Source organism: Pomacea canaliculata, linkage group LG11 (assembly GCF_003073045.1).
Source record: "Pomacea canaliculata isolate SZHN2017 linkage group LG11, ASM307304v1, whole genome shotgun sequence".
In the NCBI taxonomy this organism is placed as follows: domain Eukaryota; kingdom Metazoa; phylum Mollusca; class Gastropoda; order Architaenioglossa; family Ampullariidae; genus Pomacea; species Pomacea canaliculata.
In genome coordinates, this window is record NC_037600.1 from 20,875,520 (window position 1) to 21,163,877 (window position 288,358).

Here is a 288,358-nt window from a genome sequence, read left to right on the forward strand (position 1 = left end):
CCAGATTCCATGGGGCCACGCTTTTCCTTCACTAATAAACTGTTGTAAAAACAGATAAACGAGGACAGCACGCTCTCTATGTGCAATCGGTAAAAAATAAGAAATTGTTGAGAGGCAGAGAAAAACAGTTTCCGGACAAGGAGGAGGCGCTGTTGAGCCTTCTTCACGTGAGCTTGTGTTGGTATCCCAGCGAAGTCTCGTAAGATGGTCCCCAGCTATTTAGAAGCAGGGACAACATCCACCTCCTTGTCGTGGATGACACTAATGAGACTTGGTGGAGAATTCAGACGGAAATCAAAGACAATCTCTTTGGTCTTACATAAAGTTCCAAGAAATTGTCATCGCACCAGACAATAAATTCAGGGTTACACAATGGGTATCTGCTGGACCACTAAGAACAGAGAACAGCGCAGTGTCATCAGAGAATTTGACGAGATAACGACCCTCATTGTTACTGCAAGTGATTTAGAGATCATGGGGTCACCGGGACTACCTGTGGGAAGATGATGATACTGGCTATGAGACATACGGCAATGGTAGGGAGGCATTAAAACAAAAGCTGGATCAAGCAAGTGTGAAGGAGATGATACACGCAAGATGAATGTTGCTGACACATCTTTGCCAAATTAAGTGTAAAAACACTGCATTAAGCTAGGTTTGTCAAGTATGAGTTTTATCCTCTGTCGAAGAAAACCCAGATGAATGGAAGTTAAATTAGTAAACGTTAATTAGGAGTGAGGAGCTGGCAACGTTTTCAACAGAAGACCAGGCGGAGGAAGAATGGAATTCGTGTGCCGCGGTTACTCCTCGGGGTAAATAATCACAAGTTGTGATGTGCAACGGGACATGGCGTGAAGTCGGAGAGAGCTGAGGCCAGCAAAATTAACATCAGAATACTCCAGACACACGACGACTTTTCTCTCCAGACCGCGAACAAGAGCGCCGTCCGCCACCCACACCACGTCACTGCTGCGCGTAGCCACGTCCTCAGCGTCTTCCACCCTCATCAGCCGCACCGGGATACCCGCTTGTCTCATGGCCGTCACTGCACCCGAGCTGTCACTGACGTCATACCAGTACAACACCAGCACGTCTTTCCACTGCAGGCAGGGAGTGGGGTCAGGAGCGCCGACTGTAGTAGCTGCTGTAGATGGTGCAACCCTCACTGCCAACAACAACACAAACTGAGACTCAAGCATCGTGGGTAAACCGTTATAAATTAAACTGTTCAGACAATGGTCATGCGTCACGGAATGATGATTTAATCTGTACATCATGCTGTGAGCATATACTGTATAGACATAAACAATGACATCTTGTTATTGACATACACTGTACAGACATGATGACATCATGCTATGGGCATAATGTACAGACATAATGATGTCAAGTTGTTGACACATTGTACATACATGAAGACATCTTGTTATTGACATACACTGGACAAAAGTAAACAGTGACATCATGTTGACACATTATACAGACATAATGTCGCTCTTCATCAGCTCTACTAACACACTTCTTTCAGTCGCTGTTCTTACCTCTTGACTTATTTGGGTTTTTTAACACAGTTGAAACTAATAACATGTCACGTGTTACATCTACAGTAAATGTACCCTACATTGCTGTATGACAATGTTACAGTGCATTACATGCTAATTACACTCTAATTATGCTACATTACACAACAACACTTACTGGGTTGACCAACATGGAGACTGAGCAGAAGACTGGCGACTTCAAGACCGCACGTTGCACAGTCAACTGACCTCTCAACTGAGTGTCCTTCACCTCTGTGATACAGTCGTCTGATTGGCGGGCCGTCTGTGTGGTCGGGCACATCACTCCCAGCATATGTCTCGACATCTTTGTACTCGGAGATTTCTTGGTCCTGCTCCACTTCTCTGACGACGGTCGGTGGAGAGCGGAGGGGTCTGGTTAAAATTTCCACTGGCCAGCCGGCTGGTGCGTCTCCATGGTAAACACTTGCCGCCCAAAAATGGAGATTAGGGATCTCTGGCAGCTTTTCGCAAAAACTCTTGAAATCTCGCCTGTCACAGACATGAGAGTTACAGATACACGGGACGACTCTAACTGACCGGTGATTTGGATGTATTTGTGGCTAAACTGATTATGATGATACATGCATCAGTGACAAATAAACAGTTTTCTCATTGAAACCTCGCGCGATGCTTGGTGTCAGAGAACAGAACCACCATCGTCCTTATCAAGCGGACTACAAGTCATTCGGTGTTGACCGTCACTAAAATGTTCAGGGTTTTGACCCCCGAGTTTAAATGAGGAACAACAGGAGAAGTGTCTTGTTTCCGAAGTTATAAAGCGGCGTCCAGACATCCGGACACTACTTCATGTTTCTTTCTCCTAGGACACCTTGCCACCGACTAATAACTACCACTCCAGGGGTGAAATAACATCCGCTAGAAAACTTCGGAAATAAGACCCTTGTCCGTGAGTCCCTCGTGATGCTTCAGGTCAACGACTCGCACTCGTGTCTTAACTACGGCCTCTTAGTTGTGTTCACATCATACACCTGACAACTTACGAAGCCACTTCATCAGCGACGATGTACAACGACCCTTTGCTGGCCTCCTCTGACAAGTAGGTTAAGATCCTGCTGATGTCTGCTGGAGGTGTCAGATCGTACTGCAAGAGGCGAAGCTGCGTGATCGACGTAGGATGCGTCTTCAGCAGCAGATCGTGCAGCATGAAACAGGCTGCACGACTTTCCTTACACGTCATCATTACGTGAACAGGATAGCCACCTCTCAGCCACTGTATGGCCATCAGCAGCAGCACCACAGTTTTACCTGTACCGGGCGGTCCGGTGACAAAGAGTGTGGGAGGCGCCGTGTGTAGCAGGTGAACTTGCTCCGGGAAGAGTGTGATTACAGCAGTATAGCACTCTCCTGTCCACCACACGGCCTGACCCAGGGTCTTGATAGACAGGCGGGGGATGCATATACATGGTACAGTCACTGTCGTCGCCGGACCGCAGAATCTGGTTGACATCAATCAGGAAAATAAAGCACGCACGAACGCACGCATTCTATGCCGACTCCACCCACGAGATAAAGAGAGAGCTAAAACAGAACTAAACTGAACTATTTATGTAAGCGACCGTTTCAAAGTAGGATGAAATACAGTCTCATTTTTAGAGCTCGAAGTCAAAGCATTGACATGTATAATGGATAAAAAAATTATTTATAAATAATACACATAAACATAAAAAATAAAATGTAGGAGAATAGAGAGAGATGGAACTGCACTGTTTATATAATGGGTTACCGTTAACGACCCTTCCAAATTATGATAAAGCACAGCTTGATCGTCAGCAATTGAAATTAAAGCATAAACAGGTATAAGAATAAAATATTGAAGAGATGACAAACACAGACTTGCAGATTCTTACTTGAAGCTGAGCTTTCTGTAGTTCGTTAATAATTACACTGACATTTTTATTTATTTTATTTGACGCTACTTAACTCTTAAAATCTACCATTTATTTATATTAGTAGAAATACTAGTTCTAGTAATATATTAAGTGCAAGATCCTATGATTTTACAAAAATAATTTTTTCCACTGCTTATCGTTTCAGACTGGCAATAGTAGCAAATACATGTAAAAACACGCACAGCTTCACTCAAAAGTAACTAAGGACAGTATCAGCAGACACAAATAGTACCTGTCAATCAAACACCGAATTTCACAAAGTTAAAGCATGTGTTCATACTATTGATTGCCATTTACAGAAGCTCGTACTAAGGCAGGTATCAAACTTACCTGTACAACAATACAGTACAGTAGCTGTGATATAAAAAAAAAGGGTTAAGAATGAAAGTAGTTTAAGAAAGGTCACTACCTGTATCTGAGCTAATATACACACACCTGTAGGGACCTGAGTACCGCTACCTGCGTCAGAGCTAATAAACACCTGTACAGAATTGAGTACCGCTGGTCCAAATAATACAAAGATCAGTACTCACCTGGCTACCAGTGTCTTGTAAACAAGACCGGTCATGCGACTGTCAGGTCCAGCCCCAGCCACACGTTGCTGCCACCAATGTCCCAGTTCCCTCAGCACATGACTAGTGACGTCCCACGGGGTCTTGGGGTCAGACAACTGATCAGAGCACAGACACAAACCTGGGATGTCAGCAGGGTCTGTTGTTCCCAGACACCGACACAGGTCCTGAATTAAAACAACGTTCTCTACAGAAATGTAGCGACCTCTTTCCAACAAAACAACTGTCATATGTTGAGAAATCAGGAGTCATAAGTATTGGCATATTATTATAACAGTCTAGATAACCTTGTATTAATGGCAGACTAAATAACCTCGCATTCATGTCAGACAGAAGGAATCAGTTGGAGATGTGAGTTAGGGTTAGGGTGCACCAAGAGAAGATGCGGATGAAGATTGTTTAGAATCGTTACAGAAGACAACGTAGCTGGCAAACCGCGAAACTAAATGATGAGGGGTGGATTTCCCCAGCCCTCACTAGCAGGGGTGAGACCTGTCATTGGTCATTTGGACAGGGCTGGAGGGGAAGGTTATTTTTCATTGCATGATATATAATTGCAATACACATTCATAAGACGTTTCAGAACTTTTTGTAAATGTTGGCAAAATAAATCATTGCTCCAGATCAGCTCTACACTCCATTTTCATGAAAAATATAAAGATGATAAGGACAAGAAACAGAAAAAACTAGGGCTTGGTGTTAAAATCATGTCATAAACTTCAAGGTCAGCAAGTTGTATCTTGCGACTATATTACATGTGCAAAAGTTTAAAATGTTCAGTAAATAAACATGTGGGCAAGGCTAACCAAACTGTTCCTATCATGGACAGACAAGCACAGCATTTGACATTTTTAACCAATTTTGTATTTGCAGGTATTTGATTTTTAACTTTTAACTTATTCTTTAAGAATTTTTGAAGAAATATCTTGCATAATCTAGCACTACTCTGTTCATCCCTTACATCTTCCTCCATGCACTAAGTTCATGTACTCAAATCTGCATATATACATATAGAAATAAAACCACACACTTATATAGATCTAACCCACACATACTCATATCTGCTGAGATATATATATAACCCCACAAACACATACTCATATCTTCTTATATATATTTATATAAAAACCTCCCACACACACATACTCTCATATCTGTATGTAATATAATTCCTCACACACACACACACACTTATGTATATACGTAACTCCCACACACAGTCATACCTGCTTATATATACCCTTGTTTTAATATATATAATTCACACACACTCATATCTGCATATGTATATATCTAATCTCCACACACACACACATGTATTTGACTGTAGGTGTTTTGTAATATTTTGTGTATAGTGCATTAAGCACACATATACACATGTGCATGCGCCTTACAAATTCAATTATTAATATTATATATATATAATTTATTATTGCTCAGTTGGAGCCTGAATTCGAATCAAGATGCTGTGTATAAACCCAGTTAGATTTGGAAATGCGTTGATTTGTCTACACCAGTGAACTCCCCACACACCTTGAAAGTTTGTTGTGAAAATATATTAGTGTACCTTGCCGACTGGTGACAGCAGGCCACTTCAGCGGTCAGTGCCAGAATGTTCTCTGTCTAAAACGAAATTCTCAAACGGGTACGATGTGTCCCAAAACAGCCTCGTCTCAACAGTCGACGTTGTCGCCACTTGTTACCGGTAGCGCTGACCTCTGAACTCGGTCTACATGGAGAGTGATGTCCCTTGGCCTGACCTCGCTGTCCTGTCTCGTCTGTGGCATGTACGTCTTCTCACCTGTGATGTTTGTTGTCGCCTACTCACATGTGACCACGTATGTTGCTGAACGTAGTGTACATCTGGTGAAGATATGTGTTTGTTTGTGTGTTTGTGTCATCCTGCATCTTACTCCCTGTGTGCCACTGACTGCTGTCGCCTTCGCTTCTTCAGAGCCAGGACTGAGCTCTGCTCTCACCTGTGTTGTCCTCAAACTTCACATTCAATATTCCGACGAATCTGTTTGTTTTTGTTTTTTTACTGCCTACACTTGACATTCAAGACATTGTTATACTGACCCTTGATCAGCTTCACAGACCCGTGCTGGTGGGAGGAGAGTGAGCGTAAATTATGATAAAAAAACACTGAAACATTGTTTTTAGTCCAGCATCCATTATTCTTGTGTTTGTGTGGGTTTTTCCCCCTTTTAGTAATAGCGCTTTGAGCCCACCTTTAATGGTGGGGAAAGCGCTATACAAATCAACATCATCGTTGGATCCACCCAGAGTTCTCTTCAGGATCTGTATACCAGGAGGACTCTTCTGAAAGTGTCTGCCATCCTTCGTGATGACAGGCATGCTCTGTCGGGTGAACTTGTCCAGCTCCCATCAGGTCGCCGATATAGTATGCCTGCATGCAGGACAAACCGACTGCGGCTGTCTTTTGTTGCTTCAGCCGTCAGACTTTTGAATGGATTATGAATGTGATGTGCATGCGATCATGTATGACTTTAATCGAGCTGGTATGATTGACTGCAACACGACTGCCTGTGGGTTTAATATATATTATCGAGCTGCAACTGAATTGCCCTCTAGGGATCAATAAAATATTCTCTTATCTCTTATCTTATCTATCTTATCATCATCATCATCATCATTACTTCTACTACTATATGCATACGGGGCCAGATGTTGAGATGGCGTTCTTACCGACCTTTGCACTTTTTAACAAGTTTTTCATAACGCCAACGTGCAACATGAGCGCGATCATTGTGAGGCTACTTACCGAGGTCTGCGCTGGTCGCTAGAGATGGCCTGTTGTACATGACTAGTCGTAAGGTTAGGGACTGCGATGGTCTTAGTGATGCGCAGACCGGGAGCGATGTCGCACCAGGTGAGACAACATGGCCTCCGCCTTGTCCAGCTGTGACACGGCGTCTTTCAGCTTCTTTCTAATGTTATTGTCTATATCCTGCTGTGACATGTTCAGTGCCTGTGTGTTGTCACCAAACGCCTTCACCTCACAGACGACAAAACCGTGATGTCGGTGAATAAGAAGAACATCAAAGTCTCCATGTTTCCAGTTTCGTGGCAGAGCAGGATGAAGGTTTGCGGGTATGGGGAGCTGCGCAGCCGCAGCAGCGTAACAAGGTTCCCCCAGGTACTGTCCGAACTTTAGATTACTCATTCCAACCAACACTTCTCTCTCCTGTTCAGTCATTTTCTGCAGACAGAAGAGTAACCGCTGCATGGCTGCGTCATCTCTGACGTCACTGGCCTGAACACAAGGAGGCTGAGGGAGAGAGCTCTTTCCAGCTTTGGGGGAAGTCGTCGCTGGTCCACTTGACTTACCGGCCTGTCCAGATGCTGACTGAAGGATCAGAACATCCTGACCAGCAGCTGACTGTTTAGTCATGGGCACGCGTTTGAAGTAGACAGGAGGCAGGAAGTAGGCGCGTGAGTCGAGATCAGGGAACGCGGCCTCAACCCACTGGAGCCAGAATGTCTGGAAATGAAATTATATTCCTTGAAACAAAACCATGTTTTCGCTTCCTTCGTTAATTCATTTGTATGGCGTTCACGAATATATTGAAATTTGTATTTGGTTTGGGTGAACATTTGAATGAAGTTAAGAGACTATTCTAATAAAATGATAGATGTATAAACATCGTCCAACTGCGTGAGTCTATAGTGTGTAGAACAACAAACCACCCAGTTCTCATGGCCAAACTATACTGGCCTATAGGTGAGTGATTAACTAGTGATGCAGACATGTGCTTCTTTTGCTCCTTTTTTTTTTTTTTTTTTTTTTTTTGAGGGGAGAGAAAGCTGTCAACAGCACAGACAGCGAGATTGGTCAAGATACTTTGCCGTTGTCATAGGTACAGCGACTAGGACTTGTATGGCCATATATTAATTAAGAGTATTTGCTAAGAGGTGTTGTCATATATTGATATAGGATGTCTGTTCAGAAACGCGAGGTCACGAGGTTGACAACCATGATCACGTCTGCAGGCCTGTGTGTCCAGAAGGGAAAGTGAATGGGTGGGGTATAGACTGCAACTTTGGGAAATAGTATCTTGAATGGAAATGTATTCAGTCATTACAAAAACTAGAAGTTTTAAAGACCAACAGACAAGTTACTGTCATGTCATCAACATGCCGAAGCCAAGAGTTAACATTGATACAGGGCTCACTACTATGTGTGCACACCGGAAAATAAACAAAGTAATAAATGATGGTATTCCCTCTGGACAAAGTGGAAATACTGTGTAGCACTGTGACCACTGTGATAGTTCAGGACAAAACAAAGCAATTTATCCGATCACAAGATGCTGTAAGCACCAGGTTCGTGTAGAGATCAGACTAGTAGACTGGACTTGGGGGCAAAACTCTCAGCTAATAAGAAGTGTAAATGTTATTACTACACTAACATCATTGCAGCACACAGCATGTTTGTCAACAGAGACAATATCCTCCTATTCTCACCTGTTGTGACTGGGGGTGACCAGACATCACTGATGGTTGTCTCCTCTCAGAACTCAAGTCTTTAGTCACCAACTTGCGCTTTCAAGACTGATAATCATCCTGGACTTTCAAAGCTGTCGCTTTGGGTTGGGTTCAAGCAGGAAGAATTAAATGGAATCAAAGTGGATCAGCTTTAAAAACAATGCACCATGCCTAAGTACACGTAAATAAAGTTTTAAAATGCAACACGGAAGAATACTATAATATTTAAAAAAGCATCATCTAGCAAGACAGTAAAATGGCTTTTCCTGAGCTCACTTAAAAACATTAAAAGAGACCCCTACAGATGTTCATAGAGTGAACTGGCTTTAAAATGATTCAATAATGTTTATTTGACATGTATATCCAAAAATGGTTCTCCGAATTACCTGAGAAATGTATTTGTATAGATTGGAATTACAGAATGTACAGAGCATCTTTTTTATTAAAACAATATTACTTTATTATCGTACAAAGACTTGTAATATGTTTTAAATTTAAGTTAAGAACCTTAAATAATAATTTTCCATTCAGACTGAATGGTTTTGCAATATAGCCAAGTTCGCAATGACACTGTACTATATGTAACACTTGTGATGTTGGAGACGAACTTTACTACATTCTTGTATGTTATTTCTACACAAACGAAGAAAAAATTAATTCCTAAATTTTACTTTTATTATCCTAATGCCGTTAAATTTAACAGGCTTTGCTGCTCAATAAAAAGCATGTCTTGAGAAGATATCCAATTTATAAAAAGTTATTGTGATGAGTAATGTTTAACTCATTTATATGCCTTGTTAATATTATGACCATCATTCACATCCTTTGTATCATTGGTTTGTTTGCTTGTTTTATTTTTAGTATAACACTGCCTAATACTGTATTTACTTTTTCTCAAGCTTTCGTGCACATCTATTCAAGCTGGATATGAGTACACTGCATGGATGAAACTTTATTTGTTTATGTCAGTTCCTTCATACCCCTCAGAGGGTGAATAAATAATTTATAAAATACTAGTGCACTGAGATTAAAAGGCATGTAGTGACACATACTAAACATGGGTACATGACATAAATAATGTATACATGATATATACACAATGTAAGCAAGGTATATTTACAATATATACTTGATATAGACAATGTACCAAGATGATGATGATGTTGATGCCCACTTTGATTTCCGTTGAAGCAATACTCTTAGGCGGAGTGCATCAAGAGTTACAGTTTGTTTGTAAATGCAGTTTCATTTGACAGGAATATGTAAAACAGAAAGGAAGATGTAATCCACTTCATTCGACTAATTCCTCTGTATATATCCTGTGACATCTACAACAGTCATTATCAATTTTGTGGGAAATAATTGTCGGGGCTTCACATTCAATCACTAATCCCATGTTTCTGCGTTTTAAAAGTCGTGTCAAATAATCGTCTGTACTACTCAATGTTGCAAGAGGGAGATTGTGTCATCTAGATGACATTAGCAACGAGAGTTATCGGTGACACGATTTTCAGGGCGCGGGACACTGTCTTTGCTCTGGAGCATCCCGTTACTTTAAGTTACATTCAAGTTAAAGTTAGTCGGGCAGTCTGTCTGTCTGTCTGTCTGTCTGTCTGTCTGTCTGTCTGTCTGTCTGTCTGTCTGTCTGTCTGTCTGTCTGTCTGTCTGTCTGTCTGTCTGTCTGTCTGTCTGTCTGTCTGTCTGTCTGTCTGTCTGTCTGTCTGTCTGTCTGTCTGTCTGCTCCAGAACGTTCTTTTTTAGTTACTACAAAAGCAAAGAGGCTTGAGATCTACAGAGGAAGTGATTTTTAAATCGGTTGTCATCGACAGCAATTCAAAAACGAATAAAGACGAGAGTGCAGATTAAAATATTTTATTTCTCATATTTTGAAAGAGTATGGGGAATATAAGCAATAGACAAACACTAGTGACAAGTGATCTCTCCTTCAATCCTGTCTGCTTTCTCAATGCTGCTCCACCGCTTTCATTAATTATCATCTTATCAACATCATGTTGCTTAACATCATATCAACATCCTACTGTTTATCATCATATCAACATCACATGATCATCATCATATCAGCATCCTACTGCTCATCATCATATGAAGAATCCTCGTGTCTTCCTGCCCGTGAGGCTGGAACCACGTTGACTTGTTTCGGGGATACTGTATTGAGAGGCATTCCTTTATCGTCAGGGGTTGACCGCAGTCAACCACCGAGTGTGATGCTAGTCGAGCCTTGTGCCTTGTGTCTAGCGAGAATGTTATATAATGTTATTGCTGTGTTGTTCTTGAAAAAATATCCTTGCGCCTGACCGGCTCACTTCTAGTCCGCATCTCAAGTATGAATCTTATTGTGACTTGTTAATGTCTTGACCTTCTCCTTGCCTGTAACCAAGACTACCTTTACCTTCTAGCTGTTATTAATACAATCAACTTCAAAATCATATTGTTTGCATCATCTAAACGGCCGTTTATTTCATACTTTCTAACAAAATCACACTAGAGCTCTTTGCAATTCTTATGGCGATGAATCCACTATTTAAAAAAAGACACCAAAGTGAACAGAGGGGATCGAACCCATCTAATCCAGCTAAAGGGAGAGTGGGGGGAGTGATACTGTTCTTACAGAAAGCCTTGTGACATCATCGTAAACTCGTGATTGACATGGACATAGTATGTAACGTGTGATACAATGTGTACTACAATTAAGAAGTATCTCTATTTCGCTCTAACAATATGCAATAGTTAATATGTTCAATCAAGTTGGTGGTTTTTGCATTGTAGTTATTTAAATGCATTATTAGTCGATTTAATTGTTCCAAGGCAGTAATAAGCAGGATTACATAACATTCACAAATGCCGGAAAGAGGATTGAAGGACTAAGTATGATGTGGCTGTTCTCTCACCACCAGACCAGACATTCTGGCTCCAGTGGGTTGAGGCTGCGTTTCCTGATCTCAACTCTCTCGCCCTCTGCCTGCCTCCTGTCTACTTCAACCGCGTGTCCATGACTAGACAGTCTGTTGGTGAGGATGTTTGTATCCTTCAGTCAGCACCAAGGGACAGCAGTAAAGTCGAGACGTCCAACGATGATTCCATCAACTTCTTCTCAAACTTCCTTTGCACAGCCTAACTTACAGCAGTTACTTCAGAGATGATGCAGCCATTCTGTCTACAGAAAATGTCAACATTTGAACATTTCAATGTAATTTAATGGGGAAATATTGAAATATGATGCATGCGCAGGCAGATTTCTGAGACAGGGGAATTGCTGAACACATGACAACGGCATGGGCAAAGGGAAACAACTGCATAACGAGCAACATGTTAGTCATTTTACTGCAAGGATTTATTTCCCTTTAACTATCAATAACCCCCGATTACTCTATTTCTCGGAGTCAATTTGTCACTGCACACGTGTGTTTGCATGTAAAATGTGTTTTGGAAAATGTGAATGTGATTTATGGCTATTATTTTATTTTTCCTTAGACGTGTGCATACTTTATAAAAGGATCATTTGACATTAATAGATTTAGACACATAAATACTCGAATCTGTGCTTCTGTTTTATACATGCTGGTGCTCGGTATTTCAAAATTTAAAAAAATAATGACAAGATATGAAATCCACTCACTAAGAGAAAAATTGGTAGAGACTTGTGCAAGAATTGCATTTTGTCATGGTTTTATCATTTACACTTATGGCTTATTTGATACTGTTTGTTGGGTATTAAAGTAAATTGTCGCCTCAATAGTAAGATTCTTGATTTAAAAGACACAAAATAATTTACACTGTGGAACCTGGTTTAGGGGAGTAAGTCATCGGGGAGGGAATCGTTTTCTTTACAACTGGAGAAACCGGAGTCATTGCTGATTATGACGTGTCTAAAAGTCTTCCAGCGATAAAGTAAGTATATTCTGATGGCAACAAAATGCAAATACCATACAAGGGAACAACCTCTCCACCTTTAAGCAATCAGGACACACACACACAGCGTGTCTTTAACTACCTGTGAACACGAGTAGTGTTGGTGACTACGACTTCATCACTCTGATAGCAAAGTCACGCTGAAGAAAGCAGATGTGCATGAGCAAGTTTACACCCTTGAGTAGATGATGGCGGTGATGATGATGATCTTGAGTAGAAAGTATTGCCAGCAGAAGGCATGTAGCTGTAGCCACGTCGAGCTGATGTCGACACAAGCTGTTCAACTTTCTACACTTCCTCGCAAGACTAGTAACTAGTATAATTATAAACAATAACAAGAACAAAAGAACAAGAAAAAAACAAAAAATATTCAAAAGATCATAGGTCTTCTAGCACACAGAGGATGTGTGCAGTCGTGAAGACTGTGACTTATTTTAGCACCGTACTTGTCAGTGCCTAATTCAAATTACAATTAAAATAATTATGTCTGACCTCTAAAGTTCAACAGCGAGAGTCTCGTGATCAGTGGACTCACGTGATGACGTCACTCTCAGCCTCATCATGGAACTGGAAACCGGCCGCTGACATCGTCCTCACTAAACACAAATAAAAACTGCAGTCATGCCGGTGTCAAGTCCCTTCATGAAGCGTGTCTTGCTGACCTGGAGCACACCATTCCTTCTTCTCTTTGTTTGTTCTGTAGGTAAGAGAAATACCTTTTGCTTTTCTGTCGGTTGATGACACTTGGACAGGACAGGGTCGGTCAATCTGCACTCATTGTAGCTTTTGAGTTCAATTCAGTTGTTTAATACTAATTACTTGATGTTGTAAGGCTTTTGTCTGACAAATATGTTCGTGATGACATTGTTGGCATGCTTTACAGGCAGTTGTTCCACCGTTTGTCTTCTGCATGTTGCGGTTATGTCGAGATCTAACGTTTCTGATCTATCCTTCTCCGAGATTTCTAGAATCGCGACCTGACATAAACACGATGGTAGCACTTACTGCTTGTACTTCTTAGTCTTTTGGTGTTGTTTGGAACAGTTTATAACTATGGCCATTGTCCAAGCTGTAGTGTTCAACAACGGCAATAATATAAGAAGAAGGATGATGATGATGATGATTTTCTTGCAGATGTTGTACCTACAAGTGTCTTCAGCATCTCGTGTTCAGGACAAGACTTTAAAGAGAAATCAAGCAACGTCACGTGTGTACTGAACAAAGCTGCCATACCCAGCACTTGCTCCATTGCTTCGTCTGTAGTTGAGATTCAGTTCTGCTCCACATCGAGAGTAGGCATGATATATGTCACATACAGATGTGACGACGTGTCCTCATGCCCTGATGCTAGTTCAGCAGCAGAACAGTGTCACTGCTTCACTGAAGACAAGAGCTTCACTACATATCGCTTCTTTTTTATTTCCTATAGCACCGAAAATGAAGTCGTGTGGTGCTCCATAAGATGCTCTGACGGTTTCAGAGATCAAAAGCGATGAATGCGATTTCCTCGCAATGGGTGAGTTTTGCTTATTAAGTTACACCCGCTCACACACACTCTCACTCTCTCTCACACAACACGTACACACACACGCACGCATATACAAACACACTCATTATGTTATATTGCTTAACTTTTGGTGACGTACCTGATTATATGAAAGTAAATTACACGATTATATAGTAGACTTTTAGTTAACTAGTACCCAGGATTTGTAGACATGAAGTTTCTTATTGTATGAAAAATGCTATAAAATTATTATAAAACCTTTCCATAATCTCTATGTTGATGTAAATTAAGACACAGGTAATGTAACATTGTTGTTATAAAACATTTACAGCTTTGTGTATGTATATTGCAATTATAGTTAAATAATTATTCAGCATCACTAACACCATTCACACACACACACACTTAACACAAGAGTGGGTTAGAGAGTTTGTTGTGTAGACCTCAGTACATCTCAGTCTTGCTCGCTCATGTCTGCTAGAAATGGATTTTAAGGTCTTTTTCTTCATTTAATCCAGGTAGTTTGAGTCTACTGTATTTTGTATTTACTGTATTATTGTACACTGTCATTTCTTTCTTGTTGTGCATTGTTTACCCTTTGGGTGTCGCTGAAAGACTATAAAAAAGCTGTGAAGTTCGTACGATGAAGCAAGATTCTCTCACAGCGATGACTGTTTCCTCTGCTGGCCAGATTGTTGTCTGTAAACATTGCTGTTGTCTTCCCGCCATCTTACTAACTTAAGCAGTGATGGATTTCGATGTCTCTCACGACAGAACCCTAGCATTCACTGGCCACCTTTCACTTTTCTCACTGTTCATGAATGTATGGCAGATCGTCATGAACTGGCCACGTTTCTGTACAAAATGTTGTCGTTGTATGTACACCCAGTAACCTAGCGATGAAACAAGAAAGATGAAAATGATTATTTTTTTTATTTTATTTTTCACCAGAGGATGATCATGATTACTATATAGCAGATGACATTGATGATCTAGAAAAGGCGAGTGAAAAAAATGAAAAGGAGCGGAACAAACTGTTGACTATTTTGATTCCACTCATCACGGGGACCACCATGCTGATGTTAGGTGGTGAGTGAAATCATTTTATTTATACTGTATATATAACCGTCTGTATATCTTCATATTAATTACAAATAATCACGATTTGTTAATTATGAACTTCCAGCTCCTCCTAAAGACGATAAGAAAGCAAAGTCTGTAACGGTAGACAAAGAGGTGGTTCATTGGGCAACTTGGGATGACACCCCTGTTACAGACCTCTCCCCTCGCCTCCCCCCACTGCCCTGTGGGAAATGATTGGAAAGATGTGAGAGAGAGAGAGATGGAGTGTGGGCGCAGTTGATGTCTCCTGAAGAAAGTGAGTGACATAATATGCAGTCTCAACTTATTATTTGGCCAACCACCCCTCCTGCCAGAATAGATTTCCCCTTAATTATGGACCCCCTTCATCCCCCCTATTGTCTTGCCCTCTCCCTCGCCTCTCGCCCAACCGATGGAGGAATGGCGGTGAGACAAGGAGTTGAGAATGTCCATGTCACCTGTCAGTGAAGGGAGTGAACTTAAGACAAAGACGCTGCTCCTTCAATCTGTCTCATGAGTGATACTGTGACTGTGGTGTGTTGCAGCTATCGCTGTGTGGAAACAATCTAACCGGAGTGGAAGGTAAAAAATAACTTGATGTTTGTCCGATAACAATGTTATAAAAGAATCTGCTCGATGAAAGAAAGGCTTGTAGAAATTGCTCGCCTCAAATGGATTAATGGCTAACAAAAAAACAAACAAACAAACTTTGAGACGTCTGCAGCCTCCTGTGATGTTAATATTGACCTTCCAAAGTCCACATCCGGCAGTACTGTGCGGTATTTTGATAAATTTCATTTCCAAACAAGTAGCAGCATCGTAAAAGTGAGCAAAACTGTTCTAATTTATCACATGAATATTGTGGATATTATTAGTATCTGTCAATTTACTTAACAAATTTCGTGGATATTATAAAATGGTAGTCAAGATACTTGTAATGTATTAAAATGTGGATAATGGATGATGTTTAAATCTGTGAGGGCTTTTTACTACTGCAGTGGAGTACAAGGTGCACAAGTTGTGACAGTAAGGTAAGTAATAATAGTCTTAATAGTCTTCCCTGTTTCTTTGGTTCCTCGGGACTAGAAGACGTGCAGGCAGATATCTGTATGTTCAGACGGAGGGAAGGTACAGAGGGTACATGGATAGGCATGACGACTACAAAGTATATATATATATGACAGACAGACAAACAATAAGAACCATGCATTGACTGAAGAGTTCTCTGCTTGAGAATTGCCTTGTAAAAAAATTTTATTGATATCACTTGTCCTGCCATTGCTCCAAACTTCTCTTGCCCTACACTCTAGTCACAACAGTTCACTTTTCGTCTGACCAGCGGACGCTGTCTAACTCTGTCAACAAAACAATGAAGTATGGTCGCTCACTTTTTTTTTTTTTTAGTTATGGTACAACATCTGATACAATTTATCACCTGCTGTCCTTCGACTTCATGGGACAGAACGCTGTTTCCTCACTGACCCCACTGTACGTCACCTGTCCACACCTTGATGTTGACACAGAATGTGACAGAGTCCTTCTTACACCCTCTCTGTCGCTGGTCCTCTTACATGGAGCGTAGTGCCCCTCCATATTCCTCCGAGACCTGCTCTCTTCCTTCAAAACCTCTGTTAAAACGGACCTTATTCTCCTTTTATAATGTGTGTGGTTATGCTTGCGCGTGTGTTCATGTGTTCTTTCACCTGTAAATCATGGATTGCTGTATCAAGGTTGTACACTTTATAAAAACCCGATGACGACGATATCATCATCATCATCATCATCATCATCATCATCATCATCATTAGACTGCACTGCATAGTACACTTTGAAATGACCTGTGTGAGACGCTACTAAAGTGCAGGTTATTTAACAGCTTGTCTTTATTCACACCTGTCTGACGTTTTGTGTATTTACCTATTGCAGGGAGGTTTTACCTACACCAGGAACAGAAATGCAGTCAGCACCAAGCCAAGCCAGCCCTCAAATCTAGAAGTGAAAAACCTCAATAAAACGGTGCAAATGTCATCGGAGTCGGAAATTTAGGAAATGAATGGCAAGAAAATTAAGAAAACCTCAAGGACAGCAATGATCACAAATGAAGAACACTTCAGTTCAGAAATGGAGAGAAACTTTGTTGCTTTGGCAATGGTACAGCATGCTGAACATCAACCTTACTAAGCAATGCTACAATTTAAATCTCTGTTTTCACTGACCATAATTCGGTTAATTTGTATAATTATTTGGTTATTCGTCTTGCTTCTCAACACTTATTTTGCAGGCTGACTTATCAGAACATTTCTACTTAAGTTCCTCAAAAATATTAACCGTCCTATCATCATAATAAGCAGTTACAGAAGTGTAATCTGAATAAAATGGTTGTTTCAAGGCCGGTTTAGTTCATTTTGTTTGCTTTTATGAACAAAATTAATTGGAGTGTCACGTTTAGAATTTTAATTTTAAACTTATTTTGATATGTGAGTGCTCACGCCACCTACTCTTCTAAATTTGCATTAAACAGTTGTATTCAACAGTTGTAGCCAAGGTACACAAAGTGTAGGCAAGTGTAACACGGGTACGCATGGTGGGTACAGGAGAAGTGGGGAGGGGCAAGGTAGCAAGCTGTGGGCGGGGCCTAGAGATGGAAGCAAAACACTGAGATGTAGGGGGACGATGAACGGAGGGGTGGAGACTGTCATGGTGGCAGGTGAGGGGGTTCGAGGGAGGCAGCAGAATGGGAGGAGACTGACCCCGGGTGGTGTGCAGTGAGCGAAGTGTGTCCGACCACACAGACGGCCCGCCAGTCACACGACTGTATCACGGAGGTCAGGGTCACTCAGGTGACTGTCCAGGTGACTGTGTCACGTGCGGTCGTGAGGTGGCCAGCTTCCTACACAGTCTCCGTGTTGGTGTTACAGGTAGGTGTGGGTAGAGTGTAGTGTAACGCATGCTGACAGCAAGCTTTAAACAATGTTGTGTGCTCGTCGTCGTAGTCATCATCATAGTTTTCTTGGGCTCCTCTTCCTCTATCTCCTCCTCATCATCATCATCATCATCATCATTTATCGTCATCGTTGTCGTCGACCTCATCAGTCGAAGACTCTCACAGGTTACTTAGTGGCGCAGATAGAATGACACAAATATATGTTTGATACATGGTTTTTATTGACTTGATAATACGTGAGTAGCAGTAGAGATTTGTAAAAAATTCGAAATTGAACATTGCAGTCGACATGATGCTGATTAGTTTCGAACAAATAAATATTTTTGTCGTCTCATGCATACCCGAGGAATATCTTTTTGTCGAAGTGAATACATTTGACTATCAGTAGCTTCTTTCTTGCTGTTTGTTTGTTGTTTGTTTGTTTGTTTGTTTATTTGTTTGTTTGTTTGTTTGTTTGTTTGTTTGTTTGTTTGTGTGTGTGTGTGTGTGTTTGTTTGTTTGTTTGTTTTAAAGTTTCTCGCCTGAATAGTACGTGTCTCAGTTCCTCGGACCAGACTAAGTCTGTGTAGTGGTCTGTGTAGTTGTATCCGTCTGTAGGAATTCCCGCTTTGCCAGTGGATGTAGTGTGGCATTCGCCGATATGTTGATAGCTTGATAAGATTCTTATTTTTTCTATCCCTAAATAATAAACTTTGTCTGTATTAATATATAATATAAATATACTACTAGAAGTACCTTTCTTGTTTCAAACCTGTTTAAACCTTATTTTATGACGTGTGTGTTTAGTGTTTGTTTTTACTTCAAACCAATGTATATCTTGTTTTATCGCTGTTTCTGAAGCTGTGGATCCAAACCAAGCTCTCAAATGGATTCAATCTCAACCTTTCAAGCAAAAAATGAAGAATAATGAATAAAATTGTTCATTCTAAAATACAAAAGCTTAATATTGTACACCATTTTCTCTAAAGCAGCATACATCAGCTTTGTCTCTACCGTATTTTTGAAATTTAAAAAAAAATCATTATTTCTTTAATTGTTCTTCGGCTACTGTCTCATTCTCGGTGACTGAACATGTCTGAAGTTTATACTTTTACCTGTTCAGCTCTCGTCTCCGCCCGCTGTTCTTTGCACGTGGCATCTGTTTACAGGGAGGACTGCCTTACCGTGACACCGTAGCTGTTGGCTGGGCGTAAAACACCAACCCCTTCCCTTCCCCCATTATCGTCTTCTGAGTCCTCGATGGCAAGAAACTACAATCAGCTTAACAATGGCTGTTGTCTGGGATCAGCCAGGTCAATGATAAACTAAGCGTCAAGCACGACAACCTGTGAAAACAGCAAAGTACACCTGTGAAATCCAGGTACACGTGATAAACCGTCAAAGCCGGGTACACCATGTGAGCCTGGGTTGAGGCAGGTATAACTTGTTAGCCCAGGATTAAGCTCGATAAAAAGTGATAAACCTGTGACAAGAGATTTACACTGTCACACTGTCACAAGTTATAAACCGGACTATGACAGGTAAAAGTAATAAACGTATGTCGGGTAAAGGTAATAAACTTATGATCAGCCAGGTGAAGCGGAATGAAGAGAGCGTAAGTGTCTGGCAATGAGAGAAGAAATGGTTACATCTCTCTCCAGATGTTTGTCAACTCCCAGCTGCGGTCACTGTCATTGTCACCAAAGAACTCTTGCTTCACTCTCGTTCACACGATAACAAACCCACTGACTACACGATACGCCGCCAATACTTCACACATCCGTGTCCCCAGTCTATCTCTCGTTCTTTCCAACATTATATGTATACTTAGTATAGTTTCAACTTATTATCTCGCCCTCTGTCCGCCTCGCCCCACATAACCTCGTATGTCGCCACCCTCGCCTCTCGCCCAACATTTGTTTTGAAAGCTTGATGGCGGGGAAACAGTTGCATGCAGCTTGTCTACTGCCTGAAGCACACACAGCGAACTCAAGCATCAAAGGTGAAAATCATGTGGAACAAACCTAGGAGCACAGAAGATGTCACGTACATAACACGTACCTAACACGTAGATAACACGTACATAACACGTACCTAACACGTAGATAACACGTACCTAACACGCTACATTGCACATAACCAAACATTTGTTCGTGTGATCATTGTTCTGTCGCCGCTAAAACTCTGTAAACAATCGTCACTGGCATTTTGTGATCACTCATTTCTTTTGGTTCAATCTGTTTGGACGGTAAACAACAACAATCTCCCATCTCTCTCTCCCTTCCTCGTTTTCTCATATATTATCCTTCTTTAGTTCATCTACAAGTGTACTCACTAGCACACTCGTATTGTAAACATTGTTATCAATTCAGCAAAATAAAAAACAAACAATAAAATAAACAATAAATAAAACAGTCACTCAGACACATCTTCAAGCAGACATACCTGAACTTACACTAAAAATGCTTCGCATGCATTAAAAACACTTTTGTGGTGTATACCCGGGTACATCTGTCATTAACATCAACCTGTACCCGTCTACAGTGTGTCGACAGGTAAGTACCCGGTACTGACGTTAGCAGCATGTCAACTACCCGTGAGACCATCTACACTCAGCAATGTGTAGGACTGTGTGTACTTCTCTCGACTATTACGCATCGTACCCTATCCACACAGTGTGTGGGTGTGTATGACAGTGTGTACCCGTCAGCAGCGAGCAAACCGTCTCTTTGATGAGCTTCCCGACGTCAGACGAGCGTCACGTGCTGATGAACAGAGAGTGTCGGGAGGTCACCACGCGCTGTATTTTTTAAATAGTGAACTGCTGGTCTCTAGTCTGACCTTTGACCCTGCGCAACGTCTGTACTGCGTGTGGGAAAGGAAATACTGACCTACTAACCCTCAAGGTAACTGTTTTGCTAATTTTTATTTATTTTTCGTTGTCTTGTATCGTAGCTAGACGAAGACGCTTAGTTCCACCCAGGTGACCTCCACCCGGTGGAGTATATGTTGTCTTCCAGTCTGATTATGGGCAGGTGTGACTACTCTTGCTGTTGTCATTAGTGTTGATGTGTCATCCACCCCAGTGTTAATAACCACCTTTACCCGCGGATCAGCGTATGGGTACCCCCGGGGTAAGCTACGAGTGTTGTTGACTCTAGTTTGCACCCGTTCAGAAGTCAGCAGTTGTAATTTACAATAATTCAGGATGGGACGCTGTTGATGGCTCAGATGTTGGTTGATGACCACATTATTCGACACATTTGTCGGACTTTCTTGAAACTGATAAAAAGTTTGTCGGAAGACACTATGACATGATCTCATGAAAGGGGGAAGGGTAGGTGATGCATGATACTTTAGATGAATTGATGGCTGTTTGTTGGTGCTAGGTGTTGCAAATGTTTGAATGAGCTGCTTAGCCTTAGAATCTCTGAATATTTTCTGTACAATGATGTATAAGGACACTACTGTTCTCCAACAGACATTCAGGCCTCGTCTTTGGATTTCGAACCCGTACTTTGTCTTCATGGGGGTTAACTGTGTATTTCTGCTTTGAGGGTATGTTAATCTTTTGGTAAATCTTTGTAGCACATTGATTCTTGCGTTGTTTTTGTGTTGTTATCATGAAAATGAAACTAAACATATATACAGTCTACGGGAAGCACATTGGCATATATATATATGTGTGTGTGTTCAATGAACAAACACGTTCTATCCTAGACTTATATGGCAACACGAAGTGTTCTGTCACACTGTACCTCTTGGCGTCATCAGTGTTTAGGGTCGGGTACCCAGGGTACCATCAGCTGTCAGCAGTTTGTGTACACCTGTATGTGGGTACCTTTTGATGTCGGAAGGAAAGTCCAGTCTCTTCACGAGCGATTGTGAGCCTGTATGTGCGATTTGCCAGTGAGATAAAACATCTGACAAGTATTTCACACAGTCGGTGGCTGGCGCACTCAAGGAATCCCAGTTGTCATGGAATCGTGTCTCACTTTGGCCTGATGCCTGTCGCTACCCTCGCCTGCTCCAGTCTCGCCACTAGTATCTCTCGAAACCTCAGGACGGAGGAGTCGGTTATTTTGGGCGTGTTGCACGTGTCCCACACATGAGGACACACCCTGTAGTGGTGTAGAAGGATTTCCTCCTGAGGCAGGTTGTATCTGCTCAGAATAAAAACAAACAGTTTATATGTTCACCCTGCAAACAGCAGTTACATACTAAAATAACATAATATCAAACAACAAACACAACAAACGTCCTTCAAGCCCTAAACTGTCTCACTGAACCTACCTAACACAGGAATGTAAAATATTTAGATACATAATGAGACATAAGTAAAGGTATTCATGTACCTAGAAAGTACTTACGTCCGATAAGGTGAGCGGGGGGTAAATGCGTGGGTGCGTGCTTGCGACACTCGGTTGGGCAGGTACACATACTTCTTGCACTCCCACCTGGGCGGCGTACTGTTGAGGTACCTGAAGATGGTGATGTCGCTGTTGTTGTTCTCGGGGCCCCAGTCGTAGACAAAGAACTCAGTCCAGAAATAGAAACCAGCAGCATCCGGGTAGACCTGGCAAAGACCAGCCGCGAGCAAGTTAAAGTGGTTAAAACCAGTTCCCACTTGATTATTACAGATAACTAACTCTTACACCGCTGATACCTATCACCTACTTCTAATTCCTAATTCTACTGAGTTCACTAGGTTACTGATGACTAAAGGGAGAGTAAAGGGATTTTATGTACTTGAGCCACTTGACAGCGGATGAGAAACACACACGGTGAAAAAAGTTCTTCTCCTTCACTCGAAATAATCAAAAGGGAAGGAAAGACCCACCCCACCTCCTCACACTGCGGCGAACAGGGTGCAGGCCCTGTATTGTACCCGCTATTTACCCGGGTGGCGAGGTCTGGGAAATGGAAGGAAGTGGAGGATGGAGGGAACAAAACAGCGGTACACACTGCCCAACACAAGCTCCCGCTACACTATCATTATTATTCGTCAGAGCTCTGCAGTATCAAGCCCACAAACCGCCCACATGAAGCTCTATCACGCCCACATGAAGCTCTATCACGCCCACATGAAGCTCTATCACGCCCACACAGGTATACTCACCTGCAGCTGCTCCTTGAAGAAGGTCTTGAGGTCGATGTGGCGAGCCGGGATGGCTATCTCGTCCATGTCGTGGCCGAGGACGAAGGTGTAGCCTGCCAGGCGCTGTCTGCAGTCCAGGATGGGGAACGTCTCGTCATGCGAGGCCTGCTGGGCCACCCAGTGACCATAGTCCAGGCCGCGATTATAGGCCGCCCTTCCCACAGACAGGTGATCAAACAGTAATGATCAGCCTTCACTTACAGGGCTAACCTCCATACAGAGTGCTAAAGACAACCATTGCACAAACCCGGGGTCAAGGGCTAACAGACGAGCCATAAAATGATTCATCAACGATTAAATCTCAAAATTTAAATTTAACGCTGGTGACGTAGAAAAGGAAATATATCTACTGCTCATGTATGTGCCAGAAATAGACCTGCACGTACCCACAAATACAGTGAGCATCGACACAATAGAGAAAAATATAGAAATGTGGGATGCTTGTTGGAGACTGTTGACAACCTAGCTGCTGACACGGGTGTGAGGGTGACAGTGACAACAGACATGGCGACGAGCGGGTAGGGGTAGATGAAGGGTGGGGCTGGCTCACCCGGTAGTTCATAAGGTAAAAGGTCGAGCAGGCCCAGGTCCGTGTAGTAGCGAAAGACCTTCTGGATGGGCTCAGGATTGTGGAGGTCCATCAGCTGGATCTTGTCCACGCCCAGCAGCCGCTGCATCTCGAACCACTCCATCAGGATGTTGGGGTTGAGCTTGTCGCCAAAGGAGGCCTGATAAAGAAAACGTGTCACGGCTACAGTTTCACAGATGCACGGGGGTTTAAAGGCAACCATCGAGAAAAATGTCATGGCTGCTGATGTCAAGACAAAAGTATAGAGTCCCAAAACCTACTGGCTACAAGGGCAGTAAACATGACTGGTTCACTGTGTCTAGGGCATGGCACGTGGAAATGGAAACCTCTCCCAGTAAATCAATCACTGCACGGCAGCTGTTTGCTCAATCGATTCCCTCGTAATAGACTCACGGTGAGTAAATTCTTTCAAAGAGGCTGTTTGTGGGTAAATACCTTCATGGCAGCCAGGGGGAAGTTTTCCAGACATCCTCTACACATTTCATGCGACTGTGAACTATGTGAACACAAGCACTTACTTTCGCACAAATCGCCAATCCATCGGGAACTTTCCGTGGGTAGATGACTGGCAAGTAATCCTCCAAAGTTTCAGGACAGGACGAGGATGTCAGCATCACGTGACTAGCTTGGAAGCCGATTTGCGGAACCACACAGCTGTACTGCTTGGCTTTGGTGGGAGCATTTTTAAACATTTCCAGTACTGAAGAGAAGTACTCCTCTATGTAATATTTGTAATACACTGAAGCGGTGGTAGTGTACAGCTTCTTGTTGTTCATCACAACACAACAAGTGAGGTCATCCGTGGCTGTGGAGTCGAAGGCTGTGATGATGATGTTTATCTCCCCGTGAACAGGCTCCTCGTGGTTGACGATTGCGGAATACAGGAAGGTGTCTTGTCCTTCCACCGTCTTGAAGAATTTCACTGTAGAAGTCTTCTTTTCCGAGGGACAACACCTTCTTTCCAGTCTTGAAATTTGCCATCCTGAATGCAAAACAGTTTCAAAACTAGCATCAGCAACAGACTGGATGAAAGAAGGAGTTTCAAATTATTGTCAGCGGCATCGTTAAAGGAAAATAATAAATTTAAACTAGCATCACGAACATCCTGCAGGGAGAAACTTCATTCTGCAAACACAAATCTTTATTTGAGTCAGTGACACGGTCACTGTATAGACGGGTAGTGTCAGTGTCGCGGTCACAATGCAGATGGGTATCACACAAAAAGAAAGGAAAAAAACAAATGAGAAGGAAAGGGGAAAAAAGGGAAAAGTAGCCTTGAGATAAAAGTGGGGCCTAATGATGGCGACAACACAAAATGACGGAAGGGGCAGCGGCACGTGACTCACGTGCGGACGTCCTCACCTGAAAGGTCGACTTGCTGAAGACTACAAAGGTCAGGCTAAAGCCCACAGCCAGCATCACCACTGCGCCAACGCGGCGCCTGTTGATGTGACATCCCCGCGTCCTCAACATGTGTAACATCTGTAACAGCCACAAACATCAGACTGTTACATTTCTCACGACGATGACGAGGCTCCAAGTGTGGTTCATGCTTGTGGTTATCAGGAGATACGAATCGGGAAACCTAGAAACCACGCATGTGCCGAAACACAGAGGGGCCGAGAAAGTAAGGTCGGAGAGAGAGAAAGAGAGAGAGACGAAGACAGATGCAATCCACACACGCGAGCAATAATCATTCAACATTCAATATTTATCACGTGACATCTATCGCCCTATAAGTGTACTGATGTTTAATATCTTGTCTGTCTCCATCTTCGCGAATTCATCAGCAGCTAACTGGCATGCTAGTCACGTGATACCACCAGGACTGTCACTTCTCGGGCGTTTGTGTTTCGTCATCGTTGATGTGCACCATCTGCTCTCGATGGTTTATTCATCATCCGCTGGGATGCGTGTGAATGTGGCGGGGTGTCCCCAGACAGGGGGACCTTTCTAACGTCCGTGTCGCCCTTGACATCAGCAGCAGCTGGCATTTGCAGTTGTCTTCCCGTGAGACCGCCAGGACTGGAGGCTGCAGGTCCACAGACTGGCGGGGGGACGTCAGACACCATTTTATTTCAATATTGTGTGTACATTGACATTCCCGCCGAAGCTTTTTCCTGTCACTCGACCTGATGTATGCACCAGGCGACCTCATTACAGGGGTCGAGCTGAGTCCACCGTACTGACTGTGAATCGGAGAGAGTTGTCTCCTCTAGAGTGGCATGAGTCAGGGTGGGTGTCACTGTCACATGACTAGCACCCATCACCAGCGTGCAGAGCGTCATCGTCACGAGATGATCGAACTATCTCAGGAGGTATAAAGTTTGGAACAAACCCTTCACGACCTCCATGTCTCTCTCCTCCTCATCCTGGTCGACCAACACGCACAATAAACTCGATAGATTTTGTTGTGTGGGTGGGGAAGGGGACTACGTGTCCCTGCGTATGTGCACTGAATCTATAAATTGAATACACGTTAAATGAACCGGTCAGTTGGTTTCTTTGGATTTATCCTCACCCCTACCCTCCCTATACATGAGATCAGGGGAGGGAACGTCTGTCCCGAGAAATCATTTGGTCTGACCCTGCTGATGCAATTTCAAATGGAGCTCGAGATTCAGTGACTAAAAGATTTTTTTTTTTCATAGCAAATAAATGTGTGTAAAGTGAATCAAACTAATGAGGTCAGTGTTAACGGACACGCAAGGGACGTCCATGACGGGATGGACAGAACACAGACGAGCACCTCAGGGGACAGACAATGCAAACGATGTAGAGAGTAGTAATCAGCCTCCTCTCTATGCGCATGCGCAGACTGGTCATTGCCTCCTGACCTCAGACATGCGGTCCGTTGGCGACGGCGACCCAGAGGACCGTCAGCACCAGGCCGACTGGCATTGTACATGTTGCTAAAGTGTTAACACACTGTATATAAACTACGGCTTTGCCAACTAATGGAGGATTGTCCTCAAGTTGATGATTTTGCACGCCCCGCCGATGGCTATAAATATTCAAAGAGTAGACAAACGGTTGTCCGCCTCCACGTCAGATGAACCAGTCGACTGTCGCCTTCTTCTCCTCAGTGATACACAAACCTGAACTGACATTCGCCCATCAGTTTCAGTTTACCTACTGGGTGTCTGCCCAAGCGAGGGTAAACTAACAAATAACAACAATGTACTTCAAAGCGAGTGGTGGGTGTGGACGGGTAGGGGCCGGACTCCCGATGTCAGCCTGTGGCGCCGATACCCGTTATACACACTTCCCGCCTGACCATGGCCTGGCCTGGGTACACACGTGCAATTAGTCTGGCTTAGAGATTGGTTTGATTATTACACGACTGTTTATGTCTCACCTGTATTTTTAAGCAGAAAAGGTTAAGTGCAACAGTACGCACAACACCTGTGATTAAATCAAAGGACTATTGTAATCACGGGTGGACAATGGAGCTGCCGGATGTCGAACTTGGAGAATGGTGGGGTGGAGACCTTGTTTACATCCGTCTCTCTCTCTCTCTGTGCGTGCACAGGGTACCAGGCAAGGGTGGATGTAGTGTGTACACTTGGGATTTCTTTGGGTATCTGCTTTGTCTTCAGCACTTTCAGTTTTGTTTTGTCTTGTTTTTTGTTTTTGTTTTTGTTTGTTTTGTTAGTTTCAAAACAATTATGCTTAAATCACGAATCTCACGAACTCAGCAGCACAACGGAGACAAGTTGCTGTTCGGAACAAAAGAGTTCAGAGAATGTTTGTCTTCACTGTGTGAAGTTTTGCTAAGTGACAAACTAGACTATTTACATGACACGGCACTCGGACTCACACAGATAAGGTGTCCCCTGCTTCCCACGGAAAGAAATTAATAATAATAATAAATGCAAAATGTATAAAGCTCATACTCACACTCCATGCTCTTAGCGCCTAAAAGCAAGAAGGAAACATGGACAACATAAGAGGGAGAGGAAAACAAGCAAAATATCAGCCATAAAAGAATAAACAACCGTACTAAACGACGAATAAAATCAAAAACAGAAAACACACAGAGGAACCTAATAACAAGAACAAGAGCTGAGAGCAACATGATATTATAAAAGGAAGAGTGTGACAAAGGACAAGCATTATGGGAAGGTTAGTCGTAATGTTGGCGGAAGAAGTGTGTTTACAGTGAACGTGTAAAGAATTCAATCACAAACAGGAAACTGAAACTTTCCAGCTACACAGACACACAGACACACAGACACACAGACACACAGCTTGCTAGAGCATCAAGTGCTTGCTGACCCATTCTTCTGGCTTTGTGAAAACTTCCACAGGTTCTTCAACAAAAGTATAACAGATGCCTGGTTGTTCATCTTCTGGTGTAGCAATCAATTAACTAATCAATCTGTCAACTGTTAATCAACATCAACAGTAGTATTATGCATCAAAGACATTTATTTTACACGGTACTTTAATTTGTCAAACTATTTTATTTCCTCTTTGTTTCCTGTGAATTTCTTTGTTGATGACATGTTTGAGTCACTGGTGTGTTTTGGTGCACAGAGTGTTAGCTAGTGTCTTGTTTAATATTTCAGTCTCCAGTCTTTTTATTATTGTGTGGTAGGCGCACATAGTGTCATTTGCTTTAGTTGTGATAAAAATATTTAGTTATTTAAAATATAATTAAATTAATGTGAAAAATTTAAAAGTAAACTTTTACGTTCGGTTGGTGAATGTGTCCGACTTAATGCAAAGAGGAAGTAAACACTTAAATTTGCTTTGAATTGATTTGTTCAAATGATCTTCCCATCTGGTCGCCGCATCCCCGGAGTCTAGTTTCATCGCAAGAGAGGTGGAAGTAAAACAAAAGGCAAACACTTATGTGTGATGGACCTTGTGTATACCAACAATGTTTTACAAGTGTCGAAACACACGAGAGGAAGATAATCAGAGTTGACAGTCTGAAATTGCCCTGACACAATTAATCATGAACTTCAATATGCTATTGACTTAGTGCCCAGTGTTGGGCACAACTTCCATCAAAGTATTGCCGCTCCTCACAGTTATTGCTCCTCCCTCGAGGACATGATTGATCCCACGAGTATTTTTACCAGACGACAACATCAAAACTTGACCAAACTTGGTGTTGTTGTTGGTTTATATTTATCATGTTGAGAAGGGCGTTTACAGCATGATAAACACATATCTTGCGTCCACGCGATGGCTGACGAGTTGACCACAGACACAAAGTCATCGACAAACGAGAAGCCGCTGGCGGTTGACCTCATGTCGTCACCTGGGTCCCACAGTCTCCTTTACAAATGTACTAGAAGGTAACAAAAGTCTTTGCCGACATTAAACACCTAAAATCCCGTATTTATAGACTCACGGGCGACCTGCAAAAAATATTTTTATCAGACGGGAATTAATCAGAAAGCGAAATTCCGATAACCTCCTCCACTAGGGTGAAGATGGCGGGGATGGTGACGGGCTGAGTTCTTGGCTTTACAAATAAGCTGTACATATATAAAGATACACAACAGTATTGCTCATGTTCTTTTACTAAGCTCTGAGAGCAACAAACGCTACCAGAAAATTGAAAGTAAATATCGCAATGGTCAGATGGAGATGAGGGAATTCTCTACACACACTACTTCTCTGGAGGACCGGCGACTTTGTCCAACTCCACTTTGCACAAAGAGCGGGCCCTAACGTATCTCCCCAACCCTCGAAAAATTAAAACAAACTAGACAACGACTATTACAATGACCTGCTTATAGTTTTATGACCAGAGGCAAACAGAGTCGATCCCCGATTCATTGCCTGGCACAGACTCTGGACATGGCGGCTCCAGTGCAAAGCTCTTTGGTGAGAGACAAGCAAGACAACTCTCAAAGCCACTTCAGACTCTAGTCACGGGTGTCTGACACCCTGTCGTAAAACACAAGCCCCAGCACCAGACAGGTAACGGTTACTGGCAGGGGAGTGAAGGGGGTAAAAGAAGAGTCTGATGGGGTGGGAACATTATCTCACAAAGGGAGGTAACCAGCCGCTCGCAAACTGTGTTGCAGTCAGTTCATTGACCACAACAGTAATATAAAGCTGAGCAAGTGTGACGAACATGTGAATGACTCACACACACACATATAGAAAGCACTTGCCAGGGCGGCCAACACGCAGTTAGTTTGTTGGTTCAAATCTCACCGCGCCTTCCACCCGATACTTCACTGCTGTTGGCTTGCTTCCCTTGCCTACCCACCGACTGTAGCAAATATTCACAGCTGATAACGACTACGCCCCCGTTATAAACCTCACTTTTTTATAACTAGTTCCAAGCGAAGGAAAAGCAAAACGAAAAAGGTAGGCAGATGGTGATACGGGTGGATGTGGTTGATGGGTATGGCGGGTGTCTCATGGCGGCGGCTGTTTTCTTTGAAGTGCCGGCCTCTTTGAGCGGCTGCCGTGTGATAAATTGTAAAGACTGAGGCAAGCAGTGATATTCGCTACTGTTTCAGGTTTCATTTTGGGACAATCTCAACACGATCTTGTAATTATGGACTTTATTTTTTAAGGGGAAACTATGATTATTATAATATGTCTAAGTAGATGTCTGTGAAGTGCGTAAATCAATATTATTGTTTATTGAGTATCTTTATATATTGTGTTTGTTTCTTGAATTCAGTTTTTGTTTGATTATTTTTCAATCTCATCCGAAAGCGGCTGGAGTCTGTTGTTGTTGACAATCCCATTTCAATCATCTTACTTGTTGATAAGAACATAAAAGTATAAGGAACTCTCTGTGAGTGGCTTAGTATAGCAGCCGGCAATGACTTTCATCACGTGGACAGTATTCTCCATCCTCGACAGCAGCTGAGCTCGTTTACTGCTTCTAATTAAATACCAGCGATATCGTCTGTAAACTGTCCTACAAGCTCTAGGTTTTCTCGCAGATAGCAAAACAGAGAAAAATAACAAAATATTTTACCTCGCGTGTCCCCAAATTTTACTTTCACTCGTCCGTGGTAAACGTTGCGGCAAACATCAAACACATCTACCAAAGCCACATCCAGGTGTCACCAGCGACATCATCCATGAGCACACCTGTCGCACACCTCGACACACTTTTCCAGCTTTCGGGTGAAACAACGAAGTGGGACCAGTCAGTCTTGTCCTGTATGCTCAGTCATTGAGAAATCCTCGCTCTTTATCTGAGTCACGTGACCTTTGTTCACTCGACTTTGTTTTCCTGTGAACTGCACGCCACTGACGATGTACTTATGGTAGACCGATCAGATCATAAGTGCGATTCCCCCTTGCGTTTCGTTGGACACCACATCTACAGGTGCATCTAAATGCCGACGACAGCGATGAGTGACGATGTTTCACCTCAAACTTTCATTGACATGTTCTGTGAAGCTGGGTCTTCGTCCAGGACGTGCAGCTGCTGAGAATTAGTGGCAAGATGCAGCTGTGTGTTGGTGTGCATGGATGACTGTAGCCGAGTCCACCAGGACGTGTATACTATATTGTTCATTTGTTTAGCATAACAAAGTCAAAGCAACAGAGCGGAAAGTGCGGGTAAACAGGTCGATTGCATCCTGTATGCAATCCTATATACGAGCACATGATTGAGGGAAGTGGGAGACAATGAAAATACTTCATGTCCTTATACTTCGAAAGCTGTGGTTATCTCAAGGGTCAACATTTCTACTCTGACCCTCGCTATCTGAGACTACAGATAATCCCTAGGATATATCAGGACAAGTTCACGACTGCTAAAGTTTAATGGAGGAGTGGGAAGTACCCGGTGTGCAAGTCACAGCGCCGAGGCGAGACTTTGAAAGGCGGACCCAGTCGTCCTCCCCTTGCCCTGTACCTCCCAACTATTAAAACAAATCGCCTCCCCGTCTCAACTCCACATAAAAGAAAAAGACGCCAGGTTGATACCTGAAAAGTGTTTTCCCCGCCCATTTCTCTCCTGGGTGTTAGGGTGGAGTCAGTACGGACATGAAGGTGTAGGTCCGCAAAATACCCGATTGTTCACTGAAAGGCGCCGACTAAGTCCCAGCATGCCTCAGTAGGTAGAGGGTGGGTGGTGTGTCGGAGGTGAGGGGAACATTGCCATGGCACATTGGCACACCTGTCAGTCTCTGACATGCTGACATACTACATGTTGTCAGTCGCTAGTACCCGGTTGGTGAGCTCTGGCTTCCCAGACTCCACATTGCCAAATGTTCTTTGAAGGGAGGTGAATCTCCCTGACATGTACTTACGGTCATGTTCACATGTGCGCACACACAGACACAGACACACACATACATATACACACAAACAGAGACAATTAAAGACTTGATTGATTGATTGGCTACAGCCCACAGAAAGGGTGTAAACAACAGCAGCAATTAAAATTTTCAATGAAATTAGCCGCAAACGTTAAAAGGTTCTGAACAAAGGATAATTCTCTACATTTTCCTCGCACAGGTAGGCCTGAGGGTAGCAAGGGAAGAGAGAGGTATCAAAGGACGGGTGTGCACAAGGTGGGTAACAATGAGGCCACACAACAACTTTCCTCACCAACGATACCCGCAAGTCTCGCCGGACGACGACTTTTATCGGGTATTTCGTTTCAAGCAAGTGGTTCAAGTGTTTCAGTCTCTCTCTCGATATGGTCAACAACTCTCAGTAGCTCACATTTTCCTGATTGTCAGACATTCAGCCATTGTTTTCACCACTCCCCAGCTCTAAGACAACACGCGCAAGACAAGAAGTTTGAATGGAACATCATCACTGACATCATCCTCAGTAAGACCAGCAACAACAATACCTCCTACAGAAACTCGAGTCTTTCTCTGTCATCCTCACTCATCCTCTGTCATCTATCAGTCCTAAATCCGCCGGAGTCAGTGTTCCGTGACCAAATATCTAGTGGCAAATAAAATAAACATGCGAGCACGTGTTCATCCATTTAAAATTGGAAAAACGACATTTAGGCCATGGTTCACATGCCTCTCTTCTGCGGTGCATTTGTTCTTGTAGCATGACATTTAGTAATGTAACATGACATTTGTTCTTGTAGCATGACATTTATTATTGTAACATGACATAGAGTATTGTAGCATGACATTACTATTGTAGTTTCACATTTCTTCGGTTGTTTATGGCGAGGTTGTTCATTATTTTCTGTCAAAGATTTCTGGGAAAGACACCAGCTGTCTGACACTTTATGGGGCTGACAATATGGTGGTCTGTATACACTGAATGCTACAAACTTGACTACTTATCATTCTTCATTTTATTTGTTAGGAATATTGTACATAATTGTTAGTCTGCACACATTCTGTTTGTTGCATTAGGTTTGAGTAAGACAACCCAAGCCACACCACCCACACCACCCACATCCCACTTTTGTTTCTTAGACAGCTTGTGCTTAGTATGTGAGAGAGAGAAAGTAAGAGAAAGAGAGACAGTGTATTTTCTCTTTGTCTTGTTGACAACCAGGGCAAGAGCTTGACTAACATGCAAGAGACCAGCAAATAACATTTTCATGTAGATAGGTCTACAGACCTTTTCTACCCAATTGTGGCTGCTTCTGACACATATCCTTTCTTCACAAAGTCATTCTTTCTGTCTGCTGTTTAAATAATATGCAGTATATATTACAATTCTCACTATTCCACAATTATGTCTATATGGAGTCACAAGCTTATTACCTGGCGGATACCTTTCTGCAGACACATCTCTACGGCACCATAGTCTTTGGAAAACTTCATATCCATTATCAGTCTTTAGTTCATTTTCGGAAACATGGTCTTTGATTTAAAAACCCATTTGTAGAAGTGCAGCACTGACTTGTAAATAGAAATTTTGTGTCGGTAGCACACTCTTCATCATGATGAAGTCACATTCACAGTAACACAGTCTGTAGTTCACACTTTGTACTGTCATGTTAGTAACAAGGTCTTTGATCCCCAAGACTTTGTTCTTGCCAGAGCTGATCTTCATGCCATACCCGCTGGAAATGTGTGTCAGTGTGTTGGTAAGGTCCTGCAGGTCTCTGTCAGTGTCTGCCATCAAGTCTCTGTCAGTGTCTGCCATCAGGTCTCTGTCAGGGCCTGCCATCAGGTCTCTGTCAGTGCCTCCCATCAAGTCTCTGTCAGTGCCTACCATCAGGTCTCTGTCAGTGCCTGTCCTCTGCAAAGTGTAGATGGCAAGTCGGTCTTCCGCCGATGGCAATGAAAGTGGGACGGTCGGAAGCTTTGTATTTCCGTCAGTGTGTCGGTGTGCGTGCTTTGTGCTTCTGTATGCACAACTCAAAGAAAGAGTTAAATAATCTGTAGTCTGTCTACAGACGTATCTGGTGCAAAAGGTCAACAAGGTTCAGTTGCGCAAAGACCAGCCCCCCACACTTCTCCCAGGTCACACATATCTGTCCGATTTCTCCAGTGTCGGCAGTCACACATGACTGCGTACAAAGGAGGCACCTGTGTGTCACGTGGTGCCGCCATTCACGTTATGGTAAGACGGGCATCAATCACCTTTCTCGGGGTCGACTTTTCTATGGCGGCAGATATCCCGGTCTCTCTTTTCTTCAGAGAAGAACTTTGCAACAAAAAATTATGACCAGACAGGTCTGAACAGACAGACATATGCAAATGAGCAAGAAGTGTGATCGGTAAAAACTACTAAGAATTATTGTAATTATAAACTATTATAAGTCAATTACAAACGATCTCCGCAAGACTTGCCCTCCAGACATCCATATTCGCAGGCGAGCTGACTGCCATACGAACAACTTATCAAAGCATACTGCAAAAGAATAAAGGACACGATGCATCAGTTGTTTCCTGTAATTATTGTATTTACTGTCAGTGCTTGATATTGCCAGCCTAAATAGCTCTAGTTCACAAGACGAATAAATAACCAAAAAGTAAGAATAAAATATTGTGAGAAGCCTGGGGTAAGTATAAGTCATGGACTGGTCCTCGTGTACCACCAACAGGAGACGGTGGTTGTTGTTGTTGTTTAGACATACGGCTACCACATGCTGGCTTTTGTCAGTCAAATGTGATTGTAAGTGTGCTTCATCTCCATATCTCCATCTTGATGGTAGGTATGAGTGTGAGAGAACATTGTCACTGGGGAGTGCAGGGCACTGGGCAGTGCAGCTAGGTCACTGGTAACCGTGTGATTTCCACGAGACTCATCAAGTGCAGTACAGTGTGTGGTACTGTGGACACATTCACATGACTCAGTTAAACAAACAGACCAGCAGCCTGCCTCGTCTCCACTTTACAAAGGAAATGGACCCAAACAATCTGACGATCGACGAAGTGAGACTAAATAGAAAATATGGATTACAAATAACTCTTTACAACCACCCGTGGAGCCCCCACATGTGTTGTACCCGGCAACAGCACTTTGTATGTCCCTCATTTAAATACGAAATCGGACGACCGCGTTCTAAATACTCGGTGAACCGTTTGGCAATCTCACAAATGTTTCTTTGTGATGTGAGATCATTACACAACCTTGCTGAGCAGGTCAGGCCACCTCCGCTGGTCTGTCGAGAGAAGCGAGTGCAGAACCACTGGAGTGTGACCAAGACACAATATCATTCCTTCCTTCCTTCCTTCCTTCCTCCAGGCTCATTGGCAATCAGTGTAAAGAATGTGTACATGACCTACAGAGTATCTATTGACATCAACATGCATTAATGCACGCACCCACACATACATGATTTTAAAATAAATATAAATTAATTGAATAATTAATATTAAATTAATTTAAACATCGTCATGGTGTTTACTGTGGCTGACACTACAGCAGACAAGGTACAGTCAGTTAAGACACAACAGCCAATAACGGACTGTGTCTTTCTTAGGCTTGTGTGTGTGAGAGTGTGTATGTGTGTGTGAGTATGTGTGTGTATGTGTGTGTGAGTATGTGTGTGTATGTGAGAGAGTAAAGTGGCAATAATAATAATAGTTGTACAAGTACTGATGATGCAGCCACTCCTGCTACAGCAGTTCACTGTCCGCACATATAAAAGCTCATGAACGCCCACACACTCTCTGTCACACACTCTCTCTCTCTCACACACTCTCTCTCTCTCACTCTCTCTCTCTCTCGCTATTTTTGACAGAAACTATTACGAATGTCGATGTCTGTCCCTCTATCATCGTCTGATCGGCTCTTTCCTTCACTGTCCCTGTCATTACGGGTATCCTGGGAGGATAGTGGGGCGAGTGCTGTGACCACTGACTGTGCATGGAGGTCCGTTTGTCGTGACGTCACGGCAAGGCCGTTATTCAGTCCTCACACTATCGTCTGGTGATCTCGGCTCACTCATTAAAACAAATAGCATACCCGGATCTCTGGCAACAAGCTCCGAGAGAAACCATAAATACAGAAGACAATAAATTACTTGATGCATCATCACGATTTTCTCATCGGCTGATAGAAAGCGATAATAATTATAACATGCTATAGCTTCTCCAAATACTTTGAGAGAATAGAACATAACAACACCGACACAAACACGGAGCTGAGTTCTGTCATCTTCACAGAAAACGGTTATTAAGGGAATGAGGGGGGAATGTAAGGATTTTGGTCATGTGACCATAGGGCAGGGGTGGGCAATTAATTTTCCCAAGGGGCCGCATCAGAAATTAGGATGGTTTTAGAGGGCCGGACTAATATAGTTAACTGTTTTACCCAATACTGTATATATCGTAGATATACTGGCAGGCGGGCCAGCGGGCGGGCCGGTCAGAGACAGGAGGTTGGCCGGATCCGGCCCGCCGGCCGCCCTTTGCCCAGGTCTGCCATAGGGTCTGGTGATCTTGTGGTTTCTGGTCCTGAAATGTCGTGGCCAGTGGTCATCATTGGGGACCAAAGGACAACAGGTGCAAGTGTACCCATGAAGTAGGTATGGCCTTGACCCGGCTTACCCAGGGTGCAAGTACTGAGGGCAAGCTTTGCGTCAGGGTTGAACAGCGGAGACAGGACAGAACGTGTACCTGAGAGAAATAGGGTCTCCATCCACCTACAGGTAGCCACCTACCCACTTGTATGGGCGAGTGAGGTGAAGGACCCCGACATTTGGGTTGGGGGAGTTTTAGGAGGTGGGGGTGGGGTGGTGACCGTCCCTCCTTCTCTGCCTTTTCTGTACTTGTTTGCCCAGGCAGGTAAACACCCCACACATGTTGACTGTAGTGAACACCCGTTTATCAAAAGACTATTTAGTACAGGGACTTAATGATTAGCGCGGGTAGGGGGAACTGATAAAGGTTTCAATGAGGGAGGAAGAGGGGTGGCGGGGTAGTTTCGGGAGGGTCACAGCTCACTGAGGCTGGAGATTTTGATGAATGTGGCTGTTGCCATTCACTGGCAATGGGAGTCTACTGTCCACTGGCTGCATGACTGCTGTTATACTATTCCTGTATTCTTGACTTTTGTTTGTTTTTGTTTGCCTATTTGTGTTATTATATTTGTCGATATTCTTTTTAATGTGAGCTGAGTTTACCTGGGATGGGGGTGGGGTGACTGTACCCTGCAGGTGTCGACCTGGAGAGTGATGTTCCTTCGTCTGACTGACTAGAGTGGACTTAGCTCTCCGTCGCATTTTCGTCTTTTCTTGTTAATCTGAGTGAAGTTTTGTGTACAATGTTGCTCTGTGTATCTAAAACACAATTTCATGTATTCCTGGATTTAATTTTGTTCTTGTGCCATTTTTCTTCTTTTCTACAACATTTTGTTTGCACTGCCACGCCAGCGCCATCTTGTCATGACTGATATGTCAGATGTGTGCATCAACTTCACACTGATTCTTTTTCTACAATTGTTGGATAAAGTTTTGATGGTGAGTTGTCACAGCAAGCTTCGTGCACTGTACACGCAGACGAACACTGTGATCTCTCTGAAACTAGTGTGTGACCGTTAGTGTGATGCTCTAACAACAGTTGTCGTCATGGAAACTGATTTCTGTCTGCAAAAGTCAAGCCTCTCCACCAAAGATTAACAGTTGAGTTCCATAAACAACATCGTACTAACTCTCAACTACTTTTTAACGCAAAACTTTATGGACTTTATTGAAAATTTCAATGTCCAGGAGACAGACCGCATGTGTACTGATGGCGATATTTGACATGGGTGACCACACTACGTGAACACACAATTATCTTATGGGTTTCTTTTAAGATCAACGCTCGTTATTAATGTTTTGTTGTTTTGTTTTGTTTTGTTCTGTTTTGTTTTGTTTTGTTTTGTTTTGTTTTGTTTTGTTTTGTTTTGTTTTGTTTTGTTTTGTTTTGTTTTGTTTTGTTTTGTTTTGTTTTGTTTTGGGGGTAGAGCACTTTGAGCCTGCATTTGATGATGGTGTAAAGTGGTATATAAATTAACTTTAGTATTATTATTGTTGACCAGCTAGCGTTCACGCCTCTGACCTAGGACATATATAAGATCTAAAGCCTTTGGTTATCCGATTCCCACACCGATATAACGCCCACATGATGTAGTGTAATACTCATACAATGCCCATACAAGTTCCTTATAAAATGTATTTGGTGTCAAGCACCACAGCCAGCATCAACCATTCAGTAGTCCTTCGCTTTAGGCGATGTATACCAAGGAATCTTTCCCTACTGTGGGAACGAGCATAACAAATAAATGAGTGAGCCAGATATTAAAATGAAAGCAGACTGTGGCGATGTACATGTGTTAACAAATTATTTGTAACCTCTCTTAACAATAAAACTGTGTGGTGATATATATGTATGTATGTACCTGCGGTTGATAATTATACAAAAATAAACATCCTCATCAAATCTGTCAGCAACATTCTTTATATTTAGGGTTAGGTGATGGGCTGTGTGTGGTTCATGTAGTTGCTAGAGAGTTGTTATCTCGGCCAACCAAGTCTCGCACCATTCGCACCGCGGACTGGATTTTGCGGTTTCTATCCGTCACCTGGGCAACGGCGGTGAGTCCGGCTAGTGATGAACATTTTCTTAGTATTGATTGTATATTTCATTTTGTTCTGTTTGCTGAAATTACCTGACCTTTTCTAATACTGATGTTGAATTTTGTTAGTGTTGTTTGACGTCCATTTTTAAAGATTTATTTCCTTTTAGTCTTGTTTTTGTCAGGCATTGTTTTATATAAATGTGTGAACATCTATGTTGTGTGATACTTCACTATACAAGCTTCTTGTTGTTGTTGTTGTTGTTGTTGTTGTTGTTGTTGTTGTTGTTGTTGTTGTTGTTGTAAGAGGATGATCCTTGTAGTAGCAGTAGCTCGTGTTATGAATGACGATAAATAAATACCTTCCGAGGTTCTAAGACAAAGGAAGCTGCCCTTGTGGAACGACACTCTAGTATAGGAGCCAGTCTCTATACACACCTGTCTGTCTTCGATAATTAATGAGAATCACAGACTGATATTGCTTCTGTAAACAATTAAAGATTGCCTTCCATTAACCCTGCTTTGTTCTTGACAGGAAAGGATTCCTATTCTGACTGTGGTTGACAAAATCTTGAAGCCAGGCGATGTCGTCTATAGCCGCTAGTAACATGTACCCCATTAATTTGAAAAGGCTCTGAATGCATTTAAAAAAATGTCAGCAATCGGCACTATAAGAAATAATAATTAAAGACAGATTGTTTTGTGTCAAGAAACATTCTGTATACACACACACAAAAACTACAATAATTTTTCTAAATTTGTTTGCTTGTGACAATTCTTGCAAAAAACTGATTGATTAAAGAAAAAATACTTACTTTCTCATCTGAATATTCCTTTAATTTTCCTTTCACGGCTGAGACTCGATCGCCAGCCACAGAAGTGAAAAATCCGAGTGAGACTTCAGAATGGCTTCCCTTCACCCACCACCTCGTGACCTCACCAGCTACAGAGACACTGTGTCCCTGGCCACCCGACAGGTGTGGGGACCCGTCACCCACTGACATACCCGGCACCAGACACGTGATTAGGAAGCCCAGCGTCTGGTTGCCCGGCAACCATCAGTGCAGTGCAGGCAGGGCAGGGCAGCCGTACGGACGACTACGGTTGCGGAATCTTCGATCCTGAAGTATTTGGTCCGAGTGGGTGAGCGCACGCGAGCTGCTTTGCAATTGTGATTGACTGAAGGGACGGTAGTTTCTGCCTGTTGACTTCTTCTCTTGTTTGCTTGCTTGTTCACTCTATTCACTCTGTTCACTCTATTCGTTCACTCTTTCCATCTCTCCAGTCGGCATATCTGCTAAGTCTTCGTGTTAATGTTGTGACTACAGTCGTTGTCTAAACTCAACTGTTTCTTTGTTCATACAATGAATAATGAAAATGCGCAAAACAATGTGGGAACAAGTAGACCAACATTAAGTCAAACACAAGGGAATGAGATAGCAAGTAGACAAACACCAAGGAGAGGTACATAATGTTTAATAGCAACATCACAACAGTAAGCTCACCCTGTCGGTATGGCAAGCCGCCAGAGATAAAACCCTGGCAGTTTTTTTAAAACCAAGCAACACGTTAACAACCAAGATATCCGATCATTGATTTCTCATAAAATGTCACAAAATCGTTTAATAACCAAACTGATCGATTCGTTGTGGAAGATGTAGGTCATTACATATTTACTCATTACACATATATACCTCCCGTCTGTCAAGATACTCGCATCGGAAAAAAATTCTGTTCTTTGTTCAGATATTCTGTGAACCTCAACACACTTGTGCAGGCCAACAGCTGGTGAGTGTGAAGTGTTGCGACAACTAACTGTGAGGACAACACTGCAATACAGGGCAGGTGAGTGCTGGCGGTGACATCAAAGGTGACGACCGTTCACTACACCAGTGACTACGACGACACGTGACTACACGGAGGTCTGCTAATCTCGTGTTGTTAGAGTCGAAACAAAGCCCGGGTCAAAGGCCGTTTCCAGAGGTAACCACCCTCACTCAATCTGCCACCCTTCATATTCATGGCACGTGATAACACGGTTCCTAATCTGTTAATGAGCCAGTGAACCACTTGCTTTGAAATGGTGTTCCTCCGCGATGTTGCTGTGGCGGCGAACTCTTGGTCCTACAGTCATGGTGATGTCAGCAAGCGATTAGAACACTACAGTCGGTGATGTGGTCTTTGGCTTGCGATTATAGCATGACATTCGGTACTAAGTCTCTGTAATTAACGCATGACATCGACTAATAGGTCCTTGTAATTATAGCATGCATTTATTAACACGACCTTTAAATGCAATATCATAATTAAAAATTCGGCACCATAGTCTTTAGAAAACTTCATATCCATTATCAGTCTTTAGTTCATTTTCGGAAACATGGTTTTTGATTTTTAAACCCATTTGTAGAAGTGCAGCATTGACTTGTAAATAGAAATTTTGTGTTGGTAGCACACTCTTCATCATGATGAAGTCACATTCACAGTAACACAGTCTGTAGTTCACACTTTGTACTGTCATGTTTAGTAACAAGGTCTCTGAGTTGCATTCTCAGACAGTTTCCATAACACTGTCCTTGCCTTGCTGTTACAAGTTATTTGGTGAAATGATCTTGCCGGCAAACAGACATGGAGAGACTGTGGTGTCACCAAAATGTCGAATTCGAATGAACAGCTTTCCGCCTGGAGTAAATGCCAAGACACGAGGAGTTCAGTCGCTCCCAGAATGTAAACTTCAACTCATTTTAAAAACGGTGAAAGGTTTTTTTTTTCATTTTTGTTTGTTTATTTGTTTGTTTGTTTTTAACGGGGTACCCTGTACTCTGGGTTGATTTCTGTCGCTAACTCTCCGACACATGCATGAAAAGAATGGTCCGGCCAACTTTGCTGAGGATCGAACAAATGGCGAAGGTTTTAACCCCCGCCATACACACACCCACACCTCACCCCACCTGGATTTATTTTTCTGCTCTGTAGCTATTTCCATATTTTTTATTTTATTAATTTTTTTTAAGTCGCAGAAATCTTCGATGTATTGAAAATATTCCATACTACCATACTTCAAGGATTGCGCACCCGTTTTGCCACATATGCGCCAGGCACTAAGGAGGGTGTGGTGCAATCTTAGAGCAAATATCCTGTGCAAACACCCAGCTCCCTGCACGGTGGTGTTATCGTACTCTCAGATCCCCCATGTGGGGACACAGCAGTGAATGGTCCCAACAAAGACGATGTGCATGGACGCGCTACCCAACCTTCCATTGACTGCAGGAAGCTGTGATCCTTACTTGACCTTTCAGTCAGGGGCTGGTAGACGATTGGTGGAGATCGTCACACAACCTCAGCTTTATACAGATATTCAAATAATATTTCCCTCTTTCTGCCTTTCTTTTGCCATCTGTCCTTCGGTCTCTGCACATGAATCGTTCGGTTACAAAACAGGACAGCCGTTGCCATGACTTCCTTGGTTTAAGGATCATCCAACCGTGGAGATAAATCGCTAAAAGAAAAAAAACTTTAAACCCACTGTTTGGAGGCTGGACTGAGGAGGTGTTAGGTTTGTACAATTTTAATGTGAAGACTAAAAACCGCAGTTTTGTGTGTACTCTTTGGTCCTTAGAGTAGTTAGTCTTTGCATACACAATGTTGAAAATGTCACCACTGCTTGCATGAAGCCCAGACCCAGGCTAGTTCTGACTTCTTGGACTGTGAAAATGCAAGGCTTAATGGACAAACATAAACATCCATTGCTTTTTCCCTCTACAACATGATCACATCCTTCTTGCTTCCACTTTATTATTTTGCTTTGTACTCTTTGGATTACATACACCGGTCTCGCCGTTTAAGATTAATTTAAAACTGGGGGGCAAGTAGTCAACGCTGATGTGTTCCTCCCACGGCATGAACTGGATTGAGGTTGTGAAGCTTTTGTTCCTCCTTTATCAAATCATATTTAAATGTGTGAACACATCAATGTGCCAGGATCAGGGTTCCTTCCATACACTGTTTGTACGAGGCTGAGGGGTGTGCACTCCCACCTCACTGTGTCAGCACTATGGACCCTAGTCACGGTGAGCTCGTTAGAATTTTCAAAACGAGGCTTCATGTGCCTCCTCATTACGAAGAATGGCCGAAGCTTCACAAAGAAAGTCTAATCACAGGCACTGCTATGTGCCTTTCTGTACAGATGATGACAGGTATGACATGTTGGGAGTGTGTATATATATATAAGTCTCAGTAGCCACTACACCCGCACGTGAGGTCTCGTTCTAGTTTCAAGATGGCGCTCGAGGGAATAACGTCCCGCTGCTCTCCGCCTGTGTCAGGATTGTCCAAGGTGTCATATTGCACTTACAGCAAAGTATACTTGAAATCTGTCTCAGCAGTATTGCCATCATTTTCACCTCTTTTAAACACATTCCAGCATTTGCAATTCTTTTTTTACTTTTGTTAAAATCAATGGAGGGTTTGTTCTCCTTTGATTTCGGTCCAGTTGTTCTCTGAACTGAAACCTGGGCTTTGTGTTCACTTAGCACATTGCCACTTCAAATACCTACCTTGTGTGTGTGAGAGAGAGAGAGAACAGTCCGTGGCTGAGAGTGAGTGGGTGAGAGTGTATGAGAAAGAAACAATTAGAGTTGGCGAGCGAGAGATAAGTGTGTGAAAGAAAGTGTGTGAGAGAGAAAAACAGAGTGCTAGAGAAAATGTACAGAGAGACATGCAGATAGATAAGAAGAGGGGTGGGGTGGCAAGTTTTATGAAGGCAGTAGTCAGCTCCTCTCTCTCGCTGCCTCCCCCAGACCTGTAGGGAACCGGGTACCTACTCAAGCTGTCACCTGTGTCAGTCCGCTGAGTCATACAGGTAGCGACTGTAGCAGTGAGACTGCGTGCTCTCCACTTCGCCGTCTTGTATCTGTTCTTAGATTACAAACACTCCTTCACCCACTCACCCACCCGCTCACACACACACACACCCACTCACACACACACAAGCTGCGACAGTTCACATTCACGCTCACTGTTAGTGAATACACAAAAAGCATATTCGCTGTAACAGTTCACCTGGATATTCTCACCTGACATCCATCATTCACACGTGGGTCGGACAGCAAACACTCACCAACAGAAACACACCCAGCTGTGGTACACACGCTCTCTACACACAATTGCGAGAATAGAATCAGAACGACAGGCAGGACAAGGAAAAGAGAACAAAGTCCCAGATGCTGACCCTGAAAAATTAACGATTTTTGTTGTTACATTTAGAAAATTTGTAACAGCGTGCGATCACAAAGTACACGCCTCAAATGTCTGTCATTGGCGTAGTCGACAGGTCGGGGTCAGTGACAGCCTCTGATCACTTTTCCGATCGCAGCCCATCGAGCAGCCGCCGTGAGGACGAGTGATGGCGGGTGGTGAGGACGAGTGATGGCGGATTGACGAGTGATGGCGGGGTGGTGAGGACGAGTGATGACGGGGATGGTGAGGACGAGTGATGGCGGGTGGTGAGGACGAGTGATGGCGGGTGGTGAGGACTAGTGATGGCGGATTGACGAGTGATGGCGGGTGGTGAGGACGAGTGATGGCGGGTGGTGAGGACGAGTGATGGCGGGTGGTGAGGACGAGTACTAATGACTTTTCTAGTACACAGGCCACTCATACGTTTAAGATATTAAAAAAGAATCACAACAAACGATTTGTCAGAGGCATGAAAGTCCTATCTCTCCCAATCCTTCCCTCTCTCTCCTCTCTCTCGGTCCCCCCCCCCACACACCCAGAATGAGTGTGCAAATCTCAAGGTGAGGAGCTCAAAGGCCGGGTGTTTCCAACTGTGGACATTACAGGGCGTGGACTGTATATTTACTGCTGGTTGCATGGTGAATCGAACTAGCAGACGTGAGTTTGCTTTATCTGTCGACTTTGTATCTGACATGATTATTTTCAAATAAGACGTGGAGTTGGGTGGGGACAACGGGTATAGTAGGTGGTGGGTGGACGTGAGACAAAGCATCGACTTAAATATTGAGACAGAGGTTTGGGTAGGTAGACACAGATATCACAATAAACTGAGCTGTACCCGTAAGTCCTTCTCTCTCTCTCTCATATTTGTTTGACAGTTTGTTTGTGGTGGCTGCTAAGCAGTGGCTGGCAATCAATAGTAAGAAGCAGATCGACAAGAATTAACTGGAATTTGAGCTTCGGTGGTCGTTAGAGCCAGAAGAGTTGCCTACACACAGCAATTACAACTGCCAAGCTACGTGAGACGTACAACGTGCTCAATCCTCTTTAGTAGCGTCCAGCACTACGTGGCTACGTGGCACGTGAAGACTAACACTGATGTGCATACCAAACAAAGATCACTCTCGGGTTACAAGGAACAACCAAGACCTCCATGACAGCCTGCAACACTGTCCCGTGGTTACAAGAGAAGAATGAAGGCTGTCATGACAACCTGCAGCATTCTCCCTGGGTGGGCAGTCACGTGCTCGGATCTTAACTTTTAAAATGTAATATTTAGAACACTTCCTCTCTTGAGTTTTGTCGTGAAGAATATGGATGTTATTGTCTTAGCTTCCTTGTGGGAAGATATAGGGTTTTTATTATTGTAAAATAATGACTATGGAAGACTGTGAATTATAAACAACTTGAATTGTGAGAGTATGGATTGTTCTTGAACGATTCTTGCCATGGAGTTGTTTGAACTGTCGGTACAACGTCGTGATGGTCGCTGGAAATGTTATTGGAGATGATGGCTTCTTGGTTGTGTTGCGAACAGTTCCTGGCCGTCTGGCTACTGAAGACGATGGATTGTTACTTGTTCTGTGAGTGGTGCACACAGTGACATTCTAGCCTCAACATCAAGAACATCTTCACGGAAGTCGGGGGGAGCACCGCCCTCTATTGACCAGTCATCTGCGCCATAGACTGGCACTGAAGTTACCTGTCTACTCTCACCTGCACGGACATGCACACTGTTGATCGGGGCGCCTCCACTTGCAATATCACACTAGTACTAAAGTACCTGCTGAGAGATCCTATTTCTCCTGATATCATCGCCACAATGTTATCAGCAAACTACGGCACAACGTTTGGTGAGCCACAACGAGCAGTAACAACCTCTTGTATTCTCTAGGGCTTACTGGTGAATTCTGCTGAATTAATTGTATTTTCTCTCACTTGTTTATCTACACTTTGCATTCTGTCAGATTCGTTTCGACATGTACCCAGGCGTCTTTTGACGAGCATGTTTTTAATGTCATCCTGTTTCTTTAACGCGATTATCCGGGGACTGGTTGATTCGACCGTTTGCCGATCCGACTACAACTATAGTCGCTTTGACTTCATCATTGCCCATCATTCCACCATCGACATTCACTTCTTTATCGGCATCAGTAGACCTGCCATGTCGGTCTTTGCCCGAAAGATTCGACTCTGAACTATTTTTGTCATCAGTGGTCCAATCGACTCCTGGTTGTGATTAGCTCGCTAATGAACTCGCGTGTGGTCCAACTGATCACTGATGGAACCGACCAGGGACCGATTTCCTTTGTGCTGTGACTAGACACGCCAGTCACAGGGAACCACACACACTCTGCAGCTGTTCAAAAAACCAAAATACAGAGCTTTCACATCTTGACCGGCAAAAGTTTATTTTCTTTTTACAACAGAAGCTGTACTGTTTCCCCACCACTGCTGTCACCAAGATGTACAATGTAGAATACACAAACCAAGGACGTACAGAATTTTAGGACTCGTTCTAATTCTGTCGGTGTCAACAATGAGGAGAAAGCCAGTGACTGCTGTATACGGACTGTACACATGGTTCATGCTACACACGTGTACTGCTATACACATGTACTACTACATATGAGCAAGACATGCTGACATAGAGCACCCTACCCATGCTACACAATATAAGAACTCTTGTATACAGAGATAGTGGACATCTGATGTTTCAAGCTCTAGACTGTGGACACGTAGACAAGGGCTCTAGACTGGGGACATAGACTAGGTATGATGGACTGTGGAGAAGTAAACTTGGACTAAAGGTAGGTCGAGTAGTCTATTAATTAGCTATTAAACGAAAAGGTAATCCCATGACCTTTTCGGAAGGTGAAAAATCTGGTGTTAAAGACTCCACATCTCAGGGCCAGCTCTTTAAATTAACATTATATCCACAGAAAATAGTAATATTGTAGTTGTACACACGGTGCTGGTGGGAGAGGGTGAGGAGGGAATGTGAGGTAACACAGTAATACTGTTTCTCTGGAACCTTCTCTAGTTTGCAGAAGCAAAAACAAGATACTAAGTCCCAGCACATAACAAAAGAAACAGGTGTCTGTGAATCAACATGAGACCTGAAACACGGAGTTCACAAAAAGCTATTGCTAACATGTTTCATTTATTTTTCATAAGCCATGTACAAAGAATGTGGTGAAAAATCAAGCAGCTCTTGCTTATTAGCTTATTGCACAAAATGGAGAAGACTTCAGTTCATCAAAAGCCAGCGTTTGTGTCTTGACTCTTGCCAGCTTTTGCTGTCTAACATACATGTTTATTCTCTTCGCATCTGATGTTAATTGAATAAAACTATTGATAATTCAATGGACATATACTGAAAATAACCTATGAATTTGAGAAACATGAAAAGTAGGAATGAACTGCAATCAGTCACAAGATTCATTAAAAACATTACATCATTTGATTTCAGTCACTATACCCAAAAACAAAAATGAACGGAAGTGGTTTTTTAATTATTGCATACCCTTGTGGTCAAACCTTTCAAGGAAAAGCAAAATCTACATAATCCTCTTCAGTCTTTATCAAATCATGTTAGGTAGTTTTTTTTCTTAAAATCTTTAAATGATTATTAAAAACATGAATTGTAATTGTCAATAGTGAATAACGAACTAACATTGTTCAAGACTTGATGCAGCTCACACTGCTTTAAAATTTAGGTCATACAAAAATGTACATTGGGAAGATGGGCGACAAAAGCAAAGATACTGGTAGTTCAATTTCACAAAAACAAATAATAAGCAGGCATCTTATTACTTTTACCTCTTAAATATCATCCTTTCTAAAGAAACAGATGAATACATGAAAATATACTTTATATATAAAAATGCTGGTGAAACATTTTCTTAATCTCAATTGGAAAAAAAAAAAAAAAGAAAACTTGCAACAGTCTGTATGCAGACAGACTGAAGACGAAGTTGAAAGAAGAAAAGCTACGGTTGAAGTCTCAATCACAGTGAAGGTACAAGATGTCTTGCGTTGGTATGAGTTGTGCTTTAGATGATCACATCTTGATGAAGCAGGAGGAAAGCTATCACAGCTGTGTACCAAACCGTAAATGGTTGCACAAGCAATATCAAAACAGTCATGTCACTCAGTAGCAAGGACTGTCAGAAATTCAGCCACTGATTATATTTGCTCATCCTTTGTTGGGGATAGATATTACATGCAAGCATGTATCATCTCATAATGGCATTGAATGATTGAAAAGTGTTTATGCAGAAAAGTGTTTATGAAGAAAAACTACCTGGACTCTCGTTCTTAAGTACAGCAGCTGAAAATCAAATAACCAAGTATCAGCTCTCTCGTTTAACATATAATTGCGGAAAAAAGGATATGACATTTAGAACCACACAATAAACAAATGAGAATAAATTATTACAATTATTACAACATAACAATGCAATTGGATGTTCAAAGCTACACATCAGAGATGAATATCCAAGACACGCTCTCAAAGCTTGATCAAGTGGAAGACTCAACTCAGTCTCTTTCTCAAAACAATGTACTCAGACATGAACTGGCAAAACAAGAACATCTAAAAATACAAACTATAAACTTGAGTATGATAATCTTGAAAACTGTTCATATCTTTCATTCATCATGTTCATTTGACAGGTCTTGGAAATAAAAAGCTGATTCAACAAATAAGGAACTCTTTGATCATTGAGAATTGTCTTGATGAGGTTGGAGGTCATAGACTGCTTCTGGTGCAAAGAGATTAACAAGACAATTTTTCATTGGTCAGCTAGACTGATCAGTAAAATAATGGAAAATCTCATTGTGCAGAAACAATGGTATATGGAACTGAAAAAGGTAGGACATGATAGTAACTCAGAAATGCACAAGAATAAAGTACTATTCACATAAATCCAAAGTCAGTGCGACTCTTTACTTCCAATAATGTTGAGGCCATTTGAGATTAGGCCATTGTCATGGAGCCAAGGGTCAAAGTGGGTTGTACAATTCTTTGACACTTTATTGTGCTTTTCAAACAAAAGACATAGATTATTGGAAGCAATGTTGATTTCACATGACAGTTGCTTCACAGGGCTAAAACTAAAAGCCCCAGTTAAAAAATACCAAGCAACCATTTGTTTTCTATTTAAGTACTCAATAGCAATTTAGGTTATATACCACCAGTTATCTGTTTTGTTTAGTTTTGACTATGATTATTGAAGACCACAGTATTGACACCCCCCTCCTTTGTTACTTCTGTGCTGGTAAGCCTGATGTGACCCCAGCAGACACTACAAGTGATTTCTGATATTTCAGGACTTGTCTGGGTGTCATCTGTCAGTAGCTTTGGCCTTGACACATTCTGCGGGATGTTCCTAAACACATATGGTGCCAAAAGAACAGACATAGATAACTAAAGAAATATCTCGAAAGAAATTTATTTTGCTGCATAAAAAAACTGTTTACTCCAAAAACTGCACTAACGTTTAGACTTGTACATCAAGGACAAGAACTACAAGGATAGGATTGATGCGTACGTGCTCTGGATGCTACTTTGCTTTCAATGAAAGCAGTAACATGCAATAACTTCTAGCATATTATAATGGAGCACTGGCACAAACACCAAAGATAAGGTCTTGACCATTTTTTCCTAATGGCTGTTTCAAGGTTGAAGACCAACAAAGTTCTCCCCACCCCCCAACCCCCAAGATTTTGTGACTTTAAGTCCAAGATATTTAAATAAGATTCAGTCTTTAAGAGGCTTTCCTTTGTTGTGTTCACATCACATTAACAGAATTCTTGTACAAATGCCAGTCTACAGCCAGTTTATTTGCTTGCTACAGACTGTATGATGATAGTTACAATGATTGCAGCAATGACAAATGATGATAAAGATGCAGACATAAGAAGCCTGCCCCAGCACCTGTTCATCAACCCATTATCAGAAGCCCAAATGCTCAATGTTAGTTTACCTTTAACAGACAGGATGTGTTAAAAATATCCCAGGTATATACAAACTTATAATTTGAAACAACTCTAATGTTTAGTATAGTGTTACCATAATATCATACAGTTATTTTATAATTCACAATAATTTAAATGGACTACGCATTTTTCTGCAGACTGTGCAAAAAAGTCTGCACTGCTATAATTCAAGAACTGTTTAACAATCAGTATGCATCCTACCATATTTATGTCCATAATTTCAGGGTTGTGCATATATCATCCACTGTTGATGATATTCACCATAATTTATCTTTTTTTGTTTGTTCTCAAAGAATAAATAAAGCAAATGTAAATTACAGATTCCTACTGTATCAATAACTTCTGGAGATACCCTGTATTTTTATACACAATGACAGTAAATGATACAGGAAAACGAGGTCAACAACCCTGTTCAAGTCTGAACGTGAAATGAATCTAGTATTTATAGCTAGACTGTCCCACCATTTTTGAGCAACTAGCACCAATAGCAGCAGTAAAAACAGAAGAAGGAGAAGCACAATCAGTGGGAGCAGCAGAAGTAGAAATAGAATACGAAGCCAAAGCAGTAGAAAAAGATGTTTAAGAGGGGACAGAACAACCAGCAACATCAGCGAAAAAAGGTGGAAGGAAGGACTCGGCTGGTATCAGCCACAAATTAAAGGCATGCATAAAGGCTAGTGAAGACATCTTCACGCCACAGATAGTTTACTCTCTTGCTTTGGTGATACAACAGATGTATAAGGTCATTGCAGTGGCTGTGCCATCGACATTTTACTCTATTGCTGTTGGCAAATCTGATTGAAGCTAATGCTCATAATGTCAAAGATAAAATTCTTATTCAGCATTAGCAGGTCAAGTGTTCTGACTGAAAAAAGATGTAGCGTGGTCTTCATGGTCTTCACTTTGCAGGACTGAATTTACAACAGAAAGTGATGAGTAATTTGTGCAGCATGCAGATAGATAAGCCAGTGCAGATTTGCTGATTCACAAGCTGTTTGGACTAGGAAGCAAAACAACAAGGACAAGAAATGTAAAACAAAGCCAAAGAATCTACAACGCAGTTCCTTCAAGCATAACTGCACTGCTTTGCTTTAAATTAGTGTTGAGATACTGCATTTTTTTCAAAAACTAAGTGATAGTTCTAAACAAAAACCTAGATAATGCTTCAATATAAAGATTTGAGAAGATGTACAGGGCTGTATATCTTCTACTCTCTGCCATCATACAAACACGCGAACTCACACACTCTTCTCTCTCCTCTCTCCTCACACGTAATCTTTTTCTCACTTGTTCCCTGGCTCGTCTTAATGCATATGTTAAATACATATTAACTTACTATAAATATGACAAGCAGAATAAAAACTTTTTTTTTTAAGTTGCTTTGATGCTTAAAAAGAAAGCATGAAATAGATTGTTTCCTAGAATTCTGAAGTTTCCTGCAACAGTCCAATAGTTAGGTTAGATTGATCAACACCACAAACTGTTGACTTTAAAACCAGCACCATTATATGCAGCAATAAATATAAGCATTGTGGGCCAAAACAGGCACATATTTGATGATGACAAAAAAATAAGGGATAAATTATGTAAAAGTACATCAGACAACAAAAAAAGGTTGGACAAAAAAAGGGACAGACATCTACATCAGGCGAGCTGGACACATGTAACAGAAGTGATCGCAAGATCAGTCAGGTCAGGAAAGTTTAAGACTAACCAATTGAAAAATAAACAAAAACTTTGAGCACTCTCTCTAAAAGTTTATTTTAAAATATGTTGTACTCCCTCCCCTCTCCTCTCTCTTGCTTTCTTTCTCTCTCATCTATTTGGCATTGTCTTCATATCACACTATTTCTTCACCTGCAGGTTTGAAGTCTCAAAATCCAGGAGCACCCAGTAAGAAGTAAACAATAAACAGGCATGCTATTAGAAGTGCCACTACAAACCGACCATATAGTCAGTTATCAAATGTTTCCCATTGTTTTTTATATGGCCCTGCCTGAGGGCGAGCTGGAGGCGGAGTTGAGCTCATGTTCTCAAACATCGCCTTCCTCTGGTGGACACTAGGAAGGGTTCCCTTTCTCAACTCTGACCCCGGACACCTTCCTGCATTCAAGGTTCTGAGGCCACGCAGATCTGGACTCTGCAGACCAACACTCACAGGCACCGGCGACACCCTCTGTGGTATTAACACAGAATTAGTATGCGGCTGGGTAGCCGGTGGTGCTGGTGTGAAAGCGCTGGTTGATGAAGGTCTGGGAAGAGAATGATGCAAAACATTTGGTGGTTTGTGGAACGCTGGGCTTGTGTCTGCCACAAAAGGAAGAGGAGAAGCAGTACGGGCAGGAGGGTGTAGGCAAGTCAAAGAACTGCCAGCAGGGACTGTTGAGGAGAATGCCAGGCCTCCAGCCAAGTGCTCCAATGTCCAGTCCTGCATGAGGGAGTCTGCAGACATAGCGCTGCTACCATCAGTCATTCTGCTCTGATTTGCAGCCATGGAGGGAGAACGTTTTGGATTTAATTCCTCAGAAGAACCTGAACCACGGGCTAGGGGATCGAACAAATCTGCTAGTGGATCGGATGAAGGTTCCTTTTCTGGCGATTCATCTCGATAACCGGGTCGGAGTGGTGACTCGGGTGGAGGCCGCCGAAATGCAGGTGTTCGCATTACAAGAGAATTGCGGGAACTGGTGTGTCTGGACAGCCCTGAAGAACTAGATGACACACCGTCTACACTGGCTTCCAAACTGAAGGGCTCTCGGAGAGGATCAAACTGTTCTACTGAGTCCACTTCGCTTTCACTTGAATCAAAATGAATTAGTGGCTTGTCCTTCTGCAACTGACTGGGTGGACAGGGTGGTCTGTCCAAAGATGTTCGTCTTGGTAAAGGAACTGGTGCTCCCTTTGAAGGCTGGCTGGTAGAGCCTGGCTCTACCAAGATTCTATCCTTGTGAAGTCCACGAGGTGGCGCCACAGGGTGCCCTGCCGAAATCACGGGGGAAATAAGGCGGTCAGAGATTGCATGGTCCACCTGAGCTGACCGTCGACCACTCCTTGGCCTGATCTCTGGCATGTTCTCTTTGTCTGTGCTGGAACTTGCCAAAGACATAGAATCTTGTGCCAGACTGTGCTGCAGGTCTTCATAAGGAATGCCTGAAGATATCTCTGAAGACGGCGATGGTGCTTCGCTAGAAGGTGTGGATGACACGTCTTCATCACTAGAGCTCTGCCATGAGCCCAAACAAATAATAAACCTGCTTTCAAATACAGGAAAACTTCAGATGATACATTTAATGTAAGAAACTGCAATCGTAACTGATAAAATAACTATCAAACGCAAAAAGTTGAAATGGTACTAAACAGTGCTAACCAAAAAGAATTCAAAGTTGATCTCAGAAGAATAACATAAACATAGTGAAGATTTACATGGCTCATAAATTTTTTTATTTGAAATGAGCCTTTTGATGAGTCATAAACCTCAATAGTAATCTCATTTAATAGGAATTACACAATTTTCAGCAGAGCAAGTCTCTGATGACTGTTAAATGGCAATATCAACACTGGAATGGCAACTGTTTGGCATACCTTAAATAGCAAAATGTGTCAACTGACACTATAGTTAGGACACTGTAACTGTTAACATTATCGGCACATAGTGATTTTAAAGTTTTGCTTGTCAATTGAACTTGTTTGTATAACAGGATGAGCTGTGTGGGCACTGCTACAGTCAAATAAACTTTTCAACCAACTAGTTAGTGTACTAACCTGGTTGAAAGGCAAAGCTTCCTCTGGTAAAGCTAAGTTCTCAGCACTTGCAGAGCGCATGATTTTCATGATGTCAGGGTCATCAATCAGTCCCACATCAACTTTGTAGTAACTCAGACGCAAGATGTTATCATCCCCTATGCCGCTCATAGTTCTGCTTGATCTGAAGAGAGAGACTGTATGCAGTCAATGCAAGCAGATTTTGCTCCTGGACTTTCTTTTCTCCTCTCTCAAGCCCAGGCTATAACTTTGGCATTCATTTCTGTTTCAATGAACGCATTTTATACAGTGCTAGGATGACATAAATCCATTCAAGCTTTCTCAGATGACAAGATTACACCTGTCATCATCATAAAAAGATTAAGAAGTAAATTAACTTCACACACGCGCCTATGGAAGGGCCAGGGTGTGAAAGGTCTTCATACCAATGTTAACTGAACAAGCTGACATTGCAGTGCAGCAGAACTAATCTAGCTCCTAGTAACAGAGTGACACTGACTAATGATCTCAAAGCTCATCAAGCTGTGTTGCTGTTCTTACATATCACCAAGTTCTAAGGAAGGTAACAACTTACATCTCTTTCATAAATATTTATTGTAAACATCTTTTACATAACCCATATTTTCTAACTATCATTTGCTTTTATTTTTAATGTTGTTAGACATCCATTTTTCTAACACTTTTTTTAACTGCAATGAAACCCCTTCGCAATTAAGATTTTGTCAAATGCATGGTAAGCTCACCTACGCTCTAAGATCCTGTGGCTACACAATCATCTTTATCAATATTAACTTTGATTAAAAAAAAAAAAAACCAGCTATAAATACAAAAACGAAGATTTGCTCAAATACAGAAAGACAAGTCATCATGTAGACATTAACCTTCTCTCTAGGCCTGCTGGTCCAACTGTTGTTCGTGGTCTGTTCTCTAACGATGGTGGAGGTGGCCTTGGTGGCTGTAGACAACAAATACAACATCAAACAAAAAAAACTACAACAGTTGGCTTCAAATTTTTTTCACCAAGGAGAACTCAATTAAGATGACCATAAAACCATACAGGATGACAAATGCTTGAAAACCGCTTACGTAAACCGTCTCACAATGCTGACTAAAAGACCAAGTAGCAAGCATGACTGACTGAAAAGGCTGATATGGTAAATACCTGTTTTAACCTCCGTGCAGGCACTGTTATAGTCGCTGGTCGGCTGCGTTCTCCAGCCTCCCTGGAATAGGTCACACCCCCACTGATCTTGGGACTGCTCGTCTTTCCTTCATTCATCTGTGAAAAAAACCAAAACTGCTCTAGCATGTGTGTTAGTCAAAAATCTTCAGTCTGTCCTGCCATAGTATCTTACTGAAACAGCAAGAAACTATTTCAGTAACTAAGACAAATTTTAATGCTATGTTGAAGTCAGATTCAGACTGAAATAAACAGAAGTGCCTCAAGACTCCTGCTATAGTTCACTTTACATATAAATTTATACAGTGGGTGTAGTTAACACTTGTGAAGTGTTTCCCCCAATGTTATATGGAGTGTTTTCCAATGCACAGTAACAGGCATAAATAAATCATGTTTACAAGAAATCCAAATCACAAAGAAGGCTCAATATATAAGAAATCATAAGACCTTTTGCAATAAACCTGACATGGAAAGCTGATATTTTGTAACAGTTACCAAATGTTAGTGATAAAACTATTTACATAAATCAAAAGCACGGCACTAATAATTAAAGCAAGTTCTTGATGTTAAGGATAAAGATCACAATAATATAAATACACTTATACTGACATATTTTTCTGTGCCACTGGTCAATAAATGTCCCTCCCCAACCCCCACCAAATCAAATTTTATCTGGGGTATGTCGAGCCATGACAATTTTAACTAGAAGTCTGAAAACTCCTTACATTTTATGGATATGAAATATTGTAAATAAACCTGGCATTCTTTCAGCCTTTGTGTGAAGAATATTAGCAAGTGTCATTAGGACAAGTGTGAATGCTGTTCTAATATACCTTGCACATCTGAGGTGACAAAGAGGAGTTAGCCTACTTCAAGCCAAAAAATTACACTTCCTGTCGTTTACCTTGTTTTATCACCAACACCAGTAGCTTCTGCCTCCAAGTTTAGTGCCAAAGCACATGACCAAAGCACACATTTAAATGATGTCTTGTCTTCAGAAAAAATATATGTTTCAAACAATTTGTATCCAAATCTCTTGTATTCCAGGATATACCCCAATACATCCTCAACCACTATATGCTATATTTAACAGTAGCCTGAGGGCATAATAACTGCAATTTTAGCTAAAAAAAACTCTTTATATTGGATGAGAGGCAGTACCAACCTCACGAATCTTTGAAATGGCCTTTTTACCCTGGTTTTTCACCTGGAAAAATATATCAAGAGCAGTTTTGATGATGAAAAATGTGATTCATCTGCTTTAAGTTGCCTGCAATGTATAACCCATAAGATATATCATTTTTACATTTATACAAACTACACAAATCATCTTATACATTTCCTCTCCACGCACAAAAAACATGCATGTGCATGTCTGCATGTGTAGAATGGGTACACTTCCAAGCAAATGATCACAGTATTTTAACCACCCAAATCTGCTAATACAACTAAATGATTCCATACTGATCACTATTATTTTAACATTTAATGCTAGTTAAATCAATTTTTTTAAATGATGATAGAGCATACAGAACAAGATGTGATAATAAAAATAATTAGTTTACTACTGATGCAATTACATGTTTATTATTTCCCATAATGGTATGTTTTGAGAAATATGGGAATAAAGAAATATATAAACAAATGAAAAAAAAAGCAACACAACTGCAACTATTCATAAGCCTTTTAGTCATGTTATGCATATGCTAACAGCTGGTATAAAAGTTGTTTCAGATCCTGAAGGAAACAAATCTGTGCTGTCATTAGTCATGGTTCATCTGCTCAGTTGATATGGTAAGAGCAGCTGCAGGAAGACTGACATATACAAGATTAGCATCAGGTTACATTATGGTGACTGGTGTACTGCAGTTAACAATGCATGAAAGCTATTCTGCAATTTATACTGATGATCTAAAATTATCAAGGTATGTGTAATAAGACTTAAAAACCTAATCCTGGAATCTCAGAATGGGACTGTGTTATGATGATGGATGATAAGAGATAGGATTATGCAACAGATGAATATTTGGAAAATCTTATCTTACTAAACTTTTTTTTTATCACTCAGGATTTATCCTTTATTAAAAATTTATTTAACTTCTACATCATGGATACTAAAAGTTTAAGCTCCTAATGGCCCTCCAAACTACAAACTTGACCAAAAAAATGAATAAGAAAACAAGTAATCAAAAACTGATTGCATACAAAAGTCCATGGTTGATGTGTTCTGTACGTGCTACAAGCATTACAACAGTGACTACAACTGTCACTTTTACAGGCATGGCACTGCTGCTGTCTAAGAGTTTTTACCAATTTTTTGCTACAAAAAATATTTTTAAGCATTTACAGCATACTCCAGAAACAACTGTTAAAAAGCTAAAATAAAATTAATGAAATTCAACAAAAATTTAGAAAGATCTTAATTCTCCACATCCAACATGCGACATTCCCAACAATGTAACAGGCATCACAAAAATGGGCCTAGAGGACAAATCAAGCTGTTTTATCATACTTTACTAATACAGTCTGCATGCTGCAGTTCCTAAATCCATGCAAAACATGCTAACAACAGAGTAGAATTGATCAACTGAATTCTCATTAATAATCTTAATGCAGATGTCCCCATGTACAATCTTTGCAAAATGTAAATCATGTCTGCAGACTGCACACAGCCTGAGAAGAGAGAAAATCTGCTGTGTGCAAATATCTGTAAGTTGTGTGAATCCATGTAAAAATGGCTATCTTCATCTTCAGGATATCTTCATTGCTCCACACTCTATCAGTTGGTTTATACATGTAAATAACTGCAGAGAACAACTGCTACTAAGGCCGAATAACTTAATATGGTGCCAATTCAGACCAATTCAAAATTAAAGTGAATTTTATTAAATAATTTGCATCCTGACCAGTCAGCTGGGGAAGTAGATAGCTGAGTAGTTAGAGCGCTGGCATGCGAACTGAGAGGCGCACCAGTTTAATACTCGTGTAGTGCCCAGATGGCGGAAATAAGTACCTGACTCTATAGAGTGTTGGGGAAGGTAAGGGAGAGGAGACACTGCTCTCACCTAAAACTGGCCCTGAGAACAAAGTAAGGTCTTTAACACTTCACTCCCTAGCAACCCCAAAAAATTCATAAGATGACCTTCACCTTTGTTTTTAAATCCACTGTACTGAAGCGATGTGCATGTACTGACTTTATATTGTTAACAACAATCTCATATATTTATTTTATGTATCAAAATTGAGTGCTCCAAAAGATTTCTGAATGTTGAAGGGAATATTTTATGTATCAAAACTGATCCAGCAGATTTTTGCATGTTAAAGGGAATACTTTTTAAAATAGTTTTTTAATGCAATAATTTTGTAAAGAACTGCTTGACGATATTCATTAAATAGAAAGATTTGCTACACTTATTTTAAAGCATGTATTAACTTCATTTTGTTTCTAGTCTTACTCTTTTGTGCAACAAAAATAAGTTCCCCGACACTAATCTGATGCAACAGTACTGCAGCCAATTAAAAGATAAACATAATGAATCTCTATACTACAACAACCAGTACAACATAATAAAGGTGACAGAACTTACTATTCAGTGAAATACAATAAATGTAATCAACCTTCTGAGTGCTGTCTACACTAAAGGAAGTGGTTGTGATTTGAATGTGCGAGGGGCCATGCAAACTATCATCTGAGTAATGGAAAAATGCAACACTTTCTTTTTTTTAAAATACTTTTCCCCCTTTATGCTTCCATACTTAACCATTCTTAACATGAATTGGCTGCTAGAATGCAACTTTTCTGCAAGAACAGGTTACAGAGTGACAAAAAATCCCAATAACCTTTAGCACTGTTTTGTTACTAGTTTTCTCCCTTTAACCGTTACATTTAAATCCATCCACATCTTTTCTTATTTTTAATAGTAGAATATTAGCCAGCTAAATGTCATGTTAGAAAAGACTAGAGCTTGCCCATTTTAACAATCATTTCCAACATAAAAAATCTTATTGACAGTATAAAACTAAATACTATTTGAACTCCACATAATAAAATAGTCAAATATTGTGCATGTTTCATTTCTATATTGTGTTGATTTCATCTTATGTAAAAAAAATTTCATGAGCCTTTTTTAAACTTCATTACAACAGATTTATGATCTTTTCACATATGCTCTTTCAACTATTAATAAGAAAACAAAGAAAATGGCTCATGCAGAAGAAGCAAATTTCATAGTTTAAAAACGCACTCTTTAATTTTATGTGTGCAAATTATTGTTTTATGTGTAAGTTTATGGGTGTTAGGAAATAGCAAGTTTTTGATAGTGCTGCTTGAGATGGTTCCATCACAAGGTTGCATGATGCAAGGACATGGCGACCGAGGTAAAGGAGAGCTAAGGGAACTAGTACATGGGGAGACTAAAATCAGGTCAACAAACTCCAAAAATATACGAACTTTTCTAGAATGTGTGCACTTTTCACAGGTACAGATTTTCGACAAACTAAGTTTACAAACTGTAATACAATCGAGTCACACAAAGCATGCAGGAAGAGGGAGCTATGGCAGCTCATGCACTGTAAATATTCATCTTGGGACAGCTGAATGCTGTGCAGGGAGATTGCATCCCTGAGACCAAGCAGTAGCCGTAGGTCATCTGGTGAGCTAGCAATGTGGCATGATAAGTCTCAGCCAGTCAACCAGCAGCTAGCTGACTGACAGACCACTGTATTAAAGAACCAATCAGCCACGAGCTTCAGCCCATGTCTGACCAATCGGCTATCTGCTTGCATCTATGAGATACCATTTGAAGGAACATTTCAGGGGACAAATCAAGATGTTACAGGTTGTTTAAGGAAACAAGTTACAAGGTTATTTCAGAGCTGGTCACAGCAAGAAACTTACAGACTGAACAGCAGTGGACACCACAGGTGCAGCCTGCAGGAGGAAGGCAGACATGTCAGAAAACACAAACAGCTGCAAGATTTTGTTTTAGTTCACACCACAGCCATCGACTAATGGAGAAATGTCTTGTTTCAAAATACTTGCATATGACAACTTAAAAATGTTGTAGTTGCATTATGGCCTTTCTTGTCTTCTACTGATATATTAGCTTTATCAAATATGAAATAAAAATATACTTTTCAGATGCTAAACTTCACTGGTGTCTTTTTCAGAAAGTGCTTTTGTTATCCCTGTACTACCTCTTGCCTGAAATGCTACAAACTTTGTAAAACTCAATATACAAACTACTTTTTTCTCTCTTGATGAAAACATTGCATGCTCAGAATACAGGCTGTTGTATAAACGAAATCCCCATACCTATAAAATATCAAAGAGTGAGATAAAGAAACATTCAACAATCATTTATAGCTGTTTCAGATGCTACAGACAAGAGAATCAGTGCAAGACAAAAATCTGAAAGACTGAAGAAGTGTTAGTAGAAATCCTTGTAAGCAGTCAAAGCATATAAATGGTGCAATTTAACTTCACCACTATCCAGTATAATGCAATGTTTCCATAAATATACTCTCCATATAACTAATTTGAAAAAAGCTCTCTGAAGCTGGTTCATACGTTTATTTAGGCAAAACACGCACACACACACACAGAGTACAGGTAGATAAGAAAGAAGAGATATAAAAACCAACTAACCATATGTTTCATGTCAGAAAATATATATTTTCCCCCGTCCTTCAGCTTGCGCCCTTGTTTCTGCAAGAAATGCAAAAGAAAAACTTAGGATTCACAAAATTCACAAGACTGACACATAAAAATAGCATTAACAAAAGGAAACTCATACATTTTACAAACTGTAATTTTTATTTTTGTTATTTTTCCAAACAGATCACACTCTCCTATTCTGATCAATGATCTAATGCTCTGTGCCTAGAAATTCAAAATTTGTATAATTTGATTAATCAGGCACTATAATGCATGAAGGTAAGGCAACAGTTCACCATGAAGGCAGCTGTTTACAGCTGAAGCTGCCTTTGAAGAAAATTCTGCTACTTTCTAGAAGCATGCTTAACACCCCCATTTATGAACAGAAGATAGACATACTAATTATTTTTCTGCATTAGTCCAGGAAAGATGTTTGCGTAAAGTAGGAATTCCAACACTCAGCTCCTAATAAGCTTGCTCACCTTGTGCAATAAGAAAATGAAATCAATAATTTCTTGGCCTTCATTAGGATAGACAAGTTTATTTTACTTACTGACAACCAACTATTTATTTTACTTACAGACAGCCAATCCTTGTATCTAAGGGTCTGCGTGTTTCTATCAGCACTCAATGTGCACTCTCGCTCAAATATATCTTCAAAGCCTTCTCCACTGTTCAGAATTTCAAGCCGTTCCTTGATGAACTGTAAAAACATCAAAAGGGACAGTCTAGAAGCTGAAAGTTAAATGAGACAGCTCTTTCAATATTACTGCACAGCTGTGTCAAAATTACTAATTATAAACAATCTTTCTCTTACCCCCAGATAAGCACACGTATGCATCTCTCAGTAAGCGAAAATATCCTACATGCTAAAAAGGAAAAGGTAATTTAATGACCTTCTGAGTGTTGGGGAAGTGCAAGGAGATGGGGAAAACATCTCTCCCTACTTACCTTTCTTTCCTTCAGCCCTCTATAGGGTTAGCTAATTCAAATGGGAAAAGTATGCTGCATCATTCCAGCATCAAACAAGACAGACTCCAGGATTCACCTCAAATATGTAATTTTTACATTTGCACTGTACAAAAATAGTTTCCAGGAAAGTACCTGCTGAAAGATCTGAAGCTGCAGCATATTCTCCAGGAATGCCTGTACAGAAGTAGATGATCTCGACAGTACAAATGCATCTCTGTCAAAAGTGATTGGTTCCTTGGGGCGCATCTTTAATGCATCTCTGTAGCCACCTGTGAATAATTTAAACTTTTTTTAATTAATCAAGAAAAATGAGAAATCACATGCTAACACTCTGCAGTAATCATTGTCAACAATGCTGCCATCAAGAAATCAACATCTGAATAAACATTTCTCACATACCTATAAGCTTGACAAGTGCCCGCAAAAATGCCTTGGAGATGGCATCACCTGATTCCATCATGGAATTCTTCACTTTCTCTGGCTTCAGATTCTTCTTCAGATATGACAACTGTGAAAACATTGTTGTTTTCTTTCAGGATTTTCAAAGTAGAAAATGAGAATAAGAACATTTCTTTCATAGAATTAACAACTGAAAACTCAACCCAACAGTTCCATAACAGTTCTATTAATAAGTACCTATTGAAAAGAAAGATGGTATACTGCCAATTTTACATGAGCATGTGTGTGTGTGTGAGACAGAATTGAATTATTTTTTTGGTGGGTCGACTACCCTTTCAAAGCAAGGCATGGTATACATTTCGTCCTCGGCAGTAGAATATGCACAAGTAGAATAAGTAAATTACATGAAGTGCATAAATATGTTCGCATCGTTTCAATCACTCATTACCTAGCACTTACACTCCTACCAACTATTCTTCATTTCCCCTCTCTCTTTCTCTCATCTTCCACACCTACACCTACACACGCACTACACACGCACACACCCATGCGCGCTCTCTCTCTCTCTCTCACACACACATATTATTAGGCCATTGGCCCCAGCCTGTTTACATTTTGACCAGTCCCGTGAGTCCAACCACCTGGAGTCATGTTGTTTGTCCAGTACTTTCAACGTTCTTGTTGCGCCTCTTTAAAGCATAAAAAATGAACATGGCTACATTTCTGATATGTGTGTGAGAAAGAGAGTGTGAAACAGCTGTGAATTGAAGTAAATTATGATTTGTAAGAGTGGTGATATAAATCTGGACAATGATGAATGAATTTGTAAGACCCATTTAAAGCCAGCTGATACATGTGTGCTCGTGTGTGTAAGCCTGCGTTTGTTAGTGGGGTAGGGGACTCTAAAACTTATTATTATTATCATTATTACTGTAAGTCACTATGCTGAGTTTATTTAAGTAATCTAGTTTATTCACTATCCCTTTAGCTTACCAACTATTTAGCAGTTTAGTGCAGATAAATACCACTTATATTTCAGGCCAACAGTCAAATTGTTAAATTATTATATCAATGATAAGTATACTCACAAAATACCAACATCCTAATATCCTATAGCAAAACTTTGACATCATTTATCACCATTTTGGCCCATGTTCATATACAGCTCTCTGCCTGGCACAAGATCAGGGACTAAGAAATCCATAGCAGATAAAAACTCACCACATCCACGGGCAGGGCATCAAGGTCGTCATATGCTGTGGAGACTTCATTTTTGTCGGCATCAACAATTACTGCATCTCCAATGTCCATGTTCTTATTTTTTGCAATCTGCAAAGAGCAAAACAGATTGTGTAAAACATTCTCATGGTGACTTTCCTATATTAAAAAAAGCAAGAAAAAAAGGAAAAGAAGAGAGAGAAGAAACGGGCAAAGGAAATGTGGGTGACCAAACTAATAATTCATTATCTCAAAATAAAATGAAAAATGAAACAAGTTTTTAAAGGACTAGTGGAGGGCACACAAATGATTGAGTAAAGCATCTTGAAATGTTTTGAAGACAGAAATGGTTGTATCAAACTACTAGGTAAATGACTGGTTAAAGCTTCATTTAATGCTAGATGTTTTGAAGACAGAAGTAGTTGCATCAAATTACTAGGTAAATTTTAAAAAAAGTTTTTAAGTTACCTCATATAATGATGTGTGTACGCCTATTAAGTACGGCATAGGAGCACTGCACAAAGAAAGATCAACAGAATATACTCTTGTATGTGCAGTTTGTTTTTCTCACATTTAATTTTAATCTATCAAATTTTTAAGATGGAAATCTGAATGATACAAATGAAATAAATTGAAATAATAATCTAAGATAAAAAAAAAAACTTTTGCATCTCAACAAGAAAAAATTGTTTTCCTTAAAATCTTTGAGGTGAAATACAATGTAAAGAACAAGACCATACCACATACAGTGCAAGAGAAACTACCAAAGCAAGGTTCTTAATACCCACCTAACATAGTCAAGGAGAGTCTCTGGCAAGACTGGAATAAATAAATGTTGCCTGAAACATAAAAATTGTTAAAACACTACTAAAAAGAAGATGTTATAGTATGATATCAAACAGTCCAATTTCTAGCATCTTAATTTATCAAACTGTATCTCATGGCAATAAAAGGGCAGAGTTATCTTCAAGGCATATTTGCACAAAAACTACACATCAGAACAGGAAATTTCAAATAGTTTTTATGACTCTATTGCTAGAATAGCATGTCAACAGATCAAACACTAACATGAGGCAAGAACCCACCAATGCATGGGATAAAGGAGTGCCTCAGCAGCATGTATACAGGCTGTGACACGGCTCAGCTTTTTGGATATTATAATGATGCGACGTTCATGAAGCATACTGCAGCAAAGATATTTATATTTCAATTCAAAATTTCAGGAATGAAAGTTTAAAAAAATGTAATGTAATAATGTAATATACATAAGTATCTAAAATAAATATTAAAATAATCAGCCTCTAAGCACACAATTCCCAAAAGGATGATGCTAATATAGTATATATTTATGGGAATAAGATTATTTTTAAAGCAAAGAAATAGAAAATGAAGAGCTAGCATGAATAGTGCAATATTTAGCGATGAATAAAGCAAGAGATCAAGAGCATATTAGATACATATATATAGTTTACAATAAAATTGTTGGTTGTCCATATCAAAAGGTTATTTCTGTAATAAGTTTAGTTCGCAGCATGGATGATACCATCAAGATCATAACATTTTCTAAACAAGTTTAAGGTATCTTTGGCCATACTTACAAAAAAATTCACAGAAGAAAATTCTAAAGCTAAAGGTACATTATGTATCACAAACAAAAGATAAATAAATACATATGCAACAAGCATAGGATTAGATCACCTCACAAAAGCATTCTTGGCACAAACTGACCGGCATACTTCCACAAACTACTGTTGGGAAAACAGCACTGTTGGAAACTCATAATATACTTCAACACACAAGGATCTGGCTCTCACCTTGCAAACACTATCATCATATTATTTGTGTCAAGGGCATTGTAATACTCTGTCAGGTTTCTCTGAAACAGAAAGGGTTTCCCTCATGTGTTAAGGGTTTGACCTATGGATAGAGCAAACATTCAATTCCAGCTCTTAAGACTTATGTTAATTTCTACTTTGCTGGGCAGTTCTACGTCATCAAGGTTTTCATACCATAAAGTTTCTACTAATCTAAATCACATTTCCTCTCAATGTATGTGCATGCACACAAAAGTGCCCACACAAGAGGTCAATGTCTACAACTCACATACTCATACAAGAGATTAGTATATACAACTCTTCACATACTCTCACAAGAGGTTAGTTTCTACATCTCCTCATATACCCACACATGGGTTGAATATATGTGCAGAACATATTTGCTGAATGTCAATAAAGTGTACTTACACTGGCTGGAATACTAGGTAATGCTGCAGGATCTGGAGCTGTAAAGTTGAACATCTGAAAGATATGCAAGGTGAGCACTAACTACGCATTTTTGAATGTTATTATTTATTATTTGAAACCATTAGTGCATTAAAAATTTAACATACTGCAGCTTGTTCTACTGTCTAAACCTTGGTCACTCTCTAACACCAGCACCAGTAGGACTATTGTCCTACTCACTCCTTTTTACAACTCTCACACACTCACGGATAACTCACTATTTCTATTTACTTCTTACTGCTATTAGGTAACTCAGCACTTCTACTGTTACTAACACACCCATATGCATGCACATGTTCATCCACACAGTGCTTAAATCACAAAACTCACTCACACATACACACATAGAGCGTAATTAAAATTTGTGTTTCAGAAAAAGTTCAACAAAAGTTGAAAGGCATGAGCAAGATTTTCTAGGCCACCCCAAGTTTCTAAGATATTGATATCTCTTCTGATATGTTAAGTCTTGAAGTTTGCTACTTATTTATTTATGATTAATGTCTCATGTAAATAATGTTGTCAATATGCAAGTCTTTGGGTTTATTACTGGTTTATTTACTAGTAATAGAGTGATGTCCCTTCACCTAACTGGCTTGAGGGGGGCAGAGCTCTGTCATATTTTTGTCTTATCTGACATCTTTCTCATGTTGGACTTGTGATTTTGTTTGTTTTTGATGGGCCTGCCATCAGGCCTCTTCCATTTCGGTGGCTTCAGTTCTTTTTCAACATGAAGATTTTATGATCAGTGCACTTGTGTGAGCTTCCACTTACACTTGACTTTTGTTGATCAGTGAACTTTTGAGTGTGTTTGGGCTCATTCGTTGTTCCAGTCAGACAATGTGGTCTGATACATTTGTTGCATTTGCTGTGGAGTGTATTCCGGCTTGTATGACATTTGATATTTGGACTGCAGATTGTGGTTCATGCTGTGTGTGGATGCTGATCTTTGGTGTGCAGTACAGTCATCTAAACACCGACATTTTGTCATCACCTTATTTTGACATCACATCTTCTTCTGTCATTTGGGAAGTGCCTTGAGCTTGTCCACATGGCAGGATAAGGCGCTATACAAGCCAATGTTTTTATTACACATATACAAGGTAATGAATAATATTATTTATTTATGACTAATGCGTAAACACTGCCTATGACATACCTCTTGTCCTGCAACAATGGTGACAGGCACATCAGCCACAGGGAGATCATGTTCGTACACAGCCTTGAGAAAAGGTATGACGTTACCGTTCTCCGTACGGTTGATGAGCTCTGCGAGGAAGTTCATCATCTTGTAGAATACTTCAAACCATGGCAGGCAGCTGCAAAAACATTCATAGTTGTTTCTTCTTTCATAGTTCATATGTTGTTTGTTTTCCTGTCCCTCATATGTTTCCCATGTCTTGTTCTTTAGCACTAAGAGTGCTTAAGGAGTGCGAGTATGCACTTTAAAAATTTTTGCATTTATTATTATTTAACTTCTTGACAATATTCACACCACAGTTTCATAAATTATTTATTACCCTCAAATGATAAAGACAGCTAAACAATTATTATGTTGTTTAAATCTTTTCACTTATCTGCATGCCAGTTTATAGAACATTTGTCATCTGATCTTCTGAACTTAACATTAACACAAGGGAACAGCACAACAAATCACACCTACCTAATAATGCACAAACATGTCTGTGCACCAGTCCCATGGCGACAGTAACCAAAACGATACAAACTTTCCATATCCGTGAAGACAAATGTAAACTGATCGACCTGTGCCCTGCAAACATGAAACAAACTGATTGACCTGTGAATTGCAAACATGGAATCCACTTGTCATACCACATTTTTACGAGATTCAAAGTATGCAGAACTCAATGTTCTCAGACTCTGTCACTCTAGTGACTTTAATATTAGTGATTTCAGTAAAATATCTTCAGACTAGAAAATGACTTCTGCACATTTTCAGGGCTGTAATGAGTACAGCAGCTGTACTTACATGCTGCAAAAGACCAACATTTTGACTTCACACAGGTTTATTATTAGACTCACACTTCAAAGCCTATGCTAACCCATATTAGATTTTATGTTAGTAGACTTTTAATGTCAGGTTTTAAACACCACAAAATGCTATCACTGTATGTCTTACAACACTAGTATAGCAGCAAATTTGATTACATCATTTTGACACCATTTTGTGATGTAAATGATGGGTAAGGTGACCAGACGTCCCAATTTAGGCTTAGATGGAAAAGTCCTGCCTTTGACTGTGTGTCCCGCCTGCTCATAAAATGTCCCCCCACCACTACATCCCCGCTTCCCGCTTTTTTCAGCACAACACCATGATTGGTATATGTCCCGCTTTCACTCCTGAAACGTCTGCTCACCTTAGAGTAGGGCCAGGAAAGATAAGGAAAAAGTCATTAAAATACATCATTAAAAAGTGCATTCAATGTATTTGCAATCTTCACTGTAGAATTATCAATTAAGGACTACATTAATTAAAGAAGATAGAGAAAATGCATAGTTCACAAGCCTGTAAAAAGAAGACTAAAATTAACAACATCAAACAGTCAACTTACGTATTAGATGAGCAAGGAAATGCAAACTTGGGGATGTTGCTCAGCACTTCCTATGAACAATGACAATATTAAATATTTAAATGTTCATAGATCTTATATGTGACACATTACCTAAAGTAATGATTTTTCATTTTGACAGCCATGTATGCATTTTTCATATCATCCTAATCAGAGATTATGTTATTAAATCAAAAAGCAATTATTTAAAGTTTACATCATTGATTACAAATTTATAGAAAATATTCAAATATCTATGAAAAAAACTGTTTTGACTTTGAACTGTGGAAATATACAAAAAGTTATTTTAACTCAGACTATAAAGAATATGCAATCCATATGTCAGACCTTCCCCGAGTAGTCTCACCTGATCATTATAATCTGGAGGGTACTTCTGTAAGATAAATGCATCTGGGGAAAAAAAATAAAAACCAACAATTAAAAAATATGGAAAAAAGTTACAATTCGTTTTATTATTTAATCAAGAGATTGCCATGCAAACGAAAAAATCATTTTCAACAGCAAGAAACAAGTTATGCTGTTTCGATTCTGCAGAATAAAACACAGCTTGACATACTTTTAATCTATTATTCTGTCTCAGCCCCACCCACCCCAACCAAAGGCAACAATTCTGGGGCCGAAGTCTTGTTGCACGGGCATTTTACCCCTCGCTAAACCTGGAACCTCCCATGAGCTAGCCAGTCACCAGGCGAGCGACAATAGCGTGAGCCTTCTCACCCATTTCACCACAGCGCAGCTAATGTGCCATTGACGTTTGCATGTGGCCTTGATACTCCGAATTCGGGGAACACCTGGAAAGCCCATGCATGCACATGTGCAAACCAGAAAAATCATAGTACATCTATAAATCAGAGGACACTTAACTGGTTAACATGACTTTACACCGCACTCTCCTGCCTATTGCATGCTGTCTGAAAGATACATTCCACGAAAAGCCGAGTTATGCTGCACTTTTCTTGTTAGGTAAATGAGGTATTTTTGCATTTGCTGTTTCCATGATTTTCTGTTTTTTGGCAAATAGCATTTGACAAGGCAGCAACATCAGTGTTGATGAGCAAGACTAGAAAGCATCTCAAACTGACTGAAAATAATCAAGAGTTTGTGAGAAAAGCTCACAAATATAGCATTACAAAATCGTTAGTCAGTAGGTAAAATGACTGATAATTTTGGTAACATATAACTTTGCTTCGATGTACCATTACAATTTAGCTAAAGTATAATTAGTTTAGTTTATTCATTGTTACTCCTTGAGGAGCATACGCCCACAACAACACCTCGCCAGCAGACCCAGTTTTTGGTAGCCCCTCTCAGTTGAGCCCATGTGGTTCTAACATCTTTTGCCTCAATCTTTACTGTTCTTTTCCAAGTCTGCTTTGATCTCCCAACTCTCCTCTTCCCTTGAGGGTTCCAGTCAACAGCTAAAATTGCTAAACATTTTATTTTTATTATCAATGTCAGCAATGGAAGGGAAGAGAGATTCACAAAAATCTATCATCATGTGAGGAGCAAAGAAAGGTCAAGTAAAAACAAAGGGCTAATCACACTTGCGCCCCCAATTTGCAGTTTCTAAGTACCATTGCAAGTCTTCGACGATATCCAGAATGTCATAATGTCCAAATCTTAATCTTTTATATAATGCTAAGTCATCCCATGAATCAATAAAATTAGTTCAATTGCAAAATACTCTATTTATGTGAAGGTTTCTTTCCACTTCACACAGCATCAAGTATGCAGCAGCCACCTTTAGCGAGCCTCAAGCGAGTTAGAGTCAGGGAGAGCCGTCTCTACTGGGCAGATCAGCCTTCAAGAAAAACTTGAGACAAGACTCACCATTTACTACACTTAGAGACTTGATCGAACTTTGACAACCTCTAAGTGGTCTCATGGCGAGACAAGACTTTGGTCCCAGCTAGTTTCACAAAGAAAACTAAATGAAAGACAATCAGCAAACAGCTGTTTTAACAAGGAATACAGTGTCAGAAAATGTCTCCAGTTTACTGCCCACAGTAAGGTGCAGATATTGCTCAGTTGATATTGGCAATGCATGTGCAAAATAGATGACAGCAGATTATTAATGACTACAGATCAACTATTTCGGAGCCTGTTCTTTTTCAAGATGAAACAATAACATTTCAAGATGCACAAGCTGACATCTGAGATCTGCTGGTGATGATAACAATAATGAAGATGATGATGACAATAATAAAGGCAATGATGACTATGACAACAACATCATGATGATGATGGTAATTACCTTGGCCTTCGTCCTGTGGTCTGCCAACTTCAGCAAAAACTTCAAACAATTTTTCTGGGTTTGACCTGGATTTGTATTTAGACAGAGCATAATTTGAAAATTATTTGTATTAGAATGACTAATTCGTCTGTCATAAAATATAAAGATATTTACCCAATATTTAAATTTTCCATTACCTTTGCTTGAACCAAGTTTTCACATAACTGGAAAACACTGCTTTCACTTAATATCTGTTCACTGATCAGAAGTGAATGTCTGTTACTAATAGTCTGACTACATTTAAAGTATTCACATAACATGCAAGTGCACGCCATTAACTGTGCAGCTTTTTATATTAATTGTAGCATTGAACAGGAGCAGTGTAACAGCGGAGGCGTTCCCATCATGGTCATAATGATTGAGCTTGCACGACGCAACAAAGTTAAAAGAAAAGTTTGTTCTAACCCAGAATCAAAACTACCCCAGTGATACTCGAGTATTCAATTTTCGGTTTATAAATCTTTGATCAAACGAGAAAGTAAAATATTAACAAAATTTAAACAGATCATCACTCTCTGAAGCCAAATAGGCAGCAAAATAATCAAAGCGCGTTCAGCTTCCATTACCTTAGTCTTGAACCCATTCTGTTTGCTTCTATACGGACTGATGGCACTAATAATGATAATAATCATAAATTTTATTGTAATCACGATATTCTCAGTCACTCGACGTGGGATTTTTGTGTCATTACTTTAGCGTTAACCACAGAGCGGAAGTTCTCCCGCAGTCGCCATTTTGTAAGTTTTGATCACGTGGTGTGAGGCCCCGGAAAGGCTTGTGACATGACGGGCCGTGGCTTGCGACCTAAAGTCTTGTTCGTGAATCGCTTCCGCATTTCACAGTGACAATGTTTCCTCTGGGAAAGAACACGTTCTTTTTGTGTCGTCAGGCTCCTCTTATTATGCGCACGCGAATGCAACACACAGGATTCGGAGTGAGCTCAGTAAGGGAACGAACTAGTTAGGGGACGGCGCGTGTTTTGAAAGACGTGGTAGTAAATAAATCGAGACACAAGTATAAACACTGTACCCATATTTCAGCTAGATTCTTGATTGATAGTTCTTAACATGTTTGGCTTTATGCCGCATTGAACTCACGGAACTATGAATGGTGTACATTAACCTTATTTATATTAGTTTTGTTTTCTACGTGGCGTCAGTTTAGTCCCCGTATTTATGTTTCGTCCAGTTTTCATGGAAAATTATAGGCGCAGTGGTAAATGTATGGAAGCAGATAACACCAGAACCAAACATTTTGCAATAAGGATAAGTAATTTTCAACATAAAATTCGACTGCTATGACTTAAGAACCTTTTTTGACCATCAAGATTGAAACAAACTGGGAAAGTCATTTCAAATCTTAGTTTAGATGTAGTGTTCTAAAATATTTGTGAAATGTACACAAATTATAATGTATTGATTTATAATTTAATAAATGGTCATTTTCACTCAACAATATACATATTTCAAGTGGACTAAAAATTTTATGTTCTCAGATACTTGTTCTAGAATCCTGGATTCACTCCTCCATATGAATAAGATTTCACGTTTCACATCCACAAAGCAGGATCAATACTCTGAAGAGATTGTATATCTGTAGTACACTCAATGTTATGGCAACACCAGACTTTCCAGCCTTGCCATTGCCGCTGTTGCTGTCACGGAGGCTCCCAAATACTCTTGTCAGTGCAAGGCTTTGCATACAGTTCTAATACATATGGACAGATGCCCAATGTTATGTGAAAGCTCCCATTTGGTTAACCAGCAGTACTCTGCTCATTGAGATTTGTCAGGCAAAAACTTTTTTCTGAACAGACCTACCCCCACCACACTATTCCTTGAATTCATAAAATATGTTTTACGCGTTTGTCTCTTTTCGCTCATATCTTTAGGTAAATGTTCAACAGGCGATGCCATCCATGTTCGAAAAATGCTTTGTAGAAATTATTAAATACTTTGCCTTTAAATGAGAGAGAAAAAAATATAAGTCTATCCAAGGCAGTTTGGACCGAATCATCTATTGACAAGTTGATGTTTTTGCTACCCTGCATTTTAGCTCTCATACTAGGCTTCCAAGAAACCAACACCAAAGGAAAAAAAAGGATTTCAGATGATGAAGTTTTATTTTAAAACAATTTGTGGTGCAAAATTTTCCCCTTCCATCACATAAATAGGATGCAGAAATTCTTTTTAAAGAATGCAATAAGTTAATCTAAAACACTAAACGTTACACATTAAAGTAGCTATTTTATGGACTGTATATTACTAACAGCGTATTATTAACAGTGAATATCACATGAACGCCCATGCAGCACAGTAAATTCTTATACACAATGATACACCCTGACTTCTCTCTCATATTTCTGTACAAACCTTACATTATTGCATCATGAAAATAGCATTTGAGGACTACTTTTCAAACCTTACTGATAACCAGATCTTGCTTAATTACTACCACAGACAAAACTTTAAACAAATATTTCCAATGCTATCTGTAGAACAGCCCATATCCCCAACCATACAAAACTTCAGTAGTTGAACAAAACAATAAGGATGAACAAGTTGTGTGCAGATATACATCTCTTGCACTGAAACAAAAGCATTTTACACACTGCATCCAGAAGACCAGGAGAACTACACAGCTATAGATGTTTTCAGTTCTCCAAACCCACTAATGCAAATAGCACATGACATCTATCATTCCCTATGTTACAACACATTCTCCTGTAGTTCATGCTTTAGCCTCTCCTAAGCAGCGCAGCATTCCAAAGTTCATTGCCAGGCACTGGGATGATCACAAAATCAGTTTTTATCATATGTGTAAACATTCATACCATATGCCTCTGTTATCATTCATATAATAGCACATTCACAAACTGAATCTCTCATAACATACTGTAAGTAGTGAAAGAATCTGGGGCAATATTACCTAGCAGAAAGCACAGCTTCAAGACTCGAACAACACAAGCTAAGTCGAACAGGCAGAAACTCTCAAGACTGGCTAGTTAAACTTGTCACGCTCCCTTCACTAATGGAATGTCAAGCCTTAGAAGCAGTCAAGAGATAAAAATTGTCACCAAGGTGTGTTACTAAAGAAGAACAAATTAACTACCTAACTTTCCCATTAAGTAAATCTTGTCATGAGACAAGTGTACACAAAACCTGGAATGGAAAAATTTTGTTGAACAACAAAAAGAACATTTATTAGGATTATTTACATGTAGCTAATCTTCATTACTTTTCAGAATGTCCTAGTTTGGAACATAAATGGGCCTATATCATTTAACATAATAACAGGATTAACAAAATGCGAGCACTCATAAAAGCCAGTTTCAGCGGTCTTTGCATGTTGGAAATGGCATACCACAGATGATTCATAGATTTGTATGCTTGAGAGGTGAACTTGCAAACGTAAGGGGCTTGTCCTACGTTAAAAACTTGCCTTTCGACAACACAGTCTACAATGACTGAAAGGAGGGACATGTTATATCAAAACAGTCTACACTGACTGAAAGGAGAGACTTGTTATGTCAAAACCTAATGTTCAAAGTATCCACTAGATGAGAATTTTAAATGTAATCACTGCATACCATAAGAATGGTTATAAGTTGCTGGGCAATTCCTGAAAACTAAAGATACATAATCCTATGCTCCATGCATTTAATCCACAGTTGATTTAAAGAAAAAGCACTATATAATGAACAACTTATAATGCATACAGTATAACTTCTGAAGAAATTTTGAAAAACATCCACTCTATATGCCAACAATGACTGGTCCCACCAAGCAAAAATGAAACATAAGTCTTGCAAGCTACAAAGGACATCTCTTCACCACGCTTTACTTTTCCTATTCTGTGCAAAATCAACACTGTTTTTCCCCACCCAGGCCCCAAGTCAAGTTTTACAGACAATTTACCAATAAAATTCTATAACCTTTAAGACGTTTTCTGCAGCAAAGAATCAAACCAGTAGAGGCCTATGCATATTGGTACCATTAAGGAAATGTGGGACATTTCTGCTGGCAAGTTTCCTTGAACTGGCCTACCAGCAACAAGCAGCATACAAGATTTGGCGAAAAAGTGTAATATAACAGGGTCAGCTGCAAATGGAAAAAAAAATCAAGCTCTGTCTGTTCATCTGCTATCATCAACATGAATGACTAAAAGTCCTATGAAGTCAAAACATAAGCTGCTGCAACAAACGTGTGATGCAGAATTTGTTCAACATATGTTGTACTCTCTACCAATGATGCCATAAAAACAAAAGCACACTAACACATCTAGATCACTCTCAGCACCTTCTCTAGCCACTAGGTACACATCTTTGCATTAAATTTATTTTGCTGTACAAAGTCTGAAATGTATGCCCACACTGGCCTGGAGATGGGCCAGATTTTCACGCTCCACCATATGTTAGTACCATAATCCTTAGTTTAAAGAAGACTCGATAAAAGAAGAATATCTAACCCATGCTGCTTTTTAATACAGAAAAATTACATTAACTGCTTTACACTGAAAAGTGTTTCCAGCATTGCCTTTCTAAACAATTCTAAACGATTTCTCTTAAAGCTTTAAAAGCAATCCAACAGCTGACAGATAATGACAGCCCCTTGATAATGAATAATCAGCCCTTAGCAGCCTTCTTAACTTCCCACACTTTGGTCAGTTTTGTCTTCACCTTCATGTTTGCTGTGTTGCACAGGGGAAAAAGCATTCATGGGCATACATGACCATTTTAACGTGCAACTTTTAAAGCCAGGACCAATGCTTCTTTTTTTAGCACAGCTGCAATGTCACTAACTACCAGGACTTGAATGTACTTTCTACATGCACATTTATGATTAACTCTTTATCCAGTGAGTAAATAAATATTACAACAGTGCATGCACACTGAAAAGACTCAAGTGAATAATGCAAAAACATTGAGACCTACTGATTTCAAGATTCTGGATACAGAATGCAATGGATGAAACTGCTAATACATTTTTGGCTGCTCATTAATATGCTAGCAATGAACTGGTGACAGAATTTACTCAAGCAGGCAAGCACACTGTGTCTAAAACATTCACAAGTATCGACAGACTGATGGCTCAGTGTGACAGTGTAGCACTGTTGTATGGTCTGTTAAGAAAGCATTTAAAGATCTGACAAAAGGGACTAATATATATGTTCACAAGTTTGTATGAAAAAGTTTACGGCTCCATGTAAAGAAAGAGAGGTGAAATCACCTTTCCCAACTCAAGTGTTAACAAAATTATTGAATATTTTGCTAATTATTTGCTAGCCATAAATAAAAAAATATCAGTTATACATCTCTATTACAACCCAGTGATCAAAGTCTGGTTCAAATATAGTGACGAACTAACAAAAGTAAGCATCTTTTTTCCAGCATTTATTGCTGAATGATTTGGACCCATCTGGGGAGGTGGGGAAAATAGCTTTTTGGTTCCCAAAAATTGGTGCAACTTTGTAATACTAGCTGTAGTTAAGATTGCTTTAAAATGAAAAAGGTGACTAGGAAAGGATCCTAAACCTAGTGGCCATAAGGGAATAAACAGTAAGCTGCTCACCATCATGTGTAGGGCATGGCATGTGAGAAGAGGAGTTAGACTCCCCTTTTGCTGTCTTCCCTGATAAATCAGGTATCCTTATACTGTGGGCAGGAGTTTTCTAATCATAGGAATAAAGCAATCCTCCACCTCATGACTTTCCATTCCAAAGTCAAGTATACTAACCACCAAGCTAGGCAGCACCCTCAATGTTAGTAGTGCATTGTGCCATTCTTTACATATGCATATTTCAAGTAAAACCTAAATTATGAACTCCCCCAAAAACTGACAACAATGATGATGACGATGATGGCAGGAACAGTAGTGGGATAAACAGTCACACACCAGATTTGTCATACATAAAGCATTTTCCATACACATCAAAATGACTGTTACAACTATATAATCTGCACTACAATAAGAGTTACTCATGATGCGTATGTGCTACACCAAATCCCACATTTAGATTTAGCTCTTTAAGTCTTGGCTCTCACTTTAAACAATCCACAGCCAAGTCACAGAATTCACTAGAATCAGCACAGTCCTGTGTCTGTACCTTGATTTATGAAGGGAATCCTCTTGCCTTCTTGTTAATTCCCTATTTCATTGTCAACATACTCTGACTGCAAATGTACATAAAGAATGTTTGAAGATTTTAAGGCCACTGACATTTGTTTCAAAGAGCCATTTGGTACTTTTCCCCCTTCCTTCTTGTCCCCCTCCTATTCCTGTCGCCCTGTCTGTTTATTGTCTGTATCATCGATGTCAGCACTTCTGAAGCAGACCTTATAAATTCATCACAACTTGAATCAAGTGGAGGGAAAAGTCTGGTATACTCATCCACAATATGTGCTTTTATTTTCCAAACCAAAGACCATGAAAACAGCCATCTGCTAAGTTCCACCATGATGGTTGGCAGGCATCTGCTGTTTATCCAGCTTTGTGTTCACTTAGAGATGTTGAAGACGAGGTTGCTAGGGCATCTTCATATTACCTGTATGGCACCCTTACAGTATTTACAGGGTAGGAAGTTCCTTTCAGCAAAGGGGACTTTTTCCACGAGGTTAGAGTGTCCCAACTCAGAAAGAAGGTTTAGAATACGATGAGCAGTCTGGTCCTCCTCACGAATGGTGCAGGCATTACCAGTCACAGTGCAGGAGCTATGGGAATGTGTGTGATGCTGTCCTGAAGATTGTTCCGGGTCATGAGTGTGCTGTGTCACCATCTCATCTGATGCTTCCTGGAGAAGGCTGGGAGGGGATGTATCTGTTCCCCCAACGATTGGCTCAACTTCACTCTCTGTGTCTGACTCTGAACTTGTATAATCAGGCCAGTCTAGAAAAGAAGCATTAGCTGCCTTAGCAGTAATAGATTTTTAAGAATACAAATAGTATGCAAGTTTCAAATGCAGTATGCTGTAACAAATATTTTAACCATGAAACAAAGCAACACACTTACTAAGATAACATATCCTTAAAAAAAATGATTACAAAACATTGTCATTAACCAGTTTTAAAAACAAAAATCCAAGTAAACTTCCATTTCTTAATTTGACTAAATTTTAAGTGAGGCTATGGAATTAAAAAAATGTATTCCAAAAATTTATGATGTGTGCCTCTCTGGTGAACAGAAAAAAATTACCTTGATAGTTGTTCTCCACTGGACCATTCATCACACTCTTGTGTGGTGTCAGATGAGGCTGGATGGTTGGATCTAGGGAAGCATGGTGGTGCGGGTGGTGCGGGTGGTGATGGTGGTGGTGACCATCATGCTGTTGTTGAGTACCAGCACCTGATTCTTCATGGTAGCTGTGTAGCATCTTTCGTTCCCCTAACAATTGCATGACAAGGGCTTGCAATTCACCCAACTTGTCCTGTCACAAGCAAATTATACACTACAAGCATGCCTGTCATAAATGAAACCAATCAATCAATCGATCTTTATTGTCTGTACCAGGCATCATCCAGGACAGAAAATTTTTCTTCACAGAGAAATCTTAAGCCAATGATGTTTAACAGAGCTGATCTCGAGATAGGTATACTGTTATATAAATAATCAGAAGAATATGTAGATCCTATCATATGGATGGAGATCCAACGAGTACAAAAACTGTTATCATTGTTATGTTACCAGGAAGTCTGCCATCTTGAATCAGATATATCAAACACAACAAATGTACCTGTCATAAGCAGATTACAATACAATACATCTTTATTGTCTATGTCTGGTCGTAACAGAGATAGAAATTTCCTTTGTTGCTGGAAAATATTATATGCTACAAATGTGCCTGTCACAAGCAAATTATAGTCACAGGAGTATGATGAAAGCCCACACTGAACTTGTAGCAGCAACAAACATCCCATTAAGAACTGGTGCAGTTTTGCCCAGCCACACACACGAACACAAACACAAACATAAAATCACAAACTTCTGGCCAAGAAGATATTTTTAAAAAATACCTGCAACTGTTCTCTGTCACGAGCCAGCTGAGAAATGTAGTCATTCTTCTGCAACTCCCTTTGCTGCAGGAGTGCCCGCTGGTGATGATAGAGAGAGATGTACTCGCCGATGGTGTCCGTCTCTCCTTGCAGTTGTACCACCAGGTGCTCCAGCTGATCAGCCTTGTCTGACAGCTCTGCCTTGTCTTTCATGACACGGGTGTATTTTTCCTGAACCATGCACATTGACATGAATGTATCCTGAGCCATGGATGATTTGTGTTGTTACTTCTATAATGTTAAATGTTGAACGGCGTGTGAATACTGATGATGTTATTTATTTTCAAATACTACATATGTACAGGTCTGGCATCATGAATTTCCCATAATATAATAAACTTGAATTATATTTTATTTGTACTGTAAAATGGACAGTATGTTGTAATGAATTTTGTGATTGCGCTGGAAATAAGTTCTTTACATCTTTCAAAAACAGAGGTAAGAATTATTGTATCCTGTAAACGAAAAATAATTTTTTGCTCATAGTTTGAATCAATATTTTGTAAAGTTGTAATAAACTCAACATTGTCATTTGAAAAAAAAAATGCCTAAGATTTGCTTTTAAACATTAAAAAATATTATTTTACCTGAATCATCTCCATGGCTGTCTTCAGCTGTTCATATTCGGACCAACTGATCTTGTCAGAGTTCACATAGTCTGTAGCTGTACATGGAAATGGACAAGAGCTTTGGTCCTTAAATAACTTCCGTTTTCTTCCAAATACAATTTTAACTGAATCAGAACAAGCTATCTTTAGCGGATTGATACAGGGACTTTTAAGTTAATGCGCAGCACAGAGAACAGACTTTACTAATTAGGCCATCGGCCCATTTCAAGAGGTTAGTAGTTTGTTTTACATGTATTATAAACAGATATGATTTTAAATCATGAATAGCCAATAATCCCAATTTCTATACAAACTGTTAACAATTTCATTAATGACTACTTTACAGACTAATAGACAATCTCATTCAAGAAACATCCATTTTAAAATGCCTTAAATACAAACAGCAATAGGTTAGAGAGGATTTGTGTTTGTATGCTAAACAACATAGCTAACTTAAAGCTAGATGGTCATCTATGGAGGTAAATGGATGTGAATTTTCCACGAATACTAGCTAATGCCTGGAAGACTTAAACAAAATGCAATTTTGGGTATTCAGTATTATGAAAGAATGCTAAGTTATGATCCACAGCTGGCTAACTGCATGTCTTCTGGCATGTAAGTTTATGGGTGAGATGCCTTGTCTAAATTTAGTCAGGGTGCTTCAAACAACAAAGAGAGAAATAAAGAAACTCAAGCAGGAACAACAAAATATTGCTATTTGTCTGGCTGGTCTGTATGGTTGACAGCAAAAGAAAGGAAGAAGAAAACAGATTGAGAGAGAAAAGAGAAATGGAGAGAGAGAACACACACATTTTCTAATCACGTCTTCCTGCAGGTCGGCAACCTTCACACTGAGGTTGTCAGAAAGATGCCGCTGTTCCTTGAGGTTTTCATATAGTTGAGTACGTTCCATCTCCAGCTGTCTGATAGATGCTGTCAGACTTTCAATCTGTAATACGATCCAACTTTGTTCAACTCTGAGGACCAAAGTAGTCTGCTTATCTGACATGACCTCAACTTCTGACATCTCACAACACTCATGCATTCTTACAGATATAATCATATTAGTTTCCATTAGAACTAAGCATGACATCTTTGTCATAAAAGGCATCAACAGAACTTGAAAACATCAAAATATCATCACTTTCTGTTGTCCTCCCCTGCCATCCAACATTAATATATGTCACCGAAGTCCCCTTTTCTTCCCCTAAATATACACACTCATAAGGGAAAAAAATCCTGCAGCCTAATGTTGTCTTTCACTGCCCCCTCAACAATACTTTCAATGCCTAAACCTTTCCATAACAATACCTCAATATTGACTGAACACACAAGTTCCTGTTCCGCAATGTGCATTATCAAAAAAGAACACTTTCAGCGGGCATGTCTGCTGTCAGGTCTTTACATCAGAAAAGAGGAAGAACAAATCTGTATTCATGCACGTTACAAAACATAGAACATGATGCATACCAGTTCGTCACGATGTGATGAGGCCCCATTTTCATCACTGCTCTCTGGATGCTGCTTCACCTCAGTTGCCTTAATGAGCATGGTGCGCAGTTCACTATTCTGAGTAGTCAGTGCCTCCATCATGTCCTGAACACAATTACACAGAGAAAAAGACAGACAATATGGTATTGTGTCTGATATCCACAGACTAGAATGAAATCAAGATTTATAAGCAATATCACCTTTTTGCTCTTCCTTTCAGGTTTCTAGTCAAGAAATTACATAATGAAAAAAGTAATAAACGAAGTGAAACACTAGCCTCTATTCCTTCACACACACACATGCCATAAGCAAGGCAGTTTTTTTTTTTTTGAACTTGCTTACCTATGGCAGAAATGAGTTGACTAACCTGTGCAGAAGTCAGTTCGTTTTGTAGTGTCTCTACCAGTTGTGCCTGGGCCTCATAGTGTCTGAGCCGGTCCTGTATCTGGTCTTGATGGTATTGCTGGCGCTGGACAACCTGCAGCTCCTCCTTGTAGGCCTGCACTTCCTGCTCCTTTCTAGACACCTGCAAAATAAAATAAAAAGATCTATACTGTGCATTGTGCACTTCCAGGTCCTTTCTACACAACTGAAAATAGAATGGTCTATTACAAATCACTTCCTGTCTTTACCATGCAAACATGAGACTGTTTGCTCTGCCCATTATCACTGGAACTAATGCTGGTTCTCTTCCAGAGTTTATCGCTCTCAACTACTACCTCATACGTGTTCTTTAGGAAAAGTACTTAATTTTACTTGCCATAAAAAACAATTTATGACTTAGAAAATACTAGCATGTTACTAAACAGCTTGACAATGTCTGCCAGCATAGTAGTTTCTCCAAAAATATTAAATCAAGCAAACGATAAAATAAAACCTGAAGGGTAACACTGCATGTATTAGAAAGTAAGCTGAACAATAAATTCTCAGGATATTTTTTACTCTACCCAACCCACTTTTCTCTTTTCTCTAAATTTCAAAATAAAAAATAATGCTGACAAAAAAAAAAAAAAAAAAAACCCTACTAGCTCTCGTAAATCTTTTGTGTCATCTTCTTGAATTGCCAGCCGTGCAGCCATGTCATTGTTGCTATGCTCCACTGCCTGTAGCTTGGTTACTAACTCCATGTTGTCATTACTCTGCAAAAGATGAATCATGGATGGAAGTATTAATATTTATGACTCCCTTGCACCATCAGACTATATCCTTTCTTTTCACTTGTATGCAAAGACTGAAGCTTTTTCTCTAATCTTGCTCATGAAACTGGAATGAATATTTATATCTACATGGTCTGTCTAATATGTGCTCCTTTTTTCAGTTAGCAATAATTTCCATAAGCAGTGCAGAAATGCAGACAACCTATATACAATTTTACACATAAACAAGTTGCAGCCACTTGATACTTATCACTATCAAATACTGAAACTGACAAAGAAAAGAAAAACCTTCTCTGAAAAAGGACAATTTGTAAATAAGAAAGTCTACACAAGACTGACCATTTTGACAAACCCATTCTGAAGTTCTGCCAGCTGAATCTTGAGTTCCTTGTTCTGGCTGAGAGCACGTGACAGAGCTGTGCGGTCACTTTGTACACTTTCCAACAGCTGAGTTCGATCCCCAACCTCTGACCCCATCTGCTCCACCTGCTGCTCCAGCTCTAGCACTGTCAGCTCTCGTTCCTCCAACAATCTGCAGATGAATGAAATGTTTTGCTTTCAACAGGCCAAAATATAGATATTTTTTCTCTGCAATACTCTCTTCTTCTTACACATAGTCTAATAACTTTCCATCCATGCCTTCACATCTTCCAAAACTTCCCAATTCCGGCTGTCCACTTCCAAGCGCTCAAAACCGAGTGCTTCATTAATAGTCATGTCATCTAAAAAATTTTTGAACATTTTTCCTGAAAGAAAGTTAAATGTTACAGCTGTTGTTTTCTTGTGTTTAACAGCCAAAACAGAGAGATACAACTGTTAACCTGCTCAGCTGGGCATTGTCGCGTATCTGTGCTTCATGCCTTTCCTGAAGTTCCTGAAGATCTTTCTTCAACTGTTCAAAATCATTAGCAAGATGGGCTTGTGCCACAATATTTTCTCCCTTCTGTTGATTGTTTTCAGAATTTTCTGAAAAAAAGCAAATATTTTCATTATTACTAATTGTAATATTATTACTATTAAAATGGAAGCTCTGGCAACATCTTAAAGGGTTAAGCATAAAAATGTAAAGTGTACGAAATAACACATCTCCATATTGCTTGGCATGTTATATTCCGTGTCTTTTGTTAACATTTTATTACCAGGAATTATTGCTACTATTATTACAATGGAAATACACACGCAATTTATGCTGCAGCTCCAGCACCACACTTTCCTGTTCATGCTGCTTTACAAGCAGTATTTCCCTTTCTTCAGACAGTGCTGCCACCTGTGAGTGACATTCACAATTAAAAATCAAACTGTTGTGCACCACCCAAAACATATTTTAGAAATTTTCTTCAAGTATAAAATCAAGTTTTTCATGAGATAGTTAAAACATTCAAAAGGAAAAAGTGAAACCAAAAAATTACAACTCTCTATAATAGACGTTCCCCCTTTGTGCTGCTAAGCAGTGGAACTCTCTTCCACATCACATTCGCCACTCGGACTACAAGGCTACATTTACACGCTCTGTGAAAACATATCTGTTCACAAAGTACTTTCCCTAAATTACTATTCTTAACTCCCTGGCAATACTGTCTGTCATGCTAACCATCATGTAACGACTCCATCTTACACTGTTAGATAGTATAGATAGTATCTACATCCCTTCATACCTTCATCCATTGCTTTACCTTCTACTCTTGTGCCTCATCTTTATGTTGCTCAGTGTGTCTATAGCACCTCACTGATTAGTAACTGTTATCTTGTGCCTCATCCTTCTGCTGTTCAGTGTGTCTATACATACCTCACTATCTTTCAATTATCATTATTGGTCTGTTCAGAGAGTGCAATCTATCTTGGTCGTGATGCTGTGCATTATAAGTTCACATTATTATTATTATACAATTGAATAGAGACAGTTGAAAACCCACATTTACTCAAAGAGTAAGAATCTGAACTGTAAAGTGTGAACATCAAGGTGCATAAACACATATGCATGTCAAGCACTAGGTGGCAGTTTCAAGTAATTTCCATTGAAGAATGTTAACAGAAATATGGACCGACCTGCTTTGTCAAATGCTGGATCTGGTGAGTCAGCTGATCTGCATTCTGCTGAAAGTGGTCACGAATTTGCTCTTTCTCCTGTCTCACGGACTGTAGGCTCTCTTCAATCTGAGAGCAACAATGATGACAATTACAACATCAAAAACACTTAGAATAATCTTCCAAATGGCACTGATAACACTTTTTATAGCAAATTACTCTAGCACAAATTATATACAACTCAACACACAAGTCTAGTGAGTGCACCTTAGATGAGGGAGGAGGGATGCACAATTTACCTGTTTTATTTTCAGCTGCAGTGTGTCTTTCTCTGTCTCCAGATCTGTTATCATCTTCACATTGCCACCATAACTCTCAGTCTCACTTGACAACTGCAGCACAGCCATACAACATTAATCTTTTGACAACAATTTAACATACTTTTTCTTTTAGCAGCATCTTCCTGATTCTTTAAAAAAATGTACTTAGCACCTCTCTCACACACACATACATGTCTCTACCCACACACACCTGTTCTCTCTCTCTTCCATTTAAAATCTTTAAAGGTAATGTTTTAACACTGACACAAACTTTTATTGTGAAAAACAGATCATTATCCCAACCAATGAGGGCACAGAAGACATGTCTTGGTACAGAATACTTGCACATGCCCAACACTGCCTACCTGCTGGGCATAGATCTCTGCCATCTCCAGACGTTTTCTGAGGTCTTCTATTGTAGCTTCCTGTTCTTCTGTCTCTTTACCCTACAGCAAATGTGTCCAGCGTTAACTACCCACCACTATGAAAATGCAATTCTACACTTAAATATATCCAAAAATGCAAGTTTAAAGTACAAAATCTATTAAATTTTCACCCAATGACTATTTAAAAGTTACTTGGGGGTTATTGTTTTGTTTTTATTTTAGTTGGGGGAAAAGTAACAGGACTGATTAATTAAAGTGGTTAATCATTTCAAATAAATAGAACAAATACTACAACAGTTATAAAAAACAACAAAAAAAAGCACATTTTTACCTTGGAATTCAATTTTGAAACAAGTTCTGATATTTGTTGCTGGCTTTCTTCAAGACCTTTGCTAATGAAGCAAAAGAGAGAAAAAAAGATTCCAATCTATAATTATTGATCAAAAAATATATACAGTATAAACCAGTCCTACACACTCTTATTAAACAGGATATTCCAGACTAAGAAATTGTAATCAGTTAACAGTAAAATGAAAAACAGCGCAGTAGTGAGTGCAGCTTACTTGGATTTATACAACTCTAATTTTAGTCGATCTATCTCCTTGGCATGCTCCCTGTTGACCTGAAAAAAATAAATTGTTTACATGGCATGAAAAAACAAACAGCATTAGGATATTAAAAATGCACAGAAGGAACAGGCCACAAGTAATTAAGGTGAGGTTTTTTACTGGGGAGACTACAGTCTGGTGGTTAGTATGCTTGTCTACGAAACAGAAGGTTGCAAACTCAAGACTTGCTAGATCTGTGGCTTGAACACCCGCCCTGCCCACCCTGCAGTTCCTGGCTACCTGATTAATCAGGAAAACTGAACAGAAAAATGAAATCATAATAATCTACAAAAATCAGTAACTCTGCTAAATGCATAAATAAACATTTAAATATTAGAAGTACTAGATGCACTTAAACTCTGTTTAATGGTTTGTGACATTAAAAAAACAACTCTGACACCATAAAGCTCTGATATCTGATGTAATAGCCGCAGTGAAATATAGCATAGCTTAATGCAGTAAAAACCTCTGAGGTTCACTGCAACATTTATTCAAATTATTTAAGACTAATAGTGCAGAAGATATTTATCTACATGCATGTGAAACAATAATTTCTAAGCATAATTCATATTAAATTTTTGCTAGCATTTTATTCTTTTTTTATTCTTCCTAACATTCAGACTTGTGTCTGATGTAAGAAACAATAAATGCATTCAAAATTAAATGTATACAACAATATTTAATGATACTCTCATAAACTAATCGGATTATCAAGGTTACACAAAGAATAGCATAACATAAAACTTAGTTAAATCTGTCATGACAAATCAAATCTCAGACTAAAAAAAGTAAAAGCACATAAAATTACCATTAGAGTTAAATAACAAAAATCAAACTTTTGTGCTGAACAGCACATTTACACACTAAAATGACAGCCACTGTCACAATACCCACATAAAAGCAAACAAAACTTTCAAAAAAAGCCTGCACACGAAATCAAAACCTAAATCCCATCTTACTACAGAAGAAGCATTTCACCATAAAAAAAAGGTTATTTTTTTTTTTTTCATGTCTGCCATCTACAATCTCTACTCACTTTAAATCCTACTGGGAAACTGGACAGGCAAGTGGTTAGAAAGGACTAGCATCCAAGCCCTAAACACCAGCTGATTTAGCACATCAGAAAAGGATCATCACTCCCTTAACTGGTATCAGATGGACTCAGAACAAGCCAGTCTGCCCATGGGACCAACTAGGGGCATGACACAGCAGCAGTAAAGGCACACCATCAGAGGTACTTCATCTGGCAGCCTGAACATTTTTTGATGTTTCCCATCCAATTTTTCTCTTGCTTACCCCAGAAATGTCCTCTTTACACATACCCCTGGAAGACTGTCTTTGATTAGGTGCCATGCCAAGCAAGCAAGTTTTTAAAGCTTGATGGTGCCGAGCAGACATTCCACCAGGTTGGCGATCAGCTTATGTATGAATTCCTTTATTTTGTATTCCTTCAGAACAGTATCCTGAAGCCTTTAGTTTCAAATGTTTGGTTCCTTTTCTCGATCTCGGTTAGCAAGGCATGCTTTGCACCACCTTAAGGTACGATGGTAATACTAGGGATTTGTATAGATTCAAGGGTATTTTCACAATAACCATGCAGCCTTTATGTGTACAGCGTACTTTTTTATGGACTGGCACTACATTCATATTTGCTGACATTCGTGTTAGTATACATACATTAGATGCACACATGTAAACAACACTTCTACCCACTTCAAACAAATGGAGTGGGGGGGTGGGAAGAGCGATGGATCAATCTGATGGCACTGTCTACTACAAATACCATAAATGCAAAATTTAACCAAAACCGCAAACAAATCCATCTATGCTATTTACTGCTAGTAAATGCAAGTCTCATACAAAACTAATGGGGTGGGGGGAGTCATCTAGGTGTCTACACAATATTTAGTACAGAACTGCAGCATAGGACCATAAGAGGCCACAAGGAACAGGGTAACAGAAGAGAGGATAAGGCTACAATAAAAATGGAAAAGCCAACATAATTAGTCTTACCTGTTCCAGCTATAAAAAGGGCAGGAATTATAAGCCACACTGTGGTCAGATAGCAATTTCAAGTCTGTTAACTAAGCTACATCTCTAGCACTAGTGGTACTGACACTTTCAGGTTAATTTCCCCCCCACCCCTGACTCCCTTCCTATATCATGGATGTTCAGGAGGATTTCATTCTCATGCTGATTTTAGTCCCTTCCAAACATAGATTTGCCTTAAAGTTTAAACTAAAACCATTGCACTGAAAAACTTCTTGCTGCGAAAACTGAAAATGCCTGTACAACTATGTGAAACATACATGCAAAGAAAAAAAAAGGAATTTTTTTTTTTAATTAAGAAATATACACTGTGACTATATAATTAATCATGCACTAACCTTCTCTAGCTGATGGCCTGACTGAGATGATGTTGACAAGCTTCTTTCCAGATCAGCTACCCGCTGTCTTGATGCTTTTAGCCGCCCACTCAGTTCCTCAATCTCCTCTGTAAAGGAAACAGACTATTGCCTTTCTTCAAACACACAAAGACAAATACTGAAAAACCTCATAGTATTTACTATATAACCCCTGCCAAAATCACACATTCGCATAAAACCTAAAACCCTCAAAAACAGCTCCAAACTTTAATTTGCTACAAAGGGATAAAAATGTTCTGTGACTTCAATTGACAGGAAGACATCACCTTCACTTTGAGCCATGTCATGGCTGAGCAAGCAGTCCAACATGAAGCTCAGAATATGTTAGTTGTTAAACCTCTGTTTTATTATTTCTTAAGGTGTATATTTCACGTCACAGTAGTTGAAGTATCCATCTTGCCCCAAATTCCACCGTGCACGATTGGTTCAATGTCTAGAAGTGTTAGGTAAGCAAAGAAAGCTACTGTAGAAGGATATGAAGTTTCCCCGAGTAAAACCCAAGATTTTCAAACCTAAGCCAGACGTTGTTGGACAGGGAAGACTTATTGTTTCTTGCTGATCCATTTTATCTTCCCACATCCCAATCGTCAATGAGCACTTCAAATAGGTGCACTAACATAACCTATCTCACACAGGTCCTGCAGGCTGCTGGAGAGTATAGTACAATTTACTCCTCTTGTGTATTTTCTCAGTCTGTCTCCTCTCTGTGTTTGTGTACGCATATGTGTATGCTTTTTTTGCCTTTCCCAATCTATATCAAGTACATTTTAAAACCATAATTTTTTTCTTGTGCTTTTTATAATTGCCATGCTGAATAAGATACATTTTGTGCACTTTGTCCTTATGTGTCATTTTTCTAAAAAGTAAAAGCAGGGCTTCTGCTTACGCACAAAATTGCGTACAATACGCATTAAAAGTTCGGAGGACCCCTTCAATTTTCGTCAATGGGGTCCCCTTCAAATTTGGGCAAAGAACAGGGACCCCTTAAAATCTGAAGAAGGGGTCCCTGGGACCCCAAAGAATTTAGCCTTAGCAGAAGCCCTGGTAAAAGCATTCTTTTTTTTTTTTTAAGTTGTAACATATTAGGTAGGAAGAAGGTAGAATGTTGTTAACATATTTTATCATGAGTTTTAAGAACATAAACATAAAGTGGTTTTATGTATCCAGTTTTAGTTTTGCTTTATCCTTTTCTCCTAAATGTCAGAAAATCACGTCTTTGTTTTAATTGAATGTTTCAAAGTTGTAAGCACGAACATATGAGAGAAAGATGTGAGAATTGGAGAATATAGTTTGGAATGGAAGTATAGTGTAACCTTGAGTTACAGGTTTTAATTGTATGGGCTGAATAAAACTGGAGCCCTTCTGGATGAGGAAGAATCGCCTCCCAAGACCATTTCTTGATTGCCTTTGGTTCAGCACCCAGCAGTACTTGGACTAGGAGCACCGTTAGCCCCACTGTGACCCCGGAAACCGCCTCACAGGCACAGCCAGTGTGTACAGCCTTCGCGTGTGTATTTGTGTTATTGAATGCTGAAGATGTAGAGGGAGACAACCCTAAGAGGGGCAATGAACTGTAATGTATATGATGATTGCTAGAGCAAGTTATAAGACAGATAATTGAACTGGAACATTAAAACTGGAATCTTATTGCAAAACAGTAGAAGAGTGCGAGGAGTGTAAAATCTTCCTACTTGGATTGTAAGATTTGACTATGTTGTGATTGATCAGAGGAGTTCCCTGGATGTAAACAGTGCGTCTATCGTTAGATGTTTGTCGCCTTTAGAACACTGTGTTAAGGCGAGTTTATAAAGAAGTATTTGTGTTATAGTCTGTAAAGTCCTGAGCCCCTCGACAACGACATGAACATGATTTGGCCAGAGGCAATCATTTTGTTGTGTGTTGAAAGAACACACATTAGTCTGGCATGTGTTGTTAAGCCACCCGTGCCTTGACATATCTGGAGGATATTCTGAATCCCAGTTTCAAATTGGATTATCTGTGTTAGGAGTGATTGCATTTACTTGTACATGGATACCATCAAGGAAAAGTGAAGTTTCCCGAATTCTGACTGTTGCAAGAGACTGGCGAACCATTTATATTGTGACTGGAGGTCTGTTTATATTGGAATAACTGTACCCAAGAATTACATTTAAGTGTTCAAATTATTTTACTTTATCAACAATTATAGAGGATTAGTCCACAATCAGGTCATTTGTTTTTTTTTCATATGAGTAAATTTCTAAAAGAACACATAACTTATAGTGTGCCTGCGTGGTGAGGCTGTGACAGTGCATCACACCTAGTTCACTACTTTGATATTTTGCATGTCACTTACTGATTTAAATGAGCTTCAAAGAAGCGGTTAATCTAAAGCTGACAATAAAATCACAGAAAAAACTTCAAACTCAAGGGCCAAAAAATTACTAGATATTAATGTTAGGTACTGTTTTAAGTCACTCAACATGAAATGTAGAACAGATTGCAAGTAAACAGAACTTGGAAAAGAAAACAATCAATCTGTGACCTAATCTCAAATCACCATTTCTCAAACTATTACTATACTGTGGAGGACGAAAAGTGAAAATCGTCAAATGGAATTTTATCATGTGCCTAGCAAACAACAGTCATACCAAGCAACATAACATAACAGGGATTTTGCCCCTCGCATTGATTACAGGTGCAAAATGTGTACTTTGCAAGCGGATATTTCACAAATGGTTGTAAGATTCTGCAACTTAGATATATTTTATCAATATCTATAAAAGATGCAAACCATTAAGTATGTAACAAGATCTATACACACCTAATCTTTGATCTGCTATCCTCTGGGACTGGCCCACTTGTGACTGTAGCTCTGTTTTTTCTGCTACAAGGATGCCAATTGTTTGAATATGGACCTGAAATGGAGACACAATGAACACAACAGCCTTTCCAAATTATCAGCATACTTCCATACAAGATGAACATTCCCTGCCTGTACCAGCATATGATTATGCACACTAACAACAATAATAATAAACTTGCGATTTATATAGCACAGAATCACGCTCATAGAGCAGCATGCTCTTAGTGCTTGAAATAAAAACAGGACATTGACATTATATAGAAGAACTGACAACAGAACTGACAAAACTATTTAAAGACATGCAATAAAAGTTGGGTAACATACAAGGGACCACTGACAGTAAATGAAATTAATCTATAAGCAGACCAGGTTAATCACTATAGGTCAAAAAGCAAGAGAATGGGTTCGTGGATAAATAAATATGACGAGGACTATTATTATGAGTAGTACTTATAGAAGAGATGTGTTTTTAATGAATGTTTAAACGATTCGATGGTGGATAAGTGGAGAATATGAAAGGGGAGAGAGTTCCACTCTTTTAATGTTTTAGGTTATTGTTTTGGTAACAGAAATAATTAGCATACGATTGTCAAAAAAAAAGAGAGTACAGTTGTCTGGCTGGGATGCAGAGGATGAGCTTGAAGAAATAGGCAAAGTATGAACCTATAAAGAAACTGAAACTGAGCACAGACAGCTTGTACCTGAATGTGATATCAGATGAGTAGAGAAGGGTGAGAAGTGACATAACCTGATTTCCTTACTTTGATGACCAGACATGCAGCGGCATTTTATATTTTCCAGGGATTCCTTCTGTCTGCATTATCTGGTGTTTGTAAACAAGGGTCATTTGACTGTGACAAACATTCACCCACCCTCACACCCACATGCGCTACTTACCTGCAGCTGTTCCTTCAAGGAAGCAACATCCTTTTTGTACTTTTCATGAAAAGTGTTCTTCTCACTCTCTAACTGCTCTTGCAGGTTCTTTACACGGTCTCTCTGAACAATAAGAAACCATTAATTCTATCAAGAGCTACAGATTTTTGAACCACGTCACATTTAAAGCTCCCTAGTTTGTCATAACAATGTCAAAGTATGACCGCATTTTATTAAATTATGAATGTGTCTCAACATGATAGAAGATCAGACATATTGAAAATTTTTACAGTTCTTACCAACTGCTGGTTTTGAGTGTTTAGCTGCTCATTTGCTTGTGAATGTAGCTCCAGTGAGGCTGCCAATTCTCTGTTTCTTTTCTGAAACAATAGTTTATTCTGTGGTGAATCCCTGCAACCCCCTCCCTCCCTCCCCCCCCCCCAAAAAAAAATACACTTACGCACAAAGAAAGAAAAGGAAAAGAAAAAAATAAAGGCATGACTATCACAGGTCCTTTAAAACCAATGACACCACCAAGGCAAAATACTGTATCCCTTTGTTTTAATGATATAACCATCAATCTGTTTATCTTTAGGATATACAGCAAAAGCTGATATCCTCAATACAAATGAAATGTAAAATTAAGGGTGGACATGTGGTGACGATGACCTGTCATGTAAACACACAGAATCAACTCATGTGTTCAATATGTTTTCTTGTGGTACATGGATATTCGGTTTTTAGTCTCTGCATCTGAACAGTAGCAGTTGGACACATGTAGCCACTTAAGTCAAAGCTTGACCACTAGTATAGACACCACTGCCCATGTGCCTCACCATCTGTCTTACTGTTCACTCACCTCAAGCTCCTCTACACTAGAATTTCCAGACTCATCACCATTTCCAGTGAACTCAGCAGTCTGCAAGAAAGCAAGCAGAAAAGTAATTTAAAGATCATACATCTCCCCATCAGAAGAACAACATTAACACCTTTTAAGAAGTGTACACTGATGCTATTGAAACTCTTTCTCAAACCACTAGAGAAAATTACAGTATTAAGCATTTCATAATAATTACTGTAGAAAATTTATATTTACTGCAATCACGAACATCTAATCTCACTTCAAAAATATGTAATACTTACATAAAGTAAAATGGCCATAATACAACTAGAAATATACATATTCACCTCAGCTAGCAAACCATTCAGTTGCCGTGACAGCTGGTGCAGACTCTCTGTGGATGCTGTAGTCCTGCAGTGAAAAAGACTGGTATTGTCTGTTACAGGATTTATCTCTCAAGCTCTCATAGAAAATGGAGAAAGCCATAAAAAAAATTTCCCCTTAGAGAAATGGTGTCATTCTTATCCATAATCCATCCCACATTCTCTGTAACCCCTCAGCCACTCTCAAACACACATACAAAAACACATCCATGTATTTGAATGCACGTGCACACATGCAAGGGCATGCACACAAAGCTCCCAACCCCACTCCCCAGTTGGATCTATTTCTATTTCTTTCACATTTCTAATGTTAACAAAATCTTTAAATTAAAGGTGGGGTCAGTAAACAAACACCCTCTAACTTAAGAGAAGGGAAAAAGATATCAAATTTAGTAGTTGCATATACCTCAGCATGTAAAAGTATATATGTATGAAGAATGCATATACTTCATCTATACCATTAAACCTACTTACAACTAAAATGACACATCTTTTCTGAGATTTTCAACTCAAATATGAACTTGTTATGAGTAACACAAAATACAAAAACAAAAAATAGACTGCACAAGACTATCAAGCAAGATAATATTTACATTGTTTCTCAAGATGAAAACAAACATGTTTGCAAATAGGACATCAAATATTCTGCCATCATAAATATGCCATATCATATACCTACTGTGAGACTGAGGACAAAATGGAGATAGAACAGGCTGTTTGTTGCCCATGCAATTTATCTCAAAGACAAGCATTGTGTTAATCTACTAACTAAATATTACAAATTAGTTGGACATTTTATCTGAAATTTTCTGGCTCTGTGTGGAGGGAGATGGAAAGGATCCTTCATAGGAGTATCCTATGAAAATTTACAGTGACAACATGCACAGTTGCAGCATGCATTGACTGGCATGCCAAATGGAAGACAAAAAATAACAGCTTGGTTCTACCTGGCTGAGGGAAACCAAGGAGCAAAGGCTTGCGATGAATTGTTTTGGCTCTCCATGTTTGTTCCAAAGGATGTTCTGTTAGTATGTATGCAAAATAAAATGTAAGTGTGCAAAAGGTGGGCTTATGTGTATATGTAACACAGAGCTGTGTTATATAATTCTCAAGGCAACTTCAAATGCCTTTACAAACAAAAAAAGATATTCATGAGACCATTGATTTTAAGTGATTTTGTCCATCTTCCTGCAATGAAACAACCCTTTACCTTATTAAAAAAAAAACTTGTTTCTAATTTACTTACTTTGGCTCATTCTGGCTTGATGTCTGCAAATTTCCCAAAACTTTACTGACAGGTCGACCCCTGTTACTGATATTGATCACTAGCTGAAACCAAAGCCCAAATTCTCACATATCACAAACATAATTTAATATATAATTATACATAACACTTTAATTTTCCCGAAGGGAAATTTGGGGATTATAAAAGCATGTGGAGGTGCGTGTACTCTCTCTCTCTCTCTCAATGTTCTCATTTACAACAATTCAGTTTTTAACCTGGCTAGCTTCGCCCAGTTAAGTGTATTAACTCCTATATATCTGTACTATAATCATACCAAGAGCTAATAATTTAAGAACACACAAATCCCATTTTATTTTATTCGCGCAGTAAAATAACTCTACCGCCTTTACTATCTTGCTGTTTAGTTTCATCTTGTTGATAAACACACATCCTCTATCTTTATTTAATAAAGAGAACCTAAATACAGTCGGACATCGATAAGTCGACCTTCCCTAAGTCGAAAACATCCCTATATCGAATTAATTGTTAGTTCCTGGCCAAATACCTGCCCCTATTACACCATTTTCCCTAACTCGAAAACTCCGTAAGTTGATTTTTTATTCGGGTCCCTCTGAGTTCGACTTATCGAGGTCCGACTGTAATATGAAACTAAATATTAATAGATGGTCAACACATTCTTTATGGACACAGGGAAGAATTTTTATCCATTTTCTTACTTGATGTGCCTGTCGCTTTATGCACAGCTAAGGGGTACACAGCAGTTAAACAATATCCTTTAATCACCCGTTTCAAGTTGAGAAGGAATATTGCAGACTTAACGCTGATTTATGTTCAATGACAGGTGGAATAACAACACACACAAAACTCTCTTTTTCTCCTTGCCTTATAGCTGTATGCACAGAAAGTTTTATTCACACCTCTTGGGAAGCTGGTGAAATGTTGCAACTAGACTTGCGTGATGTCTTATCATTGTCCTTGACACTGCCCTCACACTCATCAACAGCAGCAGTGTGAGGAGGTGCTTGGCGAGCAGGTGATCGGCTAGGCGTGCGCCCTGAACGCTGCTGAAACTGTTTCAACTGCAATATAAAAACATGCAATTAAAACAGTGATGTCGTTTTCTGATATTTTGAAGAAAAGGATAAAGCAAAACTAAAACTGGATACATAAAACTACTTTATGTTCTCAAAACTCATGATAAAATATGTTAACGATATTCTACCTTCTTCCTAACTGTAATTTGTTACAACGTAAGAAAAAAGAATGCTTTTACTTTTTTAGAAAAATGATGCATAAGGACAAAGTGCACAAAATGTATCTTATTCAGCAGAGCAATTACAAAAAGAGCAAGAACAAAAATTATGGTTTTAAAATGTACTTGAAGCAGATCCTTGAACATTTGAAACAATAGATGCTAGTTGAATACTAATTTAGAGCCTTTATTATCATCATATAAACTGTGTTACAAGCCATAGCATTTGGTTCTAAGCAGCAGTTTATCCTGGTCTCTTTTAATATGTCTAATTAGAAAAAGCAGCATGGCATCAGGTCATGTGAATCAATGTGACTTGTATGTCTAATACTAGTGTTCTAGAACATGGAGATGAGTGGAGTCAGATGTATTTAATGTCCTTCCTCTAAATGATCTATATGAATTTCTTCCTCTCTCGCTCTCTTACACAAACACACACAGCTAGAAAACCCCTTGCTTGCCAAGTCTTCATCATGGCCACAAAAATGAATATTTTTTAAGAAGAAAATGCCAAGATGTGTCAAACAGCTGCATGCAAACACAGAAATTTTCGAGAAAACATATACAGGCTGGTAATATAAGACAGACATATAAGACATAACTCAGTTCAATCAGCCACTAATCCAAGACTTCTCTTCTGCCTCACTCTACATCAAGGCACCACTGACACTATAAGGTAAACTTGTTCAAGTGGGAACAGGGAATGATGAATTTATTACATGTACACTAAAATAATTTAACAATATTCATATTTTTATTCTGCAATAGCATAGGTGCAAGTGCAATCTGTATTTTTCTCTCCTTCTGGTTTTTGCACACTGAGGTTATTTAGTTTTTTAAATTTGCTCTCAAACCCACCCAACCACCCCCACCCCCCGCCACCAACACCACCACCGCCGCCGCCACCATCAAAAATATAATATTAACTCCCAAAGAATTTATTATAGATAGCAACAATTTGTTTTTAGCTTCTGTTTAAATAAAGTGCATGATGACATTTAAAGGTACAAAAAAAGCATGAAAAACCTTAAATGCGGTACTTTCTCGAGGTTTTCTCCCACGGGTTAATGAGGCAAACACAATCCATAAACCCATAAATGAACTGCAATGGATTTTCTTATTTGACATTAATTTTGTATCTGTTGCTTAAGGACAACAAAGCAGACGGGTATTCAAAGAGTGACAACTTATACTACTAAACACGGGGATCCAACATATAAGGCCTTGTCATACTGGGCTTGTGTCCCTATAAAATCAAAGATTAGCGGGGATGTCAAACTTACTATTGTTTCCTAGTTGCAGGGTTAGCAGAAAGCTCAGCGGACAGATCGCTATTCGCACTCGGACCCAGGAACGAGGGACGTGTTAGTAGCCAGAATGCACCGACACCCCAAACTGAACAGATATCCTTGGAGGTCTTTACAGTACCTTCAACATTCAAATGTTTCACCTAGCTGTATATACTGACGAGCATACAGATCTCGATAATCGGAACAAAATGCTGTCTGCTCCTAACAGTGAAAACTAACAGAGCGTCTCGTTATTGGATTGTCTGACATCCCTAATAAGTATGTTGTAAAGCTTGAGAGGAAGTTTGAAGAAAGGTAAAACCTCCTAATAACGAGTACAATATCTTTCTTCTTTAAAAAAGCTACAGATGGTACCTTCTTTTTTGCAGCTGCAATTTTGTCTTTCTTGCTACTGTCGGCCATTTTCGGCTGATGCGTGCGCATATGACACGCCAACTACACAAGATGCGCACCGAATGCTAAAACTAAACATACGAACCTCCCGTATTATAATAATATTAACAATTTCATTAAGCTGATTCTTTTTAAAATAATATTTTATACAATTTAAATAAAGTTGCTGTAAAGAAAACTGCCTATAGTACAGAATCTTGTTTGAGCTAGAAGAAAACAAAATGACAGATCATGGACGTGTTGTATATAATACAAGTTCGTGAGTAGAGATACCACTGTAACTACGGACGTGTATAAATATGTTCGTGCTTTGACAAAGCCAGCTGAGGTCTAAGTGCTTGAAAACAGAATATTACTGGACGTGGATATTAGTTCGTGGAATATTTGTCCAGCTACAGTTACAATATCCGGTAACAGGAAGTAACGCTAAGCACTTTATAACTGGAATTTGATGCGTAGTCCAAATTTTTTCTTCCTGAAAAGACTGTGCTAGTCAAGGATAAGGACAAAAAAAAAAAAAAACACAGTACAATAACCTTTAGCAATATTTGTGCCAGCTGCAAGAACGTCAGGAGAGCGCTGTTGTTTGCTTTTGTTCACTGCAGTGTTTATATGCCTGTCGTTTCAGCATTAGTGTGCAGTTTGTCTTGTATGTTTCCACCGCCAACCCCGCCTGCGGTACGGTAGTGCAACGCTTAGTCTGTCACCAGTACAGTCGGGATCGTCTATCCTGGGTTTAGGACTAATCTCGGGCATGCTCTCAGCGTTTGGCTTCTGCTTACAGTGCTGGTTGCTTTGCCGTGATATAGCCATAGTTGCTGGCTTGGTGTGAAACACCAGACAGGTATTGCCCGCATCATTCACACTTACCAAAAGTACGAAAATTAGATGAGTCCCAAAATATGTTTTATGCCAACGTTTTATTTTGTCACTCTTCCACTGAAATACACAAAAATCCCACATCCACTCTTTACAGAGCCTTCATCAGTTTCAAAGACACGCGGAATATTGGGGAGGGTGAAGGGAACGAGGTGAAAACACTAAACTGGCAGCTGTGTGCTTATTCAAGATGGTAGACTCACATATGCACACACAATACAGTGTATTGCTTCATACCAGCCACTTTGATGTAACATTTGTGGAAAACAACCTGCATGAACTTTTGCCCCAAAATGCAATCTGCAATTTCCTCTTGCAATTCCAAACTTCTTATTCTTGTATTAATGCAATTCAAGATTCTATCAGTTTAGAACCAGGAACAGTGCTTACATTCAGATGCTGCAGCTCTGTGAAAAACAAAAAAAGCAAATAATTCAATGCTAATTGTGATGCTATCTTAACAGCTGATAATTTCAAAAGTAACTTTTGAGGAGTAGCACAGTGTCTATAAGTGGTAACAAATGAAAACCATTATCCCTTAGAATGGGCTTTTCTCATGTTGAACATCTCAAAATTTCTGCATCGCACATGCCAGGGAACCAAACGTGTGATCTAGTTGCAGATTTCACTGCATTTTACAGGAATCCTATAATAGTGTCACATACAATGCTAGCTTTTAACAAAGCAGCCGGTATTGTATTTCATGCTTAAAAAGTTCAACGTATTCCTTTTTACGAAGTCTTAATGCCAAAGAGGCACATCCAGTTATAAATGTCACTGCTCATCATACATAAAACAGAGCTCACAGAATGTTTAAAAGTACATAAACTTTGTTTCTTTATAATCAACAAAAGCATTTTTTTTCAAAGGACACCAGCTTTCAACATCAATTTTTTCATCAAACACTGATTCAACCAATTTGATACATGTACCTTCTTCTAAACCCTGTTCAGTTACATTAGAATTTATCTTGACAAAAATCTATGAGCTTCAAATGACATGGAATGCAAATGTACAAAAAAGTTCTGCTGCTGCTTATATAAGGATTTCAGAAAGATAACTTGGATTCATCCATGCTAATATTATGGATATATGCTTATGAAAAAGCAAAATTTTACCAACCCAAAACATAACGTCTAGCTCTTCTTAAATCACAGAATATATTTTCTTCTCATTCTCTGACAAAAGTATGGTTTTAAAATCCGCTCGAAACCCTAGTTTTGGATGTATTCCCTTTGTGTTACAAATAATCCAAGACAACAGCCATTTTGTTAATGCTTACATGCTCAACTGCATACAAACACACAATTGCATATAAACACACATGCACGCAGAAACAATTCCTTAACTGAGGAGTGCAGCTGCACCAACAAAATGCGACTAAAGGCCATTTCTTAATATTATGATGCAGACTAGTACTATGCCATTCTGCAAGATGTTTTGAAAAATGTGGAACTTGAGATATGTTCAAGAATACCCTGAAAAATAAGTGCAAAGCTGCAAGAAGGGCAATGGAGAAAATGAAAGAAAAATTATCTTGTGATATGAGTTTTAAAAACACCACCATCCCAACTATATTTTCAACAATTGAAAAGAAATTCATGATAACAAGATTTCTTTTCACTCTGGCTCCCATCTTCCCGCTCCCTACAAAAAAGAAGAGAATAAAATCATATTCAACAATATAATACTCTGGTGTGAATATCGCTGCTACACTCCTACAGTATCAATATCCACTTCAACATCAAACTCTAGCTAGCAGAAATGTTTACAGCCGAAGGTATTTACATCTCAAGTGAAACCCTGACTATGGCTTGACACTGCCATGCTTAACTCCTGATCTGTACACTATTTGACACTGCAGCCAGTGCTGTTCTCTTGTGAGGCTAGAGCAAGAAGTATTTTTTAATATGTAGTACAAAACATGGTTAGTATGGACATCGATGTTAGAAAAATGTGCTGTTTTATTAGTGTCAAACAACAAAATTACTGTGGTCATGAACATTGCAGTCATTGGTAACTGAAGTAACTGTCCTAAGCATTTGAGAGCAGCATACTATTTACAGTTTGTAAGGTATTCCAGACAACGCCCAAACCTAAAAACATGTTCACTTTTCAGTCAACAGTGTTAAATTCTACCTCATCTGTACGGCAATAGCTCACTGTTGAATCAGCACATCTTCAGGTATACATTATTAAGGTAACAGTACTTTATAACCTTCCATGACGAACTCCTCAATCACGTCTTATGTGCACTGATAACTTTTTACAATGTAAATCCTGCTTGTTCCAACACAGATGACACCAAAATGTGTCTGGTATTGCCCTCCATCAAGGAAAAAAAAGGTGTGACAAATTTACATCAATATGATGAAATCAGGTGTCAAACACAACAAGAATAATCCTAAGTTTAGTTGTTTTTTTAATAGCTCATAGCTGTCTGCTCCAATAAAGCCATTGCTAGGCTCCTTTCTTGCTCTTGATCTACAGCAATACAGTCTTTTTGGGGGGTCTGCAATACCTCATATAAAACCCTTGTGGGTGTGGTGCCCACATTTCATGTATGTTAAAGAAAAAAATCCAATGCTACTCAAATGTGTTGATGGCTTAAGTGAAGGGAACTAATTGGTACAAGCTGTGGTTTATCCGTGATAAATGCAATGTGTTAAGAAAAGCAATTTTATTTCAAGTTACTGGGCAGAACTTTTAGCAGATGAAAGTGTAAGCAGGAGATGAGATATGGCACCCTGTCTATGAGAAATATCCCCTTTGACACAGTGATAACCACTAACATGTACATGGGTTCCTAACAAAACCTACCTGAACTCTAATCTTATAGAACCTAAACCTAGAACTCTGCATATGAACCTTCTGCACTGGCTTATTGCCATACATTTATTCTGCTCTTCCTGAAGCCTAAGTCTCCATCAAATGGATACTGCCAGACAAACTGACTTTTACACAATTACATCAACTGGCATTCCATGCTCAATAAATCAAACATGTAAGATTCCTTTCAATAGTCCACCAGTTTTGGACCTTGGGCACACAAAATGCCCTTGAGATTGGTTCACAATGGTCACATTATCTCTTGTCATAACATTATGGCTCCTCTGGGTACAAAGAAGTTATGTTGGATGCTTCTTTCACAGTCTTATGATGCCAACTAAAAGCAAGCACTCCAGTGGCTCAAACCATAGTGGTGGATGTCCCCAACCAGCCTCACCAACACTAAAAATAGCAGACCCTTCAACATCTGTTGCAATAACTAAGTGCATGTCAAGGTAAGATAACATCTATTTATGAGACTTGAGATATATCAGGAAATCAGAAAAATCTAAAGCTTACTGCTAGAAGCAGCAAAATAAATGTGATTCTGAACATTGTCCTCCTTTGTCATACACTTCATCAGAGATGAATTTGGCATATGTGCATGACAATCATTGACATTCAAGAAAACGCTACAATTTACACAATCTGCAGCACGTAACGTCTAGAAATGACCCAAACATCTTGACCTCCACTCTTGGCCTATAACGGCATCTCTTCTATTTTAAAAGTAAATGAAATTGTGTTTCATAAAGAGATATGCACTGTATGAAACACAACTGATCCTTGCTCCAGGTCAAACCCCCTCCCCATCAACCACCTCAGCTGGAAAAAAAGCATTATATGCAACAAACAACAAAATGCCTTTTTCTTTTAAAAAAATGCTACATGTTGTCTACAAGGTGTCCAGTGCACACAACAATGACTTGATCAGTTCCTCTGACTTGTTGGTGTTCTCTCTCAGATTATGGATGAATTCTTCTTCATTGGCTCTATGTAAGCCTTGCGCTGGGTGGGCCTTTAACGTTGGTTATAGCCAAAGCCAGCCATCTCCAGCACTTGCACAGAAGAAACATACACACAGGTGAAGCTGCACTTGCAAGGATAGGCTCATGCAAAACTGTTGTCAGCATAGCTGAAGAGATGACCCTGAAGCTTAGGGCACAGCTGACTTGGGTCTCTCAGTGCAAAGCATCCCAGTCAGGCATGCCAGATTAATTTAGCCTCCATTTCGGCGTTTTATCTTCATTTTCCTTTTCCTAAGTTTCCTGAAAACCTCAGTGTGGGTCTGTCTGGCGCTGAAGTCTTTGCTGTTCCAGCAGTCGTTCTAGAGGGCTCATGGATGAAGCTTCAGACCAGAGTGACTGCAGGTTAAAAAAAAAACGCAGATCTCAAAGTATTTTGTTTAATTGGTCACAAAGTCATGGTCAAGAGAAGTATGGAGGAGGCAACTCCTTCAAAAAAGTATTCTCTCTTAAAATCAGACCACAAAAAGCATAGACTAGGTAAGAGATCTACAGCTTGTACATTTCACACTGAAGGGCAGGTGATGACTCACTGGCAGTAGACATCCTAAACAGTTAGCGACAAGAATCCCCAGTCAGTGCAATTATGATCAAAGCAAGCAAAGAGTAATATGAAAAGTTTAGATTCCAGTATAAAGATAGCAAATGTCCGCTATTATGGTTGTTGAAACTGCCCATGTCTAATGACAAAACTAAAGAATTCCCAAATGTAACTTACACTTGTGGGTGGCTGCACCCTGCTTTTAGGTTCTTCGTATCCTGAGCCCTGCAAGATCCATGGCTCTGGCACATGTCCTCGATATCGTAAGGCATCATACTGTTGTCCTGTTGGTGAGTCGAAGCTGACAACTGGTGAGTTGCGCAAGCTGCTGTCTTGTGATGAAAACTGTGATGATCCAGACAAACCTACGAAGACGAATTAACTTATGAAGAGAAGCATTACAAATCAAAACAGAATTCCTAAAACAATTCAACTTACTGTAACTAGAGCACCTTCCTATGTTTAAATTGCCCACTGGAACCAATAAAGTTGATCATTGTCATTGTAAAGAATGCAAATATACGGTGAAACAAAATCTTGGTTCTTAAAATTTTACAAACTTTCTTTTAGCACTAGACTCATTGATAATGGAAGATCAACATCATGCAATATACTTAGCAAGCCAATGCTTATCATCAAAATACAAAAGAAATCATACTCTTCGAGTCCCCGCCTGAACTAAGTGACATAGACCATGGGGAAGAACTGGCAAACAAAGAGTACTCTCCACTTGGCTGTGCTACTGGCATTTCCACACGGCAGATTACAGGTTCATGTTCCCTAGGACAATAAACAAATATATTTGCCAATTTATTTTCAGACTGAAATTACTTAAAAGGTTGGTATTTGACTAAGATTCACGTTTTGCTTATAAAACTGCTTATTGTAACAAAGTACATGAACATCCAGTTACTTGTTTCTATTTAATACACCATCAGAATGTCACAAAATCAGGTGGTCTTGCCAAATTTGCTGTGAAAATTGTAGCAGTGAGACAGAAAGTCCAGAACTCAGCTGCTTGTCTCGTTTTCTGGACTCCCAAATCTGAACGTCACACCACTTCTTCACTCATTGGCTACCAGTTAAAGCTAGAATAGACTAAAAGCTCTCAACTCTATGCTATGGCTTCTTTGAAGGCTACTTCTCCCATTTTGTCTGCCCACACTTCTACCACAAACATTTGCTCCTCATCAGGCTCGCACATTCTATCCCTCCTTCCCATGCAGTCACATATGGATAATGGACGTCCTCACTCTCTTCCAAATCACATTTGCCACTCTGACTCCAAGGCTACATTCAAATGCTCTATGAAAACATGGCTGTTATCTTTCATTTATCATTATTGGTCTGTGCAGAGAGTGCAATCTTAGTCATGATTCTGCATGCTTTAAGTTCACATTATTATTATGAGAATTATATGCATCCCATATTGCTGCAGCATGAAATAAATAAAGACTAATAATCCAGCTTCTTAAGCGGCGGGCACACGAGAAGCAAAAAGCACGAAACTTTTCCGAAGCAACCCTGCTTTTCCTGCTTGCCGTGTGACCACCACTGCAAGCTATCCCCAAAGCGGCTTCGTAAGCCTGCTTGGCTTTAGCTTGCGGCCTGCTTCGCGCTTTAGAACCTGTTCTACTTTTCCACGCGTTTCCACATGGCTGTGAAAGCAACAGGGCCTCTGGTGAACCTCAGCGAGGACCAGACCGTTCATTTGATCGAATTAATCAACTCCCATAGCGAGCTATGGGATTCAAGACGGCCTAAATATAGGCACAAACAATTTAAGACCGAAACAGCGTTCGTGTGTGTGACCAGCGGTCACCCACAAGCCAGCTTATCAAGCAGCCCGCAAGCGGGCTCGGAAAAGCGCTGCTTCGAAAGCCAAGCTTGCGAAGCCGCTTTTGGCTTCTCGTGTGTCCGCACCTTTAGACCACTAGCATAAGTCATTATACTTGATGAGACCCAGATCATGACATTAATAACAAAAGTTATGCAAGGCTCACCTCTTGTCAGGAGCATAAGTCTCAGCTTTATCCGGTTTAGGTGTTCCCTACAGAGCAGAATAGTTTAATCATTCACAAGTGAATGCTGAAGTATGTGTTTGTTTCAAAACAGAACAGATGATCGATGTTATGGCAAATAGCTAACAATGCAGAAGAGATAACAAAGGTTAGAGTGCTTAAGGCAAAACAAAGTGGATGACTAATGCTGGAATTCCTAAAATAGCTAAACAAAGTAAAACATGACAAATATGATATCTCTGGCTAAACTGCACATTTAAGATCTAGCACACTATTATGAACTATTATCCTTAGAAATATGCTGTGGTGTTCTAGATTTTAATGTTATGCAGCATTTTTTTGTGGGCATGTTTCCCTTTGTGGCCCTGGCTCTCTGGAATTCCCTTTCAGCTGAGACATGCATTGTCAATATCAGCACTTAAGCAGCAGCTGAAGATGCACTTGTTCCATTATGCATTTGATAGATAGTATGTGCTTGGATATTTAGACAGTGCAGAATCTTGTTATGCTGTTTTTATTATCTTAGTGTTGTCCTTTTTTGCGAAGCGCTGCAAGCCATGAGGAAACCGTGTTCTATTTCTTCATTATTTTTATATTAGAATTTAGCACAACATAGCATAACATTTTCAATCATCACAGTTTAATCTAAAATAAACAAATGTTTGTCTTGAAAGTTCTGATAGATCATACTCTATAAACTACTCACCTCGGCATGGCCTTGAAAACTAGTGCTGATTCGAGTATCTGAAGGACAGGCTTTGGGTGGCTGCAATGGAATAGCTGCTTTGTCAACTTATTCCTTCCACTACACATATATTTGTCTACACTGGCAAAATCTTACAGATACACAACAAAATAACAGTAAAGAGTGATGCAAAGGACACAGAAACAAATGGGCCCAACTGAAGGGGGCTGCCCAAAACTGGGTCCGCTAGCAAGGTGTTGTTGCGGCCCTATACTCCTCAAAAGAGCAACAAGGAATAAACTAAACTAACACAACAAAATATCTTATTTTCAATCCCTTTAAGGAAACAATGGTAAAGCATACATCAATCATGTATTAAGCTGAGACTTGTTTTAGCTAGAGATGAAGGGAATCTAGAAGAAAAGTGAACTATAATTAAACATTTAACTCTATAAGAAACCAATAATTCATAAACGAGTTAAACATTTGTAAGAAAATATTTAAAATGAAGCTTGAGCTGCTCTTGACCATAGGCATCTAAAGCTAGAGACCAGCTTAGAATCATGTGTCAAACACTTGACACTGCTTAAAATGAAGCTGGTAAACATGAGCTAGAAAATTTCTGCAACAAAATACCATAAAATATTGTGCCATAAATGACGCACCTGAATTGTTAGGGGAGACAATGTCTGAAATGCTCGGCCACCATCCACTCGCTCATCCTTGAAAAGTGGCTGTGAGAGGGAGGAGAAGCCCCCACCCCCAACAAGGGCGTGCTGTCCTGGCAATGGGATAGGGGGAGGCATGCGGGGCATCTGGCTGCTCCCCATGTCATGCCCTCGCTGGGTTCCCAGTGCCAATGAGGCCTGCAGGTGAGGGTTGGGATGGCGAAGTGAGGAGTTCTGGAGGGGGTCCCTCATTGCCTGTGGAAATGAGAGACCTGTACCAGTAGAAAATGATCGCTGCTGCAGGTTACCAGGGAAATGACCTAAAGCTGGGCCTGAGCCTGGACCTGGACCAGCCATAGGGTTCTGCCCCATCATTGGTGCCCTCTGAATAGGTGCACGACTCATGCTGGGAAGTGGCTGCTGCTGCTGCTGCTGATGAGAGAGAGGACCACCCATCTTCATCTGTTGTGTGTGAGCCAGAGCCTGCTGCTGATGCTGTGAGATCTGACTGGCTAGCCGCAGTGCTGACAGCATTTCTGGGTTGAGAGGGAGCTGTGCAGCATTTTGGTGGAGATTTTGAGCCCCTGTAGCAGTCTGGCTTATGCCAGTGCTATTTGTGCCACTTACCCCCGTGATCCCATGACCTGACTGAAACTGACCCATCCTGGACGAATCGCCCTGTGATCCAGCCACTCCTGGGCTTCCCAAGGGTGCAGGGGCTGTTCGGAAATGCTCATTACTGGTCCCAGAGAATGGCATCTGAAATGGCTGAAACTGACTCAGGTGTGCAGGTGGTAATCCTGGCTTGGTGCTCCCCTGAGCCTCCGTCAGGTGCCCTTGCACAACTGGAACACCTTGACCTTTTCCAAGATAGTTATGAGCCTGCATTTGACCATGACTTGCACCAGAATGACCTCCAAGTTGGCTTTGACCTGCATGGTTTTGACTTTGACTCTGACCAGGATGCCCTTGTAATTGGCCTTGACTAGGATGCCCTTGCATCTGGCCTTGACTTTGCACTGCAGTTTGGTTTGGGACCAGTATATGGCCTTGAAATGGAGCAGAATGACTCGGAAAGCTCATATTGTTCTGCAGGTGCCCTTGGAATGGATGAGCAGCATTTGATCCAGTAGCTGGAGCATTCATCTGGGAGACAGGGTGTGATGGCCTGACATTCACAGGTTGCGCAATACAGATGTTAAACGTACCCTGGGTCCCAAATGGAGCCGACTGTTGTTGTTGCTGCTGGGATTGCAGTTGTGAAGGTGGCAGCACCACTTGCTGCTGTGGTTTGGACTGCTGTAGTGGCTTTTGCTGCGCAACTTGTACTGAAGACATCTGCATCTGCTGCTGCGGTGGAGATGGTGGCAGTGAAGACACCCCCATACTCTGCATAGGGGATGCAACTCTTGGGGACTGACCGTGAAAGGGTGATGACCCCCTCATTTGAGACGACTGTGCCGGGTGAGCAGAGGATGGCTGGGCAGCACTGGGAGGGGACTGCAAGTGGCCAGAGTTGTTGATGCTGCCCCCTGCACTGCTTAAACTCCCACTGCTGGCGGTGTGTTTCATGAACTGGGGTTCACTGGTGATGGTGCCCAGCAGGTACTTAGGAGATGTCTGACTTGCGCACATTGCTTCCTTCTCACCCCTCACCTACACACAAAAATAACCCTTTCTGACAGGAAGGTGTACCACTCTAAATATATTTCATAGTAACTCTTTAAAAAGTATATCATTGCACCCAACAATGTACACTTACATAGCTTCATCACACAGCAATTTTTCCTTTTAACTTGATATCTTTAACTTCTTTGAAGAAAAAACATCTGGCTGCTTAACGAATAAAGATTGTTCTGGTCTAGGAAATAAAACTCTAGAAAACTCACTTCCATTGATTCTGCATGGCCATGTTTCATGATCGTCTGAAACAATAAATCAAAAGAAGCATACAGTCTCTCTCTCTCACAAATGCAAATGTTGAATAGGACAAAAGTTAAAATTTGTTAAAATGTGAACGGACCTAAGAAGTGCATGCCAAAACTTACACTTTAAAAAAGCTGCAATACATAAATTTCCGATACACTCAATTACCCAATTTCACTTATGTATCTGTACACAGTACAAGCTTCTACAGCACAATAACTTGTCAGTGTCAGGTCAAGGTGGGATGTGGCACAAGCAAGGACAGAACAGCGTGTCTAAGACAAAATCTGATTCTAGGACACCTGATTTTTACTGTACTGGTGACAAGTACTTAATCACTGTGCCACCAGACAATCATTCATCAAATTCAAACCAAAATAAAAAATTACCTGCATTGCAACATTCTGTTTTGCACGCCTTTCTTGGGATGATGGACTGTTCTCATTACCTGTAGCAAGAAATACATATCTGCACAATGTTGTCAAGTTTAACAGCAATACAAAAGTATACTTGTGTGTGTATATATACACAGTAAAGCCTCCCTATTAAGACTTGCTCAAATCCACCAAAATCAGACTTTAACTGAAAGGAGTTAGGAGATCTACCAATCAGCTTTCATTCCAGGAACCATGACTTCAAACGTCTATAAATTCAAGTTCAACTATGGTGGCTGAACTTGCTCAAACAACACATGGCTCTGTTGGTAATATCTGATGTTAATAGTTACTGCTATCATTTGTCTTTTAGGCCTGGATTAATTTGAATTTTGGTGTTCAGATGATATAGTCTTCTCAATTTGATGTATACTCCATGCATCTGCATCTATTTACCTTTGAATGGTAAGGGAGCTGAGAAGTGCATCGTGAGAGGATCACCTTGTTGCGTGAAGGTCATCTTAAGTCTGAAATGAATGCATAAATCAAACTAATGAAAGTGTAAACATCTGAGTTTAATCTAAAAAGATAAAGACAAAAAATAAATGGACATGAAAACCTTCACAACCATTTACTGTCTAAAGCTAAAGTGTTATATATATGCTTACTCAGGAAAATCTTCAGCAATGCTCACTCCCTCTGCCACAAGCCTCTGGCAGCGCACCAGCTCCTCAACACCACGTGGGAAGCCATCAACAGGAATGCGGCTGAAACTATATTTGCTACTCAAAAAAAAAGAAGAAAAAAGCCTGTGTGAAAAATCTCAAGATGATATTAAGTGAGAGAAAAATTTATCTACCTTTTTTCCTTTAGTAAGGAGAAGTGCTTTGAAAATTTCAATTCACGCAAATTTCTCTGCTTAAGTTATTTTACATTTTTCTGTATCTGCTGTTTGATGTTAAGATGCATTTGAAATGTTCTTACCTATGAGCCTTTTCAATAGGCTGAAAACACCGCAGCTCTGTATCTTCTGGCAAAGGAACCTCCTCATCTAAAGAGATGACAAAACATTTATTTTCAATCTGCTGAAAATCACTGAAGTGCCAATCACCACTGAAGAACAGCAGGTCCTGGCCACTCTTAAAGGAAAGAAAGCTGATATATCCCATATATCATCATGTCACCTTAACTTAATACAAGCCTTTTGTTTATCATTATTTGCAATGGTAACACCACTTGCTCAGTACAAGTGGTCCTCAACTTACGATGTTGTTCCGTTCCTACATCGCATCGTAAACCGATTTTTGCTCTAAGTTGGAAAGTACGTACATACTGTACGTAAATCCTATTCTCACACAGTAATTATAAAAAAACACATATAAAATATGTTTAATAATGAAATGAAACAGGAATAATAAACAGTAATATAAAAAAAACACTAAGTTCGCGTTACGACATTTACAATCCAAAACCACTTAAGTCGAAACAGGGCTTTATACAGTAAATGGGAGATGTGTCATAACCATGAAACATCGTAACTTGGGGCTGACATAACCCAAGGACCACCTATATTACCAGTAAGTTTCCATTTATGAACAATTCAAAGGATTCAAACTTACATTTTGCCATGTTGGGCCTAGGTTTGTCATCTTCCATTAGTTGGATGGTGTTAAGCATTTTTGACAGGTATCCCCACAGACTGTGACAAAAATAAGAATCTTGTTAAGAACCTATACAAACTGGCACTATTCACAAATTCACTAATGTGACTGGAACTTATCACAGCATTAATTGTTAAAATGATGAGAACACAATATTGCATATTTAAGTGACACAACACAGAGTCAATGAATTCATCATCTTTCCTGGTACCAAGCCATTCCCAGTCTGGAAGTAGGGTGACCCAAAATGTCTGCAGATGGTGGATAGGTTAATCAGTGGTTAGTTGCAAAATTAGCCATGCTTTGCTCAACAGCTCCAGTTCCAGATCAATTGGTGGTATTCCAAAACAAGGCACAGCACTACTACTTAGTCCTTTGTTTTGCATATGGTTACAGTTATATTTTTGATGAAGTTTTATTTACTCTGTTGATCTTTTCCTTTGTATTCCTGTGTAGACAAGAAAGCATAACAATGTGGTCTACACTTAAGTCTTCCAGTACTGACGAAAGTATTCAGTGGGTTCTTTTTCATGCATTTTGTTGACATCAATTGTAAGATTAAAGTTAGTTGGTGATGGTATGTCAGCTGTCAATTTAGTAATGTCCTTGCAGCTTTGGTCCCCACCATCATACCCCCAGTTACCTGGTCTGCGTCACCATTGCCACTGTTTGTTGGGTTGTCTCTAGTCTCTGGTTATGTAATAGTTTCTTTTTACAGGAATGAGTTAAGTCCATTGCCTTACACCCAGTGACCTAAAAGACCAGTGGAATGAACATTGTCTGGTCTTTACCTCTCACCCTAACATGGGCGAGCTGCCAGGAAGGGCCACCTTGTATATTTGGGAACTTGGTTGTTTTGATGATCATCAGAGCTATGTTGATTGCAGTATCCCTTGTGGCAAGGGGCACAACACTGCTACCAAAGTAGCATACTCCATGTGTTCCTCGACTACATGGCAAACAGTTAAAGTCCTAGCCCCGAAATTAGGAATTCCCAGTAAGGCGCAACATACAAGCCAAGACCAAGGGCTGCTACCCCTTAAAGAAACCTGGAGGTAGAGGCTACACTTCGCATGACAACCACAAAAAGTCATTTTGATACAATTATCATTATTTTTTTTCCTTTGCTAATAAACTCACCAAGAGTTGCAGAAGATCGGGCTAGTGATAATATCTGGGGAGTGACAAAGCCATTGAAGAAGTACTTGAATGGCTGGCAGTGTCGGACTTTCGCGTGCCTTAGATGGTATTCGAGGAGTATGTTGCACAAGAAGTTCCAAAACTGAGGCTACATTTCCAGTGACAAATAATGACTAGTAAATTCAACAACAATCAATTGTAGAACTTGAGAAAAATATTTAACCACTTTGTTAGACCATATTAGTTCAAAAGACATATGTAAAAAAATACATGATTTCCTTGCACTAAGAGAAGACTATAAAATTACACTTCACTCAAATGCATAAATTACACCCTTAAAAAAATTTATATTTTTACACTTGTCACTAGTGTACTAATAAGTAACAGAACTCTACAATAAATTAAACAACCACACCTGTAAACCGAAGCAGAATTTCTATACTCTTTTCTTCATCATCACTCAACAGAATCTCTGACTGGTTCATTAACTTTGGTACAGATTCATTTACATTCATCATGTTTCCGCTACCAATACCATCTCCAGAACTTCCAGCACTTTTGGTATTTGCAACATTTGTGAAGTTAGCATTGGTATCACCACCAGAGGGAATGTGCCGAACATGATTGAGTGTAAAGATGGTGATGGCCACACACTGCACTAAAACACTAGCACTGAAGGTCTGCGACATCAGATGAGCTGGCAAACAGGACAAAATGCGGCTGCATAGATAGGAGGCCCGGTTGAAATCTGCAGAAGAAATTTGGAACACAAATGACCTTGTTGAGACATTACAAGGTGACTGTTAATGATTATATACTTTTCTCACCGTACTTTTGTTATGGTTTTAAAAAAAACAAACAAAAAGTTGTCATCTAAGCATTATGTGTGATTCTTTATAAAATAATTTCCATCGTTTTTCTGTTAGCTTTACAAGCCTATGATTCTGCATAATAGTATTCAGTGATAGTTTTTCTTTTAATAGAGTTATCTATATATCATGAAAATATGTTAGCTCTAAACAAAAGCACAGAACATATCAGACTGCCAGTATAAAGAAAAAGTACATGAATGTGCAAATACCTGCTGACAAATGAATGAGAGCCTGGAACTGCAAGAATGCATTCACAAACTCATTTTGGGCCATCTTGCCTTTGAATTCAGAACTGTAACAATAAATTATTTAGCACTAAAGAAAGCACTCTAAAGCAGCCACTTTTTTTTTTCAATGGCAGGCAACTTTCAACCCTCAAATCTTAACTCTCGTAACCCCCGATATTAAATCAAACAAGAAACAAAGTTTGTCCAGCCCAGCTAAGTACATATCTGGAAATAAGGTTTGAAAGATTTCAAAACCTCAGGATAACTGAAGCACACAAGCGCACAACCCAGACTTCAGCAAAAGTTAAAGTTCAAGGATATTATAATTTCCCTGAAAATCCCACTTCATGCTTCGTTAATCTATAAAGCCCTTTTTTTTTCTAAATACAGTGTAAACTTATTATCTTAACAGCCTTGACATACTTCAGAACAATGAACTTTCTCCAGAGTTATCCAATCACAAAGCATGATGGGGTTTGTTTGGGTTTTTTTTTTTTGCATTGCATTGGCTATCATAAAAATATATGTGGGATAGACTGTGTGAAATAGGTGAATGGCTCATGAAGTTTTGTGGCTTTTATTAAGCCTGAAAAATTATAATTAAAAAAGTGCTGGCAGACTAATGCACAGTCAAGACAAAACAGATGCTTATGGATCTTTAATAAGCTCTCCATGGACCTTTATTGGTTGGATAAGAAAGAAGATGCACTCACGTGTCCTTGATAAGCTTGCTGTAGAACTTCTCTAAGTTGGTTGCGGCCACAGGAAAAGGGTGTCTCACAGCCAAACTCCGCACGTAATAAAACACAGATGACAATTTGTTATTGCGATTTACCTCCAGAATAGCTAACTGGTTATACGGTTGACCTGCAAAAAACAATCGAATCATTAAATGTATATTCAGTGCACTAAAAAAAAAGCAGAATGAAATCCACTATTCAGTAAATCATGTAAGCATCAGACTTTAGCATCGCGAACTATGACTTAATGTAACTTTTAGTGCCAAAAAAAAATTTTTAAAGTATGAAAAGGAAAATTTTAACACAAACACCTTGCCTACCGTTTTGTGGGGAGAGGTTGACAGCGTGCCTGTAAAAAGTTTGGGCTTGCTCCACTTGCTGTCTATAACGAGCTGTAACGAGCATAATACATTCCAGATGAAAACCAAAAGAATTTCAAGAAATGCAGAATGAATATGACTCAACAATTTTTCTATGAATCATTGTATTTTTTAATACATAAAAATAGGCAGGTAGGCCTTTCTATTAAGTAGGCATCAAAATGCACAAACACTGATACAATGCCAGTTTGCCACAGTCGGTGACATGCCTTGCTGATAACAATGTCTGGTGTCTCTTTTTTTTTATTCCTGAAAAGTTAAAATGCTAAAAGTAAATGCTGCATTTAAAAGTTGAACCATTTCTCTACAATTTACTAATATTCAATCTTTTTAAATCAAATTCCTGTCTGGTGAAGCGATTGTCAAGTCAACAAGCAATGAATGCCATGAGATAAGGTTTAAAACACACACACACATGCTGTCTTGTCAAGAAGTTTAAATAATAATACCTTCTACTACCAATGCAAGAATACCTGAAAACAATATAATACATTACCAATGTCACCAAGGTGTACCAAGCAGTACTGGCAAATGTACAAACAGGAGCTCTTCTTTGGAGGGGTTATCTTTGCACGTATCTGACATTTTTCTGAAAGCCAGAAATTAATAAGATAATAAGGTTTAAGCAAAACTGAAAAATTTGCTATTATTACTAAATACTTAAAACCTCTCTCTCTCATCCTTTGGACACAAGCCGATTTCCCAGAATATGTGTGTGCGAGAGAAAGAGAGGGAGAATAAGTACAAGAGCCATGTATATGTTACAATACTCAAAATTTTGCATTAAGGATTAAAAGAAACTAAAACAGAAGCACTAATACCTCACAAATTATCCAATGCATAGCACTTACCTTTCATGACCCCAAACGCAGCAGATTTGCGTCTGAAGGGCAAGTCCAGCTTGAAAGTTGAGCATATTAACTGAAGAAACTGTACAAGAAAGAGAGCAAAGCATGATTTGTTCTCGTTTATTGTTAAATAGAGAAGAACAGTGGAAAGGGAGATGAAAGGAAAGGGCTGGACATGGGGTCACTTGGAGCGGGTTTCAGCCGATCGACATCAGTGGTGGACTCTGGTTAAGGCCTTATGTGCAACCTGATGCACGAAGAGGATCAGATAGATTGTTAAATAATATCCTCCCCCAAAATAAATAAACATTGATTATGAATTTCTGCAATATAATACTACACTTTCTCAACATCTAGGTCACTGTCATCTTAAAATATCTTAGTATTGTGCAACAACAACAAAATTCAGTTCATAAAAATGATAACAGCGTGTATGTGTGAAGAGTTTTAAAAAATGTCAAAGCACCTGCAAGTAGAAGCCACTGGCAGTCTCTAGAAACAAATTCAAGTTGGCCTGTACCTCTGATTTCTTTGGATTCTGCAGGCAAAAAAAAAAAAAAAACCTCAAAAGTCTCAAACATGCCAGTTATCATATCTGTAAATGGTCATTAAAAATGCCATGATTTAAAGAAACGTGAGGAATCATGAATCTAAAACATCATATAGCAAGCATACAACATAACATTGTCTACTGATGCCTGGCTGCATATAAGGCAATTAAGTAATTAGAGTGCTCTTCTGACGTAGTTTATTCACTAAACGAACGAATTTTAAAAATCCAGTTAAATGCTGAACATTTCTTTTCTCTGCTTACATGTTTATCTTTAGCTTGTGTTTGAAGTGTAGTAATCTGGTTTTTGAACGCATGATTCCACCTGAGGAAAATTAAAAAAACACATTCATTTTATTCAAGGAATCAGTTGTGCCTACAGATTGTCAATGGTTGTCTTCACAGAAGCAAAATGTGTCCATCATGCATAGGTGCACATGTTCATTTATGCAAAAGTCTGCATAGTATTGTAATATTCGAACATAATGCAGGCGCAGCACACAAATAGCAATTTCATGCATTTCTAGAAGCTTGTGTATCTGCCTTCATAAAGAGAGCTCTTATATGACACTAAACCACTGCTGAAATGCATGACCTGCCTTGTGTTCAGCAACGCGGGCGCTTACCACGCGCACTCACTCTCACCTGTGAGAGTCTGTGAAACCTTTCGCACAACTAGACTCACAGGCGCCAGTGGGCGCGTGTGACGGGCGGGCGAAACGTGAGCACCTGCATTACTGAATGCGGCTGTACGCAGTGAGGTTAACAAAGGTTTTACTGTCAAGACACAAAATACCATCAAGTGAAAAACTATTTACAAAATGTAAAAGAAGACAAGAAAGACCAGAGTTACTTACAGGTCTTGCTCAACCTTTTTGTCAAGGGCATACTCAAGGTCCATTAACAACAGTCGCTTGTAGAGGTCCTCCAACCTTTGACGAGTTACCCATAGCTCTGCAATACTCTTCCCACTCTCGGATATTGTCGCCTTTAGGCTTTCTGCTTGTCTGCAGTAGGGAGCATCAAATGCCAATGTAGTTAACTAAAATATTTAAATGTTAATTTTTATATGCTATTGTTTACATTTCTTGTAAGTATATATTATTATTTCTACTACAACTACTGCTATTATTATTACTGTTACTGGTCATGTTCTCAAGATACTGCATATGAAGATTATCCAACAAACATAAGAATGACTTTGGGCTTGTTTATTTAAAACAACAACAAACGTAATTTTGTGAACCATTTATTTTAAAATGTACTCCAAGTGGAAAATAATTGTTCAGACAACTTTATTCACATTTGAGGATTTCATTTACTCTAAGTTTCAAATTTTATTGTTTCAATGCACCTTGGAATAAGGTTTACCTATTATCTGGTGTTTTTTGACTATACAACTTTGTTACAGTTATAAACAGTCAATTTAATAGTTTTATTAAAGACCATTAGATATTTTGTCCATGAACTCAAAAAATCCATGATTTTATGACATTTTATACCAAGAAAATCTTAGGCTGCTGCCTTCTTTTGAAAAATTTTGTTTTAACGTTTAAACCCAACACTGTCAACTCAGCTAAAGTGACCTCCGCCATAAATCAGCTTGAGCCTACCAAAGACCAAACTGATCCACCAAATCGTAAGAAAGCTGAAACTATTGTTTGTGTTACATGAGGCTGCTGGAGGCAAGACTCCTTGACAATACACATTTTAAAAAATAACATAATCAAGAATAAACATGATTTTCTCTTTAATCACCTTTTTAAAAAAAACTCTAATCTTTATATTTTATTTCAATGTTGTTTATATTCAGTTGACATCAAACAGATATCACTATCCAGGTATTTATTTAGCTAAAGCACACCTGATGAGTATTGTCAAAAACTCTTGCTCCCACTGGTCTTGTGAAATCCCATTGTTGATTAGGGGAGGGAAAAGTGCTTCCATCTAAAGGCGATTTTGCACTGTGGGGGATGGGAATCTGGGAAAATATGGGAAGTGAACAATAGGAGGGGTGAGAAGGGTTCAGGCAAGGTGTGGGAGGTGGGTCGCTGCTCCGTGATGTCACAGTTGTTGTTTACTGTTACTGGTGTCCTCTTTTCCTGTTATGGTCTCTTGCTCTAGGTGTAAAATCACGTAAAAGATTTGCACCACAAAAAGTTTCACCCTGTTTAAATATGCTGCTTAAACAATACATGACTTTGTTAGCAATATTTTATATAAATAGCTGTTGGTGTGATCACTGATCGATTTTGTTTCTGGGAATGGATCAGTCTTTCTGTGTTGACATGATTTACTCTTGCATGGATCAAATTTGTCTTGGCATGGGTTGATCTAAGCTCTGGGTGTAGGTCAATGAGGATATTTACAAATGAAACTGCGGATTGATTATGTCTGAGAAAACCTCCTCAAAAATGAGGAAAGCGACAGTGATCATAATGTGCATACAACTTGGAAAAGTGTTCAGATTGCTGCTAAGTTAATAATACATCAACCACGAATGCTAAAAAACTAGCAAGAAGCATAGCCAAAACATACTTTGCGCACCACTGTTAAAAAAAATAAACTAAACAAGGCATCGAAGTTCTAAGTGTAAACAATTTCAACGTGACTCAGCGCGTCAGCTTTGTCAGAAATCTTGATTATTAGTATTATAGTCTCTCTCTCTTTCCAGAAGGTCATTTCAAATTTTAATTTATTTCTAATCCTCTTTTTAATGATAAAGTCTTACTTTTTACATTAGTTTCAAACTGTAAGATCACAGCATGCAAAAAAAGAAAGTTCATCACATCAGTTCCTTATGACCTAAGATCACCTGACGACTGTGTTTTAATGAGTTTATTCTTACCTCAAAACTTGAGCAGCTGAGCTCATTTCGTACGTCCATACTAAAGCATCCAAGATAACATACTAAAAAGTTTAAAGTACGATCTTTTCTGTGTCTAAAGCGGTCATAAAATATTTTTTGTGTCTTCGTCCGAAAGACACAGCATTTCAAGCCGCCATCTTTAGCATTCCGAACTTCCGGGGAAGGAACTCTGAATGTAATGATACATGTGGTCATTGCATGTGGTCATTCGACAAGGTGGAAAATATCGCGCTGCTTTGTCAGTCAGGCGTGGGTTAGAGCAGTGGACCGCGGATCAAGGCCTAAAATCACTATGTAGCGTGAATTTCAATTTTGAATTGCCACATTTGTTTCATTACAATTCAAAACTAATTTATTTGTGACAGTAGCTAGTACGTACAGTAATAATTAGTTTCCTTAAAATTACATACAGCACACAGTTCTTTATGAATTAAAATGTTAATATGATGAATGTAGTTGTTTTTATGAACATCACTTTGCTGACAGATGATGACTGTCAGCTGCGGACCACCTGACTTATGTCCGCGGACCACACTTTGAGAATCATTGGTTTAGAGTGCTGTTACTAACGAATTATAATATCAGAGACACGTAGGTATAATTATAATTATTAGGAGCTTGGCTATATATGTGTTAATACGGGTCATTGGGTGCATAAACAGTATTCCACTATGTTTCCGATGGCTCCCGTACCTTCTCTTTCTCACGGCCTACATATCATGCGTTGACTTTCATGATATTCGGAAGATTCTACTCACGGACTGCAGTCCATTATTTTAAGTCATCAGATCGTCAGAAAATTTAGGAACAAGTGCATAACTGCAACTATAGTTTGTCAGTCACTGTAGTGTTGTGCTTCATACTTTTTTGATGCTTAAATAATGTGGAACATCTGCGTAATTGGTCGTCAATCAGACAAATCGATCCAAAAATCCTGTTAGAAGATAACGTTGACTGAATCGATCGATTTACTGCAAAGACAACTCGATCGGCCCATGACAAAAGGCGAATCGATCACCTATCTTGAGAGGAAATCCGAGGCATTGTCTACGATCTATGGCCTCGCCTCCAGCGGCCTTTTTTTTTTTTTTTTTTTTTTTTTGTGGCTGGGGTCGTGTAATCGCGTGGAAAATTCGTATGGTAAATGAACAATTCACCTTGCCTGTGCATAGTGCTGAAACAGCTCATGACTTTGTTTGCAACATTTGATAACAGTACAACAGGATTGTAAATTGATACCTTTTGGAAAATTCTCCGTTAATACGAGATTTGGAACTATATGCTAATGACAATGACAATTCTTTATTAACGAGAGGTAAAATAAGCAAGAAAATGCTTTTTTTCCATTTAGTCCTCGATCGCCCTTTACAGAGAAAAAAAATTAACTACGTAAATGAAGTAATTATAAGTATTATAGAATAATTTTTAGTAAACATAAAGGAAGGTGAATATGTACAAAAGTGGCGTATCTAACTAGGTTAATTAGATGTACACATATGACACCATATGATTTTGACCTTTTTTTATTCTGTGCGCGGTGACGTCTTTGGACGTGGATATCTTGAAAACAGCAGGATGAACAGAGTAAGGGCATTCACTTGCTCTGAGATTTACCCTATTATTAGAAAAAAAAAACTTGCATTACTAGAACTTTAAGAAATAAACAAACCCTATGCAAAAATAGTTCATAAACGTACTTTATATCTTGGTATTTCCCAGTTCAGTACATTTGAGGCAGATGTTGGTATAGCTTGAACTGGTTGCATGCTCATACTACCGACGAAAATCACCTGACCTCAATGGCGTTTAGTTTGAAAGGCGACCTGAAGCTGCAGGAGACCCCGGCTTCACCCGAATAATTTGTCTCTCATACTTCTGATTTTGTTGTCAGCTTCTTCATTTGCGTCAGGCGTAATGAGTAATTGACATGATGCCTGTCCTAATTAAGTGTAGCATAACAGGGAAATACTTAACACTGACACATGTAAGGCTGACTTCTGACTTGGAGTCAGGAGGAGGGAAAAGTACAATCAAGAACGCACACTCTCTCTCACACACACACACAATCTATGGAAAATTTGTGAAAACTTTCCTTTGTGATAGATGAATGTCGATTTTTCGTTAAATTCTTTTTTTAGAGCAAATTCAAATTCTTTATTTCCGAGAAGTGAAATAAGCAAGAAAATGTTTTTTTTCCATTTAGCCCTCGCCCTTTGCAAGGAAGAAAATTAACTACATAAATGAAGTAATTAAGAATTATAGAAAAAATTGTAGTAAACATAAAGAAAAGTGGATATGTACAAAAGTGATGGTTAAAAAAATGCATATATATATATACAAGGTTACCTGGAGTTGGGAGGAATCTCTTGAGGTCTCATCTATGTGTCTTGAAAGTATTTAGATATCGTCGACAGCAGTTCAGGGAGTTCGATTGCGAACTGGAGAGGGAGGTTGTTCCACAGCGCGCTTCCTGAGTATTTCAGACTTGATTTAAAAAGGTTTTGTCTAGGAATGGCAATATTCAGCTTTAGAGAGGTTCTAGAGTTATTGGAGGAACATAGTAGAGAGAGTCTTGGCGATAGTTTGCCCGTCAGTATTTTATACATGAAAATGCATTATTACATTTAAGTCTGTCCTTTAGAGGAAGGACGCCTAGAGAGGTGAAGTCACGTGGGTTTATTGTCGGTTTTAGCAAAACATCTTTGACAGCTCGCCTCTGAATGCTTGCTCGAGGTTTCATGGAAGCGCCACTAGCGGAGTCCCAGAGGGTGGATGAGTAGTCAATGACTGACTGGATGTGGGTGGTATAGAAGAGTTTTCTTGTGTGTCTAGGTGTCATGAACCAGCCTGGTTCAAGGCCAGAAAACAGTGTCGGACGAGTAATAGAAACATTAGAGAGGGGCAGTTGGTACCCTGAGGCGATACAGGCTGTGGGTGAACAATAGGGGTAAAGATGTTATCTCCCTTTGGGGTAGCAGAGCCTGGGAATCGAGGCCGCTTACGAAATAGGGGCCGCAGGCATCGCTTCACGGGTACGTTAATTTTCGGGTGCTAATGGAAAGGCCCGTACACTCGGCCATGAGAACAGAGTTTGTTTTCTTTACCACCGACTGGACACCAGTGCTGAATAGGGGAGCTAGACTTAGCGTCGCGACAGTCGGAGGGTGTGGGAGCCGACCGTGGGAAGATGAGCGGAGATAGATGATGGGTACCCCGAGTATAGCGCGGTGGGGTGTAGTCCCTCTAGTCAGAGTTCAATAGCGTCAGAACTAGTTTGGTAGAATTGACAGGGGCCACGTGGCCCGGTAGTATATAAGCTAGAACCGCACTGTAGTCGAGGCTTTTTCCCTCGTGTTCCAGCGGAGACGTAGTCTCTGAGTGATTGTCAGTCGCAGGCAGCAGGTCTGAAATAGGGAAGCCCGTTCAGTCAGAACGTATCACTACCTGCTGGCACTTGTGATCTGGTGGAGTAGAGAGGAGAGTGTGCGCTGTAACCAAGGATTGATTCCCCGACGACAAGCGAGGGAATTTACTGTGTCCGGCAGCAAGACGTGCGAGGCAGCGGTTGGCAGACCCCACCGTGCCACCGGTCCAGTGTGGTCATCTACAGAACAGCCTACAGTCATCTCTACTGCGAGAATCGTCGCTGCACCCATTGCCTGGAACAACTGGGTGGGACAGTGACAAGAAGTCTGGAAGACCAGGTGCATGCAGGCAGCTGCACCCATCTTCAGGGGGCAACGACTTTCAGTCCAGAAGTCAACTCTACTACGAACATCGTCGCTGCATCCATTGCCTGGGGCAACTGGGTGGGACAGTGATAAGAAATCGTCTAGGAGACCAGGTGTACGCAGTCAGCTACACCCATCTTCAGGAAGCAACAAGCGAAGCAGTCGAGTGGGACTATCAGTACGATATTATTCCAAGACTGTGAATTGTGTGTCAGGGACGGACCGCGTGTCCGGACCTATGTGCAGATACGTAAGATCTAATTGTTTTCTCAATTCATTGTTGTTTAATTGTCTTCATGTCAACCTAATTTGCTTTTGTTTTAATTATAATCTTTTACGTGTACACTGTCTTGTCAGTTGAGTGTTTGCGCACGCGGGTGTGACTGCTAGTCAGGACGCGTGCGGACGTGCGTACGGGCGGGAGACTGTGTGTCAGGGTGAAAGCCGGGTGGAGCGAGCCAGCTAAAGAGACCCCTTTCCCCTCGGGCGAGTCAGGCCAGCCTTCTCCCAGCCTAGTTACGTCACAAATGGGGGCTCGAGCCGGGGATTGAATGTCCATTTTAGGTTGACCATTTGTTTTCAGGTCCAAGAAGAGGTCGAAAGTGCGAGTGTTGTCTTTCGTCCTATGTCGTATCACTCTTCATACATGACATGTTTTTGAACACCTTAGATTCTGTGTGTATTGATGTATTTTACTATGCAACTACATGTGTGAAAATCAGAATTGCTTAATTAATTACTCTTGTATAATTGCTGATTGGACATCGGTTGACATCGATTGTGCATTGTAAACACGTTGCAAGTGCCCAGCAAGTAGCTAGAATAGAATAGTTGAACATAGTAGCTATAGAGTTAGAGCTCTGGAAGTAATAAGGATGGATAGGGAATTCTGTCAAACCGACCGAGAAAAGGAAAAGGAGTTGAAGGAAGACGGCGAAGAACTCGGACTAGTAGGAGACAATTTAGTGGCGTTTATAGGCAGAGAGTTGGAAAAATGGAAGAAATACAAGAAAGAGGAGGAGGATAGAATCAAACGCGAAGAGGCGCGAGAAAGAGAGTACGCGGAACGCGATGTGAGGAGAGCTGAACGCGAGAAAGAACGCGAGAGGAGGAGAGCTGAGCGTGAGAAAGAGCTAGAAGAGCGCGAGAAAGAGCTAGTAATGCGCGAGTTTATAGAGATGTTAGAAGAAATCTGCGAAGAGAAAGGTAAAACTGAGGAAGAGTCACGACAGTTTATAGAGTACAATTTAAAGGGCTGTCGCTGGGGAACAATAGCCGAAGAGAGTGAGGAAAAGGCTAGAGTAGAGGAGGAAGATAGAGTTGTACGCGAACGCGCGCGAGAGCGGGTCAAGGGCAAGAAGTCTGAAAAGAAAAAGAAAGAGCGAACCAAGCTCGAGAAAGAGCAAGAATTCCTGCGAGAGGTGCGCCGGCTAGGCGGGGTCAGCCTAGATGACAGTGATCCGGCCGAGGCAGGTAATTACAGGTCAGAGCGCGGGGTGGTGCCCGCTTTTGGCTATTCTAGGTGTGGGGGTGCAGGGCATGACCCGAGGTCTTGTTCCCAACAGTCCGACAGGCTGAGGAGATCTGTAGGTGTGAAGTGTTACAGCTGCGGGGTGGTAGGGCACTATTCGCGCAGTTGTCCCCGTGGTTACGAGTTGCGTAAGGCTGTAACCACGAGGGGGGAGAAGCTAGCTAGAGAGGTAGATGCTAGCGACGCATACGCTAGTGACAGGAGTGCTACCGAGGTACAGGTTAGCAACGTAGGGTCTGGCAATGCGGTGACCAGCGGCGCGTATACTAGTGGTAGAAATGCTGCTGGTGTTAAGGTTAACGAAGTGAATCCTAGCAAGGAAGAGGCTAGAAGAGTAGAAGCTGGCGAGGAGGCCAGCGGGAAGGAAGGGGTTTTCCAAGGTGTGGAGACTACCCATGAGGGAGGAGGGTTAGGAGGTGCAGATTTTCCTAATCTCCTCGTGAACCAAGCCGGGCACAGTCACGCTGTTAGGCAACTGCAGGTACAGGACCAGGGTCTTAGGAAGGCGCGAGAGCTGGTTAGCGGTACTAGGGCATTGCAGGCAGCAGGAAGTGGCGATCGCGAGAGGCGAGTGCCGGTTGGTAGTGCAGATCTGCTGCAGGCGGGCGACAGCGGTCATCGTGAGGTGCGAGCGCCGACTGTCGTTAGGGAACCGCTGCAGACAAGCGACATTGGCAGTCTTGGAGACCAAGTGCCAACTGTCGTTAGAGAGCCGCTGCAGGCGGTTGACAACGGCCATCGTGAGATACGAGCGCCGATTGTCGTCAGAGAACCGCTGCAGGCGGACGACACTGGCATTCTTGAGGAACAAGTGCCAGCTGTCGTTAGAGAACCGCTGCAGGCGGGTGACACTGGCAGTCTTGAGGAACAAGTGCCAGCTGTCGTTAGAGAACCGTTGAAGACGGGTGACACTGGCAATCTTGAGGAACAAGTGCCAGCTGTCGTTAGAGAGCCGTTACAGGCGGGTGACAGCGGCCACCGCGAGAGGCGAGCGCCGACTGTCACCAAAGAACCGCTGCATGAGAGTGACACTGGTGATCTTGAGGAACAAGTGCCAGCTGTCAGAGAAGCAGCGCAGTTGCAGGTAGGAGACAGTGACTGCCCGGAGGGGCTAGTGTCAGCTGTCAGGGGAGAGCCGTTGCAGGCAAGGGACAGCGGCAGTCCGGAGGGACTAATGCCAGCTGTCGAGGGCGTGCTGCTGCGGGTCAAAGACGACGGTGATCCTGGAGGGCGGGAACCGACTGTCTTTGAGGTGCCGTTGCAGACAGTGGACGTTAGCAAGTACGGACAGGGAGTGCTTGCTATCCGATGCGTCCTAGTTATCACCGTAGATGGCGAGCCGGGTCTCACGGTGGGACCGGCAGTATCGCCAGCGGGCAGGAATGGGGAGGTGGGGGCGACTGTACAGACGGTGGCAGTCAAGGTGAGCTCCACACGTATTGTAGAACGTGCGGAAACCGCCAGAAGTGACCGCACGGTTGAAGCAGTAGGATTGAAGAAACAAGACGAAATGCATCTGGAGGTGCAGCGGCTGGAGGAAGCCATTCGTCGCAGTAAGGCAGCCTATGAAGAGGCGAGTCGACTAGAGCAAGCAAAGCAGAGAGAGTTGCAAGACTTGCTTCGAGCGATTGCAGACAGGGAGCGGGAACAGGTAGACGCCCGAAAATCTCTGAATCGCGTGCGGAAGAAAATTAGAAAGGAGAGAAATAAACTCAACAAGTTGGTGTCTAATGTCACCCTGGGTCGGATCCGGTCAGATCTGGTCAGTAAGCAAGAGCTGGACAGAACAAGTCAGTCACGTCTACAGCACCAGAAGGAGGCCAGCAATATGTATGCAAACGAGAAGTTTGGTGAGGTGCAGAACCCTATTCGAAGACTAGAGAAGAAGATGGGGGAACGCAACAAGAAGAAGAACGAAATGGCCAAGGCTGTGTCAGCGATATTAGAGGGAGTGCAGAGGCTCCACAAGGACTCAGCAGAGGTGCAGGCTCTCTTAAGGGAAGAGCAAGCCCGGGATGAAAACACACTGACTGGCATCCAGCAACAGGGGGAGCCGAGAAAGCAGCTGCCACGTGAGAATCAAGAGAGGCGGCAAGCAGAGGTGGAAGTGGCAGCCAAGCCGCGTGTGGTGCAACAGGTTACCAGCTCCGTCAACGAGAGCAGTTCTCAGTTGAAGCCCACCTGTGCGATGCAGAAGCTGGAGCAGAATGAGCTGGAGAACTTACGGATACAACTTGCAGAGGAAATGGGTGACTCGGAGAGAGTCCGAGTAGGCGTGAAAATGCACGATCAGTTGAAGGCGAGGGTAGAATCGCCGACGTGTGCATCAGACGGGGGGCTTGCACAGAGACCTACCGCCAGGTCGACAAGCCAACGAACCCAGCGCAGTAAGAGGTCAAGAAGGCGTGGCCGGCGAAGGCATGCGTCCTCAAGGCTGGGAGTGGACAGGACATCACGTGATGTCAACAAGGTAGGCGGGGCCGCATCGGTAGAGATAGGTGAAGCGCTTTTCGCCTCAGGCGGCCAGCGCGAAAGGGTGCAACGTGACCAGAAGCGGGTAGGCGGCGCCTTGATGAGGACACCGCGACTAGGCCCGGTGTGGGAACGTCAACACGTTGCCCATAGTAACGAACAGGTAGTAAGTAGCCTACGTTATCAGAAGTCGTTGCACAGGAACGTAAATTGGCTAGGTACGGATGTAACTGCAGAAGTCGGTAGGTCTGAAACAACCTGGAGGTCGACGAAAGCAGAACTATGTACGAAAAGCCAACTGGTGAGGGGGTCGCCGTTCCTCCAACAGCGCCACGCCCACTTCAGACACAGTTCGGGCAAACGTAGAGGTGTAGGAAAGGGAATATTTCGTGAGCAAGATGACGTAACCCTTGCTTTACAGGGTAGGGTCAAGGCTAGTGGTGTGGGGTCAAGTCTGGTGCCAAACATACACTGGCCGAAGGACGGCGTTAGTCGCACCGGATGTGCGGAGTTAGTGTATGGCTTGACCGCATGGGATGGTGTGCAAGGATTCATTCCGTACTGGGCTGAATGGAATCTTTGGAAGGGGAATGACCGCAAGATAGAACTAGCTGAGTCATGTGTGCGCGAGTACGCATGCTTCTAGTTTCTGTAAGGTCGTGTAAATAAGTGTGTTGTAGTATCTTTTTGCAGTAAGCATAGTACACCCAGTAGAGTGTTATTTTAGGAACTGAGAGAATGTGTGGCAATCGTAAGTGTAGCCGTCATATGGAATGACAGGTAATTACGGGTTTTACTACTTCACTGTTGTTCTGGCCTGATTTTAAGCAAAACCATAGGTTTTACTCTTGAGTAGGGGGGTGTCATGAACCAGCCTGGTTCAAGGCCAGAAAACAGTGTCGGACGAGTAATAGAAACATTAGAGAGGGGCAGTTGGTACCCTGAGGCGATACAGGCTGTGGGTGAACAATAGGGGTAAAGATGTTATCTCCCTTTGGGGTAGCAGAGCCTGGGAATCGAGGCCGCTTACGAAATAGGGGCCGCAGGCATCGCTTCACGGGTACGTTAATTTTCGGGTGCTAATGGAAAGGCCCGTACACTCGGCCATGAGAACAGAGTTTGTTTTCTTTACCACCGACTGGACACCAGTGCTGAATAGGGGAGCTAGACTTAGCGTCGCGACAGTCGGAGGGTGTGGGAGCCGACCGTGGGAAGATGAGCGGAGATAGATGATGGGTACCCCGAGTATAGCGCGGTGGGGTGTAGTCCCTCTAGTCAGAGTTCAATAGCGTCAGAACTAGTTTGGTAGAATTGACAGGGGCCACGTGGCCCGGTAGTATATAAGCTAGAACCGCACTGTAGTCGAGGCTTTTTCCCTCGTGTTCCAGCGGAGACGTAGTCTCTGAGTGATTGTCAGTCGCAGGCAGCAGGTCTGAAATAGGGAAGCCCGTTCAGTCAGAACGTATCACTACCTGCTGGCACTTGTGATCTGGTGGAGTAGAGAGGAGAGTGTGCGCTGTAACCAAGGATTGATTCCCCCGACGACAAGCGAGGGAATTTACTGTGTCCGGCAGCAAGACGTGCGAGGCAGCGGTTGGCAGACCCCACCGTGCCACCGGTCCAGTGTGGTCATCTACAGAACAGCCTACAGTCATCTCTACTGCGAGAATCGTCGCTGCACCCATTGCCTGGAACAACTGGGTGGGACAGTGACAAGAAGTCTGGAAGACCAGGTGCATGCAGGCAGCTGCACCCATCTTCAGGGGGCAACGACTTTCAGTCCAGAAGTCAACTCTACTACGAACATCGTCGCTGCATCCATTGCCTGGGGCAACTGGGTGGGACAGTGATAAGAAATCGTCTAGGAGACCAGGTGTACGCAGTCAGCTACACCCATCTTCAGGAAGCAACAAGCGAAGCAGTCGAGTGGGACTATCAGTACGATATTATTCCAAGACTGTGAATTGTGTGTCAGGGACGGACCGCGTGTCCGGACCTATGTGCAGATACGTAAGATCTAATTGTTTTCTCAATTCATTGTTGTTTAATTGTCTTCATGTCAACCTAATTTGCTTTTGTTTTAATTATAATCTTTTACGTGTACACTGTCTTGTCAGTTGAGTGTTTGCGCACGCGGGTGTGACTGCTAGTCAGGACGCGTGCGGACGTGCGTACGGGCGGGAGACTGTGTGTCAGGGTGAAAGCCGGGTGGAGCGAGCCAGCTAAAGAGACCCCTTTCCCCTCGGGCGAGTCAGGCCAGCCTTCTCCCAGCCTAGTTACGTCACACTAGGGAATGTTTAATTCTTGACAGCTGGTAGACTTTCTTGGAGATGTTTTTGCTTGTGGTTGAGAGGTGTTGGGACCACGATAAGTTATTGTCAATGGTAACACCCATGAGTTTGTGGAACTGTACTTCCATTATTGATTGAGCGCTGATTTGGATACTAGGACATGGGGTGGCTAGGTTTTGTCTTTTCTGTCTGATTGTTAGAAGCATGACTTCAGTTTCCTGGGGGTTGAGTGACATGTGGTTTGAATCAGTCCAAGCCTGAAGCTCGTCAGCGCTCAGCTGTAGGATGGAAGCAAGTGGCTCAATCTGTTGGTGGTGAGCGTGTATTGTGGTGTCGTCTGCAAACATTTCACAAGATTGGGATATGTAGAGAGCAGTACCGAGCGCATGCACCCCTAGTGTAAGTTCCTCAGCAACTCGATCTTACCCACCAAACAACATATACGTCCTTCCCAGAGAAAACGAGAATATTTCTTTTAGATATGGCAAGGATATAAAAAGACGGCGGGGACTTGTATGTGGGCTGATTCAAAACGACAGACAAGCAACGTCCGTCCCACTTGGATTTGTTTATAAGGTAGCGTGCATTCATCGTGTTGCACACGCGCAAACTCCGTGAGTGAGCTGCATAAGAAATGGCTCGCATGCACACACACACACACACAAACACGGCCATACACATGCTTATGTACAAATGCGCGCGCACACGCACACAACAGCAAGGGCTATCTCTTTTTCACACAATTCGTGCGCGCACGGACGTCCGAACGCACATCACCATCATCACTAAATGGTGCTATCATCTAAGACCTCGACCACCATTTTCTAACATTATGTAAATGAGTCGACATAATGCTCAGGCCACAAACGATACCATTTTGTCTTTCAGAAGGAAAAAATAGCAGCAGATGCTGATAATCTTATAAACAAATAGTAATTTTAGTACGTTACATTTAAAGAGACATTTTCTTACCACATTATAAATAGCTAATGGAGAGGAGAAATGCAGACTAGCAACAATTCTTAAAGTTAACATACGTAAAAATCATAAAAGCACATTTCGAATATTTTTTTATTGGTATTAAGATCAATATAAAAAATCTGCGTCAACAGAATGTCTTAGCAAACAACACCATGCATAGTCCAATAGTCCACTGGTGTGATGTTTTACAGAAGAGGACAATGATAGACTATGATGGTGAATAAGATGAAATATGTGAGAAATTTATTTTGAATTTTTTCACTGGCTGGACAGCCAATCGTGCCAAATTGAGACTCTTCGTGACATCATTGTCTGCAAAATGTTTCCCCTATCGCCGCTGTAACTGAGGCGACACACACACACAAATGTGACCTTACTATTATTACCCACGAAAAAGACCTAATAATTTAACACGGGGCAAAATCGACTCGTTTTATAGTTCGTATCTGAATGTTTGGCAATAATAATTGTTCTCCCAAACTCACAATGAAAAAAAAAAACCACAACACATCAACCCACCCACCCCTAAAAAAAAAAACAAAATGAATCAAATAACCTATGAGCATGAAACAAAGGCAAAGCTAGAATTCGAAACCAACACATGCCAAAAATGTTTCCAAAAAATTCATAAACGTCAAAATAGCAACATCCTTTAAGCGTTTGTTCGTTTGTTTGTTTGTTTTTTAATTCCGTCTATTTCGCAGCTAACGAAAAAAAGGCCAGAACCAATAGGACGAAAAGAACAGATTTTCTCCAAATTGCAGATGAATAGGCAGTTAGAATATCGTCGTAGGCCAGTTTACGAGGAATACTGGCTGCCGACTGCTTTCGAACGTTGAAACTGGCTTGCCCAAAATTAAAGTCGTCAGCATAGTCAAAGTCTACAGAGCCGTCTCGACTCGCAGGATCGACAACAGTGCTGAAGGAGGTAAGAGGCGTAACGAAGCCGTGCTTCAGGGAAAGTTCCAAGGCCATCTGCCTCGTTCTGTTCTTCTCCACTTCCGAGGTGATCTTCAGCAGGCTGGCTAGCAGCTGCTTGATCTTCTGGTAGGCGTATAGCTTCTCGGTCAAACCCGATTCCACGTCAGAGTCCGCTTGCCCGATGATTTTGATATTACCGGTCGGAACAGGAAGGTCGAAATTGCCGTTGGCCCCTGTCCCTTGCAGGCGGGCGCCAAAGTTCGCCGGAAGGAGCTTGCTGGCCGACGTCTTTATTTCCCCAACGACGACGAGTTCCTTCCCGTCAAAGTAGAGGCTTTCCGTGGTGTCCGAGACCCTTTGTGCGTCTACCAGTTCGGTGTTGTACACAACCTGTATATCGCACGCCACGGGTTGGCTGATTTCTTCATAGAAAGTTTGCAGCTGAAGGTTTGCGTCGCTTTCGTCATAGATGTGCCGGGCGAAGCCAGCATTGTTCTCTGAAAGAGCCGACAGAAACTCAAAGTTCATAGTGAAGCCGAAGCCTAGGGAAAAAATGGAGGCCCTGCCATTGTTGAGCTGAGTGACATCAGAGATGATGGTGTTGGTGTTCGTGACCCCGGCGGTGGGGTCGCCGTCCGTCAGGAAAATGATCATGTTCGCCACATCACAAGAGCGCTGCTTTTGATCGCCTAGCAACACAGTGAGTCCGCGCGTCAGAGCCCGGTGGATGTCAGTGGCGCCTCGTGCTTCTAGTCTTTCCTTGACGTAACCTTTCGCGTCCTTGACCTCCTCCGGCTTTGCCCTCGCTGGGAGGCTACGCCACTCCTCTAGCCTGTCGTCGAAGAGAAGGATGTTGAAGGCGTCCACCCCCCTGGTGCCCAGAACGTCCAGAATGCTCAACATGGCCTCCATCGCCTTCTGGATCTTCGGGCCAGACATTGACCCACTAATGTCGATGATAAAGAGGAGGTTCTTGGGCAGGACTGGAAGTGCCCAAGGTGACACGAAGTGGGAGAAGAAATTGTCCTGCACGACGACAAAGCCGCCGTCTTTCTGCCTGCTGACGTCATAGGTGACGACCAGCTCCCCGCTGATGCCCGTGTTGCTGTTGAACGTGCGCTGCTCTTCCACGCTCGGTTTGTAGATCAAGGCTCTGCTGCTGACGCTGGCTTTCATCACGACCTGCGACACGTACATCATCATGTGATTTACATTTATCGTAAGCTGCTGACTAGGGTCACTTGGTCAGGCAAGTCACAGCGCTGGCTCTATAGACAGGCTACATCCATTTTGCTTTTTATGCATAGCTGTTGGTTGTGTCTTTGTTCAAGTAACAGCGGCGACACCCTACCCCCAACACACACGCGCGCACTTTCCGTAAATGTTTATTGTAACAAAAATATTTAAACCTGCATATTGAGCAGATTTGCTATTGCACATGAGACCACGATGAGGGCTACGCCTGTAGCTTCTCACCATGCACTTGTAATGGAGAGTGACAGAGAAGAGAAGCATCCTTCCATAAACATCCGTGTTGAACACAACAGGGCAACTTCGCATTAATCGCGCTCAATAAGTCTATTCAGGGGTGGAAAGAACACTCAGCTAATAACGCAATTAACATATAATAAGCACACATGATTGGTAAATAGAAACACAATGTCAGAACCTCGACCGTTTCTCCATCCATCCCCAATCCAGTGTGTGTGAAAGAGAGAAAGCATAATATCTCTGTGTGCGTGCGCGTGTTTGTGTGGGTGTAAACTAAGAGAAAGAACATGATTGAAAGTGTGATGTGTGTGATGTGTGTGTGTGAGAGAGAGCGTACGTTTGCGTGCATGTAAATTGGCACAACTGACTCACATTGTCTGACCCTGATGTGTACTCTGTTTGATCTCCAGGTAGCTTGTATACAAATGATTTGAACCCTTGCTCCTCAGCGAAGGATGCCTCTACCTTCAAGTCAGCCACTATACCACCAGGTGCCAGGAAGAGTCGTTGAGTATACCTCCCCAAGCGGCGATCCAACAGTTCACTGAAGCAATCAATGACAAGTTATCATATTTAAATGACACCTTTTAAGACAACTGCAGTGCTCTCCTCCTGATGAAATACTTTTCTTGACTGAATAGTTTTAATCTCATGTGTGTCTTTCTCTTAAACTAAATAAAGCAGAAATGAGTTGATCACTATCCCCGAGATGATTCAAATTTCTTCTTATCCCCCTTCCACTTTTTCGTCAACCTGTCATTCCTATACTTTATTCTACCAATCTGATTTTTCTCTCCTTTTTTTATTCTTCTTTTCGGGGGAAATAAAGATGACCACTAACTGTGAGTGACACGGTTGAGCACATCTCTCTCTCTCTCACCATACACAACGTGAATATAACTGACTGGTAAGTAAGAGTGAAGTAGGCTGCAGCCCTCGGCGCCAGGTTGACGCTGATGCTAAAGACGTCTGTGCCACGTGCCGGGGCCTTGGACACCTGTTTTACCTGGCCGGCAGTCTTGTTCTGCGCGCGGGCCTCGTCAAACTGCTTCTGCGCCTGATCTTTCTCCATCACCTTCATAGAAATGACATGTGACATTGTTCTTACTAAAATAAAGTTAAATTGAAAATAATGTGTGTTATTTTCTATTTTCAACTCTATGATTACTGCATCAGTTAACAATGAGGATTGGGTTAGGGTTAGTTATGGATGGAATTTAGGGTTATGGCTGATCAGCATGTAAAGACACCCCACTCGGTGACAAATGCAAACGCCGGTTCGAGATTACAAAGGTCATTGGGGCGAGAAATGGGACGAGTTTTCTCTGAAAGGAGCTATTGGTGAAAACGTCGAGAATCTTCCCTAGAAGTGTCAGGTACTTGGGGATAAATAAAAATGTATTAAGTTATAGAAGCTAAAATACAAAATAAATAGGCATCTTTCCTACGTCTAGTTCTGACAGAAGGCGATATAAGAAATTATCTGAGTTTGCGATAAAGCAATTTATCCAAGGGTTTAAGTATCTTATTGACCGGAAACACAGTGTCGAATATGTGATCATGGCATATTTTTTTACAGAAAGATTATATAAATATTTTGTCAGCACTTGTAAGACAACCATCTAAACATTTTGTTACAGCTAGATGTTCACAAAGTTCACATAGTCAAATGTCCCCAGCTAAAATGATCACCCTTTGATTATGTGCCGAAAAGAGACTCCACAGAATGCACAAATATCCTTTGAGGTTTGTTGTCAACACGGTTGTCTTAACTCATAAGCATCACTAACAAGGACGTGACTTTGTAGAGTTTGCCTCTAAGAGCAATTCATATCATCATTCCCGTTTTAATGTATTGTCTTTTCTTTTGTTATTCTCGTTCATATCCTAGCAAAAATACAAGATATTGAAAAAGTTTCTTTAAAAGGAAGAACAAATCTCACTTTCGCTACATATACGACCCCATCCACCTCCATAGTAAAGTTGGACATGAAAGCGCTTTCGGGAACTTGCACAGTGAAAGCGATCTCTTGGCTTCGGGCATCGTTTGCATTGTTCACTACTTCGCTTTCGATGGTGACCTTGGCAAAACGGAAGTATAGCTGTGAGGTCAAGTAGAACTTGCGAATGTCGACGCTGGTACCGGTGTCTGGACTGCGGCGAATTCGGGGAAGTCTTCTAGCTGAACTTTTGAAGGGTCTGTCGAGTACGAAAAGATGATTGTCATCCGACATGGGGCTTTCCATGGATGAAGCCGAGAGGAAGAGGCACATGTATGAAACAGCGCACGCAAGACGAGACATTTTAATGAGGCTAGGCGTTCATTCAGAAAATATAGTTTGAAGTTCACAAAACTAGCTCTTCTTCAAGGGATAGCTTGTCGACAGTTGTGTTGTCAGCTGTGAGTTCTCTGCTCACGCCAGTGACGAGACTAGACCAGACTAGGCGATCCAAAGTTGACATTTGTACCTGGAACAAAAAGACAAGTCCCAGGATGAGACCTTTGTCATGCGTTTGTCTTTTTATTCTAATCCGAGAACTAAAATTCTGCTCAGCTTATACTGCTCCGGTTTTACATGGTTCTGAATGTGTTCAGTACCGAGATGTTGACGTCAATGCTCATATAATATTATGAACAGTCGTTACGTATCTCCGTGTCTGAGATCATAAGATGCTATACTTTTTCACTTCTGCTCGTGCCTACTTCAGTGTTTCTCTGTATCACTCAAACTTCCGCCAAGCATATCATACAAAAATAAGGTCAGAAAGGTTGATTTTGAAAGTTAATCCTTTAAACCAGCCTAACCTTTTATCTGTGGTGTGTGTTCTTCTTTGCGTGGACATTAATGCACACATATATGGACACTTTTTTTCGTTCCTTTTTTACTTTCTTGTGGTAGATATATACTTTATCAGATTATTTATCCCAGAAGGCAATTAGAAGCAGCTCGATCTATATAGAATCGCATCTACAGTTAACATTACCACAACACATTTATATCCGATCCACAGACCCTCATATATCAGGATTACGGTTTTATAATAATAATCATCATCATCGCGTGATTTATATAGCGCATACACACGCTCGTAAGGAGCATGCTCTTAGAGCTTGAGACAAAAACAAAAACGAAAGAATAAACAACAGTACTGATGACTAATATTAAAAAATATATAACGCAGAGGAATCGTGTAACAAGATCTGGAGATATCGTGATTCTGCAGAGGAAGACGAGTAGGTAAGTAGTCAACAAACGAGGAAAAAAAGGGGGATGGTGAGACTGAAGGTGGACTAGCACTGTGTGGACAGTTATTATGAGTCATAATAATAAGACGCGCTCAGAAGTGACACGGCCAAAACAACGATCGAAGGACAGCTTCAATCTGTTGGTCCTGTATGTAGGTACACAGAATCGGCGGCCCGATGGAAGATGATGAAACTCTAGCGACACGACACGCCTGTCATCACGTAGAATTGCAGTCATTTTCAAAACTGCCTGACTGTTAAACTTGTATACATAAAGATACTACTGGCTGGCTATAAAAGTAAATGTGTTAATTAGGCTTCCACCTAGTCATCAACGTACGTTTATTCTTCCTCTCTATACTCATCCTGTTGCAGGCGAGAAGTATTAAGCGTGTAAACACATGTATTTCGTAATTTATTTTGTGGATTACGGACAGTGTTTAGGCAGGTAAAGACCAGATAATCAAATAATTAGTCGACGATTGCGAATCAAGTCAACATTACTTCTTATATCTCATGATAGCAGTGCTATTGTAAGCCTAGCTTGCGACATCGTGCATATTTTTTTCTACCCCCACCCCCTCCGTCCCTACTGCTAATACTGCAAAATTTTCTTGATAGTTTGTCGATTCAAGTAGCCATTTTATGTGCAGTTCTGCAGCACCTGCGTCGATTACACCAATAGACAATGATGATAACCCAACCAAATAACTGTAATAACACATCTTTCCTTATTCAGCCTTACGAAGCACCAGGCCAATGGAGTTTGCGATGCTATGGGAAAATAGCACTTCATTTATTATAGCACATTGTCGACTTGATTTGCACTGAACAGTGACTCTTGGGTGTTCTCAATCGAGGGAGGGATTGAGGAAGACGTATAGATGATTTCAAAACGCGCACACATTGCCAGAATCTCCTGATTTCACATTACATGCATGTTACAGCTAGCATGTTCCACGAAGAAGTAATCAAAGGTGTATTTTACTAGATAAGAAGGCAACAAATTTTATCATAATTTATGCTCTCTTTGCGATTCTATTGCGCACAGTCGAGCGTCTTAGGACGTTTGGTGCTAGGCCATTTTTAGAGCCGATTTTTATATAACCTCCCACCCACCCCCTAAAAAAACCCACCGCAGCGTTCGTACAGTGCAAGTAATAAAGCGTAATTACAGGAATTATGGAACGTGAACTGAGATATCTGACACTGCATTTCTACTTGTGAAAATAGATGCGCAGGCCTCTGAAAGTGCATGAATTCGATCGCGCTGCACAGTCGAGATTTTCGACAAGCAGGTTGTTGTGTGCATACTTACTGTTTACAGCACGTGCATTTATTCATTGATTGCAACAGGAATACTCTTTTGCCACAGTGAAGTACAAATTTGACTAGTCTACACTAAGGCACACACGCTGACAGTTTGAACAAAATGTCGAGTCAACAACCTGCAGCTCGAGTAAACACCAAGGACCGTAACTATACACCGCAGTTATCGTCCCTGGTCGACTGTATGGGGAATTCCCCCCAAAAATCCTTAGAATTTTATGAATTATTTTTATCTATTAAAAGCAAGCAGATTCTCTCTCTTTTGCACTTTCATTTGTTATCTTCTTCTCAACACCAATTCCCCCGTGCCCCCCTGCCATCGTATTCGCGCCCAAGGGGAGTGTACTCAGGAGTATCAGATCACCTTTGGACTTTCAGAATAACTAGCCACCAACCTTGCGCAAACCCAGTTTCCTGAAGTAATTCTTATTATTTTCAGAAGTTAAGTGGAATTACATCTGCTATTATATTTTCTTCAAAATGAGAAATTGATAGTTCTGTATAACTAGACATGCGTCTGCGTCAGCAGGAATATATTACAATATTTTCTTTCCTAACCAAATCAAAGTTGGTTTGTATTTTTCTGCTGTGAAAAAAATTATGAATTGCAACCTATTAAATAGATATGCTGTTTGATATTTCCAGACATGTTCACCAAGGCAGAAGCAGTGGCATTTCTGCAGAACTCTTGGGACATTCAAAAGGTGGAAGAACGACTCAAAAACGACAGGAAGAGGCTTATTGAAGAAGTGGTAATTCAGATCCAGTCCAGAGTTCCTTTTCAAAACATTACGCTTATGGCTGCTCCCCTGGAGCAGCGACGTCGACCAAACGTTAAAGACATAAAACAAGCATGCATGAAGGGAGTTGGGGGGCTTTGCTACAGCTTGAATGTCTTCACATGGGGTCTTCTCCAGGGTCTTGGCCTCCATGTGCAGCTGTGCCCTGCTACTTGTACGACATCAGTTACTTACCCCAACAATCACCTTTTTGTCCTTGTGAGAGACCTTGAAGCAAACGGTGATCTCCATCTGATAGAATGTGGTGTAGGAGTGCCAACCTTTCAGGTTGTGTCTCTTAATTTTGACCATGAATCACCAGTATTTAAAGACTCTTATCTGGAATACAAATTCATACGCCATGATGGCCAGATTCTTCGCATGCATGGTGATGGAGACACAATGAAGCGAAATGACCCACCTAAGGAAGGTTTGGACTTTTACATTGGGAAATGGCGCCGCATGTATTACTTCACTGTGAAGCCCACTGAATGTTTGTCAGACTTTGATACAATTTTTGATGAAGTGTTTACTGTTCCTGGGAGAACGCCTTTTCATCACTCTCCACGTGCAATCTGGTTCCCAGGCCAGCGGGCCATCTTGTTTGTCAACAACCGTTCTTTAGTTGAGGAAGACAAAGGCCAGCTGAAATTGACTGTGATGGAAAATGACGGTCAAACTTTAGACTTCTTTTGCTGCAACTTTCCTACTATAGATCAGGAAGATGTATGCAAAGCCATCATAGAATGGCACCATGTTTCTGAATAACATTTCTTCATTAGAATCTGGGTTATACGCAGCTTTCAATTTCACAAAATTTATCCACAAAAATAAAGGATTCAGCAACCTGATGGCAGTCCTCCAATATCCTTGGTTTTTGTTTTTTTTTTAATATGTAGCACATGTCACCTTGAATGCCACCTTTAAGTATATATCAGTCTGCATATATGATTTTTAACTATTAAGCAGATTAAGTTCTAAAAGTGAAAGATGGTCTGTGAAATAACACTGGTACAGTAATAAATACTTGTTTTCGTTGTTTGGAAGTTTTTATTATTAGCTGATTAGATTTGTGATTAGATTTGTGTCAAGGCCATTTAATTGTGTTTGCTTATAATTGTTACTTATTTGTATAGTGCTGCATTTGTGTCTGAGCATACTCTTACCGCTTGTTTACAATGCCAGTGTGAGGTACGTTTTACGTTCGTACATTTTCTATTTGTGTGTGTGCACGCGCAGGAAAATTGAGTTCATTATGTCCAAACAATCATGAGCAATAAGCACTGGCTTGAGGTCCTAATCATGAAAAAACGTGATCAAATACACTTGTGAAAGTAAGCCGCCTTTTTTCGTTGCGATAACGGCGTATTTATGTTGTGTTTTGTGTTTGATTCCATTGTAGATGTCGATGTTAGTTTGAAATTAAGCTGAACGTAATGATGTTTGCTCACGTAAAAGACATCATGACTTCCAAACAATGGCGACAGCCACTTTATTTAAAGTGTATTCTATATGACTAGAACGAGAGACAGGACAGTGTTTCGATGAAGAACTCTCGACTAGGGTCGACTGTGGCTTTCACGCGGTTAGATATTGCATTCCTTTTTTTTTTTCAAATGCGGAGAAGAGTAACGATGAGACAGAAAACAGTAGGAATCTTATTCTTGTGTCATGCTGCGTAAAAACTAGAACTGATGGCCTTAAAACACATGTCTGGTGAGTGGAGTTTCGCATACACATCCAACATCTTGACAATGGAGTCGCGCGCGCTAGCTTGTACTAAGAGTTATGTCCCGTGCAGCATTATGGGTGAACCCGTGACTGATGTCTGCAAACACCAGCAGGTAGGTGACAAACTTCGGGCTACACTTGTCAAAGCCTATCTATTATTTTGAAAGATGGAGTGGCTGCGTATCTGAAGACATTTAGGATCAGTTCTGTGTCCTGTTTAAGCTCAGATCTTCAGAACAAAATTCAAGTAAAATTGAAACATGGACATTGTCAACAACAGATGACGTTTCTTGCTTCTGTTGGCTGTCACTTTGTGTTGTTGAAGGTTGGGGGGGAGCAAAATCGATATATTTTTTACAAGTAAGCGCTATATGACTTAAGAGAACTATTACTTAATGACTCGAATAGTCGATCTTGTGGGCTCTGCTCTGATCTTCAAGTAGAAAAGAGATGTAATCCGTAGATAACTAATTCAATAATAATTGCAGAATTAAGATTAGACACGAGCTATGGAGAAAAAATATATGTAACATTCACAGATACAATCATACAGTTAATGGCTTGACAGTGACCGATAAACATAGCAAAATTATTTTTTTCTGCTTCACATACCGGCTAGAAATTCTTGGTGATCATTTTAGTGTTTGCTGTTGTCATTAGTATAGGTATAACAGCTAGGACCCTGGGCGAGTGTCATATGCGGGGCCGAGAGCCGTAAGTGTAGGCTATATACTGTACCACAAGAATCTGAGCAATAGTATGCGCATTTGGATAATACTGACAGCATGAACTTTACACATTTTTGCACCACAAGTAACTCAACTACTAGCTGCAACGACTTACACAATATTAATTAAGACCTTAATGAGACTGATATTAATGGACTAATCCATGGCATTCAGGCCATCAGATAAGCTTGGATAAATTACAGTAAAGTTTGCTTTGTCTGTCAGTGAAAAAGACTCAGAGAAAACTACAGGGGAGGGAAAGAGAGTATGATTTTACAATGCATATATGTACAGTTATGCAAACCGATTTTTTGTGTGTGTTGACATAAGGAAAATAAGGACAGCTCAGGAGGTTCATTCTTTGCCTGTTACTCTGTCTTTTTCTATAAATCATAATGTGTAGTTCATCCTTAAGTCTTGTGCATCTACAGACTCCTATTTTTCAGAAATACAAATGGCCTTTATAACTTCAGCCTCTGTGTTTATTTCCATAGTAAAAACATTTTTTAAATGATAAAAAATAATAAATTTCCAACTATTTTAATAATAATGATATCATCAGCAACTGGATTAGACAATCTTTAGATAGCAAAAGTAGATAAGATATTTTTCCCTTAAGAAGAAACATCACTTAAGTAGTAAACAATCATTAATAAGATTACTATAATGTGCAGGTTTCCTGAACAGATATGGCTGCTTCAGGCAGCCAGGTGGGGTCAGGGGACCGCCCTGTGCCTGTGGAAGAAATCTTCAGACTACTAGAATCCACGGATTTAACAATAGTAGATGATATCCATCAACTAATTTTGGAAAACTTGTCTCAAGGTGCATATACTCTGAGATCTGATTATGATGGGCTTCTTTTAAGTTTGTATATGTGTACATATCTAAATGGTTAATTTTGATTGTGTTTTTGACTTTGACACAGATGGTCATATTTTTTATTTGTTTCTTACTTTGGAAAGATTGGGGAAGGAGAATGGCAGATACATATATATCTAAAAATGCATGCAATATATATGTAGCCATCTGTGTTGTGAAGATATTTGTTTATATAAAAATAAAAATATCTGTGCATATTTTGTGTGTGCATGTGTGTCTATTGATAAAAAAGTGTATTTATATAGATGTAGGTGCACATATATATGTGCAGATTTTTGTGCAAATGTCTTCTCATATATGATGTGCAGGTAAGGAACTCTGGCTCATCAACACTCTTGTTGATTACTTCTTCAGCACACGTTCACTCAAGGCACAAGCATTACTTGCAGAAGTTCGAGAGCCACTAGATAAGGTGAGTGCATGAAAATATGTCAATGCTAGAAAAGGTGATAATAACTGAATGTCTTTATCAACTACTGTTTAACTGACCAGACTCTAACCCCTAGGCCACAGGCTTTTCTTTTCATGAATTTTTATCAATTTTCCAACAAATTTTTAAAAAAAAACACTGTCAGGTACAACAGTAGTTGTTTTTTTTTTGGTGGATATAAATCTTATAAAGACTAAAATTTTTAAAATCACAAATCTTGTCAGAAATTCAGTTTATATATATATATAAAATATGCAAAGGATAAATAACAACAGCATCTGCTTTATTGTTCAAAAAGCATCTTAATATACTGTTAAAATACTTTTATCTTTGAAAATCTTTGAAAATCGATGCGATTTGGATCTCTGATTTGTCATTTTCAAAAAGAACGATCCCCTAAACAGTTCCAAGGAAGGTAACTATAGCAAAATAATTCCTTAAAAGCCAAACTGAATGCAAAAAACATGTACTCTAAAGACACTATTTGTAGCAATAGTTAATGCTTCAAACTCAAAATGGGCTTCTGATTTATCAGGGAAGTTAAAAGCTTGCAAAAGAAGAGGGTGTGGATCTGTGTCTGAGAAAGTCACAGGTTACTGCTTTTACAACTGTTAGGCTACCTTTATTTTACTATGAAGTGGAATGATAAAGATAGATGCTGACTACAGGTGCTGATTGAAAAGATCCATGATGGACTGCGTAGTGGAGACACTCGACTTCAGGCAACACAGCTTCTGCTGTTTCTTGTAAACCAGCAGCCGCCATGGACACACAGCATAGTGACTCGATCTGTTTTCACCACACTTCTTAAGATCTTAAAGGTACTTCTATGGTGTAGCCAAAAAATAGTTTCAGTGCACAAAAATTGCAAAATGATTGATTCTCTGTTGATTTGATCGATTCTATGATCATTTTGTTGAAAAGTATTATCAGCTTAATTGCTGGTTTATGTGACTACCATTGTAGCAGTGTACATGTGTAGCATGTTAAGTATTACCAAAGTAAACGTATGGAGCAGCTTTCTCTCAAATTCATGTTTGTAATTTTATAATTTCTCTATTTATTGTGCTTACCAAGACATTCAAAAACTAAGTTTTGCCCCAACATCATCACTTTTGGACGATTATGTGACTGTCTGTAGTCCGAGACAGATGTTCCCATCCTCATGACAAGCATCTTGGTGCTAGTAATTTTACTTCCTGTTGTGCCCGTCAGCATTGAGCCACACTTAGCAGAAGTATTGGAAGCTTTTGCACGTGTGGTAGGACTTCTTGTTAAAAAGCCAGGTAAGCTTTTTTCAGCTAACAAATTGGTTTCATCATCTAAATTAAAATATTTGGTGAGAAAATAAACAAAGTTTATCAGAATACACCAAATAATGTTTAAATATTCATCTAGAACTTAAGTGACTTAATAGAAGGTATTTTCATATGTGGACTTTTTTTGTCTTGATAACAAAAGCATCATCAAAGGATAATTTTTTTTTTTCCACTTCAGCCAACTGCCCTGACATCTTCATCCTTCATCTCCATGTGGCTGTATATGGATTTTTTCTTCGCCTGTATGGGATGTTCCCTTGTACGCTTGTTTCTTTCCTGCGCATCAACTATGCGAAAAAGGAAAATCTTCATGCATACAATGAAGTTATTGTTGTGAGTGATTTTTCATACAACTACCATTGAGACCAGTTGTAAAGATGCAAAAGTTTTGGGATCAGATTATAGCGAGGTTGTAAACAAATAATAATAATAATAATTGAATTTATGAAGTGCATGTTGAGAAGGTTGTGGAAGCATATATTTCCTCTTTTTTGATTAAAGATCATTCGGTAGATGCACATTAGTGAGAATGGTATTGTTAGCACGGTGGCTAATTTTTATTGCTTTGAGAATGGCATTGTTAGCATGGTAACTAGTTTTCATTGCTCTTGCAGCCCATGTTAGAGAGACTGAGGTTTCATCCTAACCTTATCACTGGCAGCAAGGACACAGAGACAAGCAAAACAAGGTGAGTGATCAATGTTCAAAGGGTACAATGTGAGATTTTGTATTCTGAAACCCCAAGAAAAAAAAGGCTTTGGCTAAAGATCAAAGTTCATTTAGTTTTGCTGTTTCCACTGAAGGCTAGACACATCCCCTTCATTTTGACCAAAATTTTCATTTTTGGCTATTTTGAGATTACAGTGGAACCTCGGTTAACGAACTTAATCCGTTCCGGAAAGCTGTTCGTTATCCGAAATGTTCGTTATCCGAAACAATTTTTTCCATAAGAAATAAAGGAAACAGATTTAATTGGTTCCCAGCCCCTGTTGACTCGCTAATATTTGAAAGTTACAAGCTATATATATATATAGGTATTTGTTTTAATGAGAACAGTTATAATGCAATATAAATGGAGTTAAATAAACATAAAAACATTAACGAAAGCATTTAAATATAAGAACACTTGCCGTTTTGACGGCGTGGTTGGAAGCAGGTGTGGGGAGGAAGGGGTGGAATTACTGCTTTGATTCCCCCTCCATGAGCACACGTGACATTATAAAATCGGGGGTGACTTCCCTTTTCTGTAGCTTTGAGGTTAAAGGAAAACACTTGTACAATATGTCTAGCTGTTCCCTCTGCCTTTTTTGTAAAACTCTTCGCTAATACGACATCACACATCCGACAGACGCATGCCACCTTCATACTTTGAAATCCTTTCCTTTTTCAATTCATTTGTTGGCCGCTTCCTTGTCATTACCTCACTACTATTAATTGCTCTTAATCTTCTTTGGAGCCATGATTGAGGATTGTCTTATTAAAATAAAGCACAAAAATCACTTAATAAGAAGGATGCGCATAGATAAGGAACAACTGATCGTAACTGTGTCTCGAGCGCGAATGATGACATGCTGGTCGGTCACGTGTGGTTCACGTGGCTGTTCGTTATCCGAAATTTTGTTCGCTATCCGAGACAAACTTTTAACGAAATTTTTGTTCGTTAACCGAAATATTTGCTATCCGAGGCGTTCGCTAACTGAGGTTCCACTGTATGGCATAATATGAATGTTCAAGTGTCTTCTATCCACTCTCCAGGTGATTTTTTTTCATAAAACCATGTAGAAATATGTATTTTTTTTCACTAAAGACTGATTCATATTTTCTTTTGCCAAGCGCAGAATTAGCAAGAGTAAAGAATGTTTTGGACATAGCAACACACTCGGCCTTTTGAGAAACTGGGTCACATTGCATACTGTAAGAGCTTTCAATTGCATTTTAAAGAAACACCAGGTCAAGGCCGATAGAAGGTTCTCATTCTATGACTCCCGCTCTTTTTTAGATAAGACAAAGGGTCAGAAATGTCCTAAAATAGCCACAAAAATCATACATCTTTAATCTATGTGACTACAGAGGTAATTCATAAAATAATCCTAGGATACAGAAGAACAGAATATGAGAAGCTGCTCAAAATTCTGGTGCATTCAATTATGTATGTCTAGATTCCATGAATGGGTTATACTCCCCAAAGACTTCCTTCCTGAGGGTTCAGTTCTGTGTGCAGTTTCTTTAATGAAGAAGCATTTGAACTTATTTCCTTAATGAAAGAATTAGATGTTGATGTTCATCCCATCACCCTGCAACTGCTGGCTAAGAAAGATGAGCACAGAGTGTTTCCCACTAATGCTGCTACTTCAGTAGATGCTCACAACTAACTAAACCTATTGCTGTGTAGCACAATGTTTGCAAACACCTTTTTTATGTTGCTGTGTATTTCTTTACAGCCTAATCAACATTTGCACACACAACAGCATCCATGCTAACTTTTCAAAAAGTGAAATAGTTTTATTAGTTATGTTTAAGTTATACATTGGAAAACATTAAAAGGTGGTTATATTTTTATCAAACACATAAATTTCATGAAAGGCTTAGAACAGAGTTACTAAGGCAGGGTTTCTGCTAAGGCTAAATTCTTTGGGGTTCGAGGGACCCCTTTTTCAGATTTTAAGGGGTCCCTGTTCTTTGCCCAAATTTGAAGGGGACCCCATTGACGAAAATTGAAGGGGTCTTCCGAACTTTTAATGCGTACTGTACGCAATTTTTTGCGTAAGCAGAAGCCCTGCTAAGGTCTCACCTTTTTGTTTCTTGCTTTCTCAGTTTCTTGTTTTTGTTAGCTTGTTTACTTCAGAACCTTATAACTTTTTATTGACGTGTAATAAAGACCTGAAATTTGCTTGAGTTTTTCTTTATACATATTTAAACATTTCTATGAGAAATTTTTAATTTGATGTTACATTGTTTTACCAAAAAAAAAATTCATAAAAAGTAACTAAGTTGATTTTGCTCATTTTTCCTCATACGATTGTAGATCTTTCCTTTAGTTAATTATTTCGAAAAGAATTTAAAGTCTACTACTCACAAAATTAACGAAGTTTTACGCTGTTAAATAAAAAGAAATAAAATTTTGGATCATTTCCATGACAACCAATAGTGTGAAATGTGAAATAAAACCATTTTTTGGAACTTCCATTCAAGGGCAAAATAGTTTATGTAAAAAAATTAGCGATATCATGAAAACATAAATTTTCCTTTTCGGGACTTATCAGGCCTTAAAATCATGAAGATAATGAGTTACTCCTAATCCTGACTCATGAACAAGCCGTCATTGACATTCATTGTGGAAGAGGAAATCTTGAATCTAGTGCACATCTTATTGAGAGGTCATATTGCTTCATATTGAGGTCCTATGGCCCAGTCGAACATAAATTCAAGTACTTGAGTCCATGAGATTTTCACTCAAATTTTGAGAATTTCTGTCTTACATTTAATAAGACCTATTCATTTCAAACTAGTTTTACACATATTAGCCTTTAATGTAGGCGTTCTGACGGACATGACTGTAGGTGCTTCAGATGTTTATGCTCACTAGGTGGCAGCGACTGGAGCCCCAGGATGTGGTGGTCAGCTGTGCAAAGATGTGCTTGGATGTCATTGAGGGTGTGTGCGAAGAGCTGAGGTGTCCCCTCATCTCAAGTGTTGTGCCTCGCCCTCTGAAGTGTCAGGAACTCTCTGGCAGAAAAGATGTACAGGGTGTGTGATTGTTGGCAGTTGTAATGATTAGTTGTTACATGATAGACCTCTCAGGACAGCATTATGCTTCAGGGCAACTGTTGACTACTCAAAGCCTTATGATCACAGAAGAACTTTTTTTGTTTTGTTTTGGTGGCTGCTTATACTCTTCTATGAAATAAAATCAGGCATGTTATTAATAGTGATCAACATGGTGGCTGCTGGAGCAGAAGATCACCAGTTTGAGGCTTGCCTAGGACAGTGACCAGATGTAGATAGATATCTGATTTATTAGAAAACATGTAAGGTGGCTTTTAGAGCACTAGACATTTACAATTTGCTGCCTTTATAGTCAAGAGGCTCTAAACCCCTTTACTTTATCTTTTTAATTGATATGAACTTTAACTTTCATTAAACTGCAGAATATTTTGTAATTGTAACGAGGAATGACATAACTTACCTAAAATTTTGTAAGAAGCTAAATACTTTATTTCCTAAAAACACTTGCAAAGCTCAGGTTCTGCTTTATGAACTGGCATTATTAGCCAGCAGCAGCCATTTAACAAAGCATTTCATTTTTAATCAGCATCAACTTCTGTATTTTCACCCCCAAATTTTTCTTGGGATGAAAACACAGATCATGACTGTGTACCAGCTTCCCGTGTCATTTTATCTCAAGAGGTACACATTGTTTTATCCAGTAAATACTGTTTATTGTAGTGGTGATGAAGTTAATGTTTCAGACAATTTTGAACCTTGTACACATTGATGACATAAGCAACTGATGTCAATGATGTGTCATTTTCAGAAAAGAGCTGGCAGGAAAAGCTGGATGCTGTGGACCACATGTTCCCTGTAGTAGAGGACCCAACAGCCATGGTATTCAGCCCTTCACAGCTAATAGGATTGTCAACTCCACCTACATCCGAGCGAGCTACACCAGCTATTGTGTATGACCAGGGTACTTCTGGGCAAACATCAGTAGGTGAGACATATTGTTTCAGTGTTGTGCTTTGGGGCAGTATTTTCCTTCACATAGAATTATGAATAAATCACAGAAGAAAAATACAAATCATGTAGAGAAATTTAGCAAAGGGACCTGAAAACAAATGTTTTGATGTTGGGAGTAGGTTTAGGTTGGAGGTCTCATCTTGTAAGACAGTTCTTCATAACTAGACATGAACAAGTGGATATTTCATCATTATTTGTTATCAGCTGATACTAAGAGAACAGTAACAAGATGATTAAAGTATTTTCTTATCAGCAAGGATTAAGGTCATGGAAGTATTCATGTGAATTGATGTGTACTTTTTCTGTGCCTGATAAATAAAGCTGCTAGTGTGTCTATAGGAGTCTAAAATTTAAAAAAACAAGCAACAGTATTAAACGAAGATCCGAAAACATTGCATTTAATGGGGAATGCTAATGAAACGGTAACATAATAAGTGCCCATTATAATTAAAGCCATTAAACATCCGTTAATTTTGTGACTTTTCGTGCTTTATTTGTAAAATAAAATATTTTTGATGATGTAGTTTGATATTTGACTATACCTATATGGTATTAAATCTTGATTTTTATTTATTTGTTTCGATATATCTGTCCGCAGTGTTTGGTCCTCACCATATTGCAATGCCGACCCCAGAGCTACCATCAACTGATCCATCAGCACTCACAGAAGAGCCTGACAAGGTTAATCCTTTTTTTTTTTTCCTTTGATATCTTTTAATGAGTATCTAATTCAAGTAAAAAATGAGAAAAAAACAAACAAAAATAACACCAATGTGAGCCTCTTGTAGTGTTTCAGGTACAAAAAAAAAAGTTTTTGTGAAAATTTGCTTTGTCCTGATGAAATGCGATCACAATACAGGTAGTCCTCGACTTACGACGGGGATCCGTTCTTAATGCGGCGTCGTAAACCGAATTTCGACGTAAGTCGGATCATACGTTCATACAGTACTGTACCATAGTAACAGTACAGTACTGCAAACACTTAGCCTATCCAAACACCTATCCTAACACAGTGCCCTACATAATTATCAATAAACATAAGTACAGTAAGATATTGTACAGTACTGTACGCTTTGTTATCACTGTCGCTTTCATAGGAGCAGATCCTGTCACGTGTTCAAGGATGCGATCTTTATCCTTGATAATCGTAGCGACAGTCGAACGACTAAGTCCTAATGACCTGCTAATTTCTGTTGCTGTTTCCCCTTCTCAGATTGCCTTATGATATCCACTTTCACCTCCATGGTGATGGCCTTCCTTTTCTTTGATGCACTGACCTCGTAAGTCGGAATGAGTGTCGTAACCACGAAACGACGTAACTCGAGACCGTCGTAACCCGAGGACTACCTGTATATATGATATTTAGAAAGTAAAAAGGCTACAATTTAACAAAAATACTGCTGAGAACTAAGTTGTGTATGCAGATGTAGTTTCTAGTTAACATGGAGGAAAGCACTGTGTATCCAAATGGAGTGGCAGTGAACATTAAGTGGCATTAATTTCTTTGTTTTGAGCAGAGCCTAGCAGGGCACAACATTAAATCAGCTTCAGTCTACCGAAGTGGTCTCAAGGGCACACCAGGATGCAGTGCATTTGTCTCCCCCTTTACAGTGAGGGCTCCTCCACCCTCACAAGCCCCAAGTGTCGATCCTTCGCCCATGCGACCTCAAGCAGAAACCGTTGAGTCATCCACGTTTCAGTTTTGTGAATATACAGCTGCACGTGTGCTGCAGTTTGACAGATCACCAGAGTCAAGAGCAGTGGAAAGACTGAAACATACAGAACTTGGAGACCTCACAGTACCACAGGAAGCAGGGAGACTAGGGGAACTAAGAGAGGATCCAGAGTTGGCACTAACTGTGCCAGGTGCTGTGGCTGAGGACATTATTGTACCAGTTGTACAGACATCACAAGAATCAGGCAAGTTTTGGTGAAGTCTGTGGATCTTCATGGGTCAGTTCAGATGTGAGGAAGCAACATTCCTCCTGTAGGCTTATTGCAATATATCAAACCTGTATTCACAAGTCATAAAGGTTAGCGCATAGGCATTAAACAAATGTGAACTTTACATTTCCTTGTTATTTCTTGCCTAGGGTATTGTAATCACTGTTAGATATTTGTAGGTGGAGTATTTAAAGGTATTCTTGAGAAGAAATATTTCTCTAGTGCCTAGAGGTATGCTGCATGCATGTGTGTGTGTTAATGCACATGCAAGTGTGCCGATGTGCACATATATGTGATGTGATTTTTTTAAACTTTGGCCAGTTTGGAGTGGCAAGGTATAAAACTAGATAGGCTAAAGGCAATGTATTATTTTAAGTTTGTATATTTTGCTTTACATTAGTAGATTCTCTGGATCAAGAAGTCAGCCATTTTACAGAAGTCGACAAACAGTTTAATGGCAGCATTAGTGTTGACAGCAGTACTGATGATACAAGCCAAGTGGACCCTCAGCAACATCTGACAGCACAGTCCATTATTCAGTTTATGAGAAAGGTAGGTTGATTATTCAAGGCATTGAAAGGAAATAGAGTAGAACAGAGGAGGAAATGATCGGCCTCCAAAGTTGACAATTTTCAGACAGACTTTTCAGCAGTGTGACACAGATTTTTAAATAGTATGTAGGAGTGGTTGGGGGTAAAGGCAGTTGAGAACAAAGAGTGAAAAAGAAGAATAAAAAAAGTGAATAAAGAAGGAAACTAGATATTTGATGGCTTCAGAAAAAGACTGTTTAACATGGCAGTCTCTGAATGCTGGAAGAATGCTTGGGATAGTGATAGATTAAAAGTATGTTTCCAAAATAGCAGATTTTTTCTTGGTGCAGGTAAATCGCATTCGTTTCAACAGCATGAGCACCCAGGCTGGTGAGCCCTTGACAGGTCCTCATGAAAAACATCCACGCCCTGGTCGAGCAAGGTCGTGTCCTACTCTGCCCCGCCAGGAACCCACAGTTCCTGAGCAAGACTCTTGTCATTTGTCCTCCTCCTCTGATACAGGCTCCGTTGAAGCAAGCACCACAGTGGAGACTCTGTTGGAAATATCTGTCCCTGTGAATGACAAAGAAGTTCAGTTTGGTGAGACTGGCAGCTTAGAATTGCCATTGCAGACACCGCCCCACGCCAGCAGCAGACAAAGCAGGAATGGAAAAGATGGCAGCCTACCATCGCTGAACTCAAGTAATCAGCACCAAGCATGTGGTAGTATGGGGGTCCCTCCAGCCATTAAAGAGTTTGCTGCATTCTTCCAGACTCTCCTGGCACCAGTGAAAGTGGCTGTGTGTGAGCAATGTTATCAGGTGTTCCTGGAGGCCGGTGTGTCTGGGGAGACAGGGCAGCAGCTGTGTGATGGAAAACATCAGTCTTTGGGAACATGGCTGAGATGCTTTTGTGAGTTCATCTTTGGGAACTTCTTTTATTTCCAAATGGTCTTGTGTGTGCACAGTACTACCTTTTTAGTCAAAATCTCTGTTTTACAAACTTAGCTGGTAATATTATTGCGGTGTTCTCTGTATGTCATTGAAAATTGAATGGCATTTGTACTTTGCTGTGTGCCCTATAATTTGCTTGAAAGAGATTGGGATTGTTCTTAATCATTTGCTTTCATTCTGTTTTCTTAATTATCTGCAGCAAGCAGTGAATTCATATGTACTGTCCTGTCCCACTGCAAAAGTCTCATTGAACACTTCCCCAATCCAAGAGAAGACAATTATTAACCCTACTGTATATTGCTATTCTAAGTGACGAATCTAAGATAAAAGAACTCCCACCCATGGCCCATGAAACTATTTCATTGATTCCTCCTACTCTTTCTGCTATCTAATTTACATGTTATGGTTATGTTTGCAACAAGCAAAATGGAAGAGTTTTCTACTTTGCTGTGAGTAAAAGGCAGTGTTCAGAGTATTTTTCAGTGTTCTGGTTGCTTTTCTGTTTACGCTAATAATGTCAATGATAAGCAGTTTACAACCTGTAAATCATAGTAGTTGTCATTTAGAGGAATAAGGGAAAGTGTATTTGAAGAATGTTTATATTTCAATACTTTTTCTATGGAGAGTTTGCATGTTGAAGCAAGGATCAGAACAGTTTTTTTCATGTAACAAGAACTTGGTTCAAGATTATTGTGATGGATCAAAGCAACTCCTCCAGAGTTTTGACCAGCGGACACTATCAAAAGTCAGTTCATTGTCTGTTATGATAAACATATCCTACCAGGGAGTTTTGTTGCCTCCCTTTAGGATTCTAACTCTGTGTACATGAATGCACAAGAAGAGAATGACCTTTGATGTTACAGTGGTGCCGCTTTTAAATGGTTGTGTGTGATGTGATTGTGTGTGGTTCTTGTTGGTGGGGATCTTCGTGATATGGGTATGAGTATGTGAAGGTCTGGTTGGTGCTGGTGTGCAAAAGTGTCATCAGCTTACAGCTGGGCAGACAGCTTAATTACACTCTGGAACAAATATAATTGTCCAGAATTGTATCTTTCAATTGTTCTCGAAGATATAAATGACATGCTTTAAAATCTGTCAGTATGTTACAGTCTCGCAATTTTTGGTATGCTAGATTCAGTTTTTTGCAAATCTTTTTTTCAGTAAAGTGTTTATTTTTAGTGAAACTTCTTTGTTGGCAGGCTCAGAAACATCTGTTTTCTCCAGCCTATCACCCCCAGAACTACTAGACCGACACCTCTCCCGCAGCAGTGACTTGCATGCCAAAGAACTTGCACGCATTCCCCTGACAAGTTGGGATAATGTCAGTTGGACACACTTTGGAGGTTAGTCTTTACTTTTACAGAGAAGGTGAAAAAGCACATCTTTTCTTATTGTTTGAAATTAAATTACATCATTTGTGCTCAGCTTTAGAGAAAATTAGTAGATAACTGAACATATCAAAGCTTTTCATGAGGTAACAATGCAAATCGTTCAGAACATTATTTTGTAGGTAGTTAATGGACATCTTTGGCAACCAACCTTAATTGAATTAAACCATGTGGAATTGGAGGTGACATGTATATCATCAGCTTGTTTGCAAATTTTCTTTCCAGGGAAATAGAACAAAACATATTTAGAGGTGGTTTTGGGGAGGCGGAGAGAACTTTTCTTTAGAAATAAACAGGAGTTGAAAGTGAGTGCACAAAACAATAAGTCCTGCCTGATGCATGTAATGCTGACTACATCCCAGGTGTGCCACCAGCTGATGAAATCAACATTCTGCGTGGCCAGATCCTGCTGCTGCACAACCAGCTGATGTATGAGCGGCACAAACGCAACAACCACGCCATGCGCAACCGCCGTCTCCTGCGGCGCATAGCTCATGCCACGACTCTGGAGGAGCAGGTACAGTCGCTGGTAAGTTATAAGTTTCAGTTTTCGTAAACTGTTTCAAAGCATATCAGTCCTTTCTGATTAGAGATTATAAATCTTTATAAATCTTTCCTGAGACTGGCTTTTCAAATCACTTCCTCTTCTTTTGGAAATCTGAACTTTTGTAATGCATTTTGCAGACATCACAACTGCAAAACAGTGAGAAACACATCCACAACCTACAAGTGTCCCTCAAGCTTCTGCAGGACAAAAATCACCAGCTGGAGCAGAAACAGGAGTCAGACGAATATGAGAGATTGTTTGCATTTAGGTCAGACTAGTGGTGCAAATTTATGTTCCTTTGTATTAAAAACTGAGACTGTGACAATTCTTATTTTGTTATCAATTTTCATCAACACATTAAATGGTTTGGTAATCATTAAGCCATCAGTATTAAAAGATCATAACATTAAAAATGTTAATCCAAAACACTTTCAAAATTAGCAATTATAATTAACTAGGAAAAAAAAAGAATTTCATTTGCTTCACAAAAGCTGCATGCATGTTGTAGGACAACACTCCAACAAAATAAAGATTTGACCGAAGGAAACTTGGAGCTGAAAAATTTGCTACTGGTTCAGAAAGCTGAAAATGATGAACTAAAAAAGGTATGGTACTTTACTTCTGATAGAAGTCTATTGGCTAGCAATTAGCTAACCCTAACTATATTGCAGTGCATTTTTGATTATTTACTGTCAAAATATCCCCCATGCCATGCTTTTTATTATATGCTGAAGTAGATCTGACCATATACATTTTCAACAGGAGCTGCAACAAGTGAGGGCAGGGATGTTTCAGCTGGAAAAGTCAAATGAAATTTTGCAGAAGAAACTTCAGGAGGCTCACAAGTGGCGGGAACAGGTCAGTGTTTACCTTAGTGCTGCAGACCTGAATGTTTTCAGGCTCTTCTTTCTTTTAATACTTCAAGTGCATCTGTTTATTTTTGCATTGTGTTAGCATTTGCCTCCATTTTATGAGTTTAAATTATGAAATAAATTTTTTTGACAGTCTTTGAATCATCTTCCTTATTGTCATGAAAAGTGCAAAATTGTGCTGTATACAAGCATGTAGTTTTATATTTTTCTTTAGAAAATTCTATTGATTATGATTTCTGAAGAGTTAAAAATAGTAACAGACTATTGGAGAAGTGAGCATTGGAGTCTTAGTAAACATAGCAGCAATCTACATGCATGTGAGAATATGAAACTTTTTGCGTTTTTTGAAGGTTTTGCAGCTGCAGAAGGAGGTGCTGTTGATGGGGGAGGCACAGGAACATTTGCAGGAGCGTCTGCAGCAGCAGCGTGCGCATCACTCCTCCAACAGCCCTCAATCATATCTTGTGCAGGCTTTGCAGGCAGAGATTGAAGGTGAGATCACAGCAGTCCATCCTCCAAACGAGAAATCAGAAACTTGGAGATTGTATGTTTACAGCAGTCGATGGTTGCTATCATTGTTGTCGACATCCACAACAATTGTTTGAAAACCAAAAGCTTTTTTGATAATCAAAATTATTGTTTGAATTTTCCATTAGAACATTTGAAAATGAAAATTTTAAAAGAATGGTGTTACAAGTATCCAAACAAAATTCATTTCTTTCCTCCTGAGTTCTTTTGAAGGTACAAAAAAAACTGCAGTATATTTATTATCTTTTGAAATGCTTATTTGCAGACCTTAGAAAGCAGCTACGTCAGGCCATACCCATGGTAGAAGCATTACAGGTTAAAGTTACAGCAATGGAAGACATAATCAAAAGCAAAGTGAGTCTTTAATGGAGTTCATGAAAATGATGTGCAGTTTGTGTCCACCTACTTCTTGCATTCATTGTTGATGTGAACGTTGGTATGCATAGTTTTATGTGAATGTTGGGAAGCTTAAATCCATCAAAAAAAATTCCTGGCTGCTTTTGTTTTCAGGACATTGCCATTGCAGAGATGAAAAATACTTTCCAGAACACCAAGATTATGTACACAAATGAAATTCAGGTAAAGTATATTGCTTAAAGTAGATAAAACTTTTTCAGCACTGTGTGTTGGATTCCCACAGACCATTAAACTTTCTTTGAATTGTTCCTACATGTGACTCCAACTTGCAATGCTTATTTGCTTACTTAAGTAATCCTTTGGGCCATCAGTATTTATCACATTTACTTTTTACTGTGAGCTACTGATACTCAGATTCTGTATTTCTTAAACAATGTTCCAGAAATTATTCACAAAATCCACACAATCCTAGTACTTTGCCATACCCTTCCCCACTTTTTCCACTTGTTATTTTCCTACTTGTCTTCCTTTGCAAAATCACCATTCTCTCTCTTCTTGTTACTTTTCCTCTTTGCATTTTCTGTATTTGTCATTAGTATTGTTTATGCTCCATTGTTCATGTGTTGTTTGTTTGTTCTTCTGTCCCTCATATATTGTCCCTGTCTTGTTCTTGTTCTTAAGTGCTACGAGCATGCTTCTTACGAGTGTGAGTATGCAGTATGTAAATCTTATATTTATTATTATTAAATGATTGATTGTCATTTTGTGGACATCTTATAGGCTGTGAATGATGTTGTTTTGTGTAATTTCTTACAGGCTGTGAATGACAAGTACCAGGCTATGCTGCACATCAACACCCAGCTAGAGGCTCAACTGTTGCAGCAATATGCAGACAATGACCGCCTCAAGTATCGTTTGAAGGAGCTGGACCCCAACCCAAAAGGTGTATGGAGACGAGAGGTAAAGTCACCAAATGCAGGAAAAGAAACAGCAGAATTATGGGACCGAACCAAGGTGCAAGGCGAACTCAGCAAACAGTCTTCGACAGAGGACACAAAGTCTCAGAAAGACCAGAAAGGCTCACCATCTGCTCAGGAGATATCTTCAATATCTTTGATGTTGTCACTTGAAAGTAGTGGCTCATCCCCTCACAGACAGACTGCTGAGAGATCTGCTTCATGTGGCAGTTCTCCCCACACATTGACGGCTCAGGACCATGAGAGCTGTGGCATTGAGCGGTTGGCAACAGTGCAGTCTTCACATCAGACTCCTTGTGCCTCCCATGAAACCCCTGTGTCATCTTCTGTGGGAATGACTGAAACTGAAGCTGAAGAGTTGAAGGAAAAGCTTAATGTTCAAGCTGATGCTACCTTGTTGTCTGGTGGCCTGTCTGTCTTTAGTTCTTCTGGTATGTTTTTGGCAGACCCAGAAGACAGACGCTCCTTTTCTACTCACAGTGACATCACCAGTGACAGTGGCATTTTCAGTAAAGGAGATCCCATCACCTGACATGCCAATGTATTATGTGGTTATAGAGTAGCCCCTCCACTGATGACACTGGATGATGTGCCAAAAATATCTAAACTTCTGATCCTGGTCTCACCTTGTCAGTATTGAAAAAAAATGTTTTTAATCTGCATTTATTAAATGCTTTTGGCCTAGCATATCACATTAACTTACACTATTAACATTCATATTTAACAAAAATTAGATACTAATGAATACTGGTATAATGGTGTGGCTGTGGGGACAATCAGTTTGTGACACAAGGTACTCTGACAAAATGTTGTTTAACAGTTTCCTTCCATCCTCTCCCATCCTGATTAAAGTAATTTAGAATTTTCTGAGGTGAACGATTCTCCTTAAAGCCCATTTGGAGGCAGAGGTGAGGTTGTGTGAAAAGAAGTAACAGACATTTTCAAATGAAAAGTTTATTGTTCAAGAAAGAGTTTATAGAGATCATGTGCTAATGTCCCCTTTGTTTCTGTGTTGTATGGCAAGGTTTTAATGATGGCAACAGGTAGTTTTCCTGTTGAAGAATGTCACACTGTCTGTAAACTCTCTTATTAAGTTTCAATACAGAATTATAATTATTTGAGGAAAGACACCACAGAAGAGTTGATAAAATCTCTTAGATGTAAAGCCCTGTGACTGTATCAAACCTGTCTCAATTGGACGAGTCATTCCCTTGCAATGAAAATTGCATGAATTGTAAAGTTGCTTGTAGCTGCTGTTAACTTACACAAACACAAGCTGGTATTTGCTAATTTTTGTATATGGAACTCGGTTTCTTTGTACTGCACTTCATATCTGTACTCAAGTCTAGTTCTGTCATGAATAGACTGGCTGCTTTTGACAGCTGCAAACTTTTTTTCAGCATCAGTGACCTCATTTTATGTTTGCATAAATTGCTGATGTCCAAAACCAGACTTTTTTTTAAGAAACCATGCTTGCTTCTTAAATAGTGACCATTGTCCTCCAAAATATTAAAACATTTATCCAGACTGACAATTAACATAATACTGAGACAAATTATAATCGTTGGCAGTAGCTAGACACCATTCTTCAGTCATGCTAGACATTAAATGTGACAACATGTTTAAACAGCCAATTAAGTTCAGCGGTAATACCAGCTTTTGACATGTAGACTGATGTTTTTTGAATCTGGGTTTTTGCATGGCACTAAGGAAGCAACTTGGTTTCCCTTTAGAAGCAGCAGTTTATCACTGCACATCTGTGCTCTCAGAATAGTCTGTATCACACTTTACAAGAAACAACTCTTAATATTTTTCAGACTACAAAGTAAATAATCCCTTTTCTAACAATGTTTAGTTATTTGCATCTAAATTAACCTAGAGCTCTCAAGATGGGGAAATATGCTAAGAAAATAATGTGATTAGCATAATGCACTGGATATAGAGTAGGATTACTAACTTTAGATCATTTATAATTTTCCATATTTCTTCTTAAATGGGTGCCACATTCTGTTGAACTTTATATCTGGGTGGGAGGATGGGGGTGTGTGGTGGCTAAGGGTACAAGTACACTCATGAAGACTCTAGAAGAGAAGCATTCTCAAGTGTACATGATCTTCAACAGTTCTTCTTTGAAGATTTGTCTATTTTATGCACAAGTCTGTCAGTTCATTTGTAGCATGACCAGCATTTTGTGTGGAGCAGGCTGGAAACAGGAAGATGATGGCATTGACATGAGCTCCTGTTAAATCTGAAAGCACCATGGGTTAAGAATGGTTCTTTCATCTTCAGATATGTTACCTTTATTCACCACGCTTAATCCTTGGCATTTTCATTTGTCATAGAGATCTAGAAATATCTTATGAATTTTTTTGGGTTATACAACCTTAAATCCCATTTTATATTGTTATCCATAGGCTTGACTGTCTATATGGGCATCTTTCCCTTAAAGATGCTGAACAGCTCTGTACAGAACTTAACATGACCTTTGTGGTGAACTAGCTAACAGAGGAAGCAGAGAAGACTGGCTTAAAGGTCAACAGAAAGAAGACTGAAGTGATGAGAATCAACAACAAGCAGGAACTCCCAATCCAACTTCAAGGAGAAAACATCCTGGAAACAGACCACTTCACGTATCTGGGGAGCATTGTCAACAAGGACGGTGGAGCAGATGATGACATCAAAAGCCGCATCAACAAGGCCAGGCATGCTTTCAACAGCGCTCACCCCATCTGGAACTCCCGAGCACTATCCTTCAGCAGTAAGACCCGCATCTTCAACACCAATGTGAAGGCAGTCCTACTGTATGGTTCTGAAACCTCAAGAGTGACAAATACCATCAACAACAAGCTGCAGACCTTTACCAACAGATGCCTATGTCATATTCTGGAAATAAGATGGCCTGAAAAGATCTCCAACAGCAGCCTGTGGAAAAGAACCAACCAGAATGCCACTAGCCAAGACATCAAAAAGCGCAAATGAGACTGGATAGGACACACCCTGCGCAAATCAGCTGACACCATTGCCAAGCAGGCACTTGACTGGAACCCTCAGGGGAAGAGGAGAGTTGGGAGACCAAAGCAGACTTGGAAAAGAACAGTAGAGAGCGAGGCAAAGGACATCTGAACCACATGGGCCCAACTGAAGGGGGCTGCCCTATACCGAGTCCGCTGGTGAGGTGGTGTTGTGGCCCTATGCTCCTCAAAGGAGCAACAAGGAATAAACTAAACTAAACTTGTGGTGAACTAGCCGATCAAATAATAATTTTTTCACATTTAGGTGGGCGTGATATGCAATATTTGAAAAGCATACTAAGTGGTACAAGATTAAGCTCACATGTTCACCAATTGGTGAAGAACAATTCATGGCAGCATCCTGCTTGCAGACCCAGGTCATTTCAGTCTGTTTGTCTTCCATTAAATTTAGCTTTAGCTTTTACCTATGCTGCTGGACCAATCAACCTATGATTTTTACAGTCTGAAAACTTGTCCTCATTAAACAGTAGTACAGGGGGTCCTCAGGTTATGTTAGCCCCGAGTTAGGTTGTTTTGTGGTTACGACACATCTGCCATTGACTGTATAAAGCCTTCTTTGCATCGTAAACGTCGTAACGCGAACTTCATGTTTCATTTCATTATTAAACGTATTTTATATGTGTTTTTTTATAATTAGTGTGTTGGGATAGGATAAGTGCTTACAGTATATTATTTATGTACAGTATGTACATATGTTCCGACTTACAGCGAAAATCGGTTCATGATGCGACATAGGACCGGAACAACATCGTAAGTGGAGGACTGTCTGTACTTAAAAATTGACAGATTACTGTGCTGCCCAACACAGTTGATCATTCACTGTTATTACAGAATTGCTCGTTTGGGATAAAACTACACGGACATGTTAGGGAACTTTATATATTTCAAGAATGTTGATAGAAATGTTAAGAATATCCAGGAAAGCATTTAGTTCCACTGACTGGAGACGAAAAATTGAGTTACAGGTGCTTTGTCATTGGCTATCCCTACCTTCTAGGACATGCATAGGTTTCCTTTCTACTGTTTCAAGAATTTTGCCATAAAAGACATTTTAAAAATATTCAAGACAGCATGAAGCTCAACTGGTTGGAGACAAAAGGAAAAAAAGATTCTTTTCCTTCCCTCTTTGTGCATGTTTCTTAGTTTGGAAGGCTGTGAAGCAGCTTTCCGCAGATAGAAAAATAATTATCAGTGATGTTTTTGAGGAGTTGTAACAGTGCATTATTTTTTGTTGTTTGTGTTAAATGAAGAGGCCAGTTTCATGGTAATGGTTGTGGCAAAGTTGGCTCATGATGAAACAGGATATGAATGAGCTCTAGCATTATGCAAACTATAAACAGTTTACTATTTTACTGTTTCTGATAACACTTTTAAGGAATGTTTCCTGAAGTTGATTGCTTCTTACCCATTGGCATACAAGGAGAAAACATGGGCTTGATAACGATGCTATTGCTTTTGGTGCACTGCTATTTTCAGGAAGAGCAACGAGACATAGACAGCACAAGAAAGGCTGCACTAAAGAGCAGAATGAAAACAGTTTCCTATTGTATTGCTTCTTCCAGCCTAGTTTTCCACACCAAAAATAGGTTGATTCAGGTGTCCTAGCTTCAGATCCTCTCTTGGGCATGCTGTTCTCTCTGCTTGCAGCATCTAGTTAGAACAAACTTTCCTAAAAGCCATCCTTAGTTACAAGCTCTGCATAAAGCACCAGTGTACATAGCCAGCTGCTTCCCTGTGGTGTATCCTTAGTTACTAGATTTGCATAAAGCCTCAGTTACCTCTCCTACGTTTAGCCCACAGACAGCTTTCATATCCAACTATGTGTGCATCCAGCCTTATGGTGTTGGAGCCATAGCCTTGTGGCATCACCATTGTAGGCTCGTGACTACTGCTTAACAGTGGTACAAAGCATGTGGTTTGTTATGGTATCCTCTGCCAAAGGCAACATCAATTTACATTGAGTCTTTCCACCTACAGCTTTCTTGTGAATGAAGAGTAGCAGCTGAGAACAGCGCTGTGCATGCTGATAATGACAGGTTTATACAGATAGTTCACCCAAGAATGCTATCATATAAAAGGTGGTATCACCTAGTGGTGTACCAAGCATTTTGATCCAGAACTTGTGATTCGTTCTCTTCATATTATGTAATAATGATAAGAAACTTTTTTTTTTTAAAGTGAAATGGACCTTGTCACTACTTATGGTATGATTTTGTGACAGTCAAGTGTAGAAGCAGCATGAGTATCAGTGATTTTTTTTTTATATTAAAATTGTTATCAAAACTGAGGCACTAACAATCAGATTCGATCCTCTGTTGATAAGTGTGACAAATGGGAGATTCTCTTTTGATTATATTTGCATATGCTTGAAATTAATTTGGTGTTGTCAACTGAAACACTTTAAAAAAAATTCACACTTGTAAGGTTTTGTAATTTTCCTTTATATTTCAGCCCGTTTACTTCCTTTCTCTTGAAACATCTGCTTAATATTTGTGTAAGCAGTCAAACAGTATTTTCATTAAGGTCCCATAGTAGAAACACATCTGCTCATTTACTTGTTATTTTGCTGTGATTGCTTATCCGTGACTTTGCTTTATCAGGGAAAGTTCTAGTGCAGTGAACAGATAGCACTGTTTCCTGACTACTTGTGACATTTAAAAAACAAATGTTAAGCCAAGTTTTTAGCTTTGATAATTGTTTGTGAATCTCAGTCTTTAAAACTAAATTTCCATTGGTCACCAGATGAAGATTGGAAATAAATCTGCACCACTGAATATCTGTGCTGGTTTTTTTTCACCCCTTGTTAGAGAAGTCAGTTGGTGTAAACATTTGGGACATGGCTTCATCCACTGTTGTGTGGTCTGTTGACAGCCACTTGTGCATTACCATTTCACTTTCATATCTTGTAGCTGCACAATTTTTTTTAAATTCATGAATACCAGGTAAAAGAAATCTACCCTACTGCCCATAGAAAGAAGTACTTGTGTTTTATCCCAATGAATGCTGAGAAGGTAAAGTTTGCCCATGGGAAACAGCACTTAAAAAAAAAAAAGGTGTAAATGTTTCTATCTTTTACTCCACCAAAGAACTGAAACCGAGTCCATCACCACGCAGGTTCAACGAAGGCGTTGGCGATGGATTGGACATGTGCTCCGCCAGCAGACAGCAGACCTTTCCAGAGTCGCCCTACGATGGACTCCAGACGGCCGAAGAAAATGAGGCCTCCCAAAGGAAACTTGGAGAACAACAGTGGAAAGGGAGATGAAAGGAAAGGGCTGGACATGGAGTCACCTAGAGAGGGTTTCAGCCAATCAACATCGGAGGCAGACTGGTTGAGGCCTTGTGTGCAACCTGATGCATGAAGAGGAACAGATAGATAGTATCTATCTTTTGAAATTAAATACCCTTGAATCTCTTCATACAACTCTTCAATACTCTCAAGAAGAAATGCAAGCCTTCAGAAAAAGTTCTTTTTATTTAGTAAAAAAAAATCAACACACTTGCTGCTTCCCTTTATAACACTTTACCAGTCTTTTGGTCATAGTATTGGTCATAATCATATTCCCTAATTGGTATCACCTTCTCCACCAGGCCTGAAACAAAGGATAAGTAGCAGAAGAACAAATATAAGTTTGTGGAGACTTCTATCCTGTTATTAAGAATTACATAAAAAATACTACAAACAATAGTTACTGAATCATTTTTTTTTTGTCCACCCTAAAACTAATTCTAATACTAGATCCTTTAACATTAAACTGAAGCGTCACAAGCTGAGGAGGATGTCAAGAATAGTATTGAATATCCAGCACGTTTGGCGAGAGACAAGAACAGTAACATCACACATGGTGTTATTCACGGACAGTTTGAAATAAATGCTACTTCAGAAGAAATCATAAGGCTTCCAGTGTACAATTGGAACAGATTTCCAGCCAAAAAAAAAAAAACAAAAACAAAAAAAAACTAAAACTTTAATACCAAGGTCTCCACCACACAGTATACCACAGCACAACATACACAAGCAAATCAACTTGTACTTAACTAACAAAAAATATACCTGTCTAGGCTTGTCCATGGCCTTTTACTTGTACATGTATCATAGCTGTTAGTGTTGGAAACTAGCCATCAACTGTGACAGGCATCGTAATGGGCGGAAAAAAACAAGCCCATTAAGTGATGGCAAGGAGTTCGGCAATAGTTTGGTAGAAATAAGTGTAGGGAAAATATATTCTGCCAGTGTTAAGAGGCAAGATTGATGTGATAAGGCTGTGTGATAACAGGCCTAGAAATTCAGTCATCCCTTGGGCAACTGTCTTTGGGGGGATCATATGGAGACGCCGCACCTGACAGAACCTGCCATTCTTGCCCATCGTGGGAAATAGTGAGCAGGTCCTGTACAGGACAATTGTTCCAGTCTTTAACATTCGTAAGGCAGTTCTTTCTTTGGCCACTGTGGGGTTGGCTACCCTCCAAAGTGTCTTGGAAGATAGTCTTCGACAGGAATCACAGGATGTTGTGCCAGGTCACATGGCCAAAGAGGACAAGCTTACGTCGCTTGACTGCTGAAAGTAGAGGTTTCTGTCCAACGAGTGTGGCAATCTTGTTTCCTAGATCTTTATAAGGAGGCTAAACGAAACCAAAAGGGGAAGAATGTCACAATATAAATTAAAAAAGTGAACAAAACCTCTTGTTGTTAAGTACCTTCGATTCGTGCTTTCATCACTTCAATCACAAGTTTTTTGTGTTGCACCTGACAGACTCCTGTCTTTCTGGAATTGAGAACTTCCCCAGTGTATGGAGAGATGAACTGTTCCAACAGCTTCACATTCTGTATTGGATAATATAACACATTAATTGTAATAATAATATTAATAATGTTTTTGTTTTCAAAACATACAGAACTATGTGCCCCCAAGTAGGATGGCTATGTGACGTAATGGGATTTAGAATGCATTAATCATGGTATCAAAACGAAGACATCTTGATCTTCAAAAAACAGTGCCTTTTACAGGTTCAAAAACTTTTTTAAAACTAAAAAGACTTTACTGTAAGAGTATATTTATGATGGAAAACATCTTTAAAATAACAATTTCTTTACAAAAATGCAGTTTTTACCTTAAGTCCATGGTATTTCGCTTTAATAATAGCCAAAACAAAATGTTATTTTTGCTACAACATACAACTTAAATGATAAATTTATAGAGTGCTTTATCCCACCATCAAGGTTAGCTCAAAGGACTTGATAAAAAACATAAACACAGATGGAATATTAATAACAACACATACAGGGATGCATGAAACAGAATATGCAAATGTTATGTCTATAGAATGCCATATGGCAGTGTGAAAGATATGTAGTCCTATTTGCTCCCAGTATGCTGAGTCCAGCTGAAGAACTGTGAGCTTGTAAATGCTCTTATCCATGCCACAGTTCTAATGAAATAAAGTAAAAGTTGCCATACATCCCTGCCTGTCTGACAAGCTCAAGGTGCTTCAAAGGAGGGGGTGTGAGGTCAAAATAAGCTGACAACATAACAGAATTATGTAGGTTGTAGCTGTACTCCATGCCAAAGTATATTGTGTACATAAAGTATTAACCATAATCCACAGTCCACACAGCAAACAAGCAGAAAGACACATCTATAGTAGATGTAGCTTCAAGCACCACAGCCAACAGATGGTCCAAGTTGCATTTCAATGACAAATAAGCCCCAGCAAAGTCTGCTGAGCAAGAGAGGTCAAACGGAATAAAAACCATATTCAAATGAACTGTATCAATTGCAATCTCGTCAAAATGGAATCAAAGCCATGGATCCCTGTTTACAACATTGGTTGTGAAAAATACTCAGACTGTACATATCAATATTTCTATCAAAAGACTGTAGCCTACTTGAAGCATGTTAATCTCAACCTGGTTGAAAACTCAAAATAACACAGGCTTCTTACTTTTTTTTTCTTCACTAAGAAATAGATTTCAAGCGACATTAGACAATGCTGGTGAATACTGCATTTTTTTTCCTTTGACCAAACACTTAAAACCATAAAAATCAAAATTATTGGAAACCCACCATCAAATACTGTGCACATGATTGTAAATGACATCACAACTGAGTTAACGTTTTCTCCAAATACATACATTTAAAAGATTTGGTAAGAGGAATTGGGGTATGTGAATAAAAATTATTCGCAGCACTAAAGCCCCCTTTTTTAAAACTCACCTTATGATCCACAATCAGATATTCATCTCGACAGATAGGGCATGGACTTGCTGTTTTAATTATACCTTGACGCTGAAAGCAGACAGCTAAGCTTACAAGAGCTGCTACTTTACATCCCGAAGATCTTAAAATTATTGTATTGTTATTCTGTCCACATTGTTCCCTTAAGGGAATGTTGCCTCTCCTGTCATTGATCAAACAATTAATAACTTGCAGACTTAACTCACACCTACAAAACATATTGTTCTTTCAAAATATATATAAGCAAAAGAATATGGCCTCTTAAAAGAATGTCTACCCATAATACACGAACAAGACAGACTCCTATATGTAAGTCGGAACATACGTACATACTGTATGTAAATAACATACTGTAAGCGCTTATCCTATCCTGACACTTATCCTAACACAGAAATTATCAAAAAACACATATAAAATATGTTTAACTCTTCCGCCGCGCACATCAAACACGAAGTTTGCGTTACGACGCTTACAACGCAAAACCACTTAAGTCAAAACAAGGCTTTATACAGTAAATGGGGGATGTGTCGTAACCACAAAACATAGTAACTCGGGACTAACGTAACCCAAGGACCGCCTGCATATCTATTCACTTACAATACATGTTCTCCTTGTCCTTGGGGCCACCTGACCCTTGAAATTCCTGCGATAGTGAAACCAGACTGGATTTCCCCCATAGGCTTCTTCATAAGCTGCAAGAGCACAATTCAAAAGAAGTTAACTTGCACGATTAAAGGTACTCTAGTACAAGTTAAAAAGTGCGTAAATTAGGTTAATAAAAAACCTATTAACCCAAAATTCCTCATCAGAAGCTATGCCATTTTCTGATACCCATCAGATTTGTATGTATACTGCTACATGACTCTATTGGGAATATTTTACTGGTGTCGTCAGTCACCAATTTGTCTTTTGTCAATCCAACTTGGGCAAAAATCAAAGTGACCAGCCCCCACATCATGGTACGTATGTTGTTCTACCTTTGCTATTCATATATCGTATGCTGGTATCTGGATCTACAATTAGTCGTTTTGGCTTGCCAGAATCTTCCCCTTCCGCATCTTTGGCAGCTGCATGTTGAGACACACTGAAGCATATGTTTCGTGATGCTGGAAATGATTTGGTCTGTAACAGTTATTACAACAGTATGGGGTACAAATTACAAAAGTGGACAAGGAGTCGAAAGACAGGAGTAAAACAAAAACTTTCTTTTACAAATATAACTTTATAAGATAAGATAATACTTTATTAATCCCTAGAGGGCAATTCAGTTTATACCAATTTATACCAACCTGGCAATTTATACCAACACAGGCAGCTACCCATTCCATTCAAATATACTCGGAAAAGAATAATATAATTAAGGTAAAGCAAAATATCTCGATGCATTTCTGGATTCGTTAAACCAGTGTTATAAATGGGAAATAGTGCTGCAATGAGATTCTTCTTTTCATGGTAGGTAGCAAAAATTAAATGACTATGGAAAGTATCAGACATTAAGGTTTTTATTCTAAATTACTTCTTGATTCAACTTAAAACAATATGCAAACCTGTGTATTTTTTATCACAAAACGACAAAATAATGCACTGCTAGTTACTCTCCATAGACCTACAGCAGCCATTTTTTAATGTCAAGAAATATACGCCAACTAGGGATAAATATTTAAAGATAGCATACGATTTGCAATGCGCAAACCAAGCAAATTTTTATATAACGTTAAGTAATATATATCTCTTATAATGGTAGTATTCAAGTGGAAAAAAATGTTTAAACATTACTTTTATGCTTTAATTCCTAAATGTTCAAATCACTCTCATGTTAGGCTGCTTAAGATTCAGAAACTATTTCGGTTATTTCCGTACCAACTGTTTTGAAAGAAATTATGTATTTTCTTTTACTTTTTCACAAAAGGTAGTTTGCGATAATAATTTTATCAATACTAGTTTTAATTTGCAATATCTTTTCTTTTCTTCTTATATATAGGTGGCGTTAATTCCAAGGGTGTGAGAATGAGGCTCGAGAGGATAACATCATAATTCCTTTAGCTAGGCAAACAACTAATTAAATACTTCCAAGTATTTTCGTTACAGAGATAAACAATTTAAATATTATTCACATAGTATTATTCTATATTTCCAACAATTTTATTGAAACGTAAGTTAATGTCTTTTGTGTTAACATATATTTATAGATTTCCTGTCAGTCACACCCTGCTCGTTGTGACGTCAGATTTTGCGCCGTCTTGAGGACCGTTGAGAAACGCTAGAATTTAGGAGGCGAACAATTTTGTAGGTTTCTAACATTACAAAATTCCTGCAGCATTTACGCTATAGTTCACATTTGCGAAACGACATAAGGAGGTGAAAAGTGCGCTGGACTTATTGCCAATCTTCAGTTTATCTAATCATTTTTTCTCATTTCACAGCAAAGGGTCATACGGGGAAAGAAGCCATGATTAAACGCGTAGGCTAAACGCCAGATACGCACCAAGACACAAACAGGAATCCAATGAACGAAAAAGAATTAGTTCAAACATCAGAATAATGCAGGGTTTGAATAGGTAACTAATGCTGAAAGCTGGAACTGCACGAAGAAACCGCGTATCGGATCGTCAACGTGTTTTTAAGGCCTGAGTAGGAGAGGCATTGTTCCTTGCTAGGTGGGTACATTCCGATGAATGTGCCCCGACATTCGATACAAATTTTTGATATTTTCTTTCGTTTTGAAGAGAAGTGACAAGGCCAACGTTTGCAAGGCAGATTTTCTTTTGAAATGTTTTTGTTTTAATTATGAAACCATCCACAGGTTTGACCAGACCGCTCTTTCGCCTTTCGGAGAGGACAAACCGCCATATTGATTTCTCAAGTTCTTGCATCTACACAGCAGAGGAATGAAAAGGAACGTGGAGCTCCTTTTGCCTGTTGATGTTGACTGATTTCTTCCCTATGCTTCTTTATTGTGTATGTGGGTTTGTAATTTTTATAGTTTTTATATTGCAATGCTGGGGGGATAAAGTCCCAAACTAGGTCACATCACATCCTAAGTCATGAACTACATGCCTATATATGGGCATCCAGGATACAGTTGCTAAGGGGTGTGGTCTAATGGACGTGTAATGCAGTATATGGTAATTCAATAAAAGCTGTGTACTTTTTTAGGTTGTTATTCCTTAGGAAAAATAGGTAATATATATAGTTTAAGGTATTTTAATGCAGACCATTTACAAGAATGCTAGAAGCATAAACCAAGCATGTGATGCTGCTAATAATTTGAGTAATATTTGAAAGCAGATTTTGTTTCTTATGAGCCAGAATTATGTTTTATCTGTAATTGATAGCATATTCCATTGGCATCAATTTTTCAGAATTTTCTTTAGGTATAAAAGTTACCAGGTGGCACCAAATTTTGTTAACTATTTCACCTTTTTGTTTCTTCCTTTTTTTAAAAAAGTCTGATTTACTGAGTTAAAAGAAAGGAATTTACGGTGAAATGAGGCTAGGAGAGATAAATTACAGATTTGATATTTACTGTATTAGAAAAAATAATTACCAGAAGCATTGGTGTTTCATTTTCTGCCCTTTTAATTCCGTTTAACAGATTTTTCTTTTGCCGACCTTTCTGTGCACACTTATGAGTTTGTTCAACAGCATTTCATTTCAGTATTTCTTGATAAAAACTTCATAACTGACGTAATAAGATTTTGTATAATGTTGATTAACAGTTATCTTGCAGCTTAATTGTAGAATCAGCTGTATAATCTGTACTGACATCATTCTGCTTTTTTTTTTTTTTTTTTTAAAGTGGTATCATCTTGTTTTAAAGACCCTATTTGATAATTCTTGTTTGATCTTTGATTCTTGAGAAAACTGCCAAGGCAAGGAAGAGATATATTTTAGAGATGGAGATTCTTTGGTTAAAAAATGGATTACAGAGAAAAAAATAAACATTAATTTGACTTGTTAGAATTTTTAGCTAACACAGTTTTGGGGAACATGAGCAATCTTGGTTTTTTAACCAATCTTGGTTATTTTTTTAAATATTTCCTACAAACCCTGTTTTTGGTACACTGGAAACATGATAGTTTCACATATTCTACAAATAAGAAGACCTAAGTATTTTTAAGTGCTTAATCCCACTTTTTCCTAAAGAATATCGGTACAATTGACCACACAATATTTTGTACGAAATCCAAAACATTCTCACTATCTGAATATGACCTCTTTCAGATACCTTAGAAAATTATACACTTCTCAATGGTGTACCCAGCAGAAGTAAACATCTCTAGTATTTCTTTATTCAACAAGAGAAGTACCAAACAATCACGTGATATAATAAGATAAGTGATTTTTAAGAAAGGTTCATGAAGCCATTTTTTCTACAGCACTAATCATTGTGCATTTACCATTATCACCAGAAATTGAAAGCATGGCTATCAGTTTCAGAAGGAAGATGGCTGACAAGTTGGCTTGCACTGATTGTTATCTCATGATTTAAACTATGAAATGGGGGGAGGGGGGATGGTCGGGCTATTTGTGGAGTGTATGAGGGAAAAAGTGAGGCATGAATCAAGTATTTCAAGAAAATGTGGAGGTGGGTGATGCTTATTGTTAAAGCTGCACAAGTGTTATTCTTGGTCATAAGTGCAATAATTATAAAAAGAGTATAGGTCAGTGTAATCAGTTATCCATTAGCTTGTGGACTACATCATTTGGGGCACATGGTACATAGTTTAGCCTCTTAAGAACAAATTCTGTGTGTACAACCCTATTACACTGTCTCTTGTATAAGTGCAACATGGACAAGCTGATCCTCAGGGAGCTGTATAAAAAGTATTGAATATGCAAGATCATTTTCTGCAAAGTGATATTTGGTACCATATAGTTAAGTTTTACCTTTGCTGGAGATCATGACAGGGAAAGATGAATTAGTAATATAGTGATATTTTAGGATTTATCACGCTTACAGAAATTTTGGGGTCTGGCAGTTTTAAGAAAACTTGCCACAGATCATTTATCTGGAACTGCATGCATTCTGTTATTAACAGACTGTATTGTCAAATGGCATCTTGTTCTGTAACCATGTTAGTATGTGATGATGACGGTATGCCAAAGGCCAGTGTTGAATATAAGAGCATCAATAATGCAGTTTGTGGATAGGTACTCGCTAGATTCTTTAAACAAGAGTTAAAACGTTTTGTAATATTAGGAATGCATACAAGCACACAAAATTGATGACGTCGGAAGAGCACAGTTATCTTAACTGTTTTTCGCTTGAAGATAGAACTGTATTTTTGTCAACCTGTATAAACAAAATTACAGTTTAACATTAATTTGGCAGAAGTGAAGACCATGTTAACTGCACTTGATATTCGTGCATATTTGGAACACTACTGCCTTTAGGAGAGGAAAATTTCTTTGCCACAGTTAGGGATTTGGGAGCTTATTTTTGCATCTTGTCTAAACTATGCAAGTGTTTTTAACATTTTTGCAATGTAGGTATTTCTAATGAAAAAATACCCCACCCAGATAAAGGAAAAGGCGTGAAAGTGGAACAGTCTTTGTCCCTAAAACAACACTTGAAACAATATGAGTATTCCATCGGTGAAGACGTGCGTTCATCAGTTTTGTTTCCTACAACATTAATGTTAATGACTTACGGACGGACAGAAATCTGAAGTGACAAGTCTGCTACGGATCAGCTTCAACATGAACCATACTAAAGCAGGCACTTTTTGCTTTTTGAAAGGTAAGACTTCTATAGCAGTGCAGGCTGCAGTTAAAACGAGAAATCCTGTAGAATTGGGCTCAAAATAACTTGTTCCAGGTTCAGGAAAGCACTTATTCATTTTTGGGACATGACAAGAAGTACGCATGGGAAAGGTGTACACTTGGTAGTTTTGCAAGGGAGCCTTATGATGCTGCACACAAAAAAAAAATTAAGTCTATGATGAAGGGGTGGATATTATTTTAAACAGATTTGTTGACTTCGCAATTTTGGAGTTTTTTTTTTTTGTAAAGTCACCAATGATAAAGTATTCTACGACTCCTCATTGATTGGGTAGAATATTTTACTATTGCCACTAACTTGAATATTTTACAGGTTTACCAAAAATTCAGAGCAGCATATATGAAAATGTTACATATTTAGTGGTGGTTAATCTTTTTGTATACCATTATGAAATGTACTGTTTGCTTTCAGTGTTCTAAACAAAGAGGTGTAGGCTAATTACTGATTTAAAGTACAGCTGCTTGCAGACTAAAGCTGAAAATAGAATACTTTAGGTACACAATGTCCATTTTAATTTTTAGTAAAATTAATGTTTGGTTTTTTTTTCTCCTTTATATGCTGTTAAAGCAGGCATAGCAATGTAACCGATGATCATATTTGTGATAAGAATTTTTAAAGTTAAAACAATTTAATTGATCAGCTGAGTCTTGAACTTTATTGGATACTCATCTTTTTGCCCCTTGATTTTTTGGTTGGGGGTTAAAACTGAATGTAAAAACTTTTTTGGTTCCTGTTTAAGGATATGGGTTAGTAAAACTTAGTTCAAAGTGAAATTACTTGAGAGCTAAAGCCTCTTTCTTTATGTTTTTGTTTGTAAGTTTACTGGTTGTTTCTGACCATGAGCTGACTAGGAAATGGACCCTTTATATTTAAAAGTCTACACACTAGTTTTCTAAATTATAACCAACTTAATCATTGTTGGAAACTATCAAGTTTTAATAGGACACATTTAACTGCATTTTAAAATTCTATTCATTAAACTTTTTTTTGAAAGTCAAAAAATTTTTGCCTTGTAAGTTCTTTACTGTTATAAATATAGAAACATTCTAGATAAAAATGAGTTGTTGGCAATCACGAAACATGAAGTGTGCATTTTGGATACTATACATGTTTATGTATTGATATCTGTACTGTAATATCCCTTGTACACTGTTTCATTAAGAAATTTTACAAGATAGTGTCACTGACCTTTTCAAGGCATAAGGAGCTCCATGAACGATTATCTTAAGTTACAGCTTACTAGCTTAGAATCTGCCTTGCAAAATGGCCAGTAATTTTGACTTTGCATTTGATTTTGTGTTCTTTTGTGTTGATGTTAATGCTTTGTTGACACGTTGAAATAAAGATGCATGTTTTTATGCGATTTGTGGAAATGCCATTAACCTTCAGAGACTATGAATCTTTCAAGAGAGCTGGATTTTATGTGTACTTTATTTCAGATTAATAAACAACAGCTTGGGCTGCTCTGTCTGATAATAATCAGTTCAAACATAATAAAACATCCAGCCTTATACCCATAGAAAACAGAATATTTCACACAGCATGTAACATTAAGGGTAGATTGGGTTAGTTTTCTTGGGGTTGGAGAGTACATAGAGACCTATATGTAAGAGAATCATCAGCATTATTTTTTGTGGGGTGAAGGGAGGAAAGAAACAATGTAAGCTTAGTGATTTAGCTCTAGAAGGTTTCTGATTGTTAGTGTAGAATACAATCCTTATTCTCTGGGTATGCAAACAAAACCCATATTATGTAATTTTCACCTAGTCATTCCAGCAAACATCTACTGTACTTCTGGCTTCAACTTACTCTTTTTTGATGCAGTCTTCAGGCCCTTTGATTAGATGTGTCATCCAACCATATTTCTTGCATACACATCTTTTCTGGTGTCCTGCTCTAGTTACCTTTCTTTTGGTTGGGTGTGTTCATGGTTAAGAAAGCTGAAGTACAGTTGTGAACATGAGTCTCTTCGACTTTTTCTGTTGATTCCTTATACCATTTCCATTTCTATGGTAAAACATTGCTTCTCATCTCTTTGCAGGTTTACTTCATTGTGTTCAATTTCTAGTGCATGTTGGGATGGCTTCACAAATATGTTGTGATTTCCCAGACTGTCTAAATTTTGTGTGTAATCATAAAGTAAATCTTGCTGATTTTTGTCCACTTTTGTGGGAGGAGGCTTCTTTCGCATTGTTTTGGACATAAGCTGACTGAGTACACATTTCTTTACCCTTTTGGTATTGTTGGTGAGTTACAACTTAAAAAGATTATATGATTTTCAAGGGAATAAAAATATTTCAGCATCAAGGCTACAGGGAAAGCACAATAGCTTCAAATATTGGGACGCAAAAAGTGTTTAAGCTACAGCTTAGCAGAAAACAAGGTTACGGTCCAGTAATTTAGAAACAGGTTTTAAATTCTGGGTAGGTGGGAATGAATTTCTGACAAGTACATTATTAATTTCTGCTTTTGGTTTCAGAGACAAGCAATAGCAGTAAGACTTCTTGGGAAGGAATGAAAAGTACCTGTATATATAGGAAATGGTATGTGTTGGGATATGCTAAAATGATTTGCTTGTATAAAGGGCAAGATGGCTTTTTCAAAGGAAATTTACTTACTGTGCATACAGCAATCAAAAGCGGGAGAAAAGAGGGTTTTACCCTTCTAACTGCATTTTAATTTCATCACAAGCTTTTTTTTTCCCTCTACTTAGAGAAGGAGCATTACACAGATTGGGATATGCTTAGATTCACCATTCCATTGACAGATATAACTATAAACCATATCTGAACAAATTTGGTATGATACAAGAAAAATTGTGAATTTAGAAAATTGTGGTCTCAAGATTTTTTTGTTTGTTTTATATGCATTTGATCAGTCTGTTAAGCAGCAAATATTTTGGCTAAGTTCAGTGGAAGCAAATCAGAAATGATCTGAGTTAACAATGACTATCCTACTCTTTTTCTATACCAGTTCTATTAGAAAGTTTGTTCTAAAGCAGAAAACTTATCTTTAATGTATTACCTATAGGAGTTGTGACCATTTGATAAAGAGTGAAAATCAGTATCAAAGCTGCTTTTGTCATTTTAAGATAACATTTAAGAGAGACTTAAAAAAGAACATAGCAAGAAAACCCAATTTTTTTTCTATTAGACCATTGAAGATTTTTTAAAAAATTTGTGCAGCCTGCTATTGATCCAGCTCAGTTACTGAAGGCTTTGGCACCATTGTTATTGCCTACAGGGGGTATTCGGGGTACTACAGAAGCTTCCAGAATTGTCAGGTATTCAGCTATTTGGTAGATTTACTTCGCAGTCTTAGCCTAATATATTTATCTTTCAGTCTTTTGGATTATTTTTTTTAAGACTTAATATTGACTTTCTTGTGACAGGATTCTGTCTACATGTGGGGCTTAAGTTATTTGTTTGAAAAAGTTGTTCTCAGAAGGAGCACCTGTACACAGGCTATAGTGACTAGTTCCTAAACTCTATACTATTTCATGAATAATTCAAGGTATTGTGAATGTTCTGAGAGAGCTGTATCATGAGCAGGGCTTCTGCTTACGCAAAAAATTGCGTACAGTACGCATTAAAAGTTCGGAGGACCCCTTCAATTTTCGTCAATGGGGTCCCCTTCAAATTTGGGCAAAGAACAGGGACCCCTTAAAAATCTCAAGAAGGGGTCCCTGGGACCCTAAAGAATTTAGCCTTAGCAGAAGCCCTGATGAGTAAAATTGCGATCTTAATTCCCATAAGTTTTCATTGTACATGCTCACACACACCAGCGTCCTTGATTCTAGTCACAAAATATTTATGTGCATTTGTGTTTAAGTTATTTTTGTTTTTGTTTTTATAGTAGTTAGGTAATCAGTTAATAACGTTAGTTATTAATAATAATTATATTAATAGTTACATGAAAGTTTCTTTGGTCTTACAGTCTCATGAAGGATGCTAACAAACTTGTAAGCAAATGTCTCTACTTAAACATACTGACTGCAACTGAAGGAGAAGAGGTGCTGCAGAAGTAAGTGCTTACTAGATGAAAGGATTTCTTTGTATAAAGTTTCAGCAAAGATGTTAAGGGTCATCTTACCTTTCTGTTTTCTTTTACACAGCTGAATTTATTAGTTATCAGATATACCTCGTTAAATTCAATAGGTGACATTGAAAATGAGATCAAAATTCTGCTGTTGTTTTCTCTGCGGTCCACTTTTTTAGTGCACATTTAACAATAGAACATTCTTGACTTCAGTACGAATTTTTTTTTCCTGGATTTCACTAAGTATTGATTTATATGCACCTGGTCCTTAAATGTGAATAACATAAACTTGTTTTTCCATTTTAATACTTCATATTTATTCATATGCATGCTCCTTTTTTTTTTTTTTTTTTTAAAATGAAGACATTGTGGTTGAATGGCATGCCTTTGCTTTGATACTTTCTGTACCGTTTTTAAAAACAAACATAAATAATGTCGTGTCTGTACTGTTATTTTATGTTGATTGGCTACAAGATGGCATTTATACAATAATAATAAAAGCATGATATATATACCACATACTTGTGCTTTTAAAAAGCGTTCTCTAAGGGCTTGAGATAAGTACAAGACATGAATAAAATACGAAGAATGAAAGGATAAACAATAGTACTGATTACTAATAAAAGACAAAATATAAAAATGTAAAGAGGAATTGAGTAATAAGAACTGAGGGTATCGTGATTGTGCAGAGTAAGACAAGTAGGGAAGTAGCAAAAAAAAAAAAACCAAAGGGAAGTTTGAACAAAGGGGGTTTGAAGCTGAACTAGCATTGTGTGAAGAGGTGTCTGCTCCGTATAAAATCATTCTTTAAGTTTTACAGGGACTTCTCTATAGTCTGTACCTATAATTGGTGGTATTTTGGTAAAGTATTCAAAAGCTTTAAAAAAAAATGACCTTAAGTTGTCTACTTAGCCCATCCACTTTATATCTAAAATGTGATGCTGCAAGTTTTCACAGTAATAAAAGAATTTCTTCCCCAGGGTTATCAGCATGGGGGGGTGGGACACACTCAACAAGTGGCTGCAGAGTGCCAAGGAAGAGGAAAATGTGGCTTTAATGGCAGAGCTGCTGAAGGTGTATCAGACTCTTCCAGTCACTGTCGATCACCTAAAAAAAGATAATACAGCTCGTGTTATTAAGGGCCTTACCAAGCATGAAAGTGATGGTGAGTCGTTTCTGCTTTGACAGTATTTCTGCTTGTGGCAGTATTTACAAAAATTGATATTTTTATGTGTCCTTTATCACTTTCCTAATTAAATTATTCTGCTCTTTCCATCAGTTATTAAGTCCATATCATCGGCAGTTGTTGACAGCTGGATGAAGAAAATTAAAGGATCAAGTGAAAATGATAGTGGTGAGTCTTACAAACTTTTAAATAAAAGAAATGTAAGAAAGTAAAGTTTGATTTGATTTTGCAGCTTGGTTACAGCTTGTTTTCTTGCAGTTACTTTCATTCCAGAAGACATACACTTGTAAGCATTTTTGATTGGCGTGTTATCATGTTCAATTACAATAATAATTTATGTCCATTACATAAAAGAGCTATACAAGCACATAAAAACACCCATTTTTAGTTTGCAAATGTCATTAGGGGTTTGCTGTTTTACCTTTCCCTTTTCAATCTGAAAAATTTTTCTTTTACAGATAAACTCAAGAAGAAGAAGAAAAAAGACAAAGAGCGCGACAAAGAGAAGAGTCGAGACAAGGACAGACGAAAAGATGAGAAACATTTGAAGTCAGGAGACAAAAAAGACGGTTCCTTCAGTAGTGACAGGAAAGATTCCTCACATAATTCAAGAAAAGACTCTTCCATGCCTGTTAATAGACACAACTCACTATCTTCAGAAGGTTCACAAAAAGATGGTGATGCAACTGTTGAAGACAATCCAGAAAATTCTAGAGATAGTTTAGGAAGTGGTAGTGGTGTTGATAAAAACAATTTCAGAGGGAAAGAATGTGATGAGGATGATAGGACAAAACGGAAGCCAAAAACTGTCCGTGTCTTCACTAACAAGTTCCGATCAGTATTTGAAGATGATGATCCTTTGCCTCCTATCAAGAAGAAAACTCCGGATGAACTAAAGGCCTCCATTCCAATAGTGAAACGAAATAGGTTGGTAGTGCTGTCTCTTGATTGTGAGCATACCAAAGTGTTGGTTGAAAATGAAGCTGATACACGGCATCATGTCTTACTGTTTTGTGGTTGTGATTTACCCCCCAGTCCTCCCCTAAAATCAGATGTTGTAGTAGTTGGGGAGCGTGATAATTATAGTGCTACCTTTATTAATTTCCATAAGAACATATAAATTTTTCTCAGTTTTTGTGTGATTACAGCTAGAGGGGGAGATAAGTGTCTTTCGACTCTGCAGTTTGTCTCTTGAAAAATGATAATGAGATGCCACATGAATCGCTTCAAACTATTCATGAGATTAATTTCCGTTCATCGTGTTGATGATGGAGATGTAGAATGGTTGGGAACTATAAAGGATTTTTACTGTTATTAAAGATTTAATTCTTTAAAAGAAACTATTTTATAACTACTAGATATTAATAAAATGTGGACTGAAGTGGAGAATCTATTGCCTTTTTTCTTCCCCCCCCCCCCCCAACAAGCACTTGTGGAATCCCCAATTATCTCCCTTGTCCGATAAATTCTATTTTGCACAGTCAGATTCTGCCAGTCTGGATTAACAAAGACTTCATGCACAAAATTGATAATTTTCATGGCCAGACAGGCCTAGAAATAAATTACATATCCCAGGTAGAGGAAAGTTTGTTTAGGATCTTGAGTTAGCATCTTTTCTTAAATGGTTGTCTGTCTTTTTTTTCTTTACCTTTCCCCATCCCCAGCAGTCTCAGCTTCAAAGGAATTATAAAAATTTCTGAGAATCTTAAGCATGAAAGATTTTAGAAATAATCCACACTTATAAACTGTGTTCCATATGTTCCCATTGCATTCCAAATAAAAAATCAGGACATTCTGATAAGCTGTCATAAATTTAACATAAAGATATAATCTAATAAGGTACATAAAACCTCTTAACCATGCTTATTTTGGTAAGAGATTCACATCTTCATGGGAGTGCATTGACACTCCATTAAAAAAACCAGAAAGGATTTCAGTAATTGGATCAGATCACCATTTCAGTAAAACAGTATAAAAGAAAGCCATCTACAGAAATAAGACATAAAGATAGCAGATTCAATAAAGTGCAACAATTTCTTTTAACTATTAAGTACAGTTGAAAATCCTACAAGGACCGTTCATACAGTAGTTGGGTTAAGAGTTATTAAAATGAATATTAAATGTAGCTTTACATAATCCATGAAAATATTTGTTTCAATGCTAAACACTGCTTTTATAGATGCTTGGTTTTTGACAGCAACGATCTTTTAAAAGATGAACCAGCTGAGAAAGTACCACGACTGACATTAAAGATGCCACCTTTGGTACCAGATGGCTCCCTTCATCCTTCAGTTGTCAGCCCCACTAATACATCACCACCTGAGGTCACTCATGGAAGGATCAAAATTATTCCCCCCAAAAGGCGTAAGTTGGAAATGGTGGTTAAATAACTCAGATACTGCTTAATGAATTTAGGTGTTTATGTCAGAGTGAGAAATGCTGTGTTCATCTTTATGTATATATCAATTTCAAGTCTGTATAGAATGGATGTTGTGTCCATTTTTTTCTTATTACCGTAACAGGCTACATTACTTGTGACATGTTTAACTCGTGGTACGTGATAGCCAGATACCGTAAGCATTCAATAATGACAAGATCTTATTTTAATGGCTATTTCTTTTGTGTAGTCATCTTTGAAGATAAAATATATTTTTTCACTTGTAATTTGTTTCCTTTTTTTCAGCACCTGCACATGAAATACATGAAAGTAATGTTTTTATGAACGAGCTGACCAAGGCAACTTACCAGCATGGGAGTATCAAACGCAAAAAGAAGTCTAATGTTGCTGCTTCTTCAGTCGCTACTATAAAACAGTCCACCAGTGTAATAGGAAAGAGCACAGGTTCCACCCCACCATCTACACCCACCACTCCTACTACGTCCACACCCATCACTCCTCCTACACCTGTTTCACCGGTCACAGCCATGGCTCAGACATTACCCTCAGTTCCTCCAGTAAGTTTCCACCCCCCCCCCCTCTCATATTTACATGAAACTATATTTTTTCATACATACACATGCTATATTTTCAGAAACGAATGTGTCTCTCACTCAGAGCATTTGTGCATTCTTTCAACAAACAAAAAACCAACGAATTCCTGACAATGCTACATTTTCTGACTTTGTTTAGTGAACACAGTACTTTCTCACTGTAGCACATGCTTTAACCCTTTGTATCCACATTCAGGCTGCATTTGCTCCTTTGTTTAGAAAATAGAGATAAAAGATTAAACTAATGCATGGGTTGATCCATAACATTTATAAATCCAAGGGATATTTTTTTTTTTGTACTTGAAAATGTTTTTAGGCCATAATTCTGTATGGTGTTAATATTCATTGCAGTGACCTTATTGTTTCCCTTTCTTTGTTTATTCCTAGTTTTACCGTGACACATTAGATTCAATAGATGACACACCCAGTCAGGGGGAAATTAAAGCAAGCTCACTGCCACCAGAAAAAATGGAAGGAGGGGACAGCACTGAGCCAGCTGGTCAAGAAGAACATATTTTTAATGGTACGACAACCAATGCTGATGTAGAAATGAAAGAAGATGGGCAGGCAGAAGGTGAGATTTACACAGATGTCAAACATACACTTTTGTCCAATTCTCACATTGCAGTTACTATCATTTTTGTTAGCTTTAGATTTATTTTATTATAGCTTATTTTGTTCACTGATGTATTGTCCATTGTCTGGAAAATGAGTTCCAAGGGATATTCTTTCTGTGACAGGTTTTGTGGAGTTCTGGAACTTGTGTATGAGGTGTGGATAGTCTGTTCTATGATTAATTTTCTGTAGGGTAGGTTTCAGGATTCATCTGTTTTGTGATAAGTTTTGTATTTTGTGTAGAATTGTCCACAGTCTGGATAACAGGTGTTATTAATAAAGGGACATATTCTGCAACAGGAGGTGTGGCAGAATCAGCAGCTGGAAACATGGCAGACAAGCCAGGGAACCAAGAGGAAGATGTAGAGATGACAGACAAAGAGTCTGCAGATGCTGAACCCAAGGGGTTGCTGGCAACAGGTTCCACGCAGTCCAAAAAACGTAAGAAGAGAGTCAGCTGGGTTGAAGACATCAATCTTCGGCAGATCTTCTACTTTGAATTAGATGAAACTGAACGTGGTAAGCACAAGTTTTGTTGCAGTTAAACAGTCAGAAACAGAGATTCTCGTTCCCATTTTTGAATGAAGTTGATGAACACCAGGAAACAGGGCACACATGTCAAGATAATGCTTCAGTTGACATGCAGCAGTGTCTTTGTGATTTTCATTCACATGGCTTTGGTTTCTCTTGTGCTTTGTGTGCAGCCAAAGGAATCATTCAGAGTATTATTCTTCAAATATTTCTACTGGCTTTGACATTGTTAGCCATAACTTTTTCAGTTTCTGTCTTTTCAGTCTTTTTTCAGTTTCCTCAGCTGTCGATCTTGGTCATAGGTTTATTGTTTGATCTACAGCTATACTCTTTAAATCTATTTCTATCATGTCTTGGGGACTGCATATGGTGAACTGCATATTTCGTAGGGATTCAGCAGACATGCACACACAGCACTGATAGCAATGTGTGATCTATCCTGAAGAGGATATCTGTGGTTCTGTGTTTGCATTTTTACCTGTTGCACCTTTTTGTTTTTCGTGATGCTTTATACATTTTCTTTATATGGACGCTAATAATGAGCTTAGTTATGATGATAGTACTCTTGTTGTATAATAATATGTGTTTGAGCAAGTATGTGTGCATGGGAATATATATAAATAGCAGTTAGAACTACTTGTCAAGTGGAAAAAGTTGTTTTTTAATAAATCATCTGTTTATGAATATATTTCTTCCTTCTGCTTGGAGTAATGAATTCTGCATAAATTCCCACCATCTCACCTGATGAGATTATTGCTTTTGTTGCATACAGATATGAGCTATAACTGTATAAGTCAGACATCTTGAATTGTAAAAAGGCAACTTAAGTCCACAAGAGTATCATATGTCCTTGTTTTCTATTGGTTCTTGTTTTATATCTTTTGTGTTGTACTTATTTGTAAAGCATATAGAGCTCACTTTCCATTGGAGAAATTTGCTGTACAAAGTGTCTTTAATAATAATTGGTTGATATAAGAGAATACCACTCTTGGGTTGACAGACTTTTTTTTTTTTAATCCAGAAAATGTCAACAGACCGAAAACTTTCAGCGAATTGAAGAAACAAGAAATGATGCAAGAGGGCAGGGTGAGTATATAGTGTTCTGTATGCATCATGTTAAAATTCTATATCAGTTTGACAGAAGCATATCATGTTCTGTAACCATCATGTTAAGATTTTGTATCTGTTTGAAAATAACAGGCAGTAGTGAAGGTATAGGAGAAATCCCTATACTTTGTTCTGCTTTGCCCTTTGTGTAATTTTGTTCCGTTAATAACACGACCACATAGAATGTTTGTATGTAGAATTGAAGGGGTGCGCCCGTTGGCCAGATCTGGCCTGCAAAGGTGCCTGATCCGGCCCACTCATTTTAACCAGACACAACATTTCATTTTTAACATTGCAATTCTGGCAAAACCACCATGTTCTGGCCCACGAGATTTCCTATCATGTCTAATGCGGCCCGCGGGCAAGAAGAGGTTGGGCACCACTGTCGTACAGGTTGTCGGACGGTGTGCGTGCATATTTCTGTATAGGCCTGTGCTACCTTTCATAGTTTACTTACTTGGGTCCTCATGCTCCCTTCCCCCTCCCCTTTTGTTCATTTTTTTCAGGCTATGGAGAGTGCCAAAAGACTTATCAGTGATAACATGGTTGAAGTATTGCCAGTAAGTAAGGTTTTTTTCCCCTTTGACTACATTTACTTCAAATTTATTATTATTTTTTTCATAACTATGCATTGCTAAGTCACCTTGTTTTGTCTTTATGTCGCCCTAATATATTTTCTCCCTGTTGTTTCTTGATGTTTCCCTGTTTTTTCATTGCTGCTACTTGCTGTTCTGAGTGGTCTGTTGGTTAAAGTGCTGGTCAGTGTGGGTGCCTTGGGCTTTTCTTATGCTGTTCTTTCTCTACGTGTAGCACCTGTTTATAAGACTGGTTGCTTGGTTATGATGATAGTACTCTTGTTGTATAATAATATGTGTTTGAGCAAGTATGTGTGCATGGGAATATTTATAAATAGCAATTAGAACTACTTGTCAAGTGGAAAAAGTTTTTTTGGTGGACTGGCTGAAATAATCTCCGATGCTGGCTCCATGTTAAACACCAGTTTAAAGGAAAAAATCTTTCTGTTCTGTTCATTGTATGTTTTTGTTGTTGATAGCAGTTCTTTTTGTGCAGTGGCGGCGGCCTCCTGTTATTGACAACACCCACATTACTGTGGAGCGTGGGTGCAACAGTGTGGAGCGAGGTATTCAGCAGGTTCGAGAGCAGGGCGTTTTGCAGGCTCTTTTTTTCACTAAAGAAATGTAAGCATTTTTTATGTTACATTTAGCATTCTAGAGAGAGGGAGCGAGTGATTTTAAGAAGCACACCCTGGCATTTTTCCTTTGTTTTTGTATTGTTGCTTTTGTGTCAGTTTGCTTTGAGTCACGAGACTTTTTTGTCTTCTGTGAAATTACTACTATTGTCATACTGTTCGTATATATAAAATAGCACATAGCATTCGTAGGGCCTGAGTATAAACAGTGTGCACTCTGTGTACCAATGGTCCATGAGAGTGCAAACTTTTTCAAATTAATGGCCAGAGCTCAGTTCTTGGTGTGATTTCCCAAAATCTGAGAAACCCTGTTCATAAATTTGCCTGTCATTGCAGCTATTACCAGTCAACTAATGAGAGAGCTTAGGCCATTTGTTCACAAGATGTATTTCAGAACATTTGGGGTGTGGTGCGTGTTCTATCTATCTATTCCTCTTCGTGCATCAGGTTGCACATAAGGCCTCAACCAGAGTCTGCCAGTGATGTCGATCAGCTGAAACCCACTCCAGGTGACCCCATGTCCAGCCCTTTCCTTTCATCTCCCTTTCCACTGTTCTTCTCCAAGTTTCCTTTGGGCGGTCTCGTTTTCTTCGGCCGTCTGGAGTCCATCGTAGGGCGAGAGGTCTGCTGTCTGCACATGTCTGATGTTCAATCCATTGCCAACGTCTTTCTTGAGCCTGCGTGGTGATGGACTCAGTTTCAGTTCTTCGGTGGAGTTCTTCGTTGGTGATGGTGTTTGGCCAAAAGATGTTAAGTATGCGCCTGAGGCATCTGTTTTGGAAGACGTCAAGCTTGTTACTGATGGTTTTGGTCATCTTCCATGATTCTGATCCGTAAAGGAGGGTGCTGATCACATTTGACTTGAAGATTCTCAGCTTGATCTTCTGACTGATGTTTTTTGCCTTCCATGTGCTCCTGAGTGAGGCGAAGGCCTGGCTGGCTTTAGCCAGTCGGGCTTGAATCTCCACCTCCGCATCCCCGGTGTTTGACATTTTGGAACCACGATAGGTGAAACTGTCAACTTCCTCAATCTCTTCTCCATTGAGTTTGATGCTGTCTTGGACTCTGGCGTTCACTCTCATACTTTTCGTTTTCTTTGCGCTGACCTTCAAGCCAAGGTTTCCAGCTGTTTCTGAGAAGGCATTTGTTTTTTCCTGCATGTCTTGGTGGCGGCATGACAGCAGGGCAATGTCATCAGCAAAGTCCAAGCCTTCCAGCGTTGTTGTTGCTGTCATGGTGCGTGTTAGAAGGCTTAAATCTTAAGATGACAAGGGCTGGAGTTTGGGAAAGAGTATCTTGCATGGATCTGTACCTAGTCATTTGAGAGAAAACTATTTGCTATCTGGTAAACATTCAAGAAAATAGTGCAGTCAGTTTTTGAAGTACTTTTGACATTAGGTTGAATATAATTGTAACTATGTGAAGGAAAATGTAGCAGGGTTCCCAGGTCCTTGCAAGGTCCTTTTAAGTCCTTTTATATTGAATTTTCGCCAAAAGGCCTTTTAAGTCCTTTTATTTGCCATGCGGTCCTTTCAAATTCTCACACAGGTCCTTACATTTTCTCTGTGACCCTTTTAAGTCCTTTTATCGATAAAATATTACAACAAATTTATTTCCGGAGTAGACTTTGGCGCAAAATACCGACGATTTTTCGCTGCATTGCTATTTTAATCACATGACTACCCAGTCTCGCTCGCGGCGGGAACGTCCGTTTCGGCCTTTCGCGAGTTCACTCTCGTCGTGTCGACCACATTTCTTTGTCTGCTTAACAATTTGAAAGATGCCGGGGAAGTGCTCTTTTCAGGAGAAGTGGCTAAAGGAAGACAAGTATAAAGATTGGTTAATAAAAGACTCGAGCAATAAACATTTGGCACGATGTGCTGCCTGCAAAATATCTCTGAATCTTTCATCAATGGGCGAAAGTGTTCTGAAACAGCACATGGTTACCGAAAGACACCAAAGGCAAATAAAAGTATTTCTGAAAGATGCGCGCTTTTGTGTAACTGATTACTTTCGTCATCGAGAACATCCACAGCCCGCTCAAAATCAGACGGCACCGACCAGCTCTGCAAGTGTGTCCAGTAAGTTGACAATTATTTATCTTTAGCGATTCATTTAGTTAACGATGTGGGTACTTAGAAAAACACATTAAATTAAAGCGTGCATAACATTTTGCGGTTTTTTTCCACTCTTTATTAAGCCTATCGTCTAATTTACGGTGAAGCCAATAGCTTAAAGATCAGTAAATAGCAAAGAATTATTTAAATTAAAAAGTTGAGATTTCCATTTTCTCATGATTCGAACTACAAATAGAGTTTTATACAATCACGAATCTTACTACAGCTTTGCTGCAGAAAATTGATCTGAATTTTTGGCATCTGATCAGGAAAGATTAAAAAGAAAGTATAATTAATAATGTATGCTTATTATCCTATTTTACCAGCAAATACATTATTTTTTGGATTTTTAAAATCAAACAATTTAACATTAAAGCTAAATCAGTTAGCTGAAAATAACTTTCATTTTCAACTATGCTGCCATCTTTATACTTTAACTTAGTTTAGTATTATTTATATTATCATGTCATTAATTATTGCTTTTTGAAACCTGTCTTTTATTCAGACAGAACATAATGTTTACAGACATAATGGTAACTTAAATGTTTTCTTTGAATAGGTTTCGTGATGAGCAATGAACGATTGAAGGCAGAGATCCTGTGGACTCTCAAGATTGTGGAATCACACTACAGTTTCAGATCTGCTGAAAAGTCTGCTGAACTGTTTCGACTTATGTTCCCAGACAGCCAAGTAGCTGCAGAATTTAAGTGCGGTCAAACAAAAGCCAGTTATCTAACTTCATTTGGGCTTGCTCCTCACTTTTCGAAATTGCTTCTGGACTGTGTAAATTCGTCGCCTGAGTATGTTCTTTTGTTTGATGAATCTTCTAACCATAAGACTCAAACTAAACAGCTGGATTTCCATGTTCGTTACTGGAGTGACAATGCTGTAAGGACTCATTACCTGACCTCGGAATTTTTGGGTCATTCCGCGGCCATAGACCTTCAACAAAAGTTCAGTAAGGTAATTAGCGAATCAAACTTCAAGCAAGCTAATTTACTTCAAATTTCTATGGATGGACCTTCTGTAAACCTAAACCTTCTTGAGAAAATTAATAACGACATGATTACCAATCACAATGTTGGTTTGTTAAATGTGGGCAGCTGTGGACTCCATGTTATGCACAATGCATTTAGGCGTGGGTGCGAGGCTTCTCAATGGGAGCTTGAGTCATTTCTTACATCTGCTTATATCTTGTTCAGAGACAGCCCAGCCAGAAGAGAAGATTATATAAAAGTAACTGGTTCCACATCTTTTCCAGCCAAGTTCTGTGCTCACCGATGGCTTGAAAACAATTCTGTTGCTGAAAAAGCAATTGTTATGCTTCCATACTTGGAAAAATTTGTCAAAGCTGCAATGGAGAAAAAAATAACATTGCCAAAGAACAAATCTTTTGATATTGTAAAAGCTGGAGTCTTATCTACCCTTTGCTTTCATGTCGTCTGGCTTTCTTTAGTTTAATTGCCAGTATACTTGAACCTTTTTTGAGAAAATACCAAGCTGATCAGCCTCTTCTTCCTTTCCTTTGTTTAGACTTACATGACATTATGAAAAATCTGATGCACAAATTTATCAAGTCAAATGTACTTAATAAATGTGAAACTGCCCTCCAACTTGTGCAGGTTGATATATGCAACAGTTCTAACCATGTCAATCTGAGCATGATCGAACTTGGCTTCAGGGTTGATAGACTACTGGCTGTAGCTAAGAAACAGTCATCAGTAAACGATGGAACTCTCATGGCCTTCAGAGCTGAATGCAGAGATTTTTTGAAAGCAGTTGTTCTAAAATTGCAGGATAAATCTCCACTGAAGTACACCCTAGTGAGAAACATAACTTTCTTAAACCCAAAGACCATGGGGGAAAAAGACAAATCAATACAAAAAATGAAAAAGGTTTTGTTGTATTGCCAAGGTGTGAAAAGGTTTGATGATGTGACTTGTGACAAGGTATTGTCAGAGTTCCGTAATTTTCTTGACAGTTCTGCAGGTGAGTGTGGTAGTAAGGCTTTTGACCCTATGACACAAAGACTGGATAGTTGGTTTTATGATGCCCTTGCTGGAAAAGCAGAGTTTCAGGTGTTGTGGTCTGTTGTCAGACAGTTACTCCTACTCTCTCATGGTCAAGCTACAGTGGAAAGAGGATTTTCATTCAACAAAGAAACAGTAGCTGACAATCTTAGTCAGACTGCACTAAAAGCACGCAGAGTAATTCTTGATCATATTCACAGTGTGGGAGGGGTGGAAAATGTTGAGATCTCCAAACCACTGATGATATCCGCTTCTAGTGCCTATGGCAGGTATGAACGTTACCTCTCTGAGCAGAAGCAGCAGAAGGAAACAGAAGAAAAGCAGGTCCACAGAAAGAGATTAGGAGATGAGCTGGTAATACTCACAAAAAGGCTAAAGACCACCAGTGCCGAAGAACGACACCTGCTGGAACTGGCTGACAGACATAGTTTCCAGGCTGAAGAGCAAAAAAGTTTTTCACTTATTGAAAGATCTAACAACATGCGTTTGTTAGCCAAAGACAAGAAGAAGGAGATAACAAAGATTCAGTCAGACATTGATAGATTACAGGAAGAAATTAAAAGGTGTTGAATTGTGACATTCAGAATTAATGTTTATTTCAGTTTAAATAAGCCTGCACAATTCTGTACATGTATGCTATGGAACATGTTAAAAAACCAGAACTATTTAGAGGAAATTAGGTTGTGTAAAGAAATTGTATTGTTTAGTATTGGTAAAGCTGTAGGGGTGACAAAGAATTGAATTTCATCAATGAAACTTTTGCTTATAGTAGATGGATTGCTTTGTCATTTTGTAATCTTAATCTTATGTGTATTAGTATATCATGCTGTTTATGTATATGTTTGCATGTGTTACATGTATGTGTAATAAGAATGCTTAAATAATATCTCAAGGTTAAAAATAAATGGGCTGTAATGCTTGACAGTTTCGACTCATTCCATCTTTGGTTTAGCATTAGGATCACACTCTTTTCATTCCTCATCTGATCCTCCAATCCTTGGCATTCCTTGTAGTCACAAGAAAATGTTTGGTCTACACATCTGTACAACACTAGTTGCCCTTCCGTATTCGCAAAAAAACGCTCTTTTTTTCAAAAGTTCTTTAGAAACTTACTCTTTCTTGAACTTTGATCTTCTAGTACTACTGTGCATAGCTCTATTTCTATCTCTCTCTTCCCATTAGAGTGTGTGTGCGAGAGAACGACACGTGAACTGACTTTTGTATTACACCAAAGAATGGCTTTCAGGTTTTGCAATTATTATTACTTAGATTTCTAGAAAACTTGGAACATTAACGGTGTATGTTATCAGCGCGCTAAGGACACTTTTTAAGTTATCTAATCTAAATATGGCAGACAGGCATCAAAATTAACTCTTTGATTATTTATTACTAGAAATACATGTATTTGAGAACATAGAGAAGACCACAGATTCATAAATAATACATCTTTCCGACCACACAAGAGAAAAACTTAAGCATTGATGACTGTCACTTAGGTCCTTTCGAATGCATGAAAGGTCCTTTTAAGGTCCTTTTTTGGCACCATCCCTGATCCCTGGGAACCCTGTGTAGGAGAAAGAATTTTTATAATAATGCATAATTAAATTGTGATATCTTAATTTATTTTTGACAAAAATAACATTTCAGGCTTCCAGATAGTCCTTCTGAGCCTGATATGGACATGAATGTGACGATGACAGAGACAAAAATTATTCCTCTGGAAGATGTGAGTAATCTTTTGGTTGGGGGGCTTTTTCCCCCTTTAAATATTGATGATGCATTAATTTTATTAATTTGTGACCTACATACGTCTATAAATGCACATTCACATATAGTATTTATTTTTCATTATCATCACCTTGACATTTTTAAGAACAGTAGTCAGGTGTGTGGTTTAATCTCGTGTTTACTTTTTTGTACAGGAGACATCTTCTGGAGAAGAATATGAGCATACATACAGTGTTGATCCTGGGAGCATGCCGTATGACCCAGCTTTTGACATTTCAGCTCAGACCATGGCTGGAGGTGCCAGTGCAGTTAACAATAGTCAAGGAATCCAGCTTCCTCCAGATTTGAACAACATGTTGGCATCTATACAGCAGCAAAGCATAGCCACTGGTGGCCAGTCTCTCCAGGCCAACAGTGCTGTCATGGCCAACGTTCAGGGCATTCTGACCTCCATCATGGTCAGTCACATTTTTTCATAGCTTTTTTGATTGAAAGCTGAGCATTTATTACATTTCATTTTAGTAGTAAAACATTAAAATTGTGTGAGTTGCCACAGAAAAATATTGAAGCCAGAGATATTTTTGGAACTAGCTGTTGATGGTATTTTCATCCAGCCTTGTTCTTGAACTTTGACAGGCTGTTTCAAGTTGGGGGTGGGGGGAAATGAGGGGTAGGGTAGGGTTGCATCTAATTGTGTAACATAGCAGTGGTGTTTAATTATTGGCTGCATCATAACCTTGACATACAGGTATAAGAGATATACACAAGTTTCAAGCATTCTTAAAAAAAAAAACCAACCCATGAAATATTAACATTACAAAATTATAATTGATTCAAAACAAGCTGACATAAATCGTTCCTTCCTCAATTCATCATGAAGCAACACTTAGTAATCCAAATGCTTTGATGGTATTTCCCAAAAATTATATTTGGATTACACAAACACCACTCTAGGCAGTCCATTGATTTCATCATTATGTGTGACTTTAATTTATTTCTACATGGCATGATCATGTTTAAAATGTCTTGTGATAGCTTTTAAATGCTCACATTAAAAAAAACCTATCTCTTTACCAGTGCATGGCTGTTGTCATTGTCTTCGCAATTCATAACAAATCACTTCCTCACATCAAACATTTTGAGCTTTATTCAAATCTTAAAATCATCTTCCTGTTACTATTAGGAGGGGTATACCATCATTCATAAATCATTCACATGCTTAAAAAGTTTTTTTAATGACACAAATTTGGAGTAAAAGTTATTGAATAAAGCATATATTGCAACAAACTCTATTTAGTCAATTATCTTGCCACATATATTTATACACTACAGTAGGAATGTGTTAAACTCAGTGTATTCCTTCATAAACCACGGTATCTAACCGTTATTAATGCCAAATCGTTAATACCTAAAATCCCACTACTATAATCTCTGTGTAAACATTTTGTGTTTCAGCATGGTGGACAGGGAAGTAACTCTGATGAACTGATAAACAAGCTGCGTTTAGCATTGGAACCCTTAAAAAATCAAATTGGAGGTGAGCTTCTGCAGAGAAAATCAAAAAAAGGAAACATTGAAAATTGAAAAAGAATTTGTTGTCCTTTTTCTGTCACTGTTTAAAAAGCTATTATCTACATTGGTCTTTGTTCTATATTTAAACAAACAGTAAAATTAATGTTGAAGCCAAATCGTACATGCAGCTTTTCAGATGACAAGTAGATGAATGGTAACAAACAGGACTAACACAAGTCAAGGTGGCAGTCATGACAAGCGATGACTGGTGGAAAAACTGTCCTTGATAGAAAGCTGTTTTATGGGTCCTGAACTGCTCGCGTATCACTCCGTGATAACCATATGGTTTAAGGGCAGTGCTATCTGTCATTTTGTCTCACCCTTGGATCCACATGGACTTATGGTGTCATCTACTGATCTGCACTTATTGTTGCACTATTTACTTCAGTTCTGGATTGTTGTTCTTTGCCTTTGCCAAGTCATTTCTACTTAAGATATCTTGGTCCAATTAAAGTGTGCAAGGTGTTCTTCATTTTGCCATCTCGTCTGCAGTTTTTTTGCTTTATGGAATTCATTTTTTCTGCTTCCTGCAAATTAACTTTTTTATCTCTACAAACAATTTGATCTTTTCCTTTACAGATCTACAAGCCATATGTTTGCTATATTTTCTGCGGAGTAGATTTTTATTTCTGATAATACATGTATATGGTTTGATGCCATCCTACATGTTGCTCTGTAAATATTTCTAGACTGCTCTCATGTTTGCTAAATGCTTTGTCATTTCCAGAATTGTGTTCTAGTCTCAGGTTTGTAAGAGTTTATTAAAAAATTTCCAGAGAAGCATTCATAGCAATCTTTTCCATCTCACCTTGGCTGGAGGACCTTGCTCTTTTTGATGCTTTGGTGTTGTTGGTATGTTTCAGTCTAAGAGTGTGTTCTGTCTGAATTTGTATTTGTATATTTGTGTGTTTTATTTAGTTTTTTCTTTCTGTACTACAGAAGGTCCTGTTAAGTCTGAAGGGGGGATATTGTGACATGGAGCCATATTACCGTAGACTCAGTTTTTCATGCTTTTTCATTAGGAGGACCTATGCCAGGTATGAACCCACAGGATCCCAACAATCCACCATTCCGACCCCCAGGTCCAGCACGCCATGGACTTCTTGGTAACGCACCCCCTGGTTACAACCCTATGATGGTTGGGGGTCGCCCACCATTTCCGCCGCAAGGTATGTGTTAGAACTTTCAGTTACAGATGGGAGAACAAAGCCTTTCATGGAAGAGTAATCGTACATTAAATCTCTTTTTTTCTGTATCCGTTAAAATGCTAATGAAATGTAACCTTATTTAAATATTGCTGTGTTATATTATTGTGTAGGTCCAGGGATGGGGGGTATGGGAGGCATGGAAGGAGGAGAAAACTGGAACATGGCCATGGGCATGCATGGAGGCCCACCAGGACCTGGCTTTCACCCAATGCCGGTACCAATGCCAAATCCAGGCATGGGTGGCAATGGTCCCGTCATGTCAGGACCACGACCAATGATCAGGCCTCAGCGAAGAGGTATGTCTAAGCTAGATGTTAGTTATGAAGGGCAGTTGCACTAGAGACCACAGATGCCTCCTCATTTCAAATGTGTTATCCTGATTACTTCTTCAGCAGTCTCCATTTTCTTCCTTTTTTTTTTAAAACTGTGATACATATTCTTTTTGACATTTGTTAGCTAGCTTTGACTTACTGTTGACATTTGTTTACATCGGGAAGCCATGACAGTTGCATTGTGGGATACCCGAAAACTTCCGAAGCATGTTCATATGGCACATGATCCCATCAAGGTTGGCATTAATGAATTCTGATTGGGTATATGCAAAGTATGTTAAAGCATGCATCCATTTTAGGAAATTTCCAACCCTGTGTCGTGTCTAGAAAAGAGCGCGAATCATAGCGTGGGAACCTTCTATCAGCCTTGCCGAAGCCTTTGTTTGAAAAGCGACTGAAAGCTCTATATGACGATATGTGATGTGACCCAGTGTCTCAAAAGGCCAAGTGTGTTGCTATGTCCAAAACATTCTCTATTCTCGCTAATTCTGCACTCTGCAAAAGCAAATGTGAAATTAGTCATTGTCTTTAGTGACAAAATAAACATATTTCTAGATAGCTTTATGAAAAACCACCTGGAGAGTGGATAGAAGACAGGTTGAACATTGATAATATGCCATGATCTCAAAATGGCTAAACATTAAAATTTTCGTTACTTGGCCTTAAATGCTTGTCATCAGTATAGTGAGGATTGACTCGCCTTGGTTTAGATCTTGTCATAGCCACACTGTTTCTCTTTCTCTGGCATTTATTCACAAGTGGCTGTTTTTGCTGATATAACCTTAGTTGTTGGCTGGGCATTAATCATCAGTTCACTTTTTAACCCACCTTCCTGCCCCAGCGGTCAGTTGTGAAATAAGAGAAATGTACTTGCCATTTTGGTTTGTTTCTATTTCTCCTTTGCATTCTTTACATGTCATTCTGAAAAGGTTTCAGTTTGCTTTAGCTGCATGCAAGGGCTTTTTGTTGCTAAGTACTCTTCCAACTGTTTGCTGTTGAAATTTTCTTCTTTTTTCTTTTCTTTTATTAGTGTTCCTATTTTGAACAGTTCATGTGGGCATCGTTGGGGATGCATTTGCTCTTGTTCAATTGTTTGTTGATCATTCTAGTCATTTTTGGCATGCGCCACTGTGGCATCACATGGTGACATTGCATGCTGCTCCTGTGCCAGGTGTTGTATTTCCTGCCAACATTACTCTTCCTTTCTGGATCCCTTGCTCTGAGGACCTGGTGCTTTCCAGCCATCCTGGTGGGCTAGCACTGACAGGGTCCAGCCCACTTTTGTCTCAAGGTATTTGAGCCTACAGCTCTGCCAACAGGAATCCATTGCTAAACCTGTATTTCATTTTGGTTATTTTTAAAAGGAAGCTGTTTTAGACTGAACTGGTTCTTTATTGTTGTGCATATTTTCATTGACTCATTTGGATGATAGGTAATGATAAGCGTAAATATAAAAAAAGACCACGTGGTATGAAGTGAAATAAGCAGTTAGGATTGTGTCCTTCCATATTTCTTTCCTATGCACATCAAAAGTTTTAAACCTTTGTTTTATATTTATATTTTTATATTTATGAAAAAGCTTCATTCTTAATGCATGGTGTGTTAAAGTATGTAAGAGCATTATTGCTGCTAATGTCTTAACAAAACCACAATGAAAATACTAGAAAGCCAATAGGTTTTCGGTTTGCGAAATCATTGAAAATATACTGTGGGATAAACATTAAATGCTGCTTTTCTTCTATGTGTTAAGCAGTGCTGTTGATTAGGTCAAGATGTAGTGGTATAAATACTTAGAAATTTCTGAAAGGAATGTCAGGCTTATGACAGTTTTATAATATCTTACTATTGCTTTATTTGCAGGTCAGCGGGCAGTCTGCAGACATTTTGTGGCACCTACAGGCTGTCGCTATGGCAATGCCTGTGCCTTCCTACATCCAGGAGTGAATGGACCACCACTGAATAATTAATCTCACAGCATAATCTGCATTTTGTATTGTCTTGTCAACCGTGCAGCAGAGAGGGTTCAGATCTCTTTGCAGCAGCATACTTCCACATTAGTGACATGGCCATTTTTGTCATGTCATTGGCCATCTGGTCCCAGTAGTGTTGGCAGCACATGTGCAGGACAGAGCAAATTCATGTTGATGTCAGTTTTGAAATGCACATGGCAGTGTCATGTTTTCTGGAATTTGCACAAATTATCAATGTTCTTTCAGGAAGTGACAAAGTTTCATTGACAACCGGAGCAGATTAGAGCAATGCAAGTTTTTGGGTTTTGTTTTGTTTTGTTGTTTTTTTTTGAACCCTGCTGTACGTTTGCATAGTGGTATGCATCTGTTGATCACCATTTCTGTTCAAGAAACCTGTCAACATAGTACGGTGATTAAAACTTGTTCTAATATCCATAATGTCAAGTGTTTAGAGTCAGGACAGTTTGAAAGGGGTTGCAAAGGATAGCAACCTTTTCGGTTCAAGATCATTTACCATATTCATGTATTGCAGGATTGTTGCATTCTGGTGTGTTACTGAATGATGAATTCAACTGCATTTAATGAAGCATGCAACTGAGCTAATCTGCTGTAAATGTTTAGGGCTTTGTCTGCTGGGGTGTTTTGATCCACTGCGCATTTATTATTAGCATGTGTCCTTGAAAAGTTGTGGGATAGCCCTGGTGATGTGAGACTAAATGTTTTTAAGTAAGGCAGCATGTTCGTGTATGAAAGTGATGGAGACTACAAAGCCAGGCATATTAAAACAGTGAGCAAATGATACAAATGCATTTACTGACAATATTATTGGTGTGTTTTATGTCACATGTTTGACCTTGTTTGTGGCCATGTGTGAATAGGTGGAATCTCCAAACGCTGCCAATCTATTGGTAACATCATAAATAGCCCAATCTAGTTTTTAACGTGTGTCCTAAATTTCAGATTACATTTTTAAGTTTTCAAAATATAGCACAAAAGGAATCTTGTTATTTAATTTTGACCTTTTCCAGTGTCATATGTGGCCCTATGCGCCTCAAAGGAGCAACAAGGAATAAACTAAACTGTACCATATGATCTTTCATTAGCCAAAATGTTTGTGAAAAGTCCTCACGGTTACTCAAATTATAGAATACCCTGCTAACATGGAAGTGAAGGGTGTTGCTAGCCATATAAAGTGTCTGTACATGAGGCAGTCGTGTACAGTATCTCAGTAGCAAGCATTAATCTTTAATGCAGTCACTACGACAGACTAGCTTCTGTGGTCTAGACAGCAGCTCTGAGGCTAACGTTTGACTTAGGTTTGAAAATTTTTTGAAAATATCGGTTAAAGACTAGGTTTGTAATATAAGATTCATGTCATCAGTGTGTCCCACAGGCAGACATAGAGATAGACATATACACTTTCGCATGGAGATTGATTTTATTATCAGAAACCTTTACCTCCCTAATAATGGCATTTTTTGGCATCAGCATTTCAATGGTTGATGTGTTGACACTTGACACATTTAAAAATCGTACATTGCTTAGTGTAATTTTGTCTTGGGATCCAATTACCATAAATATCTTCACTGATACATGTATGAACCATGAAATCAAAGTCTAAGACTGTTAAACAAATGTGACTTCTTGCCACCACACCTCACATTTAACAAAGTCAAAAAAAATAAAACCCAAGCACATTTACAAGACCAGCAGCCAAAATGAAACCAGAAAGTTGGCGGCTAATAACATGAATGATGCAAAAACACATCATCAAATATAAAACATGATGGAAATGGCCAATCCTGTAAGGCTATTGAAGATGTGCTTAGTCAAAAATGTGTGTGGAATCATCTCAGTAACTTGTTACAGCGTTAAGCTCTGTTCGTAGTATGATGATGCTTGCGATAGTCACAATAATTAGCTTTTTATGTTGTGCTTATTTTGCATCCTCTCTCTTGTGTAGCGGTCCGGTGGCACAACGGTTAGCGGCTGTCACCAATACAGTGAAGGTTGGCTGCCCAGAGTTCATTTCTCGTCTCGGGCACTCTGTTCTTTCTCTGCACATGGCATCTGTTTACAGGGCTGGCTGCGTTGCCGTAATATAGCCTCAGTTGCTGGCAGGGTGTAAAACACCAATTCCCCACCCCCCCTCTCTTGTGTGATAGATACATGCAACCATATACTTTTCCAGTGAGGAAAAAAAGGGGCATAGGGTTAGGGTTCAGCAACCACTAAAGAGACTAGACTGCCAAGTTCACGATAGTGTTCAGCTGAATTGACACTTTTGAAATAATCTGGCTGTTGAATCAATCAAATGTAACTTGCTTTCCCATGAGTGGGAGCCAGAATTTTCCTGGGACTGAAAGTTTTTGAGAGGCATGTAGCAGTAGGGGCTAGGCACATAACGTTATATGACATGTAGTCGCATATGCGCTTTCACACACATAACATATTACAAGTCATACAATGTCTCTGATAGTTCACAATATTGACAAATGACCAACTTTATTAATCCCCATGAGCAATAATAACTTGGTAATTGTATTCTGTTACAAAAGCTAAAAAAACCCAGATAGTTACAATACAAGGGAAGTGGTGCATCATAGCACAACAAAAAAACATGTATTCTTAACCCTCTTAGCGCAATGGGCCATGATTGTGGTTTTGCTGGTGGAGTGCAATGGGCCATGATCATGTCCCTGCTCATATGACCCAAGAATAGAAAACTGAATTTTCTTGGATTATTGCTATTACCAAAATGAAAGGAAACAATTTTCATTACTTTTATTGCAAAGCTCAAGCATTCTCCTTTTCAAAAATATATAGGTTTTGTGGTCTAATATTTACCTGAGAGCAGCAAAGTATAAAAAACATCACCCACTGAGTCTTCAACGTTTTAAGAAATATGCCATTGTTTTATTACATGATTATATTTTTATGCAGTGCTAAGGGGGTTAAGGCACACCCATGGGCACTTACAGCTGACAATTTATCTATAATCTTATGGTTGAGCAGTTGGACTGCAGAGGGTGTAAAGGATTTCAAGTTAACACTACTTCTGCATATAGGCATAGTACATTTGTCTGAACTCGAATATAACAGATTCTCCTGCTAGAACATTTTCTGGTATGAACAAAATGTTGTAAGCTTTTCTGACAATTTGCTGATCATTAAAAGAAAATCAAATTTTTCTGCTGAACGCCTTAGAACAAATATGGACAATATAGTTCAAACTGTTCCAAGCATTGTACACAAAACTGTGGAATCTCATAAAAAAAAGACTTGATAAATGATAAAAATGGCTCAATTGCTGTGCTGACTGAAAAACTATTCAGTTTCTAAAGAAGGTACAATGACCCTTTACAAAACCTCTCTGCTGTAAACAAAAAAAATCCAATACCCACCAAAACCTAATACTGTTCCTTTTTAAAAAAAAAAAGATCCAGTGATGGATGTTTGCATTGATCTTCATGTTTATGCACAATTTTATTGCCATTACTTTTGTAGCAGAGTTTTCTGGAAATAAATGTATCTTAGGCTTAAAGCAGTTCAAAAAAGAAACCTCAGTATTACTATACTGGAAGCAGACTACTTTTTGTGAATTTGCTTAGCACTGTTACATGTGAGACATTGTTCTGTTTCTGCGCCCTTTTCCTCCATGCTTTCCTGGCCTTACTAAAGATGTCTGCGCACAGTAGGCAAAACCGCATAGCAGATGGTTGTTTGCGTCATTTTTTTTCTATAGTTAATTTTTATGTAAAATTATGTCTGTTGGTGACAAATACAGACATATTGAAGCTGACGATTTTTTTACAGATCAGATAGTAATTCATTTAATTCTTGATATTACTTTTGAATGCACCCCTCCGCCCCACATTGAACAGTTAAACAAGATAATTTTGTGTCAAATGAGATAAGGTTATTAACAAGCTTCACCATGTGAAATGGCAATTTATGAGTCATTCATTATCATCACAATCAATATTTAAGAGAGAGACCAAAGGTACCTGTTACTGGTAGTTCAGTTCTCTAAAAATAATAAAACAAATATTCAGCAAGTCTGATTTCAATGAGTAAGAAAATTGCACTACGAGTCCTAAAATCTTGAAAACAAACTGTAATAGCTTTTGGAGACATTAAAAAATAAGTGTTCAAAGAAAGTAGCCTTTATCGAAGTTTGGGTGTTCTTGTGCGTTTTATCAATTCTGAACATTGAGCAATGATTTACATTTCAAAATTTATTCCACTAAAACTGTATTGATAATACCCACTAACGAAAGGAAATAAAATCATACTGGTTGAACACACCAAACTTTGCCACAAACATTGATCTTATGAAGCCGTTTCAAATTTTCTTTTTGCAGCATCTTCTTTGAGAAGCCATTCCTACCTCAATTTATTGGCAGTATCACAGATTTTGAGAGTTGCAGAAAGTCTTCTTTGTTGTCTTTGTTAGAGATTCACATTTTGGATGACAGCCCACAAAATCAAACAATCGCAGCGACATCCATTTCCACAAGTGACACAATAGTGATACCTATTACCAGTGGCATATTGTATCGTTCATGATAGGATGAATTACTGCTTTATGATTCATAGTTTCTGGCCCTTCATAATCAGTAAAAATTAAAAATTTTACTTTCCATCCCCAGGACGGAGTACTCTCACCCCTGCTTTAGTGGATAGCTGCATGCTTTTCCAAATGTTCTCACATTTGGCGAGGTCACAAAACCATCACAAGCAAAAGTCCCTTGGATATTTTGGAAAATCAAAAATACCAGAACTGGAATGCTCATAAAACAAGTCACATCATAAATGATCATTAGAGATTTGTACAAACACAATGTGTGTGTACAACTAAATGACCATACACACATTTATGAGTAAGTGTAGATGTTTGTATAAAGATTGCATGAAGAAAAAGAATTGCACTCCATGTAAAGTATAATGAACTTGTAAACAATAAAAATCAGGAATGTCAGTATCGCACAATGGGGGTTCCAATAAAACAACCAAAACTAGAGAATGAAGCATTCTAAATTCTAAATTTATAAGTTCTTAGTGCTTATCCCAAAAAGTCTTTAAATTTGAACACAAAACAACAGACAAAAATATATACTAGAATTCTTTGCAAAAGTGTGTATTTTCTTATTTCTGCTCCCCATAAATAAGTAGCAAAGTTCACCACATTGCACACTGATGTTTAGAAATAAAAAAACAAAGAAATATCGGACTCATTCTGAAAGCTCCTTTTGTATCTATTTCAAGCAACAACAAAAAATATATATGCATTGTTGTAAAACAGCACAAATATGCTATTGCTGTTTTCCTGGATAATATCATAAAGTGATTGTTTATTTAAATTAAATGAACTTTTCACAAATGCACACACTAATACATCTATGCTGCCAATCTTCCTTTTCACATGTTTGCAGGCATTATTGCTAACATCTATTTAAGCACCATTCTATGTGTGTGAGGGAAGTTCTCTCCCTCAGTCAGTTTCACATGCACTTCCCCCAGGAATTAGCCCCAAAAATGCAGGTAGTCTCTAGCTCCCATGAATGTCAAGATTCTAAAAGGAAAAGTAGAACATTCTTAAAGCTGTCATAAAGGAATGTAAACATTTCTTAGGAAATACTAAAAATATACTTTGACAAAATGTGTCTTGCACAAATAAATATGGTATCCCATAACAATGTAAACAACAACTAACTCAAAAAATGGGAAACCCAAAGAGCATTTACTCAAGCACAGATTTGTCTGCCCATGTCCTATTTACTGTATGCAGTATTTTCCTCTTGTTCACCATGCTTGCTGGACTTGGCCAATGCTATTAACTTCTTTTGCAACACTCCAGTGAGACGCTCCAACCTGTAAAGTTATCAACCACTTTCAAGCTTCATCTATCATGCAAGATACAGGAAGCAAGAATTATATCATCTAAAGTTTTTTTTTCACAATATTTTAAAACCTGTGTCTAACACCCCCTGTGCCTAAGCCATCATTACTTTCTCGCAGCATTTTCATGAGTAAGGTAGTGATATCTGCTGCATTCTCAGTCTCAATCCAACCTTTCCTTTTTTAAAAAAAAAAAACCCACTTGCCCTCACCTTACAAGAAAAAAGGTTGTGCTACGCCAAACTCTGGCTTCAAGAAACTCACTTGCTTCTCTCCTCTCTCTCCCGCCTGTGCTGCCTCTCCAGCTCCTGACAACGGTCTTGCAGCAGCGCCCTCTCATGATCTGCTTGCCGGAGCTGCTCCAAAAGCTGATTGTCCTCCTTTTCATTCATCTTACTCTCTTCCTTCTCCTTATCATCAGTGTCTTTTTCCTTGTCATCACGATCTTTTTTCTTGTCACTGTGGTTTTTCTCCTTAGCTGGATACATCTTCTTAGTTGAGTGTGCTGTTGACAAATGATTGACAGTGCTGTCCACAAAAAGGGCCTTGTGTAGGCTGCAACAGAATCAGCCTCTTCATAAACAAACTTCCTAACACAATAGTAATATTTGTGAACACCTAATTGCAATTCGCTGCAGATGTAAGCCTTTTTATTTTTCAGTAATACAGTATTTTTATTTTTACCCTTATCATGAACAGTTCCATATCCTGGTAAACTGATAAACAGAATGACAGTTAACAGAAGTGTATAGGGTTCTTTTTCTGAAAAAAAGGGTGTCTAGGCAACATAGTTTACATAGGCCATTTAGTATGTCCCTTCTACCAAATCGTCATTGATTTAAAAAAAAAAGACAATCTAAAAGCTATGAAGAGCCAAACCAACCTTTACGCCCAGATCAGGCAAAGAGATGTGCAACTCTGATACATCTAGATCAAAATAAACACATGGACACTTGCTACCAGAAAAGAAATGACATGCCTGTTGGCAGAACCATGCATCAAAAATATTATTTGGAAAGGGCACTGGAGATGCCTGATACTTTTCCAGTTTTGATTAAAAAAAAAGCCTTGTCAGAAAGAAAGCAATATGGACAGCTGATTTCTGAATATTTTGAACTTATACTGTATTATAGTTTTGATTTGTTCTTTGTTCTTTAGTTATTTTTTAAAAATTCTTGAATTTCATATGTAATGTACATTCTGATGTCAATGTGTTAAAGGTAACCCAAGTCAAATATGAAATTAAGCTTATAGCTGCCAGCAAATTAACAGACCACAGTGTTCGCATTAGATTTTCAAACAAATGTGTTGGGAATTTTTAATAACTGTTTCGAGAAAAGCAAACATGGACTGACCAAATTTTAACATTGATATCACCGAAGACTGCAGCCAATACAGCTCTTAGTTTTGATTATATACTAAACCAATAAGGCTTTCTTTGAGATCAAAAATGAGATCTGGACCTCTTTCCAAACTACAGGTGAGAACCGTGATATTCAAGACTTGTATGTTATGAATGGAAAACTCTTTTCCACTCAGATTTTGGGAATAATTAAGAGTCTTGCAATAAATTAAACCCCTTCGTTTAAAAATAATGTTACACTTTGGTTTCGAGGGTGATTTTAAGCCATACTGGAACTCCCATCAACACTCTTCAAAAATCAGGGCTGTTTGTGAATCAGCCAAATGTGTATTTGTGTACCCATCATTTCACATCATCTAATGGCCTTGGCCAAGCACTGTTACGGAGGGTGAGATGAAGCTAACAGCCCACACAGTGATGGTGGCTGAGCCTACCTGCTGAATGACTAATCAAGATTCTCTTTTTAGATAGTGGAACAAGAAAGGGGAGAAGACAATTTAAATTAACTCGTGGGCCAATGCTTCACTTCCCGAGGAGAGACGGCAAGTGCCGAGACACCACATGTGGGGAAGTGGAAGCTGCATCTGCCGAGAAAGATGCAGTCTGAAGGGCCGGGAGATGGGCCATACAGCGAAGGGCTGGGAGTGTTTGGGTCTGGCTAATGCCACGGACTGATGTGCCTGGCTGATACCTTGCAGAGTTTTTGTTTTGTTTTGTTTTGTGAACTGATTAGTTTAGGGGTATCCTGGAGCATATGGCCCAGGAAGACAATGTCTGACCCCAAGAGGCAGTTTGATATGTTGAGAAGTGCGGTTGCTCATCCCCAGAGAAACAGCATCATATTGTGAGGTCAATCATCCCCAGAAACAGTGACATATTGTGTTGAGAGATGGCTTGTCCCCATAGACGGCGTCATTCAGTGTATAACATCTCTCCCCAAGTGGAGACATCAGTTGTATTTTGTGTGTGTAATTGTTTTTACAATTTAAGATAAGTTGTGAGTGTGGGATACATATATTTAGATTTATGGAATATTAGTCCCCAGTGACTGTTGATACAGTGAAAGCAGTGTTGTGCCGAACTTTACACTTCATTATTTTTGAAGTTGATCATCAAGAAAGGAACTTTCTCTCAGGACTGATTTTTGAATTAGAGATCATTAATAAGTAATAATAACAGGATTAACTGATATATGTTTACTAGGGAATTATTCATTTTGATATTTATTGTGCATTTTTATTAGTTAAAATCATTTAATATATACAGGCCTACAAAAGAGGTACAGTTATTTTGAGTAGAAAAGAACGTGCAAATGTCCAGGCGTTTGTGGGAACGTGAGTGACTGTGACAAGCACTCTCTCCTATTTGCTAATTTCATCACTTAAAAAATATATATATCGATTTTGAAGGCCAGCAGAGTATAAAAATTCCCAACAGTTAAATTATTTGCCCTTAATTATCAACAGTTTATTTACCTCTCAGATTAATGATCATTTATCAGGAAAAAGGGACATGATACCTTGACAATAAACCATAGTCAACTTGCTCATCTCTCAAACGTCTGATGGCTTCATTAGCACTGTCTCGCTCCTTCTGTAGGACTGCAATCTTGGCCTGAATAACACAATTTGGACATGATAAATGTGTGTTTCTTCAGGTGATGTTACCAATGGAGAATTAAAAAAAAAAAGAAACCTAGATGTTGGACACTCACCAACAACATTTGTTCTCGCTGAGTTGGTACTTGCAGCTGTCGCAGCTGCTGCTTTTCTTTCAGACAGCGCACCTGCAGAAGCAAACAGAAAAAAAAATGATAAGCAAACAGAAGGGCTATGAAAAAGTAGTCCTGACTTACTTCAAATAATGTTTCCTTTTAATCATTAACAAAAAGACGAGTCACTCAAACATGACATCTCTCTGTAAAGTGCATGAATCAGCAAAGAACTCATACAGCTAATACTATTTGCGATGAGCAGCAGTAGTGAAACGAGTCTTTCAAAATATCATTCTGCAAATGAATGAGCAAAGCAGAACAGCTATACTCAACCCTTTTCTACTGTGTCTTATCAGAAAACCTACTAACCAAATGTAAATGGCCTGAAATGCAACAGGCTGTCCTCCTTTAGAAGAAAACAGTCTCCAGTCAGGTGTTATAGCATGTCTGTTTTTTACAAGAGTTGTGTATAGGTGTGTCAGCATGTTACAGACAGGTTGTGCCCCCTCCCCCCCTGCTCCCACACTGAACAGGTGACCGTGAAAGTTTGTGTATCAAGTCTTTAAAAAAAAAATATGTAGATATGTATGACTTCTTGACCAACAACCAATGCTGGAGCAACAACTGGTATTGTGACCAACCAGGGTTAGAGTGCTGTGAGATTTTCCTAGGTTGCCCATCCACCAGAAGTGGTACCTACTTTGTGAAGACCAGAATGAACAAGATCAGACCTCTGCAGGGGGCGGTCCGTGGGCCACATCCGGCCCGCCTCCTGTCTCAGTATTGGGTAAAACTGAGTTAACTATATTAGTTCGGCCCTCTAAAACCATCCCCATTTCTCTTGCGGCCCCTTGGGAAAATTAATTGCCCACCCCTGAACAAGATCAACCCCTAGAGGTGGTGTTTCTGATTTTTGAAATGTATTTGTTATTCAAGGGATGATGATTCTAGAGAGAGAATTTTTTTTAATTTTTATTAGTTTGTGGTGTTTTTGGTGTCCATTGTGTAGGCCAATGCTTTTTTTCCCTTCATCGTGTTGTTGCTGTGTTACTATTTAACTTTTGTTTTCTTCTGCTACTTTCGGACTTTCTGTTGGCTTTCCAACCTGTTACATCTGAACTCAGGGCTATTGAGAGCCAGCACAGGCCCTGGGGCACATGACTTGCTAAAACAAGTAGCTGGTAAAGTTCATAGATTTAAGAGTGACAAGAGGCTAAAGATAGATAAAAGTTATGCCAGTAATAAAGTATTGTGCTTCTTCCAAATCTCAGCTGTCTGATTCTCCACCAGTGAAAGCCTTACGACATCCACTCCTCACCACTGGCAGAAAACAAGGTGAAGGTCACTCTCAACATCAATGAGTCATTAATTGTCATCAGAAGTGATCACTGTGCAGTTTGACAGTGTGGCCTGTGTCTATCAGCTATATAAAGGAATAGACAAAGGTCACAAAGATACTAATACAGTCTTATGTACAGAAAGAAGTTGTACTAACCAAGCAGTTACAACATTAGACTAAGCGCTAAACAAATCAACATATTATTATTATTATAACCTCTCATAAAAAACCTGTTTCAGTATGTCGAGTCCAAAGTGACAGTATCAAAGCATCTTTATAGGTCTGCAGCAATTATCTTCAGTTTAGTGAGTAATGATGCATTCACAAACTCTCAACAACTGTGCTTACTTTGCGAGTACAAGTTAAAAAATTTTGTTGTCTTTCACCTCTGGCTAAGGAACACTCTAAGGAACAGCTAAGTATTCATTTATTTTAACGCAAACTCTGTATTTTTGTAAAATATTAATGGCAATAACCAATTTTTCTACTCAACGAACAGCACCGTGAATTAAAAATTTTAGTTAACTTGATGGAAGTTACGGTCCTTAATGTCAGTGGGGAAAGCGAATTTTATTTGGGTTTGGAATTTGGTCAGGGAGTGTGTGATTTTTCCTTTCCGAGTATATGGTTGTACACACATTAAAGTAGACATGGCCTACAGGAAACAGGTGTAGTTTGTCTTTAAGTTGAAAAATAACAGCACACTATGTCTAAATGAGTGTGGGAGTAAATCTGGCATGCAAAAGAGTATCCTTGACAACAACCTCTGCAGTATTTTAGTGTAGTGCCTTTGAAATGTGGAGGGTGTGGCATAGGCTTCAGTGAATTTTGGAGCCACTGACCTCCTGTAAGGCCTGGTCTCGCTGCTCCATCAACACCTGCATCTCCTCTAGGTAAATTTCTCGTTCCCGCTGGCATCTGTTTTCCAGCTCTTTTAACAAGGCTGTTCCACCATAGTGACTCTTTGACCCTTCACTGCATTCAGACAATCTTCTTTCCTTGCTACTGCCATGGCTGCTGGTGCAGTGTTTGCTACCACCTCTTTTCTAAAATGGCATCACATGAAAGAGTAATAAATGAAAGAATAAACTCCAAACAAGAAACCTTAGTTGCAGCAATATCAAGTAAAATCTTCAGTCTCCTTTCCTTGAACTGTGGTTACAGTGGCAGTAAGGTCACAGTGTATAGGATATAGCATGAAGGACACTGAGCCCACACTACACCCTCTTGCCCCTTCATGATACACTGAAAGCGAAAGATTTCTAGTCATTAACTGAAATTCAAGCCTAAGCATTTAAGTCAAGCACACTAATCATAATGCTGTGTTAAGATACAATGCAGTATTTACTCCATATTGACAGACCTTTCTTGGTAAATGCTCAAAATCAGATTCATCTGTGTCTGAAGAGCTATCATCCAGCTGTGGCGTTGCTGCTCTGTGTCTGCAGAACAATGAGTAAAGTGTGTCTGAACTGAGAACAAAAACATTAAAACACAGAAATGGCACAAAATGAGCCTGTATATATTTGACACCATAAGACAGGCTGTTTATATGGATGAAAATGTTCATGTGCAAATAAACACAGGAATCTACACATTTATGCATATTCCCCTTCCCACACACCCTAAAGTTGTTCATAAAGAATGAGCCCACTGAAAGAGAGGGGGTATATCACATCAAGGCAGCCAGCCCTGTAAACAGATGCCACATGCACAGAAAGAACAGTGCCTGAGATGAGAGCTGACACCAGGACAGCCAACCCTCACTGTATTGGTACACCACCAGACCGAACTACTCTTTATGACTATACAAGTCAAACTACAATTCCAATTCTGACAGCTACTATCTTATCAGCATATACACAAAAAAAACAACCAATGCACTAAAAAAAAAAAAAATCTCCCAGCTTTTTTACAAAATATTCACATCCAAGACTTTTCCATCATTAGCAACTTAAATTTCACCTCTATGGTGCAATGTACTGGAGCGTAAAGGTCATAAGACAGCGACCCCTTCCCTTCAAATACATCCCCTAAAGATCCCCACCCCCCACGGGGAAAAATAACCGTGAGGTGGAAGCACTTTTCCCCAAAATCAAGAATAGTACAAATATTCATTATTATCCACAAGAGAAGTTTTACCATTAACCAGTAGAGATGTTTGTACTTAAGGAACCAGGACAGTCCCTAGGTCAGACATGAAAACTGTTGATAAACACCTACCTGTCTGTGACACATGCCTGAGTTAACGCCCTGTCGAGTTCCAGCACTGCCTTATCTCTGTCTTCATCGGCTTGATGAATCCTAGCTCGAGTTACCTTCTCCTGCTTCTCCTGAGCTACTTTCACTTCTGCCATAAACTCTGAGTGGTCAAAGGGAGGTTGAAGAAGGACAGGAAATAATACAGATGTAAGACTGGTGTTCAGTTTTTGCTCTCTTTGTCTTTACACTGATCTTTGTATTTGACCTTTCACGCTGATCTTTGTATTGAAATTTTTTAAAAGTTGTCAATGCTAATGACTTTTCAACTGTACACAAACATTTAATACTTTCAATCCTTACTGTCTGTTTCCTGATTTCTCTTTGCATTCTCTATGTTTGTCTTTCATTACTTGTCTGCTTGATTTGTCCTTCTATTATTTGTATGCTGTCCATGTCTCATTCTTGTCTCAAGCATTAAGAGTATGCCCCTTTATAAGCATAATCATTGGCTTCATGAATCACATGTTTATTATTATTATTTAGGTTTCTATGGCATCCTTAATACTTACCTGTTAGTTTGTTTACAGAGGATGCATCCAATGTTCCATCAGTGGATGAATTTAGAGAAATATGAAGTTTGAGAGATTCAAGTTCTTGGGATTTTAACCCAAGATTTTCTTTTAGCTGCAAATGATGAAAATAATAAAATAACTTTACAAATGACTGCAAATATTTTTTTTAAGTTTTATAAATATCTACCATGGTCTACCACTGGACTTTCTTTTCTCCCCAGACTTCTATTTGCAAGCTCCTTTGTGTTCTTATCATTATTAACTGTGCATGTGAGTGTACATATGAGTGTATGTTCTGCCTGACTGTAATTTATCTTTTTTATCTGGTCTTATCACCCTACTGCCTTCTGTCTCTCATAAAGTCATCGATCTGGCTTTCGTGTGGGGAAATGTAATGTATAAATCTTAGTATTATTATTCAAGATCATGTACACAAATACTCATATACAGTTGTTCTCCACATATGTATATACTAAGCAAAGGAAATGGCAAATATAATGACTACAAAGAAATAAAAAAATAACTATAAAGTGCAAGGAAACAAGAATGCCTGATGCACATACATATACAAATGCACAAAGACATGTGCATACACATGGATATATACAAACACATATAAAGAACAGAAAATAAAAGGAAGGAGAAAGGGAAATGGGTACAAAATGAAGAATGATGGTTGATAGGTCATATAAAATAAATACACAGTTTATTAGTTCCAAAAAGAATCTTTAACTTTTGAGCACCACAAGGACCTTGACTAGTGAAAAGGAAACCTGTAAAAAGGGTACAAAAGGAAAGAGACATGATGTTCTGTCCCCCTTCTGTCAAATAAGTATGAGTAATACTCACTTAAAGCTACTTGCATTGACTGTTGCTAACAGAAATGATCATGATCCTACTTCTGCTAACATCCACCATAAACAAAATAAGATATCAAGAACAACACCTGTCTGTTTTGTTCTTGCAAGCGGCAAATTTCATCATGCAGAAAAGCTGTTTGCTGGCCAGAGACATCTCCTCCTGCAGCCCCATCAAACCCTACTGGAAAAGATGGCACAGAAAACATGGGGTGCCACAAAACACTGCTGCCTCCAGGGACACTGACAGAAGATGGCAAACCCAAATGGGATGACATGCTGCTGCTGCTGTCATTGTGCATCTCTTGGGAAGTTCCTTCTCTTGGGCCAGATGATTCTAGGACTGGAGCCTTGGACATTCTCTGAGGTGCCGCCAGCAGTGCAGAGGTGGTGTTCTCGCATTTGATGATGTCTGAAGATGCTTCATCTAACTTGCCTTCTGAAGATGGTTCCTGATTTCCTGATGACTGGGCAACTTTATGTGTAAAAACAGATACCAAATACATCCCATTTGGAATTTTGCAAAAAATAATAAGGGAAACTACATATCTAACTGACTATTGCATATGATGTCAAAGCTGGACCTGTGACCAGAAAACTAATCAACTTAAAGCATTGTGTTGTGGACACAAACTTGTGCTTCTTCACATCTACATGTTCAGCAAAAGAAAATTGTCTCTGCTCTGTGTGTGTGTGATTTCCCATTGTTCATAAAATATACAAAAAATGTTCCCAAAGACACAGACAAGGAAATTTCTTTTTAAAATGAGTATAGTGTTGTACTAAAGAATGCAGACCTCCAACTACAGATGACATCTAAACACAAAGTAACAAAAAAGTACAAGTGACAAGCATTACTGAGACTATTAAATGGTCTGGATAAATAATAAACATAATATAACAAAAAAAAAAATCATCTGCAGCAGATCCATCAACTATCTTTTTTGACTTTTTTCAGAATGGTTGAAAGGTGGTGATCAGAATACAAACACACAGACACAAGTCCACACGCACACACAAACCATCTGTCAAAAAATAAATAGCAAAGGGGAAAGATATTTTCAAACTATAAAATACTTTTAAAGAGAAGATGAATAAAAAAGGAAAGAAAATGCAACAGAAAAGACAGAACGAAAAAAACAGTTTTAAATTGAACTAAATTAAACGCTGTGCTTGGAGTAAAACAGCAAAGATTGTTTATTTTCACTCCAAATGCACGTTCATCAAAACATATAATACCTCCAAGCCCTTGCTGAGTGGAATGGGATTTTTGCAAAGATGCCATGTCTTGAGGGTCTCTAGTACTGACAGGGAATGATGGAAACATTCCCAAGGAGCTAGCAGAACTCCAGGGGGTCAGACTATAGTACAGAGGACAGGATGCTGGCCGGTGAGATTGGGGAATGTAAGGCAGTGCAGGATAGCCAGCAGACCATACAACAGGAGAGTGAGACATTACTGGTGGGACAGAATGTGTTCTCTGTCTAGATGTCTGTTTCTTGTAGCCAGTGCATGCTTCTTGGAAAGCTGGTAACTCTTCGTCTGTTGAACTGTCTTCCTCTGTGTCTCCATCAACATCATACTGGCTGTCAGCTTGAGACTTTGAGGGATAAAAATCTGAGAAGAAAGTAAAAGAAGATAACCAGTCTCTAAACAAGAACAGTCTTAAACAAAGCATAGTTTTATGAATTTTAACCTAAAACTATATACTTACTCAGAGAACGATGCACTTTTTGTTTTTTCATTATTTCAGTTTTGCAGGATCTGCAGTAGACAGACAATGGCAATAACTTTTATTTAATAAAAAATATTACTCACAAACCAACAAAAGCCTTTATTTATGTAAAAGAGAGAGAGAGAGAGAGAGATGACTTCCACTTCTTTATTTAGCATAGGTTCATGCCAATGGCTGAAGGGATGTAAACAATGGAAACAGCACACATGTATGTGAAAGAGAGTTCACAAACAAGGGACTAGGGATATGCAAAAACTAGGAAGAGTCTAAAACTTTTGATACAGAAAGGCATTTAACCCTTTAAGGAAATGGTACATTTCATCCTATAAAAAGTAGGAAAATATCTTATGAACTGGAAAGAGGTGTGGGGTGGGAGTGGAGAGTGACTCCTCAGCCCAGTGGTCACTGTGCGCTTTATTTTGCTTCCAGACTCACTTGGACCTATGACTGAAAAACTTCCCATCTCACTGGGTTTGCCACATGCACAGCCCTATCAACATTTAATGTCTCTGCACCCACAGTGCCCCTACAGCCATTAAGCTAAAAATTCCCTTAACATAAATAACAAAAATATTAGTCTGTGTAGCACATACTTCTCCTTTCTTCTTATTGCTATTGTTGTTGCTATTATTATTATAATACATGTTTATGGTTCAGTGGGCCTGCATGGCTGAAAACACACATGCACACACACACAAACCATATAGCATTTCAATATCAAGCTACTTATGATCAAGAGGAAAAGGTGGTTCATGATGACGGAAGAACAAGGTGATTATGGTGGGAGACATTATAAACTTAGGTTCTTAATATAGCAATACAGATCAGATGGGTGTTGTATGGCAAAAAACACATCTGACCACATAAATATAGGAACAGGACTGGTATTTCAGAGTTAAAGAGTCTGAACTGGTGTTTTAGCTCTAATTTATAAATTAGTGGTACAATTCATATGAATGCTGAAAACCTTGATTCATTCTCACTTACCCTTGCATATATGTCTTGGGTTCCTGATTTTCAACAATAGCATTTTCTGCTAGTTCCATAACATTTGATGCTATGTGAGCATTTATGTCTTCGAATGGATCCACTTTGCCTGCCCGTGGAAGTCGCATGCGGAGTTCTGAGTTCACAAGTGGTGATGTGTAGGGATCAACATATGCTTTCAGGTAATCTTCTGCTTCCTTCCTCAGTCTTCGTTCTGTTTCAATGGTCTTATCTCTAAATATGATCAACATGACAGCATGAATTCATCAACAGCAGTGTAAATACACTCTCTGAGCTGGGTTTTTATAAAAAAAAATCATCATATACAAACATAATAGCACATAAGTTAAATATAGAATTATGTGCGTAAACCTGTTTGAGGGAGTGTACACTTATATAAATTTAACCTGAAGACCTACCAGTCCTATACAGTAAAAGGTTGGAAGAGCTGTACACAGTCTGAAGGGAGGAAAGTTCCCAGGCAATGACAATGTACCAGCTGAGCTGCTCAAGCAAGGTGGGGAAAAAACTACAAAGGTCCTCACTGTTCTGTGCCAAAGAGTCTGGGAACAAAAAAATTGCCCGAAAAGCGTACACAGTCCCTACAGTCATAGCTCTCTCATAAAGAGGAAACAGTAAACAGTGCTAGAAGTAAAGAACCATGAGCCTTATCAGCCATCCAGCAAAGTCATGCTGAAGGTCATACAGAAGAGCATCAGCACCACTGCAGAGGAACTGCTAGCAGAACAGCTGCCTTCAGACCTGTCACCTGCACTCTACAGTGCTTTTCAGACGAGGAAGATAACTAAATAAAAACGACAACAATTTAAATATTAAATAAATATAATTTGAAGAAAAAGAAAACACAAAGCAAATCCAAATTTCCCAACCCACAGTCCGAACACTTCCACTGTCATAAAACATCTAATGCTCCTTCCAACTATGCAGTTCCCCACAAAGTCTCCAGTTGAAAATGACACCAAGTCTCCACTTGAATCTAACACAAAGTTTCCACTTCTAAGTAACACAAATGTATCCACTTGAAAGTAACACAAAGTTTCCACTGACACTGATGCCCTTCCTGAAGTTATTTCTAATTCAGCGCTGGTCGGTGAACCCCAGGCGGATATGATGAATAAGCGAAGAACAAACAACAAAAGTGAAAAAACACAAAAATCTGGAGAAAAAAATAACCAGTCTTTAGACAAATGGCAAGTTCAAAACTTCACTATTCCCTCACTCACTCAAGCAACACCTATTTTTAACTATATCCATAAAATATACACATATATATCACACTTATCCAATACAGAAATTCCCCCATTCTTCAAACATTAAAACACGGACTAACCGAAAATCAACAGAAATACACACTCACCTCAACAGGTTCAATGTTACACTATGATACAAATCCAATCAGGACTACAACACCAAGTGGGTTCAGTCCCGGGAGACTGTTACTTCTCTCCTCAAGGAAAAACTCAGTCACACCACAAAAATCCAAAACACTCCAACACAGTCGCATTAATTACTCTTTCACACCTCCCCCTTCCAGCTACTTCTCCTGTCTTCTTCCAAGCTAAAAAAAAAAAAAAAAACATAAAAAAAAAAAATAGCACAGCAGGTTTGTGACAAGACCACATAGAGGCACAGCTGAACAGATCATTAACTGTCCATCCTTACGGAGCAGCATCTTCAGCATCAGTGGGACCTCTATCACAACTTCATAGACTTTAAATTTAAGAAGTATCTGACAGAGTCTGGCATGATGGGCTATGGCATATGATACAAATATTCAATATGGAAGAAGGCCTTGTTCAAGTCAATGAAGCTCTACATAATAGCTCAGCGAGTACAGTCCTGCTGGATAACCAAATAGGAAATTACTTTCACACCACAGTAGGCATATGTCAAGAATGTCCCCTGTCACCAGTGTTGTTTAATATATTTTTTGGAAAGCACCATGAATGAAACCCTCCACAACCATTACACTTTCATTTCTATTGGTGGAAGGCCAATATACAACCTACACTTTGCAGATGAAGTAGATCTGTTAGCAGGCACTAACAAAGAACTGCAAGACCTCACCAACAGACTGAAAGACAGTTTGAACCCATATGGAAACGAGACCAGCACCAGATGGGGCAGGTACGATCGACTGACTGATCTTAGAAACAGAACGTGTTATACACTTAAGGATATTTTATAAGCCTCGTAAACTTCTCCATATTTTGCTCATATTTATTTGTGTTTAAACGTAGTGTTAGGATTTGTTTATAAACATTATATCCACTTAAATATTAAATAAAGCCTCCACAAAATCACCTAGTTGTTTTCTACTGAGCTCTATGACTCATCAGCTGCTGCCTGAATCTGCTGTGGAATGTACGTACACAAGCTGCGACCATTTTAACGATCAAACAACTAACATCAATAACAGTTCTCGTCACTCACTTTTCAGCCAAATCATCTTTAAGAGTATCAACTTTTTTCCTGCAGCCCTCTAAAGCGTCTCTAACAGCACTTATCAGCTTTTTCTCGGAGTCTGGAAGCTTTTCAAAATACTTTTCTGGTGTTCTATCCAACCTTCGATGATACTTTACGGTTTGTCGGCTGCCCGAGTCAGCCATCGCCTTCTCTGCAGTCAGCTTCTTCCGGTGTCCTTGACCCTGGCTTGTTGGCGGCAGAGATTGCACTTCCGGTTGCGCTTTGCGAACTTTCGGGTTCTTTGCAGTTGTTGGAACAGGATACCCGCTCAACTTTAAGGCACATTTTACTGATAAAATCAGTTCAAAATGGATGATGATGAAAGGGTAGAGCTCGAGGCTGATATTGAAAAAATCCATCACACACTTGAAGCGGACAGGAGTCGGTGGCAATTTGATGATTACGATGACAGTGATGAAGATTCTGATGATGAGGATAATTTGTGCATAGACTTGGAGACACAACCCTCAGCTTCAGTTTCTGTAGCGTCTGTATCAGCACGGAGTGGCGGTATAATTATTTTCTTTCATGTATATATACATGTTTTTTCAAATAAAACTGCTTATGAACTGCTTGGTTTGGAAAGTAGGAAACGCAGTGGCGCGAGTTTACTCCGTTCCACCATCGAGCTCGCATGTAAAAAAACTCGTATTTTAAAACTATTTTCCCAAAATAAAGGAAATAGGATTAATGCGTTCGAATCCTCTCACAACAACACAATTTATATGTAAATACGGTATAATATATACAGTCCTGTATAGTAAATGTTAATGGCACAATATTATAGATAATAAAATAATAAAGAGTATGTTATATTTATCTTACCTTGGAGGAGACGAAGACTCTCGATAACAGATGTAGGCAGATGGCGGGGGAGGAGGGGGTAAGCCGGAGAGCGGATGGGTGCTGAATGAATCAGCAGATGAGACAACACTAATTACACTGTTTTTAACTTGAAACATTTTGATTTTTGCTACTAAGACTGCATGTGTTTTTCACTTTTTATAGCTTGTTAACTTAACCTAAACTCAAATGTTACGACTTTATTCATCACTTGTTGGGGCTTACTCTCAACCTCCTGCGCTATCAGAGCAAAAGTGGCCAAGCACTTTACGCGACGACATAATTGTAGCCGGACTGACCCTCGCTAAAGGCCAACACTTGCACGGCCCCTACCTTAGCACCAAATCACTCCGTTCCTCTTTGGTGTTCCAGGGAAGAGGGCGGCAGTTCCCAAGGAGAATTTTCCACTAAAAATTCTAGCTCTCTTTTGTTGGGTGTGTTGTCTAATCTTTACCTCGCATTATGTTCTTTTTTTAATTTCTATCCACCACGCACCTGAACTCAGCTGACCTTGGAGTCCTTAAAAGACCCAGCTTTACTATCCCAGTCTAAATGTCTCTCCTATCGGTGCATCAATTTCATGGATCTTCATGCGTGCTCTCTCTGTGCTGCTGTGTTGCTACTACACGGACAACACAAATCTCACTCACGCCAGTGGTACACATTCACCTAATTCACACAACGAAGACACACGTACGACACGCTAGCATTTATTCGCACTGACATGCACATATAGGTAAAAATAGGTTCAAAGACATATATTTATTTACATCATGTACACTTACAACTACTATATCTATTTTAACCTACCTACTTACCAATTAAAAGCTAGCACCTAACTCCCTGGGGTGGGGAAAGAGGGGGTTGAGTGACGTGAGCTGCTCATCCAGCGGACCAAAATGCCTTGCGGCAAAATGGTACTTCTCACTTGCTCAGTCCCAGAATTTTACTGCCTTACCAAGGAGTACCAGACGCCTTTCTGTAAACTGGTACAAGCACTTATCTTTGCCAGCTATTTATACCGGACAGTTTGGGTGCTTTGTCACCTGCTGTTGCTGTCCGTTTCACGCTGCGCCGTTCGCGTGACCAAGAGTGGGGTGGAGGGAACAAGCACTGTCAGCGGTATACGCTGTCCTAAGCAAGTACTCCCGCTAAAATATAAATGACACGAGCTGGTATATAGAATATCGCTAGTAAGTAAGAACAAAATTTCCATGAATTTTTGGCTCATATTTCGATTTAGTCGTGTATTGGTTCACTCCTATGTAGAGGTCTTACTTTTTGAAAGTTTTTAAGAAGTGATGATTTACTTTAGCTTCTTTTGCAAAAAGTTTTTTTTTTTTTTCATTTTATTCTCATTCATATTTTTTTCAGGTGGCCGGACAACACCAAGTGCTCAGAGTTTAGTCTCTCGGCAGACAGTAGAGGTAGAATTTAAGTGATAGAACCATTGCTAAGAGAAGCAATTTTTTGGAAACCACTGCACATATTCCAGCTATAGAAAGAAGTATTGCCATTTTTAGCATATCAAATGTCATTGCCAGCCAGACATACCATCTAGAATTTTGATCAGAATTCAGACGTAAAAATAATTGCTCTGATAGTTGTTGAAAGTTTTTTAAGGTCAGTACCTATGTATGTATGCAGTGGTTACCTCCAAAATTCAGAATGAGTTTGCACTAGTTGTTAAACAGCTTAACTTCTCGAGTAGTGGTACATGTTGTTTTCATATTTGGATTTTTAGTTTTATTTTTGAGAGAAACAAGTATGAATGCATTGCTCAAGGGCATATAACATCAATAACATCATAGGCCTTAGCAGCTGGAAGTTGAGCTATGGAAGCAGGTTGGATTTGGTCATTAGCATTATTCGATCTAGTTTAATCAAATCACTTTAGGAGGGGAGTGTCCCAGTTCTGACGTTACTGAAAATTAAGATATACATATCATTATGACAGCACACAAACCCATTTTATCTCTGTTAGTCTGGTCAGCTTCAGTCTCCTCTGTTCCATCAGATTGTACCCAGTACCTCTGTTTAAGCGTCTAATTTCCACCAATTACTTTCTATAACTTTCAACAGGTATGGTGTTCCATGCCCTACAGTAATGCATTTGTACAAAACATCAGATTAAGGGTCTTTGTGTAATATATATATAACGACAGAAATTTAATTTCAACAGACATCATAAGCTTTTTCTTGTTTCTCCCCGTAATCTAGTCTGAGACAGCAGATCAAGATGAGGATGCAGAAAATTTATTTCGAGAAGTAGGAGTAGTTATTGACCAGGCCAGTGTGACTCCTGACCTGCCTGCATCCATCAGTTCTTGTCTGGCTTTAAACCGTGCATACCAGGATCTCATCAGTGAACACATCGACCAAATAGAGCTTGCTTTGGCTGAAAACAGAGAAGCCCAGGTTGGTGATATTGGAAAATAATAATGAACATGTGACATGTAACCTCTGTTCATTTTCAAAGGGTGCTTTGACCTGCTTGAACTTTTTCTATTCCGTCATGGGATAGGAGATTGGATGACTTAGAACTAGAATGATGCTAAATCGTAAGCAGTCTGTAACCTGACGTAATCTACCTTCCACCATGATAGCCACTTGATCAGTTGATGACATTAATGCATAGAATTCTTTTTCATTCCATCATTATATTGCAGAGAGTGCTTCAAGAAGAAACCAGTGACAGCTCAAAACAGTTACCAACAAAGAAAAGATTTCTATATTCTATGGCTCCACCCTATTTCAAACAGGGCCAAAGCTCGGTAAGCATGCACTATTTTGATTTTCACTGAGTGAGTAATAAATATAATACATTGTGGTCCTACTTTGGCAATACTGTACTAAAGATTAATGATGGTGCTGATTTGTGTTCCTTCTTAAGAAGATGTCAGTGTAGGTGCACCTGGTCATTTTTGAGCACAAGGAGGGTAATGTTGAGTCAACCAAATTAGCAATCCATCAACAGTAATTTATCCTGGAAAAACATGGTAAAACCAAAATAACCTGTATAAAATGGCAAACCTGGGATGAAACAGAATTTTAATTTTGCAAGTCAGGAGTCATGCCATTAAACAGCTTCCTTATCAGTGCAGCTGTTAAAAGTGGTCTGTATAATATACAGTTATGGTATCTATCAGAGTTAAGAGTGTATGTCACTGTCGGGTAACGTGATCGGGCGTTGCAGGACTTGCTCTCTCACAGGCACAGACTTTCACATGCCCGGCACGAGCAACAAGCCAATCACTCCTCAGTGGACACAAAACACGCACATGAAGGGACAGTACAAAAACTTAAGTTTATTGGCGGCCACACTTATCCAACCCTTGGTGCAAATGGAAGCATTCTCCTTTCCTGAAGCAAGTTAAATAAATTTGAACTCATTAGGAATATAACCTTAAACACATCTTTACTTAGTTGTGACACATTTGCCGTTGTTTAGTCATGGGTGGGGATGGTGTAGATTGCTTAGCACAATAACGTTTTCTACAAGGGTGAACATTTAATTGTTCAGGAGAAAGAACTGCTGCATTCAAAGTGAGAATTAGTTCTTTACGTCACATTTGTTTCCTGTTGAAAAAAAATAATAGTAAAAATTAAATCATCAGGCATGTATTATAACCGAGATATGATTTAGAATTTCTGCAGGCTAGTTTTTGTGATGAAAATGATGATAAAACCTTATTTGAAGAGGCCTGTAGTGATTATTCATCTGAAAGCAATAATCATCTCAAACCTAGTGCTGTAAAGGGTGATTTGCTTAATTATAATGAGTTATAAGCTTTGATATAAAGTATGTGTATAGTTAGATCTGAAATATGATTATTTCTTTGGATATTTTACCAATGACAACGACATTTTTTGCATTAGATATAATTCAAAGGGACCTAAAGTTCAGAATGTTTGGCTGAACAGATTTTTCTGAAGGATGCTTTTTCGTGATAAATTTACCATTTTGTTTATCTTTTATTTATTCTTATTTTTTAAGTGATAAAATGCATCACTAATTTAGTACAGAAAACTACCATTAATGTAGCACTTATAGCAGATTCACAAAGAGTATAGAGTATTCAACAGAACAGCTTTTCGTCTCTGTCATTGTTAGTGTCCCAGGACAAATGAAGATGTCGTCCAAAAGCAGATAACAAAGGAACCCAATCTGGATATGAGGCCAGACATGCCATGTGAGTGACCTGTGAGACCTTTATTTTTTTGTTCATTGCCTGCAGCAGTGTGACCATCTGGTTCTGCATTAGACTAGTGTAATGAGGATCTGCACAGATAGAGATAACATTACACACACATCCATATATGCATCCACACACACACACAGATACATATGCATAAGCGTACACACACATCCACAAATATACTGGTTTCTGTGACCTGGAATACAGCTAAAGCAGACTTCCATCCAGGAAATGATAATAGAATGTATAGTGTACAGTTCCCTATGTGGAGGGAAGCTTAATAGGCTGCACTTGATGGATGACGAGTGGACTGACAGTTTACCATAAGACAAAGAAAAAATAAGCATTGGCAAACCATGTTGCAAAGTGTGGCGATCTTATAATCAATGAGAGCTTGATCTGAAAATATTGGTCTACAGAAGATGATGCTTGTGAGGAGAGATGTAGCGTGGTCTGCTGTTTGTCTGCAGCAGATAATACACTTCTGATCCAACGTTCTCCTTACCATTTTTTTCCTCCTCTTCCTCTCTTTCTCTTAAAATGATGCGCACTTGTGTCGTTCATTTGTAATATGGTCTAAAAGTAAATATATATTTTAGCTTTAAGAATTTGGGATCTGATGTTTTTACTTCTTATCAAAGGGAATCAGCGAATGAGAAGCCTGTTGAAAGATGCAGTAAAAGATGATGCATTGGAAAAACTACTGCAGCCACTTTTAAGCAGGTGAAGATGGTTGTAGTTTTCTATTAAAGAAAGCTTGAGCCTGTTATTTTAAAAAAATTTTGTATTTTTGTGTTTGTCGGCCCCCCCCCCCCTTTTTTTTAATTTTTTTTTCAGGGGTTGGGGAGGGGGAGATTGCATAAGCTAATCTCTCATGGCTATGCACCGTCTTCTTTATTAATAATTAAGTTAGTTAATTTAGACTTTCCCATTGTACATGTATTGAGCGTAAGCAAAAGAGTTGTCAAAACATTGTTAAACATTTTCGCATCATTGCTTGGAGTTCCCAAACCAATTATCGAGTGTACTGTTGAGTGATTAGCTGGTCATTTTATGTTTCAGGCAAGAGCTTGAAGAAGAGAAGCTTCAAGATGTTGAAGAAAATAGCAACCAGTGGAATTCAATTCGCAAGAAAATCGCCGACATTGAAAAAGAGATAGAAAAAAAGAAGTTAGTATCTTTTGGCTTGACTGATTTGTGAAAATAAATAACAAGCTTTTAAAAGATTCTTCCTAAAAAAGTTGCATTATGGTTTTGTTTCCTTTGCACTTTTGAATGCAAATTTAGTGCAATGGGTCTGTGCAGGGACACATCTGAAGAACAGCTGCTAAGAGATGTTGATGTGGAAAGGGTGGACTGGATGAAGATTTCAAACCTCACAGTAAGTTTTCATTTACAAGGCATCTGCATTAAACAAATGTTATTGTCAGTCTTTCATCAAGCTCTAATTATTAAGAGTGCAAACATTTACAATACATTGGGAACTCTGTATTACATAGATGTGTAATTAACATTTTTATAGAAATCACTATATACTTTGTATCAGTTTGACTGAGTCAGACTAGATATAAAGTAGAAATAAGACTTAAGATCAGACTGAAGTGTGTGCATGTGAGTGAGAGATATTGTTTGTAAAGATAGGAATGTGTGTGAATATGTATATTTTGAATATCTTAATACCACTTAGAGAGTGACAGATTAATAAAGATCTTGAATCTTTTTAAGTGTGATGAAAGGGGTGAGAATAAGGAATTAATTTTTTAATTGATTCATGTGGAAGATTCTTAGAGCTGCTTACTTTACTGTTATGGGTTGCCTAACTTGCATGATGACTATTAAATGCAGTTTAATGGCAAACGAGACTGGAAGTCGTGCAAGCGTGCATGGCTGCATTTGGTTGACCCAAAGATTAACCATGAACCCCTGCAGCCCTCAGAAGAGAAGCGCTTACAGGAACTGGCGAAAGAGACAAATGGTAGCAATTGGGTTTACATTGCTCAGCAGCTTGGGGTGAGTGTAACCGTGTGGGATTACTGAATGTCCAGTGTGCATTGTACTGTGTATTGGGGTGAGTGTAACCATGTGTAATCACTGAATGTACAAGGTACAGTGTATTGGGGTACATTTATGTGTCGTCCTGATAATTGGGTCTGCTATATCTGCAGAGTATGTGAGTGTGTAACAAGAGATTTGGGGCTGGGCCAGGCATGTGTAACATGAAAAGCGCACACTTTGCATGATTAGCAATGATGCATATGGTTGCATTGGTGTCATTGCTGGCGCAGAATAAGCAAATAAAATATTTGATAAAGCATTCTTGTTCGATGTTTCATTTTTGTTTTTTGTTTTTTTGTAAACAGACAGGGCGAACAGCATTCCAATGTCTGCAGCATTATCAACAGAACCTCAACAGACAAATGCTTCACAGGTATGCCTTGGTCTTCACCTTCCTTTCTTTTGCTTTGTTTGGTCAGCTGTTTATACAGGTGTAAATTCTATAAATGCAACAAAAGAAGCTTTAAATAAGAACAAGACTTACACTATATGAAAAACACTTTTTATATTGCTAATGCTTTTGGATGGTCTAAGAGGAATGCAAACACTCATTTTCAGGCCCTGGACTGAGAAGGAAGACAAACGCTTGCTGAAAGTTGTGGAGAAGTGTCAGCAGTGTCACTTTAACTGGCATCGAGGTCAGCACTCTGTTGAAGTTACCCTCAGAAATATGTTTTCATTCTGCAGTAACCCAAATCAGATCAATCCCATTTTCTCTTTTCATTAAACTGTTTTGTGATCAGAATAAGATTGATATCAGCAGCTGCTTAGCTGTGAAATTTAGAATGCCTAAAATAATTTGTAAGCATTTATGAACTACATGTTATTGTCATTAGCTGTTGACTGCATAGACAGAATATCTGTACCGTCACACCCTGTGTATCACAGGTAGGGCTGGTTGTCATGGGAATGATGGAGAGAATAGCTGCTGTTGTCAGTATAATGGAGAAGGTCACTTAGCTATCTGTTGGCAGTATAACGGAGAATATAATTTAGCTATCTGTTGGTGAATTGAGGTGAATAAGTATATAGTAATCAGTTTTACAGTGGACTGAATATATCCCTAAAATATTAAGAGTTTTTGTTTAAGACAATGGTAATATTGATGTAAGAGACAATTTAACTATCTTGTGGAGTAAATGTGAATGAAACTTTAGGCATTGTCTGTAATTCAGCAGAAGTAGATGCAAGTTTATTTCTTGTCTCGACCTCTACAGTTTCACAGTACATGGATGGTCGTAGTCACACTCAGTGCTACAAGCGATTTTGTAAGATTGACCCAAACAAGAACACTGGCCACTGGACAGAGACTGAAGATGCAGTAAGTTAATCTTGATGAGCTTCACACAGCTGTTTATGATAGTGTATGATAATGAACTAGTTGGTGGTGTTTTTCCTGCTGTTGTGTTATGTGCTTAGTCAAAAAAAAAATATTCAAAATGGGTAAAGTGTGTGTACATGTGTATGTGTGTGAGAGAAATTATGTATCTTCCATAAACTGAAGACATTAGTTTTACAGTGGTATTAGGGTACAGCTTAGTTTTGGGTTAGGAGGTTGATTTTGGATCTTGTATTAGCTGTAACAATGATGTTGGGTTAGGCAGGTTAAGTTGGGGAGGAGGTTCTTAGGTACCATAGGATTACTTTTAGATGACCTTTCCTGAGTTTCTTGCTTTGGAATTTTATAGAGTGGGGTCAGGGATAAAAGTTCAGATGACTTCATTTGGTTTATATGGCTTATATGATACAGTGCCCCTAGTTTAGTGGTTCTCCAAGTGTGGTCCACAGACCACTTGCGGGCCACACATTAGTCAGGTGGTCCTCAGCTGACAGTTATCATTTATCAGATACGTTGATAAGTCCAGCATTGATTTCACATGAGTTTTAATTGTATCGATGCTCAACAGCTCATTTACATAAAACGATTGTTTACCACCTAAGTCTTTATGTCACAGCGTGAGCATTGTGTCATTTAACCACCATCGTTAGTAATGCAGTGCACTTCCTTTTATTTTAATTTTCGTGTATGAGTACGGTGGACTTGCTGACATCACTGTAAAGCATCTACTGCCATTTCCAATAACTTACTGTCACGAGTGCAGCCCTGTGCTCCTCAGGGAGTAACAAGGAATAACTAACTAAACTACTGTTGCGAGACTGGATTTTCAACACTTGTGGGACTGAAAACAAATAAGAGAAGCTAGTTTAACGTGGAATCTAACATGAGATTGAAACTGTCCAATGTTGATCCAGATATTATCATCTTAATATCTTATCAAAAACAATTACATTCATCCCATTGACATTTTAATTAAAAAAAAAAAAACTTTGCAAATTATGAAATTTTGTGTAAACTTATTACTATACTACTGTTACAAAAGTACATTAAGTTTTGAATTGTAATGAAACAAATGCGGCAATTTAAATTTGAAATTCACGGTTTAGAGTGATTTTAGGCCTTGGTGGTGTGCCATATTTTTTACTTTAGTAAAGTGGTTCACGGTCTGAAATAATTTGAGAACCACTGCCCTAACTTACTGAAAAAAAGCAAGACTGGATGCTGCATGGGTGCATGTATGTGTGTTTGTACATATGTGTGTGTGTGAGAGAGAAAAAGAGTAACCATAGGATATGTCAGCATAGTTTTTAAAAACTTAACCATTTTAATGTCACTGATATCTAACATTTGTTTCTTTCAGCAATTGATTGCTGCAGTCAAACTTCTGGGAACCAATAACTGGGTCAAAATTCAGGATCTGGTGCCAAGTCGTTCCAAAGAACAATGTCGTGAAAGGTCATTAGTAGCTCAGAGTTATTTTATGCATGGAACATTCATTACTGGTTTGTCTTCTTCAAATGAAATAACTTTCAGCAAATTGTTTCATGTGCCATTGTTAAGTTTAGTATTTCTGCTAGTATCGTTTTATATAAGTCTCTGGTAATTGCTTTGTAACTCATTAAGGGGTTACCTTGGCTGTTTGCTCTGCAATGCACATTTGATTACAGGTGAGGGGGAAAAAAATGTGAATTATAAAGTGTTTACCCTATCCTATAGTACAGCAGAGATGAGAATGATCTCCATTTGCCCAACTGGCTACAGGGTATATGCTCTCCAGTTTCCAGCGTATTTTCTTCTTTTTCCACAGATCTGCATCATGCTTTGTGTCGGCTGTTTATGGTTGCTTCCATTATGCCATTTGCTATCTTCTTGATTATTTTTCTGTGCCTCTGTCACAGACTTTGGGGAACCCTCTACTGCACATTTGGGTCATCTTACTGGTGCTTTGCTTATAGATCCGTGTTAACATTTAACTATATAGATCTGTGTTAGCAGCATAGATTAAACTCTCTGATCTCTTTACTGCAATAGCTTCGTGAAAAATCAGCTATACTACTCATCACTGTGATGGTTGGAATTTTCAGCCATGTCCCTCAATACTATCTGCTGTCGTTGGAAAGTGCATTATCACTTGGACTCTTGAGTTCATGCACACCATGGCTGTTCTGTATTCTGTATTTTCTGCTGATTTCATTCACTGCCTGAAGCTCACAAATTTTTCATTTGCACTATCTGCCAGTCCTTTTTTTTTTCTCAGTGTTGACCTTCCCTGGCATGCTTTGTTTGCAGGTTTTTGTTTTTTTTAAATGTGTTATGTCTGTTGATGTTTCTGCCTTTCTGTTTGCTATGCTTTGATCAGTGTGAATTTGTATGTTGTCTAAATTTTGTGTGTCTTTCTGTGTACATTTGCCATTCTTTTGTAAAGCAAGTTGAGCTTTCTTTTATATGGAAAAATGTGCTGTAAATTTTAAAGAAAACATTTTAAAACTTGCTTAGGGGAACACTGGTTTTTTTTAAGTTAATAAAATTTATGAAGGCCAGGGCTGTTGTGAAAAAAGACTGCTCTTTTTATCACTTCTTCAAAGTGGTGTCGTCAGATTAGCTATTTGGATTTGTGTCTATCACAGCAAGGCAGCTAGCCCTGTAAACAGATGCCACTTGCAGAGCAAGACCAGTGTACCCAAGACATAGTGAACCCAGGATCGCCAACCTTCACTGTATTGGTGACAGGTGCTAATGCCACTGGACTGCCCTTGCTTTGTAGGGGAGGGGCTGTGGGATTTGGGGCTTTTCTTAGTTCACATTACAATAGCATTCCATGCTGCGCACTGTATTTCTTAGTACATCATTACAATAGCCTTCCATCCTGCGCACTATATTTCATTTTTCCGAGTTAATTTTTAAAAAAAGGATGTTCTAGTATATCTGAAAACTTTTTTTTTTGGTGTTTTTTTAATGCCCACAGATACATAAACAGCTTGGATCCTAACCTGTCAAGACATGCCTGGACATATGAAGAGGACAAGAAGCTTTTAATGCTGGAGCAGAAATATGGCAAAGGCAAGTAATAAACTGTATTCAACTATCACTGTCAACAGAAATGACCAGTAAAATCAGGTTTCGTCTTTAAAAGTGAAAGGTGGAAGTTGTATTTAGGATTGTAGATGCTTTTTGAAGAGCATTGCTTTATTTGTACATTGAGCTTGTTTTGATTGTTTATGACATCCAAGAGGATGGATATTAAACTAGAAAGTGGGAGAACTTAATGTTAAGTTCAGAATTGTGCAGTCTGCTGTTCAGGTATCTGTGAAGAGTAGCACAAAGCCTTAAAATCAGTGATATTCTGTAAAATTTTGGAGTGTATGTTAAAAAATTGCTAAACAATCCATCTTAATGATCTGGGTTTTTTTTTAATCAGGAAACTGGGTTAAGATGTGCAAAGAGATGCCAGGTCGCACAGATAATCAACTTCTTCACCGATTTAGGAGACTCGAAGATTGGGCTCAGAAAGCAAAGTGGTTCCAGACCCAGCCTGTAAATATGTTGCACAAATTTTGACAGTAATCAGTCAGGAATAGTTGCCTTGCTGTTGTAAGCAGAGCATGTGGTGGCTTAAATGCAATAGTAAACAGTAAAACAGAAGTTAGCACATATTAGCTGGAGTTGCCAAACAGAATTAAGGAATCTCTAGTTTTGTGGTTTTTACAGTTTAGTATTGTAATGAACTTTTAAAGCTTCAGTGTGTTTATGCATTATTTTACAGCAAATGACAAAAGACCTACTGCTGGGCAAGAATATGCCTGCTGACAAGAAGAATGCTGCATACAGGGCTAACTGGGAGCAGTTCTTTAAAGTGTTTGCTGTGCTCGAAGAAGACTATGCTAAGCAGGAGGCAGACAGAGAGAAAGGTTACTGTCAAGTCTTGTCATGCAGTGAAAATCTTTACATTATTTGTTGCATTTTTTAAATATTTGCTGCATTTTTATATTTGTTTTATCAATTGTTTTGTTGTGCTTTTAATTTCATTACCAGGGGATGTTGTAGTTCCACGCCCACCATTCCTTCTGGGGCTAGCTTCCAAGGGTGCTCAGAAGATATGGGAGCGCCGGATGCAGCTTCATAGACTAGTTGAAACTCATATGGAAAAACTACGTGAGAAGTTGCAGGACTGTGGTTCAGAGACCTCCTCGCTTCAGGATGCAATTATGAGCCTGTCACACGATGTGGCCAATGCCAGAGAGCTTGAGGTGTGGCTTATGGTAGAAGAGACAGTTTTACTAATAACACATCTATTTTCCTCTACATAGTGCGTGTGATACTTGGACATCGTTGACATAGTGTATGTGACACTAAGACATGGTATAAAACTTACAACTTAAAAATAATGGCCCTTATGTGTTCCTTGGAGTTTTGTTCTTGCAGGGATACTAGGCTTAATAATCATCACAATTTTAGTGCGCCTTTTTCAGCAACTGCAAAGAGAAGGAGTAGCTGAGCTTCTACCTCGGCAGCCAACAAGTGTGTATGTCCGGGACCTGTTAGCTATATCTCGTGGGCTCATGCCACCCACAATGCATGGCACCAAGACCCGCAGTGAGCCATCCATGAAGAAAGAGAAGGTGCCTCGTAAGGAGATTGATCGAGTAAAGTACGTAACAGAAATTTCATCACATTCAAGCAAAGGGGCACAGACATGCTGTTCTAAATTTGGTCACCTTTACAAATTTATAATCACTGCCTTCAGTGTTTTGTAGTGGCAACAAGTTCTTCCCTTTCTAAAAACTTTAAACAACCACAGATATACCTTAGAATGGCTTTAGAAATAAAATATTTGATAAAACCACATATTATTGGTTTCTTTAGGTTTAAAAAATCATGTGCATTGAGGACAGAACTGCGGCGAGTGATGAGGACAAACCTAAGAGAACCCTTGATCAAGCCTGGGAGGCCCCGCAAATTCTTCTGTGAGTTTTTTACCTGCCTCTGAGTTCATGGCCAGCATGGCCACTTATCTTCATTAGGGAATACCTTTCCAAGCAAGGCTCAAATGTGTACTGACATTTTACACCTTGTTTTTGTTTGAACTTTTGACTTTGCTGTCATGATACAGATCTTTTGGGTTACATAGCATGTATGAAGCATTGTGTGAAGTAATGTGTCTTCATATTGAGAGCATGACATTTTTGCATCACAGTGTGTTTTCTTGTTTGCACGTTGTCCTGTAATGATCACCTTTTTGTTAATTAATCCAGGGCGACAGAACAGGGAGCAGACACTTTCTTCAAAGGAACTTGAGCCAATCAGAGCAAATGCCCTCAACCTTTACCTTAAGGTCAGGATTACTTAATTGTAAAGAGATCATGCATGTGTTTTGTTTTCTTCTTAACTTTACCAGACAACTCAACCAGTAGGAGCCTAAGGGCTACAAGTGCTCTTTTACCCAGCGAATTACACCCCCTGGTTAGTGACTTCCACATTCTCTCACTAGAGAACAGGAACAGTCTTGTTTCACTTGTTAATATCTGTTCTAAGATCACTGGAACCAGGCAGAGGGATTTGGCAGCCTTAAGTCATCAGCAAATCCTCAGGAAAGCATCATGCATCCTCTGTATTTCTGATCATGTGTTGGCATGTGAGTTTTCACTCTTGCGGTCTGGCTTTAAATAAGCGATGCCTGTATGCAGAACCTATCGTCACCATAACCCATTTATTCCACGTGCCGTTCACTTGTTAAACTCTACTGGCTGTGATCTTGTACTAGCCTGAGGTGGCTTGGGGTCACCAACTGTATCTGCTGTTGTTAGGAATGTGTGTGTGGGGGGGAGTGAACATTGTGTGTGTGTGAGAGACACCATTTCAATATGTACATTTATGTCATCTCTTTTATGTCATGCATATATTATTGCTAGTACAAGCACAATTTTGAACTGCCCCTGGGGATCAAGAAAGTTGTGTTGTATTGGATCTAGCAGTCATTCAGGCGGCTTATGCAGCGCTGTCTGACTGTGGCTCCTCTAGTATGGGTCCGAGCATTTGAGGCCCGAGCTGTTGCTACTAGTCCAACCTTCGGGGAAATGTAGCTCTAAAAGATTATTTTGACTATAGGCATTCTCGTGCAATGTTTGCTAGATTCTACTTGCAGAATCTCGCAGCCCATTCTGACTCCTTGGTTGCAGTAAGCAGCATAGCAAGGAGTAGATACGGCAGCTTGTTTGGCAGGTTCTCAGACAGCTTTACATAGCTTAGTCAAGGCAGCCTCAGTCTACAGCCTGGCTGGATTTGGGGGTGTTTGTTTGTTGTTCACCTAGTGTGACAGTAGGTGTGCTTACAGGGTGGGCTGCCACTCCCTCCAGTCATGTCATCTGGTACAGTACAAAGAAGAAATAACATTTTTTGTGGTAAAATTTCTTTCTTTGAGCACTTACCAGATGACATAACAGCTAGCTCTCTCCTGCCTGCCCACAGTGGGTTCCAGACTCAGTCCAGGTGAAAAACTGGAGTAGAGGGCTTACTAGCATGACAGGTGGGAATGGGAGGGGGCTGAGCTGAATTGGGGTCCTACTATGTTGCACGGGTTTGCACAACTGGATTTGAGGTAGCAAGAGGGTGATCTCCATATAGCCATGTCATCTGGTAAGTACTCGAAGAAAAAAAATTACCACCAAAAATGGTGTTTTTTATTGTTGAATAACTTTAGTTTTGAACCTTAAGATCCTATGACTGTAGAGTTAAAAAAGACATCTGAGAAAGGGACTGATGATTTTTTTTAATTACTTGGTTTGGTCTAACAGTCTCTAGGTGCTGATGCAAGTGTGCTACTGGCAGAAGGAAGGAAGAGCTTTCCAGAGCTTGCACCCAGATATGAGGCAGAGGCAGCAGCTGCAGCAACAGCCATGACGGATGATGAGGATGATGAAGAAAAGGATGAGTCAGATGAAGAAGAAAAATTGCAGCTGGAGGAGATGGATGGTAGCCAGACCGTGCGCCGTAGCAAAAGGGCTCGCAAGTCTAAAGTGTTTGAGGATCTCACCCAGCCAGAGCCCATCATGATGGAATGTGAAGATCCAGAAATGAAGAAGAAGCTGAAAGATTATGAAACGCTGGAGTGGATGTGCAAGGTTCTGCGCATTCCAGCCGCACACACCACTTCTGCTCAGGGCATTACTAATACCAAGATGGACGGAACACAGGCTGGTGAAAGAGGTCAAGACAATGAGTCACATGATAACGTTTGGGCTGGTGAGAACCTCAAGAGTGCTGCATCTAGAGATGCAGAAACTCAGCTGACAGTGCCCCAGTCTCATGAGGGGGCTGAAACCAGAAGGGGCAATAAGGTTATGCAGGCAATCCAGGTCAGTGGTGTAGCGTCAACGCAAGACGTACCAGCATCATGCAAAGAGAGGACTTCACCCCTGCTGAACAGTACACTGTCATACTCACTGCCTCCTCTGCCTCCAACAAACACAACACTGCAGAGCTTTAAATTGCTGCTCCTTAAGCGCAATGACTTGATTCAAAGGGCAGGCTACTACTATGACCTGTTGCACTATAAGACACGCAAGGATGCACAGCTGGCGCAGCTAATCCGATCAGGCAAGCACCTGGAGGTGCTGAACAAGCGATCAGAGGACCTGTCCAAGGTGATGAGCAAAATCAGCCAGGAGACGGCACATAATAGACAGGGGAAAAAACGCAAGCTGTCTGGCCTGAGTGCCAACGAAAACATTGCCCTTGAAATGGAAGACCCCAGGATTGTGCAAAACTTACGTAAGACGGATGCGTATCGTTTGCTTCAGGCTCGCTTTCAGGCAGCATTTTTGTGGCCAGTCATTCTATCAGCCATTTACCCACCCTTTCAGCGACAGGACTTTACTGAGAAAGCAGAGCTTGGGGAGAGACAGGGCGCATTTGCAGACCCAGAGGTTGTCGAGACCACATGGAAGCACATGAGAAATAGGCGAGTTTTGCCTGTTTGCAGGAGAGTTTTGTGCAGTTTCCTTTGCACGTTTTATGTAGCATGTGTGTAATAGAATGATTCTGTAGGGAAAAATACTTATTTGCATATATAGGTAATTTATTTATCATGATAAGTTGCAGATGTGTTTGTTGGGAGTGTGCATGCATTCTTGTGCAACTGTGAAGCTTATGTAAGTGGACATCCAGCTATAGGTCTGAGATAATAAATGTCTAGAGTTGTTGACATTTTAGGTTCTATTCTATGTGTAATAGATGCATTTTACTAGGTAGTGAAAGTATTTGGGTAATTATATTCAGCAGTACTGATGTAAATATCAGTACATAATTTTTGTGACTAAATAGTGACAGCTTTCTTGCTGGTGTACTCAGCGAGATAGCACAGGATGGGGCACAAGAACAACATAGAGATCACACTTAACTGTTAAATTTGTAGTTCATATTTACAGATCAGTGTACGACTGTTGTGTTTTATTTATACCATGCTGTTGCAGACCAGCAATGCTGAAATCTAAGCAGTTTTACAAATTTTCTACCAAGACTAAAATGGAGAAGAAAACCATAATGAGTAGACGTCACAAGAAAAGCAGTGAGTTCTCTCTTAATTTCTTTTTTAACTAACGTTAAAGATATGTCCTTTGATGGAATTTGACTCTGAATATTCCACTTTCGATAGTGTTGACCAAAACTTATTCATATATACATATTTTTCTTTTTACAAATATGTGAAAACTATTCGGAGTGATGGTGTTTGTTGAGAAAATGTGATGATGAAGGGACAGGTATAAATGCTAATATCAGTGAATATTCCTGATAAGAAACTTGGAGATAATCATTTAGTCACAGCTGTAGGTTTTGCTTTACAATATGTTTACATTACTATAAATTGTAACAAGGGACATGAAAATACAATGTTAAAAAAAATAGGAACAGCAAAAAGGAGCAGCATTATTCATCATAAATAAATCCAGAATACAGCCATCTTTAGCATTTAAACAGGTCAGGTGAAGGATCTTTGCAAAATTATAGGCAGAGTAAATAAAATAAAATCAGATAATACAGGCTTATATCAAGAATACAGGACACTGAGCTCGTCTTATTAAGAAATTCAGAAACTTTTGTTATTTGACTGGCTGTTCTTATTTTTCCTTTCTCTTTCACTTCTTGAGTTAGTTACCTCTACATCTTTTACTTTCAGCATAAAGGCCTCTGTTTAGCTATTTACATCCCTGAAAAAAATTCCTTTTACTCATCATTATCAAAATCCTTACCATAACTGTTGTCATTGCCTACCTTCTCAGAGCTGAGTCATTACTGATCCCACTTTTTTTTTTTTTTTTTTTTTTTTTTTTTTTACTTTCCAGTTCTGAAACAAGTCAGAGCACTAATGGTTGACGAGAATGACCCTAACCCTGTGGTTACCATGGAGAATGACTCTGATGATCAGGTGACAGAAAATGATTCAGTCCCCATCAGCACCACCACCCCAGGTACCAGTCAGCAGGATGGGGCAGATTTTGGGGGATTGAATCCCAGCAAAAGTGTCACTGAATCTGGATCTGAAACTGTTGCACAAAAGGCTAAACGTCCCAAAAAATCTGCATCTTGTAATCAAATGCAACCAGTTAGGAAATCACAGCGATGCATCCAGCGAGTGACTTATGAGGATCGGCTGAACAAGAAAAGAAGCAAAGACAAGTTGCAGCAGGCCATGTGTGCAGATATGAACACTGAACCAGCAGAAAAACAACATAGACTTCGAAGAAGTCGATGTTTTCGTCAGTTTTTAATTGATGCCATGGTGAGGGCAAAAGAACAGCAAGAGACAGAAACCAGTAAGAACGCTTGGACCACAAACAGCTATGAGTCTGATTCAGATGATGACCTCCCCAGAGAGGATGGACAGTCGCTGAACTGGCTGGCTAATCTCCCTGCAGCACAGAAAGATAGCATCATTGAGCTGGAGAAGGCAACTGCTGTGGTGGAGCAGACATCTGCTGCACTACCATCTCACCCAGTAGATCTTGTGACAAACACTGCAGGCCCTGCTAGAAAGCTGATCTCTCAGAATTCTGCAACTGCTCATGCAAAAGCAAAGCAAAACAAAGCAATGGACCCTTAGATGTTCTTGATGAGTTTGTTAACCCAAAGAAAAACAGGTCATTCCAGCATGCCATTCAGCGTCTTTAATGTATGAAACTTCCTGGCCAACATGTGTGATAGTTCCATGGCAATCCTACTGAATCTGGTGTTCAAGACACCATGAATACTTGGCAGACCATCTGGTTGGAACATCTCTCATAAATAAGAGATGGATACTGCTGCAGCTAGTAATTTTCTTAATGGACACAGAAGACTTTTTTTTAGTGACTTTCCTCCATGGGATCTGCTCCTGATGATTGATATTCTATGTTGTTTTCACAGAAAACTTTTTAGTAGAAAAACCACTCAGCAGGACAGACAAAATTCCTGATTTATGCAGTCAGTTATGTTTATTTTTATAACTCCAAGAATGGCTAGTCTGTACATTGTGGTCTAGCATAGTCATAAATTTTGTTCCTGAATTAATATGATGGTTAAAATCAAACATGAATCCTTGAACTTAATGAAACATAATCTTGGATGTAATTATGTAGAAAAGGAAATTGTTGCGGTATCCCAAAATTCAGAGTTTTTTTCTGGACATGTGACTGTAAATTACAATATCTGCTTGCCTCGGTCACTTTCTATGTTGAGATATTGTAGAAATTATAGACACATTACAATATTTGATTGTTTGAGCTTTAATGCATTGTCTTTTGAGTAACTGTGCTAAATATTTTGGCTATTGCTGAGTCAGGCTAGAAGTGTTTAAATTCATGTTTTCTTTGTCTCTAAGCTAGCATATAGTTACAAAGAGGTGGAGGAGGCAGGGTGGGAGAGGGGAGGCCTGCTTCTCGACCTTAGAAAGGTCAGGGTTAATTTTCCATTGCCTTACACTTTGTTCTATGGTTGAAAGCTTTTTACTTCATTAGTTTGCCAGGTGTAATGAACTGTGCTTGTATTGAAGTGAATTAAAGGGACAAGAAAAAGTGGTGATATCAACTTTATAGATTATCTCTAATTGTTAAAAAGAACCTCAAAATAACAAACCAAAAAAAAAAACAACTTAAAAACATTATCTTGGAGTTGGAAGTTCACGTCTTCCTCATAATTTTGAGATATAAAACATGAGTGCACGTTGTTTTGGAATAAAGATAATTTTTCAATAAATATCATTTTCCACTTGCTTGTCACTACTGCATTGAAAGGCTCTGGGTTCAGATCTCATCTGGTGATACTGTATGACACCTGTTGACAAGGCTGTGTGTCAGGGGTTTTCTCTGGGTACTCAGTTTCTTCCCTCTCCCCCTCAGTGGAAAATGACTTCAAGGTGAAATCAACCAACCAAATGAACAGGTACCACGGATGGGCCATTTTGCTATAACATCATTCGTATACCATACAAAATGTTCTACTTAATTAAAAATTAGCCTGCTCTAATTGGTCAAACTATAGTTGAGCCACAGTGTCAACACTTTTGCAACGTGTACAATCCCAGCCTGCCAGACGCTGCTGTTCTCTGAGTCACCAAAATCTGCCTTTTCATAATAAGGTGCATAAAAAATTTAGTGAAACAGCTGTTCGGGGTACGTAAAATATGTTCATAATAAGAAAGTTCCTAGAGGACAAGAGTATGTCGTAGCACAACCTTTTTTTCCTAATGCACAATTTTTGTGTGCAGTAAAAGTACATTAATAATAATAATCATGACTATTTATACACACATACTGTACTTTCTCCTGATGGCATAGTTCACACACACATGCACAAATAAACTCGTAAGCCGAAATTTTTACTAGCCAGTCTTCTCATTTGCTTATCATTTGAAAATCAATGAAAGGATAATGCTGGACATTTGTAGGTGAACTGTACACTACAGTACACAGCAATGTTGTCAATCAAATTTTTTTTTTGACCCTTGGCTTGGTGTGAAGGTCACAGGCATGCATAATTCTCCAAAATGCATCCTCATAGGCCACTGGCAGCATACGTGTCTATCTTGTTAAGCATGTGTACTATCTATCCTGTCATGGATGTTCCGTTTGTCCCTAAAAATTTGCAGTATTATCCACTTAATATACATTTGTTGCTATGAATAAAAGGCTCATAGATTGAAATACACAGTTGCCTTGGCAGGCCAAATGCAATGATTGCGCAGGGTAGACTTCCCCCACCTAGCATAAAGGTTCAGACAGACTGTAAAAAACGTCTTTTCTACTTTTAACAATGTTGTGATAGCAGAATACCAAGGTGACCATGTGGACTGGTGCATCAGACGTCAAGACACAAGGGCATGGTCATCAACAACTCTACGCAAAACAGTCAAGTTGATCAGCAGAAGGTGGTTGGAGCAGGGCCATCTGCAGCTGTGTTTGGAATGCGACTACATCAACATGCAAAGCCAGCTAGTATATTAACATGTAATGTGACTATCAACGTGTAATGCCAGTATATCAACATGCAATGCTACTATATCAACACTGTAATGGACGAGCAAGACTAAAAACTGGCACCAATGATAGACATCTACAATCAAGTTCAATCAATGCACAGTAATGATCAGATGCGAGATGCTGAGAAACATCAACTGCTTGCACTAACTGGTCGACGCATGACCCAGTTCAAGATGTCATCATCTCTTTTCTGAGTGGGCTGCAAAACAGACTGGACAAGACAAAAAGAGTGAAACAATTTTGACAGTGTCAGGATGAGACTTGCTGTCAAATGGACATTAACATCTCCAAGAAGCACTGCAGGTCCACTGAGTGCATTGCTCTAGACCAGATCATGAAATTCCCAGCAAAAGGTAGAGGCACTGAGTTTGCTCCTGGCACTTGGAGCGGGTCTATAGATGCAGAACAGATGCATCGAGCAACAGGGAGCCTAAAAAGAGACTTGTACACATTCTAAAGGTGTGTGTGGGAACGATAAAGCAGTAGTAACAATTACTTGGCAAGTGGATCTTTGTAGCAATCCCGCCTCCACGTGTAGAATGGGGGAATGATTTCACATAGTAGCCCACTGCAGTGAGATGGATACACACTGTCGTCGCCTTGCTGTTGAAGCCACGTGTCGGTGATGATGAAAATACCGAGGTGGCTTGGTGTTACAAACTGAACAATGTCAATGAGTGTTGTGATGACGATTGAAAATGGGCGTAGAAAAGCCCAACATGGAGGCGGGTGTTGTGATTGGGGGCACACATGGCAATCTCCTGTTCTCATACGAACACGGTGGTGTTAAGGGTTCACGCTGATCGCGCCGATGAAATCTATGGATACGGAAAAGCAAAGACGTTGCGCAAGAAGAAAACAAATCGCTGGAGAACAAAGCAACTCAGCCTGTCAGATCGTTGAAAAATAGTTGTCAAGTCAGCTATTGAGATGGTAAACGCTCATGTAAATGACGAGTGTAATAGACCTACAGCTTATACCACTCCGTGGAGTAAAAGTGTTAACAAGCCATACATAGCAGACAAAGACAAACAAAATACAGTGGAAAGAAAGAGGGAAGAATACCATTTTTTGCAAACTTTCGAGGAGAGATGCACTCTCATGGTGAAATCGTGTGGTCCCTAAAAAAGGACCATGTTTGAGGTTTAAAAAAAAAAAAAAACCTGAGGAAATTTGTTCCAAGCCTTAAGCCTTGGATGCTTTGGGCTTGGCTGCCTTCTTGGCCGGGCTTTTGGCTTTCTTGGCAGATGGTTTGGCGGCCTTTGGCTTCTTGACTGCAGTAGGCTTGGCAGTCTTGGGCTTGGAGGCGGCTGCCTTCTTGGGTGACTTGGGTTTTTTGGTGCCGGCAGCAGCTTTGGCTTTCTTGACAGCCACCTTCTTGGGAGAAGCCTTAGGCTTTTTGGCAGCAGACTTCTTGGGAGATGCCTTGGGTTTCTTGACCGCGGCCTTTGGCTTCTTGGCTTTCTTTGGCTTGACTGCGGCGACGACTTTCTTCTCGCCCAGACGGAAAGAACCGGAAGCGCCGGTCCCTTTGGACTGCTTGAGGGTGCCGACCTTGACGCCTGCTTTGAGGGCGGTCTTGAGGCGAGCGTTGATCTTGGCCATCTCGTTGCCCACCTTGTAGTTGGCCTGGATGTACTTCAGGATGGCCTGGCGTGACGACCCACCTCGTTCTTTCAGGGCGTTGATGGCTGCAGCGATCATGACGTTGTACTTCGGGTGTTCGGAGGGTTTCGCTGGCTTCTTGGTCTTGGCGGCTTTCTTGCTGGAAGTGGACGCAGAAGCGGCAGCAGAGACATCAGTAGCAGTGTCGGCCATGATGAGGAGACTGAGAGAACTTTCTGGAAGCTTGTGTGCGATGTGAACTCAGCGAGTGAGGACAGCGGACTGACGCACACGCCGCCCCGCGTCCTTATATAGGCCCAGCGCGAGCCGCAACGACAGCACCGCCCGCCTGTGGGCCTGACGACGTCTGCCGCGCCGCCTGACGCGCAAAGTTGTGTTTGTTTGGCTGCCTTCTCCTCACAACAACTCCCCACCTGTACATATTTACTACACATATTTGGTGTCTAACAAATCTACAGACATCGCTCTCTTCACCGGTGTATCAATTATTGGCGTAGGTCGCTTCTCACTGTAGATATTGATGAAAGAAGATGACTTGTTGTCATCTCAGGAACATAACAGGCGCGAATAATGTCAGTCATGAAACTAATTTAAAGCAAAATGATTGCTATTTTTTACGTAGATGCTTGAGCCATGCATTATTATTTGTGTATGTTATGTTTTCTTTTGAGTTTTCGTATTGGGATTGAGTGTGTAGCTGTTTTTCTGACATGATCTACGCACAACTTACTTTTGGCGCAGGGCCGCCGAGAGCCAGCCCGGGCCCCGGGACAGACGACCTCTCCGGGCCCCTTGTACTTGTAATCGTAAATTATTTTCACAGTATATAATGTATGTTTACAATTAGAATCTCAATATCTACACTTCATTCAGTGTCACGACCGGTAGTCGGACATTGCGCATTCTTTACGAAGAACGACAAGAGATCACTTCAGATTGAGACGTTCTGTTATTTATTATACACCAAAAAGAAAAAATACTAAAAAAAAATAAATTGTAATACAAGAATTTCCAGCAGGTCAAATTAAACCATACAGCACAAGTTCACTGTTATCCGTTCTAAATCATATGTATACATCCTAGGTTGGTTCAACATCGACACTACGGCAGCACGCAGGCTGCTACAACAGTTCTCATACATATGTCCGTTTCAATCCACATCTAACGATACGTCTCTCCGAGCACCTTTCTAGCCACCAGCAATGTCCGTGTACTCATTAAATGTTCATCACACACCTATAAACAGTCCGTGTACTCATTAATGTTCACCACACACATACACACAGTCCGTGTAAACCGTCTTATTCTCCCTCTAACGTTGACGGTGGAGATAAACAATGGGGGTACGACCTTCCCCCCCTCTCTCTCTGGAGGTCAACTCAAAAGGCAAAAGTCTTACTTTGAGTTGTCGGCATCAGCGGACAATCAAATCGTCAGTGTCCTCAACACTCCATTGCACGACTTTTTAAAGACGACAGCGACTGCCCTCCACGCAGTCGGTGTGTCGTCGTCGTTGTCAAGTACGAGAGTGGAGCCCACTTGCTCAACACTCCCCAGCTGTGATGAGATGCTGCCCGCCTATAGTCGTCGGCTCGGGTTGTTCTTCTCTGGAACTTCTCAGCTCGGCGATGTCCACTGCTCCCAGTAGCAGATTCGGCGAGGAACCTTCAGCAGCAGTTCTACTGAAGTTGCGATCCCCAAACACAGCAACAGCAGCGGCTCCGTAGCAAACACGGTACAGCAAGTCCGTCATCAATCCACTCCACTCACAATTAACACAATTAACAGCCGCCGCTGTATCAATCAGCTTCTCTATCGCTGGATGGCTCTCTCCCCCCCTCAACTCGCTGCTTGATACTTCCTCTTGTTACTCGTTTCTCCCTCCCCCCCGACCGACGCTACGGTCCGCCTTAAATCTTCCCCCCAGTCCCCTAGACCAGGTGTCGCATTCTTTCAGCCGCACGTGAGGTCCGAAACTCACGTGGGGTTCACGACCTCTACATCCGTCAACTAATTACGCCGTTGACTGTCCATCGCAGAGGGGCAACACACACACACAGGGCTGGCTACGCCACCCCGCTCCCCCCTCCATTTCCTTTCACCAAACTCAGGCGCAATTGCCACAAAAAAAAAACAAAGGAGGCACGGACTGATCCGTGACATTCAGTAACGAAATATAGACTGCAAACAGTAGGACAAGTGCACTAGGATCTACATCACTACTTGAACATAAAGTTGTTTACATGCGAGTGGTTAGTAAATGAGGACAAATGATGTTAAAGGATCAGACTTGTAGCACCCCGCTCCACAGACCCACCCCCCCCCCCTTAGTAAGGACTGTTACGTCAGCAGCGATGTCAAAACCTCGACAGATTAGAACAACGGGTAGAGGTATCACAAAGCTTTTTGTTCTAAGTGCTGCGAGTTTGTACTAAGCTCACTGACGTGCAAGGAAATGTTCTCTGTGTAAGTGATTTATACTTCTACATGTAAAGAGGAAGAACCGAAGAAGTAAATGCCTAAACAAGTCTTCATCGAGTGTCGTTAATAACCTCATTAAAAAAGTGTTTGCTGCGACGAACAGCAGAGCACATCAGTTATCATTTTTATCAACTTACATAACAAACACGCAGCACCTATCGAAAGTCTCTTCCTATATTATTCCTTTAGCAAAACCGCACGCGCGCGCGCGCGCGCACACACACACACACAATAACTACACACACGCATGCTGTTACACGTAAACAAATATCTGAACTGAACTGTCGCCTTCAGACTCTTTAAAGCAGAAATTTTGAATTCATCCAACTTTTTACGAAGCATAAACTCGGTCGACTTCAACCCCCGTCAGTCACTAGCCGTTAAAATACCTGCTGAGTTTTAGAAGACAAAGCAACTGTTTTAAAGACTAGTTAGCTAGTAAGTGTTAATACTTTTAATATTTAAGGAGATTAGAAGGTTTTGTGACAATGACATAAAAATAGAAATGTTTAGCATATTTTAGCTGAATCGTAATAGTTCATAGAACAAAGTTATACTGTACTAATATTGTCATTTTACCTGCTGACTAAAAACTTTATGAGCTTTTCTCACAAACTTCATTATTGTCAGTCAATTTGAGACGCTAGTCACTCTCATTGACACTGATGTTCCTGCCTTGTCAAATGCTATTTGCCAATAAACTCGATTATTATACTGTATGGTAGTGTGCGACATCGCAGTTAGGTGGGATGGAACATAGCACGCACACAGGGAGAGTGGAGGCTGGCGATGGGGGGTGGTCGCTGGCCGGGTGACAGTCACGTGACAGAGGGAGAGCTGGAGGGAGTCTGTTACGACTGTAGCGGTAACTTGGCTCGTTTAAAGATCTGAAAATCTGCGGTGTCACACTTTCCTGTACAAAGTCACTTCAGTCATCCGTTGAACAGAGGATAGAACACGTATACAGCGGCTCACACTGTAATATTTCTCAGTATTATTTCAATGTTCAACAACTCAACGTTATAACCACATAATCAGTGGACTGCCACACAGGCTACTTACATTCTCTTACTTGCAACTCAGAAAAAATCGAATAACGACCACCTAGGTCTACCCCAGCTTTTTTTTATGGATCCCTTCTAAAATGCTAAAAATACAAAATAAAAAAAAATATTAAAAAATATATATATATATAAAATTAAGACGCAGTACGCCCTGACCTTGACATCGCCACTTCCGCCAAGGCCCCGTCAAACTAAGAAAACTCAATTTCGTAACAGAGTCGACTAGCGACAGGATGCAGGTGCGCGGATGTGGTTGGGAGGGGTGGAGGATGAAGAGGTGAGGGGGAGAATGAGAGGAGACAGCTAGTGAAGCCGACGATTCTTGAGAGCATAGGACTGACAAGTAACTTGAGCAAATAAAGCCGTTTGTACGAACCCTCGCTACTCTGCCACTTTTGCTCGGTCCCGGTAGGTGACATAGTAGCGAGATTTGACTGTATACAGCATCATATATGACAGCTTCCTTGAAGACAACTAGCGCACAATAAGAAAGATTCCGAGGTGGCTTTGGGGGACGGATGGTGGGTAGATAGTATCTCCTTTTCACCGGGGGCTTTGTCGGCAAAGAGCAAAAGAAGGTCGGAGGCCGATGTGTTATTACAGGGCGATGCTGGTACATCGCCGGAGGTCGTGCGATCGTCCCACACCTTTAGTTACTCCAAACTTCCCGCGACACCACCGTGATCAATTTATAAACCTAATATTTGCGGGACAGCAGTTTTTAAAATGTTTTGCAATAATGTGTTCTATTTTGCTGGCTGCGATAGTATTACAGGATAATATAGTCTCATTGTATCAAGGATCTACTGTGTAGACTAATGTAGTTGTTTGTTTGGTGATGGAGATACGGTTAAAAATGTCTCAGTGTTGCTTAGTAACTACGAAAAAAAGCAGCCTTGATGTCTCTCGCTTACAGGCTGCAGCGCCAGGGGCGGGCCCCCACCATGTCGGTTCACAGAGTGGTCACACATCAGTAACATACCTGCCTGATCTCCACTGCTAAGTCCGATTTGCTTGCAGGGCCCGCCCCCTCCTCCACCCCACCCTTCCCCGTAGTGACACCTGTAGCCAGCAGTCTCATGGCACGAACGGTTCTTCAGGGCGGTTCACACGCGATAAAATCTTTGGTGTCCAGCGGCCGTCACCTCTTGGCTTGTCCAGCGAGAATATGATACCCGCTGACTACACTTCTCACGACAGGCCCCAGTACCCCGAAATTGTATTATACAGACTTGAAACTCAACTTCTGCATGTGTAATGCTTGGGTGTTCTGTCCTTAGACCTTTCTTTAAAAGAAAAAGAAAAGGAGAAGAAGAAAAAAAATCCACTGACCAAGGCCGGGCCCCCTTGACAGCCGCGGGCCCGGGTACACCAGACCCCCCTGTCCCCCCCTCTCGTCAGGCCTGTTTTGGCGGGCATGTTTCCTTAAACAGCATTGACACTACAAAACCTTTTTAATTTATAGCAAGTTTTCTATTATTGAAACACAATTCACATGTGCATAATATTGCAAGAATGACAATTTATAATGTAAAATTTCTGTTTTCTTAACCTGTTGATAGCAATTTCTCCAAGATTCGTAAATGTCACAACTGTATCGATCAGTGTCGAGGTTCGTTGTGAAGGTTGATCTGTTATTTATCTTTGTTATGCTGCTTGTCAAACAAACAAGTAGTGAGGCTTCAAATTCCTATGAATAAAAGTTCATAAGATTTTGTGATTAATAGTTTATTTCTATTTTTTTATTCGTTAATAGGAATTATAAGACTATGAAAAGCTATTCAAGCGGTTGATCGAGTGATGATCGCGATTGTCGATCGAAATGTCATCAACAAATTCATCGTGTAGATTGACTGAGATGTTTATTCGTTGAACCATCGAAAAATTTTACTATTTGGTGTTATATTCACATATTTGAAACAATAACCTTGCTGTATTCGAGCTTCAAGGTCATATTTTTTACAGTAAACACTCCGCAACACTATAGGTGGACAAATAATAAAAGCGAGATGGTCCACGCCCTTTCCACAACCACACAGCACAGTCTTTTTATAATAGACAGGCTGTCAGCTTAATATCTTATCTAAAACTTTGACTTTAAGGTGTGCACCTGCACTGTCGTATAAGATCTGTGTGGAAATATTTTCTCTACCTTCACATAATATATAAATACATGCGATCATGGATCGACGTGTATACAATTAAAGTTCGTGATCTATCGAGCAGCAACGCGTGCGATCACTCGATCATGGCTACACGACTTCCGCAAATATCTGTAGCTTTTAATTCATACATACAATTAAATGATTTAGGTCTGGCCGTAGAAGAGTTTACTGAAGGTAAACGACTGTGCCTACCATGGTGACCTTTTACATTATTATAAAAATATGGCATATATTCTTCTGCGATACGAAAGACTGACCTGCCTACCCGTTTTGAGACTTTGCCTTATCATGCACAAAACTGAAGATCACAATTGGCAATGATGAGTGGAATCACTGGAGGAACAATACCAATAAAAGTGGCAATCTATCAGTATTTACAGGGAAACAACCGCTGCATGGTACACACTCCATGGTGTATAAGCTGTTGCTTCCCTTAGAGCACAAAGTCTTATAGCACAGGCTTTTCCGCTACCACTGCGGCACTGACAACATCAAATGATCGTTGACATTGCTTAGTGAACAATACAATTTTATTTATCCACAATGGCTGTTTCAGATAGTGCTCGTACTAGCAATATACATACATAACGACAGTTCAGGCATAAAAATGCCCAACATTATCATTTAATAGATTTCGAAGGAATGAGCAAATTAAAAAGCTGTGGTTGGTAAAGATTCGTTTGGGTTTATTAATTTATTTGTGCATGTCCAAGCATGCCTACCTGTAGTATATGTTTACGGTAAGTGTCATGAATTCCATCAGGAGGAGGTATACTATATAGTCTATAGTATAACATAGTCATTATTATTATTAATGTATTCTCACTGCACAACCACCGTCAGAAAAATCGGCATTGGTCTTGCTACCATTAACTCTGTTTCTTCTAACAAACTTTCTGATCATAAGTATATTTTACAGACTAAACAGTTTTATCGTTATGAATTTCGCAGAAGCACAGCATATTTTTCGTGCACTTATAAAGGGCGATCCTGTAGTGCAACGGTTAATGCCTGTTAACAAGACAGTGAAGATTGCCAGTCCTTGGTTCAGCTCTCGTCTCGGGCAAGCTGTTTTTCTGTGTATGAGGTTTGAAAAATGAATGACACGATGCACTCGGCAAAGTTGGGAAAGGCGATGGCTGGCTAAGTTTACAGTCAGCATCTGTGGTGCACATCAGGGCGGAAACAAAGTATTTTTCTATGTAAGTTATCCTCTGTCCCAAGGATGAGTGTCAGGATGTTGGAGGGACTCTGACGTGATCCACGTGACTTCCGTTGGACAGAAGATGCTCGTCGAGCGACACCCGCAGTAAAGGAGGGGCTACCAGATATTTGTGTGGGCACTCGAGACCTGCAGAGGAAACGCAATACAAGAAAAGTCTTGTTCTAGTCACACGCTTCCTCCTTCCTGAGAGGACAATCCCGTGATAAGATCCTGAGCAGTGAGCAGGGTACTCATGGCGGTGTTCGAGGGCAGTCCTCTGGTCTGTTTATCTGCACTCTACACAAAGTGTAGATAAGTGACAAGCAGCCACCCCATGCCTGAACTTCTGGAAATTAAAACAGCGCAAAGGTGTGACATATATATGTATAACCAGTTTGATCAGTAAATATCCGATCTGAAGGAATGCGGGGATCATGGGGAGGGCAGATAACGATGAACTCTGTCGTGTGTTGGTATAATCTTGTGCTTCTTCCTCAAAGCCACTTGCTGAACTGGAGTGACCTGTGTTTACAATTCTGTAGAGTCTTTAAGTCCGACTGATGCCCTTGTTTCTCTCTTTGATGAATTTAAAGTTTTATGCGTTGACAACTTTATGGGCTGGTCTCTGATGAGCTTTCCGCACCAAAGGCTCAGAGTGTCCGACAATTTGTGATTTTTGGAAAACGAGCAAAACGATTGACACTAATTTATACGTGTGGGTGTTGGGGGAGTGAGCGGGAAATGAGATGGGAGTCTCTCTCCCTCTCCTTGTTTTAATCCCCATTTTTGTACATATTCCCCTTCCACTCTCTCTTTATATCTTACCTTATGTTTATTATTACTTATTCCCTTAGTATTTAGTTAATTACTTAGCTTATTCTTCCTCCGTAAAGGGCGAGAGCTTAATAAAGAATTGTCATTGTGTGACAAAATAAACTATTCGTACTCTCTCCTTTCTCTCTCTCACACACACACGTACGCACACACTGTCGATACTACTCGAGTTCCTCCTTTGCTCTAACTTCTTAGAAAATGTCGACATGGCAAAAGGCTTGCCAAACTAACATTTTTTGAAGCACTGTAGCAGTAGGTGGGGGAGAGTTCTTACCATGTCCAGAACATTCCATGTTGCTACACCCACAACTAGTAAATGCTGAACTCATCACTGTGTTTTGAAAAGAAGTAAGGTCATACGCGTGGCCTACTTTTGCCCGACATTGTGTGCACGTGATCAGTAGGAAATAGATAGCTTGCTTACTCCACAATGAATTACAAAAACGCAAATCAGAAACTATCGCAAGCAGGCGTGGGTGAGAAGAGGGCAGGGTAATGTGTACAACACTGTGTGAGTGGAAGTGGGTGGATGTCCAGAAATTAAAAAAATAAATTAAACTACTCGGATGGCCTTTCAGTTAAACTAAAAAATAAACCAAAAAACCCAAAAAACCTTACGTTGCCGTTGCTATTAGTCTCCACAATGAGGCAAGACTGGAGCAAACACGTGATGCTCGTGCCGGCACGTCGCCGTTGATGTCATCACCTGGCCGCTTGCGCACTCTGTCTCTCTGTCTCTGTCTCTCCCGCCCTCGCTAAATAACTAGTTTATTTTCTTGCTTACCTGAGAAATTCTAACCAACATCAATTACTTCGCGATTGTATCCAGATGCATTACAAGCAAAACAAATTTTTAAAAAGAAAATGTGAATGAGATTGTGAAAGCTCTTATTTTTATTTGAGAGTTTCCCTTAGAAACGTGTTAGAGCCGGTGTTCTGGAGACCTCAGCAATCTTGCGAACAACAAAGGAAAGAGGGGAACAAAACTATATGAGTGGGGGGAAAGGCAACGAATGATCATTTGCCATTTCGAAATAGATTATACACGTGTGCAATGCCACCTGAGATAACCAAATTTAAAAAATTGAAAATAAACAGGGGCACGTTATACTGCATTGAATCCACTTTTACATGCTTGTTGTGTGTCAGTGCAAGGAGGAAAACACAATCTATCATAATAAAATTGTCTCATTTCTGCGTAAGCCAGAGGTTACAAAATTCTGCATGGTAGGTTGTTGTAAACCAAAGGCAGGTCAAGCTAGATGCAGTGTGATCTCTGCACTCATCATCATCAACAGTAGGTCCCCGATGTCACGGACCTTAACCGCCGTGAACAGAGAAGAAAAGAGTGAAGCATAGTATCACACATAATACTATGTAACAATATAATAATCATGAAGGAGAACGGCGATGAGTGATGTTACTTTGAGAACTCAATAGGTGAGTAATTGGTTAGGGGGTTGAGGGATTGAAGAAGTGTAGTCAGGTGGGCAAACGATGCTTCTTCTTTGTCGGGAGTAAGTGATCGCCAGAAATAGAAGCAAGAATAGGACAGCAGGGTTAATAATGGCATAGATCAGCGCCCCTTAGCCAGCAATGTAAGCTAATTTCACTAATACCGGTATAAGAAACTTTTTAAAAAATTACCACCGTCGCGCCCCATGGGGACGCGCCCCACCGTTTGAGAACCGCGGGCATAGATGGCTACTTAGTTAACCTTCTTCCTACCTAGGTGGGATTATTATTATTATTATTATATTATTATTATTATTATTATTATTATTATTATTATTATTATTATTATTATTATTATTATTATTATTATTATTATTATTATTATTATTATTACACTTCCTCAGCCATTTGAGATCAGTTCAGTGCGAATTCCAGAAATACTGTTAAAAAGACAAAATGTTAAATCATTGTTAAGAATGTGATAGTGACAAAAACAAGTCGCTATGGTTGATGCAGGAAACATGAAATCTTCAGTCTTTGCATCTTGACGTGTTCATATATGTTCACACGAAGAAAAAACCTGTTATGTGAGGTCAGCGAAACCAAAATGCTTCGTTTTCGGTGTCCATTAGCTATCCAAGGATGACTATTTTGGGTGGTGCTTCTGGCTTCATTCTTCTCACATACTAAAAAATATCCCTTGTCATCGTCGTCATATGCGTGGGCAGCTGATTTGTATGAGGACTTTTTCATTGGGGAGTATTCTGGGAAAATATAGTCTGATGAGTTTTGTTTTGGAACATCTCTAGTTCCTGCTTGATTTTTGCAGCTCTCTGGCAGCATTCACTCCCTGAAAGAATGAGTGGGAGGATATTTTCTGTAGATTCTTAATTTTGCATTCACTCTTAAAACGTTTGATGTCCATAGTTCTTGTAGCATGACAAGAGACTGATTTGATGGTTTTGTTCTTTGCATTCTTTTCATTCTCATTTTTTACTAGGTTTCCAAGGTATCCAAAGTTCTGAGCTTTTTAGGTTTCTTTGTTTTCAGTTTGACGGAATCTAGTCATCAGTCTCTATTTTTCATGGGAATGAGGGATGGGGATGAAGTTGCTATGTCCATATTTACTTGGAGTCCGTTTCCTAATTTTGGTGCAGTTTTATTTAGATTATAATGTTATCTGGCGCATGGCTCGTGCATGTGTTGGGTGGACAGAGCAACAACACAGCTGGAGCAAGCGTCTTTTCCAGTCTTTTCAGGTTTTTTTTTTCATAAGCCAGTCTAAGGCCAGGAGGAATACTAATGATGAAATATCTACATCCATGTTTGACACCAGTTGTAACGCTGACGTTGTACGTTAGTTTGTCGTTGCTACAAACCTCTGGCAAAAAAAAAAAAAAAAAATGTGCAAAGTCCATTTTTACTATTTTCTGTGGTTATTCCTAATGTCCACCGTCCGTTGTTATTCAAAGTGTCGATTAACAGGGGTTTTTTTAAGCGAATGATGATCAGAACAATTTTTGCTTTATACTAGATGATGCTTACTTTTTTAATCTGATCATTGTGTGGCTTTTCTTGTTCCTTGTTGCTGTACTTGTCATATGATGTTATTAATGACAGTAGTGAGCCTTTAAAACAGATTTTTCTGAAGGTCTGTGACTAAAGGGTTAAGCCCAGCAGGTTAAAGATTAAAGAGACTTTCGGTTGTGAAGACATGGGAATAAATGTATGTAGATGTGTGCAGAATTGAACGAAAGGTAAGCAGGCTAAAAAAGCCATAAACCTAGGGTTGTAGTAAAGGAAAGCAAAATTGCTGGCGGTTGGGGGGAAGTGGGCATTGGGGGCTGGAGAGAATGAAGGAAAAGGGAAACAAACCCCAGAAATATCAAAGGTAATTTTACATAAGAGTCGAGTATAAAGTGTGACGCCTTTTAATTCTCTTTTCACATTTTGCATCTTAAAATAGTTGCTTGAAAACAACTACTGCTTTTAGATGAATGCTGGCAACTTAATGGCATCCACATCTTCTCTTACAGAAATGATAAGTCTAACTTGATGCAGTTTTTTTTTTTGGAGGAGAGGAGGGGTGGGGTGGTGTGAGGTGTGGTGAGTGGGGTGGGTGTGGTAAACCTGTTATTTCAAGCACTACGCTGGCGAAGTACTAGGACTTCCTACTTCAAGGGGACTGAAATAAAATAATTAACTCCCCTGCTATATTCACGTAGCACAGCCCACGCAGGGGATCGTCTTTCCTGGCCAAGACTCGGCGCGATGATTGCCTGACATCTGCACGAGACCCACTCACCTGCTACTCACGTGATGTGACGTCACCTCTCGTGTTTAGCCCATATATGGTCACGTTTTTGATCTGGAAAGCCACGTCGGGTGTTGAGAGGTTTTTGCGCGGCCAGCTGTTTACATGTTGTGTAAGACTTGTAACAAGCGTTTGACTTCTCTTGCTGCGAAATAGAAACTTTCTGGTAAACAAAAATTTTATTTGTTTGCGTGCTTGTTCGATTGTGTCAGGTTTATCTTATAAGCTTTGTGAATTATGAACTATTGATTACAATTCTTCATGGCTTGTCGTCTTGTTGTGGATCATTTTCTCGTAAACACGCCAACAAACGTAGAGACATACGCATGCACAACACATGAGTACACGCACGCACACACGCACCTCCTACACACATTTACCTGCTAACATAATCGACCTAGCGCGCGCACACACACACAAAACACTTGCAGACTCAAACACACCCCCCGACATCCACTCAAACATAAACTCAAAAATATATGCGCGCATGCACACACACACACACACACTCCCAAACACACATGCACACACACACACACACACATGCACACACACGTACGCACTCACGCACACACACATTCTTTTGTAATCTTTGCAAAGTTTGTAAAGTTTCGAGGTCTTTACCGCAATACTGACATTTTTATTGCGCAGAGGAATACCGATTCAACCTTTGAAAAAAGTGATATTTTCCATTTGCAGACAAAGAAAGGGCGAGAGTGTAATCTGAAATTTCCCTCAATGACACAAGCAGAAGATGGAGGGTGTGCTGACGACTAGAGAAGGGGGTAGAGGCTACTGACCAATCAGACTCGCCTTGAGAGCGGCGAGGTGCAAGACGAAAATACGATGTCGCAACGCAGACGACAAAAACAAAATGGCTTGAGGGAAACAAAGGATTACATTTCATTAAGTGGTGTTTGCACGTGCATAACCTACTTTGAAAATGGCAAGTGGCCTTCGATCCAAACACCCACACAATCAGATTCATTTTATAAAAAAAAAATTATTTACATCTTTATGCTTTTTTGTTTTGTCGCTTGAATTTGTGAAATCCACGATTCATGTGCAGCATCGATTGTGTTCACAGCGTGAGTACCTTGTCCACACGCTAGGGTATCAGTTACACCCGTAAGTGTTTTCATTTTTATCTGCAGTCAGAGGTGGGTTTGAGCAATCTTCCAACATCAACAGGTATTTTGTAAAGGTAACAAAAGGTAAAGGTCATCCCCTGACCTGTCAAGTTATTGTACCAACAAGTTTTGAAATTGTTAGCGAAGCGTAAACATTTTTTAAAATCTTTTATTGGTTGACTTATTGTTTTCGAAGACACTATACCACTGAATGCCTAAAACATATCCATGCCATATCCATGCCATATCAGTGCCATGGCAGTGTCATATCCGTGCCATATCCGTGCCACATCAGTACCACATCAGTGCCATATAAATGTAAAGCAAAATCAATGTTTCCGATAAGGGAAAAGTCCTAAAATGTAAAAGACAAGTTAGTTTCCCATTCTTGAAAGATATTGAAAAATATGAAGATCAGACTTGTCCATACATGAAGAGAGTAAACATACAGCAATGCCTTTTCTGGAAAAAGTCGAGGGTGGCTTTTATTACCTATTGGAGTTATTTCTCCCCCATATTTCAGAGTTTTGGCTAAATTAAAGTCTAGGATGACAATAAACAGTAAATAAACATTTCAATTGACCTGAGATGGTAATTCAATCGTAGATAGGATGACCTGATGAGCCTTATTACAAAGTTGGTCTTATAGTAAAAAGTGGTTAGCTGTGTCTAAAAACCACAAGAGCGTGATGAATCCGTTATTAAATGTCTTTTAAATAAATCCAAATTCAGATCATATAGGAGTGCTGTTACACCATCTCCGAATTCACCATTCTAGAAATATTCCTCTCTGTTATTTTCGCTTTCAACGATGACAATGTGCACCGTACATGCAGCAAGAAGGGGGGGAGGAGGACGAGGAGGAATAAAAAGGCGGAGGGGAGCAGAATAAAGGGAGATCAACATGCGCGTGACGTAAAGGACGTGACCACTTCACAGACCCACCGACGTCCGCACGAGGTTGTGAAGGACAACGCTGCACGTGCAGCAACGCGTGGCCAGCCAAGCAACATGGCGATGCCACTTACGGTTGCCATGGTGGCGGAATATTGCGTCTGTCGTGATTCAAGTTATCTTTAGTGGGAGGCAAATCGCTTCCGCTTGTTACATGCGTTGCAAGGCAAGGCAATGGCTGTTCGTAACCCGATGCTGGCAATAAGGGAGGTAAACAAAAGTTCGCTTTACAAAACTACAAATAAAGAGTGAACTGAAAACACAAAATAGCTAACAGTGAAAGTGATTCGATGGCTTGTGGAAAACGTATTAATCATTGAACATTTTAATTAAAATGTAATTTTGATTAAGTTGTGATTGCACCTACATTATTCACCTACAGTCCCTGATAGTATTTTTTTTTTTCTCCAAGGGGGTATCACGTGACCGAATGTCCTTGTTGCCTATCGCTCCGTAGACGTCCATATCTTCCAGAAAAATCATTCCTTTTCCAATTTTAAAATCCATCCATTTAAATGTAACAAACATTAAAGAAGAAGAAAAAAAAAAGAAGACAATAATAAAAACAATACCATTGCTTCGATAGAAAGAACTTGTGTCTGACTCTGGTAGAGTTCTACAAAATGTCATACAGCCTTCGTTCATAAGAAAGAAAGAAAAAAGACCCGGCAGGTGGTGTCTTAACCTTTCCTCTATAGTTTAGAGGCTAGCTGCACAACATGTTTTTAAAGGTATAGTAAGGCTGTGACGGCGGTGATAAGGTTGTGACGTGCTGTGTGACGTCAGCGAGGGACAGGAAGTGTCGGTCATTGTTAGGATTTGAACTCAAGTGGTGTGTCATGAGTTGGATTAGTGATAAATATATTAGTGATAACAATCAAGATGGCTATGAGCAATGTCCAACCATGTCATGTCGTTAGCTGACACTGGGCTCGAGCTGACGTCCATTAATTTCTCTTATTAAACACAACATTCTACAAAACATTCAACTTTGTCCACAGGAACAGACCGGAAAATAGACGAGATTCAAACTGATCCTACTCTTGACGAGATTCTAAGCAGTTTTATTTTGCATTTACAATCCCTTTAAACTTGAAAATGCTTTAAAATTGCAAATGTAGAAATGCTTTTTCAAAATCGTTATATGCAAAGATGTCGCACACGTGCATTCGAAAAATTGTTTTGACAGGAACGATGCTCTGGCTTCAACAGTTTAATCTTACATAAAATGTTTTTATTTTGTAAAAGTTCTAAAATTGTATTGTGAACCGTCTCTCTATAAAACTGATTATCTGAAAATATTTAAGACTTAAAACATGTTTAACATTAAGAGTATGTTGTGCTACTGGCCCCTGAATAAGAAGTCAGACCAAAGTACAGCAGACATGTGATCGCACAATTATAGAATTGAAGGAATGGGGATATAATTCCTGACAGGGGAAAGTGGGAGTGAGGGGAGGTGAAGGGTGTCTGAAGAAGGACAATCACAGAGGTTGTCTGTGGGGACAAACACGAGGTTGTACGCCATCATCATGCTGCCTTCTGGATAGATAGACAGCAGGTGGAAGGTGACATAAATATCCATGTTAATGATTTGTCTTTAAATGACAGACGATAGTTGCTATGTCAACTTGGATAACAGATTACTTCGTCTTTTGCTGTTAGGCATGTCAATATCGTCGCTTTTAACTGTTGATCTCTCTCCTTTTTCCTGTTTTTCTTTCAATTCTTTTTTTTTTTTTTTTTTACTAGATGCAAATCGCAAAAAACAAAATATTTTATACCAGAAAACCCGACCTATCGTTTGTTGTTCAATGTTGTTAGATGTTGAATATATATATAAGAAGCGTGCTCTGGTGGCGCATCTGTTAACGTCTGTAACTATAAGGAGTAAGGATTGGGTGTCCTGGGTTCAGATCTCGTCTCGACTACACTGTTCTTTCTCTGTGGGAGACAGCTCAATGCTGGCTGCTTGGCCATTAGTTGCTGGCTTGGCGTGAAACATCAAATCAGACCCAACCCCCCATTCCGGTGAAAATCTGGTTATGTTTAAAGTCTGAAGTAATTTAAGTCGCATGCACAATAAAAATGTAATAAATTATTGTTGTTGTTATTATTATTATTAATGAATAAATACTTAATAATAGCAATGAACCTTTTTGCTGGTCTAGCTTCCTTCTGCCACGAAAAGAAAGAATTAGCATAGCGCCCTGCAAAGAAAAATAACCATTTTTCGACATGTTGGGGCGACCTGAAAATCTCGAAACCTCGGCTGTCAACGCCAGATTGGTTTATAGTTGATCAATATTTAACAAGGGATGAACCTCAGTCTGCCTGAACCAGCAGGTTCGCAAGGGGATCGACCACCAGATGACGGAGGCTATGGAGCCCGCCAGCCAGATTAAGACACTACTACAGTCTCGTACCTAACGGCGGTCCGTGCACCCGGCCCCAGAAGCTCGCAGACAACCGCGATACACGTCCGAGAGCAGAGTTCCAGGCTCATCCGTTGCCCCACGTGACCTCGGCGTGCACCTGGCGGCGTCTCGTGCCCTGCACGCTGCTCGTGTGCCACCAGAGGAGAGAGACAGAGAAGGGGGAGGGCACATGACTGGCAACGTGACTAGTGGAACCGTCGTCATAGCCCGGACTGCGCGTGCTCACGGACCAACCCTAGGCCCACCCCGCGCTGCCTGCTCTACTCTCGTCTGACGTATTTTCCATCATGGAGAGGAAATGAAGGGTTATGGAATGTCTCGCTTCCTGTTTACATGCAGACATGTATGGTCGCCATAGTATGGTGGCTGGCATTTAACGCGGAATTTATTTTTAGGCGTAGTTAATTTTCCCCGACAATAAGCGTAACTACCGGCACGATCAAGGTGGAAGCACTTTCCTTCTAAATCAACTAGACTGAAGAAACAGTGAGTCGACTCCACGTGCGCGCAGTGCAAGTTTTAACGGTTGCACAACAAACTTGCTGTCTGTTGTGCTAAACAAAAACACAAAAATTCCTGGGTATCAAGAAATTAAATCCTTAAATATGCTTAATGCATCTATTTATTTTATTAGGATAGTTCATTTAATTTGATGTGTTAATAAAATGCTTATTAAACACATTTATTCCCTAGTATTTGACTATTATATTTTTAATGTGTCCTTAACACTTTGATTTGATTGTTTGTTTCAGTCCTTGAACGTCTTTTGTGTTTTTCCGAATTGTTCAAATATTTTTACTCGTTCTGACCAGACTTGACACACCCACACTTACACTCCCCCTCCAAACCCTTTGTTCTTCTTTTTGGTTACAGGCGATAGAGGAAGAGGAATAAGTAAGAAAAGGTGGAAAAAACTTTTTTATCCTCTATCTCTCTCTTTCCTCTTTCCCCATTTTGTGATGCTATTCTGCTTTTCTGCCCTCGTAAATTCTTCCTCGAAACGTTGACTGTTAGAGGTACGGACGAAAACGAGTAAACGACACGAATAAATTAAAGTTTTGTTTTGTTTGTTTGTTGTTGTTCTTTTTTGTTGTTGTTGAGTTTTTTGGTTTTTTTTTTTTTTTTTTTTTTTTGCTTTACCGGTGGTTATCTAGTGAAGATTGTAGGCGCTTCGATGTTGTATAGGTTATTTTTAAGTAACTCTTTTCCAATGATGTTTATGACCGGAAAGTACCCCATTAAAATAATGGAATTCATCTGAAACCCACCCTAATTCGAACAGAAATAGTTTTTATCTGTGTCGACCACTGTGCGTAGAACAGCTTGGATTTTTTCTCCTTGAGAACCAGAAAAAAATAGCAACTGTAAATCTCGAAAGGCACTGTGTAAAAAGAAAACCGGAAAAGACGAGTGAATAGTTTAATCCAGCGCATGCTCTTCCTGCGCATGAGGTGCCAGTCGATCTTCCTTCTGTCCTCCCCGGGCAGAGAGGGGGAGACAAAAATAATGGCCACCACTCTCACATAAAAGCTAATGACGAAAAAGCTGCAGTTTCTAGAGATCAAAAGGTCAGAGGTTCACCTGTACCGCGCACAAGGGTGCAGACATGTCCTGCTGGTATGATGTGTCAGTTGACATTTTACACGAAATTACACTTAGTCATAGTTTATTTCATCCATCTCTAATTACAGTTAGTCATAGTTTATTTCATCCATCTCGAAGTGCGTGTAGTATACATTGACTGATTTACCTTATTTTATCAGAACCCAGTCACTACCCATCAACAGCCTCATACAAAACCTATTCAAAGCTCAATATGCCACCTGTCCTTGGAAAAATGTTCACAATCATAACTATGTTCATGTTTCAACAGGCCATGGACAATTCAAATACTTTAGCGAAATACAATTTATTATAGAGTTTTTGCTTTAACTTTAACAAAGATAACAACAGAACATTTCTTTTTCATAGTAAATTCTAGACTATTAAAAGACGAGTTAATACTAACACACACACAGCTAACAAAAAATATAGAGATACAGAACTCAACCTTGACCCCAGAAGTTTATTGTATTGTATAAGCCGGAGGTGATTTGTCATAGCGGATAATATGTGTAGTCTAGTAAGAATAAAAGTCTGTGGAGAAGTCAAACACAATGTTGTCAAATGTTGTCAAATCAGAGCGGGGATAAACACGCTGACCTGCTTTCCAAGACACACAGGTACACGCCACTCAGGGTCGTGCACGTGGGTCGTGTGCAGTCCTGCATTCAGAACAAAAACCTTGATGACAGTTTACACCAGCGCGATTCAGAGACCGCGGCGGTACACGCATCACTAACATGGCCATCGACCGCGGAAAGCTGGCCAGCTGAGAGGTTTTCTCCCCTTCCCGCGCTCAGTGAATAACACACTGGACACGCACACCTCGACATCCTTCTTTTTTAACCCTTTTAACCCTAGTACAGTCACTCAGAGGGAACAGTACTGTGACGTCATGTGACATCATGTTGTGTAGGCTCTAACAAGAGAGAAGGGACAAAGGAAATAAAACACAGCTCTGGACCAAAAAAGAAAGAAAAAAAAAAAGGTGAAAGTTATGTTGGTCACCTGACAGTCGTCTTCTCAATCGGGGATGAACTAAGGCCCAATCTGGTTTTCGTCGCTGATCGATCGTCCACCCAATGCTGTATGACGTCACCCCCTCCTTGCGCGCTCAGGAATACACGCACACCCCCGCCCCTGTTGCGTCACGTCTCGCCCGCACTGCTTGACGCGACGAAACGTCACAATGCGTGCCCCGTGATCCGGTGACGTAAACAACCTCCGCTCACACGCACTCACAGCCCGCAACTGCTGTCACGTTGTCTCCCTTGTGCGCTGACAAATTAATTACTGCACATGCGCGAAGCATCGATCCCGTAATAACTCCATCATGCCTTTGTTTCCACAAGCTACGAACCAGCGATGACCTTCTGGTGTGCAGGTGCCCCCAGGGGTAACGTTTTTAATCCGTCGGATTTAGTTAGCGGCTTGGAGGCTTTTGCTCATCGTCTGCTGCACTTTTTTTTCCTTTCTCTCTCTCCTATCAGTCCGGCGTGCAGCACCACGGGATGGCGCATAGATGCGTGCGTGAACACGTGCAGCAAAGATGTGATGCGGTCTCTGGCGATGCACTGGGCGTGACGGACAGACTTGACAGACAGGTGCTGACACGCACACCAACGCTTTGGCTCCACCCTCGTGCCCACCATCTGTGTGTGTGTGTGTGTGGTTATGCGTGCGTCCGTGAGTATGGCATGTGTGCATATGTGTGACATGCGTACACGTGTGTGACGCGTGTGGTTTGTTTTCACCTTCACCCCTTCTTCCTTTGTCCTCCGCCAGTCACTTTCAAAGCGAGGCTTCATGAGAAGCGGACATCATTTCCGGTCAGCGAACTCAAACTAAACTCGATCGTCGTTTCCAGCGGCACTTCCCAACGAGTTTACACATAAAGACAATTAAATCTGCTGGCAACACGTGATCAGGACCATTTACCCGCAACTTAACCCGGCAACAAATTATACCTCCTGGAAAAAAAATTGCTAATTTTGTTTTCAAGCAAGATTGGTACATACTTGGTAGGTAGAAAGTATTTATCACGTAGAAATAGTTACACCCTGAAGCACAACCTTTAACTAATATCTTTGAATTCAAAATAAAAATCCATTTGTCATAAACACAGAGCTAACTGTCAGCCAGTCACAGCTTCTGGCACAGCTTCTGTCCAGAAGCAATATTACCGATTTCTCCTTTTATTCATTGTACTTATTGCCTTACCGAGGATGTGTTTGCGTGTGTGATGTGTTTTATTCATGTTGTGAGACCACAGCACAATCACACCCACTGTCTGTGGAATGTAGAGTAAAGGCTGAAGTCTGGAGTCGAAGTTTTTCTCTAAAATATTTGTTGTTGTTTTTTTTAGTACTGTCAAAATTCCTTGTCTTCGGTGCTGATGTTCTCTCTACCGTGACAACCTTTGTTGATGTTTACTTGATACTTATAACGTTTTGATGTTTCATTGACATGCTGAGATGACCTCTTGACACTGACAGATGACGTAAACTTGTCACTGACATTACTGAAAGTCCCTTTATACTGACACGTGTTAAAGGTCACCAGACTCACATGCTCACTTGTCACTGACAAGTTCAACTGATGCTGACATGCCATACTGACATCCTCTTGACACTGACATGTTCTGTTGACGTTCAGCTGATGTTGATGTTCACTGACATGCGATGAGATAACAGATGTGCTGACGTTCCAGGCGACATATCGCGGCCATTGCGCCGGTTGTTTCCCCGCGCGTGTGATTGAAGAAAAATCTCGTTGTCTGGCGCCACGTGTGGTGTTGTGATGGTGGAACCTACCACAGCCGGCACTGGGGGTGTTTGTAGGGGGAGCAGGGGCGACCGCCATCCCCCCCACGCCTGATGGGGGCCCCGCTAATTAACAAGTGCACCTTGGGACGAGACAGTCTGTAATTTTTTTATTATTTTTATTCACCTGCTACGCAAGGCCCCGCAATTTTATTCCCCCACAGCCCCGCATCCCGCTAGCCCCGGCTCTGAACCCACGCCGTTGTTAAAACTGATTTCAAATAACAATGAACATGAAAACAGTAGCTGCCACCCTGACTGAACAGTGTTCACATTGTTGAAGGTATTTGATGGAGACATCAGACAACCATCAACAATGTTAATCGTTAAAATAATTTATAGACATGTGATATGTGCCTCTAATGTTAGCTGTTGACATGTGTTGTTTGTTGGTTGACTGTGTACGAGATGGATGCTCTGATCGATGAGATGTATCATAGGACTGTGAGCTGTTGCCATGGGTTTCAGCAGGGTTTTGGTGATAGAGGGGCTTACAGTTATTCCCCCCTTTTTGACTCTAGCTGTAGGAGTTCTGTTCCCCTTGCTGACAATGTCCGACCAATGTTTAGTTACAGGGCGTGTGTGGGACAAACATCTCGACAGAAGCGGGAAGGGAGGAGATGCCAGTAGCTAAAGGCGAGGGGGAAAGGGCTCGTTCACACACGAGTGTAAGTGCGTGCGTGTGTGTGTGTGGGAGAGTGAGAGAGAGCTGTAAACGATGTGTATACACATGTGCACACCCCACCACCTGAGTTTCACCTGATTGTCCGATTTAGCCATTCTCGATAGTCCGTTAAGCTTGTAAAGATGGTGCACGCTGAGGTGATTACTAAATAAATAAACTTTAAGTACTGTGTGTGAATGTTAACAGACAATATACTTGAGTAGGTTTTGGTTGTAATGGAACTGGTCTACTGATCAAAGAAGTTAGAACTATAGTGCTTATGAACAAAATATTTAATTTTACGCGAATGTTGGAGGCAGCGAACAAACGAGCTTTGACAAAGGTTCCAAGAATGCGCAGAGGATTTTAAAATTTCTGTCATGCGCTACCTTGTCCTTTCTTTGAATCTCTCGCCCTCTCTTTCTCTCACTCACACACACACACACCTGAACACACGGGTCCCCTGGTGAAGGACGTGGGGTTCGTATACTGTGTATATATGTTTGTTATCGCATTCTGTGCGACTAGGGCAAACAAGTGTGAGGAAGAGAGAGAGATAATCTTTTGTACACGTTGTATGTTCCATTGACTGGTACACCCACATACAATATTACGACCTTCGATGAGAAAAATATATCATAGCTTAAAATTGTGGAACAAATGCCTTGAAGCTGTTTTTACAAACGGACTTTCACCGGCAACGTTCATACGCGCCATCTTGACCAATGGAAATTCAGACCTCGGAAACAGTTTAAAGTATTTCCTCCAACAACAACAACAAAAACGTTCAGCGGGCATTAACACTTTTGTGCCTGTTTAAACAATCCAACATCCCGGCAGCCAGCGGTAAAAAAAAAAAAAAAACGCCAAGGGGAGGTAAGGGGGAGGAAAGGGGACGTCACAGATTTTTCAAGGGGTGACAACTCGCTTACTTGTGACTGAAGAACATCCGCTGTTTGAACGCCCTTTAAGCAAACCAAGAAGGAAATGCTCTCTTTTTTTACGAAGCAAACTGTAAGATTTTGTTGGCTAGCATTTCCAGTAGTCTCTCGATTCTAAAGTTATAAGAGAAATGACAGAAAGAGGCGCACACACAGAGAGCGCACACTCGGAGAAAAAGAAGAGAAATGAAGTAACAACATCCAAAATCTCGATTTTTTAAAAGGTATTGGATATGTTTTTAAAATCAAAACGTTGATTAAAAATGTCAAAATCACGCAGGCATTGGTGCATCAAAAATGTTTAATTTCCATTCAACAGTCAATAACTACACTCAAGGAAATTCCGCAAGTCTGTTAACACAACAATAGCCTGTACAACATATAAATAAACAGATGCCATTCATCATTAATTATCGATAGATAACAAATCCACAAATACCTTATAACAAAGCATTTTAAAATCAAAATCGTGTTTCACGCCACCATCCCCCCTTTCCCCTTTATTAATAAATACATTTGGTTATTGACGGAAACACAAAGAAAATTGGGAAATCAAATTTTTAAATTTCATGGCCGAAGAGAGGGAGAATGGTTCCACTTGAGAGTACTATCTAATTTTATCTGCAGGTTAATGTGAAAACTGCTGCAATCTGTGGGTTAAGAGAATACAGATGCCTACAGTTCAGATGTAAACACTGTGTCATATCAATGAAAACCTGCCAGAATTAAAAACAAAAATAAACATAAGAAATCAAAAATTTTTCTATACTCCTATAGTCTGTCTTCACTCCCCTCCCAAACCAAAGAAAAATTTGAAGAACACTAAAATTTATTACAAGGGACACCACATATCATAAATCTTGCTGGAGTATTTTCATGGAACAATAATACTAGCTGTTGAAAAAAATTTTTTAAATCACCCTGATCTTTAAAACAAGAGGACCAATTAAAACTCCCTTCAAGAATCCAACAATTTTTATTTTATCCTCTAATCATTGTAAGAAAAAGGCACAATCAAACATTTACAGTGCAGGTAAGGAAGCCCACAGCATCTTTAACAGGGTAGAGTTAGTTGTCAGTTTAAGGACAATCTTCTTAAAGTTTATTCTTGAAATAATCTTTGCTTGTGACACTTCTTGGACTTTCACTTACTGCCAAATAAACTAGGAATGAGGAGGTCTGTCGATCAATTCATTCTCTTTACAGTATGAGATCTGAGGAAAACAAACCCACACTGAGTTTCGATATTTGCTAGCCTGCAATGTGGAGCAAGATTCTTGGGTTTGTAAACATAGGTGGGAATTCTATCATTTCACCTTGCATGTGCACTGCACCTATCACTCCACCCAGTACACCCAACAATGAAAAACTCTTTAGTTTGACTATTAAATCAATGTATATCACAGACATCACTGATACTGCAGCACACACACACACAGATGCGCACAGCTCTTAACAGTTTTGATATAACAAAGTTTTAACAGCTTGGTCTGAACCTGAAGCCACACCTAATAAAGACAACTTTTAATGTATTTTTGTTTTAACTTTCTGGTATTGAGTGTTTAATGGTATTTGAATACAAAATGAAAATGACTGTTTATATCTTGTATCATAAATAATAACTTAGCGTATTTGATATATTGGACAGGTTATAAATACACAGGTTTGTAATGGAAAGGGAATTTTGTCCCTCCTCCTCCCAACACATACACACACACCCTTACCATTGCTATAATTATATCTTCCACAAAATGTTCATTGCTGCTTTGAAACATCAGGAGCAGACATAACAAAAACTTCACACTTTCAGTGTAAAGCTAAATAAATAGATGAATTAGATGAAACAAATCCTGCTGAGAAATGCTGCACTCAGTGTTTTGCATGGATTGATAAGCTGGAAACAGAATGCAAGTTGTGATCACACTTTTCACACTGTTTTCAACAGACTGATTCTACCAATAAACAGTATCAAAATATGAAACTGTATAAATAAGAATTACCACACATATTACAAAATCAGGTTAGCTTTTTCCCAGGTAGGACTGAAAAAGTAATAAATAGACAAACCAGATACTCGAAGCTACATACAATAATTGGTGATGAAGAATGATTTACAAACATGCAAATGAGTTTGGTGTTATTTGCAAACAAATGATTTAAAAAGTGTTCTTTTGACATATTATTTACCTGGCAACCAGCTGCTGATACTAGTTCAGATTTTTCTACCATCAACAGCTTGTTTTTTAGTTTAAGTCTTAATCCAGGACCGACAATGAAGCACCTAATGTGCATGAACACATAGTCATATGGCCGACAATTGACAAATATCCTGCACACAGTTTGCAAGAATGTGATATCCAGGGACTTAAAGATATTGACAAAAACATTGAATTCTGAAGAGCAGGCCTGGGCTTAACAGTATTTACAGATATATATTTCTTAGTCAAAATAATTTATCAGTTTGTCAGAAGCATTTTTTTCTCTACTAATTAACCATTCCCTTCATCAGCAACAAGTAATACGACACACGGGATCTGACTAGCCACAATACTTGCACATCAACCCTTTAATATATCCTGCTCAAAATTTGCAAAAACAGAAAATTACCATTTACAGGTGAATAAAAAATTTATAATTTATCTCCCATTTGAAGAAACTGTGTTTTCTACAAGAAACTTCATAATTGAAAGACTTGAGTTACCGGCACAGCTTTGTCACGTTTAGTTCCACCTCCTTTTCTTTTCAAGGCACTGCACCAACTGGTCTTGTCATAAGATTTTTACGCCTTCAAAATGAATTCTCATGTCAAACATATGTTATATGCCGATCTTAGCATTTCAAGGTTCATATGACTGAAAATATGCAAAACATTGTGTGCATATGCTAGAAGCTTTCAGCATACTACAATTCTCTACTTACAAGAAAAGGTTGTTCTACTTCCATAGTAAGAGTATAAATTACTCCAAATTTTAGATGCTGAAAAACACTTTAAATTTATGCATAACAGGCACAGAATAGTTCACACGGGGATTAATCTGCCATGGCAGGTGCTTCAAAAAACAGTTTTAACAAGACAAAATTGTCCACTCGAGGCAAGTAGAGGTTGCCACAAAATCCTCTAGTGTGCAACTAAGGGAGGAAAAAAGTCATCCCCTAGGCATTCAATGGTCATGATCTTGTACTAGCCTGAGGAGACCTTAGGTCACCAACTGTATCTACTGCTGCTGGGAATGAGTGTGTGAGAAAGAAATTGTTTCAACATACATAAATATATGTATGTATTATCTAGTATGAGCACTATCTTGAATTGCCCTTGTGGATGAAGAAACTTGTATTTACTTAAAGCTAAACAATGCTTCTGCAAAAAGATAGTGCTAAAATCAGATAAGTCTTAATGCCACAGCTACACTGTGGTTAAAGTCTTTCAGTTGTTCTTTATATAAGTATTGTCCCCAACAATCAATGTTTTAGATATAGACTGAATTTTTTTTTAAATGTGTCTTGCACGTGGAAAAAGATGATTAAAATATACAAGACAATGCAGAATGGCATCAACAAATTAAAGAGCACCCCCAAAAGTGTGATAACTTGATTATCTCTACTGTTGAAGTTTCAGATTTGCTAACACTTTGGCTGCAGGCTATTCATCACTCAAACACACACCATCCACACAAAAGGAGTGAACTGCCCCCTCACACTCAAAATATCATCCCAAATTTTGTTGAAGTCACTGTCTAACACACTGTCAGGTTACTGCATGATAGCATCATTAATATGTACAAACATCACTAAGTATTTACAATCATAAAAATGTACAGTTAGTACTAAGTGACCGTAAGAGAAAAATGCATGTATGCATTCATGCAATGAAAGTCTCAAATTTATATGCTGCACTCTTCTTTTAAGACTTATAACAGGTGCTGCACGAGAGCATAATAAGTTATAATAACAAAAAATAATAAACAAGCTATCTCTGATCCCAGAACCACATTTTGTGAAACGAAGACCAATAAATTATTAGTCTGGTGAGATTCTCCTGAGCTGGTCAACACTGCTGTAGATTATGAACATTTCAATGGTCAAATGGTCAATTGACATTGATGTCGAAGAGGCAGTGTAAATTGAATCGAGTTGAATTGAATGGGGAGAAAAGAACAAGAATTAATCACCTGGTTGTTACTTTCAGTTGCCATCTTGCTTAGTCCTGCAGCTTACAGCTCAGCGTTTCTTGTTGCCACCACTGTAATCTACACTGTTCATGTCATAGTTTGGTGCAAATACTTCAAAACCACAGCAAATTCATTCCATTCTTCAAACCTGCATCCCACTAATTTTTCATAGCTAAGTGTTACAGTGAAAACAAAGCACCAGGAAACAGGAGTCACAACCAAATACCTTCAGGAGGTTCAACAGACTTTTACAGACAAGCTCTGCGTTTGCTTGAAGAAGATATATTACTGCTTTGTCAGTCACTGACTACTAAGTGTGTCTATGAGTTGAGCAAGAAGGGAATGTAGATCATCTTGCTGCTCAGGAGGTGGTTTGATGCAGCCCTAATCTGGGGCAACTGTGCCAGGAGATCTCCAAAGCGGTTGGCTTCGGATGGGAAACGTTCCAGAATGTAGTGCTGTAAGGCTTTCTGGTAGGTGTGCACAATGCGCTGAATCACTGGCTCCTTCTGAAGATCATCTACACATATGAAGAGAAGTGTGAATTAGAAGGTACAACAAAAACAAGGCAGAAATACTGATGTCATAAAAAATGCCAATAAATCTGCTGATAAATAATTTCAATGTTATCACAAAATTATCTAGTAGCTTGTGACATTATTTATAGCAAAACCTATAGTTCACATGACAGATAAATTGTTAGTATGATTAAAACATGCTGCTTATTATTAGACTAGATGTTGTGCTATAAAGTGTTGCATACAAAAGTTGCACCCAACCCAGTTAGTAGAAAAAAAGAGGGGCTAACTTATGGTTGAATTTAGATCTCAAAACAAACTTACCATGAGTCAGCAGAAGAATAACTTCAAGACAAGCAAACTCTTTTCGAGTGATACCAAGGTGAATGAACTGCAAGATGATGTGTGTGACCTGCTCCATGATGCTACCAATCTCGTCATTGAGTTGTTCCATGCTGAAGAACTTGCCAAATGTCTTGTCCAGGTACTGCTGCAGGCGTGCCATGTTGCACTGGTATAACTCTGCAAAGCTAGATGAGAGGGGCTTGCAGGTCATGGCTGAAGGGCTGAGGGAGGCTGTGCTGGAGGAGGACGGCGACCTGTGCCTGCCTGAGAGAGGGCTGTAGGCTGTCATGATCAGTAGCACCAGCTCATGCCATTTGGAGGTGAGAATTTTTGTCTGCAGGTCGACTGGAATTTCACGATGGAATGGAAGGTGACGCATCCAATGGACAAGCTTCATGACAATGTCATCGCCCACCTGACACAAGGCTTCTGCCACATTCTGCTCTGAGCCTATAAACTGTTCGATCTTGTAGTCCTCTGCAATACTCAACAAGCAGTCTTTCCTGACAAGTTCTGAGATCAAAGCAGCATGGGAAGAGGTTGGTGACACCTGAGCAGGGGACTTTGGTGATGTGCAGAAAAGCTCTGATGGTGTGGTGGAATATCCTAGATACGGTCTTACAATGCTGGAAGAACTGCCATCATAGGCGCTGTCACCTGCAATGGATGAATCGTCCATGGGAATGTTGTACAGACTGTCCTTATCAACATCAAGCCCATTGTCAGTCTCGCTGACACTGTCTGATTGTATCGATGGCATGGACCCCATCTTGGGACTCTCATAGGGCCTGGGCATGGGAACATAGGGAGAAAGGTGTGAGTGTTGACTGGGATGCTGAGGAAGACATCCAGTGTGCATGATGATGTTGTCCTGGAAGTTAGACACTAGGCAGTCAGATGGTGGAGGGCCCATCTTGGTCATGTGATGCACCAGGCGCTGTTTCAACAGTTTGTCTGCAGACTCTCGTCGCTTGTGCTTCTTATACTTGACCTAAATCAAACATAGATATAGAATATAGATATATAGATGCGATGTTTCAGGAGTGAAGGTTGTGTTTCCAGCCAAGCATGCATATGAGGAGTGAATGAAAAGAAACTTGTCATTCTACTGTACTTTTTCTATTTCATATAAGAGTGTGCCTTCAAAATAAATTAGCATGTTACTCCTGATGACTTTCTGTACCTCACCTTATAAGTTGCATACATCATACAAGCTCACTTTGTACCTGTTGTATAGACACAACCTTACACTGTACAAGTTGTACATATCATTTTCACAACCTCATCCTGCACACCTTGTACATACTATTTATACAAGTTGGTTGTACAATATCACATTATACAAGTTGTGAAGATATTGTTCACCTCACCTTGTACAAGTTGTACACAGCTCCAGAATTCCTCCCTCCTGGCATTCTGTCTTCACGCACAGCTTAAACAAAGTAACAGTCAAGCATGACAATCAGCTCTACATACATGTGTGGAAGGATAAGTGTAAATGGGCATAAAGCATGTGCACATCAAGACAGGCCAGTGTAACATGAAACAATTTAAATTGAGAAATATTACTTACTATTATTTAGTTCTTTTAATTAATTATTTATCAATAAACTACTTATTAATAAAACAAACTACAGTTGGATGTTTTCTTTCTCTGACTGGTATGAGAAATGCTCTAAATGGTATGAGAAGCCAAATGCTAGTAAGAAAAAATATGTCAATCAAACAAAGCTACATTTAAGATTTATTTATTAGAAAAAAATACACCCTACTGACAACCAAAAACTCCAAAAAAGCAAAATATGGGGGAAAAACCAGCTATCAAGCAGCAATAATAATACTGTGCACCCAAATAAAATTGCATTTGACACAATCACAGGTAAATGCTGTAAATAATTTCTTTCTTACCTGCCAGAACCATGCCCATTTGCAAACATTTTTTGAAGCGGCAGAACTGACAACGATTACGCTGTGCCTTGTTGATTTCACAGTTGCTGTCGGCAACACATGTGTAGACTCGCTTGTTCTGCACCGTGCGTTTAAAGAAACCTTTGCACCTGGCAATGGAACATTCAAGTCTTCAAAAGCAATTCACCAAAGCTCATTATTGCATCATATTAAGAAAATCTGTCTTTGTTATTTGTCCACTCAAAATCTTTTAAAAATACATCCATAATAGCATTAACACTGCTGATGCAAATGTATCCTGAAATCGATAAAATGTAATGTGGAAATATTCTGTGTATGATGATGTCTCTTTCTGATGCTTATGACATTGTCCAATGCTTCTGATCACAGCACATCCATTTACTGAACTAAATACATTTAAATCCCTACTTTAGAAGGCAAGAAGTATCCTTCTATGCTTATCTCCATCTGGTACAATCTAACATAGCTTAACATATTAACCACATCAAGCTCGTTTTCACTTATTCTGGTTGATCTGACCTTCAGCATTTAATGTTCATCTAAGATTAAAGCTTTAGAAATGCATTAGTTCTCATAGACATCGCTCCAAATGTAACGAGGCACAAAAAAACAAAAAACCAGTACTTCTCAACTTTGTCCTTATATCTGGTAGGATGCCAAAGTTATATAAGCTGAAGCTAAAGCTAAGTAAACTAAATGTGAAGTTATCTAAAAATGAATGTAAAGATATGTAAACTGATTGTGAACCAGTGTAAATAAAATGTGAAGCTATGTGAACTGAATGCAAACTGTGTGACGTTATTTAAACTAAATGTGAACTCTTTGTGTGAAGTTATGTGAACTGAATGTGAAGCTATGTAAACTGAATGTAAACTCAATTTGTAAAGTTATGTAAAATAAACTTGAATTGATGTCGGCTGTGGGAAAGAACTGCCTCCTTACCCTTCACAAGTGATGATGCCATAGTGAAGGCCTGTAGCCTTGTCATTGCAGATGGCGCACACCATGGGCTCTTCTCCATCTGAGTCCTCCTGTATGAGCTCTGCACCCCCGGGTGCATGGTGGCTCTTCTGGTTGTGGGGATTCTCCACCAGGTGGCCACTGTAGGCAAACTTTCCATGTGTGTAGTGCATGATGAACTCCTGGTCCTTCTCAAAGCGACTGTCCTCTGTGCATGGTTCTTTGAACTGAGGACTGGAGGTGGGTGAAGGCGTGGACCCTTTACTCTCGGAAGCCATCTTAGTGGTGGTGTGGATCTGGTGGTGGTGATGGCTGGCAGTAGCGAGGGTGGAACTGTCTAGCTGTGGGTAGGCAATGACTGGCCCTGCTGGTGTACAGATACTCTCAGTGGAAGTCAGAAGGTAACCGGTAGGTGGGGCAGCAATGAACATTGGTGCTGGCATGTTATGCAAGCTTGCTGGAAACATGCCAGCTCCTGGCATACCCATCATGGGCAGCAGCTTAAGCCCACTTGTTGCCATGTTAGCCATAGGAGGGAAGCCTGCTGATACGGGCATAAGGTAACCCTGTGGGCAGCTGATATAGGCTAGGGTGGATGCTGCAGCATTACTCGTCAAGGATGCAGCAGAGTTGTTACCAGCAACAACTGGAGTTTTGGGAGACAAAGACCTCTTCTGTCCAGCAGTGGTGGCGGCCATGCAGTGAGTATACTGCAGACACCTTCCACTGGTCTCTTCTCTTATTCGCATCTTCTTCATGGATGACTCTTCACCAATGATGCTTCTGCCATACTCAGACCCTCGGTCAGAAACATATGCACTGTCTCCACTACCTACACTTATGTCACTGTGGTGGTCACTTTCTGACCCTTCAGTAGATGGAGATCGTGCTGCTTCAGAGTCCATCAATAAGTCATGCACTCGCTTCCTTTTCAGCTTCAAGTCACGAAAAAGACTTACTGTTTGTTTTTCCATGATTTCTGATGCCATTATTTTTACTCTTACAAGATGGTCATCATTGATGTTAACCTATCAAGAAAAAAAGCGAATGAAATTAAAATTAAAAGAGATAATGGCTGCCAGAAAAAAAAGAATTGGCTAAATGAATGTGAATTCAGAAACGTTTGAAGCCTACACAAAATGGCAGGAACCCAAACTTATAACACACTAAAGCCTATTTATAAATATGATCCATACTTTTGAAAAATTGCTTATTCTTAAAAATTGTATCTTCTGAGGCATTTAACAGCATACACTTTCTAGATATACAATTTTTAAAAAAACCAGAAACTAATATTTGAATAAAATTGTAATAACGACAGTTTAAAAACACATTCACCATAGAATAATCTTAATTCACAAAATTCTGAAAAGTATCTTTTCATATATTTTTAGCCTTGTCTTTTCAAATGACCATATAAAACAAATGTTTGCCAGCCAAAGACAACTTTTTCTTGAGAATTCTATAAACTATTTAACTAGTTATTATTTTATTCAAAGCCAATATTTGTGCAATTATTTGTGACAAGCCAGCAATGCATGTTACATAAAAAATGGCAGCGTTCTGTGTTCACAACCATTATAAGTACAGATATACTTTGTAACCAATGAAAACTAATAAACTATCCAGAGGCACATTTCCAAAGTTAGAATTTGAGTACTACACACTGGCACACCATCTGTGTTCTGGCCTAGACAAATGAGTTTCTTTATTTCACCCTGCATTCAGGCAGTGTGCTATAGGATTTAACCAGATCAAATACATCTTCATGCAGCAACAATAAAATAAGCAAAAATATATAGCTGCTTTAGTGTTTAATTGTTTAATAAGTGTAACCAAAAAGCACACTATTATCATGTCATCATAGTTTTCCCAGATTATTTGATTTATAAATAAACCTTTTTTTTTTTTACCTCCATTTAGTGTGCTAGTAGTAATACATTCTAACCTGAAAATGTTAGTATCGCATGTCATAAAACTACATAGTTACAGCAATGCAGAGCAAATAAATGGCTGCATGACATGTTTTTCTTAAGCTCACTTATTTAATTCCACACAATGCACTCAAAACTATAACATTTGACAAATATATCATTCATCACAAAAATCTTACAGTCTGTGTGAAACAAAACTACTTGAAATGAATGTCATTTGTTATAAACCACAATAAAATAAACCTTATTAAGCTGCATTTAAATAGGAATTTTAAAGGTACTTTAAAGTAACTACTTTCAAATTGGCTACTCAAAACAGCAACATATCGAAGTAACTGCCTGTAATCTATTTAAGAACTAAGTAAAGCTAACCAAAAAAAATCTATATAATCTACATACCCTGCACTGCTGACTCCTATGCTTTATAAGCTGTCCATGCAATTTATAGCAGATCACAGTCACAAGTGCTTAATGTCAGCACTATAGCAACTTGTCACAAGCTGACAACAACCAATGTCAATGCATAAACTACACTTGCAGGGAAAAAAAAGTTAAGGGCTGTGAGGATCCCAAGGAGCAAGTCAGGCTAAACAGCCTCTGTGATGATTCAGATGTGAATGCCAAAAAGCACAAGAGGGAGAGAGATATTAAAGCAAAAACGTAACAGAGCAGAAAAAAAGAAGGCTGCCTGCTTCCATGAACTTCAAACGAATGGGAATCCTGCCACAGTTGTGGGCTACTTTCAAGCAAGGGCTGTGCTATGCAGGCCATTTGTTCAAAAAAGCATTGGTGCTGCTCAAACACAACGCTGTTGACCTAAGTCTCCACTCCTGCTTCGCCCCTGACCCTGTGTCAAACACAGGGGGAACCACAGACAAACAGCCTGGCACTCTTCACCAAGGAAAGCATGTTTGAAATTATGGTCGCCTGGCGTCACTTGCATGTTGTCTCAAGGCTGTGCGGCCAACACCCAGCCCAGCCCAAAATAATCCTTGGGACCCATTTTTGGGGTTCTCAGGACCTAGCAGATATCTCTTCCTGTTTCCAAAAATAACAGACCCCCCCACAACAAAGAGTCTATTCTAGGAACCATGTTTGCATTGCATTGCACAAATTATTTGTTGCTGGCCCAGCCAGGCGTGGTCTCCCTGGACACAAACGTCTGTTGAAGCGCAAACCTTGCTCCGGTCTTTGGTCAGTGTTACAATGAACTTCCACACATGGATGTCACCATTTATGGTTACCCCTTGCCTGTCTGGCAATAAACTTCATGGTCATTTATGGTTACCCCTTGCCTGTCGGCCAGTAAACTTCATGGTCAGTTTGCAGTCCCTTTTCAGAGGTAAACCAACCCCCTGCTCCCTTTCCCCTTTACCCTAAGACATATCTGCTGCCCTAAGATTGCACAGCTTATAAAGACATGCAAGCACTGACCTGTGAAGACTTTGTCTTTTTCTCCCCCACTCCTCCCACCCCCTAAAAAAAGCTTGAACAAACAGCTTTTCTCAAACTCTACGTCCACCTTGTGCAAGCTAGATGTGACTCTTTTAGTTGCAGTGACCTTCAAAATCTGAGTCACCAACGTACATTCCAGGCTTTCACTTTGTTTCATTCTCTACCTTCTGTGCTGTCAAGTAAAAATAAAAATAAAACCTGTGTGAAGCGGCCCTCCCCCCCACCAATTAGTTGTTAGGAAAAAAGTGACAAAAGCATAGATATTGTTGTTCAATCAGTTGAATGTACTATATGTATATAAATATGTATACGGTTTAAATGCTCTCATATGACTATAAACATGCCCAAATTTACCTTCAAGTCAGAATTTTTGAAAAGCCAGAACTAAAACCATAAAACTGTTTTCCACAGTCATCTGCAAAATAGCATTATTGTGTTCTCTATGCCAGCATCTAGTTGAAGGGCAATATAAATAATTTTTTTTTTTTGTGCCCTGTCCTCCTATTGCACATTTTGTAACAAATCATCTTATCATTTGGACACACCCAACATTATACACTAATTATCATCAATATTACTACGATGGATGCCGATGCTTTGCTTTGTCAGTTAATATCTCTACCAGTTTGCCACTGGAGTATGGGATGTATGGGTGGTAGGCTAAAACTAAAACATGCATGGTTGACCCTAGGATGATGTGTGTTTCCATTATTACCTAACATGATTCAATATTATCTAGCATAATGTACATAAAGGAAGCAATTAATTTCAATGCTATTAATTTAGGTCTAATGCTGATCATTAAGCTTTTAATAAGTAATCAAAGGATAATAATTTAATAAGTAATGAAAGATAATAATTTAAGGATATGCTTGTGAGATACACAGTCACACAGCACAGATTACTCAAGTGACCCCATCGCCTCTAAGACAGTGAGAAAGTTTTCACGAATGTTTTAGAAAGTTTGTTGTCAGCGAAGTTGCAGTTAGTGAAGTGCAGGTCGCGGTGCTGTCGGAGTTGACTGACAAGATGACTACGACAACCACGCAGCATGACTGCGAGTACAAACTCACCAGTCAACTAACTCACGGTGTGTGGGCCTGACTCAAAGCCTGCTACACGCCGAAGGTCCGTGACGCCCCAAAACAAACACAGGGACGGACTCCTGGCCGCCAAACGACAACACTGGACTTGTCCGCTCACCTGTCGTCCAGTCTGTCCGCCACTCCATCCACCCACCGCAAGTCAAAATGTCTGACTTACCCGAGTCTTGTCTTCCTCGCCACCGATTCTCCAAACTGTGGGCGATGGGGCGACAAAGGGTGGTTTTGACCTTCCCACATTCGCGGCACGTTTGGTGGTCGTCTGCTCAGACACCGGCACGCGGCCTGCAATGTGACTGCCCTTGACCCTGACCAATTTATTCCGTGACGTCACCGACCTTGACCCCCGGGCCGCGTGAGTGCGTGTTATCTATGTGGTGCGGGGTCGCGGGTGTCGTTTGTGTTGGTGCACGCGACGCAGGGTGCAGACAGCTGGCAAATCTCGACAGCTGTGTGAAGGAAAGTGTCGATCAGCTGCCCAGCGCCAGGAATGAAAGTCGATCGAACTCTGCAGCTCGCGCTTCAGCCTGCTCCTGACGCAGCGACATTTTTATAGTCCATGCATCGAAGACTTTATATAAATATCAACCGAATATCAACGACAACAAACAGTAAATGTCAGCAGCATGTAAGACTGAATCGAAAGGAACAGCTGTGCAGTTTATTTTGTCGATCGATGACTTTACACCGACATTAGCGCAAGCCTGCTCACAAGGCCATCGTCGTCGTCAACTGGGGTCAAAGGTTGACAGACAGACAGCGAGCGCACAGGTGTGGAAAAACAACTCAGCAACCTAGCTGAGAGTTGGGTTACCTGCAGGGCGGGGCCGGAATGCATACATACTTAATGATTGGCAAGAGAAAGTGTGTCAAGATCAGTGCACCGATCGGTGGGATGTGCTTGCATCAGAATGCTGAGGTCGAGGAATACATTAAACTCGGGCTGTTTATATTCTGACACAAATGTTCCATGATTGTGGTCGTTGTTGTGTTTAGCCATGGCGTGTCGTTAGACCATACTTAAACTGATGTTCCTTCAGACCAGGTTGACGAGGGCGTTTTACAGACGCGGAAATCGCTAATGTCGCGCGCTAGTCGGTAGTTGAACATAACATCCTTATACTTCAGTCTATTTCCTCGAGCCGGAAAGCCTCCTCTCTGCTGCAGCAGCACAAATTATGAGAACATGTCTACACTGCAGGTCGCACAAATAATGAGAAAATGTCTACACTGCAGGCAGCACAAATAATAAGAAAATGTCTATACTGCAGGCAGCACAAATAATAAGAACATTTCTACACTGCAGGCAGCACAAATAATAAGAACATTTCTACACTGCAGGCAGCACAAATAATGAGAAAATGTCTATACTGCAGGCAGCACAAATAATGAGAACATGTCTATACTGCAGGCAGCACAAATAATGAGAAAATGTCTACACTGCAGGCAGCACAGATAGCCGAGTGTCACTAAGGTGTAATACTCGCGTTGCATTTCGTACTAGCTCTAAAAGCCCTTCTTAAAATGGACAGATATGGAAAAATAGACCAAATAATAATAATAATAATAAAACGTGTGATTTATATAGCGTATAACCACGTTCACGAAGAAGCCTGGTCTCCGGAGACATGAACGGAATGCGAAGGACAAAGGTTTTCTGTAACCGTCATGTAAACATGTTGCAAACTTACTCAAACGTTACTCCACATTTAGAGGGTTAATAAAAGGCTGTAAGCATTATAGTATTCAACATAACTTAGACACCGTGCCATGCAGTATATATCAGTAACTGTCCATAAGTAGTAGCTAGCAATGTGTAAGGTTATGTGTACGTTGTAACAGGTGTGCGTCACATATGAACACAGATTATATAACTATTGGTAGAAGACACGTTGTTAGAACAGTTCGGTAGTCTAAAAATGCTGGTAGCATTGTAGAGTTGATCGGATTCAACAGCTACAAAACATTGTTTTACATTTATATTTCTAAATGAATAGTTAACGCGGATAATAGCAATCCACTACAATTAAAAACAAAGAATAATCAGAAATCATTTGCGATGTAACGAACTCGTCCAGGTAAGGTAGTGCTAGCATAGTCTTAGCAAAAGCAAGCTTTACCTTTAATTCTCTTTTTGTAGTCCGCACGATGACCGGCTGGGAAAAGCTGTTGTTTGAGTGTCGTTAATATGGCAGGTGTGGTACAGTTTATGTAACAGGTCACGTGATCAGGTAAGGTCTATTGCCCGTTAGTCTAATGTACAACCACTGCAGAAGTCACTCAAGGATAAGGATGTTCTACCCGAAACTGTCAGTCCTGACAAATGGTGAAGTTTGCTTCCTCAGGTAGATGGAGTTGTGGCCACGCCTGGTTATCGCTGCCCGTTCTCCATCAATCAAAAATATTCTACACGGTGTCCGCCAATGAAGCTGTTCGCCAAGATACAAGTCTGTGCACAAGCTGTCCAGCAATCAAGAACTGTAACAAACTGCCGAGCAAGTACAGTCGCTGTTTACCGAACATGCATCTGCGTCCACAGACCCCCTGCGCGTGCGACGTGCGAAGGTTGCACTCACGGTGTCCGAGATGCGCTCCTACAAATGGTTTCTGGTGACCAAGTCTCCGCCTCTTCGGCGCCCGCTGCAACGGCTGGTGGCAGATGCCTTTACAAGGCTGAGCATGCGACAAACCATCAACTTCAGCTCTCCGTTGCGTCCTCCTTTCTGCCACCCACCCAACCCCTTCTCGCCACTCCACCACAGACATCGCCACAGACATCGCCACACAGTCAACATCGCGTTGATGCCCGAGGTGGCCGATCACGTGACGAGGGTGAGTTGCCACGCCCACTGTTGTAGGCGTGAGACTCATGAATGGTCCTCGTGTGTCCATCAGCGTCATCCAGGGATTGAACCCCCCTCCTCCTTCTTTTACCAACCTCTGGCCACCTTCCTGATGTACAACACCTTTTTCAGCTGGGCAGTCGCTTCTTTCCGTCAACGCGTGTACATTACTATTTAGCACGACAATAGCCAAGGTGTCTAAAGGTTCATGCCAAGAGTTAGTATATGGTGAAAAGTCGCCACCGTGGGTGGAAGAGGTGTGTGTGTGGGGGGGATATGAAGTAACAGCAACGGATTCTTCATCCATTTTTTTTAACTGCTAAATAACTGTTAACACTATCACAATATTTGTTTGTCTCACGGGGAAAAAAAAACCGAACAGATACCAGGCCACATAAGCTGCCAACAAATTGACAGGTTTGAAGAAGTCCGCTCCTTTCGCCTTAAATAGTTGCATCGGTCGCTGAAAAAAGTACTCGACGAACAGCAGCATATAGAAGACATGCTAGCATGCCCATGCACCCATAAATTAAGCTACACCATTAACCCACCATCCATTCACATTGTCCCCTCCTGTTTAAACCTTCTCCCCATCACATGTGTTTGCAGAGATCGTCAGACCAGGTCCGCCATTTTTTCAAACATGACTGCTATTTTGCACGCAGTGACACTCACTCGCTATATCTTAATGAAATGGATAAACAGCAGCTTCTTAAGGAAAAAAAAAAAACAAAACAAAAACAGCAACTCAAGAACACGGGAAAAAAAATCCGTAGCATAACAAAGAAACATAATGATAACCAAAACCCTGCAGCATGTCCTTCCCTGACCCCGCGAAGAGACTCGGCCGAGGCTCCAGTAATTAGTCTTTAATGATGGCGCGCATCACGATGTCCGGATAATTACTTTGATATTTGCCTGCAGACCTTTGACACTTGACATATATAGAGCAAGCTGGACAGCCTCGTACAGGAGAGCGCTGACCACTGCCCGAACAAGGTCAGCAAGGGTGGGGAGGAGAACTAGTTGGTGGGGTGCTCAATGCGATGTCCACATCTTCACTCCCTTTCATCGGTTACCTGCCCTTCTGTTTTCTTTATTTGCTTAAACCTCGCTGTCATAACTCAAACCAAAAACACATTCCAGTGATTTTTCTTCCACAGGAGTCCAGTTACTGAAAAACAGCCTGAAATTCAACAACTCTGCTTGTTTTTGAAGTACTAAGAAAAGGTCTTCGCTCTACACTATTTCCTACAAAAAAATGGAAAATCGCCCTTTCCAAAAAAAAAAAAACAAAAAAAAAACAAGTCAGTACTCCTATACTTAATGAAGATAAGTTTGAGATACTCATATAGTATTCTCTCTCTCTTTTGTTTTTTGTTTGTTTTTGTTGAGGCAGCGCTAGGCGTAAAACAAGGGCAGAACTTTGGCTTATTCTGTCATTCTCATAAAGATTTGTAATTAAGAAAATTATTTTGGCATTTGTCAGAAGGCAGTTCTTCCTCCTCTGACGTTCTATTCATTGCCACTTACCCACGGGCTGTAAGTGCTCAAGAAAAAAAAGTGTGAGCACAATCACGTGACCAGACTGGCGTATCACATTCGATGGAAGCCACTTCCGGTTCCTGAGGCAAACTTTGGCGAGGCAACACGATGCAGACGTCTTCCCATTTGATGGCAGCTGACGTCTCTATGATAGATATCATTTTTTTTATTGCTTCCATTGTTTGCTGTTTTTCACATTTGGCTTCTGCGCGTTAATTTTTATAGCTTTGTGTTGTTTTTCCACTTCTTGCTTTGACTTTCTGTTGTGTTTGGCCGTTGTAGTCTTTTCATCTTTGATTGAGTTCTATTTTGCGCACCAGTATCATTCACTTCACTTTTAATGCTGATGCTCTCTTGTTTACCTTCATGATTACTGGTCACTTTGTTCACCTGCTTTGTTTATTTCATTGTTCTGTTTGTTCACCTAATTCGTGACTGTTCTGATTCTACGGACAAATTACAAATCGTCAAGCAACGGTGAAGGTGAAATATTTGAGACTTAGCAAACGTGAACTTGATGCACCATTATCAAAAGACATCTTTGTCACCTTACTAATCCCGGCCTTGCCCGTAACAAACTGATATTCATAACTTGGGTGGACAGCGGGTAGTTTTCCAGTGACATGAATTTCACTACAGTGTTTAACAAACATATGCAACTGAAATGCTCATTCAACCCGAAATAAAAAAAAAAGGTCCGTGAATATTTTAACCTAACCTCTCTCAAAAAAAGTCGATCAGTACTCGTCCCTGGGTGGGCTTGAACCACCAACCTTTCGGTTAACAGCCGAACGCGCTAACCGATTGCGCCACAGAGACTAGTTGTCCGAGGACTACTAGCCATCGGAGTTTTTATTTTCTTTCTTTCTACTGAGCAAAGAGTAAACATTTATGGTGAGTCACTCGTGTTCATGAGGAAGAAAGGAGTGCAGACAGCGGTCCCTAAAAATCTGTCGCCGCTTAAAACTGTTTCAAAGCATTTTAAAGGCATGCTCGACGAAATACTTTTCGCTTGTGAGTACTCATAAACATGAAGATCTACTTTCGCTAAAAATACTAACCCGAATGCAGAATTAGTTATTTTAAATAAGTGGAATAAAATACTACTGACCAAAATCTTAGCTGGAAGGAAGGAGGATAAGAAGTCATGTCTGCGAAGTATAAGCTTTTGAAAGCCGCAGCTTTCACGTGCGCTTTTGAAAAACGTGAAGACAAAGTTCATGACTATAGTTATTAGCTAGCTAATGACTAGAATGGCTGATTGGACAACACCTCATTAGTATATCTTGGAGGCTGTTACACTGAAGGCGGTGGTCAGTGATGTTTGCAGATAAAATTTAGGTGAATCTGGGTGTGATTTTTTAATAAACAAACAAATAAAATTTAATGGCGTGTTTTTGTAGCGTTTGTATGAGCTTGCAGCAACTTTATTTCATTTGCTCTCTGCTTAGCCTTTAATCTCTCAAAGGAGAGATAGGAATACAGAGCAAAAGACTGTCGTGCAAACATGAGAGAATTAGTGTGTAAGGCTACGGGTTTCACATCTCAATACATCGTGAAAGATGAAGAATGCATCGACTAGACGATTTGTTTTTCGCTCGAATGTGTTATTCTCTTGTACAATCTTGCAACATGTGAACATCAGCAACGATCTCAAAATAACTATACAGAGAAAGATCGCACCTGCTGGTTTCTTCTGTCAATAGCATAGATCAAAGCCCACACACCGATACTCGATCGGTCTATCAGGTTTCTTGCAGAAACAATTCTTCTTGACACTGAAACAGCTAACTGCATAAATATGTCTATACTTTCCTTACATCATCGTCATTTTTTTATCAGTTTTTTTTTTTATCAATCGGTCTATCTGTTTCTGATGGATGTACATAGCTACAGTTTTTTCGGTACTTGGAATGAAGAAGTATTACAATCACGGATTACAGCTTTTCATGACTACTCTCACGTTTCTTTAACTCTGAACGACACGTAAGAAACAAGATAAAGAACTACAGAGAATTTATTCCGCTTTGAAACCAGTAGTTTATTGTCTCTAACATTAGACAGCTATTCGCTGGCAACAGGATTTTCAAGATAACTACAAGTCCTTTCCTGGGGAAAAAGGAATTTCAGATCGTCAGGACTATCGCGATTCCATCAAGAAAATAAGAATTTAATGAGTAGGGTGGGGGACTTATATGTCTGATTGAAAAAGCAAAAAAAATATATATATATTATAGAAAATACAGTGTGGACCTCATTTAAGTATCCCGCCTTCAATAATACAATCGGATGAGATATAGGTATTAAAGTAAGTTGGTGACTTTAAAGCGGCTCGTTCTGTACTGTGATCAATTTATTATGCACTCGTTTTCTAGAGAGAGAGAATGCTATTTTCCTCCATAAATTACAACTGAATCTCATAAAATGACTCAAGTCCTTGCTGATTTCGCTCAACAACCCATCACTTCACACTTCACAAGGAGAACAGGAGACATGTAACGGTATTTACATGAGGGACTTCCCGCTACGACAACCTCTGCCCTTACAGTCTGATAAATAAATAATCAAAATAGTGAGACAGAAGGTACTGTAATGTTTGCTGTTTATATAAAATGCATATCACTGGTTGAATATGTTTCTGTTTACATTTTTCCAATAAATAATGTGCGTTAAAAGGCAGTAAAATCTTGCGGAAACAACGATGTAAAAACAAAAAATAATGTTTCTGGCAACCGTTAGACGAGGTTAACTTCTGCCTTTCAAGTCTGCACCATTACTGTTCTAATAACACTTTTCATATCGAAATCACTCTGTTCAGCACAAATTTATCATTCGTAAACACGTTTTGCTCTTCGTAAAAGACTCGTATTAGTCGTAAATGAAGGCTTATTATAAATGCACGTTTTATTATTAAAAAGACAATTATCACTCGTAAATGAAGGCTTATTTCTGGCATAAGGAAGGTTTACATTACTTAACGAACACTATGGTTAGTAAGCAGGTGATCATTATTATTAAATGCATGTTTATCGTGAATGAATGCTGATCAAAGATGCGAAGAAACTCACTGAACTGAAAATATAATATATCATGTTCCTTCAGACTCAGACTGTCGCTAGAAAGTAGTGGTGAAGGTGGTAACGACGAGGATGGTAGTCGACAGTGCGAGACCACGTAAAATGACGTAGTTGTGTACGGCCTTCTCGTCCGTTCATTCAGGTTAGACGAATAACGGATTACACACACATATTTTACCAAGTCCTTCATCTTTAGTAGTACCTACAGTTTATCGCGATGAGTGTGAAAAGAAGAGCGGGTACTTACCGGTGTGAGTCGGGTCAGACGGGACGTCAGGTCGACGCGATTACCGAGGTCAGGTGAACGTCAGACTTGACTTACGATGTGTTGTTGACAAGAGCGGGGAAAGGGAAACGACTTCTCTTTGATGCTGTCGTCTGCTGTGGCTGCCGCCAACGTGGGAAGGAAGAATAAAATCGAAAGCGCCGTTTCTGTTTACGTGTGTCTGGGGGCTGAGCAGACGACGCGCAGTCGCGCGATCTCAACACGTGCGCGATGGGTCATACACGTGACTGCAGCTGCGCGCTGGCTGGCTGTGTAACCTTGACCTGAGGGGCCACCCTTACATCGGCAGTTCACTCTCCCTCCCACTCCCTATCATCATTCAAGGAATAACAATCAAACTCATTGTAACCAATAAATTTAACGGCGTGGTACGGCAACGTGACCGCTGGTGTGAAACTTAATGAAACTTGGTAGACGAAAGGCGATGACAACGTGAGAAAAGTGACTGGTGCCAACAACCATGGTGCGATGACATCATTAAGGGAGTTCAGGAAGGGTACAATTAACCCCGCCCATCCAAATTTAATTTCGAAAAAAATGAAGCTTAGACGACAGGCAGCCTTCGTAACTAGTTCTCACAACCACTCACATTACGGACGTGTAATGCAAGTCTCTTCTCAAGTAGTCCCCATGTTGTTGTCTTTTTTTGTTTTGTTGTTTTTCCTGATCGTGACTAGAAGCACTATCATAGACATATCGTTGTGCGTTTTGAATCATAAGAATTCAGAGAATGCTGTCATATTATAATGTCCACATCACACACACACCTATTCTGAACGGGTCTAAAGTATTCATCACTATAATCGCTCTCTACACAACTAACCAAAAGCTTGCTGGGTACCCGGCAGCGACTTTATTTTTTCTATGATGTTTTGTAACGACTTGTTGCACGCATGCACATATAACCCCTCGTGGTTGCCAAGCTGCCGAACTTTGACCTAGCGAAAGCGAAAGAAACGTTACTTGAGTCCAAAACTCTCATTCAAAACAATATCTATCAATATCTATAAGTAAAAATGCCAAGATATATGTGCTTATTAAGAAACAAAAAACAAACAAACAAACGTGAGAACAAATCGTTACCAAAACATTGCAGAAAAAAAAATATAGTTGCTACCCGGCATCACTCGGATGACTGACAGCGCACAGTGCGTTCGGGAACTAAGGGGAAAGACTGAAGGAGAAAGAGACCCCGACGTCGGCTTCTAATAAACGAGGTAGATGAATATTGTCGCCGTGCGACTTGTTCTTTCTCATCGATACCCTCACAATGAGCAGTTTTGCCCGAGGTAGCAGAGGTAAGTCACAACTGGTTCTCCGCAGCAGATTTTTTACTTTTCATTTGGAGTAAACATCAACATCTACGAAGATTTAAAATAAACAGGTTACGAAGCAACATGCATCAACCAAACGTAGCGTACGATGTAGCGGGTCTTGGTTTAAGGGAGGGAACTACAGATTTTGGTATTTCTCGATTAAGTTGCTAGTTTTCTCCCCTTGTACCAGTTGTCAGGTCTCTCTCTTTCCCCGTCCCCTATTTCCGTTTTTTTTTTATTTTTTTTTTTTCTATCGTTCTTCTTGTCTCCATACGCTGACCTTGACACGTTTACTTTGCAAATATCTATGTATCTCTGGAAAAGGCAAGCAATACTGGCAATTTTTTTAAAAGTCTGAGAAGGACCTTAAAGAAATGTGTATCAATTCAACGGAAAACAAAACGTTCATTTCGTTGAACATGGATCAAATCCCGTGCTTATGTTCTATCACACTGATGAGAATGTTGTCAAGAAAATATCTCGGTTGTCGAATCCTTGACCAACCATTCAAAATTACTTATTCTGGTTTAGCCACCAAATAGTGGCTATAGTCACGTTTTCACAATAACCCCATACTGCTTTTCCAAACCAAGTCTACGGATGTAGAGAAATAATGTTAAACAAACGAAAGACGAAAACTTGACAAAAGGAAAGAATCGTCCCTGGGTGGGCTTGAACCACCAACCTTTCGGTTAACAGCCGAACGCGCTAACCGATTGCGCCACAGAGACCGCATGTGCTCAACATCATGATGTAGATTCATTTCTCTCTCCAGTGACTAATGACATCGTGATACAACCATGAGCAACTATATATATATATTCTCTGTGGCGCAATCGGTTAGCGCGTTCGGCTGTTAACCGAAAGGTTGGTGGTTAAAGCCCACCCAGGGACGAGCAGTAAGACTTACCCTATGCGCATCGAAATCTGAACCTACACAGACACCACCACTACCACCCGACTTCATTCCAAATACATTTACGCATCAGTTACATAAAGATTTCGACTTCCTGTCATTGATGTCTTACATGCTGCCAATAGGTGTTGTCACTTTTCTACAGCTTGTTAGCATCTCTGCAAGACAAAAAGCGTTTAAAGGATGTTGTCATTCCAAAATACAGCCTGTCTCTGGTTTATGGTCTTGGTGGTTCTAGGCTCCAATTGTCTCATTATTGTAAAGCTTTAAAATTTATTTCTTGCTGTAGTCACTCATATCTCTGTCTTTCTCTTCCTTAAATATTAATAATCAGATGTGTTAAACAAATAATTTGTTTGGAGGTGATCTCAACGCGCTGAGCACAAACGAATAAACAGCAATTAATTAGCCATAAAAAAATCAAACTAGTTTTGGTGTAAAGTTTACAGCAATCTCTTTGATAACGTTTTCAAAGGTCCACTTGAATTAAAATGTTGTTCAGTTACTTAGTTCAGCTATTAAAATAATAATCAAGCTAATAACCTGAGCATTTTGACTATGTGCACAGACGCCACACTAAACAACTCATTCAAACTGGCAGAGGATAAGCTAATCAAAGGGACGTAAGACATATGGAAAAAGGCTTTTCTTGTTATCTCCCATTCTTCAGTTTTTTGTTTGTTACCTGATCTGCACTCAAAAAATTGTTTTCTCAAGATATATATATAATCAAGTCTTTAAAAGAAGATAGAAGAAATCAATGTTTACTCCCTTACTGAAATCGTTTATTTTAATCGGTCTGTTTTTGTTTTCTTTAGCAAGATAACCCCTACGCTACGGAGACGGTGCTCGCGATCTTACTAATGTAGTTTAACATCGTCTGTGTTGTGTTGTGCCCTCGTTTATTTTACCTTTACCTGTCATCAGTTGTAGTTTTCTTAGTTTCCAAAGATTGAAGCAAAGGTTTTTACTTAGTGCGGTCTGCCCAGCTCGCTGACGTCACGCTTCCGAAGTTTTTCCCTTAATTGCGACCTTTGAGAAAAATAAATCAGCTGCCCGGGTCAGGTCAGGTCAAGAAAGTAGTTCAAGTTCCTGGCGACACGCAGCTGTAGACAGACGTGCACAGTCTCCATGTCTGAACATAGCACTGGGTGGTTTTTGTTGTTGGAGCTTCGCCATTCGTCTTATATTTATATCATCAAAATAAATACACTATCGGCATTCGTCCTTTATTTATATCATCAAAATAAATATCGGCTTTCGTCCTATACTTATATCATCAAAATAAATGCAACGCACGCCACAGCTAGAAAAATATGTGCTTAGTTTCGATTTCAGCTCCTCGCGGGTTTTTTTTTTTTTTTTTGCCCTCTAGCAGCAGTCTATAGTTCTTACGAATAAAGGATTTCAGAGGAAAGTTGAGGTGTAAATTATATGAGGGTGGACAGACTGTCCGTTAACGATGCGAAATAACTTTGAGGGACTGATTGAAGTGATTGCTGTTGAACGATCGATGTCCTCTTCGATCGACCTCGTTCAAAAAAAAAAAAAAAAAAAAAACAAAAACGCTTCGCATGTCGAAATCAGCATTGATCGCCTACCCCGACCAGGCTTCTGAAGCCGACTTTGGTTTTGATGAGGATGCGGGGTAGAGATAGCGGGATGTGACATTTCAGAGCAATCAGTTCAAGTGCTTTGACCTTATGCTCAGCGACTTGAGTAGTAGATACAAGCTACGATCAACAACATCAGTAAGGGTGGGGGTGGACTGGAGAGGTGGCTAGCTTACTGCTATCTTCGCCATCAAGCTGCAGGCAGTGCACCGACTTGAAGAACCTAGTTGTTTACTGACCTTGAACTAGAAGCGATCCAAATTTCACGTGGCGAGCGGGCTAAAGATAGTAACGCCCCATGTGAGAGCACGCCGGGGGAATGGGGGGGCGTCTGCGTTCAGACATAACTCACAACTCCCTCCGTCCCCCCTGGTGGGTGTATGGGGAGTGTGCACGCGGGGAGAATGATGCACTCACTTTTCTATCCTCTGTCACAGTATGTCTCGATGTTACCTTGTGCAATTTATTCATGGATGTTGTCATCTACCTGGCGAACCATAAAATCATGTCAGACCAAACTAGGTTTACTACATTTCCCATTTACGTTAGGTTAAACGACCCTAACCTAAACCCTCACTCAAATCTCAGCTTCTGCAATAACCCTAAGTACACACTTCTCAATCTAACAAGATAAAAACACAAAAAGATACAAAACAAGGAAATGAAACAAAAAATAAGTCTTGTATTTAAAAGATGAGTATTAAGCCTATGACTTTAGCCAAATGCTTTTACAACTGTGCTACACTGACGTAAAAATAATGCAACATCTAAACTATATATTAGCATATTTATTGGCAAGTCGACAAACTTGGTAGGAAAACAGACATCATGGCCCGCTCATAGCAGGATAGCTCATGTGTATCAGTCAGCTAAAATCCCTGAAGCACAACATCCTTGACTAACTTACCTTCTGAAACAAGCGCATACTATCAAATATGTGGCAATGTTTGGCATATGCTGTACATGACAGGAATCAGCAAACTTGTTGGTCACAGCTTGGATAATAGGAATTTGGCTAACAAGGGCCTAAACCGCCTTTTTGGATTACTAGATATCAGAAATCTATGGCATGATGTCACAGGTGTTTCTTTAAAATTTATGGAGTATTTTACTGTATAAAGCTGATCTAGTTGCAGTTTCTATATTGCATACATATTTTCATTTTAAGAATGAGCATGTTGTATAATGAGTTAACTGTTTGTGTGGGGGTGTGAGATGTAACCTGCAGTACCTGATATAAACAATCATCACCAGCTCCACAGGATAATCAGACTATCACCACCTAACCTTCTATCTCTTCCTGCAACCATCCACTTTCCCCACCTGGTTATAAAAATATTTACACTAACATTTACACCCACATACAATCTCTGCAAGTTGACAATATAAACATCAGGAATAATTTTTGTTTGCAAAGTGACTAGATATTTAAAAATGTGACCAGCTTGACCACAATGTCAGGTCCAACTAAGCAAATGAAACAGCAAACATCTGGCGATCGTTTACCCCTTGCCCTAAACAGAAAGCCGACGCTTCTCTTCAACCAGCAAGCACCAAACTTCCAATAGTTACAGGATGAAGGTAAAGATCATACCAGTAACCACAGAATCACAATTGTATATGTCTATGACGGCACCTTGCCCTTCTGACACAGATCCCAGAGAACAGCAAGTAACTTATCATGACTCCGGTCTCAATTATACCACTGGTTTTGGGGGTCAGGTTGACTTCCAGCACTTCCCATGGCTTACTTTGTAACATCCCTGCCTTAATTCAAACCGACATGCATGATGTCACCTCAAGTCAAACTTGTATCATGCCTGCTATTATCGAAGACAAGAAAATTGATGCATTATCGTTAGTTTGAATATCTTTTTATGTTTTGCAAGAAATATTATATCTATTGCACTGAAACTTCAAAGAAAACATTTTTTTCTGGAAAATAGCATATTTTCAAAAACAGATGACTAATCACTAATGTGTTAACCATGCACTTGTGTTGCTTTTAAGTGTTATATAATAACATTCTTTCATATTAACAATGACTTACATTGAAACAGGTTATCCATGCTGAATAAATAAAAGCATACTGTCCATGCTTTTACAGATAAAGGTGAACGGTGTTCTTCAAAAGCCAAAAAAGGGAAAGAAGCAAGCACAGTTTACAAATTACATCTGCCTACTAGGTTGTCTCCCAGCAAGACCTTAATGAGTCAAATGTTTCTACACAATTAACAGAAGGCGACATGCTGGTAACACGTGGAACAAGAGAAAACAACAGAACAAATTTATAAATTTACAAAAATAACTGTAACATATGGTTCTGATGACACCCTTTTTTCTGTGAACAGGCATCAAAATGCACTTATAAACAAAACTGAAATAAATTTTTATCAGGAGTCAAGAAGAGTAAAGACTAAAAGGTATTTGTCACTTTGTTATTTGTTGAAACATCAAACAACTTCTCTAGAACAGACACATCTGCAGGAAGTAGACGTCTCTTACAAAGTTTGAAAGACCCATTGTGATTCATTCTTGCACTTAAGCATCTGCACTTCTTGCAAAATTATAGCTTTAAAGATGGTGTGTGTTGCAACGCTTTCGCTCCTGAATGGGACTGTCAACACATCTCCCTGCAAAAGAAACTTGGACCCTAACATTTCCAATCCTGACCCATAACAATGTTACATTCTAGATTGCCCACTTCATCCACCAGGACATCATTTTAAGATGGTTCAACTGACAATGATCAGAGCAAATACAGTTCCTACACCTATACATACACTAAAGAAAACTATGTTACACTGTTATCATACCATGCAACTGCCCTGTCATCTCCAGAAAGCAAACCACGTTTTTATTTATCTCTCACTTTTTCCTGTACTGTTAATGGTTTTTGATGGTGTGATGTGTCTTGTAAATCCAATACCTATGTTCACGTCCACTTAACGATTGTATGGGAAAGAACATCTCTGTAAGATTCTGAACACTGGCTCCATTGTCTTCTGACTTGAGCGTGATGCAGTGCCTCATTACGCATGTCTTTCTGTGCCAGAAAAAAGCCTCTGGCTTCATGCTGTATATGACAAAATTCTGGCCTATCTTCACAGGCTAGCTAGCACCATTTTGTCCCATGGCTGCAGGTGGAGAAATGCCCACAGGAGGCATGAGGTAACCCCGCAGTTCTTGATTAAGAGAAGCCACTTCAGTGTCTTGCGTTTCATACACCCTAACTGCTTTCGTAAACTGGACTAGACCTGCAAAATATACAAAAGATACCCATTATTTTACTCAATGAAATCGTCAGAATCAAAAATAAATGTAAAAGAACAGATCGTATTAACACAAGCCCTTGTTAAGTTTAGCAATCCATGAGTTGCTCACTTCCAAATGGGTCCTTCACATGGTGCATTAAGGCTATATAAATCTACAATCGTTTAAGAAGAGATAAAAGGTCAGAGTAAGATCATCCTTATTTCTTGGTTATTGGTGAATTCGCCCACTATTCATCCACAACCCATAGTTGATTTGACCATTGGCCGGCACATCAAAATCAAGCATCCAAGGTACAGAGCTACCAATTCATAATAAAATAAAAAGCTTCAACTTCAACCAAAGGACGTCAACAAATAAGGAGATGACATAGCAAAGATGACTTAGGCGTGTAGCAGATATAGTACTCCATGGCCCAAACACAACTGTTGTCACCATGCTGCACAACAACAAACTGCAGCCAAAATATCAAACGTATCATACAAGCAAACGAACAACTCCATAGCAAATGCAGTCTCCCAGAAGCACATTGAAACAACACTGCGGCCAGTTTCACCTGGAAACAGACAAAAGAGCCCCAGCACATGCAAAACTGACCAACAAAATTGAAGAGGACATAATTGATAAAGACCAACCAGAAACGTGTACCTGGATAATGAAGTGTTCTCACGAAGAAGGAACTGAAGCCACTAACACAAAAGAGGCACCATGATGGCAGGCTCGTCAAAAAACACAATCACAAGTCCAACACGAAGGAGACATCACCGGATAAGACGCAAAATACCAGAGCTCTGTCCCCTCCAGCCAGTTTAAGTGAAGACATATCTCACGAATGTTAGTTATATCTAGTGTTAATCAGTTAGTGACACATTCGTTCCTAGTTGTATGTCAGCAAAATGACAATTTGTAATAAAAATAGGTCAACATATATATTTGTATTTACTTCGATCCGCTCCTCTCTACCGTACACACACATACACACAGAGAAAGATGTACATCCCCGCATCAGCCAAGGATGAAATTCACTTAATTCATGGGGCCCATCACTTCCATCATTCTAACCTGTCTACAAGTGATCACATCGGACAATTTCTCTAACAAACTATACAGACCATGACATTTCTCGCGGCCAGAGCACCAACTTGAGTAATTAAAAGCCGAATCTTGTGTACACGTTTTAGAGACCGACCAGTAGTAAAGTGGCACAGCCAGGAGTTGTCACCGAGTGGGCAAGAACATGTCAGCCCACATATAATGAAGCCGCACTGGAATGGTGCTTGCTCCAGAGGACAGGTGTGAACATAGGCTAAGAGCAGAGCTGAAGATACAGCTGGACCTAATGGCAAGAAAAATAGTCCATTCCTCTTTTGAGAATTCCTGTATTCCATGAGAAAAACACTGATTTACTTTTAACTCGGATCTACTCTTCTTCTCTCTCAACACACACACCAACAAAATAAGTGAATTTTGTCCTTGGTTGATGCATGTACAAAATCTAAGGACAAAATTCCCAGTCTCATTTTATAGTCGAATCATTGCAAAGATAACGATTCGGGGTCACTATAGTCATAGTCTAGAATTGACTATGCATCTAGTGAATGATGAGATTTCAGAGGTCATATATAGAGAGGAAATCATACTTTGGGCTGTAGTCGAATCAACTGGATTCCCTAATATTCTAATCCGTCTCGTTCTAATCTCACACACTCTCACACAAATACTTGCATTATACATACACAATACTTGCCATCTCTCTCTCTCTCAACACATAACGAGAATTAACCATCACCATCTCTCTCACATAATTACCATGCACATCCTCTATCATACCAACACACACATTTACTCCACATCACCATCACTGCCATGAAGAGAAGCATATTATGTATAACTTCCATTTGTATTTGTGCCAAACTGGAAAGACAATCTGCATACTCTTAATAGCATGTCATTGCCAGCATTATCAGTGGGCTTCATTCAGTCGACGGTGGCATTCTCAGGGAGCTTAAATGCTTCTAGGACAGTGACTCAGAGCTGGGGCTGTAGAAGTCAAAGCAATTGGAAATAGTGGCAGGCAATATTGTGGCAAATACGGTGGTTTTGGAAAATGTAAAAAAGAGGAGACCAAACTAAACCCAGATCATCTAACAAATAGATCCCCACTGTTGAGAAGAACACGTAAACAGAGGCCAAGCAAACCTAGTATTGGTGGTACACATATAGATCAAGCACAACAATACTTCCACCACACAAGTAGAACATGCCAGCTGTTGAATGGGCGCCTTTGTTCTTTAGGAGAGTTAGGAAGGAAGCCTGCCAGGAGAAATGAACTGTTTTCAAACATCCTCACTCCACAACATGGTTAAGAGATATAGGAACATTACCTTATCATGCACCCTAAAACTAGATTTTCACTAACACTCTGCAAGTTACAAGTACTATATCTCCTTTATTCGTCTGCTGTTTATTAATCGTGGCTATAACCCTTTTCTGAAGTATACTTTTGGAATTTTATAATACTTGTAGTATCATTAAGTAATGATGGGCATATAAGCCCAGATTTGGCTGACAGCACTGTTTGAAATCTTTTATCCTCGCTAATGTTCTTTCTTCTCTGCAATATAGCTTACAAACTTAATTTATAATATGCTTGTGACAAGGCGTGGTCTCTTCAAGTCTTTCATTATAAACTGCAAGGTCTATCACTACTAAACCTAGTGACGCAATTTATTTAGAATACTTGGTTATATAGCAATAATAATTAAGGGACACAATAATGATGCTCGGATTCCAGGCTCTCCATGCTTTAAACATTATGCAGACCAAGGGATACGTAGTACCAAAAAAAGTTGATGGTGGAAAAGTTGTTTTTTTTAACTTATAAACTTTGGCTCTCTACCTCCAGATCATCAAACACACACACTACAACACAGGAAGGCACTCGCTGTATAATTGGAATAACACTGTATTACATTAAAAGACTAAAAAGTTCTTTAGAATTTCTGTAATAATAATTTTCTATTCAGAAAAAATAAAATGTTTTAAAGAATCGAAAAATGTCGTCACAAACACTGCCTGTCTTCTAACACACACTAAAAAGAGGGGACGGTGGGGTCACAATAGTTCCTTCTAAGAATCAACACAGAAGGAAAGGGAAAAACGCTGTCTCATCATCGATTTAGACACTCTTGAAATTTTAGCTGAAGGAGACAAAGACAACAATATTATAAGCCCGGTAGGAAATTTGGCATAACTGCTCCCTAATGTTGCCAAGTTACTTTGTGAGCAATCTTCCACAGCGTAAATTGCTGCATGGCAGCAGTCGCCCATGCTCGACACTCACCCAAGCCAAGGGAGGCTAATTTCACATTTTTTTTTTTCATATTCGAAATAAATTATTCCCAAGTTAAATCATTGTGTTCACATACAATATATGCCGACTGTCAATGTTAGTTTATGTAAATACAGGAAGTGTTTTTTTTTTAAAGGTTTGTTTCTCAACTGTTTAATGTGTTTAATAATGAAACGCGTCATACCCTTAGAGAGCCATGCCTCCTGAAGACGCTGGAGATAAGCTGCTTCTCTTTCTCAAGAAGATAATAAACGATAGATACTTTATGAATTTATTCATGGATTTTATATTTCAGGTCTAAAGGAATAAAGGGTTGGGGCTGAAGCAAGTATGATGAGGCGATGAGGTAAGGCTATTTTTGTATGCTAGGTCCTTGGAAACAATGCTGTTACAGATAGATATAGGACCCACATCTTGAGTAGCGAATGGCAGTCATACGTGATGCATCGATATGAAGATCTGAAGCAGGCTTTCAGTTAGATCTCCATTAAAAATACATAGACAACAATTCAAGAACATAATTCGTAGCGTGATTACTCGACCAGCAATATTTAACAGCCATATCGTATCATCGCATAAGGATCTCCAAAAATGTGTCACCGGGTCATTCGTCGCAACATATCCACCCGCACCACCCAGTCGATCGTCCCAGGCATAAAGATGTCGTTCCTAAGGTAAAAGTCACACACGCCAACACTGGAAAATCTGGAATCGTTCGCAAGGCCCTAAAAGACGATCACCGATGAACACAACAGAGAAATGTCGATACAGCAGAGCGCGATATGCGTTGTTGCAATTAATCGGTCAACTGACACGAGTAGCAGCTCCACCTATGTCAGTATCAGGGCCACTTGGGCAGTACCGCACCAAGAACATCAACTGCTAGACTGACATAACACGTTGACGTCATGTGTTCTTCATGAGATTTTGTGTGGTTTGCACGGTTCGCACGTAAAAGCGTTGTGTAATATGTATGAGACATTTGTCTATGCTGCCGGTGATGCGCACATTAAAACTGAGAGTGTGGATACGGCTAGGTGATTGGAGGATAATCACGAACTGACGCTGTCAAGTGTATTCAGAATAAGCTTCAATGTAGGCGCTATAAAGAACCGCTGGTTATCTGAGGTGCAGGAGACTGGACAGCTCGGTTCGGTGGGATAGTTGACATCGCAGAGGAGTCGTGTGGCTCTATGAGGTCAGAATAAGGGTATAATCTCACATTTCGATTAACCAAAGCAAGTGAGCCCTCCTGAACTGCCAAGCCTTATAGATTAGTGAGTTTTATTTGTAGGGAGGTACCTTTAATATTCAGAGTGTGTTAGAGAGCAGTACATGTGTTTTTGGTTGTTTTGAATCAGAAATGTGAGGTACGTGTATGTAAAGAGTGGGTGGGGGGAGTGTGTATGCACCAATGTGTATTTGAATGTGGATGTGAAAGGAGTCATTATTTTGGAGGTACAATAATAGAGTGAGGTAGTGACTCTAAAGGTGGGGCTGAGCACAATTAATATCTGTTGAGTGAAGTGGTGAGATCGATTACATCCCGCCATGTGCCATAGGCCACTTGCAATGAAATTCCTTATTAGCAGTTTCAGTGGCTTGATTTGTTCTACAATTTTACTAACATTATTCAGTCTTTACAAGGACGGACACGAACTGACATTGCTATAGCTATTTAAATTCGTGATGCACAAAGTGATATTTTTTTAATATCTGTATTCAAATAATAGTTGCTTTGCTGTTACCTAAGACCAAGACTAATTAACTGTGACTTCTAAGACCTCTAATTTGTGAGCATATGAACAGATGTGCCATATCTTTGGTTTGCATCTGACAGCATAGAACAAACGTAATCCTGAAAGATTATAGGGTCTCATTAAGGGCGGAAGAGTGGTTGAGTGTAACATTCAGTAAAGTGGTGTCGTATGTGTACGCAGAGTCGCCACATGCCTTGACTCTATGAGGTATATTTCTGGGTAAATCTGCAGCGAGCCGAGGTAAGTGGGTCTGGCTGATCGAAGAGCTTAATGCTGTTCTGCACTTATTTATCGCTAATGGTTGGTTTTTTTTTGATTTAGAGGCTAGTGTTTAACGAGGAGTACTACCGCCAGCATACACAGGAAAGACGTAGATGAAAGAAGAGGCTAAAGGAAAATCACATGACCAAGTAAGATGATATGGGTAAAATGAAGTTCAGAGGTAACGAGTTCTCTGGGTGTCGGATGTTTAATGAAATTTATGGTTAAAGAAAACATATGACGGTTGGTTTTTTTATTTATATCTATTTTTTGTATTTTTTTTTTTTATTTTTTCTGCTGGTGTTGCATTTAATTTTTCAGAAAAACAATTATAAAATAATATTTGTCGCTTTTGTTTTAGAATAATATTTCTTTAAGCACTGTTTATCTTGTACTTAGATTTTTAGTGTGTATTCCTGTCGCTAAATACAGCTTACGATCAAGTGGTTCCCAACTTTTTCTCTCCTGAGGGCTGCACTGGACATGATACAGAAATTCACTGGCAGTTTTGGCCAGAATATTGAATTAAAAATTTAAGAATTGTGTCTGGTTTAACAGGCCGCATGTGACCATGGGCCGTAGGTTAGGGCCACCCTTGGCTTAGATGGTCATGGTGCTAATTGTCTTTGTGCTTTCGGTTACATCTTAAGGGTAAAAACTTTGAAGAGGATGAGCAGCATCTTTGATTGTTGTCAAGTATGGCAGTTATTTTGCCGATTTCCATCCTTCATCGCTTGTAAAATGTTCTTAAATTTTTTGAGGAATTGCTAATAGATTGGCCCTGTAAC

General features: G+C 39.8%; 15 protein-coding genes, 1 long non-coding RNA gene and 3 other non-coding genes across 42 annotated transcripts in view; 6 read left to right on the top strand and 13 right to left on the bottom strand.

The window, feature by feature from the left end:
- LOC112576017 overlaps positions 1-7,547 on the bottom strand; it is a 7,950-nt gene extending 403 nt beyond the window's left edge. The window contains exons 1-5 of one of the 3 annotated variants that reach the window (XM_025258212.1): positions 6,830-7,547; positions 4,006-4,211; positions 2,564-3,019; positions 1,699-2,051; positions 1-1,165 (exon numbers count right to left, since the gene is read on the bottom strand). The exon at positions 1-1,165 is cut by the window's left edge and continues 403 nt beyond it. In XM_025258212.1, coding sequence (XP_025113997.1) covers positions 801-1,165; positions 1,699-2,051; positions 2,564-3,019; positions 4,006-4,040 — 1,209 coding nt within the window. In that variant the 5' untranslated portion in view covers positions 4,041-4,211; positions 6,830-7,547 and the 3' untranslated portion in view covers positions 1-800. Of the gene's footprint in view, positions 1,166-1,698; positions 2,052-2,563; positions 3,020-4,005; positions 4,212-5,611; positions 5,744-6,829 lie in introns of those variants that run through there. The other 2 variants (XM_025258211.1, XM_025258213.1) reach the window with 2 other exon arrangements.
- A 10,687-nt stretch (positions 7,548-18,234) lies between these two features.
- On the bottom strand, positions 18,235-23,963 carry LOC112574699. The gene is made up of 4 exons (XM_025255928.1): positions 23,635-23,963; positions 23,134-23,326; positions 22,385-22,590; positions 18,235-22,177 (listed from the first exon to the last, which is right to left on the bottom strand). Exons 1-4 carry the CDS (start codon positions 23,961-23,963, stop codon positions 22,006-22,008), a joined length of 900 nt encoding a protein of 299 aa, XP_025111713.1. The 3' UTR covers positions 18,235-22,005.
- A 572-nt stretch (positions 23,964-24,535) lies between these two features.
- On the bottom strand, positions 24,536-39,749 carry LOC112574790. 2 transcript variants are annotated; one of them, XM_025256075.1, is made up of 3 exons: positions 39,514-39,749; positions 25,124-25,243; positions 24,536-24,743 (listed from the first exon to the last, which is right to left on the bottom strand). In XM_025256075.1, exons 1-3 carry the CDS (start codon positions 39,700-39,702, stop codon positions 24,681-24,683), a joined length of 372 nt encoding a protein of 123 aa, XP_025111860.1. In that variant the 5' UTR covers positions 39,703-39,749; the 3' UTR covers positions 24,536-24,680. The 2 variants fall into 2 exon arrangements, with proteins under 2 accessions (XP_025111860.1, XP_025111861.1); XM_025256076.1 differs by lacking the exon at positions 39,514-39,749 and adding an exon at positions 33,448-34,148.
- Positions 39,749-46,182, top strand: LOC112574791. The gene is made up of 3 exons (XR_003101490.1): positions 39,749-39,837; positions 40,445-40,543; positions 44,812-46,182. It is a non-coding gene; the product is annotated as an uncharacterized LOC112574791 (long non-coding RNA).
- Positions 46,183-46,318: 136 nt separating this feature from the next.
- Positions 46,319-71,652, bottom strand: LOC112574788 (DENN domain-containing protein 1A-like). Of its 5 annotated transcripts, none has more exons than XM_025256070.1 (22): positions 70,853-71,645; positions 70,248-70,312; positions 68,340-68,383; positions 67,976-68,025; positions 67,066-67,173; positions 66,562-66,721; positions 65,367-65,420; positions 64,938-64,999; positions 64,209-64,307; positions 63,912-63,962; positions 63,592-63,637; positions 63,127-63,234; positions 61,906-62,014; positions 61,639-61,775; positions 61,115-61,237; positions 60,526-60,585; positions 59,776-59,808; positions 56,044-56,085; positions 54,861-54,977; positions 54,580-54,653; positions 53,699-53,861; positions 46,319-53,159 (listed from the first exon to the last, which is right to left on the bottom strand). In XM_025256070.1, exons 1-22 carry the CDS (start codon positions 70,867-70,869, stop codon positions 51,891-51,893), a joined length of 2,991 nt encoding a protein of 996 aa, XP_025111855.1. In that variant the 5' UTR covers positions 70,870-71,645; the 3' UTR covers positions 46,319-51,890. The 5 variants fall into 5 exon arrangements, with proteins under 5 accessions (XP_025111855.1, XP_025111856.1, XP_025111857.1 ...); XM_025256073.1 differs by having other exon boundaries at positions 53,017-53,190; positions 70,853-71,652; XM_025256074.1 differs by having other exon boundaries at positions 53,017-53,187; positions 70,853-71,651.
- Positions 71,653-72,389: 737 nt separating this feature from the next.
- On the bottom strand, positions 72,390-96,540 carry LOC112575247 (golgin subfamily A member 2-like). 5 transcript variants are annotated; one of them, XM_025256961.1, is made up of 28 exons: positions 96,462-96,540; positions 96,081-96,225; positions 94,463-94,624; positions 93,546-93,628; positions 93,247-93,321; positions 92,264-92,327; positions 91,935-91,994; positions 91,375-91,455; positions 91,097-91,198; positions 90,158-90,251; positions 87,316-87,422; positions 86,942-86,950; positions 84,884-84,942; positions 84,652-84,712; positions 84,300-84,380; positions 83,914-84,006; positions 83,636-83,743; positions 82,769-82,856; positions 82,411-82,555; positions 81,929-82,121; positions 81,458-81,571; positions 80,800-80,958; positions 80,412-80,537; positions 79,752-79,890; positions 78,921-78,997; positions 78,295-78,504; positions 77,477-77,708; positions 72,390-77,170 (listed from the first exon to the last, which is right to left on the bottom strand). In XM_025256961.1, exons 5-28 carry the CDS (start codon positions 93,300-93,302, stop codon positions 76,821-76,823), a joined length of 2,808 nt encoding a protein of 935 aa, XP_025112746.1. In that variant the 5' UTR covers positions 93,303-93,321; positions 93,546-93,628; positions 94,463-94,624; positions 96,081-96,225; positions 96,462-96,540; the 3' UTR covers positions 72,390-76,820. The 5 variants fall into 5 exon arrangements, with proteins under 5 accessions (XP_025112746.1, XP_025112743.1, XP_025112745.1 ...); XM_025256958.1 differs by lacking the exon at positions 96,081-96,225 and having other exon boundaries at positions 96,462-96,537; XM_025256960.1 differs by lacking the exons at positions 93,247-93,321; positions 96,081-96,225 and having other exon boundaries at positions 96,462-96,537.
- An 861-nt stretch (positions 96,541-97,401) lies between these two features.
- On the bottom strand, positions 97,402-116,882 carry LOC112575222 (protein SMG7-like). Of its 2 annotated transcripts, XM_025256912.1 has the most exons (24): positions 116,715-116,849; positions 115,731-115,986; positions 114,724-114,873; positions 114,131-114,191; positions 113,783-113,854; positions 113,320-113,398; positions 112,965-113,057; positions 112,409-112,480; positions 112,062-112,215; positions 111,331-111,413; positions 110,665-110,997; positions 110,250-110,397; positions 109,068-109,147; positions 108,433-108,499; positions 108,117-108,230; positions 107,905-107,975; positions 107,464-107,522; positions 107,038-107,073; positions 105,146-106,804; positions 104,502-104,561; positions 103,778-103,824; positions 102,433-102,554; positions 101,952-102,139; positions 97,402-101,572 (listed from the first exon to the last, which is right to left on the bottom strand). In XM_025256912.1, exons 2-24 carry the CDS (start codon positions 115,811-115,813, stop codon positions 101,486-101,488), a joined length of 3,918 nt encoding a protein of 1,305 aa, XP_025112697.1. In that variant the 5' UTR covers positions 115,814-115,986; positions 116,715-116,849; the 3' UTR covers positions 97,402-101,485. The 2 variants fall into 2 exon arrangements, with proteins under 2 accessions (XP_025112697.1, XP_025112698.1); XM_025256913.1 differs by lacking the exon at positions 115,731-115,986 and having other exon boundaries at positions 116,715-116,882.
- A 10,931-nt stretch (positions 116,883-127,813) lies between these two features.
- Positions 127,814-134,880, bottom strand: LOC112575236 (inter-alpha-trypsin inhibitor heavy chain H3-like). The gene is made up of 5 exons (XM_025256938.1): positions 134,719-134,880; positions 132,097-132,622; positions 131,059-131,228; positions 130,526-130,697; positions 127,814-129,844 (listed from the first exon to the last, which is right to left on the bottom strand). The coding sequence occupies exons 2-5, from the start codon at positions 132,454-132,456 to the stop codon at positions 128,435-128,437; spliced, it is 2,112 nt and encodes a 703-aa protein (XP_025112723.1). The 5' UTR covers positions 132,457-132,622; positions 134,719-134,880; the 3' UTR covers positions 127,814-128,434.
- Positions 134,881-135,010: 130 nt separating this feature from the next.
- LOC112575237 lies at positions 135,011-136,846 on the top strand. 2 transcript variants are annotated; one of them, XM_025256940.1, is made up of 2 exons: positions 135,011-135,148; positions 135,375-136,846. In XM_025256940.1, exon 2 carries the CDS (start codon positions 135,377-135,379, stop codon positions 136,274-136,276), a length of 900 nt encoding a protein of 299 aa, XP_025112725.1. In that variant the 5' UTR covers positions 135,011-135,148; positions 135,375-135,376; the 3' UTR covers positions 136,277-136,846. The 2 variants fall into 2 exon arrangements, with proteins under 2 accessions (XP_025112725.1, XP_025112724.1); XM_025256939.1 differs by having other exon boundaries at positions 135,023-135,171.
- A 200-nt stretch (positions 136,847-137,046) lies between these two features.
- Positions 137,047-154,824, top strand: LOC112575235 (hamartin-like). Of its 2 annotated transcripts, none has more exons than XM_025256936.1 (22): positions 137,047-137,352; positions 138,642-138,792; positions 139,158-139,261; positions 139,948-140,100; positions 140,421-140,565; positions 140,777-140,931; positions 141,213-141,286; positions 144,185-144,345; positions 145,133-145,309; positions 145,934-146,016; positions 146,853-147,255; positions 147,683-147,831; positions 148,160-148,721; positions 149,962-150,105; positions 150,513-150,679; positions 150,835-150,965; positions 151,206-151,302; positions 151,460-151,555; positions 151,920-152,061; positions 152,363-152,451; positions 152,608-152,676; positions 153,271-154,824. In XM_025256936.1, the coding sequence occupies exons 2-22, from the start codon at positions 138,657-138,659 to the stop codon at positions 153,961-153,963; spliced, it is 3,930 nt and encodes a 1,309-aa protein (XP_025112721.1). In that variant the 5' UTR covers positions 137,047-137,352; positions 138,642-138,656; the 3' UTR covers positions 153,964-154,824. The 2 variants fall into 2 exon arrangements, with proteins under 2 accessions (XP_025112721.1, XP_025112720.1); XM_025256935.1 differs by having other exon boundaries at positions 137,048-137,352; positions 147,680-147,831.
- A 5,095-nt stretch (positions 154,825-159,919) lies between these two features.
- On the bottom strand, positions 159,920-164,401 carry LOC112576359 (28S ribosomal protein S18b, mitochondrial-like). Its single transcript, XM_025258743.1, has 6 exons — positions 164,247-164,401; positions 163,677-163,821; positions 163,297-163,391; positions 162,679-162,750; positions 161,162-161,288; positions 159,920-160,056 (listed from the first exon to the last, which is right to left on the bottom strand). The coding sequence occupies exons 1-6, from the start codon at positions 164,316-164,318 to the stop codon at positions 159,977-159,979; spliced, it is 591 nt and encodes a 196-aa protein (XP_025114528.1). The 5' UTR covers positions 164,319-164,401; the 3' UTR covers positions 159,920-159,976.
- A 508-nt stretch (positions 164,402-164,909) lies between these two features.
- LOC112576356 (serine/threonine-protein phosphatase 1 regulatory subunit 10-like) lies at positions 164,910-191,944 on the top strand. 9 transcript variants are annotated; one of them, XM_025258732.1, is made up of 21 exons: positions 164,910-165,356; positions 165,503-165,657; positions 170,964-171,027; positions 171,670-171,767; positions 172,421-172,507; positions 173,503-173,687; positions 173,802-173,876; positions 174,167-174,635; positions 175,906-176,072; positions 176,392-176,663; positions 177,087-177,273; positions 177,615-177,833; positions 178,867-178,931; positions 179,459-179,512; positions 180,024-180,151; positions 185,957-186,035; positions 186,232-186,495; positions 187,493-187,574; positions 188,632-188,778; positions 188,928-189,113; positions 190,321-190,505. In XM_025258732.1, exons 3-21 carry the CDS (start codon positions 171,025-171,027, stop codon positions 190,446-190,448), a joined length of 2,895 nt encoding a protein of 964 aa, XP_025114517.1. In that variant the 5' UTR covers positions 164,910-165,356; positions 165,503-165,657; positions 170,964-171,024; the 3' UTR covers positions 190,449-190,505. The 9 variants fall into 9 exon arrangements, with proteins under 9 accessions (XP_025114517.1, XP_025114523.1, XP_025114526.1 ...); XM_025258735.1 differs by having other exon boundaries at positions 164,916-164,985; XM_025258734.1 differs by having other exon boundaries at positions 164,919-165,064.
- Positions 191,945-192,541: 597 nt separating this feature from the next.
- On the bottom strand, positions 192,542-210,419 carry LOC112576358 (centrosomal protein of 162 kDa-like). Its single transcript, XM_025258742.1, has 13 exons — positions 210,244-210,419; positions 207,790-208,003; positions 206,782-206,831; positions 206,307-206,684; positions 205,157-205,542; positions 204,208-204,322; positions 203,660-203,798; positions 202,800-202,878; positions 202,279-202,482; positions 200,098-200,169; positions 199,903-199,997; positions 197,285-197,575; positions 192,542-196,993 (listed from the first exon to the last, which is right to left on the bottom strand). Exons 1-13 carry the CDS (start codon positions 210,257-210,259, stop codon positions 196,894-196,896), a joined length of 2,139 nt encoding a protein of 712 aa, XP_025114527.1. The 5' UTR covers positions 210,260-210,419; the 3' UTR covers positions 192,542-196,893.
- Positions 210,420-210,471: 52 nt separating this feature from the next.
- On the top strand, positions 210,472-229,954 carry LOC112576355. Its single transcript, XM_025258731.1, has 23 exons — positions 210,472-210,786; positions 212,494-212,546; positions 213,340-213,537; positions 213,789-213,893; positions 215,234-215,312; positions 215,960-216,041; positions 216,381-216,488; positions 216,624-216,699; positions 217,164-217,328; positions 217,679-217,746; positions 217,932-218,011; positions 218,591-218,694; positions 220,073-220,167; positions 221,678-221,772; positions 222,131-222,246; positions 222,476-222,620; positions 222,745-222,959; positions 223,182-223,360; positions 223,576-223,676; positions 223,965-224,044; positions 225,504-226,669; positions 227,181-227,275; positions 228,051-229,954. Exons 1-23 carry the CDS (start codon positions 210,585-210,587, stop codon positions 228,806-228,808), a joined length of 4,365 nt encoding a protein of 1,454 aa, XP_025114516.1. The 5' UTR covers positions 210,472-210,584; the 3' UTR covers positions 228,809-229,954.
- Positions 229,955-231,994: 2,040 nt separating this feature from the next.
- Positions 231,995-233,636, bottom strand: LOC112575483 (histone H1-delta-like). Its single transcript, XM_025257383.1, has one exon. It carries the CDS (start codon positions 233,037-233,039, stop codon positions 232,407-232,409), a length of 633 nt encoding a protein of 210 aa, XP_025113168.1. The 5' UTR covers positions 233,040-233,636; the 3' UTR covers positions 231,995-232,406.
- A 21,562-nt stretch (positions 233,637-255,198) lies between these two features.
- Positions 255,199-267,872, bottom strand: LOC112575479 (nuclear receptor subfamily 6 group A member 1-like). Of its 2 annotated transcripts, none has more exons than XM_025257377.1 (6): positions 267,489-267,872; positions 262,819-263,864; positions 261,856-262,004; positions 261,318-261,379; positions 259,927-260,938; positions 255,199-259,604 (listed from the first exon to the last, which is right to left on the bottom strand). In XM_025257377.1, exons 2-6 carry the CDS (start codon positions 263,823-263,825, stop codon positions 259,405-259,407), a joined length of 2,430 nt encoding a protein of 809 aa, XP_025113162.1. In that variant the 5' UTR covers positions 263,826-263,864; positions 267,489-267,872; the 3' UTR covers positions 255,199-259,404. The 2 variants fall into 2 exon arrangements, with proteins under 2 accessions (XP_025113162.1, XP_025113163.1); XM_025257378.1 differs by lacking the exon at positions 267,489-267,872 and adding an exon at positions 265,170-266,235.
- A 4,589-nt stretch (positions 267,873-272,461) lies between these two features.
- On the bottom strand, positions 272,462-272,535 carry Trnan-guu. Its single transcript has one exon. It is a non-coding gene; the product is annotated as a tRNA-Asn (tRNA).
- Positions 272,536-277,052: 4,517 nt separating this feature from the next.
- Trnan-guu lies at positions 277,053-277,126 on the bottom strand. Its single transcript has one exon. It is a non-coding gene; the product is annotated as a tRNA-Asn (tRNA).
- Positions 277,127-277,216: 90 nt separating this feature from the next.
- On the top strand, positions 277,217-277,290 carry Trnan-guu. Its single transcript has one exon. It is a non-coding gene; the product is annotated as a tRNA-Asn (tRNA).
- The last annotated feature ends 11,068 nt before the right edge of the window (positions 277,291-288,358 follow it).

Excerpts from the sequence above, each read along its gene's own strand:
- LOC112574699 (XM_025255928.1), bottom strand. The coding sequence starts at position 23,963 with ATGGTTGCCTTTAAACCCCCGTGCATCTGTGAAACTGTAGCCGTGACA. Across the intron at positions 22,591-23,133 it reads TCTTCAAGGAGCAGCTGCAG|GTCTACCCGGATGCTGCTGG; the intron begins GTGAGTATACCT and ends GGTCTTTGCCAG. Across the intron at positions 22,178-22,384 it reads CCCCGCTCACCTTATCGGAC|ATACAACCTGCCTCAGGAGG; the intron begins GTAAGTACTTTC and ends TATTCTGAGCAG.
- LOC112575236 (XM_025256938.1), bottom strand. The coding sequence starts at position 132,456 with ATGTCTCGTCTTGCGTGCGCTGTTTCATACATGTGCCTCTTCCTCTCG. Across the intron at positions 131,229-132,096 it reads GGGTCGTATATGTAGCGAAA|GTGATGGAGAAAGATCAGGC; the intron begins GTGAGATTTGTT and ends ATTTCTATGAAG. Across the intron at positions 130,698-131,058 it reads TACTTCACTCTTACTTACCA|TGAACTGTTGGATCGCCGCT; the intron begins GTCAGTTATATT and ends TGATTGCTTCAG.
- LOC112575222 (XM_025256912.1), bottom strand. The coding sequence starts at position 115,813 with ATGGAAGCACTTTTCCCTCCCCTAATCAACAATGGGATTTCACAAGAC. Across the intron at positions 113,855-114,130 it reads CACAAGCTAAAGATAAACAT|AATCCAAAGAAATCAGAGGT; the intron begins GTAAGCAGAGAA and ends TTTTGCCTGCAG. Across the intron at positions 113,399-113,782 it reads CCAGTGGCTTCTACTTGCAG|TTTCTTCAGTTAATATGCTC; the intron begins GTGCTTTGACAT and ends TTTCTTGTACAG.
- LOC112574788 (XM_025256070.1), bottom strand. Across the intron at positions 62,015-63,126 it reads ATGCCCTGCCCGTGGATGTG|TTGTCATATCTGAAGAAGAA; the intron begins GTGAGTTTTTAT and ends ATGTTTTCACAG. Across the intron at positions 61,238-61,638 it reads AGCTTCAGATCTTTCAGCAG|TTCATCAAGGAACGGCTTGA; the intron begins GTACTTTCCTGG and ends ATGTTTTTACAG.
- LOC112575479 (XM_025257377.1), bottom strand. The coding sequence starts at position 263,825 with ATGGCATCAGAAATCATGGAAAAACAAACAGTAAGTCTTTTTCGTGAC. Across the intron at positions 262,005-262,818 it reads GGCATCATCACTTGTGAAGG|GTGCAAAGGTTTCTTTAAAC; the intron begins GTAAGGAGGCAG and ends TTCCATTGCCAG. Across the intron at positions 261,380-261,855 it reads AATGGGCATGGTTCTGGCAG|CTGTGCGTGAAGACAGAATG; the intron begins GTAAGAAAGAAA and ends ACTTTGTTTAAG.
- LOC112575483 (XM_025257383.1), bottom strand. The coding sequence starts at position 233,039 with ATGGCCGACACTGCTACTGATGTCTCTGCTGCCGCTTCTGCGTCCACT.
- LOC112575237 (XM_025256940.1), top strand. The coding sequence starts at position 135,377 with ATGTTCACCAAGGCAGAAGCAGTGGCATTTCTGCAGAACTCTTGGGAC.
- LOC112575235 (XM_025256935.1), top strand. The coding sequence starts at position 138,657 with ATGGCTGCTTCAGGCAGCCAGGTGGGGTCAGGGGACCGCCCTGTGCCT. Across the intron at positions 138,793-139,157 it reads TTTGGAAAACTTGTCTCAAG|GTAAGGAACTCTGGCTCATC; the intron begins GTGCATATACTC and ends TATGATGTGCAG. Across the intron at positions 150,680-150,834 it reads AGGAGCAGGTACAGTCGCTG|ACATCACAACTGCAAAACAG; the intron begins GTAAGTTATAAG and ends TGCATTTTGCAG.
- LOC112576358 (XM_025258742.1), bottom strand. Across the intron at positions 202,483-202,799 it reads TTGAGCATTTACCAAGAAAG|AAAAGAGGTGGTAGCAAACA; the intron begins GTCTGTCAATAT and ends ATGCCATTTTAG. Across the intron at positions 200,170-202,278 it reads GAGACCAGGCCTTACAGGAG|GTGCGCTGTCTGAAAGAAAA; the intron begins GTCAGTGGCTCC and ends TTGCTTCTGCAG.
- LOC112575247 (XM_025256958.1), bottom strand. The coding sequence starts at position 96,530 with ATGCGCACGCATCAGCCGAAAATGGCCGACAGTAGCAAGAAAGACAAA. Across the intron at positions 82,857-83,635 it reads TCCAGCATTTGACAAAGCAG|GTGGCAGCACTGTCTGAAGA; the intron begins GTCGGTCCATAT and ends TGTCACTCACAG. Across the intron at positions 82,122-82,410 it reads GACAATGCCCAGCTGAGCAG|ATTGTTGGAGGAACGAGAGC; the intron begins GTTAACAGTTGT and ends ATTCATCTGCAG.
- LOC112576359 (XM_025258743.1), bottom strand. The coding sequence starts at position 164,318 with ATGGCTGCTGTAGGTCTATGGAGAGTAACTAGCAGTGCATTATTTTGT. Across the intron at positions 163,822-164,246 it reads TTGTGATAAAAAATACACAG|ACCAAATCATTTCCAGCATC; the intron begins GTTTGCATATTG and ends TAACTGTTACAG. Across the intron at positions 161,289-162,678 it reads ATCTGATTGTGGATCATAAG|AATGTGAAGCTGTTGGAACA; the intron begins GTGAGTTTTAAA and ends TATCCAATACAG.
- LOC112574790 (XM_025256075.1), bottom strand. The coding sequence starts at position 39,702 with ATGTCAGTGGGTGACGGGTCCCCACACCTGTCGGGTGGCCAGGGACAC. Across the intron at positions 25,244-39,513 it reads AGGAATATTCAGATGAGAAA|ATGTTACACATGTTGAGGAC; the intron begins GTAAGTATTTTT and ends TGGCTGTTACAG. Across the intron at positions 24,744-25,123 it reads TCAGCAAGTCGACCTTTCAG|GATGGCAAATTTCAAGACTG; the intron begins GTGAGGACGTCC and ends TTTTGCATTCAG.
- LOC112576355 (XM_025258731.1), top strand. The coding sequence starts at position 210,585 with ATGGATGATGATGAAAGGGTAGAGCTCGAGGCTGATATTGAAAAAATC. Across the intron at positions 216,700-217,163 it reads TGAAGATTTCAAACCTCACA|TTTAATGGCAAACGAGACTG; the intron begins GTAAGTTTTCAT and ends TATTAAATGCAG. Across the intron at positions 218,012-218,590 it reads TCACTTTAACTGGCATCGAG|TTTCACAGTACATGGATGGT; the intron begins GTCAGCACTCTG and ends CGACCTCTACAG.
- LOC112576356 (XM_025258732.1), top strand. Across the intron at positions 177,274-177,614 it reads AGAAGATGGGCAGGCAGAAG|GAGGTGTGGCAGAATCAGCA; the intron begins GTGAGATTTACA and ends ATTCTGCAACAG. Across the intron at positions 187,575-188,631 it reads CTTAAAAAATCAAATTGGAG|GAGGACCTATGCCAGGTATG; the intron begins GTGAGCTTCTGC and ends CTTTTTCATTAG.